This window comes from Carassius carassius, chromosome 28 (genome assembly GCF_963082965.1).
Source record: "Carassius carassius chromosome 28, fCarCar2.1, whole genome shotgun sequence".
NCBI classification, from domain to species: Eukaryota; Metazoa; Chordata; class Actinopteri; order Cypriniformes; family Cyprinidae; genus Carassius; species Carassius carassius.
The window spans coordinates 21936811-22225168 of NC_081782.1; the positions used below are offsets into that span (position 1 = coordinate 21936811).

General features: G+C 36.8%; 1 protein-coding gene across 11 annotated transcripts; it reads right to left on the reverse strand.

Moving 5' to 3' along the window:
* Positions 1-9967: 9967 nt before the first annotated feature.
* LOC132108203 (teneurin-4) lies at positions 9968-224771 on the reverse strand. 11 transcript variants are annotated; one of them, XM_059514821.1, is made up of 33 exons: positions 224461-224771; positions 165701-165987; positions 161573-161845; positions 133147-133365; positions 120391-120637; positions 117257-117331; positions 116340-116438; positions 114918-115153; positions 104055-104219; positions 100971-101185; positions 98862-99078; positions 92542-92643; positions 91708-91902; positions 88571-88771; positions 81539-81724; positions 79258-79284; positions 76523-76669; positions 74386-74602; positions 69864-69983; positions 66034-66295; positions 62669-62936; positions 62438-62581; positions 60180-60429; positions 59170-59190; positions 51455-51687; positions 49781-49935; positions 37557-38434; positions 31972-32144; positions 28149-28384; positions 20859-21155; positions 18412-20026; positions 16288-16430; positions 9968-11964 (listed from the first exon to the last, which is right to left on the reverse strand). In XM_059514821.1, exons 2-33 carry the CDS (start codon positions 165921-165923, stop codon positions 11206-11208), a joined length of 8598 nt encoding a protein of 2865 aa, XP_059370804.1. In that variant the 5' UTR covers positions 165924-165987; positions 224461-224771; the 3' UTR covers positions 9968-11205. The 11 variants fall into 11 exon arrangements, with proteins under 11 accessions (XP_059370804.1, XP_059370813.1, XP_059370809.1 ...); XM_059514830.1 differs by lacking the exon at positions 133147-133365; XM_059514826.1 differs by lacking the exon at positions 117257-117331.
* Positions 224772-288358: the final 63587 nt, after the last annotated feature.

Sequence of the window (288358 nt, forward strand, 5' to 3'; positions counted from 1 at the left end):
TTATTGTTTAGTGATACAGTAGTTATTCATGAGTTCCTTGTTTGTCCTGAATAGTTAAACTGCCTGCTGAACCATCTTTCAGGTCCCCCTTTTTGTGTGTGTGTGTGTGTGTGTGTCTGTGTGTGTGTGTGTGTGTGTGTGTGTATTTGAACCCTTTCCGACAATGACTGTATAATTTTGAGATCCATCTTTTCACACTGAGGACAACTGAGGTATTAATACACAACGATTACAGAAGGTTCAAACGCTCACTGATGCTCCAGAAGGAAAAACCATGCCTTAAGAGCAGAGGGGTGAACACGTTTTGAATTTGAAGATCAGGGTAAATCTAACTTATTTTGTCTTCTTTAGCTGTACTTCTTCAGTAAAAAAAAAATTAAATAAGAAAAATCTCCATTCTGTTCAAAAGTTATTAATGCATGTTTTAATGCATGTTTTTTCTTTCTGGAGCATCAGTGAGCATTTGAACCTTCTGTTATTGTTGCGTATGACTGTGCAGTGGGTTTAGTAAAGGAAAGAACTACAATCCCATGAAGCATTGTGTCATAATAATAATAATAAATAAAGGATTATATAAAAAATATACAATTATCTATTTAAACATGTTGAGTGTGTACACAGAGACAATACATTTTACATTTTTATGCATACACCCACACCCATAAATAAGTTTAAGCAGAGCATAGGTAGTATCAAGTCATTTGCAGCGCTTCTTTGGAGTGGGTGGAGCTTTCTCAGCAGAATCATGGATATTGTAGTTTTTCACCAAGATTTGCACACATCTTTAATGATATACAAGTTTTTCAGTAAAAATCAATCCCCATTTAGAGAAAAACAAATTAGTTTTTCATTTCCAGAACCCAATTTGTCACACTCTGTTGAGTTTGTGTTAGCATGTTAATAAATCAACAGCATGTTACTCTAATAAACATAACATTAGACAGTAAATATTGAGTTTAGCAGTCAATATTTGTAACTATGTTCAACTGTATTTATTACAGTAGCTTCGTCCACCATCTTGGATGATTATTATTTATTTTTTACACTGAAATTTTCATTCGAGAGCCTTCTCTTTTAATGTCGTTTGAACCCACCTTTTGGAACACCCACAGCAGTGAGAATGCACATTCCTAAGTAGGCAGGCAGTACACCAGGATTTTGAACAAAGCCTGAGGAAATCCCTGAAGGATAATCCTGAAAACTTTCTGTGGCTCACTATTGATGTAATAAATGTGCTTAGAGATTTCTTTTATAGAAAAATGAGAGAAGAACAACTTCAGAGATGTCTGAGTTTGACTAAGGCTTTGTTCTAAAATTTAGTGAACTAGAGATTTACATTTAAAACATTTTGAGCTTAGCAACATGCTAACCATTTGAGTCTCTTGTGCGGTTCATTTGAAGAGCAGTGTTTGTGTGATGTGTGGGCGATGAGAGAGTTGCTCGGTTAGAATGCAGATGCCTGTGTAGGCAGCAGACAGCCGGGCAGCTCACTAGGTTTTGGAAAAGAGCCTAAATGTAGTTAAAGTACAGAAGAATTGGGTTTAATACTTGGATGGAGCCATTTAAATGACAGAATGTAACTCTAGTGCCTCCTGGGCTTTGTAAGACTTTATTATTTATTAGCTAGATTATATTATTTTTAGTAGAACTGAGGTAATATATAATATGATTAAAAAAAAAATCAGATCAAATCTCAATTTTTCTTTGCTGTAGTTATTTCTTTAAATATCCCCCATATCGTTACAGGTCGTTCTATGCTAAAATAATAAAAAAAAAATGTCGAAATCTTTTTCATGCGTACAGAATGTAGACTGATATGTCAATTTCTGAACTGAATGAAGATGCTGTATTAATGTATCAAATTTTTAATCTCATGAATGCACTGAACTTTAGAAATACCAGTTTTTGGGCCCCAGCTCTGCAGTATAGTCTCCTCTTAAATAAAATAAAAAGTGATATAAAAAACACATATACACTCCTAAAATTAAAGGTTAAGACTCTCCAAAGAACATTTCAGTCAAGAGTTCTTAAAATAACAATTTTCTCATTCTCACAACATTTTAATAATATAAAGATTTTTTTTCTTCATTTTTTTTTTGTGTGCAGTGGAAAGGTTCCATGGATGTTAAAATAATAGTGCACACAAAACCAAAACATTTACTGAAAATTTACACATCTTGACATGTTGTCCTCTCACATCAAAATCCACTGATGTATTTGTTTAGAAGTTTTTTATAATTTTTTTATTTATTTATTTTTTACCGTGAACTGGGCTTGATCCATGCATATTTCTCTCCTGATTCAGTCGAGGCAACCTTTTCGCTGAATAAAGCAATATGGACAGAGGACTTGTTTATCACAAACACTCATCTTTTAACCTGGTGAGATGTTAATTGGACTGGATTACTTGTGAATTACTGTGATTGTTTTTATCAACTCTCATTCTGATGGCACCAATTCACTGCAGAGGATCTATTGGTGAGCAAATGATATAATTCCAAATTTTTCCAAATCTGATTCGATGAAGATACAAACATCTCAGATGGATGTAGGGTAAGTACATTTTCTACATGGAACCAAAGATGCCAATACAGAATGCTTATTACGCTTTTCAGAAACCTCTGGAAATCACTGCATGTCAAACCTAACAAGGGAACATGTCTAACAGGACAATTTTGACATCTATTGGTTGCTCAGAGTCTCCTGGATCCAAAATGAATGGCAAGCTTACACACGTCGAAACATATAATTTTGATAGTCTTACTAGATTCAGAAATGATCATTCCTGAATGTACAGTTAACTTTATGTCCATCATGCTAGTCTCAGAAAGCGATTGAAAATAGGAAAGTGTTGCATCAAGGAACCTTTTAAACCAGTGAAAAGATTGGACTCATTTTCCAGAATCCATTTGGATGGGGAAGCACAAGAGTGGATTTTGTTTGGTGACACACTAAACTGACTGGATTTTCATTTTATACAAAAGTTCTTCACATATTTTATATTTTAATTTAAAAAAAAATCATGCCCTGTGACTGGCACTTGTGTAATAGCCACTCGTACAACTATAGCTACATAAGCGGCTGAAGGAAAATGAAAATGACATTCATTCTTCTGCAGAACACAAAAGAAGAACACAGAAGACAAAATAACCTAGCGTATGCATAAAAAAAAACTGAAGTATACTTTGGACTTTAGCTGAAATAAAAGACCATTGCAGGAAAGTGGAGTAGACTGTATAATCTAAAATTTTGCATTTATTATAATTTATTATGATTCCCTTCCCTTGCTTATACACTTCTATCTCATTGACACAGATGTATACCACCACTTACATTGCATAAATGCCCACTACTGACAAAACCCTTTGCAGTGGGTTGTATTGGGATGTCTTAAAGGGACAGTTCACCCAAAAATGTAAGCTTACCAAAATTCTTTGCGAAATATCTTCTTTTGTTTTCTGCAGAAGAAGATAATTAATATAGGTTTAGAACAAATTGAGGAAGAGTAAATGATTGCCTTTTTGGGTTTAGGCCTTTAAGCCCTTGATCACTTGGAATCTGATATTGAGCTTATTTATTATACCTTGTGTATTTTTTAGATTCTCCATATGTCGATAGGTTCTTGGGCTGTTGGAGACAATATATTAAATGACACAAATAAATAAAACATCAATACAATAAGCTATGTAACAATCAGCTTGAGGCAGCAACAAGCAGTTAAATCTTAGGACACAATTTCAACATAAGATGACTTCATCCTAAACGGTCCAAAATCAACCAAATTAAATAATGGAATGATCTTTCTTTAAAGCACAGTTTCTAAACCTTTTTCCAACGTGCTCTTTCTTACTAAACTAGTTTTCTCTTTTCCTGGAGCCTAGCCTTGGCGCCAAAAACAGAAATGACCTTAAGGATAATTAGCTTAATAAAAAGCATTAGCTATGCTGTCAATATGATTTGCATAATTTGTGAAGTCAGTCTAACTGGCGAACACACACGGTGTCAGCCGGGTTTACAGACTGGTGCAGAGACATTTCTCGGGGCCCTGACGTTGTTCGCACCTGTCATGAGGAATGTGGGGGGACGGGGACAACAAAACACAGCTGAGGCCCTTTCACTGTCCGTCTGTCTAGATGTCCATCAACTTCAACAACTGTTTTAGCATTATTTGTTCCCTCATCAACATTCTGCTGAACTACTTCTTTTGTGTTCCACAGAAGGACGCCAAAAGGGGTTTGGAATGACAGAATTATCAGTGAACTATCACTTTAAGACAGAATTAATTGATACAACGATGAATAGGTAACTAATTAGCATCCTGGTGTGCTCATAGTTTGACATTTATGCAGACAATCCTGAGGCAACATCTTTGTCAGGAAAAACCTGTTCTTTCTTTGCAGGAACATCACGCGACCTCATGCTGACCTGTGAAAACAGACAGCAGGAACAGGAGAAATAAAGAGAGGAGAGAAAATGAGCGTTGACATCTCCCTCCCACCTCCTATTTCCTAACACTCCTCTGGACGCAAAGCAAAACTTTTTTTTTTCTCCATCAGCTTTGAGTTTTTCAGTGACAGATGGCTGATTGGCTCTTTCAGAGATCTCATGTTGTCTTCAAACCAACGTGTTTCTGCTTAGGTTTCATTACATTTCTGCTTACATTTCATCAATTGTATTTATTGGGAAACATACAATAAAGGGTATTTGATGAATAACAGTGAATGTGCTCAAAGTAGTTTACTTTTGGAAAATATTTCGAAAAGTTAATAGGTAAAAGTAATAGGTCAATGACATTACAGTATATCTATGAAATTATTCAAAATACATTGATCAAGACAATTTGACCTTTTTATGACAAGGCAAAGTTAGCTTCGATTGTAAAATGTAGTGGTGTGATTCCTCCCAAAACTGTATGAATCAATAAATTATGAAAAACATTTTGATTGAAATATAAGTTTTACTGAAATTTGTATTTAAAAATGTAAAAAAAAAAAAAGATTAAAATGTGTATAATTAGCCTACACTTTTGATGAAGATAGTAAAAAAAAAAAAAAAAAAAAAAAAAACGTTTCGGTTCCCGAAACGTTCGTACGCTAAGTATATCTTCTGTAAGTCATACTTTCGTAAGGTTGGTCTGGACCATTCGTAGCTCTCTCTTAGCGTTATTTGAGCTCATGACGCTACTGTACAACAGTCTTTAGAAACCAGCGCAGCGAAGTACAAGTCAAACTATGGTATGTTGACAATTTTGTGGCTCAACAATGATTTTCTGTTATTTTTTAAGACTCATTATAAATTATGTTCGCAATGGATAGAGGCCTATTTATGAAGTTGACTTTATGTGGTTACAGAACTAATAAGGTGGTAATTAGCCTAGGCTTTTTCGTAATGTAATTAAAGCGAATTGGCAATCATTTTTTTGATAATTAAAATCTGGCAAACAATTTGGCTCTAAATGGCTAAGATCTTTAAATGGGTAAGCATGGTGGTGTCCAGTAAGCGACCAACTATGGCAGCAATCCAACGTGTTCTTGTATTGAATCAAAGACGGAGTCGGACTCGGAGCCGTTTAGTCCATGTCAGTTTTTTTATTCGGCAAAACTTAAGCCCTTTTGACATTTTGCCTGACGTGGCTATATTAAAAAAAATCCCCTCCCAAGACAACTCATTGTGGAGCAGCTGGACCTTCCCAGACCTGCACTGGCCAGACTAATGCGGCGGAATTCTGCTTTAAGCCCTGAAGGCCAGCGCTACTTTTTTTTTTTTTTTTTTTTTGCTACAGAGAGATTCATCGAGGTCGTGGGACAAGGCTACAGCCTAATCAAGACCTCTGTGTGGAAGTGCGTCCACACTGTCACCAACGCCCTTCTGCGCCATGCCGGGGATTGCATCCTGGTGGATGGCACTCATCCCTATCGCCAATCCATCAGTGAATGATCAGGCGTAGGCTACTTATCGCGAAAGGAAGACACGGCCATAAATGTGCAGGTTATAGTGGACCATAGGGGTGTGATATCTTACCTGGTGGCAAGGTCCAGCAACACTTCAAGTTCCTCTGACGAGAGGCTTGGTGCCCTTTTTTACGTTGCTTCCCCAGCATATTTTGTATCTAACTCTCTCTCTCTCTCTCTCTCTCTCTCTGTTCATTGTAGATAGGTTGCTTTTTATTAAAAACATAAACCAATTGCAATCAATACCGCATTAAACAGAAGTAACTGCAGCTGCTTGCCAATCAATTCTAATTGTAAAGTACCTTGCCATTAATATTAAAGTGTATTATATAATTTTTATAAGTCGTTAAACCCATGGTCAAGAAGCGGCACAAGTGGCACACCGGGATGGATGATTAGCGAGGGATACGGTTTGTCTTACCGTTTGTCCGGTTTGTCTTACCGTCACAACATATCGTGTGAACATTACTGACCCTTTGATAAATGTTTGAGGAATGTTTCATTTGCATAAAACGTGTAGTCTTTCTTAACGCTGTATTGCACCTTCGCGTAAAGTGGAAAATCGATTCATGAGCAATCGATGCCAACTAATTCAGCACCCTGACTTTGGACAGCGCTCTTGTAACGTCGGACGTAAGAGGCAGCGTGCTAAGAAGCTTCCTAAGGGACACTTCGGGGAACACACTTAGAAACATCAACAACTTTGGTAAGATATATCTTTCGATGTCTTCTTAGCGCGCTAAGAGTGAACGTTATCGGGGAACCGGGCCCTGTACATTTCTAAGAACTTGGCAAGTGTTGTAAACTATTTATTCATTTATTTAATATTTACTTTATTGTGGATACTTTCTCATGAACTTTTATACAGAATATACTGCATTCTTTTTTTAAACTTATATTTTTTTGCACACATAGATTTGAAATAAATCAGAACATACTCGGTTTAGTTTCTTATAGGGATATTATGATATTATTATTATCTTATACCTATATAATGAATTAGCCAGTGCGTTATTCCAAAGAAAAATGACGTTTTTTGTAATCGTTCATCATAAATCTAAATAACTTCTTTGAAACAACTTTGCCACAATTCTTCTACTGTTAAGAATCCCTAAACTTCTTCAACAACTCAATCAGTTTTTAATGGATAAAATCAAGTTCCACGTTTTTGTCTTTCTTGCTGAATATTTCATTAGACTCACATTTAATTTACAGCACTGACATGGTTAGTGAACGTCGTTTTTTATAATGACTTTAGATAAGTTCCAGAACTTTCTTTTGAAAGTGAACAAATCAGGTAGTTCAGTTTTCATTTTTATAATTTCTGTATTTATGGGGCATAAATAAATGAATAAAACCAACTGCCTCAAAGCATGAATATGGAATCAGTTCTTCACTGATTTTAATAGTACACACTTGTCTAATGTTTTCTCAACACTCTTTCAAGGTTCATTTTACAGTCAAGTAGGAACAGATGGAGAGCAAGAGGAAGTCCTGGAGGACTGTACTGTATTTCAGCCCCGAGCTTCAACTTCAAAAGCATTTCATTGGAGAACATGCTTCTGACTAAGAGCTTCAGAAATAATAGTCATTCGCTTGAATACAGTACACACACACACACACACACACACACACACACACACACACACACACACACACACACACACACACACACACACACACACACACACACACACACACACACACACACACACACACACACACACACACACACAGCAATATGCATTATAAATATGCAAAGTCATACGTTATCCATTCTTAGGGCAACCTTACATTTCATTGGTATTTGTGTATATATATGGCTAATATAATTTGCTTATTTTACAATATATCCATTATATTACAGTTTTTACTTTTTAAATTTTCAGATTTTATTTGAATCCCAAAACTGGAAAGTTTACCAAAAAAAATAAGTTAATAAAAAAATAAATAAATCATGGAACAAATGAGACAACATATACAGCTGGCCATGTCTGTCATATGATATTCACTATTCTCACCACTGTTGAGTGTAATGCGCTTTCATGTACTGGTTTATTTATTGGCATGTCTAAAACACTCTCATCTCTCCAGGAATGATGCTCACATACAGAGATTGAGATCCTAAGGGTCTCTGTCAAGTATAAAGACATTTTAATCCAGACTTTCTGAAGTATACTTCTGTAATCAAATGCATGTTGCAGTGCAAAAAAATAATAAAAAAGGACAAATATTTGGTGGAGCTCTATTTTGTTTTGCCAGACTCTACCCTCCTCTAGAACCTAATTTCTGTGTATGAATATTTCAATCACTTGTGCAAAACTACAAACGAAAATTGTAAACACCTCATTACACAATGTACAATTAGGTGCCAGAACCACTTACCATCAAACTCCACATTGAAGGCTTTAATTTGCAGTTGCACTTTAGAAGCAAATTGACATGTAATAGCTTAAGATATTGTACTTTTTTCTGTGCTTTGGAGATATTTGGATTTATAGTGTTTGCAAGCATCTAAAATCCTTTAACCTGGGGCTCTGGAGTAAAATAGCTTACTAATCCAGGAGTATTATAAATATATAATATAAATATATAACTATAAATGCAAAGGATGTGAATACTGTACCATACTGCAGCATATAGTACAATTTTCAAATGTGTGCAATTATGGAATTATGGGCTTCCATAGAGCTGTTTTCACATAAAATCAATTAAACCAGTGGTCAAGGGTAGTGTTCTGGAAACCTTTTTGAAAACAGTTATTTTTTAAAAATGAAATACGATGCAAATCACAATGAAGTGAAATAAATGTAAACACAAAATATTCTTTATTTTTTCGTCTTTAACTAAAGACTACACAGATTCACTGCTGTAGCTCTAAAAGGTATCTACATTTGCATTTTATTTACAGCCCATTTCTTGTCATCTTATTTACATTTTCAAAGAGAAGCATTTAGAAACACAGTGTTGAGAACAAACGAAAAGTCCAAATGAGTCCAAACATTCAGAAAAAAATAAAAGCCTTACGATGCATGTCAATGCAATTAAACACATTGCATTTTTTTCTTCATTCATCATTGTTCTTTTTAAATACAGCGATATTGTCAGACGGATGTTTTCACTGCATTCAATGACAGTAAAATAATCCAGAATATGCTTGACAATATTATACAGCTTGAAACAATTGATCTATTCATCTTGGTGACCATTCCCAAGTGATTTCCCCAAGAGTGACAGCAGGGGCAGACTCATAAACCAGATGCTAACGTGAAGCGCCCATGCACCATCATGTCCGACATATTAACACAATCCATCCAGAAATAGACACTCTTTGAAGTTCACGTATCCAGATGATGGGTTGACGTGCATTTCAACCTCTAAATGATGCACCTTCAGGCTTTAATGCATTTCAGGGAGCTTGCAGACTTTCACATTCAGAGCACTTACGACGTTGCCCCATGCTTGGGAGACCCTCGGGGCAAAGGCTGTTCACAAGGGTTGTCACCTTTCCTTACCACAATGTGTAGTGCTTGCAGCACTAACTACATTTCTTAAAAAAAAAAAAAAAAAAGGAGTCTGAGTGCATGTTTAAGTAATGCGTTTTTTTTTTTTAAGCATTCATGCCGCTTTACGCTTGAAGCATTTATTTCACCGACAAACATGAGGATGTATACTCCTCTAATAAACACAGCACTAAAATAAATACTGTCATTCTTAGGAATGGTCCATATGCAACTCTTTGTTTTAACCATGAAAACAAATTAATTGAATTGACCGATTTTCTGGACTTTATTCCATGTGTTGAAACACTAGGCATTGTTCAAGTACAACAATTAGCAAGGGACAAGTGTTCACATTTCTGTATGCTTTCACAATTTTTTTTATACTGTTTTGTGAATAGTACCATGAAATAATGTGTTGCTTTCAAACTATTATATATATATATATATATATATATATATATATATATATATATATATATATATATATATATATATATATATATATATAAACTTCTTCATAGTCTCAGTAGCTCCATTCCTAAACCTAGTGAGCTGCTTTGCTAGGCAGCAACCTAAAGAGAATGAACCATCATAAGTGATTAATCTGGATCTCTGCATGGCACACAAATAACATAAGAGAATTGATTGTAATACAGTTAGCATGTTGCTATGCTATAAATGCACTATACTCTAATATGCATAATACATAGCACAGAAATATTGGATAAGAGTCCATATAATAGTAGTTCAGATAACTACTATTGATACTTTAAAGTAGTGAATTAAATATACAAATATTTATAATCAACATCTCTCTCAAATTGTTGGCCATCTTGAATTTTTTGTACTTGCCTTAAAAACAAAGGACACATGCAACGCTGCCTTGAGACTAAATCTAACTGCCTATTGGAACATCTGTCTAGGTTTTGAAATGCTGTCTAGGTAGTCAGCTCACTAGGTTTTGGAGCTAATATCTTTTAAACAGTGTCGTTTCATTTTCCCTTTCAGCACATGTGGCTAACTATTTCCTATTTGTTTCTTAAATGTCTTTAAATGTTTTCCAGAATTTCTAGACTTTATTATTCTTTTCCCTTTCTATTCATGCTTGCCATTTGGTCAAAATTAGAAATACAAAAAATAATAAAAAAAAATTTATGTTACCAGCAATTCAACCCCAGTCCCAAAATATTACAAGACACCACGACAGGTTTTGAACATGAGATGGGTTTAGCTAGAAGTCTGAACTGGTAGCGGTGCACTGCAAACACCAATGTCCTTGTTTAAGTATGACACAGCCGGTGGGCTTTCAAGTATAAAAAGAAGCGATTAAAAGAGGTCTCTCCTTGGCTGAGGCGCAGGAAAAGGCAGAGTGGAGTGAAGCTCGTGAATAACAATCTGCTCGTCTGGCAGCAGGCTGAGCCAGTGAGCATAATGCATTACCAGCTTTCTTCCTATATTCCTTTGAGCAAACCCACAAACTCGAAGGCAGAACCGAAAAAACTGCTGACACTGCCATATGCCGTCTTCTAGCAGCCACACTTAAGGGGCAAAGGGGGTTTAAGAATTACCAAAAGAGAGAAGGGCACTCTGCTGTTGTCGACAGTCGACACCATGTACATAATGTATTAAAAAAATAAGTCTGGCACAGTCAACATAAAAATAAAGTAACATAATATGGTCACAAACACAACTTGTCTTTGGCAAGAAGTCCTGGACGCTGAGTCCGAGCATTGGTTCCCCTCGCGTTCATGTCACCTGCGACCCATCTCAGTCTGTCGCAAAAACTGGATGTTATTTACATTGTCGGCCAACTCGGGGAACTGATCGACCGATACTATGTAGAAGCCCTCGTAGCTCTGAACGCGTCCGGCACTCAGGAGCTGCTGCCTCTCCCCATCTGTCCAAGCACGAGAACCCTCTTCACCATGGCGTAGCCTGTGTCGTTCACGAGCCCAGGCGGCCACGACGACCCTCTGACGCGCAAGCTCCAGCACACGAACCTTCTCTTCATCCTGGCTGCTGCCGTAGCGGACGTTGAGGCAGAGCATACCGTACTGTAGCTGGATGTCGGTTATGCGGCGCGAGCGACCGCCAAGGACCGTGTTGACCTGCGAGACAGTTACGTTCACACCCGTCTCCAGTGTGCGCTGGCCCACCGTCATGCCCAGCAGAGACAGATCGCCCTCTACTGGTCCCGATTTGACAAAGTAGTGCGTATCCAAACCTGCGATGGTGAAGTGTAAATCCTGTAGGTAGGTGGCCTTGTCTAGGACCGCCGCTATCCGCCGCCCATCCTCGTTGGCCAGGCTAATGATGTCTGCAGTAACATGTCCCTCCCGGATGGCTACTTTCACACCTTTTCCGAAGAGCGAGGCCCCTGTGGCAAACAGTGTGCGGAGAGGGGTTTGAGGGCAACCAGAATCACTCGACCCATAGATCTGGTCGAACCGCTCCAACCGGACGAAAGACTTCAGCTGCCTCTGGACTTCACATTGTACCCCAAGAACGGACTGCAAGAAGACAAACAAAACCCTGTGAGTTTCCTGGCATCAGTTTAACATTGATCATGGGTGACTACTTGTATTGAGTGAATAAATTAAACGTATGATATTGCATCTTCAAAACAACATTCGCAATAACCGTTGGCCACAGTGAGGATTGTGGTAGTACTGATTGAATGTGACATATGACACGTTGCATCTCAGCAAAACACTGTACATTGTAAATCCTTGCATATGATTTTCACATTCATTATGTTATCTCCTCCAGTAAGCAGGCATCATTGCGCCCACCGCCTTTGCTGCTGCTATTTCCTGGGAGTAAGTAACATTTCCTGATGGTTTGTGCAGGATGGGTGATCTCAGCGGGAAACTCATCCTACCCCCGCGTTCAGCTGCTACTTTCCCCTCAACCAAGAATCGTGCTGCTTCATTAACACTTCAAACATTTCACATTTCCTGATATAACTATGTAGCATAACTCATTCTATTTTATGTTCAGGTGTGAAGAAGTGTGGATCAGGGGATTTTTTTTTCTCCAAATGAGTTGATCTGACTCTTCAGCTCTGGAATAACTTTTGTTTGTAGAGAGTAAATAGACTCTCTCTTTAGGCCAAAAATAAAGTAGTGATAAGTCATGCTCTCCTTTAATGTGACTTGACGGGAAAACCTCGCCCCAAGAGAAGATTTAGATAACCATGAGGGACCTAAGGGTGCAGATGGATTGTACTAGTCCTAGAAATAGTGTCAGACTTCAGGGCACCTGTCCAGAAGAAGAAACCAAGTCCAGCTGAAGCTCTGGCACTGGCACAAAGTTCTTGGGTTATCTGATATGATTCCCTCAGAGTATATGTCCCCATCTTTCCCTTTGCTTCATTTTTGCTCTCTGAGTGTCGCCCTTCACAATAGATTAAGTTACTGAACTTGGATAAAACAAAAGGTCTCTTCAATGACTCGGTTGTTTTTCCTAGACAGTGATGAGATTAAATGGACAGCAAATGGATTCTCCTGTACCTCACATGTTTCTCCTGATTAAAATTCCCTGGTAATCTCATATGTACATTCTCTAGGATTTCAGAAGAGACCTCAGCATTGTCTCAAACTGTTGAAATCTTCAAGATAAAATTACTAGAGCTGCTATTCACATTGCATTTGCAGTACTTAAAGCAAATATTTTAAGCATTTAATGAAATGCCTGCCTTAGAGGTATACTTCACACCGCACCACAATATGTTTGTTTACTCCACCAGCATTTTTATTCTGGTCACAGTTCAGAGGGCACAATGAGATAAACGGATGGTGGAGGTTGTCTATGCTGCAACCTACCTATTTGACTTTTCTCTGACCAAAAAAAATAAAAATAAAATAAATATATAATTCAAACAGTACTGGGTGGTCAGACAGTATGGAGGCCTATCAGCGCAGGGCTCTGATCAAAGTCAAAATCAATCTGCGGACATCCAGTGGATCTCAGCCGGAACATTTACATCATTTCTCATCCACATAGGTCTTTAAGACCCTGGTAGTCTAAACTGCAAGGAGAAACAGAGTGATAAAAAGCCAGCGCTCACTATCCAGCTGTTGCTGGAAATTTCCAGAGCACTAAATCCATCACACTTAGTGTTAGAAGCAGCAGAACTCCTATCCAAAAACCTCCAACAAAATTAGAAAGTGCTGGCTGAGAGTAAGAACAAAGGACTGAGCAGGTGAATCTCAAAGCCAAAGCCAATATTTCACACCAAAATTCTAAATCTATGTTCAATTACATTTTGTAAAAATGACAACAAAGTCTAACTTTGTCACCATTAATTCCATTGGGACAATTTCGGTCTATGACAATTAATGACATCCTGGACAGGTAATGATATCCTGTTAATAAGAACTTGGAGAGAATGAACTGTCATGAACATAATGTCACACTAATTTTATTATAACCCATGTTCTTTATAAGACTATTTCAGTTGTTCTTCTGTGGGTACATGCTAGTAGGTTTATTAACAGTTGCAAAATATGAAATTTCAACCAGAAAAAAAAATGGAGCAAAAATAGCTAGTAATGAATGGTCATTTCCTCTATGCCTTCAGATACTCTGCACTGCAGGTCTTGTAAATGTAACATGGGCATTATGGAATAAACAACCCACTTTAGACTCTCAAAAGTGCAGCGGTACAGCTGCAAGGCCATTAGTAGATTTTTTTTAATGCAGCTGCTGTAAAAGCCCATAAATGATCCCACAATTACATTGGCAAAAAGCAAATTGGTTGGCAATTAGAATTGTTTACTGCTTCCTAATAAAAGGGAAAAATCTGTGTGTGGGGTTGAGCTAGAGAGAGCTGATTTATTGGTAACTCAGTAGGCTTGACTATGTAAAGGGCTGCGGGGACACAGATTGTTCCTTTTTCGGTCTCACTTCGACAGTAAAATTTCAGTTTCAGAGTAAACATTCAAAAGTTTTACGGTCACGTAAAGAATATAAAAAAAACATCATTTGAAATGGAAAATTCAAGCAAGGTTTTGGAATTGAATTAGGCTCTTTTGAGAGAAGCCTTGAAAGAGGTATTGGATACACTTCTGAGGTTCCCATAGGAGAGGAACCCTACGATGTACATGATAGAGTGGGAGTCTCCCTTGAGGGTTGAGATTGCTGCCCAACAGAGTCCATCGTTGCATCTCTGTATTGTGTCCAAGTTGATCTGAAGTCAGCTCACACCACTCCCAAAGAAACAAACCTTCGAGTGCGATTCTTTTAACTTTCCACAGGTTTTGAGAAGTGGTTACACTAGAAAAGTTTATTTCCCGCTCTGTTGATGGTTGGATCCAATGGCCAAAAATAACAGTTTTTATGTTTTGCATTGGTGTAGACCTTTTAAATACATGCTCTGACAATTTAAACAGCTTTGCATGCAAGAGCACGCTACGAGAGGAGAATGTGTGCTCTTGATTAAATTATAATGATTGGTTCCCAAAAGAGAATTCAGTAGGGCAAATCTGGTTTGATACCTTCTACAACAGAGATACTCCGTTGGGAGGTGAGTCTGTATGGCCTTCAAAACCAAACAGACGGTTTCCCTCAAAACTAAACAAAATTTGGGGTGTCTAAAACTTAAAAGTCCTTTTTTTGATACTTCAGTTCTCCTTGAGTGCATGAAAGCCATATGAAACCTGCCAGGCTGACGGCTTCAAATAGCTCTATCACATTAGATTTCAAATCTCATATCTCAGCTGTTCTGAGGCTCACCCATGTCGCTCAGCCTCAAAAAGCCTTATTATAGGGCCTGATAGTTTGAGGTTGTGCTGCTTATACTTTTTGATGTGTGGAATGGAAGTTCTTACCTTCTAGACTGGACTTACCATACAAGCCTATTAGTTTTAAAATTCAAGTAGTTTAAGTTGCTTTTGTACATCTATACAGGCCCTAGGGGTGGGCAGTACGTCAAAAATTTTACATCACGGCATGAGCGATTTTATAAAACGCTATCAAAACAACATATATTTTCATTACCTTATCTGGATATTCAAAAAAATGGGTAATGCATTAAATGGCTGTTCTAATGACTTGATAAAAAATAGAGTAAAATAATGCTACAATTTAAAATAAAATTTTTGATATTTTAAAATGTAATTTATTCCTGTGATTCCTGTAAAAGTTAAACCATTATCAATCTTAAAAACTGTGATAATATTGCTAAAAAGCTATTTATAATAATTTTAAATGGAGTACAGCATTTCACATGGAAGGATATGCCAACTTCTCCAAAAGTATTTGACATGTCAGCTAGCAATAATACTGTAAAGCCCTATATACCCTTATCTTCTCGAAAGAACCATTAGTTTGAGCCAGGACAGCTTAAGAGGTAAGGTGTCCTTAAGAACAGCCAAAAGAGTCATTTCCAACTGGCTTCTCAATTATTCAGATGGCTTAAAGAAGGCTCAATAATCAGTGCACGTCTGAGGCCGAGAAAACAGGGAGCACTGAGACAAAGAAGCATAAAGATAGGGAAAGAGAGGGAGACAACATCTTTTAGAGGGCTAAAGAGTGTGAAAGACTGAGCTGAAATCAATGGCTGCTGCTGGAGGAAATTTGGAGTGAATTTCCCTAATGGCAGTCCTATTAAAAGAGCTCTTTAGCTTGACCCCTATCCCTTGGCTTGAGGAGCCAGAGCAGAGGCCACACTTATTTGCACAAGCATCTGGGTTGATTGCTGTGAACACCTTTGGGGGGCGGCAAATAAAAAGGTCAAGGTACTGCAAATAACAGCTGAAGTTGGAGTCAAAAGCCAGGTGTGTTTTTAAAGAGGTGGACAAACAAAAAGACAAATTTGTTGGATAGATTACCTTGGTGCTATCCCACTCCTGAGTCTTCATCTGAGTGTGAATGAGCTCATAAGAAGGCTCCATGGTGTCCATGGCAGGTTTGTGGTAGCCAGGGATGACGTTGTATAGCTGGAAACCAAATGTCACTAGCCAGCTGTTAACATCTGTTGAAAGAGAAATGCTGCAATGAAATACACTTACAGCAGAGAAAAAGGTAACTGCAGTGCTCAGTGATAATGCCTGTATAATAATTTACTCTATTTGGGGTGAACTACACCACAAAAGCATGATTCATTGCAAATCAGGACACATGCCAAGTGAGCTCCTTCTTGAAATAAGCTCCTGCAGTCATTACAGGCAACACTAGTTTCAGAGACTGGACTAAATATGATTAATCCTATACAGGAAGTGGCACATCTCCAAAAAAAGATGATAGCATTTTGTCCACAAACAAAAATCACTAAAATTATATCCGGCATGTGAGAAAATTGATGTTTGAGATCTGCTGGTGTGCTTGATAATCATACATATTTAACGCCGTGACCATATGTGTCACCCTTTCTTTAATCAGAATATCTATTTTTATTTTTGTGCATATTCATAGGCATTAGCATGAATAGCGAATCATATTATAATATACAGAGGGTCTGAACCTTACCAGAATCGAATGGCCTTTTGATTTTTCCCTGCTGCATCAAATACATTAATCATGGATAGAAGAGACATTGCTATAACAATGAAGTGCACACTGACGACTGCTCCTTTATTTAAGGCTGTGTCACTTGATAGAGTTGTTTTAAATATGAATTTGATTAAGGACAATGAAAGGATTTCAGAGGAATGAAAATGTCAAGGCCATCGTTCATAAAAGGCTGACAGCCCACTCAAGTACATCTAATATCCAGCAGAATCTCTAGATTTCCTTATTCAAAGCTAACTTTAATGATGTAGGCTACAGCCTAGCGGTTAGGTGTTTAGCTGAGCTTGAAATATGGCTAGTCCACAGTAATATTAGCATACATATTCTATATCCTTCTGAAAAAAAGCCATAAATGACTACAGTAGCACATGCTAGTTTAGAAAATGCTGGTTAGTTCTGGTCTAGTTTGTGCACCAGTATGTGCTTATTTGCTTGGGAGCATAAAAACCAGATTTTCAAAAGAAAAATCATAAACACAACAACGTTGCATTTTGGAGAATGGTATACAAAGCACAACATGAGCAAGTAACCAGGTATAGTATTTTGTAGTGGTGCTACATGAATGTTAAAAAATAATTCTGAAAAACTATCACAAGGTTCACTTTTGCTGCATCCAAGGTAAGGGTTAGGGGTTGCTGCAGCACTCCAAATCAGCTCAGTGTATGAATATTGCATATGAATATTCAGAGAACAAGGGCTCATCTCACCACAAATCTTTTCGACAGGATACTCAAAAGAAAAACACAAAGGAACACACTAGAACAAGGCTGCTCTAACAAACAACCGATATTGTGATTTTATAGAGTTCATTTCCTTTGATAGCAAGGTCACAAACCAGGGCTTTGATTTCAGACAAAAACAAGCACGCATTCACTGTTATAGACAACAAATGTGACTATAATATTTTATTTTCTGCGATTTCACTTTCAAGTGGAACGAAAGGGTGAATCAGCCCCTAGCTACTAGTTCCATGGACTTCTTTGTGTTATTTGTCTAACACTGGGGAGTATTCACTACTATTTACATCCTGCACAAGCTGGGGAAGCAAAGACTGATGGGATATTTCAGAGGAACAACCTGAATGAAGAACAAAGGGGACTTTGTTGTGCTGTCATTGCTCACAAGCAGTGTATGTGGAGGCAAGATCACCCCAAGCTGGGGCTGGGACGAGAGCCTGAAAAATAATCACTCTAGTGCAAAGATTCTTGGCACCAGGTGCTCATGGTGTTTTAGATTGCTGAAGGTAAAATGTAACATTTAAGTTATTTACAGGCTATTTAATTGCCCTCCCAGCCTTTTGCCTGAGGCACTTGGGATAGGCTTCCTCAGCCCTATGACCTTACACAGGACAAGCAATTTGGATAATAAATGGATGGACTGATGTATTAAATAATGTTCACCTCAGTCTGTTCCAACACAATATTTATTATAAATTATTTGTTTACCTGTCATGTAGCACTTGGTTTCTTGGTTGTTGCTCAGTGGGTTGTTGTTCTTAAACATGTAGAGGTTGAAGGGCACAATGTTGTTGCTGTTGAGTCGCTTCCAAACATTATGGTCAGGAGTGGTCCATCGGCCTGCAAGAACATCGTAATCTCTGCGTCCCATGTGGACAAGCTTTGTAAGGGGCTCATAAAGGCCACCCTGATAGCCTATAACTAGCTGGAAACTTGGGTTGGAGTCCAAATACACTTCCCCAAAAGCTGTGTGCAGGATCTGTTTGATCATGAGACCTGCACCACTAAATACAGCCAACGGTGTACCAATGTTGTCACAGGCCACGTAGAACTCATCTCCACTGCTCAATTCCATAGCAAAGAGGTGGCCCTGAAGGTCGTAGTAGAGCGAGGTGATCTCTGAGCTTGAGTGATTGTACATGTGCGTGACTCTGGTTGGACTGGACAAGTCTGCGTAGAAGAATTGGAGATGGTGGCCTTGGCTGCTTCGACTTGACACTCTCCTGCCCAAGCCATCATACCGGTACTTGATGGTCCATCCGTTAACTTTGTTGTAGGCTTTAACAAGCAACCCAGCAGAGTTATACTCAAAGAAGTCATTGCCTCTCTGCCTGAGGAATCCATCCTCGTCCAAACGGTACTGCACGTCACCTAATCGAGTAATGCGGTCCCGAATGTCATAGCGTAGCGGTGTAAGTCTGGCACTATTACCAGGACTAAGGAGGTGCAAATTTCCATTCAGATCATAGCTGTAGCGCCAAAGAGGCTTGTCGTTGATGGACACCACCTGGAGTTGGCCATCAGCATCATACTCGTAGGCATAACGGGTGGTATTTGCATAGGGTCCCACTTTAAGCTCCTTGGCCAGCACTCGCCCCATGTTGTCATATTGTACCATCATCCAGAACATAAGCGACCGGAAAATCTCATACTGCACCTCTTTAACTCGTCCATAGGCATCAAAGTGTTTGGTGTGAGTCATGACAGCTGTGGTAATGATCTGGTTAATGTCATAGTAGATGACTCCAAACTTGCCAAACTGCTCAGTTTTACCTGACACGTCATCGTAGCGATATAGGTCAATAGGCAAGGGGGTTTCATTGATGACGGCTTGCATGCTGGTGACTCGGAAGCTGTTGTCATAGTTGTAGTCAAACCGAGCGTTCACCATGCCCTCCTCACTGAAACGAAAGATTTGTCTGTCGATGAGTGGTCCGATCTGCCGGTAGCGTATGGTACATGCAAAGCCTTCACTTTGAAGCCCCACCGTTTTCAGCATGCCTGCAGATTCATCGTAAGAAAAGGCAATCCGTGTTGTATCATAAAGGATTTCCAGCAGACGGGAGAGTTTCCCATACTTGTAAATGACTCTACGCCCCGTTCCTTGGTGGATGGTTTGCAGGAGCAGTCCATCTTCGCTGTAATCTTGCAAAACTGTGGCGTTGCCCTCAGGTGGCTTATATGTGTTTCTGTAATAGCCGATGGAACGGGTGGTCTCCAAGGTCTGTCTGGCTACATTGGGCATTGTTACTGAAGAGAGGCGATCGTTCTTGTCAAACTCGAAGATGTATTGTCGCTGACTGTATAGCAGAAGCACCATGGACTGCCAAAGAAAAATGACAAAATTATGCTCAGTAAGCAGATTTAATGAAGCATAGTAATTCCCAGCACATTCTGAGAGCACTTCAAACAGTTAAATGTGTAATTCTCCACCCAGTGAAATTGAAGGTCACTAAGTACCCAGGAGTCACATTGCATGACATGACTAGCTGCACAACAAACCATAGGGTGTCACAGAATCGCTTCAGGGTGCATAAAAATTACAAATATGCTGCTCTACAACACCGACTGAAAAATGAAGAAGGGCAAAATCTCATTTAATGAGGATTAAGTCATCATACCCCCCCTCCCCTGATACCATTTTTAATAATGTCACCTTATATGGAGGTCAGTGGGAGGATATTCTGGAGTTTATATTTTAACAGGAAACAGCTCTTCTTCATCTTCTTTTTTTTTTTTTTTTACTTTAAAGTTATTGATCTTACCAGCACATGGCCATTTTAGAATGGCAAGAAACATTAAATAGAGCTTACAATCAATACTTTTAAACCCATGTATTGGGATGTCAGCTTTTCAATGTACTAAACAGCTGCCATTTTTGAATTACACGGTAAGGTCTTGCATTTCTCAGATATTGGTTCTATTTAACAAGACAGTGACATTTTACTTTTTTTTTCAGTGATATTTTAGGAACAAGTTCGTTGTCAGGCTGCATGCTATAACGCATAACATTAGAAAGGGATCATTGCTAAAGCACATAATGTTAAAGCGTATTAATGTAAAAAATTAACAGGGTTCAACAGAGATCTCTGCAGAAAAAAAGAGAACTAGCAATTATTTTTAAACCTGATAATTTTCCAGATAAAGATACTTACTTTTTCAAGGTAGGTGTAGCTCCATGACTTTCCATCTGCAAATATCTTTGAGATGATTCTCCCATTTTGGTCATATTCCATTCGGACTGACATAGTGCCCCTTTGGATGCCTGCGATGTGGCCACCTGGTGAGTAGGTGACATTGACACCATTTAGCCGACTACTTGGAGCCCACAGAGTAGGTCTTCCTGCTTGGTCATAGTGAATCCTCAAGGTGAACTTCCTGTGGTCATCATAGACTTTCTCAGTCCTGGTTACTCGGTCAAAATCCATGGATAACAAGTTCCTGTTATGAACCTATACCATAAAGAGGAAGATAGGAAGATTAGGCCTCTAAATTCAACACATGGACTTTAACAACAGTCTTCTCTGAAACTCAAGTTCTGTTTTACTCTAATTATTTGTTTACTTTCAACTGCATACCTCCAGAGGCCACAAGCTTTTTAACTGACTGATTTCATTGTTTGCCACATGTTAAAATGAAAAGATTGAGAGAAGCTCTCAGTATAATCATCTGTCATGCCTTTTGAGGAAGGAATTATTGAGGGGTATATAACTTCCATTGTATTTGAAGCAGGAGGAAAACAATAGCACTTGAGGTGTATATGAAGTTCAAAGCCCACTACATTGTTTGAATGACATCATACTGAGTTTTGGGCTCAGTCCGAATGTGTAGAGCCCTCTGACCCCAGAACATGCTGAGATCAGAGCTGAGAACTATTACTACATGGCTATGATATCACACACAGGTCAAAGCGGGAGGGGTGGGGTTTAAGGATTTAGAGGCCTTAATACCTTCAACCCTTTGCACAATGCACTAGCATCTTTATTGCTGTGATATGAATTTAGGTATTGGTGGATAATAAATGGGGCAACCAGCTAGACCTAACTCAATATCAACATTGTATTAGCAGGTCCACAAAGAACCTACACTTGCTGTTGAGAATTACAATGCAAAAATAAATAGCACTCTACATGGTAACCTGAAAGTACTATGAAATTGGCTAAGATATTTACGAAAAATGCTTATTATCTGGCATGAATGCAAACTCAAAATTTGCTGTGAAACTTTTATTTTTTCCAAGCAAACCACTTTGTTGTATTATGTCTACAGGGTTGAATGAGTACTGACTAAACAACCATCTGGAAGTTTGGGCCAAACAGTCTTTGAAATGCATTATAATTAAACACTAATTCCCCCATATCTCTTATCAGTGTAATGTGTCCTTAATTGATCTTGGTTTTTATCATCAGGTACTCAGGAACCCAGCTTGGCTCACTGCTGGCAAGGCTTAACAGAGTCTTAAAGTGATTTTGCGAGTTGTTGTTGGCTTTGGTCCAGTGGTATGGCGGACGGGGGGGAAGAACAGCAAGCAAGCTTTCGCTCTCTCTCTCCTCCTCGTGGGCATGCTGGGAGCTCTCATCTGTGAAGGGACAATTACACTGGGGCCAATTAATGTCACTAATACCTAATTGAGAGGATTATTTTACATTAAAAGCAAGCAGCTCATGAATAGGAGAATTCCCGGTGGGGGTGACAGAACAAAGAGGTTGACAGAATAAAGGGCAGATATTTTTCCCTCCTCACTTCTTTAAGCCTCACCCACCAACTGATGAACATGGCCCCTATTTATCTTACTCTCACTTTTTCAAATACAGCCTGACTCTTTGATCTGAAGATAAAAAGATTGAAAACTTACTCAAACCATTAATCCTCCATCCATCCATCCATCCATCCATCCATCCATCCATCCACCCATAAACAGTTATTATTTCTGCTATTCTTTTTGGTTACATAATTCACTTAAGTGTTATTTACTAGACATTCCAGGGCATCAAAAAGCCAAGCTTTTCTGGCTCTGAGGATGAGAGAACTTTTGTCAAGGGACAATTTGCCCAGAGTAGGATGACAGGGGACTGAAGCGATAGGTTTAAAGAAAAAATTAAAGAGAGAATGAAAGTGAAGGCTGGATGCTCATGCCAGGCTCTGGTTGAGCAGAGGCCCAATGGGCTGGAAAAAAAAGCTCTTTTGGCAGTGAGATCCTGGGTCTCTGGAGAATGAAAACCCACTCAAGGGGAATGTCTTAAATTGGACATTCCTTTAAATGGACTAAGCTTTAGGAAAGTAGATATATGGTGGGAGGAAGGAGATTGGACTGGGGTAGAGTGGGAAAACAGGTGGTTTGAGAGAGTGTCTAAAACTCCCCAAAAAGGACATCAAGACTAAAAGTAGTGTGTACTACTTCTTACACTAAACCATTTTATTCCACATGTTACCTAAGGCACATTTCAACAGTATCTACAAATATTTTTGTATGGGACTCATTTTGACACTCAAACGAAAATCACAAACAGCAAGTTGCTCAAAAGTTATTATTCAAAAGATAAATAAAATATTAGCACTAATTCAGGTAGAACGCATTGAATTGATCAAAAGAGACAGATAAAAGTAATCTACAACGTTTAAAAGATTTCCGTTTCAAATATTTGCTGCTATTTTGAACTTTCCATTCATCAATTCCTGAAAAAAGTATTGTTGTTTCCATAAAAATATTAAGCATTAATAATATTCAACATTAATAATAATAAGAAACAGGTTACAGGTGCTATTTCCTTTCATTGTACAGAAAAAAGCAGCATGGACATTCTGTAAAACATCTCCTTTAGTTGTTCACTGAAGAAATTACTCATTTTTGGGTGAACTAACCTTTATAGTTGATGTTTTGCTGACTGAAATTCCAGAAAGGTTATCGTATAATTCACAGACTGTATTGGGGAATGTTAGACAGACACCTGCCATGTTTCTCCCTCCCTTCTTTGACAGCCGGATGAAGTTTGCATGCTTTGCTGATAAAAATACAACTACTTTGAGATTACCCGACTCCTGTTTGTCAAACAAACAATGATTAAAACTGGGAACAAAAGATAACACTTTTTTTCATAACTCGGCTAATTATGAGAATATCTTAGGACTGTCACTAATGCACTTTTGGTAATGAATATACAACTTGTAAGTATCGTTTGTTTTGATAAATCACCATCAATAATTGAAATTTCCCATTCCATATTCGAAAAGTCAACAAATCTGTCAAACAGCATTTGATATTCTTCTCCACTGTCATAAAAAATTTATTCAAGTTTTTGTTCTTCAAATCCAATATTTGTTAGTCGCTTTGCCAATCATTTATAATTTTCCCCATCCGCTGCTGTGGTAAGAACTGTAATCTTGTTTGCTCAGTGCGATTTGTCTCTTCCTTCAGTAAACACACTTGCCCACGTGTTGGTTTTGTTTGTTTGGAGGCAGTATAGGACACCGTTCTAATAATGTAAAGCAAACATTTAGAGAACTGTCAGTCGAGGCCTTGCGTTTAAGCCTTCAGTGGTTTTTGAGATTTGAGCTCGCTCTGAGGGGACAATTTACACTACTATTTTTCCAGAGCCCTGTTGTTGTCAGGAGATGTGGTTGCTATGGAGACAAGAATAATTTTGGCGGCCTGGCAGCTGTTCTTGATGGTGTGTAGTAGCCAATGTGATGGACATGTGACCACAGTAATGCTTCAGGCTGCTAGTGACCCACATTTCTACTAGGGCTGGGTATAACCAACTACATCTTCATTCAAAACACACTGCAATATAAATCAAACGATTCACTGGATCACTATGCATCACACTATTTTAATTGGAAGTCGTTTAGCTTCTGGTTTGTAAGAGGCCTCATAGAAGCTTTGTTAACTGAACTGTGGGAAAGCTTATGAATGCACACATTAAAAGTCATTTATATACTGTATGGTTAAAATCACTGTAATATAATTTTCCTAAAGAGTCATCGTAATACGCTATATGCCTTTGTAAATGTGTCCATTCAAATCTCTTTCTGATCTGCCCTTAATTCTTCATGTCAACTTGACAAACATCCTCAAAGCAAGCAGCTTCACCTCTCAAACACCACACACACACACACACACACACACACACACACACACACACACACACACACACACACAGGTAATATAACTTGACATGTCACTCAAAGTTGCTCAATGACCTCAGAACGGATTGTACAGTATATATATATATATATATATATATATATATATATATATATATAGGTATATATATATATATATATATATATATATATATATATATATATAGGTATATATATATATATATATATATATAGGTATATATATATATATATATATATATATATACCTATATATATATATATATATATATATATAGGTATATATATAGGTATATATATATATATATATATATATATATATATATATATATATATATATATATATATATATATATATATATATAAGTGCTGTTAATCGATAAAAAAAAAAAATAATTTAATTGGCAAATTCTTTTATGAAATCCCACCTAACATTAAAGTTTTTAAATATACTTTTATATTGCAATAATTCCAAATTAAAGCTTCAAATTAATGTAAAAACTGATACCAGTGCTACTGATTTCTCTATAAAAATGTTTTCCCCCTAATATTTAACCATTGACTAAAGCTATCCAACATTAATGTAAAATTGAGAGCTATCAATTTGAACATTTATTAGACAAAAAAAAGTGAACTTAAAACAATCTTCACATAAAGCAAGTAATAAATGTCATATGTACCTGTGCCCTTCAGCAGAAATATACAGACATTGAAATTTAAGTTATCAAACACTTAATTCTAAATTAAATATAGATGAATCCTTAAAGCTATAAAAGTTATTGATTTCCTCTTTTTCTTTTGTTCTTTGTTTGAAAGACATCACAGCAGCTGGATATTAGGTTGTTTTGGCTGCTATTTCTTTAAGAGCTGCCACTGCTGACAGTGACGCAGATCTGACATTCATTACATTTTCTCTCAACTCTTTTGACCTTTTCTGACCCACTTCAGGTCTTACAGTCATTACTAATTAACTGACTAGTTCAATCGAGGATATTAGATGAGGTAGACAGTGCTGGGCTGCTCCAGGACAGTTTTGAAAACATTTCAGAGATATGTTCTTAAACGTGACTCATATAAAATATATTACATGCATGCAGAGTTTTAAGGTAGCTTTAATCGCCTTTTTGGTAACTTCATGACTTAACTGACCACAACATTACATGCACATAGTTTATTTCGCACTTTGATATTAAATGATTTAGGCTACAGTGTGTGGCGGCATGCTCTATAAGCACAGTACCGTTTCTGAGCTCATTTCCAGTTTGATGTGGTTAAAAAAAATCCTTCTGTGACTGAGTAAATGCACTTCTTGTCACAGAAACTGCAGTTTTGAGTGGGGTGGCCAACCCTAGCTCCACCCCTGCGTGAATTGTGTTAAATATTTTAATGTTTTCAACTGAAAAAAACATTATTGCCTGCTTTAAATGCAGTTATTTTGAGTGCTGTCAAACGATTAATCGTGATTAATCACATCTAAAATAAAAGTTTTAAAAAACTAATATTCATTTCCACTGAATTTTCAGTGTCACAAATTCATTCAAAACACTTTATCTTCTCATTTGATGCTCAAGAAATATTTATTATTATTATTACTGATAAAAACAGTTGTATTTGAACATAAATTCTGGATTTTTTCAGGACTCTTTCATGAACAAAGTTCAAAGAACAACATTTATTTGAAATAGAAATCATTTGTGGCATCATAAATGTCTTTACTATACATTTTGATAAATTTAATGCATTCTTGCTGAATGAAAATATTAATCTGTAAAATCTTACTGAGCTCAAACTTCTAAATGGTAGTCTGTATATGCACATATATCATCTTGCAAAAGCTGTGAGGTGGTCCCATTACTGGCAGCAAAAGAAATATGAAGACATCAGATGCTGTCTGAGGAAACCCTCAGGGTTTTGATCACGAGAGAGTCAACTCTGCCCTAGGCACTGACCTCAGCCCTCAGGGTCGTAGAGACACGGCTGGTGAATGATGGATCGACCGCTGAGACACATACAAGCGCTCACATGTGCAAACTGACCTTGGAAGACAGCTACTTGACCAGTAAGGCCTGGCTAGACTCTACGGGGCAGCCATAATAAGAGTGATCAGTCTAAAGGACAGGCGCAGCGTGTGTGACTCTGAGACTGATGAGAAGAAGCAGTAGAGATTATAATCGAGAAGCAATTACTGCAAGTACAGGGGCCTTGATGCTCAGATGAGCTGCTATGTGGAGGTGTGAATGCGAGGTATGGAACTGTGCCTGCGTAAAATTAACTCAGGATGAACAGATGACAACGTTGAGGTAACACTGGGGTCTGTTCACAATTACATGACTATGTGAGGCTCTGATGACAGGTAGGTTGTGGAGTTAGACTCTCGAAAAACAATGATAATTTTTATATAATGAATAGAGATAAAATACAAATGCAAAATGTAAAATGTAAAAGATTAGGCAACAGCAAGAATAAACAATTTATCTTAGTTTTAAAATATCAGGTATTTGAGCAAAAGTAATGATATGCATGTTTACTGATATTTCTTATTTTATCCAAAAAGCTTTTAAAGGCAATCAATCATGAACAGTCTGTCACCGTTCTATTGGGGAAGTCGTGGCGAAAGAGCGTTTGACTCCTAACCCTAAGGTTGTTGGTTCGAGTCTCGGGCTCGCAATACCATGACTTAGGTGCCCTTGAACAAGCCACTGAACCCCCAACTGTTTCCAGGGCGCTGCAGCATAAAAAATGGCTGCCCACTGCTCTGGGTGTGTGTTCACAGTGTGTGTGTTCACTACTGTGTGTGTTTGGACTTTGGATGGGTTAAATACAGAGCACAAATTTTGAGTATGGGTCACCATACTTGGCTGTATGTCACTTCACTTCACCATACTTTCAGAGTACATTGAAAATGTAAGTTCTTGCATTAAAATGTAAAACAAATTCAAGGTGTTGTTTTTCTAGGAATTCTTTCTAAATTTGATCACATTAGACCATAATTAGATAATCTATTTACAAAATTAGGTGTTTAAGGGTATAAAAGCATCTTCTAAATGAATAAATAGCTTGTCACCAGTATAAAGAGTAGCTTATGAATTAATCTCTAACAATTTGGCCTTGGATGTGTTGCCAGTGGGCTTCATAGCTCTCATAATTCCTTCTTAAATTTGTCTAAAACACTTCCACATGCTGTCTAATAACATTTTCCAGTAACAGGACAGAACTGCCAGCTTTTAGAAATAATTTGACTCTGGAATTCATGTATAAATAAGAGAAAAAAACTCAGATGCAGCAGCATTAGATGTGGAAAGAAAAGTCTGTGACGTTCTTACCCTGAGTCTGCGTCCATACACTGTGACCTGTCCTCGTGCCTGTTCTTTCCGTTGTCTCCATTCGACCAGGTTGAGTCCGTTGTCGATTGGCAGAGTGACATTTCTCTTGCTTATGGTCGGGTTGACTGTTCCTGACAGCAGGTGAGGCTCCGTGTGAAGAGACACTTCCATACCATTGGCCAATACCAGACGCAAGGAGCCATCCAGACCAATGTAGTAACTGTTTTTGACTTGATCTACAATGTAAAGACAAACAAGCTAGTCTCACAAACTAATTGTGGAATTAATACCCAACACTGAATCATAAATGAAAAAATTTTTTCATCTACTTACTCACTCAATGCAAGTATCAGTAAAAGCTGACAGAATTTTACAGACTATGACTAATCTCCACCCTTCATTGGTTACATGCTGTATTTCGCTCAAAAAATGAGCAGCCGAATTTATGACACCACTGTTTGTTGAACACGACCAGACAGACAGTGAAACAAAGGGATGATTCAAAGCCTAGTTAGTCTTTGAGTTGCCCTCAGAAGACCAAAAGAGAGAGAGTGAAAGAGAGGCAGAAAACTATCATAGTTGAAGCCGTCTGCCTGTGGCAACTGAGAAGCAACTAAATCTGAAACTGTCTGTCTTCATCCCCAGGTGGTCTCACTAAGCGCTTTGGAGGGACACAGAAGATGGAAGACAGTAAAAGAGAAGAAGGGGTTGAACCTGAGAGAAATCCAGAGCGAAGACAGCAAATGGGAGAGAGACTGTTAACAAGAATGACGTACCAAATGAGAAGATGTCATTGAGTGCTTTGATGAAACTCATTACTGGTCAAAGGGAATTAATGATGCAGCAAAAGCAATGCAGACAGCAGCCATACAGACAAGCTAGCATGTGAAGCTAACACGTAGCTAGTGGCACTCACCTGTTAAAAACAAACTGAATACTATTTTAAACTGATTATATTAAAATTAAATAAAGTGAAAGTCAGCGTTTGTGACAGAAAACAGTCCTTTTACAGGTAAACAAATTATTTAACAGCCATCCTGCTAATACCCTCAGGTGGCTAATTTTTACCTGCACCTACAGTACATCCACTTTATTAGGAATAACACAGATTATTATTATTATTTTTTAAATTAATTAAAATGTTACATCTTTCAAGTATAAAAAAAAATATTCATCTAAAAGTAATTGAGACTATATCTCACAATTTTGCGACTGTATTTCTCATAAACAGCTTTCATTGTCACAATGACATTATATCTCATAATTGCAACTTTGTTTATAGCAAAAAAGTAATTATGACTATTTCTAGCAAATGCAACTTCAGCTAACTAAAACTAACACATTTATATCTAATGATATGACTGTTAATATTTTAAACTATCTCAAAATGTATTTTATTTTGTTAGAAACATTCTTCCATAAAATTCAGAATCATATCTGATAACAATGACATCTTAAATTTAGTGTCTTTATCTCAAATCATTCTAAACAAAATAATAGGCTTGCTTTTAATTGAAAGGCAGGACCTTCAACTCCCATGAGTTGTCCGTTTCTTCCTCTATACTATCTTTGAAGATGAACAAAGTTGTGCATAAATTGGGTCATAGCAATGTCAAATGTATAAGCAGCTCTTGCATATTTATCTTTTTGATGGCTTATTCAGGTAAATAATATTGGTGCCCTGAAAAAAACCTCTGACTGAATGACCTGGAAATCGAACACATGCTCATTCAACCTTGGAAAGTCAATAAACAGCACAAGGTCACAACCTCCGTGAAATGCATATCCAGACTCTGTGTTGCAGCTAAAGCCAAACTGGTTTCCGTTTACAAAGCAGACAATAGTGAATTAATTAGCAGCAAAGCGTTTGGCAGTAAGCCCTCTCTCTCTCTCTCTCTCTCCAGCAGATGTCCAGGACAAGGTCACCATGCGTAGGTGACCATTAGTTTAGTCTAGGATAAGAACATCAGCAGAACTTTACGCCCTCTACCTCTTCTCTCAGAAGCAGTCGTGGGTGAACCAATTTAAGCCCAGGGGAGGAGGACAGCCCTTCAAATCAAACGCTCACAGGAGCACAGAAAAATCTTTACAGTTTCTGAGGAAATAGAGCAGGGTACAGGGAGTTCAAAGCTATTTATTGGGAATCGATGGAGCGCTTGGTTAGGTGAAAAACAGGATATCAAAATGCCAAAGTATGCAAGGAAAATCACAAGCTAGAATGGCGTCCCTGACCCCGACCACACCCCAAAGTCTCGAGGGCCAAAGTGATTAAGATTTGGATTTCTAAGATGGACAAGAAAAGCAGGAGCTTGGTGAAAAAGGGAGACTGGAACAAACAAAAGTGGTGGACAGGAATTCAATAAGGACTTCTTTCTTCGTGAGTGGGTGGTCTTGCGATTTTAGAGAAAATACAAACACTCATGCCTCTATTGATTTCATTGCTTCCCACAAACATAACAATTCTGCCTCACAGTTATTTTACTTTATGTACAGCTATTAAGTTTCTAGTATGTAAGAAAAGGAAGGAAGTAATTACTTTTGGGGGACCTGCTCCTTTGTTTCCTTTATTTACTCAGCCTCATGTCATTTCCAAACAACGTTCTTTATGTAATCATTTGTATAATGTGATATTTGGAAGAATCCTCTTTAAAAAAAAAATCATTATTCAGTAATAATCTTCCCCTCTAATGAGCTTTTGACTCATGTACCACTATGACTGATGCTACGATTACACAACAGCGATGCAGTCAAAAATTGAAACGTTTATCCCTTGCGTTTTTAAAGTTTAACGTATACACAACAACGTTTTCAAAACAATTAGCATTTACACATATCCGTAAAAACGCTGTATTATGTATACCAGGCCAGTAGTTGGCGCTGTCACCTTGTTAATAAACAGTACCTGTAGGGAAGTGACGATTATATGTTGAATATAATGCGTCTTCGCTGTTGGTTGTAATATTCGTGAAGTAAATCCAAACTTTGCTGAAGAAGTGTTACCAAACTCTTAAGCAGCTACAAAAGTAACATGATGTTCTCCGCCATTGATGTGTATGTTAGTTCATGCTTGCCTTTAAAATTGACACGTACTGTGCATGTTTACAGTACATACCTAACACATACTACGTCACCATTTTCAAAGATTCCCATACTGGGTGTTAACATGGAAATGATAACGGTGGCTTTTCAAAAACTTGAACTTTGAAACCCGTTTTTATAAATAAGCATGTTCAGTCCCCAAAATGCTGTTTTTGTGTAAACGAACAGACAAAATGCATAACAAGTTTCCCGTTTTTGGTTGAAAATGTTGTCGTGTAAAAAGGCCCCTGAATCATTCAATTCAGAGTGAGTGAGCTTGAGAAACTGATTACTTCAGTTCACGCACAAATCATTTTATTTAATCATTAACAAATGATTAAATAAAAAGAACTTGATTTATTAAAATGATTAATTAAAAAGAACTAGTTTAAAATTAAATTTCATTATTTTATCCAGACCTTAAGTTCAGTTCAGTGACTTAATGATTCAACAGTCACTGGATGGCTTCAGAAGCCTTGACATATAAAGTACAAGTTATATTAACTACTTTCATTATGATTTTATTTATTTATATATTTTTTCCATTTTTTGAGCTGGTCACATCAAACCAACAGGTTTGGAACAACATGAAGGCGAGTAAATGGAAGAATTTCATTTTTTGAACTAACCCTTGAAATTTATTGAATTTATACTATCTAGGCTAATGCTTTACCCAGTTCCCAAGAATTGTCCCCTAGGATGTGTTAAATAAGGGCTATACAAACTAGTTTGTAAATATTCTTACCTTGCATGAGCGTGTAGAAGGTTCCTGAGGCCGAGAGGTTTGTGGTGACCGTGATGTCCTCTTTGTTGGATCCCTCGGTTTGCACTCGCACAGTACTGTCTGTATCAGTGCGGTAACTGCTCACCCTGCCCGTGGGGTAAGTCACGTTTGTCAGCCGTCCATAGTTGTCATACCTGAGGAGATGGAGAAAACAGTGTGTGAAAAAAGATGGCTCAACTTGTCTTTAATGAGACCAACTGTGGAGAAGGTATGGCTTTTTAATAAGGGACTGTCAAAGTGAGCTGTACAAGCAAGAGAATGGTCTAAGAAAAATGTAACTGTGTTGCAAAACAAAATTTTTTGGAACATAATGGAAGAGGGTTGAAGGTCCTTTCTCGATTTTTGAAACGGTTTACCACTGTGGCAGACATAGTTCGGTATGCTTTTGCAAGTAGCACAAAAATAACACTTCAACGTCAATCTCTGCAACAAAACTGACCTTAATTGTTAAGCAACGGCATGAAGAACTTCTCACACAAGCTCATTTTTCCCAACGGGCTTGCTGTATTTGAATATGGCCCTCATGGCTTGTGAAGTTCAGAGCTTAGACTTAAATGAAAATTATTATTTTCTAGCCCTTATGTCATTTCAAGCCTTCGGGATTTTCTTTTATCTTCAGTGGAAAACAAAAGATGATATTTTGAGAAATAACTGTTTGGGTCCCAATTTTGTCTTCAAGAGTCTTCTTTTGTGTTCCACAGAAGAAAGAAAGGGTTGGAAAATGACAGAAATGTCATTTTTTTCTTTCTTTCATGAACTATCCCTTAAGAACACGACTAGTTTGAGCTTCAAACCAACTATCACTGTAAAGCAGCTGTACAGAGTCAAATTTATTAGCTAATCTGAAATTGCTTGGTTCTGAAAATAAAATGCAATACGACAATTTCACTGGGAGTGTACAGCGGTACCCTTGCAGACAGATATTTCGTCCAACTAGATGTGACAGCAGCAATTGGTCTGTGAAAGAAACCAACAAACACTAAAAACTTCAAAGATAACAAATCTGATTTGGTGGAGATACTGATTTTATTTTCTATGACTTCTTTGGGATTTGAATCCAATATTTCCTTAAAACACAGGTGCTGGGACCATCTAAACTATAGTACCAATTTCACAGGCTTTACACGCTAAAGAAAAATCAGTGTAAAGAACAAAATTTGTCTCCTCCAGTTTCATTTGTAGAGGTAATAAAGAGGAAAGCTTCTGTGATATGTTTCTTATCATCCTCTTTATTCCACATCCAAAACTCTTTTCATCGCATCATTTTTGCTTGTCCATTTTTTTCAAGAGGCAGAGAAAAGAGATTAGGGGCTGGCAACTAAATAGAAGAGTGAACGACTGCAGTCGACCCACAACCGTTTTGTTCTGTTCTCTTGCAAGCAAACTAAATTATCCTGTTTTCTTCTCCTACTTTGTTCCTTTCCTCCCTATATTTTTTATTTGTCAGCCTCCACGTGAGCGCTCTCTCAGCAGGCCGAGTGTGGAGTAAGTGCCGACTGATTCATCTCGGTGACCAAACATCTCCTTTTTAGAGCAACAGTCTATTGTAGTCACAGAGAACTGACCGCCTCACAGCACCATGGGATTGAAGTATTGGTCGAGATGTACCACTGAGTCACGGACACTGTTCACATTACAGGACACAAATACAGTGGGGGGAAGAAAGCATTTGTAAACAACAGTATGAATGTCTAGATCTGTCTGAGACTCTTTGTGTCACATGACTGACATGAATACATGAGTATTTCTTTTCAAATCCTGGCATGATTTTGAAAAAGCATGGACACTGTTGGTAAGATTTTTATTTTTTGAAACAAGTCTTTTATGCTCACCAAGACTGAATGTATTTGATAAACAGCACAGTAAAAAAGTAATATTGTGATTAAAATGCATTTTCACACTTACAATGATTACAATTATTACTACTTAAAATAACAGTTTTCTATTTTCTAATACACATTTTTAAAATGTAATTTAATCCCAGGATGCAAAGCTGAATTATCAGTATCATTGCTCCAGTCTTCAATGTCACATGATATGACAGAAATTATTCTAACATGCAGATTTTCTGCTCAAGAAACTTAAATTTCTTATTATTATCAATATTGAAAACAGTTGTGTTGCTTCATATGTTTTGTGGAAACCATGTCAGAATTTGAGGATTTTTAAATTATTAAAACAAAAATTAATAATTTTCTTTTTATTAAATTAAATTTATACATTTAGCAGACGCTTTCATCCAAAGCGACTTACATTGCATTCAAGCTAACAATTTTCTTCTAACGTGTTCCCTGGGATTCAAACGCCTTGTGCTTGCTAGCGCAATGCTCTACCACTTGAGCTACAGGAACACATAAATAAAATCAATTAAGATTTAAATAAAACTTATTCCTTAAAAGGTTTTTATTCTTGCTGAAAAAATAAAATAAAATTCTAAACCCCAAATATTTAAATGGACGTATTTTTTTTAATTATATTTTTTAAACATGAGCATATTTACAGCAATATTTCATATGAATATGGAAAATTTAATAATGTTATTTTTGAATTCATGTTTAATTCACTGTTCCAAAGCTCAATGACACTTTACAATCAATAAGATTAAAATAAACAAATAAATAAACCTAATGTATTTAATTACAATTATATAGCATTTTTGTGAAAGCTCAAAAGCTATAATACAAATATTTTAAAATAATTTTTAAAAACATTTGAGTCAACTGTTTATTTATTGAAATTAATGTTCTATATAAGATTTTGAGTATAATTAAAATGTCATTCCTTTAGGGATATGGTTAACTGTAAATGTTGTTTAATTCAGTAAAAGAATGCAGATGTTCCAGAATTAAAAAAAAAATATATATACATCTTAAAGTTTGAATCTTATTATTATTATTATTTTAAAGAACTCTGTTAGTACACACAAACGCACATTTCCTCCAGAGTTGAATAGACCCACAATGTAGCAGAAGTCTTTGTTAAGCTTACGCTCCTCGCCGTACAGTTTCTGCGCGAGTCCTGGCCAATGTAACGTCCGCAGGCAAACACGCTTCACAGGGATTTAATGAATTCAGGTGGCAGGGATGATAAACCGCATCTGCCACACCTTGGAGTGTGCAGATAAATTGTTTTGGCTGCTCTCTTTTAGTGCAGGAAAACAGTGACTTTGACCCTCAGATGGCAGCTTGACCTTCAAAGTTAATTATGCAAAATAACATATCAAATTACAAATTACAAAAAAAGGGGGGCAAAAACACAACAACCAAGCTTTCTTTATCACAAAAGACGACCTCATGTTGCCAGAGGGAATGGACGGATCTAATTGCTTAGGAAGGGAAAAAAACAACAGAGCAACTATTCCTGATGTTAATTATTGTTTTTTCTCTTTCAGTAATTGCAATTATTCAGTAAATTAACTTTGCCTGCCATTTGTTCATTTGGCAAACAGGGAATTAAATAAATGATATGACAGCATGGGTCTGAGACAAAGGACGAAAAACTGAACTTTCTTCAATGCTTGAGGCAATGCCACTTATGGCTGGTTATCTACAACCATTTACTGTGCCTTATCAAATATGCAGCATTTGTACATTAAAATAAACAGTACAATCAATAAATGCGTGTGAAGAAGTTTTAAATTAGTTTTGCCTACAGTCAAGGTCACATGAAAGTAATGCTAATGGATGTGCTACATGAGTATTAATGCAAACACGTTTTGTTGTAATACAGACTGAGAGCTGAGTCAAAATAATTTTCTCTAGAAAAAGATTTACATTTTAGTAGGGCTGCACGATTAATCGCATTTGATTGTCATGCATGTAAAGACAAGACATGCATGATGGAGCGCCACTTACTCGTAGTTCGCTGACAAGCTACGCAATATCACGTTCATAACCGAATGCGATTCATCTGCGATTATGACACGGTATTGCGTAGCTTGTCAGTGAACTACGGCTCTGTGTAGTAAGTGCCGCTCCATTTGAAAGCAGGTGATGGATATTTAGTAGTAATCACAGAACCAGCTTTACTGACGAGACACGCATGACAATCGCATGCGATTAATCGTGCAGCCCTACATTTTAGTTAATCTGGAATTAGTTACAAGGGATGGATTTACTGTTTGGGTGGGCATCCAAAAAATTTGTGGACCTGCAGGCAAAATGAAAATTTATAAACAACATAGAAAACTTAGATAGATAGCTAGCTAGTCTCAGCCTCAGACGTCACGCCCCCAGACCGTTGGCTAAATGTCGGATGCATCTGGGACACAAAAGTAGAAACACTTCAGGAGTGTCAAAGTTGTTATCGGATTGGTTGAATTCTACAGGATTTCTGCGAGACGTGTGTGTCGCATTCTTTAACAGTCCGCCTGGAAACAAAGATACCGTGGCGCCAAACCCCCTCACGAATGAAGAAAGACGCTGTGTTAACAACTGTGACGACAAGCGCTTATCAGGATCAACTAAACGCTGGATTTTCACAAGTATGTGAAATATTTAAAGTTGACGGCATAGAATCTTTAAAATATGTCAGATTTGTTATTGTGGCGACATTTTCATGCATCAAAACGTGATGATTAAATAAAAAAATTGCAATTGGTTGTTTGACATGTCAGTCAAATGACCTCATGGGTGGACCTTGGCCACAGAAAGCTGCCATGAATTCCAGAACTTCAGTTTGAAGGTCTGGCTACGCGATAATATACATTAGCTAGTGTGCTTGTGCCATCACTGACTTCACAGAATAACATGCCTGGTTAAACAAATATATATGTTATAAATATTTGACTTTTTTATTCATATAATCAAAAAAAGTATTAAAGATTAGATTTTGTAAATGTGAAACGAAAATGAGTGCCTGAACTGCAAAAGAACTGCAGGAACTCTAAAAACAACGCTGTTGGAGATTACGTTACAGCAGTTGACTGAAGTCCAATAAACCACAGAGACCTTGTGAACTCTTGACTGTATCTACAGTAACATGACCTTCAGCCAACCAAGACCTTTGCAATTTACGCCGAGCAAGAGTAAATTTAGCTTCCAGTAGTCGAGAGAAGCTCACTGTGAAGTATGCAGTGATAAATGTGGAACTCTGTATGCAGCCAGAAACTAATGTGTCTCTTTAAGATATAGCTTTAATAAGTATAAAAAAATATTGTGAAAAAAAAATTATGGGCATTAAAAAGGATTTCACTGTTTAAAATGTAGTAGCCTTAAACATTTCATATTAATAAAGAAATAAAATATACATTGAAAATGTAATAATAATAACAATAATTTATAATTATGTAAGACTACAAATGTTTATTTACATACAATATACATGTAAATGATATAAATTTTTTGTGTATTACATTATTACATTATAAAAAAAATATTTATATATAAATAAATATATATACACGTTCATATATATTTGACATATACATATATTTGACGTTCATATATATTTTATGTGTATGATGTATTCTACAATTGATGTGCCATGGAAAAGTTATCAGCCTTTAGTATAGAAAACAATGAACAGAAAGTAGAAATTTTACTCACTCGTAGAAGGTAGTCCATCCGTCTTCATTGCTTTTCGTGGCCAGCAGACCTGAGCTTCCATGATAAGTCATCATGGCAAGCTCTTGACCCTGGGCAGCAACACTCTTCAGTGCATTATTAGTTCCAATGGTGAACCAGAACGTCTGGCCATCAGGACCCATCAGCCAGAGCGGCAATCCCGTCGTGTCTCTACGAATGGTCACTTTGTTTTTATTCTTGTCCATGATGCTGCTCAGGTCACCATCGCCAGAGTAGGTGAAGTTGTACAGGTAGTCTCCAGTGGTCAGGCTCTGAGTGTAGATGTGACTCCCGTTCACGTCAAACAGGTAGAGTTCGTCATCGATGGGTGAGGAAACCTCATACATGTTGAGCGGGTTGAGGAAAGCTTTGTTCCTCCTGACATATCGGATGCGTATGTTACCCAGGTCGGCGATGAAGAGTTCTCCATCGGGTGAAACCGCTAATGAGGAGGGTGCGTTTAGTTTGGCATCTTTGGCGTAGCCGTCGTCGCCCGAGTAGCAGTCGCAGTTAGCATCGTTCTTGCAGTCGCAGCCACTGGGGGCGCCAGCGAGCAGAGAGATCTCTCCATTGGTTGAGACCTGACGGACTCGGTTGATCTTCTTCTCATCCGACTCAGAGATGTAAAGCAAGCCGTTGTGGGAGACAGCAAGAGCGTTGGCGGATTCCAAGGTGGCGTGGATGGCGATTTTACTGACTAGGAAGTGATCTAGGCCGGGTACCTGGCAGTGCATTGGCCTTCCCGCTACAATCCTGACTTGATGGTTCTCTGAGATCTGCAGAACTACATTGTTGTCCAGAACATAAAGCGAATTGTCCATCGGGCTCACCGCCAGATCAGTGGGCCATTCTAAACGCACCTATGGGAGACAGGGGGAAAATACAATGTTATAATGTGACATTAAGAATTTATTTTATGTGTTAGGTTTGGAAACACATAGGTTTGGAAAAACCCCCCAGCCATGGGAAGAAGTGAAGCAGGTGCTCAAACAGTTACAGAGAATGTTCAACTAAAAATAATAATAATAATAATAAATAATAATCTAAATTAAAACTAGAAAAAGTCCAAACAAACAAATTTAACTTTATTCATTACATTAAACAATTAAACAATTAAAACACACACACACTCACACACACACACACACACACACACACACACACACACACACACACACACACACACACACACACACACACACACACACACACACACACACACACACACACACACACACACACAAATCCAATTTTAAATCCATTAATATTTGCTTTTGGCATACACAAAAGATTGTGAATAAAAATAAAAAAATATCAAACTTTTAAATATAACCATATTATCTTTTGGTATAAATCCACCCTCTTTATAGCATGTTTTAAATAATTAATAATAATAATAAAAAAAAAAACATGCCATAACATGTTAATTAAGTCCTCTTTATGGCATATTTTATTGATGATGATGATGATCAGTACACTAGCACATTTTTAATTTTAAAATCAGTATTTTTTTAAATGACATTTTAAAATATTTAAAATTGATAAATTGTGATCTATCTTAATTTTTTTTTAAAGCTATGTCCCCTATTACAGACACTGTTGCATGTTTTACAGGTTCTTTTAAATGCTCTGTTTGACTGAAAAACACTTGATGTCTGATGCTGGCAGAAACTTTTAAAGAAATAGTTATGATATTTAAATAGCTACATTTCTGTTTTTAGAGTGAGTGTTGCACTTTTTTGCAAGGAGGAAGTGAAAACTGAAATGCCAGATGCTACATTAATAATGGAAAAGCAAATACGACAAAAAAAAAAGAGAAAAGGTTTGAATAGGTCACAATTGCCGCAGAAGACAAATTTGAGGCTGCTTTATCTGATGAACATGAAAGTTAAAAAGGGAAGTTGAAATGTTGATAAGAAAGGAGAGAAAAAGTGAGTCGAATGATCAGATTAGACCATGGACTCCCAAAAAACTATACTTGCACCTCCCCACACTTTTTCTAGCTTTGGCTTATTAATTTCATAATGGAAAGCGAATGCAGCAGGGGAACAGGACTGAAACAAAACGTGGCACACGTATCAAACAAGACCTGCTGCTGCCTCCTGCTCGGCTGACAAAATCATGACTTATTGTTCTGAAAATAATACAGCAGGCTTTTAACATAGAAATTATTGAATCTGGTGAATTTGCACAGACCCTCTCTTCACTAGGGGACTGTAATCGCTCTCCTAGGGTCCGAGTGTGAAGTGTCTTTTTTCAATAGTGTTCTTGGCACGCTAACAAGGCTGGCTGATTAAAAGATGCTTTTAATGCACTCTGAGAATAGACAGAAAGCTACCAAGCTGAGCTTAATATTAAAAGTATTACATAAAAGTCACAAACTATACTAATCTGTAGACGTCGACTGGGACATGTTGGTTTTTATGGAGAAGTGAGAAAAGCTATGTTTAAAGTTTTCTAATCATAACAGATTCCTAAATGTGACTGTTTATAATTGAAGAGACAGAAAAACATTATGTTGACATTTTCATCAGAGACTCAAGCAAGCAGATGTGGCATTTAAACGAAAAAAAAGAAATGGATTCAAGTTTTATTTTACAGACTTTTTTTTTCTTTTAGACTTTACTTATTATGATATAATAATTAGTGCTGTCAAACGATTAATTGAGATTAATCACATCCAAAATAAAAGTTTTTGTTTACATACTGTAATATATGTGTGTGTATACTATGTACATTTATCACACACATACATACAGTATATATTTTTGAAAATATTTACGTGTATTTACATAAATGAATAATATATATATATATATATATATATATATATATATATAAATTATACATATTAACATAAACACTGTATATATTTATTATATTTATATCAATATACACACATGCATGTATATATTTAAGAAAAATGTTATGTTTATATTTTAAATATATTATATATTAATCGCGATTAATCATTTGGCAGCACTAACAATAATGCCATATATCATAATGCTGCATGTTACATTTTTTGTCCATTTTTTGTCCACAAAATTAAACAAAAGCATTTTTTTTTTCAATTATAATTATTTTAAACCCAAGTCTGTGTAAATGTCAAATTTTGGTATGATCAAATAAATCAAAATCAAAAAAAAAAAAAATCTAACTGAATAAAATATAAAAATCTAATTTAGCATTAATTAAAAAAAACAACAACAAAAACTGATATTACAACAAAAATGAAATAAAATAAAATAATCTCCAAAGTTTAGGCACTTTCATCCATTTTGGTATTTCATGCAAACAAAAACCTAGATAATTAGGAATATCAGAATATCAAAATCAGGCGCATGAGCTAACAGAATGCATCACATAAAAACTTCAAAACTGCAATGGCCTTGCGGAACAAGAAACTGTTAAAAAGTAGGGACAAGCCATATTATAGCTGATCTCACAAGTGCAAGGATTTCAGTATCCTGAAGATGCTGGACTGTCCGATAAGTCCTCAACAACATAAAACATAACACTCAATAGACCATTCTGCCCTCATTCCTGGAAATGATGCCCGCACCCTGAGCTGATCTATATCAAACTGCCTCCTGGACGCTGGTCTGGAGTAATCTATTGGCCACAGCCACTGCCATGGCTTAAGTAGCACCACGCATTGATTTTAAGATACGATTAAGTCACAGTAAGACCCGAAGAAAGAAGACTCTCACTGCCTAACTGAGTCACCGTGTTCTGTTCAATATCGGTCAGTGATATCTCCCCCGAGCTGAAGCCTACAACACACACACACACAACATGATATCGAGATTTCTTATCACGGCAAAGGATACATATAATAAGACACATCATGGAGCAGCAGAGCAGAAGTGGAGTTGGTGATGGACAGGTTTAACCAAAACCAAATGCCAATTTAAAACAATCATGAGGGAACGAGGAAAGTTACAGAGTATGACGAGACGTCAGTGAAAGAACATCATCTGGAAAGCATCGAATTTGGTTTTAAGTGTATCTAGTAAAGGTCTAGTTTAGTCTAAATAAGGCTTTTCAAAGTTTTTAATGTCAAGTAACCCTGAATATGATTTAAAAAGGACTCCCTTCACAAAATATATGAGAAAATATTTTTAGCAGACGGTTTTTATCCAAAGCGACTTACATTGCATTCAAGCTAACAATTTTCTCCTAACATTTGTGTTCCCTGGGATTCGAACCCCCAACCTTGGACCACTTCAAGAAAAACTATACAATAAATATTTTTTGGGGGGAAACTTTAAATGTGATTTCCTTAAGTAGGACAACTTTATTTTGGTCTGCCAATAACCAATCAGATTTTAATGTTAGGCACAGGTTCCGACCAATAAGATTTCAGAGGTAGGGTTAAGTCCAAGGTTAGGGATTCAACAGCACTCTAACCCACCAATCACTTTCATAAAATTTCCAGGGTAGGTTCAGCAATAACAATATGATTAGATGATGACTTAATGCTACAAATTGTATTCCAGGCCCAGAAAGGATGTTCATTTCAGGGATCCTTGGTTTTTTGCAGCATATTGCATAAAAAAAAAAAAAAAAGACATAAGACATTTTCTTGATTGAAACGCACTAGATGAACAGATGGGTTGATGTTTTTGTGATATCAGGGTAACTCTTTGTTTATTAAATCAATTTTCTTTGGAACAGTGGCGATTAAATATTCAGCAATATTCAGTGTGTGTGTGTGTGTGGGGCAGAGGTGGGATTTGATACCTCTCTGAGTGATAGACAGGATGTATCATCTCTATTTCTCCATCTACTCCTCACACTTTCACACACTAACAGAGTGAGAGAGAGAATAAACTGCTCACAACCTTGTAAATCCAACACTAGAACAGCTGCCGTTAAATCCTTCAACATACGCTGAAGCACACGTAATGAGAACACGCAGGCTTGACCTTGTCCGAAAGCATGTAAGCCAGCTTGCATCTCAAAGAGCCTTTTCAAAATACACCTCTTACTGCAACATTTCTTATCAATTTTGATTCACGTCATAAAAAGGAAAATAATCATTCGCTTAGTTTGAAGTCATGCTGTTTCTGAGCAGCCGTTGCTGTAGATAACAGGGTTGCGCACCATTTAAATTCCAATCCAATTTCTGAGGTAACAAACAGGATGCAGAATTTGATGCAACTAAGCTTTGCCCCCCTTAAACTCTTTAGATACTATCGACACTACAATGAGCTGAATCGATAAGTAAATGAATAACATCGTCAAACTCTAAACTACTCAAGATTTTTTATTTTTTTTTAAACTGAATACTTAGCAAGTGCACATTCATCAAAGTGACTGTGGAGACATTTATAATGTTACATAAGATTTCTATTTCAAATACATTTTGTTCTTTAGAACATTCTTTTCATCAACGCACCCTGAACATTGAAAACATGTCATGGTTTCCACAAAAACATCACTGTTTTTGATAAATAATATTAAGAGATATTTGTCGAGCAGCAAATCAGCATATTATAATGATTTCTGAAGGATCATGTGACACTGAAAACTGCAGAAAAATCAGTTTTGCCATCACAGAAATGAATGACATTTTAAAATGTTTTGAAATGAAAACAGTCCTATTAATATTTCGCAATATTACTGTATTTTTGGTCAAATAAATGAAGCCTTGGTGAGCATAAGAGATTTATTTAAAAAACTTTATCCAAACACAACTTCTATCCTCTCTGTATACACTGTGTCACTATTATAAGACTTATTTTGGATAATATTCTATAATATTAAGTTATATTATTATTAGTGCTGTCAAACAATTAATTGTGATTAATCGCGTCTAAAATAAAAGTTTTTTTTCACACACACACACACACAGTATATATACGTGTATATACGTATATATATATATATATATATATATATATATATATATATATATATATATATATATATATATATATATATACAGTACAGACCAAAAATTTGGAAACATTACTATTTTTTATGTTTTTGAAAGAAGTTTCTTCTGCTCATCAAGCCTGCATTTATTTGATCAAAAATACAGAAAAAATGTAATATTGTGAAATATTATTACAATTTAAAATAATCGTTTTTAAATTTATTATAATTTAAATTATCATTTATTTCTGTGATGCAAAGCTGAATTTTTAGGATCATTATCAAATGATCCTTTAGAAATCATTCTAATATGTTGATTCATTATCAAAGTTGGAAACCGTTCTGCTGTTTAATATTTTTTCAGAACATGTGATACTTTTTTAGGATACTTTGATGAATAAAAAGTAAAAAAAAGAAGCTATGTTTTTAAAATATAAATATTTTGTAATAACAATATACACTACTGGTCAGTAATTTGGGGTCAGTAATTTTTTTTTCTTTATTTTCTTTTATAAAATCAATACTTTTATTCAGCAAGGATGTGTTAAATTGATAAAAAGTGATAGTAAAGAAAATATATTATTAGAATATATATTATTAGAATTTTTTTTTTTAACCTTTTATTCATCAAATATATTAGACAGCAGAACTGTTTCCAACACTCATAATAAATCAGAATATTAGAATGATTTCTAAATGTTCATGTGATAGACTGGATGTTACATGTGACACTGAAGGCTGGAGTAATGATGCTGAAAATTCAGTTTTGCATCACAGGAATAAATTATTTTTTTTAAGTATATTCAAATTGAAAACTATTATTTTAAGTTGTAATAATATTTCACAATATTACTGTTTTTTTTTCTGTATTTTTGATCAAATAAATGCAGGCTTGATGAGCAGAAGAAACTTCTTTCAAAAACATTAAAAATAGTAATGTTTCCAAACTTTTGGTCTTTACTGTATATATATATATATATATATATATATATATATATATATATATATATATATATATATATATTTTTTTTTTTTTTTTTTTTTTTTTTGAATGCAATTAATCACAATTAGTCATTTGACAGCACTATTTTTATATAATAATACAGTATATAATATATAATATGAAAACTATCTAAACACACATATACTCTTATAGTCTTACTGTGCACTAAACAAGTCCTAAACATGAACATATGTTGGGTGGCAACAGCTGCTAAGGTAGGATTTCTTAGTAATATTTTAAGACAGGGCTAAGCGAAGGGTCAGTCAAATTCATATTTATTTAACATTTTAATTTGAGGAAAGCCAGTTCAAATTGAACCAAATAAACATTTTAAGTAGAGTATACAATCAAATTCATTTTTCTCCTTTTTTAAAATTCCGAATTTTACCGAACCCCAGTTGTAAATCCCTGAATAGCATACAAAAAATAACAATCACTGAAGTAAAAAAGACATTTAAATACTCCCATTCCACAGAGAATATGCTTTCATCACCATATTTCCATGTTCACCAGGGGATGAGGAGAATATTTATTCCAGAAACCAATGTAAGAGTTGAGGAGAAACATTCTTGCCAAGTCTCAAATTCATAGCGCTCGTGCAGGGTGCCTGCGCTGCCCGAAAGGCAAACAAATTTGGAATATAATGCGAGGTGTGCTCTGAATGCAAGATCTGAATAGTAAGTGGAAAGGAATGAAGCCATCACAGAATTGAAGCTTCCAAGGGGGGCTTATTGGAAGCGGAGATATTGGGACCTAAAGAGCATCACATGTTAATGAACTCAGTACCCGGCACCAAAAATATGATATTTTTTCTTGGATCTAGGTGAGAATTGGCAGGCGGTGTATGAGAGGGAGGAAACAGGCTTCAGATGAGCCCTCAAAAGTGTGGCAGCAGAGGGCTTAAGTAATGCGGCGGCATGTTTGATGCAGTGAGCGTGTGCTGCACATGCATTTTTAATGGATGCTTTTTACTGTCTGAGTGTCTTTGGCAGAAGCTGGTGTGATTTGTCATCATTGAGGCTGGGACTGCAGTGGTCTTTCTGTGAGTGTGTGTGTATGTGTGTGTTTCAGGCTAGAAAGGTTTTCTCTGTGGTGCAGCTGGAGGTCGTCTCCCCAGTGATCCATGTCCTCTCAGCAAAATAAAGCCTCTCAGTCAGGCGGCAGAGGCATTACTGAGCAAACCGAAAGCTGGACAGGTATACAGTATGCAAGCAAAACCAGTTCTCTTTTCATTCAGTTTATGATCTTCATACTGTGGTTTTGAAAGGTTATCAAAGATGAGACCATAAAAATCTGTATCAAATTTCAGTGGTTGTAAGTTTTATCCCACCAAAACTGTCAAGAATTTGCCTGGCCTCAAAAGTAAAAATACAAAAAAACAAAACAAAAAAAAAAAACAAAGAAAGAAAGAAAGAAAATATATAATCCTATACATTACATAACATGTGTAATGCAACTAAAATGTAAATTACATTAAGGTGTCTTGAGAGTTGTGCTGCTTAAGTTTTTTTTTTTGTTGAAACCATTTATACATTAAGCAGCACAACTGTCAAAACTGAAATGTTTCTTTAGCAGCACATAATACTAATATGATTTCTCAAGGATTATGTTACACTGAAGATTGGAGTAATGGCTGCTAAAAATTGGCTGTGTCATCACAGGAATAAATTACATTTTAAAATATATTCAAATAGAAAACTCTTCTTTTAAATTGAAATAATATTTCATAATATCATCATTTTTACAGTATTTCTGATCAATAAAGCATTCTTGCGGACCGGGTGAGTATAAAAGGCCAGAACTTTTGAATGGTAAATCAATATTTAATTTAAATAAATCAATGAGTCAAAGGCTTCATATTACATTAGCAAAGTTTAACAAATTTACCATTACTGTAATATGAATAAAGAAAATAAAAAGTAAAAATACTATAATGCACAAAATTATGAATTTTTTTATTTAAAGCTCAATTGTACGTGTAATTAAACGTAATTCATATATATTTAAATTAAATTAAATTAAATTAAATTAAATTAAATTAAATTAAATTAAATTAAATTAAATTAAATTAAATTAAAATTTATGCATTTAGCAGACGCTTTCATCCAAAGCGACTTACAGTGCATTCAGGCTATCAATTTTTACCTATCATGAAAAAAAAAAAAAAAATATATATATATATATATATATATATATATTAGGGGTGTAACGGTACGCAAAAATCACGGTTCGGTACGTTTTAAAGTCACGGTTAGGTTCATTTTCGGTACAGTAAGGGAAAGAAATGCAAACATTAAACTGCAGGTTTTTTATTACTATAAACATTTTTTTTTACAATTTGTTTACACTTTTTTAAAATAATTTTTAATAAAATATATATAGAATAAAAAAGAATAAGAAATAAAATACTGCTGCAAAGTTCTCCACTAAATAAAATACTCTCAGTCTCAAACCAATATCATATAATAAAATATAATGAAAAATATAACTAAATAACTATGATTACAGTGCAGCATTACCAATCCCAGCTTGTAGGCCTGCTCATATTTAAAAAATATATATAACTTTTCCAAAGTATAAGGTGCAGCATCAACAGTTTCAGCTTTTAGACCTGCTCAGATTTCGTTATTGCGTTGGACCGATCAGAATTAAGAGCAAAGGTCTGTTTAAATGCCGACCGGAGCTGCGTTTGAATTACAGTCGTTTTTTCCTAGTTGTAGTGATGTTCACACTCACGTGATGCCTTTTGAAAACCTTAGGCCGGTGACACACTGGCATATTGCACCTGTCAAACATAATCTATTTTGCCGTCAATACTGTTGACTGTGTCCTTTATCAGTAGGCTATCAGTAGCAGCAGCGCGCCAACGCCGCTTCAGGCACGATTCTGGTGTGTAACGCCACGCAGCCAGTGTGTTACTGGCCTTAGGCCGGCGACACACTGGATGCGTGGCGCAAGCGTCTCAGCCGCGTGGCGTGTCGGTTTTTAATTCGGCTCCCATGTTAACAGGTTAGAGCTTGCAGACTGCCTGCGTGAGTCGCGCGGAAAACGCCTGCATGCTAGAAATAGAACCGACGCCTATTTTTACCGCGACACGCGCGCGTGTTGGAAGCGTTTCCAGGCAAAATATAATAGGAAAATGTGTTTTTATGTCATTTTGTACACAAATACATATGAATTCATGATATTTTGATATTTGAAAGTCTATAGGTTGACATAAATTCAGATATAAATGTAATTAAAAAAATAAATAAATAATTATCGATTTTCAAATATTGCACCTGTCAAACATAATCTATTTAGCCATCAATACTTTTGACGGTGTCCTTTATCCGTAGGCGTAGGTGTAGGTGTGTAAAAAAAAGTTGATATTGTTGTCATGAAGACAAGAGCCTGGTCTGTCAACTGTCTCCCTCTACAGAAGCAGCACTCCAGCGCCGCGCCAGGCACGCTTCTGGTGTGTAAAGACACAGAATATATATATATATATATATATATATATATATATATATATATATATATTTAAAAAACATACTGTTACGCCCTGTGGACGTATTTGTGAATTGTGCGCTCTTGGGAGAGTGTCACCTACTGGGCAAGTTAGGCATTGCATGTTTTCTTCTCTTGCTCTTTCTGTCTCTCTCTCCGTTATAGATCGCTAATTGGATTCCAGCTGATGTCCATCATTCATCAGTACTGAGTGAACGCTACAGAGATCCAAGGTGTATAAGATGGCAAAGAAACAATGCTGGAGGACTGACGGCTACGCGCTCACTCTTTGTCCTGATCCAGATTGGTGTTATTTTGTGTATCTCAGTGTGACCAAGTGAGATCTTTATTACCTCTTAACTTTGTGAATGAACTTGTCAATTACAAACGATGAGAGAACGTGTGAACGTTATGGTGGGTGTGTTTATGATTCTTTTGTGTTATTTTCTAAGTTATGTAAATACCTTTGTTTATCTTTCTTAGGAAGCCGTAGGGAGAGGGTGCCATTTTCTTTTTCAAAATTTTAAAATTTTGTTTATGTTTATGGTAGACTGGGAGATAGGTAAGACTCTGTCATTTCTTTTCTTTTTTTTTTTAGTTAAGGTTATTTAGAGTTTCCGTGTTTAGTTAGAGGTTTTTGTTTGTTATGTTGGCCTGGCCCTCTCCTGAAGATTTGCTTCCTTTGTTATTAATAAATTAAGTTATTTTGCTTAATTTTGTGTTTGTGCTTTTCTGGATCAGGGGATTGATGTGACCGTCAGACTTTTTTTTTATTTTTACATTTTGTTACAACTTCATTTAAACCCTAGACTAATAGTGAGGTTCGTAACAATACTATGATTTTCCTCTATTTTTTTATATATATATACTGCAGCAATGAGAAATTGCTTTCTTCAGTCTCTTTGTAACACAGCAGCTTTGATTCACTGATAATTTGTATTTGCTAAATGTCTGCCATTACCTGTGTACATCTACCTGGATTACTGCCATTTTCAAGAGACACCTTATACAGTCATGTCAAGATTTGAAAAAATAAATACATATTTTTTTCTTTGCCTTGCTGTGTGGTTCTATTGCACTTTTCCAATAGCGATGCTATAACACCGGCTTTATGAGTTCAGTGCAACGAGTGATTACACTGCATTGATATTTAGTCATTCTAATGCGTCACTGAACATTTCAGTTTGCTACATCAAAAACATAAAATTGGGTAATGAAATGTATAATGAAGACGTTTACTATACAATCAAGGCAAAAGCTTACTGCAATCAATTATATTTTCTTTGTCATTATAACCGCAGGCATTGTTGATTGTCTTGACACTGGGAGAACGTTGCAGGCAAAATAAAGTAAAGGAAAACCAAAGCTCCAGGTCAGGACCTTTAGGGCAGTGTCACATCCAAAATGATACTTTAGAGATGGCAGTCAGCGCAGCGTCCTTGCCGGGGGTGATGGGTAACATTTGGATTGGTTAACAGCGCCTAGGGTGACGAGAGAGTGCACGTCTCTGTGAGCGTGTTTTTGGGATGGAGGGAGCAGCGCTGTCATTCAGGTTGTAGGTCAGCCTGAAACTGGGTTTCGCAGGCCTGCAGCTGTAGGCAGCATCTGGGTTACTGGGACCCAAGGGAGCACAGAGACCCCTGACCTGCCCTGAAGAGATGTCAGCTGCAACCCTTTACCCTCAGTAAGGCTGACATGATGACTCCACCGAACATGGTGTGCAGAACAGTATAGTCGTGCTGGCCTTTCACAAATCCTGCCATAAACTGGCCTTTATAAAGAGCCGTGATGGGTGAGAAAGCCGCAGAGGGAACACAAGAAGGCTACCCACCTGCGAGATGTCCATCACGGAGTCACAGCTCAGGGGTCGTGCTGAGGTCAAGTCGTTGAAGCCCAGCAGGGTGGATATGATACCGTTCTGATCGATGCGGCGGATCATGGTGCCGTCTACAAAGAAGATCACGCCATACTTGTCTACAGTAATGCCTGGAGACAAGAGAAAGAAAAAAGGAATGGATCTTTCCTGAGAGGACTGAATAATCTTACATGATCAATTAGTTGAATTACATAGCTGTAATCCAAACGCTACATAGCTATCAAGAAGATGAATTTATGACACAAATCTAAATAAATAAATACAAAATATTTATATATAGTTAAATACAGAAATTTAAGCCAGGTTTTGTAACACCACATACTATGTATTTACAATGAAATTCAATTACAATACAATATAACTCTCAATACCATAAAAAAACAAACAAAAAAAAAACAAAGTGGTAAGTGATAGTATTTGTTATAATAGCATTTGCTGTACAGCATTTAATTCATGCCAATGTAAATAAAATGCTAATGTAAATAACAAATAATATAATTTATTTGTAAAAATAAAATTTAACTGGAATCACCTTTAACATAAGTAAACAAACAAATGAATGAAAGAATGAATGAATAAATAAATAAATGAAGGTCATATGCCTAATTATGGAAAAAATTTGTCTAATAATAATAATAATAAATGTAATCTATTAAAATTTTTATTATTTCAATAATACATTTTTATGACAATTGTCACTAACAACAATTGTAATACAATTTTTTCTTTACATTTTGATGTGAAATGTGAAGCAACTTTCAGATTCAAACAAAAGAAAAAGCAAAAAAACACAAAACAGGAACAACAGGAATTTGCATAAATGCTAAGAGCATATTCAAATTTGGAATGATAAATGAAGTTGGAATTATAGAGCTATAATTTTAAGGACAGAATGGAATGCATATCTCTCAGCATCAACATGCTCAATAGAAAGCCAGAAGTCTAATAAAAAATCCATGCGTTCAATTCATTATTTATGTCTGAGGAACAACAACCAGGCATTGAGCAATGCATCCTGGGGAAAAGAGATGCGTATGGTGCTGTTCAAGCTATTTAAGAGCATGTGAATCATTTCAACGTCACTGCGGATGACAAAGGGGTACGTGACGCTGGGAACATCCTCTTTCATTTGCATTTTATAATGCAATGATAATCACAGCTTCAATCACAAATGTTTCTTTATTCTCAAATGATGGAAAACAGACTAGGAAATGTCATTATATTATTGCTTTTTGTTGGTGAAAATAGAAGGAAACATTAATTTGAGCCCCCACAAGATTCCCCTCAGAGCACTAGATATGCTACACTAGGAGAATGGGTACTCTCTATACTGGAAAACTGACAAGCGTATGCAAACCACAGGTTTTACTATCAATTTCATGCTGTGGTTTTGGGGTTTGCTCTGAATTTGTTGCTTAGGGCTTGTACTGGTACAAACATATGGAGGAAACTAATTTTGGAGAGAGTATGTGGTTGAAGCAAAATAGGCGAAATTGCTTACAGCATTTTTAATTTAAAGGAATTTGCTAATAGCCTAATGGGAATGATGGGAAAATTGAACCAGTAATGCTAAAATTGCTGTCCGTTTCTGAAATAAATCAACAGTTATTCAGATATATGGAGATTCACCTCTAGGGTTGGTAAGTGTGGCCTCCACAGCCTTGCCGCCGTCCCCGCAGCGAGTCTCATCGTAGGGTAGACACTGATCGCCTGTGCCGGCCACCAGCTCTAGATTCTTTGCCACATCTTTTACTGTGTTCAGAGATTTTACTTTAAACACCTTCCTGCTGCTGGTGTCCGAAAGGTACAGAGCCTCCGAAACAGGACTAGTAGCCAGGTAATATTTGTGTGCAGGACTATTGCTAAAAAAAAAAAAATCAAACAAAGAAAAACAATTAGTTTGTGTAAAGTATGTATTTGTAAGACTTGTTTGAGATTTCGGATTTGGCAACACTTTATTTTTAAGTTGTCCTTGTTACACGTTATAAAAACAATAAATTATGCATAATTGCATGCAAGTAACCCTAATCCAAACCCTAACCTTATAATAAGTACATGTAGTTATTTAATATTACTCAGCACTTAAATGTATAATTACACTGTAACAAGGACACCTTAAAATAAAGTTTAAGCCAGATTTATAATTGATAAAATGTATTCATATGATATGTAAATGTAATTATAATGCAGTAAAAAAATTTAAAATAACAGTAGGCTTTTGAAACATTTTGACATTGTAACATGTGAATCGTGTATCATGTTTAATTCCATGCATTACAAACAGCCTCAGAGAACGGAATTTGCAGTGAGGGTTTATGTATAAAGATAGGAATCAAGGGTTGACAGATCCACTGCCATGGCTTGAGACATCTCTGCCATGTTCTCTTCGCATCAATCTTTTACTGTATGCATTTACTCTCATTCCAAATATAGAAACGCATGTAGTGTGTGTAAAGCCTGTGGTTAATGCAGTCGGCCCAGCATCTAATGTGCTGCCAGTGCACAGTCAAATAGGTATGCCACCAACTCCCCTAAAGGGAAACTTTCTTCTGGAGATGCATGTGGTCTAGAGCTGTTATCTAAACACATTATGCATTCCTGGAGCAAAAATGGCCCACAGGCTGAAAAAACAGTCCATTACATGGTAAAGCTGGACAGTCAAAGTCATCCCTCACAACCACACAGGGGGCTAAAGAACATGAAAGCCCAACAAAATGGCTCCAATCAGGCTAGAGAGGGTCTCACGAGTGGAAAAAACCCCCTCCGATCTGGATGCAATGTACTGAGTTTGCTCTCTATAGTGTGCTAATCATATTCTGAGAAAACAATAGAAAGGCTAGGCACCTGGACCGAAATGGTACACTTTTCAAGTTGATTTGTAATATGCTCTAATTATACTGTAGCTCTGCTGATGGCTACATCTGTGGTCAAGGACTGCTTGTGGTGAAATGTGGATGACTAGCACAGGTTCACCTAAACCTGAAATTCACTTAAAAATGTTACTTCAGGCTTGTGAAATTTCCATCAGCTGAAGTACAGTGAAAAACAAAGAATTACTGTACTGGCTGATTTAACATACGTTTCAGAAAAGGTGAAAATCATAATGTTCAACTCGTGATAAATGTGAAAATGTGTGAATATTCAGCAGTTGAAAACGTAAAACGTTCTCGCCTTTCTGGAATGGTGTCTTCCTGGAGGGGTTAATTGTTTTTGAACAAAGTGAGAAAGGTCACATCATGAGAACAAAAATGTTAAGTGAAAAGCATTCTTCATAAGATGACTAGCCACGACACATGCTATCATATCACATCATATCTGCCAAGTATTATCACTGCTTACAGCCAACTTCTGTTTAGCATTTAAAATCTTGAATTAAAATTTAAATGGGAAAAGGTCATTCAAGACAGCAAAAACATTAATTGAACAATATATTCTTTGTGAAAAGTGCCACTCGGTTGATAAGATTGTGTTAGTATGCTAGTGATAACTAGCCAACGTAAATGCTATGTGACACAAAAGCAACTTGGATCCAGATTTAAGTCTTGAGAAAGTGAAAAAGGTCAAAATATTGTGTATGAAAAGCATTCTTCATGCTTGCGCTGTGACAAATGCCTGCTATAAGCCATTGTTGCTAACAACCAACTTGTCAAAGGATAAACATCTGGAACTTAAAGTGAGAAAGGTTACAGCAATTGAGTGAAAATGTTAAGTGAAAAATATTCTTTGTATAAAGTGGTACTCCTTGCATTAAAGGACTAGTTCTCTCAAGATAACTAGCTACTGCAAATGCTACGACACTGCTAAACACCATCATTGCTAACATCCAATTTATCTAAAGATTAGCATTCCAAACCTTACAAAGTTAGAAAGGTCACTGCAAGAGTACAAAAACATTCAGGGACAGGCATTCTTCATAAGATGACTAGCCTAAGCAAATGCTACAACACCCATCCACTAAATACCACCATCGCTAAAAAACCACTTGTCTTTAATCCATATACAAAAACATACCAAGTTTAAAAAAGCTGGCACCAAGAGAATAAAAGCATTAATTGAAAATATTTGCTTCAAAAGAGTCACACCACTCTTTTTTTTCTCTTGTTTTTCTTTGGTGCATTGATTACCATTTGTATAACCCCCCTTTTTACTACAAATACCATGGTTAAACTATGGTTAATGTAGCAAAACTATGGTTAATTTGTGGTTACCGTGGTTTAACTATACTGACTATGGTTTTCTGGTTTTATTTGTAGTAAAACCATGGTTAACTTTTATAATGGACCTATAGGTCTACTCTAGAGATGACTAGCTACAGTGAATGTTATGATACACATCTGCCAAAACCATCTTTGCTAACACCAAATTTTTCTAAGGATCAGTATTTAAAACTGAAGAGTTAAAGGCCACTGCAACAGATCAATCACATTCACCATTCTTCTGCCATCATTACTAACAACCAGCCTGTCTCAGGATCCACATTCAAAATCTTACAAGGTTGGTAAGGTTGCCGCAAGAGAACAAAAATGTTAAGTTGGTAGGGCTAGAGATGACTAGCCATAGCAAACACACATCTGCCATATAACATCGTATTCAACACCTAACCTGTCTTCGGATCAGCATTTAAAACCGATTAAACAAATCCGAAACATGTTCCCCTGAAATTCTGTGGCTGTTAGTGTCAAAGCCCAGTGGCCCAATGTGAGAGTGTGGAAAGGAAAAGTGGCAGGTCTGCAGCATTGTCAGCTTCGGTCTATTATTCAGACCGACAACTGACCTTCCAGAAGATCGCTGGAAACGGGCTGCTTCGGTTGACCTGGGGCTTGGCATGTCACTGTGTGGCTGCTGACCATGCTGAATGATGTCCTCGGTTGGGAAAGAAGGTAAAACGGATCTGTCAAGAAAAATCTCAATCCCATTCTGCAAGGGGGGGCGTGACCCTTCGGGTAGATGCTTTTCAGTCCCAGCAGTCTCTGTGTTTCACAATGTATTTGGGAGGCATGCACCATTGTGCTTTCTGTGATGAGGAGACCACCCTGACCTTCATAGGCTCCATCTATATTCAACAACTAAAGCCAGTCTGGGGAGGATAATTGGATTTTTCAGCATGTTGCTTAGACGATGGAGGTGAGCGACTCTTGTGGAAAGGCGGTCAGCAGGTATGTCAGAGAGATCATATTCTCTCATCTGTTTGCACATACATAAACACTGAGATGCCTCTATTTGTTTTCACACAACAGTGATGACTTTTCCTTTCTGGTTGCAAATATGATTTTGGCCTTTTCAGCAGGCATTTCTACACAGGCATATTTCTAAAATGAATTATTGGAACATGTTCCGGTAAGTGATTTAGCCCGAAGCACAACTTTTACAATCAAAAGAACAACACAAACCTGGTTCAAGGCAGATAATACAAAGCAGCACCTACAAAAACACTACAAAGCATTTAGAGGCCCTTAGGACAAAAAGTGACTCTGAGAGAAACACAAATGCTTGTTTACTTGTCAGACAGTTTGATGGACATAAATGCATGAGATCATTTTTTAAGGGCGAAACAGGGGAATTCAACCCTGTTCCTGGAGGGTCACAGCTCCGCAGAGTTTAAGCTGCAATGCATTCACACCATTTTGTAATTCCGAGATGACAACATGTGATGTTCTACTAGGAGTTGTTCCAACTTCTGGGAATAGGGAATTTAAGCAACAGCCACTGATGGAATGGCAACAGCATTCTGATGTTGTGTTGTGCATATGAGACTGTAACCGTTATTTGTGACATTCTACTGTAACCATCTACTACGGGAGAAATGCTGGTTTGCTGTAGTCATTACAATGTGACAGATTAGGCTGGTAAATGGTTTCATGGTACATAACATTGTAATTGCATATCTATACGATTCTACCATTACTCTTTTATTTAATCTCTGGTGATATGTTTTAAACTTAAGCTAATTAAAAAAAAAAAATAGTTTGTACAAAGATATGTCTGCAGTTGGCAACAACACCTCAGGTAGCACTGAGACTAGAGCTGATGTGATGTGAACAATGCAAGTATTGCCTAAACATCCTCCTCATGAGCCATCATTCATACTTCAATAAATGACTGAATGCCACATTGAGCCATCTTGTTTACAGTTGCTTAGTGATTTTTACGTTCTCTGCTATGGCGGTGTAAAAGCTTGCTTCCGGTCATCTTAGCCACTCCATTTGCAGCTGTTGTTTAAAATCCCTAATATTCTGAGAGGCACATCTTGGACCACGTGACCACTATACCACCTGAAAACATTGTCAGATTCATTTATGCGCAACTTAAGCGCTACATCCAAAGTGGCCACTCAACTGAGACTGCTCTGGCCACTCAACTGAGACTGCTCTGCTCTCGGTTACTGAAGCCCTGCGACTAGCAAGAGCAGCTTCAAAATCCTCGGTACTCATCTTACTGGACCTTTCTGCTGCTTTTGACACTGTTAATCACCAGATTCTCCTGTCCACCCTCAGAAAGATGGGCATCTCTGGAACAGCACTCCTGTGGGTTAAGTCCTACCTCTCTGACAGATCCTTCAGTGTGTCTTGGAGGGGTGATGTTTCAAAGTCACACCACCTTGCTACTGGGGTTTCTCAAGGCTCAGTACTTGGACCACTTCTCTTCTCAATCTACATGACATCATTAGGATCTGTCATTCAGAAGCATGGCTTTTCTTATCACTGCTACGCTGATGACACCCAACTCTACTTCTCATTCCAACCAGATGACCCGACGGTAGCTGCTCGCATTTCAGCCTGTCTGAGTGACATCTCTAGCTGGATGAATGACCATCACCTTCAGCTTAACCTTACAAAGACAGAACTCCTGGTGATTCCAGCTAACCCATTGCTTCATCACAACTTTTCTATACAGCTGGGCTCATCAACCATTACTCCTTCGAGGATAGCTAGAAACCTAGGAGTTGTGATGGATCATCAGTTAAGCTTCGCAGACCACATTGCTACAACTACCCAGTCCTGCAGGTTTGCCTTATACAACATGAGGAAGATTAGACCCTTCCTGTCAGAGCAAGCAACCCAACTTCTTGTCCAAGCTCTTGTTCTCTCCAGACTGGACTATTGTAATGCTCTCCTGGCGGGCCTTCCTGCATGTACTGTCAAGCCTCTGCAATTGATCCAGAATGCAGCAGCGAGGGTTGTCTTCAATGAGCCAAAAAAAGCTCACGTTACTCCGCTCCTCATCAGGTTACACTGGCTACCAGTAGCTGCTCGCATCAAATTCAAGGTACTGATGCTAGCCTACAAGACGACCCCTGGCACGGCACCAACTTACCTAAACTCATTGGTTAAATCTTATGTGCCCTCCAGAAGTTTGCGCTCTGCAAGTGATCGACGCCTTGTGGTACCATCCCAAAGAAGTTCAAAATCACTCTCATGGACCTTTTCCTGGACTGTGCCCAGCTGGTGGAATGACCTCCCAATCTCAATTCGTACAGCTGAGTCTTTACTCATTTTCAAGAAACAGCTAAAGACTCATCTTTTTCGCCTGCACTTAACCAACTAACATTAGCACTTTTCCTTTTCTTTTCTTTTCTTTTAATTAAAAAAAAAACAAAAAAAAAAAACCTATGCATTCTATACTAGACTAACTGAGACTTGTCATGGGACTTGTATAGGCTACTGTTGTTTTTCTCTTGTTGACCTGACTGCTTCTATTGTTCTCATTTGTAAGTCGCTTTGGATAAAAGCGTCTGCTAAATGATTAAATGTAAATGTACATCCGAGTCCATGCCGCAAAGTGGAAAACAAAGTGAAGCTTGAGTAGAACGCCACATGTTGAATTACGGTAATTATGACATGGTGTGAATGCAGCTTTAGTTCTAATCCTAGTTAAGCACTCCTCAACCTGTTAATCAAGGACTTCATGTTTACTAAAAACTTCCAAGCAGTCGTTTTGGGGAAGGTTGGAGACCCTTGTTCTGAAGCACAGCTGGTCTCAAAAATTTTCATTGATCAACAGATGCCTTCATGACAGAGCATGTCGAAGGTTCTTCTTGGTGGCATGACAAGAGTGTCAATTTCGTAGCCCCTTGCTTGCAGCGATTGTCTTTTGTAGCCTAGTGCATTGGTTCCCAATCATGTTTCTGGAGGCCCCCCCAACACTGCATGTTCTCCATGTCTCCTTAATCAAACACAACTGATCCAGATCATCAGCTCATTAATTCAGACTCCAAGACCTGAAATGGGTGTGTCATTAACAAGGAGAGATGCAAAATGTGCAGTGTTGGGGGGGCTCCAGGAACCTAGCCTGACCTAGTGTACAATCTACTGTGTTAATGCTCAGCTATCAATGCAAATATGCAGTAAACAGTATTTAGCCATTTACCGCAGCATTCCACATGTGCCCATATCTAATAGTGACATGATGAGCGATGCCACCCCTTGTCTTGATGGAATTGTCCACAGGAAAGTCACGACCTGAGGACGCAGGGTTAAACGGAGACTTCATCATGAAGGATGGCATTTTTGAAGCTCGCAGGTGTCCTGAATTTACCCAACCTCTCGCCAAGAACCCACTCATATCCTGTCAGTCATATGTGAGCATCATACTGTTAGCTGTCACACTGCTGCCTGTCAAAACCCACAGCTGGTTGTGCCACGCATCCCATATTAAGGGTTCATAGCACTACAGGGAGGATGTGTGTTATATCTGAAAGCTTAGATCGAAGTTTGATGACTAAAGCTTTTTTTTCCTCGATACCACGCTGCCATTTGTCAAATTAAACATGTTAACGAACTGTGTATTCAGATCCGACGGCAATTTAAATGTGTAATTTGTCATCGGGTGAAATATTACACTGTATTGTGGGTAATGCAGCATGGGTACTTCTAATGGGGAGGGGTGGGTAATTGTATTCTTTAAGGAAGCAGAGTCCCCTGAGGGTGAGAAATATTTAAAACGCTGATACCGGGCTTATGCTAAGCTGGTAACTGCTGTTCCATCATCCTGTCTGACATTTCAAATGATGTGCCCTGACTCTGGTTTCCTTAACGTACACAATTCTTTAAGCATTTTTTCTGTTGCAGTAACCCACTTTGAGAGTTTACCCATGCGTCAAACTGGTCTCCATTGATCTACAGTACCATTTCAAAGCTCAGTCGTAGCACTGCCCATTTTATTGCTATCCAGAGAATATGTGTTTTAATGCACTCCTTAGTACGCCTTCATTTACGAAAAACACATCCAGTGCATTCCACAGGCGTCCACAAAAGCAACTCTACATCAAAAAAAGACTGCATAGAGTATTTAGCTGAAGTTCATTCATCATAATAAATAGTATGACTCTTTAGAAGAACTCTTACCTATGTCTGAAATCTTTATTTCTGTATTTATCGAGAGCAGCATGAAAAGAAGAAAGTGGGAAAATAGGTTAGCTCAAAGTGTTAGTCCTTAATTCATGCATTAATGTACAGAGAAAAGGTTAGAGTGGTAAAATTATACTACTACTATAATTCTACAAGCATATCTACTGTATTCATAATGAATAGAAAGGATTCCCTCATAGCACACATACTGTACTTATGTAGCCTAGGCCAGTGATTCCTAACTGGTGTGTCACTAGACAAAATGGGAATGTGGAAAAAACAAAGCTAAAAACAAAATGTATGTTATATTGTACACTTTTTTATTGTATGGTACAGTCTTGCAACAACACTTAATCCAGCGTAAACACTGAGTCCTATAGCAAAACCAGTTGAGAATGTTTGGCCTAGATGTCTATTTTCGGAATTTTATCTAGAAATGTAATGTATAAAGAGTTTGTTTGTTCTCAGTTCATCTCTAAAACGCATCCAGGTGGGTGCTGTGGCTTGTAAAGTATAAAATGCAAATTTACTCATAAAAAGATTTACCAAATGACTATGCCCAATAATAAATTGACGCTTTCCAAATTATTTTTTCTTTAACAGACATCTTGAAGATGTATGTGTGCTTATTGGGTCAAAGAAATGAAGAATGAAATTTTTGAAAGGTTCATATTCATCCTATACATTTCTGAGCAATAGCAATTACATTTAAACAAATACTGTGGTTTATCCCGGCAAAAATGAAAATTCAACAAATCCAACTGGGTCTTTGCAATCATTAAAGCCAGACAGGTTTGGAATGATGGCGAGTAACCAACAATAAAATATTCTTTATTCACTATTTCTTTAAAAGTAAAAGGCCAGTAACATTGATACTGTTCTATAAGTACTGATAGTCAGATACCTTTCGGTTTGTGAGCAACTTATCTAACAGGATGTACAAAGCAACTTGTCATTTTGGTGGGTATGCGAATACTGTGTTTCTATACACATGCAGAATGCCAAACCTGAGCTCCAAGACACTCGTGACATTTCCCGTGGTGAAGATCCGACGGAGGTAGTTGAAATCCCCCACATACAGACTACCATCCGACCCACAGGCTAAAGCTACAGGTGCGAGCAGCTTGTTTCCGTCCGCCAGCCCGTTGCAGCTTGGACAGGAGATACTGCGCCTTCGCCCATTACCCATGATGCTTCCGATGACAGGGGGCTGCTGGGAAATGAAGATGTTCTCGCCGTTACCCTTGTGCAGGATACCTGAGTGCCAAAGAGAGAGACGTCATAAGTATTTTGTCCATTCATTCAGAGCAGCCTTCGCTCTGCAGTAAATCAACAGGTTTTATCGGATATGAGAAGCGGAGGTTTTAAAGCTGATTCATTTCTGCTCAAATTTAATAACATTAAATGTATTTGTATGGAGCTTTTCTCTGTCACAGAGCTATGGGACAGCTGCTGGCGCTTGAGAAAGGATTTTGCTTAATAACCAGCAGGATCGAGATGTGCTAAACGGAACTGAATTCATTTACCGAAATGAGTTATTTTTCACTTGCTCAGCCAGAAGCTGCTGTACAGAACCCAGCTAAGTAAAGGTTCACAATCACAGCATGAAAGACAACTTCCTCTTATTATCAGTATCACAGTCAATCTGAATCTCCATGGCATGCCTCAATGAATCTCCAGTGCTGAACAGTTCACCGCGAACGGCACTCAAAAGTGGCAAAGTTTGCGAAACTCAATTGTCAGTGATTTTTATTGTGCGCCGTTTTGAGAGATGCTAAATAACAGCGCTTCCAGTCTGCCCATGCTGATTGGCTGGAAATGCAGGTGGGTTTACTGGCGTTCATGCAAAGGCTTATTCTCATCAAGCTCGAAAATCCACTGCAAATTTCACTGTGTAAAAAGCCTTCAGTTGAAACCATGCATTTCCTTGAAGCTTTAAAGCAATTTTGGAATAAACTTACCTGCTGGTAAAGGTTTTAGAAAAATACAAATTACTGATCAGTCACATAACAGCTTTTGCGCCCAAGAGTATTCCAGATAAATGTGGAGCTGTTTAAAAAAAGTTTTTGTAAATTGAATGGATTAGGCATTAAAACATGAAAAATCAGAGAGCGATTCACTTTATTTGAAAAATAACTTTTCACAAACCCCAAACTTCTAGCATAACCTCACGAAATTGTGTGGCATGTTTGGTGTGAATAGTTTTATGGTGAAAATAAGTTTAATTAATTTTGCCTAACTTTCTTTCAGGTGTACACACAAAAACGTGAGATTTTGCTTCATTGAGTTCATTTTCTTTACGTTTTACAATTTATTTATTTTTTTACAAAGCCTGCCATTATTTTTTTTGTCTGAGATATATTATATATATATATATATATATATATATATATAATAATTTTTTTTTTTTCTGACAGCAATTCAAGTTTACATGAGTGTGATTAAGTTTCATTCAGGTGTATAAACTTTTCATAGAGCCTGATGAAATATTGTTTTGCACTCTGTGTGAATAATTTGACGCCGGAAATTACCGGGTTGAGTGTGGAGCCGAGGAGAAGAAATTAAAAAGAGGACATTAAAACAAGTGTAAACGAAATGGTAGCAAATTCACTTGGGAAAAGAGAGGGTAAGAGTGAGTTGACACTTGAAGAATTTGAGCAAATTTTACCGGAAGTCCTCATGTCGACATCGCTGGGTTTTAGTGACAGACCAAGCTGCCACCTGCGCTCCTAACACTTGTGCTGCAAGTGCGCCTCATTTACTGAGATAAGTGCGCCTGTGCGCTGGCAAAAAGACTACTTGACAGGAACTGAACGGAGCAGTTTAGGCAATCACCGATTTCAGAGCCAATTCAGCACCAGTAGGAAAATTGACATGTTCTACTCCAATAAGGAGTTGCTGTCATACGGATATAATCACTGAACGGAGCTAATTAATAATGACACTATTGTTTTCTTTAGTGCTGGTAATAGCTGAATTGAACTTTTCATGATTGACTGTTATTTTCCTGTTTATCAATTTGAAGCATCGTTGAATCTGTATTGTATAAGGTGCTATACTGTATGAATTCATGCGATAACATCTGGTCACAGTCCAAGCTGTGTCAAAGTTCAGTCTTCTCAAGCAACACATGTTTGTCTTCAGCAAGTAGTGAACATTTCTGAGAATTTCCACAATGGGAAAACTCTACAAATCGAATCATTAATAAGCAACTGTGTGTGTAAGCAATTGAATATCTTTCATGTTTCTAGATGTACTAGCTCACCACTTTGGATATTTAGAGCATGATGTTTGTCCACGCTCCAGCTGCCCAGGTTGGATGCAGTGGTTTCGTATCCTTGCAGGATGGCTGTTCGCTTCTCCCAGAGGATCAGATCCGGACAGGATTCATACTCGAAGCCCACCGACACTAGCAGGAGTGAATAAGAACCACATTTGAACTTGAGTGACAACAGCTCTGAGAAATGAGACACTGACAACTTTATTCCGCACTTACCGAAAGCCTCAGACAGCCCATAAACTTTCTGGCTGTAGACATCGGCCTTGTCCCAGACAAAGTCGTAGGAGAGGTTGGGTGTAGCTGAGAACCACTTCCTGAAGAGCCTACCCTCGACGGACACCATGAGGTGCACCTTCATCAGGCTGAACGGGATGGTGGAGTGGGTCAGGGTGATCCGCAGGAGGGACTTATACCCCGATGTCCGGCTGCTCAGGTAACTCAAACGCACATCTGTACCTGAGATCCGCACTTCCTCCTGGAGGGTCTGGAGAGAGAGAGTCGAAAATGTTCATTTTAGTCACAAGAAAACAGAGCAAACAGTAACAAATTTGCTAATTTTGTGGGGAATGAACCCTGCTGAGAAGTGTTTGCATTATTTAGCATCTCCGGTATATTCGCAAATGAGAATGAATTAATTTTTTCACAGCAGACGTTTTATTATACAGTACAAAAAATACCAATTATTGGGTGAATCTAGGGCATTTTTCACCTCAAAGAGAAAGAATAAAGTTTTTATATAAAAAATGCTTTTATATTAAAAAAATCGCTTAATATACACTACTTTGGTTTGGGGTTGAAAATATTGTTTCTGAAGAAGTCTTTTGGCTCACCAAGGCTACATTTATTTGCTCAAAAATACAGTTAAACAGTAATATTGTGAAGTACTGTATTATTAAAATTTACAAGACTTGGTTTCTATTTTAATACGTATACAGTAAGTCATTCCTGTGATGGCAAAGCTGAGTTTAAAGTAGTCAATGTCACATGATTTTTTTTATTACTTAAAGTGCATATTACATTTGCACTTTCATGTTGTTGCTCTTTTGTTAGTTTTGATGCTTCTATTGTCCTCATTTGTAAGTTGCTTTGGATAAAAGCATCTGCTAACACACACACACACTATATATATATATATATATATATATATATATATATATATACACACCATTTTTTATTTTATTATATTATACACATTGCTTTCCAAAAGGGTCAAAAAATAAATAAATATAAGAGATTAATGCTGTTTATTTCACCATATATTAGATAAATGATCACACATCATGCAAATAGCATCTGTTCTTATGGTGAACCTCTAACAAATATCCTATTAAAAAAATTACAATAAAAAGAAAATAGTATATATGTATTTAAATAAACTATTTGCACTTGCAATCTAGCCCTGATGAAGGCAAGTGCAATCAAAAAGGTGAAATATACAGTATTAATTTTATTTCCAGTTTCTGATTTGACCTCTCCTGGTGTGCATTTAAAAAAATACTACTTCTACTACTAATAATAATGATTTTTCCCCTTCCATACACTTTGTAGATTCTGTACATTTTCCTTAGAACAACCATAGTTCTAACTAACTGCAGAGCTCTCATTAACTCTCAGCATATCGCCCCTTTTATCACAGTCAGGCACAAAGCTGACCAATAAACACAGACGATCGTTACTGCGTCAATAAACACTGATAAGAAAAGCTCCTCCATAGACAATTCCGTTTGTAAACCTGTGAAAACTCTGTGTGTGGGTGTGTGTAGATGTGTACGAATAAATAGCCTGAAGATTTGGGATGGGACAGATTTGTGCCGATATTAATAGCCCAGACAAGCACAATGCATGTGAGGCTGACTCATTTATCTTGTTAACCAAATAAGACGACAAAATAATTAGAAAGGCAGCAGACAGGTACAAGTAGAACTATCAGTACTCAAACAAACACACACACACACACACACACACACACACACACACACACACACACACACACACACACGTGTGCGTATTACAAAATATATATTTATAGGATACAATGAAATTAACATACATATACTCACACACATAAAACCTAGATGACAGTCAATGCAAGTCCAAAACACAGATATTTTTTCCAAGCACTGACTGTGAAGCGCCTCCAGGAGTCAGACTCAAAAAGCTTCCATGCTGTTTTTGTCTAAATGTAATTATAGTTCTTCAGAAAATGTCTGGCGTAGTAAATTGGACTGTGTATGTCTGCCCAATTACACACAGGAGATAAAATCACAGGACTGCCACCCGAGACAGATCCTCCTACATTCCCTTCTGATGTACATTTCCCAATACCGTATTTTTCGGACTATAAGTCGCACCTGAGTATAAGTCGCATCAGTCCAAAAATACGCCACGATGAGAAAAAAAACATATATAAGTCGCACTGGAGTATAAGTCGCATTTATTTAGAACCAAGAGAAAACATTACCGTCTCCAGCCGCGAGAGGGCGCACCTTGTTTTCAGTGTAGGCTACAGGAGCACTGAGCAGCATAGAGCGCCCTCTCGTGGCTGTAAACGGTAATGTTTTCTCTTGGTTCATGTCAAATTCATTTTGATAAAATAAGTCGCACCTGACTATAAGTCGCAGGACCAGCCAAACTATAAAAAAAAGTGCGACTTATAGTCCGGAAAATACGGTATATGCCGCTGCTGTCTATCAGAAAATCATTACGAAGCACCACTAGTCTGGGATCAATTCTGGCAAATTACCAAATTTTTTCATCTGTTTGAGACAGCCGTAGAATTCTTAACGGTTTGTAACTGTCAGACTAAACGTGTATCAGACTGTTTAAATACATTATTCTTAAAAGTTAAAATGAAGACAAAAATATAGTAAAACAAAAACAAACAAAAAACAAGCTTTTTAAATACACAAATTGTAATTGAAAATGTAATTAAAGTCATGAAAAAACTTGTGACGTACATTTGAGTTAAAAAAGTGTTGGACTTTATCCATTGGTTGTTGATTAGATAGTGGTAGATCAGAATGGTAAGAAGAATAGTAAGAAAAGAGGCAGAGTTTACGAGGCCAAAATAATAGAAAAATCTAGAAGTCTGTCATTTAACTGGAATTATGGAGTACAAACATAAAATAAAAAATGAATATATGTCAGTGCTGATAGCCTTGTGGGAAGCATGCCTACATGTAGCACTGTTGTGCTACGGGTGTCTTGAGTTCAAATCCTGGCTGGAGGACCTTCCCGATCCCACCCCCCTCTTCTCGCCCACTTCAATTCCTGTCAAATCTGAAATTTCCTATTATCATAAAGTCATAATCGTGAAAAAAAAAATAAACAAATGAATGTATGTATAAATGACCTACAGTAACATGGATTTAAAACTTTATATTTTCATTTAGTATGTTTGTATCTTGATGCATTTTCCAGAACATTTAGTGGGGGTAATTATATAGAGAGGGAATACATAAAATTGGATATTATTTGTCAAAATTATGTTGCCCTGCCCTCATGGTTTTGGTTGCATTAACTGATCAATCGTACACATTTAGAATTGTAACATTTTTCACTTCCTCTCTATAGCTTATCACCTGGATCTCTGGAACGATGTTGCCCCTCTCGACGCAGGTCCCGGCGAATGCTGTCAACGGGGCAGGCAGGACGATGGGCATGGGACGGTTGAAGCTGCTCAGGTCACAGCTGGGGATGTCATTGACCTCATGTCTCATCACGATGGTGTCCATGACAAAGAAGCGTCCCCACGGCAACCACAAGGTGTGCTCCTGAGTGATGAATGGAGCGCGCTCAAACCTCAGGGCTACAGCCACACCCCCGTTACTCACCAGGTCAAAGCTGAAGAAAAGACAACATGTACAGTTAGACATGGAGCAGCGACTGTGATAAAGCCATTCATTCATTTTCAATAATGTTAGAATATAAAGTAGTCTTCTTTTAGAAAATTTAACTTTGCAGTTGTGGTTATCAAAATCTGGGTTGGTAACCGCAAGGTTGTTGGGTTTAAGCCCCACAAAGAACTATCCATTAATGATCACCGTTGTCGTCTTAAGTAAAACTTCTATCCTAAAATTACTCTTCCCCTTATATTATGTTGCAAACTGACCCATTTTGAGTTCTCACAAATAAAGGCTAACCTATGGTGTTTTAACGATCTGAATTGTTGTTGAATGTGCATACAAAATTTATTACGATTATGATATTTGGAGGTTAATTTGACCTGCATATTTCATCATTAATGGAAGCTACACGGACCCAAAATGATGTGTTTTTTTTTAATGCATGTCAATTACTCAACTACCTTTTGAGGCTATTTACACTTATGCCTTAACTCTTATGAAAGAGTTTTCATAATTGGATGAACTATTATTTTGAGATAAACATTAATTATTTATAAGTGTCTATACTTTCCATACCATAATTCTCTACATCTACTAATCAGTTGAATTATTCCATTTATACATGTCAGAATTTAGAGTGTGTGGATCTGATTCATTAAGTACAGTTATTTGCTCAAGTATGCCAACCATCACACCCTTGAAAATGGTGTTTTGATTTCCTATTCAATGAAATTGCAATGGCATTTCCTTATCTCATAATGCCATTTACTAACATTTTAATCAACATTATTCATTATTACTCTCTACTGTCATCAAAACCAGACTTAATAAAGGTTTTAATTCATTATGTTTCTCTAAATGACAGGATTCAATTGAAAAGGACTCGGCTTCAGTTAGTTGGGACGGTTTTTATCTGGCAGCTCCACAATGTGACTGGAATACAATGAACCACTGGCTCAGTCTAATACACTGTGCTTTTGAATTTGCATTAATAAAATCCGCATGAATGGGTGGTGTGTGATGTCGTTATTCTCTTTTGGGGAATAAACTGGCAAGATTCCTCTTCGCCGCAGTAGCCGTGCGTATGCCGCTGAACGTCTTTGTTGTGCTTTGATGAAGGAGGTGAGAGGGGAAATGACATTTAAGGGAAGGGTAAAGTATTATTGATCTGTGAATCTGAAGCTGTCTGCGCTAACATAACTTTACAACAATGCTACAATGGCAGAACACACTCTGCATATAGAGTCACTCTGATCAGAGAGCTCTGTTGTTGACGCCGCTAAACAGAAACGAAACAGGATGCTGTATGCAGGCTATCGTGTGTGCGGCTCACTAGATGACTGATTGTGTACAAACCCAGAATGCTACTCTGATCTGCTTTCTTGTGTATCATCATGGGGAGACACCTTTACAACACGCTCTGGTAGAAATGAAAGCAAAAATGCACTTTAGTGCCAAATACGCCTACAACACAAACAGCCGATTAGCAATTATGTGATACGTGGACTCGCAGAATGCACTGTACTGTGTCTTTGTTCTCAGGGTTGGCAGAGATGCGGCGTGCATCTGTAGTCACACCTCACGCTGCTTGAACATTAATTCAACTACATATCCCAGATGGCTATTCACAGAGCTTTCATTGGCACGGCTGATAAACAAAGGTCTGCTTTGCCCTTGTTGTCGTGCCCTTGCTAAAATGAGAGCAATGAGAATTTGTCTGTGCGCTGTGGGAGTTTGAACAGAGCGTGCTTGTTAGGGAGTGTCTGCGAGAGACAGCCTGTGTGCGTTTTTATGCAGCTGTGTAGAGTGCACGCTAATCTGCAGAAACAGCTAGCTAGCCAGTCACATGCGATGAAAGATGTGCACAAACATATAACCATCACACGGGCACACATACGGCCCTAAAGGCTGCCATGCCAATCGATGAGCGATTCACAGGCCTGTTATCAATCACACAGCACCTCAGGCAAGGGTGACACACTTTATAAGTGCATTCAGCCTTTCAGTGCACACTTTGAAGGGACGCAGAGCTAACCCAAAGGGGTTAGCCAGATTGATGGCTTTAGACCCCAAACAGGTTGAAGCCACCCACTTCTAGTCCTCTTAACTAAACCAGCATCCCAGCGTCAAAACATAACTATGCTGTTTTTTTTCAGCAGGATAGTTGATTAGCCTAGCTGTTCAGCTTAGCATCCTGTTAACTTATCCACCAATTAGCTTAGCAAACTACTTAAAAATAAGCCTGCTATCTTTCCAGCATATAGTTTGCCTAGGATTTATTCCAGTTTTTCTTTCTTTTTTTAGCTACCACTATCCCAGGGACAGCGAATGTTCTCAAAATTTTCTGGCAAGAACATTCTGTCAAGGTTCTCTCAAAGTAATGAACAGACATTCTTCCAATAATGTTATCTGTTCTTTCTGAATGTTTTCAACATGTTAGCACAGAAACATAATTTATAATTGTTCATGGACCATTTTAGTTAGATATTTATGTAATTGTTATTATTTTTTTTTTTTTTTTACATTACTTACTACTTGTTTCAGATGGTTAAGAGAACATTCAAAAGTCAAGTTCAAATTGAATAAATGATAATGAAAAAAATGACAAAATATAATGTTTTAGAATAGAATGAACTTTTTGACATTCTTAGAACATTAATAATGTTAAAAATAACTTAGTGGTAATATTAATTAAACATTCTTAGTTTGTTAGCTGGACCCCCCAAACCTTCTTTTTATTATATAGAATAAAATATTGAAATGTTATAATATATGGTTCCAAGGAGTATTGAATCTCTCATGACTTCCACTACATTATTAACATGTGACTTCTTCTAAGTCTGCCATCTATAGTTCATTGATTCTTGATGTGACGTGACACAGCATTCTGCTCTCTCCTTCAGGAGATCAGGGTTGCGTAAGGGACTCTCAATGCATCAAAGCAGATGTATAATAAATGGCTTCTAGGATGTCCAGAGTCTGACTTTTGCAAAAATTTTGTATTACATGAATATCCACAGCATGCTACTTGGTCATTCATACTCTAGTGGTTGGCAGAGAACCAGAGGGACCTCTTTGGAAGTGGACAAAGAAGTAATTGAAAAAGTAAAGGCACCAGTATAGAACAGACCACTACAAACAAAATCAGTTAAGAGAGCTTTCCCATTTTTAAGCAAGCAAACAGGTGCACTGGTGATTTCATGCCGTACCGAGTCTGTTCTTGCAGTGTTTGATGGGCTGTTATGGGAGGGTGACCATGTGTTTACGAGCAAAGAGAGGGAAAAAATACAGAGAGCCAGGGAGATGGAAGATTGTTTATGGCTACAGAAACCACCATCCAAGCAAACAGGCAAAATCTGCAATGGTGTGCTGCGAATAAAATTGTCCTCCAATTTTATTTCCAGCATATTATAGAGCATTCTGCCATACAGAAAGCAGTTAACATGCACAGATGTGGGTTAAAGGTGCATGCATAATGATCGTGATATGAAAAAAAGTTCAATATATTTACATTTGAATTGCTACCCAGATCTTTAAACACCATTTCATCCCATGCTATAACTTACCTGCCGTCCTGTCTGGTGATGGTATACCCATAGGCTGGTCTGTTAATGAAGCTGATATTTACACCAACCAACGGAGTCCCATCTGAAGTCACCACTTGTCCCCGGATAACACAGGCATGACTGTGAGGTTAAAAAAGTAAAATCATACGGAGTAAAACAGATCATGTGGTTTTAGAGTGTAGAAAATCATTAGATGCTATTTGTAAACACATATAATAAATTAAATGAATCCCAAAGTTCTGAGGAAACCTCAGTGGAGTTTCCAATCCGAGAAGCAAAAGATAAGAGCAAAAAAAAAAAAAGGCATAGTGTTTGTGCCATTCCTGCTGTTTGAGAGAACAATGCGGAGGTATGAGTGCTTTCAGTCACAGCAGATATCTGTGCTTGAAACTGCCTCTATCTGATGTTATCTGTCTGCCTCAGGAGCTCCGACTTACTGATCGATATGAAAAAGTCAAACACTGATTCTTAAAATCCTCACTCTTAAAAACAACTCCCCGCTTGACACAACTTCTGACTCATAGCATTAGAGATTTTTCAAATCAGGCTTCATGCTGCTCAGGCCGGAGATTACAAAGGACAAAAAAAATGCAAATATATATTGAAACTATTACACAAATATTAGAGCTGTCACATTTTGTAAGTCCAGACATTTCGCCTGCCACATGATCTAATATCTTTAATTAATTTGATTGAATAATAGGCATATCATGTGATCTGATATAACTGAAAGCCAGAAATCAAGAATTGTACAAGAAATGGCCTATGAAGTAAAATATGATATTAAAGTACCTTAACATCCAAAAAAATATACACATCAGCTAGGTTAAAGAAAAAAGCACCTAGGAAAAAAATTACACATTGGGGCTGTTTCTAAGAAGGTATTAGGTATTAAACATTTGCCAAGTAGCGGAACAATTAACACTGGTGTTTAAGAGGCTGGCCCCTTCCTGTCCTTACTGCGGGCAAGATCACAGAACCAACAATATCCCTGTCCCAGGGAGGCTAACTTTATGCTAATTTAAACAGCCTCTCACCTTCAGCAGTCCTTGGCTCAGCTCTGCGTCCCTGTAAACAATGCTAGTAGAGATAGCGCACAAGTGCACAGCCCCACCACAATGTCTATTATCAGACCACGAGCGAACTCAAGTAGAATAGAAAATAGAGACTGAACAAGTGACAAAGAAAGATTACTAAATAAAAGGGTGGAAAGGTAGAAAGGGAGAGAGAAAGATAATGTGTAAAGCTTTTGTCTATCTACAACATTGCTTGAGGTGACAGTTTGATTTAGAGTATTCCCATTCAGAAGGGGCAGCTATGCAAGTTTTCACAGGGTGCACTGAGTGGAACTGAGCCACAGCGAAATACGCCAAGCTGATTCAACAACTCCATGACAAATGATTTAAATATGGACAATAAATGGATCTGAAGAAGATAAAGGAAGAAAAGTGAAGTGGTTTAGACAAAAAGTTCATTTATTCAGCAAACGCTATTCTTAAAAAAGCAGATAAAAGCGGAAGGAGGTTTATAAACAACAGAGATATCACCTTGTGTAGCGCTGCGTTGACAACCACGTAATAGAAGCAAATTGTAGGTTGTGTCTGACTTGATATTAGAAGAGACATCTTAAATAACAATGAAGGAAAGCACACTAAACTGTCCTGAGAGGCAGCTTCTGGGAGCACTAAGAAGCATTTTTGTACATACAGAGTGGTCTGAATGCTTGTGCGTTTGGGAAAGGCAAAAAAAAAAAGGCTAAATATTTGATGGTCAAAATTAATGTTTGCAAACTCCATTGAAGCAGATTTATCAAATAAAAGTTGCAGCAAGTTTCTTTAGCACTGTGAAGCTAACAAGCTAATTAGATTTGCATATGTAAACAGCCACTTTTGGCGCTTTTCGACTGCGTGGTACGACTTGGCTCGGCACGGCTCAGTACGGTACGGCTCGGTTTACAGTTTAGTATCACTTTAGAGTGGGTGGGATTATTCACATCGTTATAGTTGTGCCGCCTCTACTGCTGCCACTCCTGAAATTTTTTTTCATTCTGTGTTGCCGCATTAAGCTCTCGCTGGATCCGCTCCTCTGCTATAAACGAGAGGAACGTCTGTACTTCCTCAGCATACAATGAAACAGCCACTTTTTGGTTGTTAAAAAAAGGTGCACTGGTTCAAATCAGTTGTCTTCGATCCTTCGCTGGCTGTGCTGATTTAAATCTAGCGGTTATGTTGTGTTTGTGTTGCAAGATCAGTGACGCACACAGGGAGTGACGATTCTCTCCGGCCAATCCGTGATCAGCAGAGTTTACACGTCACGTTTTGGTTACAACATCACTAGGAACCTCGAATGAGGTGGTACTAATAAAAGTACCAGGGACCAGGTACTGTTCCCAGTGGAAAACCCCCCAAAAGTGAACCGTATCATATCATACAATGCAGTGGAAAAGCGCCATATGAAACTAGGGTCATTATCAGGGCATTGCTAAGCATTAGCAACAACCCAAAAGCATCAATGTTCCTAATTTTTACAGAAGATGCTGTCAGTTCATCTGCGGCCCTCGTTCCTGTAAACAAACATGGTGTTATGCCATAGCAAACACTGCTAATTACTTTAAAAACTTAGTGAGAGGGGCTAAACATAAAAACATGCTCCCTCTCTTGCATTATTTCAGCATACAGCAGTTCTTCCCTTTCACAGAAACTGCAACATGTTCTAAATAGGCTAAATGGAGAGAAATAATGGGCCATCTCAGGCTGCTCCTCTTCTCCATCTCCACATGATGGTAAAAGGGGCTAAGCACACTCATATGCAGCAGGTAAACAACTCCAAGCAAACACATTTATTCTTTTGTGCGATTCATGGTGTTCAGATAAACAGAGCACATGCTGTAGAAGTTAGAGAACATTGGAAGAACATTCTAAAAGTTTTAGACAGGTGAACCTTGTAAAACAGGGATGAAGGGTGACTTTGATCATTACCAGCCGTGTTACTTTCTTGTGGTTGGACATGTGGATTTTTGTCCTGTCTCTGTGCAGGCAGAGGTGGTTGTGGAATCAATAAAGAAGCCTGATCAGGTGATGGCAAGGGGCTCTTTTAGACCGACTGTGGCTATGTCTTAGAGGTCCATCTGGGCTGCTATCAGCCGGTCTCATATCTGTCAGTGGGTGGAAGAACTAAGAGGTAATAAATAATATATCATCCCTGATATTTTTAGGTGAATTGAGGTCTCCGATCTTGCAGCTGCTGGCCGACTTCTATGGCTTATAATTATTTATGTCTATTTTTTTTCTTGGGAGATGATGGTGATGAAAGGTAGGCCGAGACTCCCGTCTTGAAATAATGAAGAGTGTATCGGGAGACTCCCTACAGAGCGTCGCAAAAAATGTCACCTTGGAAAAATGTCACTGGGTATTACAAGATCATTTCATGAATACCGGGTGACGTGCACAAAAGGCAATATCAAACAAAGTCCAGTGTTTCATCTTTGCATGAGGTTATGTGCATCGGACACTCTGACACATCTTGATTGAGGGCACAGTGATTTATGCAATGGAAGAACGTCTGGCAGATAGGACTGAAATGGTGCAGGAAGGACAGCGCTGGACAGCTTTGAAGTGATCAGAGTCTCATTAGGACAGCGCAAATTAGACAAAGGGAGACCATATTTGCCAGAAGATCAGTCACGCAAAGCAAAAGGCCATTTGGTCCAGAGTCTGAATTGAACTATGGGAAATGGCCAGTTAAGAGATGTAAAAACAATACCCTGCTCACCATAGTTCAGGGAAGGACTGTTCACTGATCCAAAACCCCTCTAAACAAGAAATTTCCTCTCGAGTTACCTAATGAACAAAGCAAAAACAGAAGGCTTTGAATCGTAGACCTGTTTGGCACATTATGCCTTATGGAGATATGAATAAAAACATCAACGCACCCTGGGCGACAGCATTAGAGACATTCTCCATGGAGAGCACAAAAAGATACTCATTTGCTTGTTATGTTTTCATTTTTGCCTTTGAAATGTCAGCTCTGCTTTCATGAAAGGAAATGTGGGGATACTCTACGACATTTCAAAGGAGCACAACTTTTTCCCAAGTCTCTGGTATCGTCTTTTGTGCTCATTTCAACTGGGAACACAAGGAGAGAGAGGGACGAGACCAGTGCACGAGTGGGATGCAAATGCAAAAGTGGCATTCAATCTAGGTATTGTTTACAGATAAAAAGGGAACGCCACAAAATGGAGGCAAAAGATGAAAAGTCACATGGGATCAGACAGTGACAGCACTGCTCTCTCATACCAAACATCTTTGGGGCACCTTGGGATGAGCCCCATGCCCTGTTTGTTTACAGGAACAAGAGCTGTAGATGGATTGACAGCATCTACTTATAGTTACTGATTGATCTAAATATTACCACTATGGGGAATTGGGATTTGGGAGAAGTATGGAAAATACAACTTAAACTGCAAGAAAGTGCAATAAAAAATAAATAAAAAAATTGAAACCATTACTCAAGAAACACTTACATGCCATCGAAGGGGTTGGTGCCAGGGATGACGTGGGTGCTATCCCGGCCCACCAGGAAGCGGACACGCTGGTGAAAGGACTGCAGAGTACTCAGAGTGGAAGAGATCTGGGTTTCCTGGATAATATCCAGTGGATCAGGAGAGCCCACACACAGAGAAGTGGTGTGGCACGATGTCTGCAAACAGCAATCTGGGTCCATACAGTCCATCAACCCATCTGATAGAGAGAGGTTTAATCTTTAATAATGGGAATGTAGTGTCAGAAAATTAATCAGTGTTTTTTTTCCACAAAATTACTTTGATGCAATGGAAAAAACAATTTATCTGCTTATAAACTGCCTTCACTTAGTAGTGACTGGATATACATAGTTTCTAACTATACAAAGTTAATTTAGGTGGTTGAACAGATAGACTTCCAAGCTGGTGGACTTGGTTTCCTGAGGTGGATCAGCTTGTTCAAGTTGATCAGAGGTCGTAGACCACCGTAGACAAGGTGCCACATTAACAGATTCAATTAGGGCAGGGTTAAGGGAGTAGGTATAGGGCCTTATTAGACCCAAACTGTGGACAAACACACCCGTGAATGTTTCAGAGACCAGCCTGACCAGTTAAACCTGGTTACCAAAAATGTTCAGAACCTGGTGCACAGATGCCTTTCAACATGCTTATTTTGTCCAAGCTAACGTCATTCCCCAAGGTCAGTATCTTTAAAGGAAATTAAAAAGATTGAACTGTCCCAAGACGAACATGGGCGAACTGTTAGCAGGATCTTGAAAACTTCTGAGAAATAACTGCCTCTTTTGGATAGCTTTCTGTGCCCTACAGCTGCGTTACTGCAGTAAGTTAGAGCCAGTCTGGCTGCTTCTTTCACCCCCCCCTTTCCAACAGTTTCCACACCTTTACAAGCAGCTCAGCCTCTCCCTCCTGTAATTCAGCTGAAATAATTCAGGACTTCAGGCCATGCTGAGAGGAACCCTTTAATGTACTGAAGTGGGTCATTTCTTATTCTCTAATATCTCTCTCTCTTCCTCTCTCTCTACTTTCAGGAACCTCTCTGACCAGATGGGCCAAATTATAAAAATAACACCTCTCCTGGTGGAAGCGTAAATACTGCTTGTTTCAGTCACTGCAATAGTACCACCAATTGACTTTCAATTGACTTTCCCAGATAGCAAGATATCTGTTAAAAGATCTCTTGATCTGGAAAGCATCTGCAGTATACACACATCTTTAAGATGTCAGTTATACAAACATTCTAAATCGTAAACATCTTAAAGACATCTAATATGTTTATTTGACATCTGATAGGAAAACTCCAATTGCAGATGAGCAAACACTCTAAAATAATATGTCTTGTAGATGTAAATGCAGATGTCAAATAGACGTCTGCGAGATGTATGTGTGCTCTCAGGGTTACAACTAGCATATGTGCTAGCACATTCTTATTTGTATTCTACATGTTATCGTCGTTTTAGTTAGGTATGCCTAACTTTTCCTTTTATCTGGATACCCTCACAACCGGGTTTTGCTGTTTTCATGTCAATATCTAAAAAGCAATTATTTAGGAAGGTCACAAAAGCACCTCACATCTGTAGTTGCATCAAATGCTAGTCAGTGATAAAACCAGGGATTTGGTAACTATAGCAGAACAATGAAATGTGATCTCTCCAAGGAGTGTGCTCTTCAGTGCAAAGATGTTTTATGCTCAGTGTGGTTTGTGACAGGACAAGGCTACCTTTGATTTAGAGGCTTGGCAGGGGGTCGGTTATAAGCTGTTGCTTGCTGGGAAACAGAGGCTAGGTGATATGGACTTGGTATGTCTTTTAGCTCTGGGAACTTAAAGCCTATGATTTTGACTAAAACAACTCACTCTTCTACAAGTGGCCCACAGGGAAGGTCTGATTTTCGGTGCTATTTAAAGAGCTGCAAGCTTTTAGCTCAATGAAGGTGCTCAAGGCAAACTCTAGATCTTAGTGTTCTTAGTGACAAACTGACAGCAGCGCAGGCCTCATAAGTAAACTCTAGTGTAGGCAATAGAATTAAAAGAGAAGCGAAGAGAGGAGAAAAGAAAAGACCCAAGCAAAGACTGTTAAATCTTCATAATAAATGTCAAGGCAGCGTGTTGTTTGTGTTGTACCTCCGTCATTGTCCTTGCCGTCACTGCATGCCGTCTCCATTGATGTGTCGCAGCCTGGTCCCCGCCAGCCAAGCTGACAAACGCAGTACCAGCCATTATTACCCAGCGTGCATCTGCCGTTGCCATTGCACAGACCAGGACAGCCCTCTGTGCACACAAAAGCAGAGCATACACATTACAGAGGGGGCTTTTCACCAAAACAAAAATTAAGCTATAACATACAAGATGTTGCAAGGCCTAGTTACCAGACGAAAAAGTCAAAATGTAGGGTTGTGGGTCAAAAGAGTGCTAAAATGATAACTTCAGGTGATTAACCGATACACCTTTATAGCCGTTATAGAGGCACACTCATACTGCAGAGCTCATCCAGATCAATACATTCTCATTAGTGTTGTATAATAGATGCAGAACTCAGCTCTAAAGAGAAAGAGAGAGCGCAAGAAAAAGAGGCAAGACAATGAGATGCAAGAAAGGTAGAGGCAAAGTCTAACCTGAAAAAAAACAGCAATATGGATAACCACAGTGTTTCTTGGGTAATATACAACTAAAAACCTTAACTTTAGATAGTAGACTAGTCTTAAATGTGGAGACCATAAGCGCCATATTCTGTTTTATTCCAATAATGTGAATGTCATGACACATTTGAAAATAGGATTTTGCAGGGCTGTGCTTGAGCAGGGTGGTTAATGCTGACAGGATGTAGATAGCACAGGTGGCACACGGTCCTACAGACATGGTACACTCCATACAACAGCGTAAAATGTCTGTCATTGTCATCTGTTTCCTCCTCTCCTCACTGCCACTTATCAGCTTCCTGTCCAATTCCATTTCCTAAGATGAAAACATAGACGAAAGACGAGAAACCCTGTGCCATCGAACGTAAAATCCTGACATGTTTTTCACAAGCCAAGAGCCGCTCTCCAAGATGTCTGAGCTGACCTATTTTGTCAGCGACAGTTAGCACAGCCACCGCTCGAACATCATAGAGACTAAAGGAAGGGAGAGAGAGAGAGTGGGAGTTTGTATAGAGAAAGAACGGTGGAGGATGCCTGATAAGAAAGAAATCCGAGATGCCTCTAAAAGCCATGATCATTTCTAAAGATGGCTCAATGGGGAATGGCATGCAGTGTTTTCATCTAGGCTTTGTGCATCATGATGATGCTATGCTCAATGTTCCAAGACAGCTGTGCCTCAATAACTGATATTTGATAGTACATTTAGCAGCATCTGACCCAAGAAAAAAAAAGTCTACATCTAATTGGAGAATCCATCAAGAAATTGGGCTGTAATGCTGACTTACATAATTAAATAGCTGCACAGATCAGCACAATGTCATGCAAATATAAGAAAGAGCAATGGAGCTGTTGCATAGTGGTTAGAGCACATGCTCTGGCAGGGTGAGCTATGATACTCTTAGGTAAAGAATCCCAAATAGCAATTTTGATGACTTGCATGATACGGTTTAAACATGCTTTTGGACGAATAGACCACCATCCTACAGATTTTAAGTCCTAATCCCAATTAAACACACCAGAACCAATAAATCAAGGTCAATATGCTTGCTCGAAAGTTCCAGCCAGGTGTACTGGATCGTGCTGAAGCTAAACTCTTCAAGCAAAAGCATGTCCCACTCTGCACAGTTTGGTTTCTCTTTTGCAGGACTTACACCTACTTGATGCTTTGGACTTCTCATTCGAGTACTACTAAAAAGTCCACACAATGCTATGTCAACAAAGTGTGCACTTTGAGGACGAGTAAGGCACATGTACTTGCATTCACAGGCGCCAGCTGACCTCATATCGGTGTAAGGTTTATCTTTTTGTGCTACAAGGCAGGCTGTGAAAGTTATATGCTTTGCTAACAAGCAAAGGATAAGCCTGCCCAGTAGACAGCAGGTTCCTCCTTAAACACCCAAACAGACAAACAGCTGCACAGTCTGCAGTTGTGAGACGTCTGAATGGTCTGTTCTGAATGCTTATTAAAGAGATAAATAAATAAAGATCTGTACTCTGCTGGCAGCAGTTCAGCATAATTGGCAGCCCTTTCAGAGAGAGGCCCCTGTGGAGCGCAACCGCTCATCAGACTGAAACAGCTCCGGAGGGCCATAGACCGCCTCGCGCGACCCCTGCAGTTCTCGCTAGCCACACAGCCTCTCTATGTGGGGAGAAAGGGAGGGAAAGGGTGGGCTCACAGAGCAAGAAAACCAGAGACATCAAAGGAAATACAAGAGCAGGTAGGGGGTGTGGGCGGCTCGGGGCCCTGGCATCACCGGTGCATAGCGTGCTTTAATTAGAGAGGCTGCCGCTTCAGCACCTCTCAGAACCCCCACCCCTCCTCCAGAACCCCCTCTGCTGTACTACACAGCTGCATTGAACATCCATTATGCATGGCGCCGGTTGGCAAGGTCTGTGACTTTGGATCCTGTGGGCCATCCATCCCCTTGAGTTCCATAGCAGGGATGTGGCAGGTAAGGAGACGCTCCAGCTATCGTGCCGCCCACTCAGCGGGCACAAAGGTGCTAAGTGGCAAGGTGGCAAAGTAGCGCATTGGATATCGTAGAACAACAGCAGCATGATGCGGAGAGCACTGTGGTTAGTGTGGCATGAAGCATGGGCTGAATGAAATTGAAGCGCAATTCTTTCAGGATGAGCATTATGAAGGATGGGCTAATGGAAATATGATTGATGACAGAACATGAGAGAGGAAGAAAAGATAGGACAGGAGGAGTGCCATACCTTTCACTACCTTATCCAGATAGTGAGCTTTAGGGGGAGATAAAAGACAAGGACATATAAGGGAGGTTTTGAACAGTGCTGCTTCCATGACAAGACACAGACAGCTAGAGGCATGGGCTAGTTGCTCGAGACTTCTACATTTACAGAAACACAGGGGTTGCAAAAGCTATGGCAAGGACAATAACATGCATAAAGCAACACGTCACATCACAGGCTGGGAGAAAGTTAAAGGTATGGTGTGACAGGGTAGAGAAAGAGAGGGATGAAAACAGATGTAGAGAGAAGTCTCAGTTTATCAGAACATGTATTACAGGTGGGAGATTTTTTGGCGACACTTATTACAATTGGATGCATAATGCATAATAAATATTTTCAGAATGTATTACATGCAGACTTTTTGGAAAATGTCACCATTATAATTTGCAAACAAATTGCATAAATATTTTTATACAGTATATAAAAGTACATCCTTCAGGTTTAAGACTTGTTTAAGACTGTGTAATGATGTCAAAAGCTTATAAAGAAAGGACATGTGACTGATGAGATGACCACATTCTAATCCAAACAGAAGTGGAGAGGCAACACGTCATCTGTCAAACATTCTGTACATTACATCATGGACCATCACACTTACCGCCTTTAATGGTGCACGCTTTATGAGAAATATGATCCCTGCTATGGTACATGCATGAAGAACATCAATAATGTATCAAGTGAATATTAAAAGATGGAATACTAGTTCACTGGCCCCAGAAATAAATTAATAAATAACAATACTCCCGCATTTCTGGTTTTACTGATCAGGAACTTTATAAGATGAAAATAGAAACCATTTTCTTTGCTTTGTTCACCTCTGTTGTTTTATGAGAAGCTGTTTTCTGAGGAGTCTTTTCTTTTTTGGACCACTGACTAATAACCTAAAAATATACAATATCAGATAAGAGTATGTAAATTCCTTTAACAGGGCAGATATGTCATGAATGTTTTTGGATAAGACTGAGAGGGTGAGAAACAAAACGTAGACCAGAGAGACACAATGATGTTGAGACAGAAACACTGTGAGTCAGTCTCACAGAACAGACTGTTTATTGGCCCATTCATATTCTTTAGCTGAGATGGAAAACAAAAGTCAAGAACTTAATGTGATTTCCAAGACACCATTCCAATCCACCAATCAAATTTTAGAGTTACAATTAAGATGGTGTTAGGCGCAACACTGTTATCAACCATATTATAGGTTGCACTTTATTTTATAGTATGTGTACTTACATGTACTTATAGTGTACTTGCAGTGTATTTATCTAACAAAGTTAGATAACAAAGGTAATAAAAGGGAACTACATGGGGTAGGGTTAGGTTTAGGGGTAGGTTCAGGGTTAGTACCTAGTTATTACATAGTTATTGTATTTACTTTAATAAGTACATAGTATGTACATGAGGAACAGGACTGAAAAATAAAGTGCTACCAAATTATATCTCTGTGAATTAAGGGGTACGTTAGGGTTAGGTAGCACTTTCAACAAATAAGGTACAAAATTGGGTTTTTACATAACCTTAATTCTTTGCAACCTGTTACCAAAATGTGTTTTTCAACTAAACATCTAAAGAATCCAAATAATTTACAATATCTTAATATCTTAATCTTCGACTATAATTTTTGTAAACACTGAATGATAAAAAAGATGTGTGCATAAAACTAGATGCTTTTTTCATACTGAATAACAAATATATATAGTATGATACAGTAGGGTTAATAAATGTAATTATTTATTGAACCATGTATTTAATAAGAGCGACAAATCATTTGAGAGAGTGTGTGACAGAGATTTTATGATACAGTATCCCTTACTTTCAGTCTCTCATTTCTTTTTAGTTCAAATAAAACTAAATCAAAGCCAAAATGTCTAACTTGATTTCCTTACCAAACAAAACTCCAAAAATAATGAATGTTTTAATGTTTTCGCAGTTTCATTTCCTAACATAGAGAATGTCTTTCCAGTGACTGCTCTGCTTGTGCAATGCAAATGTTTGTGTTTAAAATGAACTAATCGAAAGGAACGACAGAGAGAATAAGAAAGGAGGGAAATGATGAGCAGAAATGAAAAGACACCATTCCCACATTAAAATGTATGAAGACAAGCCTCATATCCTTGAGCAAACCTGTTCATGCTATGCCGAGTTGCACAAATTCAATTATGCATGCTTCTCTCACACCTCCTCGCCCGCCCCTTCCCCACGTCACGGAACTTCACGCACACATAAACGAGCGCATCCGTCTTACCTATAGTGCAGTGTTCTCCGTTCCATCCGGGGCTGCATTCACACTTCCCGTCTTTGCAGGTCCCGTGCTCGCTGCAGCGTGGGTGACAAGCCCGTTGTTCGCACCCGGCTCCCATCCAGCCCTCATCGCAGCGACAGCTGCCCGCCACGCAGATGCCATGTCCACCACAGTCGGCTGCGCACAGCTCTGTGGGACACGAGGAGAGAAGGGGTGTTACCGAATAGTTGTTGGGACAGGGGGTAAAGAGAAAGCAAATCCAGGAGTGATTGTCAGTGATGGGACGGCCACGCTCCACTACCTTGTCTGATGGGCACTGAAAAGAAATTCCTACACCTCATAAAGGGGTCAATCCCCTTTGGACAATACAAATCTAATAAGACCATTACAAAGCAGGGGTTCGGGGACTGTGGGAGGTTTAACAGGAAAGATTTTCTGCTGTGTCTCGTCCTCCTTTTGTGTAGTGGGGAGTAGGCAAAAACGGAAGAAAAAAAGAAGAAAGCCAAAGAACAAAATCCAATTTTGACTTCCCACAGAGATGGAGACACACTGGATTATTTAAGTCGGGTTTACTGCATAAGTAATGAAGTAAAAGCTGAGGCAGCATGGCACAAAATGCTTTTCTATAAAAGAGGGATCTGTGAGACAATAATTGAAAGTTTAACACAAATTAAATCTAACACATGAGATTTTTCACAAATTAAATCTAACACATGAGATTACAAAAATAAAACAGTCTCTTTTCTCCATGGGATTTAGGAAGGTTTGGCTGTGTGAACCAATAGTGCCAATTAATTCACTTAACCCTTTGTCAAGTGAGTTTTTAATTCTGATATCATTTAAAAGGTATAGGATAAAGGTTTGGCATAAAGCACAAAACAACAAGTGAAATGGTAATTTTGTAAAGCTCACAGGACTAGATGTTAGACTTCATCAACAAGTATTTTAAACAGCATTTTTTTCTTCTTTTTTTTTATAATTATCATCCATGCAACTTTTGATAAGATGACATGGAAAATAATACACCAGAGAATAGTATAAAAAGACTACTGAAGGCAAAAAGGTGATTAATAGTGAGAGACTTTAAAAATGGCCATCAGTTACAGGACTTCTACACATTTTTGGTTACACTTTGATTTAGGGACCAATTCCCACTATTATCTAGTTGCCTATTAGCATGCATATTACAAGCATATTGGCTGTTTATCATTACTTATAAAGCACATATTAATGCATTATTCTGCATGACCTTATTTAAGATCCCTTGAACCTACTGCATACCTAAACTTACTAACTATTAATAAGCAGAAAATTAGGAGTTTATTGAGGCAAAGTCTTGGTTAACAGTTAGTTAATAGCGAGAATTGGACCCAAGCTAAAGTGTGATTTTTCTTTTTTACATTTTTGGTAGATCTGAATGAATGAATTAATGAACACATCTAAATATGAATTTTTGGTCCTTACAATTTCTTACAAATTTTATGTGTATATGTGTGTGTAAAATAAAATATGTGTGTGTCTGTGTGTGTGTGTGTGTGTGTGTGTGTGTGTGTGGGCATGTGTGTTTGTATTCAGTTCTATCAAAATTATTGTGGCATATACTTTTGTTGGTGAACAAAATGCAATATCTTCATGCTATGCAAAATAAGTAAAAAATAAGGGCCGTCTTCAAAACACAGAATAGCGATTATGTGCCTAATTTGTCAAATCTATGCAGAAGGGAGTCAGAAAGAAGATTGCCTATAGGCTATTAATGAGTCAATTATGTTCATGTTTTGTCATTGTTACAAATTAAACAGAGTTAAGTTAGTCTTTTCAGATACAAACCATAACATGGCATTACCAGATTTAAAAGCTTGAAGGAAAAAAAAGAATCCTTCCCTCATGCTAATTACAGCACTGGACCTTTGTTAAATTATGTAAATGCACTTAATTTCACATGCAACATTTCAATTAGAGGCATCCTGATGGCATTTCATTCAGAGCTGCTTAAAGTTGTCAAGTTGACACACAGTAGCTCGTTTCCTCTGGTTCTTCCCTTCGCTATGTCGCACACACAAACAATCGCTTGATTATACGAATATCGTTTTCTCATAACAGTGTTCCTTAAAGCAACTCTCATAAAGGTAACACTCCAGCCAAATGACACCATGATACCATCTGCGAATCGTTCCCACAATGCTTCCCTGCAGGGCAAAGACACTACTAACGTTGTACAATAATTGGGTAACTCCTGCTTGCGTCCTTTAATGGAGGAGGAGAACTAATTGATGCAGATCTTGATTGTTTGTAACAGCTCATTTCAGAACGTGGTGGAGCTGCCTGGCTGCCCACATACTAGAGCTGAAAGCTTTCTTATTCAATTACCAACACTGACCAAGAGAACTGAGACAAAAAGAAAGAAAAAGCGGGAGAGACAGAGAGAGGGAGGAAGGGATTTTCATCTTAGGAGTGGCTTTATTTCCGTTTAGCTTTGTGGCATAACATTTATTTTAACCCCCAAATTTGTTAGAATTATTACTTGTGCAATTGACATTTATTTTATTTTACCAAAGCTGACATTTTTCACAGTTTATCAGTAACAATACATTCATATTTGTCAGTGTTAAATGGTTGCCAGAACGTTTGCCAAAAGAGGTAAATATTTTATTTTATAAATGCTCATATTTTTCAAAGTTTATCAGTAACACATGGAATGTTTGTTTCAGATCAAGCAGGTGTTTGACAGGATGAGATACTTCTAGTTACTGTCATGGGTCAAAAATACTCAATATTTATTTTCAACATGGAAATTGCTCTGAAAATTCATGATAATTTTGTTTACATTTACATAAGACAGATTTTAATAGTATTTATGATCAACTATTATCAATTAATTTGTGTTAAGCTTTTTTCAAATGTATTTGTTTATTTATTTGTAAGAGTTTTCTTACTTCAGTGTCCGTAGATATTTTTTACTGCTGCAAATGTAGGCAAAAGTCAGATTGAATTGACGTTACAAACTATTTTACTTACATAATTTAATAAAAAGTGAAATAATTAGCATGGAGCTTTTAAAATGGATTTTATACATTGAAATGTATATATATATAAAAGTAAACTAAAGTTAAAAAAAAAAAAAAAAACTTATAAAAAACTAGGTAAATACATAGCTTTGGCTATGTGGCTTTATTTCCCCCAAAATGTGTTCAAGACATCACTTTAATTCACAATTAATTTGTGTCAACTTTGAAGAAAACAATATTATTTTATTTTACCATAGCTCACATTTTTCAGTTTACATGTGTTCTGGGTGTTTACACATGATTGGTGAGTTAAAGCAGAGGCAGGCTGACAAAGGCAGAGGGTGAACCAACTCCAGGCTAAGGCTAAAAGCAGCCAAATGTATTAAACATCATAAACCCCTCTTTTCAGGCAAGAACCAGACATAGGTCATGTAGGCTAAAAAAATGTTTAATGGGACCGAATTTGTCTTTAACAGGATTACAATTGAATAAAAATGTGAACAATTGATGATTATATAACATTTTCCTTTTCAAACTGTTGTTATAATCATTGAAGCTGTATAGATTGTTAAATGATTCTCTAACTTACATTGTATGTACCTCTGCGCTTTGTTGTTCATGATGAGAAAATTCGCAATTCGCAAGTCCGGAATTCAGTCAGCAAACGAGATTCAGTCAGCGAGTTTGAACGATAACTCATCTGAACGCCTCTGATTGGCCATTGCATTTCAAAGCTAAACAGAATTGTGTGTGATTGGTTAAAATGCGCAACACTGTAAAAACACCTAAAATAAAATAAAAAATACGGTGCAACTTGAGCAACTTGATCTTAATTTCAAAATCGACACTATCTATTCACATTCATTTCTTTTTAGCAACATACGTAACAGATTCAATTTGTTTGTGCAGGGGCATTTTTGTCCAATTTAGTGGCTTTTTTGCCCCAAGTCCCTGTGGCAAGGGGAAGGCTAACCCCTCTTTCACACCGCAAGCGTGAGCGGAGCGCGAGCAGCGTGTCCGCGCAACTAGATCGTCACTGCAGCCGCAGACTCTCGTGACGATTCACACTGGGACGTATAAGTACAGTGTCACAGCAGCGGCACCCAATATAACTATTTCAAACAATGGGTAAGTTCTTTCAACATTTTTAGTCATGCTGCATCTTTCGTTGAAAAGCCAGGCTTTAAATGGCTATTTACAGCAAAGCCAATGGATTACCTAATAGGTCAGTCTGTCTGCTTGGCATTAAAGTGAAATTCATATTTGCAGATAGTTGTGTTTCAAAAGTTAGCTGAAGCAAAATTCCCATTAGTCCTCTGATCTCCTAAAGCTTTGTGGTGTTTACAATAGCAGCGACCAAAATAACTATATTGCATCACTGCTTTGAGCACTTCTGGAGGGATATCAATAATAAATGTCCTTGTTTCAAAAATGGTTTAGTAAAACAGCATTCGGTTTTCTTCTTTTTGTGACAGTAAGGAAAAAAAATAATTTTTAGTAAGCACGTATACAATTTGAGTGTTTGATCCAAGGTTATTAATTAAGATTACAAAAAAGTTATTAATTGAAATGAAAGATAATAATGGTAACAATAATAATGAAAAAAGCACATAACCAAATTGAATATAATTTAACTAAAATTCAAATGAAAAGTTAAAATAAAAAAGTGCGATTTTCAATCTTAATAGAACAAACAAACAAAAGCAATAGTATATAAATAACACTGATTGGTGCACATGTATATTTAATGAAAATATTTAAATATAATTCTACAATTTCTACTGGTAATTTAGCAAAACTGACAAATAAATAAATAAATAAATAAATAGATAGATAGATAGATAGATAGATAGATAGATAGATAGATAGATAGATAGATAGATAGATAGATAGATAGATAGATAGATAGATAGATAGATAGATAGATAGATATAATTGACCATACACTAAAAAAAAAAAAAATTCAGACACACCTGAATTAATATTTAATGTTATTTGTAATTGTTTAATTGTTTTTTTATATTAAATTTTAATTATCTAATGAAATTAGTTAGTTTTAATCTAAACAAAGGATTGTTGCATTGCAGATAACATATTTTGACTTGTGTAACATTTTTTAATTAAATTTAAGCATTTAGCAGCCGCTTTTATCCAAAGCAACTAACAGTGCATTCAGGCTAACATTTTTTTACCTTACATGAGTTTCCTGGGAATCGAACCAACAACCTTTTGCATTGTTAACGCAAAGCTCTACCACTGAGCCACACGAACATTAGTGGAACATAGGAACATTTTTATTAAGTGTGTCCAAATGTCATTTAATATATATGTATTTTTGAAATACAAATGTTAAATATTAGTTTTGTAAGCAAAATGTTTAGGTGTATCTCCTGGTTTCAAACGATTGTACTGGTGTCTTTCACATTAATAAAACCACAAGTGTGAGACTCACAAAGCACACTATCCACAGGCCGCTACTTAACACAATCTGGCTCTCATCGTCCGCCTTGAAGTGCCAAACCGCTTTTGCTGTATCAAACGTTGCTGTTTTACCCCCACCTCCTGATGGAGGTCTAACTAGCATGACCGAAACAGCTCAAATGTGGAAAAATCACTGTGAAAAGCTGGTCAGGCATGACCAGGAGAGGGGTTGAGAAGAGGGGACTAAATTGTTCTTAAACCATAGCGAATTTGACCAAACTGCCTATTCTTGATGAGAAAATAGAAATGGCACAGTGCTGACTTTATCAACCAAGTTGACTTAATTCAGAAGGAGAGAAATTTCTTTGACATGTTCAGAAATTTTACATTTTAGTTTAACCTTCATGTTATAGGCAAAAGACTGAATGTTTACTGAAGCAATTTGCATGCATTGTTTTCGCAGAATTTTCTCAATCACACAAGCTGAGAACATCGAGGTAAGTTAGGTGGAGCATGAAATTACACCCTGACACCTGTAGTCACCGCTGTCATGGCAACAGGTGGCATGCAGATTAGCAAAGATCAGCTGCATCAGGGTTCATTTAGAGGGTTTACGAGATTTTAACATGAATCAGTTCATGCACAGACACGCATAAATATGTGATGAACCGCTCACAAAGAGAGATTCAAGGTGTACCATTTGCCCTTTAGATTAGTGTGATGCTTACACTGTACCACATACTGTGCTCTGATCAGATAAAGCCGGTGTTTGTGCAGGATGAGATACTTATATGATTAGTAATTGTCATGGGTCAAAAATAAACAAGATTTATTTTCAATATGAAAATTGGTCTGCAAAAGTGTTGCGTGCTACTAATATTAATTATAATTTGGTTCACATTTATATTTTATTTAAGACGGATTTTTAAATAGTATTTCTGATTAACTATTATCAATTAATTTATGTTAAGCTTTGTTTTAATTCATTTGTTTAAAAAGTTTTCTTCAGTGTCTGTAGATATTTCTTACTGCGGTAAATGTAGGCAAGTCAACTTGAATTGCCGTTATTAACTTTTTTACTTACATAATTTAATATGTGATAAAAATAAGCATGGACCTTTTAATGTGTATTTTACCCACTGACAATTGGGTAATAAACCAAATGAAACTAACAACACAAAATTAAGCAAAATAAAATAAAATAAAATAAATAAATAAAAAAATATTAGATGAAAAACAAAGCTAAAAAAAAAAACTAACTAAATACAAAATTAAGCAAAAAACTAAACAAAACAAAAACATTAGATGAAAAACTAAACAAAAATAAAATAAACAAAATGTGAAATAGAATTTGTTTAGAAACAAATCTAAATAGAAATATTAAACTAAAAACAAATACTATAATAGCATATAAATAAAATACTGATTGGTGCATATAAATTAAAATGACTAAATATAATCCTTCCTTGCATTCATTTAGTGAAAACAGCAAACAAACAAACAAATTAAATAAATACCTACATAAATACTATTACAAGGCCGAAATAGGGAAAACCATAGAGTAGACATAATTGCATAGGACATTACACCATTCTACCACTGTACTGACCTGTGGAGCAGTCGTGACCGGTCCAGTTGGGGTCACAGTTACAGGTGTTGGTATCAGCCAAGAAAGTCCCATGTCCAGAGCACTGCTCCATACAGGAAGCACGTGGACTCTCACATCCAGGACCTCCCCAGCCTACAAAACAATGGCACTCTCCGTGCACACAGACACCTCTCCCTGAACAGGTTGGGTCCAGACAGTCCACTACAAAATAGAAAACACATAACGCAGGTATTAACTGACTCATTTTCACATCAAAAGATAATTCCGAAACTGAATTCAAAGTAAAAATCCACCAGCGAAGCCATTTCCCATCAGACCAAACTCATCATCAAAGACAAGCGTACTAGATCTAACTTGAACAGATGCATGTATTCACATTAAACTGCCATATCTCAGTGTCCCCTGCTGATCCTCTTCCTTTCAAAGTATGACTCAAGCCTTAGTCATCCATCCCAGGCCAAAAAAAAAAGAAGAAAAAAAGAAAAAGATGACCCTAGAGGTTTAGCTCTCGTGGTGGAGAGCGTGCCACATGCCTAGCCACGTCCGAGGAGGCCTGACACTTTCAAAAACCTGGAGAGAAACGGGATTTACAAACGGTCAAATTAAATGGCAGCATTCACTGTCGTGCAGTAAACTGGCAGGTGGGAAGAGTGTTGCCCATTCTCTCTCTCTCTGACTCCTCCAGCTGCTGGTAATGAGATTTCCTCCCAGCGCCGAGAAGGGAAAAGACTGGCGCGGTCGGAGCATGTTCTGCTAAATTGAAAAGCGATGCTGGATGTGGTCCCCCCACTTACTGTGAACCCAAAACCAAGCGTGACAGAATGCAAACAAGGACACCTACAATGGCCCATGGGCAAAAAGCTCCGCTTCCTGTACCCACGTTACTCTTAAATTCATTTCTAATCTTTGTTGAAGAATGTACTATGGATCAGTCACCCCAGACAAATATTCTGAAGACGGTGGTTCGCTAAATAAAGTAAAAACTGATTTGAATAAACATAAAACTTAATTCGCAACTCATTTGACTTCAAATGTGATGCATGTGATAAGGATATTTCACGAACAAATTTACCATTCAGACCTGAACTGACAATTACTTTTAAATTCCTGTAGTAACTTGGATTGATGTAGCAAACAGAATGCACAACAAGGATTTTTGAATTGGAATGCAAGTAAATAAAGAAAATAAAGTGAAATTCAATGGAAGATATAGCTGTTAATTTATCTCGACAACTCATGTTTGTCAAGATTTTTTAAGTCAATTTTTGATGTATTGGGAATTCACTAGGAATGTATATTAAAGTTAACACAGTGATTTCATTAACTTCAAAGCAGCGTTACTCCAGTCTTCAGTATCACTTTATGAAGATTTGTATTATTATTATTATTATCATTGTTGGAAAAAATAATAATAATAATGAAACTGTTACATATATATTTAAATATTTGTAAAAAAGAAAAAAAGAAAAAAAATTAAGTTTAAAAGAGCAGCATTAACATGAAATTTTACACATTTTTGTAACAATTAAAGGGCTGCCACTTTTGTTCTAAAGAAAAAAAAAAATTCAAACTTTTGAACAGTAGTGCATATCTATTAGAAAACGAAGGTATGAACCAAGAATGTGCCCTCACAGATGGCTAACATGAGACCAGCTGGGACATGATGGGAAAGGAGGGTTGGGGTCGCTACATTGCAGACTCCCTTTACCGTGACACAAATGGGTGGACAGGCCATTCCTATAGATAAGCAGGAGTTCAGGTCTCTTAGCAGATGGTTTGGGCACAAGGCACAGAGATCATAGGCTAAATGACAAGAGCCTCTCTCCTGGCAATTAATCATCACCGCCTGAAGGTCACGGCGAAGAAAGGTAAAACCGTTAAAGGGCCAGCGTCGGCATTCTCTTCCTCAAACGGCCGACGGTGAGACCCGAAATAGAATTGCCGGGGGTCAGAGGAGTCTGAACATACCATTTGTCAAAATCGGCTAGATCATTTTTCATCTTGAAATGAGAGCCTTCAAAAACTGCCAAACACAATGGCTACTTTAATCTTATCTCTTCAAGCCTCGGTTGCCCTCTCGTTGGGCCGCTGTAGTCTCAGTTCAGACTTCTCCGAGGAAATTCAACTTATTGGATCTTGGCACAAAAGAATTTGTTCATCTCCTAATGGATTGCTTTGGACCTTCAGAAGTATCCATAATACATGTAAAAGGAGCGGGGAGACTTTCTAGGCGTAACGAGACCAGTCAGATACTTATGGACCCGTTACAAACTCGAAGGTCATGTACGCCCACCTTAAATATTCAGAAGGGTACATATGCATACTAAAAAAGGCCAAGAAGGGCTTCTTTTTCCATTTCTGTGCAATTTGGTGCATACAAATTCAGATTTTTTTTTTCTTCATAAAAGGGGCAACCACATCTAAAATAGCAGAGACATCCTTACAACAAAAGAATTATGGTGAAGTTACACATATAAAGGGTAAAAGTTTATCTCCCCAATTTTAGGAAGATACTAGCAAAGTAAAAAAAAAGTAAAAAAAAAAAGAAATCATATATATATATATAGTCTTCAGAGTTACATGTGAATTAATAGAATCATGATATGCTGATTTTGGTTGATTTAGTAATCAAACATTTTATCTTATTTATTGTTATCTATGTTGAAAACAGATTCATATTTTGTGGGAACTGTGATACACCACTATGAAAAGGTTTAGGATAAGTTAGATTTAAAAAAGAAAAGAAAAAAGTAATAATATTATTCAGCAAGCACAAACTAAATTTATTTAAAGTGACAGTACACATTTATAATGATATAAAAGATTTCTATTTCAAATCATTTTCAAATAATGCTGTTTTTTGAACTTTCTGTTCATCAAAGAATCCTGAAAATGTATATATCATGGTTTCCACAAAACACTGAACACTGGAGTAATGATGCTGAAAATTTAGCTTTAACATTACAGGGATAAATCACATTTTAAAACGTTTCAAAATAAAAACAGTTTTATTTTAAATATCGCATATTAATATTGATTTTCTTTTTAGCTTTGGTGAGCACAAGAGACTTCCTTTAAAAATCTTTTGTCAAACTTTTAAACTGTAGTTTAGTGTTTTTCACCACATTTTCTGTTACCTTCTTCGCAGTTCTCCCCTTTGTAGCCGGGATTACAGATGCAAGTTCCCACAATGCACGTGCCATGTCCGCTGCAGGTAATGTCGATGCACTGGTTGGTGGGAACATCACATTCGGATCCTTTCCAACCGCTGTGACACATGCAGCGGCCTTTCAGGTACTGACCGTTCCCACTGCAAAGCACTGGGCAGGACGCTGGAAAGAGTACACACAAAATGGTAAAGGTCTGCCAATTGAAGCTTCAAAAAAATAAGTAAAAAAAATCTGCTTGTGCTGGTCTGCTGGACTCATGTCTGTGTAAAAATCAATGTGACCACTACAGCAAAAGTTACAGTGGTAAAAGTGAGTGAGACCATATTGATCTAGAAGTTTTGTGTATGAACAAGGGATTTGTTCGCGTATGATCAAGAGACCAGAATACACTACAAACATGCAAACGGGAAAGAGCAACTGGATTCTAATGTGGAAATTGATTTTAAAGTGACAGGGCACAAGAGAAATCTGCCAAAAGAAGCTACAGCTACTGCATAACCATAAAGATTTTGAAATGTCCAAATGAATATATTTTTATTGTATTTTATTAAGTTCTTACAAATTATTATTATTAATTGCTTACAAATTGACATGCACACATACATGTTTATTATTATAATTACTCATTTGATTACCGTGGTGGCTAATACAGTGTTGAAAACAACGGTTATATTTTTAAGCAAAGGAAAATGTTGAGTGCCAGAGAAAAGTGAAACAGAAAAGACTGCGGGGATGAAGGACTGAAAGTAATAAAGAAAGAAATGGAGGTTAATGTAGGATCAATGCGAACATAAATCTCACCCCTGCTGCAGTCGGGTCCTCTGAAGCCAGGAAAACAGTGGCAGTTTCCGGCCACACAGTCTCCATTTCCAAAACAGTTACTAGGACAGTCATCGATGGAGTCTGCAAAACAACGTCATCAAACAATGTTTGTCAGAAGGATGCACATTCATCAGTACTTCCCTCGCTAGATGCAGTTTATTCTCTTTCCCTAAAACACTTGGGTGTAAAAAAAGCTAAATTTTGGGGGTCTAGGCTAAGTCATGTTCTCTTTCAATTTTAAGGGATCACATACACACACAAAAAAAACCTTGATATTTCAAAAGGTTTTTCTGAGAACTTTCAGAGCTCAAAGCTATATACCCAGGCCATTTATTGAAACGGAGCAGGGAAAACCACTCCAAAATAGAGTCATATGAGTTGCATCATAACATACTGTATATTGCTTGTCTTAAAGGTGAAGTGTGACGTTTTTTATGTTAAATTACTTCGTACTATGCAGATAAAAAATATAAACACTGATGAGCCTGAACAGTCCAACAAAAAAATTTATTCAACCAATGAGGTGAATTTGAGGTGGAGCTATAGTTTGACCAACCAATAACAGACGGGTATGTGTTTAGGGAAGTATCAATATTTTTGTAATTTCATATGACGCTAATGGCACTATTGGCACATCAATTCAACTGACAAAAAAGTAAAAAAAAAAAAAAAAGTGCACATGCTAAGTCTATAAATATAAGCCTTTATTTTTAAGCAAATCAAGTACAAGAAAATGTATACTCTATTCATAAATGAAATTTTCTGTTAGCTATAGCAGGTCTAAGGTGAAGTGGGACTCAAGTGCAGCCACTTGACGAATTTACTTCAGCCTAATGGTGAACTCAGCATAATTAGTGTAGCTGTTTTTGTGAAACATCACTAACATTGACCATCGCGAGTGCATGACAAATCCAGTAACACAGCTAATGGAAATTCCATCTAACTCAATTCCCTTTCTTCAGTGAAGCAGGCTTATGTAAATGCAAGGAATGTCAACATGTCAATTACAAAATTTCTGATTTCAAGCAGGAATATATATAAAAGGGGCATACAACAGATTGCGGATCTATTAGACAGACACCTGGAGTGAAGAAGTGGCGCGAGGTTCTTGGTCATGACACATCTTATATTCACACACTGACAGCTCTCAAGAAGCATTTAGATATCTGTCTTAAATAAGCAATCTTGTTGAATCATGAAATTAAGACTTTGCTTATGAATATTAATTAGTTTGCTCATAAATATGCAAAATGGGCTGTATAATATATGAATGCAGTGATTAGGTCTGTAATACTGGAAGTCTAAACTGACACGCATACAATGATATTAGAACATTTCAATTGACAGTTATTTTTCAACATAAAACTCATTTTAGAGTGATTTGCAATCATTCTAGATGACCAATTAAAGTCCTCAAATGAACTTGTGACATTTTATTTGATAACTTTATTCCTACATCTGTCGCTATCTGTCCCGGGATTCTGTAGCTCAGTGGATAAATACATGGATCAACTACCAAATGCTAAGCATGAATCACTTTCTGCGACTGATGACAACTGCAACGGAGGCACAAAAAACATTAAAGCAAACAAATCTGTGCCAGATTGTTACTTGTTAAAATAAACACACAAAAAAAAAAAAAAAAATAATAATAATTCTCTGTTGAGAACTGGAACAGCTTCCTCTGTATTATATATATATATATATAATTGCATAAAGTGGTTGGGACAAATCAGTCAATGGCGAAACTTAAATGACGATATGCAATTACTATATTTTATGATACGACACGTGATTTTATGATTTTTGACACGTATGGCAAATCCATGCTCATTTCTGTGCAGCTGAAATCAGACGCAACCTGAATTAAACATGAAATGACGGTGAAAAATATTCCCTCTCTAAGGCTCCCTTCGAATCGCTGGTGCGCCCGAGGCTGAGCTCTCTCGACAAAGATGCTTTTGTGTTGGACAAAGGGCTAGAAATGTGAGCCCGGACACAGCCTTCTCCTTCCTCAAGAGAGTCAATCATCGCAGAGGATGCAACAGACGGGAAGCTGAACGAAGGAAGGGGGGAGAAAGGAAGAAGGGAGGGTGGTAACTAGACTGTGCTGCAGAGAATGTTTTTGAAAGAATTTTAAAGGCACAAGTCTCTTGATGTGAGAGGAAAAGGCTGGCGGATTGGCTATCCCCCTGGTACGCCTGAGCCTATCAAGACTTAGTTGGGGATTTTGAAGGCTTCCAGCCTCCATTTCTCAGCAGAGGGCACATACAGGTCTCTAGAACGCCTGCTATGAGTAACTGTGCATGTGTAGTATTGTCAGAAAAATTAAGTCGTTTGCAATTACGTCCACAGATGCACTTATACATGAGATGGCTTTTTCGCTTCGTATCTGTTTTGAAAGATGCTCTCCTCATGTATCAGTAGAGCACAATCCATCTCTCGCTGCATCTCTTTCACTTTCACATAAAGCATTTCTGACACTACTGATCTGAGTTCAGTACTGTAATACTGGAAGTCTAAACTGACACGCATACAATGATATTAGAACATTTCAATTGACAGTTATTTTTCAACATAAAACTCATTTTAGAGTGATTTGCAATCATTCTAGATGACCAATTAAAGTCCTCAAATGAACTTGTGACATTTTATTTGATAACTTTATTCCTACATCTGTCGCTATCTGTCCCGGGATCTGTCCCTGCAGTCCAGACCCTGCACTTCCCTTCAGAACTGTCACGTATAATTTCATCTCTAAGCAGTGACTGAGAAGTCCATGTCCAGTTGTGAATTTGAAGAAGAAGGAGTCCATATTTCTGTATGCTACTAACCCCAAGTATGAACAATAGTAATGATGATAACACATTTAATCTCTTTTACTGATCGGACATTAATTACTCCTCTCTGCTCTAGTAAAGCATCAGACTACTGTCCTTGTCTTCAATCTGTGAAAAATCTAATATTAGAATCGTTGTTGAAGGCCTGTCGGCTTCTCAGAAAGCCGAGGGACCAGAGCAATCAGCAAGGCAAAGCTAGAGATGCATCCTCGATAACTCTGACAACAGAAGACCACATGGCGGGGACAAATGAGACTGTGTCGCACATGGGACAGACACCTTAGCTTTGTAATGAGGAGTCATGAGAATTATGGAGTGAGAGTAGAGAGGCATAAAGAAATAAAAAAATAAAAAATGAGGAAACAAAAATAGAGAGTCACAAAGAGAGAGATGCAGAACAATAGAGATATTCAACACTTCAGGTCCCTTATGGACCATGGCATACGAGTACCCAGAGGAAATTTGTATTGCTCAGAGGCTGCACTTATAGCTCCGGAGACCTGATTGAGATGTCATGTAATGTTTCATTTAAGGATAAAGTGTATCTTACCAAAAATTCCAAATATAAACACAACCGAGAGAGTTGTTGACATACGGAAAGAATATAGAATGATGAAATGAATGTGGATTGTACAGTACAGTAAAGTGGTCACAGAAGACTACTGAAAGCTGACATTTAACTGCATAGTTTGAAACTGTTGGGCTAAATTTTGAACTCTACAGATGCCACGTGAGATTAAAAGAGTTGAAAGTCTCCTTTTGCTCTCCATTTAATTTCTCTGCAGTCTAGCAGAAAGAAACAGACATATTAAAAAGATCTCATTTGTAATTATATATATTAGTGGTGGGCATATATATATATTTTTAAAATCTGGATTAATCTAACTGTAATCTTCGAATTAATCTAGATTAAAATGGCTCATTTGAATTCTGCCGAAGACATTCAGAATATGTGTGCTACCCAAATAAAATAATGACTAAAAGTAATGTTAAGTCTTTGAGAACGGGTTTCTCAAGACAGGTGGTGCATTAGACCAGGGGCTCATCAGAAAAAAAACAACAGCAACAACAAAAAATAAAAACGGAAGGCCACGCCCCAATCTCATGCCATTGGGCGATGCAGTGTGCTGGGCTGGCCACAACTCCCCCCAAAAAATAGAGCAATGTTTTAAAAATGCCTCAGAATCACAGTTTACTATGGGATTATATTTAACGGTCTTCAAAAGCTAAAATTTTGTCTTCAGTTTAACATTTAGTGTTCCTGTGCTGAAAACGGGGTGCAGTTTGAAACCCTGCTGAAGGTCGCCATCCATCTGACCTACTTTCTTCTGGTCTTTCTCACCCTCTCTATCTCTTATTTTTTCACTTTCTTCACCTCCTCTTTTTGCCTCCCTCTGAGCTCCACAGCTCAGAGTCAAAATCAACTCAGGCGTGACTCCTGTTCCAGACCTCCTTTCTCTAAACCCCACCGTCTTGGCCCTGAACCGCAGGTGGCCAACAAACTCCCAATGGTGGCTACATCCAAGAGTACCAAACACAGGACAAACAGACCGTCTCCTCCTCTCCTCATCTTCTGCCACTCTAAACCACCATGTCATGTGTCATTTATACGGTATTGTATTCCATCCTCATCGGGGGTGGTAAGGCACAGTGCCGTCTTTCCCCATGACGAGCCTGAACAGCAGAAATGGATGTGTGGCAGACACACTTGCATCGATCGACAGGCTGGCAAACCCCCCTCCCATTGCAGATGGACCAAGGCCCAGGAGCATTTAATTAAAGAGCATGTGAGAACAGCTCCCAGCTGCCACCTCTATGAAAGCTGAAACCTCGCGACGGCCTCAAGCTCTGCCCTCCCTCCTGAGGGGCTCGCACTAATCAAAGCCGCTTTCAGGACACTGAACGGAAAGGACAAAATCAAAATCACCTCCATCAGTGATGGCAAAGGATGGAACGGCAAAGTCTTTCACATCAAAAAACACATGTGAATATGATCAAATAATGAAAAATAATATGCATAGGGGAACGTAAGGGTCGTCAATCAGAAGCTTTGAATCAAGGCTACTGTGTTCTATGCAAATAGACAGCAAATTGGAAGCGGGATTTGCTGGGAGGCACTCAAAAAGTAACAAGAGTCTTACGAGCCATCAGTGAAGAACACACGCAGACATAGTGAAGCACTGCTCATTTCCGCAATCTTTCTTATTCAAATCCACCTTGATTACTCTGTAGAGGTCTAGGCTGGCTGAGATGGTGATGCAAAATGGGTAATATCAGTGATGGCAGGCTCTGACAAGTAGCACGGTGCAGGCAAGAATTTCCTCCGATGCCTAATTCATATTTGATTCGGGGAAAAAATGTTGGTTCATTTTGGCTGAGATTGTCTGTCAAAGCCATTTTAGATTGTTTATTAGGCTTGCAATGGCTACATGAATTACCAACGTTATTTCATTTCGCAAATTGGCATGTCAGTGAAGTGGTGCCAAACCATTTAAGCAAGATTTATTTTGGCCGCAGTCTAAATGACAACCTTTCCTTATATCATCTATAGTATACGTATCACAGAGACTGGGGCCCTATTTGCACAATAACTGATTTAAAAAGAAAATTGCATGCAGTGTAATTTCAACATTTTAAGTCAGTGATTTTTTTCGCTGATTCAAAGATTGGTTAAGATTGTTTATGTATGCAATAAATAGTGAATGTTTTTACAGTTTGAAAACTGGCATATCAATGAAGTAGCACGAAAACATCTATGCAACAGTTATTTTGGCTGCAATGTAAATCATTATCTTTCTTTATCTCGTCCATATCATGGAGACTCAGGCCCTTTTTGGACGTGAACCGATATAAATAGGAAAATTAGGTAATTTCAACATTTTCAGGGATATAAGTTCATTGTCATCTGATTCTAAGATAGTTTTTTTCTTCCACCACCCATGAACAAAAATCCCCATATGAATTACCAACAGTTTTTTGACAAACAGAAAGGTTATGTGGCAATTTCATTTCTGTCTGAATCAATATCTCCAAGTTTACAAGGGAATTATTTTGAAAATATTTTCTAGAGGACTACTATTTGACAGCTTTCATGGTAATAAGAAAGATCTATGCTTCAGAGAACCAAAGAGCCACAAATGAAATTACACTGGTCACCCCATCCCATTGAATAGGAATTAGAAGAATAAGAAAAATCAAAAGATTAGAATTGGTTCAATTTGCCATTATAATGGCAGGTTATGCATAACATTGGATTTCAGCAGCAAAGTTGGAATGTGTCATGTACGCGACCACGAGTGAATCAGAATTCCATGTTCATCAGAAAACATGGCTATTAATAATGAGGCCCCGTGCAAATTTTCTTTTACACATATATGTCACCTGAGAAGCAATTACCATTTGCACATTTAAAGTTACACCTGTTGTGTTATTTAAAGCAACATTTAATGATATACTAACCGATCGCAGTTGTGAGAAAGGACACCTGCTCCGTCTCCTTCCCATCATTGTACACAGCCAAGTGCCAGATGCCAGAATCCATGTACTGTATAAAGCCTGTATCGTGACTGGTGAGTGGCATCAGGCTCCGCTGCTGGGCTGGAAAAGGCGGACCCTCAAGGCCTGGCAACCCTTGCGACAGGAGTCGACGGCCATCCAACAGCTCCACAAAGTCAAACTGGAGACAAGGAGAGACAGACAGACCACAAACAAGCATTAGGAATGACACATGAGCCTCCAGGATCTGATAAGTCCTGCACGTTGGAGCCAACAGGAGCTGGTCTCTAAGGGCAGATTGAGACTGTGAAAAGAGGACTAATGCAAGGTGTGAAAGGACAGCTGCTAACACTGTAACAATTTATGCTAATATATGTATAATTTTAAATCTCGCGCCTCAAACCTGTATGGGTTATATGTTACCTCTTCAAAAAAAACAAAAAAGTACTGCATTTAATTAATGCAGATTTTTTATTATTATTTATACTTAGGAGTGAATATTATGGAGTTTCAATTTACAAAATATTACAAGCATTTAAAGTTGTAATGAGAATCACATGAGATCTCATGGAGTTTTCTCAATACTGTTGAAAGAAGTCTCTTATGCTCACTAAGGACACATTTATTTGATAAAAACAGTAATACTGTGAAATATTACATTTTAAAATAACTGTATTCGATTTTAAATATTTTTCTTAATATGCGGTTTATTCTTGTGATGGCAAAGCTCAATTTTCTACAGCAGATTTCAGAGTCACTTGACCCTTTAGAAAGCATTTTAATATGCTGATTTGGTGCTTAAGAAATTTTTTAATTATCAATGCTAAAAACCTCTGTACTGCTTAATATTTTTGTTGAAACCACTTTTTTTCTGTATTCGGCTGAAAAGATAGCTCAAGAGAACAACATTTATTTGAAATAAATCTTTTGAAACAAGTATAAATATAAATAAAGTATAAAACTGTCCCTTTTAAACAAATTTAATTCACCCCTGCTCAATAAAAGCAACCATTTCTTATAAAAAAAAAAAAAAAAATCAATAAATCAATGAATAAATAAATATGAATAAATAAGTAAACTAATAATCTCGGCCCCAAACTTACACACACGGTTGAGTACATAAAATATAATTTGGGATGACATCACCGGGACATTCTTATTTGACATTTGTGCATATGCTAAATGACTAATCAAGCAATATCACTGAGCATAATGGAACACCAAAATCTGAAATCCAATCATACACAATTAACCTTACCATATCCACATGTGTTATTAAAAACACACTTGCAAACTAAATCTATTCACACAAAAAGGAAGAGAGAGAGAGAGAGAGAGAGAGATAGAGAGAGAGAAAGTAAAATCTCTCTTATTGGTTAGCTTAGATGAATTAAAAGAATCTGTCACACCAAGGTCTTGGAGTAATTTCCAGGGACACAATACCGCTGCAAATATGAACCAAATCAATACAGGGAGGCTGAGATGTTCTGTGCTCGATACTGAAATTAAGTGTCTGCTTATGTCAAAGTCTTTGAGATGAGTCTTTGAGACGATAATATGCCACAAAATGAAATGAAATCTTGGGGGAATATGCTACGTCTATAAACAAATGAATGGGAGGGTCAAACAAACAAAAGTGGATCCTTCATACAGTATTTGATTTAATTTTAAAAAGTGAGGAAAGAGGAATAAGCTTTTTTGTGAGGCTGTTTGGTTGATGTGTGCAAATTTCAATCTTTCTTTCTTAGTCTAATATGCAGACAAATTACATAGAAACACTAGTTTAACCAAACTTTGTCTGATTAATGGCAGAGGGAATGTTTGGGAAACATGTTTGTCATATAAGTCCATCTAGTTCCACAGAAATGATCCAATTTAGCTTTCAAAATGAAAAAACTTCAACAATTAGCACTTAGCATTTAGCATGCATGCTCTGGTCTGAATAAATTTTGGGATTTTTTCTCATCTCTTTCTACTTTCATTCTCATTAAAATACAATAAACATCAACATTTGGATTAAAAGACAGAATAAACATTGTTTAAATATTATCTGAATAGACTTATCTGACCCACCTGTGTATGTGACGGGGGTAGGCCTCTCCTCCCGTAGATCCCCACCAAGGCATCTTTACTGAGGGACACATTGAATTTGAGGTACATGGGGTGGTCAATAAAGACCTGTGACCTCCAGAAGATTCCAGGCGGGATCAGCTGGGCGACTTTGCGGCCCACGTCTATCTCACCCATGTCTATGAAGCTGTCCTCCGGGAAAAAGCCATCTAGTTTACCTGTGGAAAATGAGATCTATCAGTCAGCTAGACGCCTCATAAATCTACCATATGGTGCGAGCAGAGGGTCAGTGTACCGGGTGAATGACCCTCTTGCTGATTTTCCATCACATCAGGAAAAAATAGCCACGCTGAACATATAGAACTTTCCTAAGCTGAAACTTTACAGGTACATAAACTCAACATTGTGTGTGAGAGATGTATATAGTATGTTTTTTAAATTACTTTGTAAACAATAGTAATAGTACTTTTTATAAGGTTAAATTCTTATACATCCTCAAACCTTCATTAAACACAGAAAGTCTATTCATGATTACAGATCATTTTCTGTTTTCATGGTTCATGGTTTTGATTTGGAAGTTGACTCAGCCTCACTTTATAATAAATCAGTTGTTTATGTATTTGTTTTATTTTTTATACTATCAATTATTTACTCATCAGAATATTTCAGAAGCAGTGCCTCCCTTGTGTCCTCATAGAAAACGCCCCTGCACCTAATGCTGATGTACCCTCCTCATTGGACCCTGAGGAAATGGAAACATCTGCTCGCTCAGGTGGATTGCCCAATTTCCGCAGTGATGGCGACAAAAGCAGACATCCTTGCAAAGAGAGCCCAGAGGACTCTCAGGCAGCTTTCGCGTCAGGCTACACGCACTACAGCAGATGGCAGTTTCCTCAAAAGTCAATCATTTGCATAGTGCTATATATGGAGAGACAGGACACACTTTCCTGTCTTCCAATTTACCGCCTCCACATAACGCATTACCACATCAGTCGCAATTACACATGTTGTGGAAATTCAGCTATGCCGCATATTTTGTCATTGGCCGAACTTTACAAAATCAGTCAAAAACATGACTGAACAAAAAACCAAAACAATTATATTTTCCATATAAAAAAAAAAAAGCTTGAATATTATTTTTTCTAAAATTATTATTTTTTCAATTAGGATTATTTGTTTCTATAATGCTAAATTTAAGGCAATGCAATGAATATTATTTTGTGTATATACAGTATACACTGAACAAAATTATAAACACAACACTTTTGTTTTTGCCCCCATTTTTCATGAGCTGAACTCAAAGATCTAAGATTTTTTCTATGTACACAAAAGGCCTATTTCTCTCAAATATTGTTCACAAATCTGTCTAAACAGTGTTGTGTTTATACTTTTGATGAGTGTATGAAGAGTTAATTTGCAAAAAAACGTTTTTTAACAATTTTCAGAAATCATGTTGTTTTTTTTTACTGTGCATTCCAATTAATCTCAATCAAACTGCAGTTGGGCTATTTTTTATGTTGTATTTATTGCTTTGCTTTTATTTTAGGATTTTTAAATGTAAAGTAAATATAAATAATAATAAATATTGCATTACAGCAAAGGCATGAGAATCATTGAGAATTATGAATGATTGGATTTTTTGTAAAGTACAATTTATAAATCTGAACAAATTAAATTAAAGAGAAAATAGGGAGGAAATACTGAATCAATTATTATTGTTATAATTTTTTTTTTTAACAATTACGATTTCCATAGCACATGGCAAAACAGAAACATCCTATAGAGTTGGCAAATGCATGAATTTAAACAAGGTCTCACTGACACTTTCTAGATAACATGTTTATGGGTAATTGAACTGATTACTAGAAGGTGCAAGATGGTCAGAAAACCTCTCCGGTACAGTGTTTATTTAAGTTAATGCCAGGGATGTACAGCACAGTGACACCGGATTGATTTGCTGTGTTCCTGATGACAATGTTACTCTGACAGTCAGAATTAAAAAGCCCGGCCTATTGATTTCCCCTCAGCCGCAGATGTCACTCAAGCAGAGGCACCGTAGCAGCCTCCGTGTTTGTGGTTTCGCTCGCTCCCTCTCTGCCAGCTGCTAAATGAAAAAAGACATCTCTGCGACTCATCTATATGGTAATGGTCTGATCTCCCACCTTTTGTTCGAGGCCTGTGGCAAATCAAATGGCTAAATATGGGTCGTGCTCATAGAAAAAGTGAACTTTTCCTACTGTACGAACTTCCGTCTCCATGACCATGGGGGTTAGTGTCTGCTTTCTTCCGCTGCCAGGAAAACTCATGTCCAGTCTTGGAGATGAAAGGAATGCATGGCTTTTTGGATGGGGCAAGTTCTAATCTGCCTTGAGCCCCTGGATACTCAATCCCTAAAGCTGTGCCATTCGTTCTTCCAGGAACAAATAATACCCTTCCCATTTTCCCTTCAACTTTCACTGGATTGTAATGCAGATCTCATGGCAAGCAACTGAGACTGGTCACAGCATGGAGCTGGCTGACAAATAATCCTGGATCTTGAAGTCTTTGAAAATCAAAAATAAGACGTTATAATACTGGCCAGCACTGAGCGAAATTAGCGGGAGATGAGTTCATGCGAATCTGGCATGAAAATTAGCTTGAAATGTTGAAATGTGTTGTCGGATATGCGATGACTGAAGGGCATGAGTTTAAACGCTTGGCCAAAAAAAAAGGCTTAAGGTTAATCAAAACTGGAAGAACTTCTTTTTTTTACCAACCAAACTAGTCGAGCTGCTGCCTTTTCACATCAAGGCTGCTATTTATCTGCACCCTAATAAGGATCACTCTTTGACAAAACTTATATAAAATACAAATATTTAAAAAACATGAAACGCCTTCAAAATCCATTTATCTAAGCAAGACAGAATATTCAACATGAAAATGTAAAACAGAACTTGGGAACTGACTGGACCATGTAAACTGGACATTGGACAACTGGACAAAGCCAAATCTAAGTGTGTATAACATGCTCAATACAACTGGGAACAAAAAACTAAACGCAACATTTGAACATTTGTGTTGACTTTAAGACATCAGGCTTGGACATACCGTCATCTTTGCTTCCTCTGTCCGGAAACTCTAGACCTGTGTTGCCCAGAGGCGGCAAGCCCAGCTCTGTGGGCAGATGTAGGCCACTTGTGTTGTCTTCCGTCAGCTGATATATCTGCCTCTGCATTGGCTGCAAATGCCAGTTGAGTCCGAAGAGGTGCATGGCTGCGGAGAAAGAGCAGCAGCAGATGGTAAATTTACGTGTGTTGGAGCAGTGATTACTGAGCATGTGCCTTGGTGTACATTATTGTAATTAAATTAGATTCACTAAGGAATCCTATAGACACTGCATCAGAAAATTAACATCCTGAAGTCTGTGGGTAATTAAACCAAGGCTGTATGAAAACAAATGTGTTTTGACTTGATTCATCTTTGGCAGTTTAAGATTACCTAGAGAACCACAACCCACTGCAGCTTAATATGGATATAAGACGTCATGGCTGTTGGATTTTCCAATGGAAATTCTCTCATCGATGAGATTTTCTAACTTAAATTTTGTTGAGTTTAGTAATGTTGAAAGAAGTATCTTATGTTCAACAAGGTTGCATTTATTTGGTCAAATACAGTAGTGAGATATTATTCAAATTTAAATTAAACCATCATTACTCTTGTCTACAATTTTACATGATCTATGATAATTCTAATATGCTGATTTGGTGCTCTAGAAACATTTCTTATTATTATCATGAATGGTGAAAACAGTTTTTGCTACTTAATATACATTAGGTGGACAACTGAAATGCCTATTACCGCCGTCGCAGGGCCACGGTGTTAACTGCAAGTCGGTTATATATATATATATATATAAAAATTAGGCCTGCTGTTATTTTTTCTGACTGTAATAAATTGCAACTTATACATGACTTATATATTTTTTTTCCACTCAAAAATTGTGTTTTTAAAAAACATGCAGCAAACGTTTTTTTGCTTCATTTTTTTAATGTGGGTTAACAAATTCATTGGTTAAAATTTGTTACTGTGTGTTTATCTAGGCTATGCTGTTAACTATTTACAAGTTTCGTGTTTATCCCATTTTTTTTTCATTGCATCTGAAAATTACTTTAAGAAACAAAAAAGTTTCCTCCCCCCTAAAAATTGTGCATGCCCATTCACTTTGTGCACTCTGGCACTGAACCCCACGCTGCAATTTTTTAAATGTATTTTTTGAGTTTTACTTAACTTGTATGAAAGCAAGTAGAGAAGGCTCCCTTTAAAATCACTGAAGTTGTCAATTAATGAAGCTCTTTTTTTACAATGTGTACACCTGATTATAATGGGAGAACTTGAGTTTAAACATGAGGAGATTTCATTAATCCATCCATTCTTTTCAGTTTCAATAATTTAGCTAAATCGTAGCCAGGTTTAATTAATTTGTTTCTTGCTTTAGTTTGGCCTAAACAATGGGAGCGAAATTATTCAGTGCCTCATGTTTTACTAAAATAATAGAAATAATTGATAAAACACACAACAATTTCTTAATCAGTGTACAGAGAGATATCTTTTTCCCAAGTAGTTATCTGTCAAAATAAAGGAAAGGTAATGAATAACAAAGTGTGTGCATGTTTTATTCTGTTTTATCTCTTCTAAGAAACGAACATAACTTCATATGTAGGCTACTACATTTTCATCTGTGAATATTAAATATTTTAACTACATTGTTTTTCGTTCTTTTTCCGCCGACTGCAGCCATCAACACAGTTATTTGCGAAAATGTGCTTAGATGCATTTGTTTGATAACTTGTGGTTAAAGTGCCATTCAGTGGTCAAAAGCTGCAAATGCACTTTGCAGACGCGGCGCTCGCGATGGTAGAAAGCACATTCTGGTTGGCCACCTACTGTATTTGTGTAAACAGTCAAACACTACCATTAGAAAGTTTTGGAATTAGAAATTAAGAAATTAATACTTTTATTCACACTGACAATAATAAGAACCATTATTAATGATTAGCATAACAATAATTAAGCTCTAAATCAGCATACTGTATTAAAAATTATTTCTGTGACTAAAGACTACGGTTTTGAGTGCTGAAAACGTAGCTTTGCCAAAAAAAAATTTGTATAACCCACAGAGAAAAGCCAGAGCCCACAGGGCAACTTTTATTTTCATCCCCATTAGCTTACTAACACCCCCGTGGCTAAAGAGACAAGGAAATGATCAAGTCAGCAAGAACACAACAAGAGGTATGGATGAATGCATGAGTAGCAGCAGAAGACACAGTGATATTTCACAAGGTCAACAAAAGAAGCAACCACTGGGATGAACTCTGGTGACACAGTGAACAGGGAAGGAGGGGCCAGGCATGATGGATCACCAGGACGAGAATGGTCAGGACCAGCTTAGCCAGGCAAAAACGTGTCCTGGAAGTCTTCAGTCAGCAAATAAAATGCCAACAAAAGGCCTTGGAGTGCTTTCTTGCACAGAATGGAAGTTCTAAGCACAGGGTGTAAATAACCAAAAATTTAATTAAGATTGTGATGCTACAGTTGAATATAGGCTGCATATCAATAAAAAAATAAATAAATAAAAAAGAATTTACTTTACCGGTAATTGGAAAGTACAACCTTTTGAGTTAGTAAGACAGTACTGCATTATAGGGATTCACTGACATACCATAAAATGCATTGTGCACTGTTTGTGTTTACATGTTAAATGTTATCATGTAGCAAAACTCATTATTGCTTACTATACTCTGGTTCACGGTCAAAAAATTCAGAGCAGCCTGATATAGCAACATTTGCTCTACTATTGGCTGGACTACTTTGTTAAATGTTAAAGGTGTCAAATGACATTGCTAAAAAGAACATTGTTTTGTGTATTTGGTGTAATGCAATGTGTTTATACGGTTTAAGGTATAAAAACACATTATTTTCCACAGAATGTACATTATTGTTTCTCTATGCCCCGCCTTTCTGAAACGCATAAATTTTTACAAAGCTCATCATTCTGAAAAGCTAGATGTATGCTGATTGGCCAGCTATCCAGTGCACTGTGATTGGCTGAATACCTTACGCTTGTGATATAAATGTTACGCCCCTCACCATACTGTGATGTCGTGTGCTTAATGCCCATTATAAACAAGGCATTTGTTGCATCTAGTGGGGACATAATTACTGATTATAATGACTTATACTGTCTTTTTACACGTTGCATTGCGTATCGCACTGTGTAAACATAAAACCATGTCTGCATTTTTAATCAGAAAAATTACAAACAACAAGTGCTTCTCTACAATGCTCAAAACTCGAGTTTGAATCATCAGTGGCAAATTCTTTAAATATGTAAACCAACTTACAGGCTGTGAGTCAGAAGTGTCTCAGCATCTCCACAAAATGGCAGTGGTGGCAACAGCGAGAATAAAATGTAATGCCTCCTTTCTTTGCATGAACATTTGGGTGGCATAATGCAAATATTCCCACATCTGTGATGTAGATGGGGGTGGGGGGGGTGGGGGGGGGGGTTAGAATGAGCCGTTTTAGGTAGAAGTGGCTGACTCTTAGATTTTATAAAGAATGTTTCTTTGGATTTGAAACTTTAGTTTTTGCAACTTAACAGATCTTCTTTATGCAACAAGAGCTTGAAAAAAAGGAAAATTTTAAATTGCATCATACATTATGACCACTTTAAAGTTAAAAAGTGGAGAAGAAAATCTAAAATAGTACAGTATCCAGGCACTTCTGGCATACTAATCTCAAAACACCATGATTAGGGATGAGATATTCTTACTATAGTACTGATAGTGTGTATATTGGGATGCAGCCACAGTATGTAAGACAACGGAAGTCGACACAAACTATGGTGGACTATGGCGATGTCAGAGTCGATAAAACAAATGATCTCAAGCCTTGTCTCTTTCCCATGCTCCATTTCTCTCCCTACGTGAGTTCCCATTTCTCCTTCGTAAGTACAGGGCTGGTTTCAAATTGCACAAGTGGCTTTCTCTGCCATACTCTCTTGACAACCTGTAGTGACAATTCAGGGCTAAAATTACTTTTCCGCTCCACTCAATATTTCAGAGAGGTGACAATGTATTTGTTTTGTGTAGGGGCAAATATCTTGTCTCAATCAGGGTGAGAAAAGGTCTAAATGGATGATTTATTCTTCTGTCAAAGAAACATATAGCTGGAATAATTTCCCCACCCTCACTCAATCTTGATTTTTGTGTGACAGAACACTAAAATTGTTCAGCAGATTTGTAGATTAAATAAAACCAAAACAAAAAATGAGGAATACATTCATTGGTGCTTACAAAAAAAAAAAAAAAAATCTCATAACCATCAAAAAATTAAGTAACAATGACTATCATATTCCTTGTAGGTATATAAAGTGCTGATTTAAACACCTTAAAAATCCAAGTCCAACCAGATGAATCAGGAAATGTCTGGCACTGGACTCCAGACTGGCACAAAACAATTAATGTATTCATTATTTATCGTCTTAAATATCATAAACTGTTTCATGCAATTTCATGGTGTTGAGTGTTGTTGTAGGTTGTTGAAGGACCTTTAATTAAAAAATAAAACCATACATACAGTATGAACATAACTAGAAATCAGAAAACGTAGAAGTGTTGGAGGTACAGTCAAACTAAAATTATTCAGACACCTTCAACATTTCTCATATTATCACTGTTAATATGCTGTAGTTTAGAAAATGGTAACAAAATATGACAAGAACTCAGAGTTAGACTGTCAGAACAAATTCATCTTGAAAATGTCAGATAACTTTGATAGAAAGGTATGTAATGAATTCATGTAATGAACAAACTGTCATTTGTTATCTTTATTTTATAAATGCACAAAGTTTTGTTGTTATTATGTCTGTATACAAAAAAAGTAGACCCTTCAATTTGACTGATGTATTGCTCTTGCTGTACGATCAAAACTTAAAATTGTAATTTAAGTTCTTTTCGGGGTTATCAGGAGAAAATGCCTCATAACGAGTATACGTGTTAATCGACTCCAGAGGGTTAAGTATACTATTAGATAATACCCATTTAGGTCAACCAATTACCAAGCAATTATTAATTGTGTTCATTCTGTGGTGTAAAAAGGTCGCGTTAGCAATAATAATAGTAATAAAAAAATATCCCACATTTTTATCTTACTGGTAGTTGCCTGTATGAAGAATTTTGTCACAGTTGTCTTTATTTTGCTATCCTCAAAAATAAAAAAATTGTATGTTATCTGAATATTTTTTGGTTTGACTGTACTTTGCTCATTAGGGTTGTGTGTGTGTGTGTGGGGGGGGGGTACACCAGGTTCATCTTTAATAACTAAGAGAGCAATGCCTTACTGAGCAACAGCTGATTGGTTGGAGTGGTGTTTATGGAGGGAAAGATGTGCCTGAATTCACTTTCAAAGAAAAACAAAGATCTTTGTCTAATTGCTTCATTTGGGCCTTTGGTTGGATACTCTTTGTCCTGCTTTACATGTTGTAAAATCAATGATCCTTAAGATTCTGCAAAAATGTGCTTGCCTTAGCTTAACCAGAAGCATCAGATTGGCAGTTTTAAAAGCCCAGCGCACAGCTCTCAGACTGCGGATCAAACTAGTCGTGACAAATGGAGAGTTCTGCTTCGCATCCCTTTGCATGTTTGGCCATTAATTAAAGCCATATTATGTGGTTACCACCCCACATTTACTAAATGGTGAAAATGTGGCCTGAAAAATGATGAAGCCTTTGACAGGCATTGCCACGACGGATGAGAGTGGCCATCCTCCGTCTTATAAAATCAATACCCATTTGGAAAATTGCAGGCCACGCATTTTGTTGATTGCATTCCGACAGATTCTGGCATTCCTGAAAAAAGGTCTGAATGTTGCCTTTACTTTTGCAAGAGAGCATTTGTGGAGGAGATAAAAAGTCGTTGCTGTCTTGAGGACAATATAAATGCAAACGATCGGGTGCCTCCGCCCCCGTCAGTACTGCTGGAATTGACTATGTCAAAGGCGGACAGACATGCTACGAGACAGATGGCTTGGATTGTCATCACCCAAGATCGAGTAAGGCATTCCTTTAGCTCACTCTCTTCTGCTGCACTTTGATTTGTGGCTCTGCGGGAGGAAGCGGGGAGTGCAGCCTGTACGCATGGGCAGTGGGGGTGGACAATCGAATCAAAGGCATCATGGGTCTAGGTGTCATTCCAAATGTCCAAGTAATTGCTCCTTCAAGGGGCCCATCTTCCATCTGGACCCCTTTGCAACTTCTCCTGTCTAGCTCTGATGTAAAATACCTCACACATTTCCCGGCTACCCCCCGCTACCAAACCTCATTATGATTTATGTCCGAGCTGTCCCGGTATCTATGATTTCCAGAGTGCGTTGGGAAGAGTCCAGCTTATGAAATATGTTTCCCCGGCTTGCCCAAACTCTTCCATCATATTAACTCACTCTCTTTCTCTCTCTCTCTCAGCTGTCAGCCAGGCTCCCTGAGCAAGGAGCAAAGCATGGAAAGGTGGAAGCGGACTAAGCTGGGTGTTTTTTAATGAGGGTCTCGCTGGAACAGCAAGTGGAAAGACCCCATGACCTGTTGAGAGTAAAACGGCAGACATGCTGAAATGCAAGTCTGGACACATAAAATGTCCCTGCAATCTCTACTTTGGCAGGCCACTTTGGCAGATCCGTGCAAGCCAATTAGAAAGCAGAAAGCTTGAACAAACTACTGCTTCAGTTTGAGAGGAAAACAAGCTCATTACTGTTCCACTTCTGTGTTTCAAACCTTTGCAACACCTCCTGAGAAACAGACATCAACAAAGACCATCTATCCCACATTTACCTCCAACAAAAAACAGCTTTATCCCAGGACAAATAAAAGAGGACAATGCTGGGATCTGGGGGCAGAGTATCACGTGTTGAGAAATGCCATTTCTTGCTCATCCATCATAGAATGGACAGGGCACATTAGCAAGCATATGGTTAATTAATTCCCCTTAGACACTTGAATAGATGAGCGTTGAGCATGGCAGCTCTCAGTCCTCTCATTAGCAGTCTAATTACTCTGACACCCCTCCTGCAAGGATCCTGGTGTGCAAGAACTTTGGGACTTTTGGGCAGCCATCTCATATACGGCTATGGAATTTTACCAAGAAACTTATCAGAAGACAGAAAGGCCGATGTGAAGATGCCAGTCACCACTTTGGCAAATTGAAGCAAGACAAACATGATGACAGGTTTAAGTAGTGCCCTTGTTTTACACGTGGTTAAAGTAGGTATTTGGAGGGTTTACATTTATTATAACGAAAGGTTGTAGAGGGAAACTACTTAATTTATTGAAGAGTTTGTTCTTGACTAAAGAAAATATGTCTTTTTATGGATTATCTTGAAGGTTACTCACTTACTTTCGTTGAGCACACATGGATTTAAAGCCCTTAAAAATACACAAGTAGGTGTCAAATCAATCTGCAGACACACCAGTAAGACCTTAGAGAGCACTCTTGAGTGTTAAGTTTCCCCATTCATGAGTGCCTCATCTTTTCACCAAAATTCCCAGTGGAGCCTCCTCTTTTCTATGTGCCTTCCTCTGGTCTCACTTCAAGTTCAGACTGTTGACTATAAATGAGAGGCAGTGAAATGCACATCATCAGCAAGTTAGTAGATCAAAAAGTCTTAAGTCATTTTTCACTTTCACACTGAAGCTTAGAGGAATCTATCAGGGTGAATAATATCTCTACACTGGTAAGAGTGCTTGTAAAGTATGGCTACAGAGAATGAACTTTTCCAAAATGTCTTGGTAAAACAGCTTCGTTTTGGAACTTGACAATTTACAAGGCAGTTTCTGTCCACCATGATTCAACGCTAATTGCAAAGAAATGCACCTGGTGCTAAGTGCTCAAGGGTACCATGGAGACCAAGCAGGACTATGATCTAACTTCCCATTTGCAAAGTCTTCCACAATTAGGTTAAAACAAGTCTCCTCATTAAAATTTAGGCTACCACAAGCCAAAACTTTGCTGTGACACAAACCCACAACCTAGACAAGTCCTATAAACACTACCAGTCCTTTCAACTCCAGAATATCAATCCCTTGACAATCCAACACCATGGATTGACAAAAATACATTTAACAGAAGGTAAAACTAAAAATGCATTAGGCTGGCTGTATTAATGAAGAAACAAAGAGACAAAAAATAAAAGAGTGGCGCTTCAAAGTCAATCGACAGTTAGAGTGAGTGTCTTGTGGCTATGGCTATGAGGTTGCATATTGGGCGGTACAATGAGGGCCCAGCACGTTAGGAAATGAACACAGAGGGAAGCTGATGACCTTCAGATGCCGAGGACATAATGACCTGCTTAATGAGGATGCCACCACTGAGAAAATGGCACACCACTCCCAATTCTGCAATCTCACTCCTTTCAAGGAAGCAGTTCTTGCAAACTACACAGAAAAAGAATGGGGGGTGGGGGTAGCAATGGCAAAACTATACAGCAAGTCAAAAACATCTGTCAGGAGGTTTAATTGGGTTCATTAGACAACACAGCTAGAGTTTCCAATTACAGGCCTACATAATTAATTGCACTTGAAATTAAATATATTTTCTCATCAGCTTTTAATTAAATGTGACCCCTTGTTGTTGATTGAATCCCAGATTCTCAGGGTGAGCTACAGTTTCATGCGTGTTTACCTGAGGTGCTCAGGGAGATGAGCTTGATTTTGGAAGAGGGTTAGGATGGGGTGGGGTGTCTGTAATTACATGAAGTGATTAAGAGACATCGGCTTGGTGGGCTTCACAGGGCTCCTAACAAGGTCAAAGCTTAACTAGCCCTCTAGCTAACTCAGAGAATAACTTCATTAAGCACAGTGCTTTGGCATTTAATGTAGACAACAGTATCTAGCTTTGTTTCCAAATTTTGTGAGCTGCTGCCTTCTAAGTAGACACCACTTAAAAGTCTTTTTAAGATGGAAAATAAATACTCTTCACAGGCAGAAATTCTGCATGGAACACAAATAGAGCAGGAAGCATACAGGAGACATGCCTCACAATTAATTGCTTAAATAACTTAATGAGGAAAGAATACATTGCAAAGTGTACATTATTATGAGATAAAAAATCTTGCAATGCTTTCTACCTCGTAATTGAGCATAGAGATGCACATTTGAAGACAGTACAAGGACAGGTTAAAGCATGAAGACAGCTGCTAACTGTTTGGAACAAAGGCCCTTTAACCGGGAAAACATCTATGATGACTTAAACCTCTAGGTAAGCAGGCTACTAGTTTTTTGGACACAAAGATCTCAACACATAGCAAGCCACTGCATTATATACTACCTACATGCTACCTTCTAAGGCAGCATCCTAATGATTGCTAAAAGTGATTTAAAACATTTTACATAGGCAGTTATTAAAGGGATAGTTCACATTCAGCGGTTGTCACCATTGCCTTCCAAAAAAAAAATAATAAAATAAAATAATAATAATAATAATAAAAAACACTATGTTGAAGGTGAACTATCCCTTTAAAGTCAGTCACAAGCGCACAAGATTACCTTAAAATAGAGTATTCAACAAAGCTGAGCAATTTTCAGTTTACATACATTTAATTTAGGTTCCAAATCTCTGTATAGAATCACAGAGTAGCAATTGGTATTTTTATTTTTTTTATTTTTTTTAAGTCCAAAATAGATGAGTGGATGGATGGTTCATTTCAGTTCTTTTACACTGTTTTGTAAATATATATATATTTTTTTCAGTGCCTAAGCTATGAAAAGCTGTTTATCTCTAATGATGAAGACACATCTGTGTGATCTCCATTCAGATCCACCTTGTGCAAATGACTTTGCACTAAATTTTTCCCCCCATATTTTCAACTTCAAAATTAATATATATATATATATTATTTCATTCTGTGGGCTCTACATGAGATTGCACATAACAATTTACATTCTAAGCAGACACACATTATGCAAACCTATTTCATGCTGTCCTATAAAAGATATTGGGTTATACAAAACATTATTGTTATTATTGATTTACTCTTCAAGTTATGGGCACTCTTTATTTGGAACTGCTAGACTAGCTCTGATCTTCTCACATGTACTTTGGATTTTCCACTTCTTTCATGGGATTTTATAAAACATAACAGAATTAATAGCGGGCACCTAGTAATATTCAATTACCAGAGTTCAGACTAATATGGTGCAAAACTAATACAGCTGCAATAAATTACGGACAGTTAATAATTCTATGTAGTCACTGTTTAAGTGACCCCACATGAAAAATCAAACCACAACCAGCATAAACTGTTGCTATGGCTCAATCATATCTCACTTTATCTGTTGTCCATTATTGATTTGGTTCACTGACCAAGCTGAATACAGTTGTTGGACACTGAAATGTACTAACAATGTCAGAAATCAATAATGTTAACTGTAATCTGTAGAAGCTGAGCTTTCAAATGATTGAAAAGTGAATCGCATACAGCATCTTTATGTGTCGCTACTCTAGCACAATGTGGAAACAAAAATAATTTCAGTCTCTTTCAGTGAGGTGACGCACTGATAATCATCAACAGCTTGGATTCAGAGCAGAGATGTTTAAATGGCAAAACATTACTTCAGCCTTTACAATGATCTTTAGTATTACAATAAGATTAGAATGTATAATTTATGTACAAATAACCCTATTTAACCAATCAAAGGTGGTTTGTTGACCATCAAGTTGATTTACACTTGTCAGTCTTGTCTGGTCTTAAAAGAGTTTTGGTCTACTTTCAGATCAGCTAAACTATCATAAATCAACTAAGAGCTGCAAACCACCTTAAAGTTTTTCTTTTAAGAACCAAAAAATAAGCACACATCATTTCTGATATCTGTCATACCTTTGATGAAATTTTAAGGGTGAATGAGAACGTAGAGGGGTAACTTACCAATAAAGTAAGCCAACAAGAACACCAGGGTGATGGAGATGAGAATGGCACTGAGGGCGGCACATTTCCAGTTGCAGTTATTATAGGGTTTCTTCAGGCTAAAGGCAGGCCGTGAGAAGGTGTTCCGCGGCAGGGGCCGGGGAGGGGGAGAGTAGACAGTGCTGGACGTCAAAGGGTAGCCAGGTGAAGTCGTGCAGTACAAGGGCGAAGTCCCGCCAGGCTTGAACAGAAAGTGTCTGCAGAGAAGCAGAAAATGCTATTGCTTATGTTCACAAAAATGGGACATTAGAGAGCACTGTGTGGTAAGTGTTTTCTCATCATGGTAAACAGTATCTGTAGAGAATGTAGGCTTGATTCCCCGCACCGGTCAGTACTGCTGTCGCTAAGCACTTTTCCAAGCTGTTGCCATAGCCACATCTGATCCCTGGCAGCAAGTCACACTGTGCCCCGTGGGGTGCGTTATATCGGAATTCTGAATCAATATCAAATTTAATTTACAGCACGAGTGACCACAGTGGATTCTTGTTAATACAAACCCTCGTACTGATTTCTAATTCACCTTAAGGGTGCGTGTGTCAAGAAGCAGTAGGATATTGCATGATGTACATTATCAAGACAGCTTATTCACTGTGGATGGCGTAATCTATGGTGAAGTCATTGACTTTGAATGCACTATCAAGCTGTACAGACCAGATGAGGGGAAACTCAGGAACAAACCACATTAGGCTAATGAGGTACAAGAAAACGGAACAACAGACTTGCAAAAACTCTTAGTGCACACTACAAGACAGAAGCTTGTCATGTTGGCACATTGCTATGGAGGATCGTAATCGAAAGGATCGTTTTTTTCCTGATCCCATCCCTAAATGTTCCCATCTCTCCTTCATTGTCCTGTCCCAATAAAATGCATCTAAAAAAATAAAAATAAAATAAGCCTTTCTCTGATTACTAGCATTAAGTTTGTATCTTAAATATCACAAAAGTGGGATAAAGAAAGAGTAAATAAATACAGGCAACAAAAATCAGGCGACTCACTAAGAATTGCACCTGCCGTAGCTCCGATAAAAGGATAGTTCACCCGAAAAGTATAATTGTGTTCCCATTTATCCATTCTCATGCTGTCTCAAATCTGTATGATTTCAAGGTAACAGGGTTCAGTCTTGTAGTGTACACTAAAGGACCTATGAACAGTTCCTCTGTGAAGAATGCTAACACATTCAGGGTTAATTAGAAAAGTTGTTAGTGTTCAGATATAATTTCTGTAAAAAAAACAAACAAACATGCAATTCATACAGTAAGTAATGAAACATGTTAGATTCTGTTACAAAAGTCACTATGTAATGGAAAACAAGTGTGCACAGGTACCACTATGCAGCATGGCAAAGCAGATTCCGGCAGCTGCGGTCAGATCATGCAACATACCCATCAGTGTAAGCCCCGTCGCGGCGAGCTGTGGCCAGAATGTCCATCTCTATAAAGTTGTCCTGTAAAGTCTCTAGGAATGTCTGCTTTGCTATGTTTCTACACACAGGTGGAGAGATGGACAGATGGAACGAGAGTGAGACATGCGTGCAAGAGCGAGACAGATGTGCAAACACAAAAATGTGATCACCCAGTGACATTCTGTATACGGACAGAGTGAAGAGGGCGACAAGGACGAACAAACCCCAATTTCCAATGACAGGGTGCTGGTGCCGGATCCGAAACCCAATTTGAAACTGTTCCAATGTATTTCAACTGAAGTAAAAGCAGTGCTCAGGAGCAAAAAAAAAACACAATCTAATCTAAACCTACTGTTCTTTAGCTATTAACATCAGAACATCAGAGAACAGACAGCGGGAGAATCTTTACATCAAATAATATTTTTTTAAAACAACTTCTCAGTCTGGCAAGACTGATGTTAAACAAAACTAGATCAAGCTAAAGTAGATCTTTACTATTATCTTTTACAAGGCTGTTTATATTGGAAGAACCCACTGCAATGAGTATTTAATAAAAAAAAGTTGCAAGGGTGCTGATGTTTTGTACAAAAGACAAATGTATCTCCCACCGTGTGGGGAAACAGTTTTAAAAGTTAAATTGTTTTGGAAAGTGATGCACTGTGGTTTAAATAACTTTTAAGCCAGTTATGAAAAAGCTCGTCTCTCCAGTCAGTTGAAATGTGGGTCGGTTCTGAAAGAAGTCCGCAGGTCCCACAGCTCGGCACCAGCACTATTTCGGTGGAAGTGGGGAAACAGAGACATCCTTATGGAACTAAAGTTCTGTGTGGGGGGTTTTATCCCTGTGAAACCCGGCACGCCCCACCCGAGAGTGCTCACGCTCTTTTACCACACATGTACCTTGTGTTGTACGACCCATGCCCCTCTCTGCAAGCGTCCTGTTCTTCTCTGATAAACATTAGAGTATTCTGGCTCCTTTATGATTGTGGTTAGAAGAAAACAAGGCATTACTTTTCCGTTCACTTCTTTATGTTCTTTGTGTTTAAGGGGCTGACACAACACTTTTCAGAAAGAATCACACATTACACTGACAGAATTCCCAAGTGGTTACTCTAAATTTTGCTTTAAGATGTGATTTTTTTGCAGTTTTTAAATAATAAATGGTTTCATAAAGCAGAGGTTTATTAACATTCAGAGAGGAACTCAGTGTGCATTCAGCGAAGCATGTCTGCAGTAGCTCGTGCCCCCTGAGACGGCTGTTCCATAAGGGGAGACTGAGATAATGCAATGGAGAAATGAACCATCAACATGCATTGGGCAGGCGCAACACCTTCAATTCAACAAGAGAAAATGGTTGTTTTCTTTTCTTCAGAGCTGTTCCAGACTGCCTGCCTGCTTGGCTGATTGTCTTTGGCCGGCTTATGTACATTTGCTGGTTTGCTCGGGCATTGGGAGGCAATTAAAGTTTTAAACGAAGACGAGAAGGGCCCAGAGGCCGGTTTGGAGGAGTCAGAAAAGAATACATAAAAGCAGCCAATAAAAGAATGGCATTGCCTGGCTCTCGTCCAATGGAAGGGCTCGGTAAGCCTACATATCCAGGGACTCATCCAACCCATTCCAGCCCGGGCCTGCTGTACAAAAGTCGCGAGAGGGAACCATTACAAAGCCATTAGCTAAAGCCTAAATGACAGGCCATCTTTCACTGCCCTTGTGGATATTGCTAATGGTTCCAATTTCATCAGAGAGATTCAGATAATTGATCGCTCTTTTTTTAGATAGGAGGGAGCTGTGGGTGTGATGTCACTGTTTTACTCAGTTTCCACCACTCTTCTCTTGCCGCAGATCGGCTGGCGTGACCATCTGTTTCCCTATCCCATGGGAATACCTGGTCCAGATTAAAGTTTGGGGAAATCCATGATGTTTAATCAGTCATTATGTTGCTAACTGTCCCTCCGCAAATTCAAATTAACATTCATTTTCCTGTTGAGTGGACCGTTCACACCCATGCTGGTCACAAACACATCAAGATGACAAAGAAACAGCTCAAGAGTTTCTGAGCAAGTGCCTTAATTCTTATGCTTATTATTAAACAACATAAATGTTAGGATAGAGGCTCCACAACAAATTAAGAAAGTACTTTAACTCTGCAGTAATCCCAACAGTAAATCACTGCAGTTTTGAGATTCGAGACCTGTGTTATACAGATGCTCTTAGCACAAAGTCCGAAAAGCCTAAAACTTTCACAGCAGCTGAAATATTTATGAGCCATTTGGGTTGGCTGGGTTGAGCAGTGCAGGAGGTGGAGGTAATCTGAGTATCAGTATGTATCATTTCTCTTCAGGCTGGTCTGACAGCCCTGATTTGCCTGCGTCATGCATGAGGAGCAGCCTGTGCAATGCAAACAGACATCTGAGAGGTTCTTGACTGATCTCCTCCACACAAGTGCCTCAGATAGAAGCAAACAGAGTCAGGGCTGATGGGAGATAAATAAGGAGCTGAGTTTGTAGCAAAGCCCCCTTCAGAACCTTGAGAGAATTCGCCCATCTAATGCATTTGGGCTTGAGATATTAGTTTAGCAACACTGCCCGGAAAGCCCCAAAAAAAAAAAAATGCTTTTCTCTTGTTGCATATTTAGTCATGTTTTAAATGCATTCTGGCCTGATGCAGGAATTTATGTCAAAACGGAGCCGCATGAAACTTCGGTGTGACAGAGCATAAAGCTTAATTTAATTCCTAATTCAGCTAAACACTTTTTAAGGTCATTCCTACTATCAGCACATTTTATGTCCAATCATACTGCATTTTTATTCATACATACAGTGTTAAAAATTAAAAAAACTAATTATTTACAAATTACTTAATTAATTAACATAAATTCATGAGGTTAATTAATTTATAATTAATTAATTTGCCCGATCTAGTTAATTAGAATGTTTTAAACAAAACAATGTTTTATTGAAAATATTGTTTAAATTTTCAGTTAATCTTTCCGATATTGCTTTCCAACCTGCTAGTCTTTCGTAAAATCCCTTTAACAAAGGGTTATTGCTTAATGACAACAATGTCAGGAGGTGAAACAATTTTTGGTGGGAAACCTATTAAATAATATATAAAAAATGTATTTTATTATATAAAATATTAGAAATGTGTAGAAAAATATATATAAAATAATAATAATAATAATAATAATAATAATAATAATAATAATAATAATAATAATAATAATAATAATTACTTCAAGCTGACACCTCAAGCTAACTGGCTGACTTTGGCTATTTATGTTCATCCTACGAGGTTACATTCACTAAGTTATTTACAACATTTCTGCATTTTAAACTGACCAGAGCCTTTTGAAAGTCTGGTATACTGTTTTACAGATACTCTTAATTAACTTACAGCACATGTACCTGTATGTTCAATTTATTTATAGTTTTTTTTTTTTTAAACACCAGAACCACACACCAAATCTGCCAAACCATACACTAATTCTTAGCCTTTGACTTACTTTTCAGTTTCATAAAACACTTTTTTTGCAGAACACAACAGACAATTCTCTATATAACACAAAAATCTAACGGGAATTATTATTATGGCAAAGGTATTTGGGCTTTTGAGATGTGTCTGTGATGTTTTGAATGCAGTGCTTCATTTTGTAAGAGGTGTGAGGCATTTTGCATTTTGTGTGTGCAATTCGTGGATTTGTGTGTAAAGTTTTGAAAAAAGATGCAAAGTTTTGAAAATGTGTATAAGCCAAAAAAAAAAAAAAACTGTAAAAGTCAGAGACATCAAAAGGTACTGCATAACAGGAAAGACCCACTATTTCATTGTGTGTCAAATAGACCTAAAAGGCTACATGAAGATTTATTGAGTATTAACAGTGTAGTTGATCTTTTAAGCTGATACAAACAGCGTTAAATGCTTCATGCAGCCAGCATATGCATGCCTTATGCATTATAAAAACCTTGAGTCACTCATTTCTGTTTGACTAATTCATTTGCCAATTTACCACGAGAACATCACAGCACCAAATATACCTGGTCTCTAGAGGAACGTTGCTGTTGAGAAGCCAGTTGTCCTGGGCACTGCCTGAGTCCTGGGCACTTGTAGGACCCTCATTGGGAGCCGAGCTATCGGTGGGTGCCGGGCTTGGGTTACTGCGCTGGGTGTAGTTGCTGCGGCTCAGAGAGCCAATGGAGGAGGCGTGATGCTGACTAGGGGAGTGAGAGTGTGACAGGGGCAGCGGTGGCGTCCGCAATCGAGAGTGGTTCTGGAACGAGCCCTCTGAAACAAGAGAAACAGCCTTATCAGCAACTAAATAAATGAAATTACTGCAGTGTTCATTAGCATGTGCTGTACAGACATTTGTCTCTAACGTATTTCTGATACTGCATAAGTAAACAAGTCAATTTTCATTATCCTACATTTTATTGAAATGGTATAGTTAACTGCTTAGGCAGTGGTACCAAAATTGTCCTCTAGGGGCGCTCAAGAAAATGTTGGTAATGGCAGAATACAGCAGGGAATTCCTGCTAGCAGCTGCTCGAGCAGCACAGCAAAAAATTATCCCCAATATCACTTTCTGATCAGTATTTTTGTAAAAATCCCTTTAACGAACAAAAACCTGTTGCTTAATGAGAGCATCCTCCAGAAAGTGACATCGATTAAGTAGGAAACAACACCACAAACATCAAGAAGCATTCTGTGATGTTTAGTGGTATGAATTGGGTTGTCTTACTACGAAACCTGTTATATAAAATATCAGAAATCAGATGTCAGAACACTGTAAACAAGTATAAAAGTATAAAAGTATAAGTATAAAAACTTTAAATTGACACCTCACGCAACCTAACTTTGGCTCTTTATTTCCATCCTTTTAGATTCTATTCTTTAACCGTCTCATTATAAAGTTATAATTAACAAATAAATTATGAGCTCAAGACTGACCAGAGCTTTTATTATTATTATTATTCTGGTATTCATAAGCTTTACATAAATGCTTCATTAAATCACACTAAGAAAAGTCTATATAAATACAGCCTAATATACTGTGTTAATACGTCTGACACATCTTCTGATTACAAAGGCATTTGTTGCCAAAAAGCCCCATCCATATTAAGAATTGGCTAAACAAGTAATCTACATAGTGTGAATTAGATATTGAGGCAAGGGACATGCAACACAGACAGCAATTTGCAGTTGCTTTATTTGTATATAATTCTAACAAATACCATTAATGGTAATGCTAATGGGGTGGCTAATTGGTTTGGGCAAATGCATCTGATAAATGCATAAATAAACAGGGAAATGGTAAACACTGTACAATGACAAAATGTGGAACTTATGTGGTTAATGTGTAAATTAGTTGTAACAGTAGATAAATGTGATTATGTATCTGGTATTAGAATTAAAAAGAGAAGCTTACTTGGATAACAAGTATAACTAGACCCTTTTCAGAGAAACGTTAAGATGTTGTCTTAAAAAGAGACACCTAGCATACTACTTAATATTCTGTGTCACATCCAAATAGTGCTTTGGCTTCTACTAACAGCTGGAATCTCACAAACACTCATCAAGCAAAATACGCTGTTGACAATCTGTCATTATCAAGTAGACTGAATTACCCTCGTCAACCTGTTTGAAATTCACGCCATGATCAACTGCAGTTTGTGCGGATGGACCCGACAAGACAGCTTCAGCTTCCTACAAAACGTTTGTCTCTTAAAGCCACTTTGCGTCATGGGAGATGGGGGCTATCAGACATGAGATTGTGAGCATCAGATTGTGGCAATCCAGACGCAGATAAAGACCCTTGTGTCCTTGTGCGCTCCAAAGCCATTCATTTCCATATCCGCTAAACCATTCATCAATCAATAAACTAGCGCCTCATTGCGCTATGAACCCTTACTTAACAAGAACAAAGCAGTTTCATTTTACATCTGTCGAAAACACTCAAAACTAGATATATCTCTTTACTGGGAGCTTAGACTGTTGCTTAAGGTGAGGCTAATGCCCTAAAGATGTTTTATTTACATTTATAAACAACTTTACCTTCAGTCGCTAAAGCTAACATGCTAAATATTTTTCATTTAACTTTCATTAGTTAAGAACATATATGTTTATGAGGTGCTATGAGATTTATTAAAGAGGTTGTTCACCCAAAAATGAAAATTCTGTCATCATTTACTCACTCTCATGTCGTTCCAAACCTGTATGAGTTGCTTTCTTATGTTAAACATAAAAGAAGATATTTAGAAGATTGCTGGTATTCAAGCAGTTGGTGGTTGCCATTGGCTTTCATAGTATCTTTTTTTACCTACTATGGAAATCAATGGCAACCACCAACTGTTTGATTACCAGCAATCTTCTAAATATCTTCTTTTATGATTTGGGTGAACTATCCTTTTAACAACTTTAATTCATGTTAAGCTAATGTGCTAAAGATGATTCTAAGCAACTTTCATTAAAGGTTTAGCTAATTTGCTAAAATTGTTCCATTTATATTTTTGACCAATTTTAATTAATTAAAACTATAGCTAATGCTCTTTCAAGAGTTCACACTTACATATAATAAACAGAGGGTTATAGGTAGCACTTTATTTTACCGGGTTATACGTATTTGGCGTGCTGTCCGGAAGAGGACTCCCAAGTGTTTCCTCCCCATGCTAGGTTAGGAATGAGTGGTGGAGGGATGCTGAAAGACTAGAAATAATGAAGGTAGTAGGGATGGGACGGTATGAAAATTTAATATCACGATTATAGTGACTAAAATTATCACGATTATCAATATTATCACGGTTTTGTTGAAACGAGATGAAAGTGTTCAAAAATAGTTGATGCTCACACTGAAAACATTTCAGCAAGTTTTATATTTAATAATCAACAAACAACTAATAAAACAAGCAACTCTATGCACTTAATTTAAAGAAAGATTAAATTCTGTGGCATTTCCTTCCTTACAATGAAAAGTGTAGAAGCATAGAAAAGCATAGAAAAGTCACTGACTTTCGCCATTCCTTCTTGAAAAAAAACAAAAAAAACATTGTGCGCTGCGCTTGCGTCAGATTGTTGCTGGCTGGACATGATTTAAAGTCCAAAGTCCAAAGGGAAGTCGTGACCTAATGGTTAGAGAGTCGGACTCCCAATCGAAAGGTTGTGAGTTCGAGTCTCGGGCCGGCAGGAATTGTGGGTGGTGGGAGTGCATGTACAGTTCTCTCTCCACCTTCAATACCCCGACTTAGGTGCCCTTGAGCAAGGCGTCGAACCCCCAACTGCTCCCCGGGCGCCGCAGCATAAATGGCTGCCCACTGCTCTGGGTGTGTGCTCACAGTGTGTGTGTGTTCACTGCTCTGTGTGTGTGCATTTCGGATGGGTTAAATGCAGAGCACAAATTCTGAGTGTGGGTCACCATACTTGGCTGAATGTCACTTCACTTTAATAGTGAGTTATTAAAACCGCGATAATCAAACACGGTTTTAATGATAATTCATTTTTATACGATATTACTAACCTTCAGCACATTTTATCACGGTAATCAATAAAACCGGTTATCGTCCCATCCCTAGAAGGTAGGACTGCTTTGTTATTCATTGGGGTTCTCTCTTGCGCTGATTGGATAGATGGATGTGATTACTGATGATGAATTGGCCGGGTTAGTTATCTGCTCTTGGAATTTGTTAATAAAACATCACAAAGACATTTATTTACATTCAAAAACAAGTTTATCTTCGTTTTTTTCAATGCTTACCAAAATGCAGATAGTACAGAGTCCAAAACACACTTCTGAGGACATAATTCCACAATATAGGTATGTGAAAAATGCTAAACAATTGATGTATACCAATATGTAAATATACTATATCAAAGACTATAGAATACCAAAGACATGTCACTCATATAGTTTTGAGTGGGGAAAAATGCAACGTTCGATATAGCCACTCAATTGCAGGAAGCTCCGCCTTCTGAATGAAAGAACCATTCGCTGAACGGTAAAGTCAGCATGCGTCAGCTGCCGTTAGAAGTCCCGGTTGCTATAGAAATAGCCAGAGTTCTGAGACGTGCACTTAGGACTGCGCATGCCCACTGGCTGATACTAAATACGCTTTTTATAACGCTATTTGAGCAAAAGAAACAACATATATGACACATTTGTTGTCAGATTTCTTTGGTGATTTCAAATATTAAATGTAATCGTAAGCTTAGGGAACAGTTTTGGACAATTTGATGTTCCCCCATTCAAAGAGATAGGAGTTGCACTTGCATGCCTGAGAGGCATTTCAAAGATGGCCGCCGAGTGACATGCCTTGTCTTAAAGGGACTTTGAATATACAGTACAGACCAAAAGTTTGGACACACCTTCTCATTCAAAGAGTTTTCTTTATTTTCATGACTATGAAAATTGTAGAGTCACACTGAAGGCATCAAGGGCTATTTGACCAAGAAGGAGAGTGATGGGGTGCTGCACCAGATGACCTGGCCTCCACAGTCACCGGACCTGAACCAAATCGAGATGGTTTAGGGGTGAGCTGGAGTTTCAAGTAATTAAAAACCCTGAATCATTCCTTACTTTTGAACACTGCATAAAGTTGCATGCTTTGAAGGTCTTACCGCAGTTTCACACACCAAGTGACACAGTATGTTCTCTGTTGGAGGCATGTCACCGGGGTGAAAGAATGCTAGTTCTCACATCTCTCATATGACTAAATGAGTGCTCTGCACCATGTGGTGAGTGCACATTTCTGCTGAAGATCATTATGGGATGCGTCACGGACAGGGACCACGTTACTTTTTTTATTCCCTTTCATTTTGGGCACAGGGCCGGATCATTTGTCAGAGCCAGTGACAGATGGGCCCGTACCAAGCCGCATTCCCACAATCCTACGCTACCAATTACTCAGAGCTCTGATGAGAGCTGATGAAACCGGATCAAAACAGACTGAGAGCTGGAAGAGAGGTAAACCATTTCCCCTGAACTATAAAGGTACACAACGTGCAGGCATACTACTACTATGAAAGTGATGACATTCAAAGAAGGTTAATGTCAAGACGACTTGATTAACTGGCTTGTTTGATTGAATGAATTTGTAGTTTTTAATGCTTTTATTTTTTTTCTCTCCTATTGCAATTTAAAATGCAGTATGAAAAAATTATTCACAGGTTGATTTCCTAATGAATATAAAAACTGTGGCTCTTAAGAATGTAGCATTCAACTCAAAACTAAAATTTTGCCACGGAAAATAAATTATAGAAGTACAGCCCCTCAGGTAACAATAACAACTGCATAAAAACTCCATTATACATGTTATGAATGTTACAAAAAGTAATGGACTTACAACAAGGTTAGGCGATGCATCACCCCATTTCTAAACACTTCACTAAACAGAGGAGAAGCAATGATTCAGCAGGAACAATTCAGCACAGTCCAGAAGGACCTGTAAGAGTGGAAGGTCTTTGATCGATCTAGTTTGCACAATTCCGTTTGCCAGCAAAGAAGTTTGTTTTGCCATTAAAGAACTGACAAATCAGGAAAAGTTCTTGGGTCTCAAATGGTCTTCAAAAAAGAAGCAGAGTATTGTTTTACTCATCATATTAAAATAATAATAATTTTTACACACTTCTGAGGAGAAAATTTACAGAAAATGAAGCCTGTTATAAAACTTTATAATATTCTTTACTTATTTCTTTTATTCTGTATGGTTGTAATGAGAATCATTCAGAAATATTCATGATTCAGTAAAAAGCATTGTATGTATGTATGTATCTATGTATGTGTGTGTGTGTGTGTGTGTGTGTGTGTGTGTGTGTGTGTGTGTGTGTGTGTATGTATATATACACACACACACACACACACACACACACACGCACACAATAATTTCTTCTGAAGGTGGTTAATTTTCAGGGGGAAAATCACAATAAAAATGAAAGCAATGGGGTTATTTTATTTAAGCAAAAGGTTTACTTTTCTTTAAACAAACATGTATTTTATCTTTTATAAAAATATAATTTAGGAAAATAAATCTGGATGTTTTTTTTTTTTTTTTTGTTAGATTCACCCTCTCTTGAGATTAAGAATATAATAGGCATCTAATTATTCTAGATGACACTTTGCTGGTTGTAAAATTGCTTTATGATTACAAGACAGCAAATGAATAAAATAGCAATTACAAAGGGAGACAAGCAGTTCTCTGTGGAAATCCCATGGCATATTTATGTAGATTAGCAGCATGTTTTAAATGGGGGAGGGGTGTACTCAAAAGAGGTGCAAGAACTTCACTAAAACATGTTAAAAAGCTAATTTGATCTGTGAGAATGTTCTTGATTAGTTTGACTCCGTTTAGCAACAGATCACAGTCCAAAAATATTTCAGAAGCTCAAGCTCAATTTCTCTCAAGCTCAATATTTACAGGCGTCAAAAGCCCATTAACGTTGTCTGATTAGATAGATAGATAGATAGATAGATAGATAGATAGATAGATAGATAGATAGATAGATAGATAGATAGATAGATAGATAGATAGATAGATAGATAGATAGATAAAGTGTTGTATCGATACACGTATTCATATTGAATTGTTCAGTACAAGGCTTTCGTTTCGGTAAGCATTACAAACCGAATGATTTCGATTCTTGGTCTAATCCTATTACATTTGGAAAATAAAACAGCTTAAAGTGTGTGAAATATAATGTTATCAGTGCCACTGCGTTTAACAAGACAACCCAAATGACATAACAGGCTTAACGTTAGTGGACAGACCCACAGGACATGCACTATGTAAGGCTCCGCGATAACCTTCCCTTGCTGGTTTGGGTTGCATCGAAAGTTGATGATCTTGTATCGACGATAGCCAAAGATATGTCAAAAACGTCAGTGGTTGGTAATATTAAGATATTTGGCATTTACAATTAATGTAGGCCTGTAACATTCTTATTTTTATTAGGTCTATCATTATGAATATTATGAAGATACTTTTATTATTAAATTAAAATTACAATAAATTTTCCCCACAATAATCACCAAATAACTGACATGCTGATTGGATAACAAAAGATTAGGCTATATATTTACTCCTCAATTTAACATTGTTTCCACGTAATTGTTGCACAAATTTTGCACGTTGCTTGTGTGTGATATCCATTGGCTCCCCATCGTGGATTAAAACAGAAATTTTCCAACATTGCGATGTAACCAATTACCCTCATACCAAACTGAACCGTAACACCACTGCATCGTATCATACTGTAATACCCATAATAGAAATAAAGATAGAAACGTGTTTGATTTGTCCTTATAAAGTTTTCATGAGATTCACCTATTCCATTTGGAAAGTGCAGATAACTTGTAGAAAGTTTACAGGCTGTTTCATTTAAAGTAACAAAATCTGAGTCTCACTCTTGACAGTCACACCTGAGAGTGAGAACTCGTATGACGTGCCTCAGACACCCGATCAAACGTGCAATGTATGAGACGGGCTGCAGAATTGATCAAAATCCCTCCGCAAGACAGACAGATCATTAAACGATGTCCACTGCTGCAACTCCAGCGGATAAAAATATGATGAATGCCCACAGATTGTTGAACATTTGTCTATCCTGCTAGCTTCATTTTCTGATCGTGAATGTCTGAATATATGTGGTGGATACAGCTTTCTGAACAGCGCAAAGAGCCGACAGCCACCCTGAGTGTTAATGGAGGGTTGGGTGTCTGTGGTTTTCACACATTTTCCTCCATTCAATCATCAGTTAAGGTGTTGTTCCTAGCCATTAGGAAAGACAGATACATGCGAAAATACAAGCTGTCTTCACGGGTTTCATATGAAGGCTAGCAGATATAGCTAACGGCACTCCGAATCAGTCATGCTCTCAAACTCATCAAGTGTGAGTAACTGGCGGCCTCGCTGACACCTTCACAGATATACTGAAGGAATAAATACACCAAAAATCTCTCACTGCATTCGAGAACCTGTTGTTCTCAAATGTGCTGTTTTTCATTAAATAAATATGTGTCATTTTTGTGTCCCCTTGGGTCCTGAAGACATATTTGACGTTGAAGCGTGCAGATGGCTCTGTCTGGCACTTTGTTATCACCATGGTAACCTCACAATGGATTATCTAAATAAAGCGATGATTCATGAGCATACAGTGTACATTTACAATAGGTGACAATGCATTAGGAAAACAGCTGGCTGGTTGCAATTAGAAATATGGACAGTGGTCGCATCCAGGTGCCTAGCTGAACGGAATATATAAATAACTCGAATGTTCTCATTAAAAATAATCGCAGGTGAAACTCGCAGGAATGGTGAGTCGGAAAAAGCTCGTCCTTGGTGCCCTCTGCAGTTATGCCATTTGTTGCTTATTAAATCTCTCTTTTCCTGTCTGCTGTGATCTCTCCAGTGGATATATGTCCCGGTGCAAACCCGTAAACCTCATTCGCTTCCCTCACGCCAGCAATAGGAGGGAATGATTAAATAAGCTCTAATGAAACCCAACTGATCTAAATGCGGAGCTGCAAAGTGACCCTGCCGCTTAATTTGCACCCGTTCATTCCTGTCTGGTCAACTGCAAAAGCATGTTGTGCAAGCCCTTAAAGGGGATCCATACACCATTAGTGGCCCACTGTGGCCCGAACCCCATGCTGCTCAGCGTAAAAGGATGCTAAGACAAGGGGGCTCTGTGATGAAGAACAGGGGCTCAGCAGGGAGCCCGTGGCCCAATAGCCATCTCTCCAGGAGCAGGACCCTGAGAGAAAGCCAGGGGCCATGGAGCAACACATGCTCAATAGAAAGACCTCAAGCTTCAACAAGTCTGTCCCATCAAGCTAACGGGACCTAGCGGGCATAGAGATCTTTCTCTCTTTCTTTTCTATGTTTTCCAACTTGCTTAGTCTCAGCCTCTTTAAATACAAAAAAGAAATTTGGTTTGTGAACTATAGTTGAGGGAATTTCTGCAACAAAGACAGATGAATGGAAAAACACAATACAGCAGAGAGCGCTTTGGTCGAAAAAACGCTACAGATGTTTTTTTTTTTTGGTTTTAATGTAGAATCACTCTGGGAAAACTGAAATTGCCTCAGTCTGATAACTCCATCTCAAGTTGATAGCTGTAAGTAGTTGTCTGCAGATGTCAGGTTTAGCCTTCCCAAGTTCTCATGTGTAATTCCTCCTCAATTGCCGGAAAAGCGTACCAAATTCCTCTGAAAACATGCGCAGTGTTTCAATCCACAGCTCGAAACCCTGAGCTAAGCCATTTGAGCTTTAGTCTCAGCACTGGATCACATTTCTACAGAACTACAGAATAACCCATGTTTCTGAAGACACACATAATCATAACAACACCGGCAACATGAAACTGGGCCTTTAAACTTCCTTATCATTTTACACTAGAAGCTTACCCTGTCCATGTTCTTTCTCTCTCCAGAATTTGACAAATCTTTAACGCTGAGCTGAGTCGGGCTCCAGAACAGAGCCCTGTCACAACACAGTTAAAAATGCTTTAATATGCTCCATTAATATACAGACAGGGCGAAGAAATGGGGACAGGAGGTATTAACGCTTATGACTGTCAACTTTAAAAACATATCAAAATGTTACAGCCTCAAACCAACATAACACAGATCTTTCAAGACATCTGCTTGTGTTTACGTGAGGGCAGAGTGATAAAAGTGGGTCAGAAACTGTGAAATATTTGGCACTAACTGCGCTAATTAATCCACAGTGTGCTTTGGACGGCAATTTATGCCACTCAGCGTGAATGTGTAGGCACCTCTTCATTAAAAACCAAGGACTGTAACAAAGGACGTGACCACCTATCCAAGAGTCTGTCATTACTGCATCGTTCTTATTAAGCCTTGAGCTATCTGGCATATCCGTATTAGTAATATGCTAATACTTGGTAAATGAAAGCAGCTGGCTGTTTATTCTCAGGTTAAAAAAGCCTATACCAATTTCAAAAAAGCAGGGAAAATGGTTAAAATAGGCTCATTAGGTGGTTTAAGTAAATAAACAACAGCGCTTCTCTTTTCTTATTATAATTGTGTCCTTGTTCTGTTTTAAAGCTCAGCAAATACAGTTGCCAAACAATCAGAAATGACAATGATGGTGCTCTTCAAAAGAGCAGATTAATTTACATAATTTACCACTTGTTTACCTACAATCACAATGGCTACTTTGACACAGCCAGTGTTTGGATTGACAAGCATATTTACTAGCAGGTGACTCTCAAATTGGCATTTATATGCAAATCAACAAGGGAACTGAATTCAATATAAATATGTTCTGGTGGTTTTCAAAACCTCAGAGAAGATGACAGCTATAAAATTAGAAACTGGGAGCAAAGAATAAGTTGGGTGGCAACTAAATGTCAATATCAACCAAACTGGAGTCACTCCGAATTAACCAAACAGTATGAACAGAACCGTATTTAGCAGTCAAAAACTCTACAGACAAACACAATGTGCTGCTGTATGAACATAGCCATCAAGAGTTTTGTCTTTTAGTGCAAAAATGACTGGCAGTGCAGGAGCGACCTGACTTTAGATGAAAAGTTACTGACTCGTAAAATGTGAAGTAAAGAAAGCAGGATCAAACTTCACACCAACCTCATGCAACACAGTATAGCCTCTGGCAGGAATCTCAGTTCTTTACTACCAGGGATGCTAAGCTTAACTCCAGCACATAAACTTCCTTTTTCACGGCACTGTGGTATGCTACTTTGTCTCAGTCAAATAGAGCCTTATGGTGCCTTGCATAGCTCGGAGGCAAGAGGCCAATTCCTTTGGTGAGTGTGCTACCCCTCACTGGCAGCCTGAGGGTAACCTATATACCAATGCAAATCACAGCCATTTGTCGGAAAGATAAGTCCCATTTTAGCATGGGGGTGCCACCGCTAGGTGACCGGGACGGTAGCAGGCTGCCGTGTGGAGAAGGGAAAGTTCTTGCCATGGGAGGGTAATTCATTGCTTTACGGAGGGCCGCGTGGAAGCAGGCAGGCACAATCCTCTTGAGCTTGATGTAATTCCAGCCTTAGGTGGTTAACTTGTAAAGACTGATCAATTATTTACAGCATTTTTTTGATCTACTCTGTAAAGAAGCCTTGAGGGAGAAGCCGAGAGCTGCTAGCGATGACAGGCTTCATATCGACTGCTCAACATCGGCATGCTCTCTGCTCTCCTCCAATTATCAAAGTGACGTGAAGCTTTCTTATCTGAAAAGGATGTTAACAAATCTTATTTCTAATTTGGTTAGTTGATGCCGTACAAACATCTTGCAGCACAGACATCAATTAAGGACAATAAGTTCATAAACACTATATGATTGGATACAATTTCTGGATCTACATTTTGTCGTATTTTTTGCTTTACTGTTAGTGGTGGTGCTTTGAAATGTCCCTCAACAAGTAACAATGTTAAAAGTAGTCCAAAAAAAACATAAATGCCTAGCAAACAACTTCATAATATTTGAACTGGACCACAATAGCAGCACAATGCGATCATTTCATAAATCCATGTGCTTTTCATCAGCAGCTCATTAGTAAGGACATAGTAAATTGTAAAATTGATTCATTGTGGTTAAAGTTCCTGCTGCGCTGGTCACTAGTCCCTCAGCAGGGTATGCCATTAAGCTTTTTATCATTTACAGGCTTTCAATTGATTTTATCTTTAATTAAAACTTCTTGACCTTTCTAACACTACACAAAGTTAATGAAGACAACTCTACAATGATCTGAAATGGTAGCAATCATATCACTGCAAGAAATACAGACAAACTCAATCTCACACGGCTAAGGTATCGAAACTCCAATCCAGGTCATCCAAACAGTGACGTATATCATAAACCACTTCATAAGTCACGGCACAGGGTGAAACTAGTCATGACAGCTGCAGCGAGGGTTAGCCTGCCAAAGTCTACATTCAAACAGAGAAGAGCACACAATGTGAAATACAAAGCCTGGGATTGCAGAATGCCAAAAACAATTGGAAGAATAACATTTGAAATCAAAGATATGGGATCTTCCCAAGATAAATAAATGGTTATAAAAATTGAAATGTGTTGTAAATTTGGTATAGACTATTTTCACTCATGATGCACAGTGCATCAATTATGGAAATCAATTAGTAAAATAATACTTTAATTATAATAAAAAAGACTATTTAAATTCAAAAAATATTCAACTATAACACTTTAGAATAGGGCCCAATTCTCACTATTAACTAGATACTTATTAGCATGCTTATTGATAACATATTGGCTGTTTATTAGTACTTATAAAGCACATATTCTGCATTCTACATCCTTAAATGTGTACAAACTTAACTACTACTACTAACTAATAATAAGCAGCAAATTAGAACTTTATTGAGGCAAAATTCATAGTTAATGGTTTGTGAATAGTAAGAATTGGACCTTAAAATATAGTGTGAGCTAAATTTAGAACGAATGGTAGATTGAATACAAGTAAATTATTAATAAATATGATTAAGAGCTGTAAACGAGTAACAGGACTTGATATCAACAGAAATCTTTAGCAGCTCTAAACTGGAGTTCAACAGATTGCAATAAATCTTCAGCACCTCTGACACACCTCACTTCCTGAACCCTAGCCAGAAGCTTCTCTTCTCAGAAGGCCTTAGTTAAGAAAAAGAAAAGTTCCCGCTAACATCTGACCTCCGCTGCTATACCCAAAATATCCAGAAGAACTGAACGTTCAGCCTGTGGATTCCTCCACGAGGTCCACAGCAGGTCCAGCAGGGGATGTCGAGACCCGTCTAGCAGGCAGCGATATTGAGAGGGACTCACCGTTAGGAGTTGCAGTGGCTGGAGCGCCGACGTTCCCTGAGCCGGTTTTAGCTAAGAACAAATTGGGGCCAAACTCATCTTCTGACTCAGAGTCCTGGCCGGCCTGAGCCCCACTGTTACCTAGCAACCTTCCCTTGCTCTGATTGGCTGCATGGGAAGGGGGAGGGTAAGGAGAGTCGACAGGGGAAGAGGAGGCAGATGAGCAATGAAGAGGAGGACCTGTAGACCACAGACACAGACAACACACGGGGGAGAACTTAAAACACACCTCCGGATAACACCACATAACCCAAATTAATAAATTAACAGCACAAACATGCATAGAGAATAAATAAAGGCCATGAATGCACAGATAAAAGCTGTCTGTCTTGATTTATCTGTCTTTGCTCTTTAGATCTGCCCAGCTGACAGAGAGATTGACACAACTGATACAACCTTTTTGTTGCTTTGTGATTTCAAAAATGATTTTTTTTATTTTTATTTTTTACATTTTCCAAAGACAGATAGACAGACTAACTTTAACAAAACATCAAATGGAACATTCAGAAAGGATCACTGGTGATAAACAGTGATTGAAACTATTAATCAACAGTGAATAAATCAGTCATTGAGTGAATCTCACAAAACCATCCAGGTGAGGTCAAAATCATAAAAAAAAAAAAAAGAAATTACATTTTGCATTAAGAAATCAAAGTAATTTTAGGACAGTTAAGATTTTAAAATCTTATCAGTTAAGTTATCAGTTCACTTTAATTTGTTGTCTTTTAAATAATTGAAATCTGAATACATTCAAAGCAGTACTATAAATATTTCCATGACTTATCAATAAGAATATGACTTTTTTTTAGATGTAAGAAAAACATTAAGAATAAATATTTTTATACAAACCAAAGCAAATAAAAACTGTATTATTATTTTTTTTCTTGTTGTTGTCGTTTTTTGTTTGTTTGTGTTTAATGCCATGGCAGCTTAAACTGCCCACTAAATGCCCACTAAAACTGTTGTTGTTTTTCTTGTCTATTCATTATTTGTTATACGTACAATGTTGAATTGCATTATTAGAAATAATAAAAATGTGAAAAAGCACCAGAAAAATCCATATATATGAATATTTCCAAATGTAAATTATATATATATATATATATGTATATATATATATATATATATTTTTTTTTTAATGCAAAAAAATGCATTACAGTAAAATTACATTTTTGGGGTAAAATAAGCCAGACATGATCTCGTTGTTGAAAGGTTTTGTGAGATTGACCCAAATAGTAAAATAAAATTTACACAAGTTATACAAGCAATGATATTACAGTACTTTAAAGAAGTACAACTTTAACAGAACATGAGAATGAAACTGCTGGGGAAAAACCTGCTGGGGAAAATATACAAACACACACACACACACTCACACCACTTGATTTGTTCCCATTAAAATTGTGCTAATCTTTTCTTTTCGACCAAAACCTTGTGAGATATGAGACTGCATAAGAACGAGAACAATAGCAGCATTTTACATACAATTCTGTGGCAAGATATAAATATCCACGAGCGAACATTTCAAGTACAAAAGTACTCACACAAGTTCACAAAGTTTGCCCAGTTGTAGGACTTAAATGGGGTTTATACTGAGAACAATGTGTCTTAGTCTTTTCTAATATTGTCACATATAAGGAGCAGACAAGCTGCCAGGGATTATCATTCAAAGTTAAATAAAAATGTTGCCTTATATTTCTGGTACAAACACATGTAATTACTGCAAGGACGAGGTACAACTGACTGAGTGAAAGAGAATTAAGAAACAATTAGTGAAATTACCATATTATTCATTAAAATGCCAATCAAGCCTCCCGACTGTTAAATCTTAAAGATGGAAGCCTTGTGTTCCAAACTCATCATTCATCACTTCAATTTGACAAGTCTTAAAACACATTATATAATGGTCCATATAAAATGAGGAGAAAAAATTAAGATAACATGCTAAACAAAAGCAAGTGACATTTTACTTTCAAAGCTAAGTCAAATATTTATTTACTGCTTTGTAAGATAATAATTGGTTGCAACACCGTTCAACTGCAACACAAATAATTGTGTGCGTTCAACACAAAACATACAGTGTTAAGTTATTCCTAAGCAGTACTTCTCATTCTGATGTAGAGAGTCTTTACAAACAATTTCAACAGGAAGTCTTTGTGCTTGTGTTTCATGAACGAGGTCAGATGATTGTTTCATCAACTTCAGGGTATGGAATGACACTAAGAGGTTCTTTAACTTTATTAAATGTTTAGGTACTGTATACTTCATTGATTTGATGGTGAAGCATGAAAGTCTCTGAAGTGGAAATCTGTGAATCAACCAGCGTTCAATCTCTGATCTCCTGCCGGGAACATGCCGCATAACAATGGAGGCTATTAAGAGGGTTGTAGAACTGGTTCGGTATGACTGAGGAGGGAAAGCAATAAGGATTTGTCTTTTTAAACTTGCCTAAAGGTAAAGTTTGTATAACGATCAGTGTCCATACCCTAAAATATCAGGTTTGGGGTGTTTCTCTTTGATTCCTTGCGCTGCCTGCACTCTTTCAGGCTTGATACACTCATTACTCTAATGAGCCTAAATTCCCTTTAATTAAGTCTGAATTAAATACACAGCTTTATTTGTAATCTGGGATAATTAATCTGATACAAAAGCCAGAAAAATAACCTTCCTAATCATGGATCAAATCAATTTCCCTGAACGGGTTGCATAAAAAGTTTGAGTTACTGAAAATATGAAAATCTCAAAACATCCATGGATGGAAAATCTTTTTAGAGACGTTTTACTTTTTAACCTACAGTGAGTTTAATTTCTCATGAATCATTTCTTGTCTGACAGAAAACTACTTATTAAAGTTCTTTAAAAGTGCTGAAAGTCACAGAGGAGCATGAGGAAGTTTTGCATTCCTGTGCACACGGAGGGGTGCATTTGTCTTGCAGGCTATGGCGGCCTGTTTTTAATTAATTCTACCTTGTGTAATTTATTTTCATTTCTCTGACTTCCAGAAGTGCCATGAAAAAGAGGAAAGGGAATTGTGAAGGTAAAGCATACATTTTTGGGCCACTAGTGGCAACTAACAGAAAGGTAAAAAAAAAATGTAAATAAAAAAATTATAATAATACAATTATTTTTGTATGCAACCACAATTGTTCTGGAGGTTACTAAGCTACTGCTGCTGGTTGCTAAGGTATTTTGGGCGTTTGTTTAATGGTCCAAGTATTTGTTTTTATTTTCCTTTTATTTACATTAATATTATTATAGTTAGTAGTGGTAAAAGTACTAAAAATCAATATTAATTCAATAATATTTTAAAACCATTTTATTTATTATTTTATGTGATATAATATAAAACATAAATGTATGATGATAATGATGATGATATGATTTAATTATTCAAACACAATAATATACATTTAAACAAATTAATTTAGATTTTCAATCTTTTTGCTTTTTATTATCATTACATTATTGTTTAGTAGTAGTAGAATACTGTAAATCAATATTAATTTAATAATACTTAATAAGTATAATTGTTTTAGATGTTGTTTAATATAAAACATTTAAATGTATTACTTTGTTATTATTATTATTAATATTATTATTGTTGTTGTTGATGTTATTATTATTATTATCATCCAATAAATATGTATTATTTATTTGTTTTTATTTTTATATTGTTTTTATATATTATTAGTTGTAAAAGTACTAAAATCAATATTAATTTATTAATAATTTAAAACAATTTGATTTATTATTTTATGTTACATAATATAAAATATATAAATGTATGATGATAATGATAATTATTATTATTATTGTTATTATTTAATTATTTAAATACAACGTTATAATAAAGAAATGTAATAATATTTATAAAACAATTATACTTATTATTTTATATTGTTTAATATAAAAGATTGAAATGTATTACTTTTCATTGTTATTATTATTGTTATTATTATTATTATCATTATCATCATCCGATAAAATAAGAAATCAATACTAGCATTATTTCATACTGTAATAAATAAATAACTTGTAACAATCTACTTTAGCAATATTACTACTACCACAACTACTACTAATAAAAAAATACGAATAAAACATAAAATTATTGCAATGAATATTCATTTATGATTTTGAAAATCAACCAGAAACAATAACAATTTATTGTTAACAATATTTATTATTATATGCAAACCCAGATAAAGTAATGAACATTACTAGTAGCAGTATTTCAGATTACAACTAGACAAAAATTGGACAGTTTTCAGTTTGAAATGGTTTTCAGTTTGAAGGTTTGAAAGATTAAAGTCTGAATGTTTTGAATGTAATACAGTGCATTCGAATGGATAGATAGAAATGTTTGTAATAGGAAGTTTAATTAGCAGATAAGTACGTTTCTGAAGCCAACTTAATAATTACAAATAACATTATTTTCTAAGAAAAGATAACCAGTGAATGACTATCTTGAAGTTACCTCTGCATATCTTGTATAGAAGAAAGACTTTTAACCTCGTACCACAGCAGTTCTCACATACAGATTTCTGTAGCCTCATATCCTCGTATTTTCCGTCTAACAAAAGATGTAAGTTGAGTCAGTTCTCTTTCAGCCCGTTTGCTCTTATTTCAGTTCCTGACAGACTTTCCCCTGTGGCCTGCCCTTCAAGTCCGGCCGATGACTGCAGCGCTCCTGGGGCACGAGCGCAGCGGGCCACCCACGCTAACACAGGCCCTAATGTACTCAGAAGTCACCTAATTAAACGAGCAGGCGAGCTACCGGCGAGCCCCGATTCGCAGGTAGGCTGAGATTTTTCTGTCGCCACAGCAACCCATTGTATCTTCCCATCTCCCAGGAGACCTGGCTGAACACAGAGCCAATTGCGAGGGCAATTGGTACAAACAGCAGGGGCAGCTTTCTGTTCTGCTCGGCCTCAATGCTTGAATAACACCGCCCTTGCCTCTGGGCCATCTTCAGACGTACTTTGCACTCCGAAACGAACATCAAAGCCGCCAAGTAAAGATGCTTTAGTCAGTGAGGTTTTCTAATAGGACGTCACACCACTTAATTCGCTCTAGCTAAGAGCTTTATAAATTATGTCATTATAATCAATAAGAATGCATTATCGGTAGTCAGTTCATACCATTACAAAGCCTCTTCGACCAAATTAAACAGATGAAGTCGGATGACATATGCATTATCCAATGCATGCAATATTTTAGCAACAATTACAACATGGCACGAATCAAATGGGAATATTAGACTAGCATCTATGAGAGTCTGCTGGAGATACTGGATTTCACTTGTAAGCGCAGTTGATGGCGAACAAAAATAATCGCAGTGCGGATGAAGGGGCATCGATTGCACAACAGCACAGCTGCTGATGGTGAAAAGAAGGCTGAAATGGCAGGAAATGAGTTACTACCACAGTTCTCACATCCATAAAATGGTTGAAGTATACGAGACCATAGGGTAGTATGGTTTTATGACAGTGCTGTGCTTAGTGGGCAAAAAGACCTAAAGAGCAGGTTGAAGCATCAAATATTAAGCACGGCTTTCCGCAGAGAAATTCACAACATGCTTTCTGTGCTCCAAAGGTGTGTAAAATTTAATAATAAGAAAACATTTAAGTAGAAATCATTTTGGAGACGTACCATGGTATTATCTTTGGACTTTGTCAAGCACGATGTGATCCTGAATGAAATATTTCTGTTCTTTCTTAACCCTAACCATGCAACAAACACCCGCTTACCCCCATTGTAAGGCTTGGGAGAGTAAGGACAATTTTTAATATCATTTCAATTGGATTATTCTGAAAGAAGAAAGTCACATACACCTGGGATGCTTCGAGGGTGAGTAGGAGATGGACGAATTTTCTTTCTCGGGTGAACTAACCTTTTAAAATCTTAGGGTTGTTTATTGTTCTAGCCCTAAGCAACATGCTAATCCACGCTAAATTAAAGATTTTAAACATTTTATCAGACAAAATAATCTCTTTGTGCTGATAAATTTCACTATGCCACCTCTATAAAACGAAGATGTTAGGATACTCTGCAGTTTTCATGGAACATTTCGAACCAATATGGCCACTTATCTCTGTGCTGTAGAAGTTAGCCTAGCGTTAGAATTCAAGATTCAACTACCGGATTACAGTTCGTTTTATCCAAAACAGATCTGACAATGTTTTGTGTTGTTTATTGTAGGGATGGGTGATATATCGCATGCGATTGATTGTCACACGCATTTCGTCAGTAAAGCCGGTTCCCTGATTAGCAGTAAATCGCCATCACCTGCTTTCAAATGGAGCGACATTTAATAGACAGAGCCGTAGATGACTGACAAGATACACAATATTGCGTTCATTATCGAAAGCGATTCATCTGTGTGTGTTTTAATGTAGGTAGTGGCACTTTTATTCAGTATTTATGTTGGAGCCAATATTAGTTTTATGTATTTAGTACACTTTATCAAATGTTATGAACATAAACGTATTATCTTTAATCCTTCTGAAGAGATAATAGCACTACTGTAGCATGGTACTGTCACATTACCTTTTCTGCAAGGGTCCTTCATGAATTTGCTCTCACACTAACTAACTGAGAAGTATTACTTTTTATGTGATTTGCAAATAATGTGGTAATATGTGATATCTCATTGTGTGAAAAACAAAGCAATCCTTACAAAAAGCATAGTGGTGCTACTACAATTGCTTTTTTTATCCATGCTTCATGGTATCTTTATGGCACTACATGTACTACTGTGGTATGTGTTTAAACACCATAGGGCTACCATGATGCCACTGTTTGGTACCTTTTAGATACTTTTACTAAAGTACGTATTCATCATTGTCTGCATAAAACAACACCCTAAGACAATCCAATCTCTTTGTGTTTCTATATCTAGAAATGCAGAGGTGTTCTTTTGTCTTCAGCTGAGGCACATCTTCATGTTCACTATAACCATTATGGTTACCAAGAGGAAGCCGAGGGCTGAAACGATTTTACAACTGACAGGAGAATTAAAGAGCAATAAGTTAGCCCAACTTCTCTGGCTCTTGCCTTCAAGATAACAAGATCTCTGAATGTCTAACACACAAGCACTAAAATTAAGAGTACCATCACATGACTTGTGTCACTTACACATCACACTATCTTTCAATTTGCTTTAGGCAAAAAAATAAATAAATACAAAAATAAAAACAATTCCTTACAAGTGTAAACTGATTGATACAAAGTGATAAAAAGTGTGTGCTTAGTTTAAAGCTTTCAAGAGAAAAGTACTGTGATGTTTCCATGGTCAGGGTTCTATCACATTTTGATTAATTAATTTCCATGGCTTTTCACAATTTTTCAGAACATCTGTAGTAATACAAAAAACAAAAATCATTCAGACCAATTGTAAATCCATATGATAAATCTACTAAAAAGAGTCAGCTCAAACTCCCAAAACACACATCATTCAGTGATATGTAGCTGATGATATTGATTCAATATCAATAAATTCAGCAAAAAATTAAAAAATTACCTGATATTTTCATATTTGTGAATGTAGGAACACTGTATGGTATAGGAAGGTAATTTTAACCTACAGTACTTTAACATTCATTATACTACATAATACTGATATGGTATATGATAACAACATTTATATACCATGGTATTTGTAAGTTGTCCCAAGGTACTTAAAAAAAAAAAAAAAATCATGCTATTGCCATGGTACATATCCAAATAAATAAATAAATGGACAAATACACACACATTTTGGTATTTGTGTGTTAGTGATACCATGTTCCATTTCTGAGAGATCTGAGAGAGCATATAAACAAAGCCGAGTGATCTAAACTTCTCACAGCAGATCAGAGTATTACTCACTGAAGCGAGAAACCCTTGCATCATTCTGTGTAATGGGAAGAAATAGATACCTGACACTAAAACGTTTTCATATCCGCTGTGCTATAATACAATGAAAACCTGCAGTTTCAAAAGTAATTGACCTCAATGTCCACAATTTTTGTCAAGTATGACATGTTCCTGGATAAACATATTTTGTTGATATTACTTTGAAATTGCGGGGTGACAAAGCACTTCAACATTCCCGGCAGTCGCAGATATAATCAGAGATTATCAGTTGCAAAAACTCCCATCAAAACCTCAGGTGTGGATTTCTCATCCAAAGGTCAAGCTATGTAAGTGCTAAAATCGCCAAAGCTCTCAAATCTGGTTCTGATAAGAGTAAAAGTTGCATTGAACTACAGCAACAATATCTCTTTAATCCTTTTTGCCATAAATATGGAGCAGAAATACACATATTTGCATAGTGAGAAAGTTGAAAGCCATCCCTTGACATTCAGCATTCATGCACTGATGATTCGTTTGATGGTGAACTCTCTAGTCAATTAGAGTTTTTGGCTTGGACTTCAAATGCATTTTGCCAAGTGACTTTTTGGCATGTAGAAAAGAACCCATTAAATAAAAATGATTTTTTTTTAGACCATGTGTATTAGCTTTGAGGTCATCAAGTATGCTAGCATACTTCTAAAAGCTGACAAAATTAGCAGATACACACATTTACAGATAAACAGGTCTTTCTCCTCTGGGAAAATGGACCAAAAATATTGATGACTCATCCTGCACTACAAAGATTCGTCCAATTAAATGCTGTCTAGAGTGAAAAGCCCCACCCCTAATACCACTAGACTACTTGACTACATAAGAAAATCATCTCCAAACTTCAAAAGTAAAAATGTAGGCAAAGGAGCACTACCATATTCACTTATAAAAGTATCATCAAGTCAAGAAGCCACAAAAATATGAGTGGAAGGTGGATTGCAATTGGAAAAGTCATAATTTTCCTAGACTCCATAGCATACAATCAATATGTTTGCATTTGAGGAGCAGCGTAATGCATAAGAGTTGAGACCAAATTGTAAATACACACCAATGTTTTCTTTCATTGACCATGAGTTAATGGAAATTATATTTCTGCCTAATAAAACATCATTTAACGACCACAGAGACAAAAGCACCATTTAAGACTGACCCAAACAACACATTTAAACCATCACTACAGCACTTCCTGTTATCGGAGAGGATGCAATAAAAAACAGTAATTAGGCACAACCAAACTATTAGTCCAAATATTAATCAATATGAAAGTTGACAATTTGTGCTTTCTTCCTGGTTTATTTTGTTCTTATTATGACTTTATGCATAATATCCAATTTAAATTTTTACATTTAAACTGTTAAAAGCCAGACAAAACATCATGTTTTGCTGTGGTAATGCACATGTTGATGCTTTCAGCTGATTTGTTATTGTCTTATGGAATTATTTATATAATATTGAGGATGTTAAATAAAGATAGATATGTAACTGATGAGACGTACAAATCTTATACCCTAATCCAGTGAGAAAGTAAGACATGGATAACTTTATCTACAGTAGAGACAAGGCTTTTACTGTTTCTCTTCTCAGTCACCCTCCACTGCCTGTCTTTCCTCACCTACTTTATTTACCATCTCTTACTTCCCTGTCTCTCCTTTTTTTTTTTTCAGAGCGAAAGGGACTCCGCTCCGCAATTCTTTGCCTTGCTGAAAGGCGCCATCTGTTCTCCTGCTCAGTGGCGGCACACGACACGAGGGAGCAGATTGAAGCCTGGAGATTGGAATCAAAAGAACACTGAATGGGGAGTTTTTTCTTTCCCCATCTACGCCGCAAATCTGACAACTGTTGTTTAGGTTCCACACAGCTGCCACTATGGAGGCACCTCAGCTGATGAGGCTTTTGCTGAATACACAAGATTTCTACTCAACACAATGTTAAGGATTTGTGATGCTGATGTCCTGCAACATGGACCCAAAAACTACTAATGGAGGATCCTGGCATTGGGACTTTAAAATAAAAATAAAAAAAATTATATACATATATATTGTTTGTTCTAATCTAAAATCAGTTTTGATTGGATAAACAACTGTAAATAGCCAATATAATGTAGAGGTTGACCAATAAAAAAAAAAAAACGACTAGAGGATATTTCATGTAATTCCATGTAAGACCCCTAATTATAGCACTGTGTGTGGGGGAGAAATGGTGTTGTTCACGTGAATTATAATTATATAAAATTATATTAGCATTTACAACCATTATAATGCAGCTATTATATTTGAGCTTTGCGGAAATAAACTATAAACTGCAAGGCCAAAATACATATTATAGCAAAACATGTTTAAAAAATTTGTTGCATGACATAAGAAAAATAATCTATACCTAAAACTTTTAAAACTGTAGTTGAAAACAAATGATTGCATTTATGCAAAGTTGATAGACTTGATCATTAAGTGGTTCTTCATTTGAAATAATTAGATCTTCTCCATTTACTTATTGTTAATATTATTGCTGCTTCTGCTGTTGTTGTAATAAAAATAGCCTTGAGTTATTATCTGAAACCTAAAACCCTAAAACATGGTTTAACTAATATTTAATAAAATAAAATAACATATAGTCCTTATTTTATTTCAGCTGGTTTATTTACCTTAGCTAAAATTAAAGCTGAAAAAAATAATAATAATAATTTAAATGACAAAAAACAATGTGCAATTAAAAACTGACAAAAGCCTGCAGAAATTACAAAAACTCATCAAAGTTTACATGAGAAAGGAAAATATAAATAAATTATAATAGCATCTGAATTATACTAAAGATAAAACTGATTCTAATGTATATATATTGATATAAAATTCAACTGATCACAATTATGCATATATTGACTACTTTACGGCTTACGTAGCTCATACAATCATATTTACAAAGTATTTGTGTGCTAAAAGCAAATGCTAACATAAGATTTGCGAAACTAAATGGCTATGTGATGTCTTTTGGCTGCATTTGACAACAATATTCTTTGCAAATCCTAATAATAAACTTAAATTCATAAATTTCCATGCAAATATCTTACAATATTCTCCAGCCAACAACTTGCACTCAGACAGATATTCTCAGCTCCAAGCAGCAATGTTCCTACACTGATAAAGGCTTCAGAGTCTTTGCTGTCAGGATTTAAGACTGAAATCTGGATCCGTCTGATCTTTTCTTGTCTGCTATTGATGTTTACACTCAGCTCGCATGACATGACAAGGACTGACACTGCCAAATCCCCTCCAAGATAGCCCATTCAAACATCCCTGGGGCTCTCTTTGTTCTGGAATACGAAGGGCAGGTTCACATCTCTTCATCGCTTCATGTTAACGATATCCTCCAAGCTCACCGTCACCATCCTCCTGTCCCTTGCCGGCACGTGGGAGCTCTTTCGTCCCTGAACCGAGTGAGCATCTCCTCTGAGGTCCCATCTCACAGAGCAAATGGCCTAAAAACAGTCTACTAATCGCCTCCTCTGCGGAGCTCTCTAGACGCGCTCCCACATCAAAGAGGCCAGTTCGTGTTAATCAGTTTAAAACACATGTTCCTCAAGCAGTTACTCTGTCAGTAGCCACCAGAGCGAACATGGCTAACTCTAGCCACAACAATGCTAATAACATGTAATTAGCTTGTGTCCTTTCTGAGGTTGTCATTTGCGGGTTACATTCGGCCTGTTGCGAATGACAAAAATAATCGAGAAATCCTTCACAATCCTCTTAAAGATTTAAAAGTTTACTTTTGGTGGTGGAAAGAGCAAGCCAAGCCTGCAAATATAAGCAGCTCATTAGTGCTGCATGTGGCTAGCCTGCGGCGTTGATGCGCGAGGATGGCTCCATTGCGCCTCTGTGCATTGAGGGCCTGGCCTAATAAAATGCTAAAATACACCCTGCAGAAAGATGCACACAGCTGATCAAGTGGTTCTAATGCAGCACTTCTATATAAAAGACGTGCGGAAATGTAAAACTTTTCTCTCAGCAGGGAGTTATGATAAAAGATGGACAGCTGAACTTTCCTGATAACTACAGATTTATTCACAATCCAACTAAAGCCTGCTATATGCTGTGTGGTTTTTCGAACCGTTAAGCTAATGTAATGACAGATTGGATGATGTGATCTCAAAGAGACAGACCAGGCAGACTGTTTGACATGTACTTTATTCCCAAACTGTACAATAATCTGTAGCCAAGACTTCAGCATGGACAAAGCTGGCCGACAATGGAAGAGAAGCAACACAACACCAGTCTCAGATATCATTCTGTACTTGCATCCAAAACAGTGAACTCCATACAGGCAAAAGTTCACTTTATGAATTCAAAGGAATTTAAAGACTCACAATTTTGCCATATGATGATAAAAATCATTGCATTGCAAATCATGCCATGAGCTTAAAGCATAGTGGTTCATGTCTGGTTTTGGACACCCAACTCCATTCCTAAATTGTTCAATTGCATAAAAGTGAACAGAAGCGTCCAGAAATGTATCAATATTAGTATGAACTGCATAGACCCAACAATAGACAAAATGATTGCAATTGCATAGGCTGAATTGGAAAATTGACAAGTATGGGCTCCAAATGTTTCTTGAATTTGATGCTCTTAGCCAATAATTTGCAGCACAAAACAAATTGCGGTTGGCACAAACCACGTTTATCCTCACTGCAAGTGGACGCACATTTAACAGAACTTTTGTTCATGATTTTCGAGGATGTCCAACATGTTGGCATCTGGCTAATTTGGCTAGCTTGTACAAAGTCACAGATGACTTTCAGCCAAAATACTGTAGTGGTTTGATAACAAAAGATGTTTCCTTGCTTCTTTGGAATTGTTTTACCATCCTAACTATGCATATATAGGTAGTAATATTTTATTATTATTAGCATTTAGAATTGCTTCTTTGTGTTTTCGGTAATAACAAACTTAAGATCAACACCTCAGTGGTGTGCAGGATCACCTACCATCATCCATACAGATTTATATACTTCAAAATCTTTCTGCGCAAACTGACAGACATTTTTTCCTAAGCATCAGGCCTTATGTCTCAACGGCTAAATTCAAATTTTGCAATATCCCGACTTTTTAAGACTGCATTTCTCTCTAAAGCTCAGTACAAGACCAATCTCTGCCAGCTCGAGCTGTTGCCATGGTTTACGATTAGCTAGGGATGAAATATTGATCCATTCTTCACACATTTGCAGAGACCACCATCCAAGAAAAATGCGAAAACGTACTTGAACTGCTTTCATGAAAGCGAAGAACGCGCATAATAGAAATCATATGCAACGGCACATTACCAGAGCTATCCCGAAAAAAAACTGTTGTATATGAATGATTGATACGAATTGTGTTGCCATTAATGGAATGGGGTAATGAGCCATTTCTGTGACTATTTCTGTCTCAAACATAACACAAATCAGTCACAAAACAAATCTGTGTGAAATAAAAGCATGAAATGTGAGGCGATGAGAAAGACCCTCCTGCTGTGTTAGTTTACACAGTACGTGGGTTACTAATGGTTTAAATATCAAATGCACAAAAGAGGGATAATATAACAAACAGTATCTCCATTAAATTCTGAGTGACATACCTCTGGTGCAAAGCTTTAATTTAGCAGTAAGCCCCAACCTCACCTGCTTGAAAATGGATACTTGAGCCAATAAGTCATATCATGATGAAAAAATAATAATAAAATACATATCATACCATATATCACTACAATAATGACACAGCCTCTACAGTCTAATTTATTGGAGAAGCACAGCCCACATTCTCATTTGTTGTCCCTTTTCTGAAACAGAAAGGCCTGTATTTGATTTATGTGTTGTTCCTGTTGGGTCCTCTCTTGGACCTAGTAATGAGAAGTAGAGCAACAGCTCATTACAGATACTTCGACCAGCAAACTTTTGCACTGATGAGGTTCGGCTGAGGCCTTGTTTTCCAGTCAGCACAAATTCTGACTGTATGCGCACCTGGGAAGGCCCCAAACTTGGGCCGTTGTGATTATGGCATGAACTTTACACAACTATTCACTACCATTGCTGTCCTTCGTGTGGACATGCCCGTGCAAAACTCAACTCTGTCTCATCCAGAATACACAATAATTTGTAACAATTTTAACAAGAAATTGCACATTCATAAGATATGGGTTGGGTCATACAAAAACATAAAACCTAAATCTAAATCTCTTAAAGATCGAAAGAGTTTATTTCACAGTCCTTCATGTGACCATGTCCTTGCAAATCTCAAGTATCAACAACCTCATAAAGAATACGCAATAATCCATAAGAAATGGTGCATTCATTATTCATAAGAAATCGTATAAGTTGGATCATACAAAATGTAAAAGCCTAACATAAATATATAGCATAGCTTGAAAGAGTTGATTACTTTTCTTGGTCCTTCATGTGGTTGTGCCCTTGCTAAAAGTAATCAACAACATGATGTATTCCAAAAATCCTGACACCAAACATATATATATATATATATATATATATATATATATATATATATATATATATATATATATATATATATATATATATATATATATATATATATATATATATATATATATTTATATATATATTTATAAGGTTTCTTTTGCTATAGGTCAACCTGCTCTTTAGCTCCAGGCCTCTGTGAATGTGGTCTGTTTGGGGTCAAACTGAGGAAAGCAGTGATTGTGTAACCTGTAAAAAAAAAAGCAAGCCATCCATACAGCTGCGATAAGGCTGCCCGTGAGGTGTTGACAGCAGGGCTTTGTGAGCAGCTCTGAGGGAAAGAAAAGGCTAAAATAAAACCGAAGTCACACCAAAACCCTCCTGACTGACAGTAGGTAGACAGTGGCATTTCAGTACCTCAGTGTCCTTAAAAAGGCAAGCTCAGAGCTTCTTTTTTAATGGGCATCGGACCCAAGGTTGTTCTGTAACAGAGACTACTTTTAGAGACACGTACTTGCCAGAAGGTTGAGCTAAATGACTCCTTTCCAGCCTCATTATGAGCATGAATGTAGGAACTGGTAAGATGATACAGAGAGCGGTCTATGACAGTCTTCTAACTTCAAGAGCACCAGCTTAGCTTCAAATAGTTTGTCAAGTGTGTTCTTTTTACAGCAACTGTGTCCATTCAATGGCTATCGAAGCTAATGTCTCCCGGCATCTATTTTTCAGTAGTCCAAGTGCAGCTTCTGTTAACTTCAGTACTTCAAGGCAGAAATTTCCCAAATCTCTTTGGCAATGTTAGATTTATAATAGTTTCAGCCTCATGGAATCCAGTTGGCTTTATGAAACTTAGGTAGGTAAAAATATATATTTTTTGCCAATTAATGCTTTAAACAAATTTTAACTAAATTTATATGAATACATAATTGTATCATTAGACATACAGTACAGTTGGTTCTGAAGCTTAAAATAGTTAAGCTCAAACTCTAGAACAACTCTAGAACAAAATGATCAACTGTCAACAAGGCAACTGGTTCTTGTGAAAAAAATATAATTTTCTGCATTTCAAACATTATTTTTCCTATGAGTGGCTTGTCCCCTTATTCAATCTCATTCTGGGTGTAACTATTGAATATTACATGCATAGTCATTAGCTGCTAGATCAATAGAACATACGCCCATCAACTGTCATGTCACTGGCTATACAATTATTACTACTAAAATATTGCAATTTAGCAAAAGATATTGGCCAGTCATTGCTGACAATGCTATCTACTGATTATGCATGAGGTTGCAAGCTAATCATATTAGCTCTGACAATCATTTCTCTCTAACAGCACAGAGGCAGAAAGTAATACATTTGTTTTCATTATTACTGCTGCTGAAAGACATTTCATCATTAACATTAATTCTGGGAGACTGGGAAGCAAACCTAATAAAGCTTATGTTCCTTTTCCTTTGTTTATTTTTTTTACATTTTTATTTATTTATTCCTGGAGCGGATAATTGCTACATTTTCCTTCTAGAATCTAAACTTAATGGCAGAAGATAGTTTGAAGCATTAATACTTCTTAAGTTCTAAGTCTGGACATTTGAGCCTGTTTTGACATTTATGGTAATTTCAAGTTGTTGTTGTTGTTGTTTATTCTCTCGCTCTCTCTCTCTCCATCTCTCTTGTTTTTGTTGGTTATATGAAGATTACATTTTAACATTAAGTCAGGGTATTCTAAGTTTGGGATTTCTTTATTCTTTTTTATAATTGTTCTAATGCCTTTTTTTTCAACATCTATACTTTAAATTCATAAATGTTAGATTCATAAACAAATAATTAATATAAATAATTAAATATTTAAAACTATAATAATCTAAATAAAAACAAAGATAATGGTTAGCCTACTATAGATTTTATACCCTTCTTATAGATAATATAATCATATGTCTAGAAATAACCCAGAAATATTTCCCAAAAAATTAGCTTAACAAGTGGATGGTTTTCCTTTTAGTTTCTTTCAAGGTTAAATCCTCCTCCTCTGCTTGCTATCTTAAGGACTTTTGCTTCGCCACTGTCTTATTTAACTTGCTCACTGGGGTTTTGGATGGTGTGCATGTACAATAAGCCGTACAGAATAAATTGAACTGGATTGAACTACATAATATATGTATAATGTGCTCTTTCAGCCAAGCAAGCCAAAGCGAAATGCCAAGCCTAATATCATAGAAGAAATGCAATTCATTTGATTGAAATTAGAGTGTCATGTAATGCAATTTCTGTCTTGTTTTCAATTGTGTGCAGTAATGAAACACTATTGTCTCTAGTTAAAGCCACAGTGATGCTTAAGGCAAAGCCTGTTTAATAATTCTAGCTAAGCTGGGAAACCAAAATGTGATGTAGTATGATAAAATAAAGCCCATTACACTTTGTTACTCGTGGCTTTTATGCATTGTTCATATCTATTATTTCACTCTTGGGTCTGACTAATACTTCGTATCATATCTTTGAGTAACTCTTCATGTACGAGGGTCGATGACACACATTTTGATGTCAGTCAGATAAGCGTTAATTACAGTCATTTGAGCACACATAATAAATAAGAAATGTCTGTCATTGTGATACGCAGAAGCCCATTACAAAGATTTTCAGCTGAAGGTGGGGATAAAAAAGATGGAAAATTGCTTCATATACACACGATTCTTCAACGACAAGCCATCTAATATCAATCCAAGATATTTGGATTTGTCCACACAGACCCAATTCTGAGAAAAACGAAAAAACTGCAAGACTAACTGCTGTATTTAAAGACACGTAACGAGAATATGCATGCATCCCAATGGAATATTTACCAACTAGCAATAAAAAAGCATTAGACTAATTCAAGAGAATGTGTCATTTTGGCTTTATGATTCAGCAAACTGCTGTGTTCTTTGATTAGCGACAGCGCCAGTAGTGTGTCCCAGTATTCAGGAATCTCTCCGGGCTCTGATCGAATGTTAGTGAGAGACGTCTGTGCCGTCAAAACCTAACGCTTATGGAGCACAGCAGATAACAGGCCTGCATTGTCCACCAGGGTCTTTAGAGTCTCAGAATGAGCTGTCAAATGAAGCAGCACTAACTCTGCTAATCCACCATCTGAGGAAAAGCTGCAGCCAAAAGAAGTAAACAAATATATAGAAACATTAAAAAAGAACCACGAGTGTGATTAATCGAGTCGAAAGTCGCCTGCACTGGTGTCTGCTTTGAAGTAATGTTTGCACTCTCACATCACTTGTCAACAGCCAACTCGGGATCAGCAGAAAACAAAAACGCACACAGTTTAAAGTTTATGCATACAAACAACCTTTTTTATTTTTTTAAGATGTCAATGGCTACATGAAAGAGGAAATGTTTTGCAGTTAATTATAACAATGATAACTACAAAGCGATGTGTTCATAAGTGTGCTTTGATGTGATCGCTGCGATGCCATTTAATTCAAAACAACAAAACATGCACCTCAAACGAGAAAGATGTTGATAACATATTGCTCAAAGCAAAATGCAGCTGCAGACCTAATGTGTAAAAATAAACTTGATTGTTATATTTTCTGAAGAAATTAGTGGAGTTGTGATTGTTGTGTAAAAATAGCCTCCTACTAATGATTGTAATGAGTTGTCCCTGTTGAAAAAAAAAAAAGTCTGCTGGTCTTAGTTGGTCTCCCAATGTGGCTAGACTGGTCTGTTTACTGGTTTTAGAATGGTTTTGAGAACTTTTCAAGCTGGTCAGGCAAAGAGACCAGCTGGCCAACAAACTAAACCCACTGAATAACAGCTTGGCCAAGATGAATGACAAGCTAAGACGGCATAAACCAGCACAAACCAGCAAAAATAAATAAATATATACATATTTTTTTACATTTTAATCATGTTGCTGTGCAAGTACTATGGGGTTTTGGTTTGGCAGATCTTATCTAAACCAGAACTATTAAAAACACAGCTTAGGGAAAGTTTGGGAAATTTAGCAGTTGGCTATGCTGGGATAATTTGACAAACAAACTAAAAGTAGCAAACCACTACAGATTGTATTTTTCTCTGGCCTTTTATGATGAATTGTCAACTTTGAAAACATGTTATTTTGTACATAATTTAAATACCATGGTCCTTAACGGCTTATGTTTTGTTTTTAGAACATGCAGTCCTTTAAAGTGATGGGATCACAAAGGTCTGTATTTAATTTAGCTATACGGGCACTCCCAGTTTCTGTTAATAATATATTTTAATTAATATTACACTTGTGTTATACTATAAAGGGGGCATTTTTATTGTGTTGGACTGCTAGGGCTTAAAAAAAAAGGGCTAAGAAACACTAGATTAAATGCCTTTTTCAAATAACTTATCTTGGTATGAGCAACAGTATTAACTACTGACAAGTAATACATATTGAAAGAGAAAGAAAACATTAAGTTTGCATTTCCACAGAAGATCCTAAGCTGTTATTAAAAGAAAAGGTCAAAACTAAAATCAGCATGAAATCAAGTGAGAGTGCAAACTCTTTGCCATACCACGGATTACCACATTACCACAAACCACATTAATAGTTCAGCTGCAACAGCAAATCAATTCTTTAGTGCAAAAAATAACATGCAATTTGTTACGAGTCACATTCACAGATGACATAATGCTTACGAAGTCAGGGCCGAAAGTTTGCAAACACCTTATTATGTTTGGGTTCCAATAAATATTCTCACTTTCGTTATCTGTTTTTCACACTACACTGCATAAAAGTGTTAGCATGCTAATTGCTTTAGTGGAAAAATAATTATTAGACTATAAAAACAGCATATAAGCAGTGATCTCAAAACAATTTCATATTCAACCTCAGCAAGGTTAACATGGGCAGAGTTATTTTAGTCTTATTTTTATTTATATTTTGTGTTAAGCTTTTCTTTATATATATTAAATTTTTCTTTTAATTTTAGGTTAAGTTATTTTGTTTTGTGCTTTTGTAATATTGATTACTTTTATTTAAATTAACAAAATGGTTTTAGTTAAAGATAACAACACTGACATAGTTACATTAGTTACATAGGTTCGGCAACAGCTCCAGACTCTGGGACTTTACAAATCTCTGTGCAGATGTATCCTGGACTTCCTAACAGGCATAAGTTAGGTGGTCAGAATGGGCAACAATACTTCATCCACGCTGACCCTCAACACTGGTGTTCCTCAGGGCTGTGTCCTCAGCCCACTCATGTACTCCCTGTATACACATGACTGTGCAGCCACACACCGCTCCAGCGTCATCATCAAATTTCCTTATGACACAACGGTGATAAGCCTGATCACTGACAACGTTGAGACAACCTACAGAGAGGAGGTGAGCTCCCTGACTAAATTGTGTCGGGTCAGGAGTTTCTCACTCAACATCAACAAGACCAAGGAGATGGTGGTGGATTTCAGGAGACAGAGCAGAGAACACCCATCACCATTGACAAGACACCTGTGGAGCGTGTAAACAGCTTTACGTTTACATCAGCGTTCACATCAATGATGATCTCACATGGTCTACACACACTAATGCAGTGCTGAAGATGGGTGAGGAAGTTTGGAATGATCCCCAGCTTCCTTAGAACATTATACACCTGCACTGTGCAGAGCATCCTGACTGGCTGCATCATTGCCTGGTTTAGAAACAGCACTGCTGGCAACCATAAAGCTCTCCATCTCACATTGTTGGAGGTGAGCTTCACTCTCTCCAGAACATCTACATCAGGCGGTGTATAAGGGAAGCCTGGAGGATCATCAGTGACTCCAGCCACCCGTCCCACACACTGCTCTCTGCTGCCCTCAAGAAGATGTCTCCGCAGCATCCGATACCGCACTAGCCAACTGAGGGATAGCTTTTTCCCTCAGGCTGTCAGACTAATGAACAGTCAGAACTAATACACCCTACAGCATACTCCCACTATACGTTATGCAACACACTGCACTTTAACTCTAACACAGTTCAATACTGGACTATACCATCCAGTGCACACCCATGACATTTTGCGTACCCAGTTCATGTATAATGTGCTGCACCTTTGCATATTTTGTATATATATGTGTACATACTGTAGAATGTGTACATGCTGTGTAGAATGTGTATTGCTAACTGTATGTCTAATAGTACACTGTGTGTACTGATTATATGTATGTGTATACAGTATGTCACACTGTCATCTGTATAAGTCTGTAAGTATGTCTATATGTAATTGCTCTGCACGCTCACAAGAATTTCAATCACCAAGGCACATGTGATGTGACAATAAAAGTGATTTGATTTGATTATATTTAAAATAACGACAATACTATAATTCAAGTTCTTGTAATAGGTTTTTGTTAGCTTTTAAAGCCTGTTTTTTTGTCTGCTCACTGCTCAAGGTCAGGTTCTGTAACCTCATCTCTCTGTGGCTGCTATCTCACACCATTGTACACCGTATGCCTTTCTGAAACCCTCCTGTAAGGGAGGAAATATCTCATCTAATAGCAGTCAGATTTAACTTCACTTTGTGGGTTGATAATATGGCGGCAGTGCTCTGGGGATATGGTTCAAAAGACAAGTGAGGTGAGGGAGATATCAAATATGAAGCCTGCTTGTGCTTCCCTTGGGGTCGCAGGAATGGTGATGCACCTTTAATTTAACCAAACTGAGTGGTTACAAGAAACTGACTCAGATGATTATTTCAAGTTCAATTCAGATGCAAGTGAAAGCCATTTGAATCTAAGTGGGTAAGTAATTTACTCAGTAAATCTGTCCATTTCTTTTTGGTGGTGATCATTAGTTTTTCACATTGATAGGATAATCAACTCTGAGCTAACTGTTAGCAAGCTAACATGTCTAAAACTTCTAACATAGACTTAAAAAAAAAAAACATGCCTCTTACCTACATTTTGCAAACCTTGAAAAACATACCTATACATACAAATTCGATGCAGACTATTGTTTAATATATATATATATATATATATATATATATATATATATATATATATATATATATATTATTCCCTTTTTTTATAAAAATATGACCTAAAAAACATGTTATTTTAATATAAAAGTAATGTATGATTTGTATATTTATGTAAATACACTTGTAAATTTTTTGATGCAAATTCATATAAAACATATAAACATTTATATTTTTCAAATAAAACTGAAAATGCGTCTATCGCCACTCAATGGACTTTGAATTTCACTTTGGAAGTTTTACTCAGTGGTACCCCAAAATAAATTAAAGAATGCTATAGCATTGAATTGATAAGGTATTTTTTTTTTACAATATGGTAACACAATATCACTTTCTTGGTGGGCACAGTCACATTCCTACTAGCTCAATATCACCATGACATCCAAGTCTAATTTACAAAACAAAAAAAACACACCCAAGATAAACAATATACCCCCCACCCTCTTCTGCCAACCGGCCATACTGTGCAAACCGTAATTATCAAGTCTGTGACAGATGCCCAATGGAGCAGCATACACACTATTAGCCAGATTGAAGCAGAGCATATTTTTTCGAAATGAGACGGATTTTATCATGAAACACCAAAAACCAAAGTCCAAAAGTCTCATATGCTATATGAGGATACAGAAGTAACTTTGTCTAACTGCTTGTCTGCTTAGCTTAAAGTTACAGTGAGGCTCTATAGTAGCACATTTGTCTCATTGTCAACATCCCCAATTACAGCAACACTGATCACTCCCCATGAGCCCCTCTTAACCTCAATCTTTCAACAGTTCAAAAGCAGTTCAAAGTTTCCAGTGAGTACTAAACCTCAGAAGTGACATCTTATACAGGATCTACAAAGAACCAACGCAGAGACAGTTTCAGTCAAATTAACCAATTATAGCTTCCTCGCTTCAAACAAAAATAAGGGAGCGCAATTGTAGATTGTGCCGTGTGCGTACATCAAACTTCTTTTCGGATCTTCTGATCCTTCTCGCCTTCACGTTCACACTGCCGTTTTCAAAGCACAACAGAGACAGTCTCTACACGCCTAATTCTGCAGGAAACTGTCAATTTAGCCTATACAAACAACCGCAAAAAGTCACGTAATGCAAGAAACAAAGGTGGAAACGTTAATCCACCTCTCACAGGGTTCAGCTTCTATTTCCCAATTGCTCGACAAGCGTGCCAAGCCCCCATAACAGGTATTAACTCGCAATCAGTTGAAAACATTATCAGTTATACAGCTCCAAGGGAAAGATTCTGATTGATGGCACCAGCCTAATTATGCGTAAAAAAAAAAAAATGTTACTGCCTCTAAAATCATGTCGTCATTAATTTTTCACCTCAAAACATTTTTTGTGTGTGTGTTTAAAACCTTCATTATCATGAACTTTTTTTACATAATGTTGAGGGGTCTCAAAAGACAAGATGTATTGGTATAAAACAGAATATGGTATATTAAAACAAAAAAGAAACCGAGAAAGTGGTATCAAGTCCAAGAAATTTCCGCTTTAATCAAACCACCCTCTCCGGTAGTTGAACCCTTAACTTTCAATTTTCTATCACAGATATTTAACCACTATGCCACCCCATCACCTTCAAAAACACGCCAATGAAGAAATCCATTAAGTATGTCATGAAGATGAGCCCTAGATTGTAAACAAATTTAGATATGACTATCACAGCCATTTTGAGCTGGTGAGCGTCCATTTATTTGCATTCGATTTACACTAATGACCTGAACTTTGAATAGCTCATATTAGGTTACCATGTGATGTGGCTGTAGCTGGAAATATCCTGCTGATCAATGCAAACTCAGCTTTCCCCATTGCCCATGCCGAACCAAATCACACACACTGAACATGAATTGTTCACAAATAGACAAAAGTGAGACTGCTTACTGGTGTTTTTGTAACCTTTCTTAATTTGTAAAAGCTCTAGGCCCATTCATTGTAACTGTGTGCAAAAGGTCTACTAGCACATACTTCAGAATATATATTTTTGTGTTCTATGCTAAAAAGTAAGTATTACAGGTTTGGTATGACATAAGTGCATGTTTTGGCTGAACTTTATAAAATTTCCAGTGAGGTCCATTGCTTGTAGCACTTGCAAATACCCATAAAGCTCAGCCAGTGAAGGGTCTGTGGGGGCTCTGACACAGTTTGCAAGTTGCCCCGAGCAGCCCTTATGTCTAGAATAGGTTCAGCTTGCTGCTAAAATATCAGCCTATGCCCGATTAAAATGACTCAGCAATGGGTCTGACCGTTAGCGCCTGAGGAAATCTGCTTAGACATGAGAGTCAGTATAAGCAGGTTGCACAAACACACTCAATTCGCAATCTATTTGCTTAAGATCCATGCTACATAACAGTGGATTATGCTATATCTAACGAATGTACCTTTGGCAAGATAAACAACACCCATTTGGATGTTAACAGTGGGAAATGAAAGCTAATTGCTAAATGAATCTGAGTGATTCTGAAATTCTCTTCATTTACCAAGACACTCCTCTGATATTTTTAATCCAATCAGCTCGAAAAAGCAATTGCAACGGGAAATAAATTAAACATTAAGAAAGCATTATTTATTTATTAACTTTAATCTCAATGTGATCTAATGCATTACAATGGCTTTGCCAATTGGTGCAGGATCAGTAGAAAACAGAATACATTTGTGTTTTCGCTTGCATAAAAGTATTGTGACGGTATAAGAGCGTACTTTGATAGTGAATAATTACAATATTCAACTACAATATTTAAATATCATAATATTACCAGTGCTGTTATTACACTATTGAAAATGTTTTTTTCTTAATTAAAATGATGAGATAAAATATAAACATTAGATAAAACTAGTGATAAAAAAATATGTTTAGATAACAATATAAAAATGTTATATTACTACAATTGCCCAAACTAAAAAAAGTCAATTAAAGCTAAATAAATATATCTTAAATTAATAAAAATTTATAAAATGACAAAAGCACATAAAACCTACTACTAATATATAAAATTAAAAAATAAAAAGTAAAAAAAAAATTAAAAAAAAAAAAAAAAAAATATATATATATATATATATATATATATATATATATATATATATTAGTGCTGTCAACGTTAACGCATGCGATTAATTTTAGTCTGGTTTAACGTGTCAAAATATTTAACGCAATTAACGCAGCATCCATATTTTCTGCCATCCGTTGGCTAGCTTTACATTATATGATCGCGCTCTTATTCATTTAAATGCTTTTAAACATTTCAAGCGCGGCAAGACAAGAGAGAATGCGCTGTCTGTGAATGCCCTTATGTGACACATACACACGTACACACACACACATTCACACACATAGTACACACACAAACACACACAATACATAGACAGGGCGCCAGAATCCAGTTCTCTTAAGCGCTTGAACTAACAATAAACATCCCAAAGTGCCAGTTTTGTCGATTATCCTCATAAGAGCAATCTTAAATGATTTATATAAAGTCTAAAATGAACAAAAAGAGTTGTGAGAGAATGAGGCGAGATCCATAGACAGTATATAAACGGTGAGATCCGCGTGTCTGTCTGCTCTTAAAGGGACAGCAGCCAATAAAGCTTCCTGTCAGTAAAGTTAAAGAACAAAGGGAACAGAGAAAATGACTCGCTGCTCTTGACTAAATAACTTTTGTAGCTTTAATAAAGATTAATTATTTAATTTATAGTTTATGCAGTGCAGACTGCATATAACTTTGATAACTTTATTAAATTTCTGTATATTTCCTAACTGTTAAGACAGGAAGGGCAGGAGTAAACATGACATTTATTATGGGTTTATGTTAGCATTGTTTTAAGTTTACTTAAATTAAAAACTGTTATATTTTTGAAGCCTAATAATAAATGTAAAAAAAAAAAAAAAAAATCAGTAGCTGTATTAATATCAGTAATACTGGCCCTCATTCATAAAAAGATGCCATTTAAACAAGTATTTAAAATATACTGTCTTTATGTTGTTTCTACATTAATTTGATTAACTGAAATTATTACATTAAAAAATATATTAAAAACGTACAAAAACATTTCTTTTTTTATTGCGATTAATCACAGAAAAAATGTGTGATTAATCTAGTTAAAGTTTTTAATCGATTGACAGCACTAATATATATATATATATATATATATATATATATATATATATATATATATATATATATATATATATATATATATATATATATATATAGACACACACACACACATTTAGCAGACACTTTTATCTTTCAATAAAATAAAATCAGAATGCAATAAAAATCAACAAATGCAATGATATATAAGTGCTATAACAAGTCTCAGTTAGCTTAACGCAGTACACATAGCAAGGGCTTTTTAAATAATATAATAAATAAAAATAAAACATAGAATACAAAAAGATTAGAAAGCTAGATAGTTTTTTAAATTATATATATACAAAAAATCTAAATAATACAAAAATAACTATTACCTCACAAAATGTACATTTCCATTTGTGTTAGTCTAAATATAAAGATATAAAACACAAGTAGGTTGGATAACTCAATAAGTTTCAGTTAGCTTGCCCTTTAAAGTGCACATTATTAAACATGAGCGCAAAAAACAGCAAACACAACTGGAGTTTCTGCTTAAATGAACAAGATAAAAAGCAGTCAAACAGTCAAACAGACACCTAAAGCAGTGAATAAAGATATACACCGAGGGTAATTTCTTTTTCACAGTCATCAGATCCAGTTTAACGCACATTTGGGTTAGCCTCACCTCAGCGTTTCACGACGTTCAGACAGAAATATTCCATTTTCTTTTTAAGTCCATCACTGATGTCTATGCATAAAATGCAATGCAGCACAAAAGAACACCTCTGTCATTTTAAGTAAGAGTCTAATAGCTAAAATGACGCAGTCTTCAGTTCAAAACAGACTATTTGTAAGCTTTCAGGAGACTGTGGAGCAAAAGGCAATTAGTTTTCCGCTGCCGGGCCCTTGATGTGTGATTTCTTTTTGGCAGTGAATATGCATAAGGTACACATTGTAAACGAGAGTGTGATTAAGGCTAAACTAGCCTGCGGATATAAAGAGTGCCAAACTTGAAGACTTTAAATGCTAATAAACCTTGAAGAAAGATCACATTTCCCTCTCAAAAATCAAGGCTTGTGATGCAGATACAGAAGATGATATCCACAAAATTGTTTAGGTCCAGACAACAAACCAAGTGGTCAAAAGAGCCCAATTCTCAATGATTCTCTGGTCTCTAGATATGGGAATTTTATTTAGTTATTTATTTATTTTCACTTTATAATTTTCCAAGCAAAATGTGAATATCAAATTGTGCAGAAAAGTAAAAACAAGCGTTTTCTCAAACCATGATTTGAGATATCTTTTGTGAACAGAAAATGTAATGTTCCAAAATTAGAGCCATAACGATATTGTTTTGTCCGGGGCCCATGCTGGTACCGATATTAGGGAGTAAAAAATATTGATGCCGATATATATCGGTATACCGTAGTCCAAGTCCAAAAAAAAAAATTCTAGCCAAAATTGAATACTGACTATGAATAATAGCAGCAGTGATGCTTGTAAAATAAAATAATACTTAGCAAATATTTCATAAACACAAAAAAAGACATTTGACTATTAAAACAGTGCTACATACTGAACCCCCCAACCCCCAATTTCCTCTGAAGTCTACTAGAAGAACTCAAAGGCCATTCATGAAATAAATTAACTGCAGTTTTTCAAAAGGTTAATTGTATTATTCAACTTTAAGAGATGTGTATCCTGGTTTAATAAATGTTTAATCCTTAACATATGAAATGAACAACTAATATTTGCATTAAAATATAAAGATTTTGGTTTATAACTGACTCAATATTTCATGCTGAGATTTCCCATACATTCCTGCAGTTCTCAGAGTAGTTCCTCTAGCGTAATCAGGCCCTGCTCTTGACAAGTTTTACTGTGACACTGTCTCAGTACAATGTGACCTTCTATGCAAGCAAAGACACTCATTGGGCCCTTGGGGACCATTTGGAAGCACTGAGCTTGAGGAGGATGGATCCAGGATGGCTGCCTGCTCTGTTTGGGCCACTAATCTCATCAGAAAGCATCTGACCTCTACTACTGTAGCTCAGCCAAATAGACATGCCTTGGAGATTATAACTAAAAAATGCAAAATACATTAATTATATTGCAGTTACACATGGATAATTAATCACTGAACTACATTACTTCAGGAAAGTACTGGTTATTATGTTTATTATCATAAAACATTTCTGAAAATAAAAAAATGCATAAAACAATTACTGGGTGTTATAATTTCGTACTGTAACAGACAGGATCATAGCTTGGCACGCGTCAATCAAAATGAAGCAAAGACTATCATACATCATACTTCAATCACTGTATTAATAATAAATTAATCTCTTTTCACCGCAGAAATATTGTGCTTAATCCATCTGCAAATATAATGGAGTACTGAATTAAATCTAAATTTGTATAAGAAAGGTCACCAGATGATAAAAAGAAAAATATTAGAAGTGTCAAAGACATGGCCTCACAGAAAGTATACTGTACGCTTAAATATGCTTTTTGCTTTTTTGCCAATATGCTTTTTTAATTAAAAAATTGTCTGAAAGCATGTTAATAAAAAATACAAAGTGAGAAAGCGAGAAAGAAAGAAAGAAAGAAAGTAATTTATAACAATTTTACTTATAATACTGACATTGTTTTGAGCTGAATAATAAAAATAAAATACCATCACTCTTAAAGTTCTGTATAGCACTTGGAGGTTAGTGATAAACAGAAAACACAGAACTCAAATTATCATAGTATTACATCGCTTATTTCCATAAATCAGCATTCATGAGATTTTTTTTTCAACAACCGATCCAGAACATCACAAAATCCGCCTCTCCAAACCACACTTGATTTCCATATAAAAGGGCATCACACATTCAATCTGAACTGACGTGGTGCTAAACTGGAGACGTCCCTTTGTGCCTTGTGCCGTAATATTGCTCTCAGCTGAACTGTAAAGAGAGCATACAGATATCTGAACTCACCGTTTTCTGTATTTTCATGCTCGGTGTCAGTAAGGGTGAGGTTGGAGTTGGCTCTGCTGGAAAGGCAGGAGCTGCGGCCGGATTTGGTGTTGCTACGGCCCCAGAGTCGGACAGCGTGCTCAGGGGACATGATGCCGTCCGTTTCTGTGTCAGCGTCTGATCCCACACTCACAGAGTAGTCGCGGTGAGGGAGGCCCATTTCTGTTCTATATGCTGCCATATGGGGCGGCATGGGATCTCCAAAAGCCATGTCTCTAAGAGAGAAGTCCGTCCCTGATACAACACACAAGGACACAACGAGAGAAAATACAATCTGTGTTATGCATACAAGAACAGACTGCAACAGTAGGGGTCTGGAAGAAAAACACATTTCTTATCCTTATTTCCTATTCATTTTCTCCATCTCATCTCGTTTCATTATTTTTTTTATTTTTTTTATGTATTTATTTTTTATTATTATTTGTTTTTTACAATAACGGAAAAACCTTTCTAAAAAAAAAAGAAAAAATCCATAAGCTCAGAGATTGTTAAGCGATGACAGAAATTCTATCATTTATGTAATTTATTTATTTATTTATATCGAATAATTTTATGTGATTTTTACTTAAAGAACTTGACTGCTGCTGCTAGAATTCTGACTAGGACCAGTGCAAGGGAGCACATCACACCTATTCTGGAAAAACTTGCACTGGTTTCCTGTTAGTTTTCGTATTGATTTTAAAATTCTCATGCTCACTTATAAGGCCTTGAATAATTTGGCCCCTCAATATTTGTGTGAGCTTTTAACCCCCTACACTCCTACACGTGCTCTTCGCTCTTCTGAAGTTGGTCTTTTAACTGTTCAAACAACACGGTTAAAAACTATGGCTGATCGGGCTCATCTTGGGCTCCTAAAGTGTGGAATTCCCTGCCCTCTGAGATTTGGAATTCAGAATCCCTGACCAGAATCCCTTAGTGTATTTAAATCGTCTCTTAAAACATACTTTTTTAGGATAGCTTTTATGTGATTCATGTGATTACTTTGTTTGTTATTATATTGGCTTTTTATTATTTTTTTGATTTGTTTTTTACTGCCTGCACTGTTATGTGTATCTTTTAATTTTCTTATTTTTTATGTAAAGTGCTTTGAGATGCTACTTTTAAAGGCGCTATATAAAATAAAGTTTATTATTATTATTGATACACAAACAAACATCTTAGTGAGAGATTTGTTTTTAATATTAATTATACTGTATATACAGAAATCCGATCGAACGGGAATTTCATGTAAGGGTGAAAAAATTTAAGGTTGGTTATACAAGTTGGTTATGCAAACTTTCGGCACCGCAACCTTTAGAGTATTTTTGAGGGAGGCATAAATCCATAGTCCATGTGACACCAGAACACAAACAACGCAATCAGCGTTGTTTACATTCAGAATGCACGTGATTGCGTTCTGGTGTACTTTCCAAAATGGCGGAAGACGGTAACTGACGGTAACGGAAGAAGGTAGAAGAATTGTTGAATAAATAATGTTATTATTGTTTTCTTTGCGAACAAAAAGTATTCTTGTACCTTCGTAAATTATAAAAATCATTGATGTCACATTAACTTTTTTACCGACTACCTTGCTACGTTTCTGGGTCTGGGAACATTGCAGTTGCGTTGCGGTCTACGCAGAGTCAGAGAGCTCTCAGATTTGATCAAAAATATCTTAATTTGTGTTCTGAAGATGAATAAAGGGTTTGGAATGACGTGAGGGTGAGTAATTAATGAAAGCATTTTCATTTTTGGATGAACTAACCCTTTAACGGTGTCATCAAGAACTGCCTTTGTGCGAAAATGTGAACCTATGACACCTTTAAACACTGTCTAGGTAGGCAGCTCACTAGGTTTTAAAACACATTATTATTCATTACAACAGGGTATCTTTAACAGAGCACTCTGATTCCAAACTGAAAAAGAATATGCAATATATGAAACTAGCCAACATTTAATCAACTTGGAAAGCCTAACGAGAACTTTACATTTAAAATGGAGCACTCCAACCCACTTGAGAGTGCAAAACCTCAGTAAACATCATATTCAGAGTGCGCTCGTGTCTGGTGAAGGCCAAAGGTACGAGAAAGAGGAAGCCGTTTAAATGAAGCTAACAGCAAATTATAGATTTATGCCTGAGAGTGAGCACAATAATAGTTAGCGTGGCTGAGAGCAACTACGCATTTAGTATTCATGGAGGGGAAGTGGATATTTTTTCAGGTCACCATCAACTGGACACATTAGAAGGTCATAAAAGACATCAGCGGATCAGCATTCGAGGCACCCCCCTCTCATTAAAGTCCCAGCACGCTAATGGCAAAGCTACAAAACCGCATTCGGCTTTCCTTTTATCTCTCCATTTTTAGATACTGCTTTTCAGAACGGCTGGAATATATTACGTCGGATCAAATCGTCATAGGCAGTCTCTCTGAATTGCTCGAATGCAATCAGTCTCCAGAGTGTATGTGAAAGATGTACTGCAGATCTCGAGTCTGCGAGATGAGCTCCCCCAAAGTGTAAGATAGGTTGTCTCATGTTAACAAGTACATGTAATAGATATGTGCTTTAATATGAAGTAGGCCAGTAAAATGATCAAGGAAGCATCGTTCCTCACTTTAAAAGAAACTAATGAGCAGTAAGCACACAGGTCATGTATCAGGGATGATTACAATGTAATTGCATTCTTTCCATCAAAAGTTTTAATACACTTAATTTAGGAGAATCATCATGCTAAAAAATCTTTCATATTTTCTTGGTTTATTTTAGAATCTCACATTTTACACTTATTTATTTTTATTTTTTTCAAGCAGCAGGCAAAATAATGTGCAATATTAGGTGCTCACCACCAACATTTAAGCTCTGACACAAATCTTAAATCCAAACAAAAGAGTGTTCACTTTTCACTACACTTTTTACTCTAGGGATGCAAACTCATCAGGGGTGGAAAATTTGATTCGAGGGGGGTCTGGAGGCAAATCTGAAAAATATCAGCTTTAATGTCAAGTTATAGTAGATTTTATAACAAGGATAGGGGGGTTCAGTTTATTTGTTTGTTGAAAAAAAAAAAAAAAGTTGTCTCAGTCTACATTTGCACTGTTGTTTATATGGAACTCATTAAATATGACTACACATGTAATAATAATAATAATTATTATTATTATCATTCTATGTGTAGTCATATTTAATGAGTTGTTATTATTAATTATTATTATTATTACTAATTATTATGTATCAAAATATTTAGATTTGAATAAAAAAACGAATCAATAAAGAAATATTAAATATATCAAATAATTATATATACTATAGTAAAACTATTGTACTGTAAAATCTGAAAATGTACAAAAAAAACAAATTAATTATTGTAATACTAAAATCTGGAAAAATACTAATAAATATTCGAATGAATTATTATTATTATTATTATTATTTAATAATAATAAATATAAATTATTTATATTATACCACATAAAATAATACATATAATTGTTTTAAATATATATTTAAAATTAATATTGATTTATGATACTTTTACCACCACCACTACCACTACTACTACTAATAATAATAATAATATGGTACTTTTTTGGGAGTTTGAAAGCCCCTGGTTGCCAGTAATTGTTGTATGTAAAAGAGCAGCATGAAAATAATTTGACATAATAGCATTTAGTTTGTAATGACACGAGGGTGAGTCTTTTCATGCACAGAATGGATTTTGTGTCTGTCTGCTATATAACGGATATGAAAAATGCAGGCTGCTGGCCGAAGGTAAATTCTGTGGAGACATGCAGCAATCAGAAATGCATTATTCTTTAATAGGCAAATTATAATGTCATCAATAACGGTTCTCTTCTGCAAATTAGGCCAGATTGCTTTCACGGCAAATGCAAGCCATCCTGGAGTCCATGCAAAACCATAACCCACAAAAACTTGAGCGCAATTCTACCAAAGTCTGAAAAAAAAACAAAAAAAAAAAACAACTAAAATCAGAACATTTTCCCATTTGAATTGCATTCGGCAGCACTAGTTGCTTAGAAATGACACATTACTGTTTTAAAATGCACTTGTTTTATAAATAAGATCCGACATGTGAAATCTTGTCCCGCTCACCTTGCCTGCTGAACTCATCAGCTTCATGGTGCACCACGTCTTTGACCCGACTGCCATAGGCCAATCTGGAGTCCTGGTCAAAAGCTTTGAGGGTCTCGCTGGAGCTGTAGGACTTGGGGTTGAGCTTGCCGTCCTCGCTGTCAGCTGAGGAGCTGGTGTATCGGCGCTCCGTGTCCCGCCTGGAGTTCAAGGAGCGGTAGGGTCTGCGTTCTTTCACTTCCATGGCAACCTTGTCTCTTTTCTCAACATCAAATGGAGGGAAAGAAGCCAGTTCAGTCCGTATGATTCTGCAAGAAGACACAGATGGGGGGAAAGATGACTTGGTTTACCATGATTATTGCTTTGTTTTTGTTTTTTATTTTATTTTACAGCTAAACCTAAGACAAAAAAAATAATAATGGAACCACTGTTAAAAATTTGGCATTGGTAAATTGATTTGTTTATGTTTTTGAAACAAGTATCTTATGCTCAACAAGGCTGCATTTATTTGATCAAAAGTACTACAGTAAAAACTGAAGTAATGTGAAATATCACTACAATTTAAAATAACAGTTTTTAATATATTTTAAAATATAATTTATTCCTGTGATGTAAAGATGAATTTCAACATTATTCCTCCAGTCTTCAGTGTCACATGATTTTTCAGAAATCATTCTGAGATTCTGATTTGCTGCTCAAGAAACATTTATAATTGATAAACGTTTTTACGGTCACTTTTGATCAATTTAATGCAACCAGGCTGAATAAAAGTATAATAATAATAATAATAATAATAATCCTACTGACCCCTAATTTGAATGATACTGTATTTAGAACTATTTTTTCAAATAATATAATTAATTTATTAAAATAATAGAAAAAAATTATTGCAACATAAAAATACATTTGTATTTACATTTAATCATATCTCTTCACAGGATTCGACAACCCAGATATTTTTGTTTTTTAAGACAAGACAGTATAGAAAAAAAAAAAACTTGGAATACAGTGCACAGATGCTCTTTTTATTCATTGTGTATTTTCTGTAGCTAAACAGTGAGAAACACCAACTATTTTTGTTGTATGGAAAAGACCAGCATGGACATTCTGCAAAATATCTCCTTTTGCATTCTATGGAACCAAGAAATTCACGTGGGAATGAAATCATGTGAAGGTGAGTAAACTGTAATTTTTTTGTTGCGTTATTCTTTTAACACACAAGGAAAATGAATCTACATCATCGTCTGCCTCATTAATATCCCAGCCTCATCCTAAAATCCTCATTACAAAGCAAACAGCATTGTGAGAAACATTCAAGCTTGTACGCAATAATGCATGCATCTCTGTAACGGACTATGACACTTTGTAGCACAGTGTAAAAACAAAATGGCCGTGTGGAGAGAAATATATTGGTGTAGGCGCACCGTGCCACTGCAGGATCACGCGACCTGATGTCAATTTATAGGTCCCCTGATTTTCCACAGACAGGATATCACACAGAACTGGAGCAGCGGATGAGGTCTTAAACATGCCGATGTGGATTTATGAAGTTGATTAGAGGTTGGGTCATTGTTTCCTCTCATTTCCTGGACTTGTTTCTGACAATACAAGGTTTACTAAACCGCAGGCCGTGCAGTCTTTAGACATTTTAGAGCAGCATTTAATTCATCCACTGAATCTGCTGATGGAGTGTGCAATGTTGTGTTAAAATAAAACAAATAATAAAATAATCTTTCAGAAATTGTCACATTTCATGGCTCACATTTCACCTCAAAATGAAAAGAATATATACAGCATACTTTGAACAAAGACAATGCAGCCTATTTTGTGTACTGTGACATTATTGTTGTGACTATAGACAAGATATAAAAATAAAAATAAAAACTCATTTTGAAATATGAAGGAAAACAATGATATATTGCTTAAATTGTAAAATACACAGAACTCTAAGTACTTATGATAATTTGTTTTATTTGTTTAATTAAATTTACAGTAATGACATTGAGATTATACATAAAATACATAATAGTAATTACAATCATTTAACAAATAAAAAACAAGCAAAATTAAACATAATAGTCAAAAAAAAACTAAATATAAAGGCAAAAATATAATCTTAAGTAGAAATGTAAGTACTCAATGTAGCTTGATGTACTGGATTTAATATAAAATATTATTAATACAGGTATAGATAATACCGTAACGATGAAATGGATTAAATATTTACTAAAATTACTAGGATTTTCATTGGTGTAATGTAAAAAATAAGTACAGCAGAGTAATGTACATGTTACAGGGGAAATGAAAATAATTAAAAAATCTGTAAAAAAAAAAAAAATGTTTGTATATACACTGTATATATATATATATAGTCACGCAGGCTATGTTGAGTTTTTTTTTTTACATTTCGAGGTTAAATATGCTCCAGGATATTGCTTTGTGTGGTTGACCCGAGTCTCAGTCCCCCTCTAAGCTGGTTAAAAATAAATTAATAAATAAAAAAACCGGATTCACAAGTCAACCAACGCATTAAAAATAGAAGGCTTAATCATAATGGAATTTGGTTCTAGATCCTCTTAAAGCAGAAAATAAAAACAACAGTACGAGTGGGACAATATGGCAGACTCACTCTCAGCATTTCCCAGCAGATAAGCTCTTTAAGACCACTGTAATATAAATGTGTGGCACTTCCGCAATAATCCACAGTAAACTATATCTAACCCCCCTTAAACATCCTCTTTATTGCCAAGCACATTGTGGAGTCGGGGTCACCTTTTGTATGGACTGGCAGCTGAAAAGATGGCTGTGATTAATGACTCGAAGACCTCTGCTCCAGGACCTCCGCTGTGGACAAAAACTGCTTTTCTCCTAAAGACCCGCAAGAGCACTTCCACTGCCGGGCCGGAATCTCCAAACCAATTGCTTTTAGGTTCCTAATATTTTAGCATTTAGAAAGAGTCTTCTAGCTTATGCTAATTCATATAGAGACAAAAGAGCCTTTATGGCAGCACTTGAGGGGCTTTTGTTAAAGTGCATTGTCTTAATTTCCAAAAGCCTTGGTTCAATGAAATCGGCACGTAGTGTGGAGATTCTGCGTAATATGCTGTGCTTCTGAACATCCGAGGTCTCGCGTGTACAAGGGTGTACCTTTGGGGCCATGGGAAAGCTTTCTGTCTTTTCAGTGAAGCAACAGCCATCACTTATGCTTTGACAGCTTATGTCTAGTGCAAATATATATCTGTGAAAGTGAAGATGCGTTTGACTGGCGTCTCTCTGTGAAGAACTTCAAGAGCAAACTATTTTTGCTCTCTGTGTGTTTTTCTATGATAGTGTGTTAAGCTGTATGAATAATCTGGAAGAAAAAAAAGAAGAAAAGTCATCGACTCCTATCTAATCCCTAAAGCCCTGTGGTGGGCAAAAAAAAAAAACAGGTTATGACTAAAAAAAGTTGACAAAAAGCCAATTTTCAGTCCTTGGATTCTGCTTCAGAATGTTAAAAGCACTGTTTATAGAGATGAATCAGAGAACTGCATATTACTTTTTTGTTATGTTTATCTACTGTGCACAGGTCTGTTAAAAAAAAATAATAAAAATAAAAAGACCCCATCATTACCCCTTTATGTATTCATGTTTTTGCAGGACATCAAGACTACATTCATTTAATCACAATTATACAATTTACTTATTTATTTTTATTTTTAATAAAAATAATTACATTTATTTGAAATGTATTTATTGCTGAAGAATCATTTATTTGATGAATAAAACACACAAAAGCATCAATTTAAAATATTCATATTTTATAATATATATTTTATAATTATAATAATGATTTTACTGTCACTTTTGGTCAATTTAATGTGTCCTTTCTGAATTAAAGTATTAATCTTACTAACGGTAGTGTACAGTCGTGGCCAAAAGTTTTGAGAATTAAATAAATATTAGTTTTCAAAAAGTTTGCTGCTAAACTGCTTTTAGATCATTGTTTCAGTTGTTTCTGTGATGTACTGAAATATAATTACAAGCACTTCATACGTTTCAAAGGCTTTTATCGACAATTACATGACGTTTATGCAAAGAGTCAGTATTTGCAGTGTTGGCCCTTCTTTTTCAGGACCTCTGCAATTCGACTGGGCATGCTCTCAATCAACTTCTGGGCCAAATCCTGACTGATAGCACCCATTCTTTCATAATCACTTCTTGAAGTTTGAATTAATGGGTTTTTGTTTGTCCACCTGCCTCTTGAGGATTGACCACAAGTTCTCAATGGGATTAAGATCTGGGGAGTTTCCAGGCCATGGACCCAAAATTTCAACATTCTGGTCCCCGAGCCACTTAGTTATCACTTTTGCCTTATGGCACGGTGCTCCATCGTGCTGGAAAATGCATTGTTCTTCACCAAACTGTTGTTGGATTGTTGGAAGAATTTGCTGTTGGAGGGTGTTTTGGTACCATTCTTTATTCATGGCTGTGTTTTTGGGCAGAATTGTGAGTGAGCCCACTCCCTTGGATGAGAAGCAACCCCACACATGAATGGTGTCAGGATGCTTTACTGTTGGCATGACACAGAACTGATGGTAGCGCTCACCTTTTCTTCTCCGGACAAGCCTTTTTCCAGATGCCCCAAACAATCGGAAAGGGGCTTCATCGGAGAATATGACTTTGCCCCAGTCCTCAGCAGTCCATTCACTATACTTTCTGCAGAAGATCAATCTGTCCCTGATGTTTTTTTTGGAGAGAAGTGGCTTCTTTGCTGCCCTTATGGACACCAGGCCATCTTCCAAAGGTCTTGGCCTCACTGTGCGTGCAGATGCGCTCACACCTGCCTGCTGCCATTCCTGAGCAAGCTCTGCACTGGTGGCACTCCGATCCCGCAGCTGAATCCTCTTTAGGAGACGATCCTGGCACTTGCTGGACTTTCTTGGACACCCTGAAGCCTTCTTTACGAGAATTGAACCTCTTTCCTTGAAGTTATTGATGATCCTATAAATTGTTGATTTAGGTGCAATCTTAGTAGCCACAATATCCTTGCCTGTGAAGCCATTTTTATGCAACACAATGATGGCTGCACACGTTTTTTTGCAGGTCACCATGGTTAACAATGGAAGAACAATGATTTCAAGCATCACCCGCCTTTTAACATGTAAAGTCTGCCATTCTAACCCAATCAGCCTAATAATGATCTCCAGCCTTGTGCTCGTCAACATTCTCACCTGAGTTAACAAGACGATTATTGAAATGATCTCAGCAGGTCCTTTAATGACAGCAATGAAATGTAGTGGAAAGGTTTTTTTGGGATTAAGTTCATTTTCATGGCAAAGAAGGACTATGCAATTCATCTGATCACTCTTCATAACATTCTGGAGTATATGCAAATTGCTATTATAAAAACGTTTTCCAATATTTATGTAATTCTCAAAACTTTTGGCCACGACTGTACAGTAAATGTATGTGTTTTGATCAGATGGACACTGAAAGTGTGGCAGAACAATAGCAAATCAAAATGTATTTGATGTTTAATATGCAGTCATGTGGAGCAGAAGGTGGGGCTGCACAATAATCAATCAATATTCCACCTTATTAGCCTGTGGCCCAGTTCTCTGAACTCAATCATCGACCAATTTTCTTTTTTCTCTTTTGAAATGTATGTACATTGTTAAAACTGCCAGTCTTATACAGTATATTGATCTTGGCAGCTTTATTTTGTAAGCAGCAATTGAACAAATAATTTGCTATTCTGAAGAATTCAGGAGTTAAATGAAATGTTATTGAATTGTTTTTATCGAAAATGCTCTGTTGTTCAGGTTTGGCTTTGTTTCCTTTGATTTCCCTTCATTTTAAACACAGCTGCAGCAAAGCACTCTAGGGAAAGTAGCAAATAGCATATCCACAAAACAATCTGCTGCTCAGGTATCAGTTTCCTTATACATTCAATGCTATCGATTAGTCTGTATTCCACAAATATTCTTGCACACCCCATTCCCTGGTTTGGAGCCAAAAAAGTATAAAAAGTAAAAAAAATAAAAAAATAAATATATATATAGTATGGGTTGTTTCTGATAAGGGAACTAGGTGGCATTTTGACACTTCAACATATGGATCAGAAAAACAATGTATATTTGAACATCTGCTATGGAAAAAAGTAGAGTCTTGGTTAAACGTCATTAAAGGGTTAGTTCACCCAGATAGCAAAATTATGTAATTAATAACTTACCCTCATGTTGTTTCAAACCCGTAAGACCTCCGTTTATCTTTGGAACTAGTGATGCACCGAAATGAAAATTCTGCGCCGAAACCGAAACCGAAAATTTAGGATGCACTTGGCCGAAAACCGAAACGGAAGCCGAAAATGGCTTCTTTTAAAAACGTATATATTTATATTGCTTGGATTTAATGGATCTGAATTGAAAAATCACAATATAATAATCAAACTTTTATTAACAGTTACATAACAAAACATAAAATATTTTTTACAATAAATATAAATAATAATTATTCTTCAAGTTTTATGTTCCATCAAAAAAAATAGTTTTTTAAAAACTGTGCAAAAAAATCCACAATTTTGGAGATTTTTGCAGAACAAATGTTACATATTGCAACTTTGGTGTCCTCTCGTATAGGGCTGTCACTTTTGTGAAAAAAAAATCCTGTTCGATTTTTGAGACATAGGCAAAGTGTTCAATGAATCGTTAGTAAATTGCCTATATTTGGCGTTGATCCGTTTTTCAATGCCAAATATAGGCAAATCCACCGACAACTAAACATGCATTAGGGCGACCGTAAAGAGGGCGCTTGAGACGCGCACAAGTCAGCAATGTGGACTGCCATAACATCAATGAAAAACATTACTGAAGGCTACATTGATATTATGCACTAATAGGCTCTGTGTGTTTGTGTGTGTGTGTGTGTGTGTGTGTGTGTGTGTGTGTGTGTGTGTGTGTGTCAAAACCTGCAGTTGCTGTGTGACGCGCGTTCGCTGCGAGCGTATAGTGACGATCTGGACGCGCTCCGAGAGAAGGCTGTTAAAATCGATTCCCTGTTTTCGTTTTCGAAACTTGTGTTGGTTGGTCTGATCGATTGTGCAGCTTTTGTGACAAGCTTTTTTTGATTGTGACAGCCCTTTGACATGCTTAATCTTTGATAGGCAGACGCGTGATAACAGCTCGACCGTGAGTGAAACCTAAGCGCTTGCGCACGGATGGGAGGAGCGGGTGACATTCATTTTCGGTTTACGTTTTTGGCTGTATTTTTTATTTCGGCCCGAAACCGATAATGCCATTTCGGCCGAAATTTCGGTGCACCCATATTTGGAACACAGTTTAAGATATTTTAGATTTAGTCCGAGAGCTCTCAGTCCCTCCATTTAAGCTGTGTGTACGGTATACTGTCCCATTTCCAGAAAGGTAAGAAAAACATCATCAAAGTAGTTCATGTGACATCAGAGGGTCAGTTAGAATATTTTGAAGCATCGAAAATACATTTTGGTCCAAAAATAGCAAAAACTACGACTTTATTCAGCATTGTCTTCTCTTCCGTGTCTGTTGTGTGAGAGAGTTCAAAACAAAGCAGTCTGGATATCCGGTTCGCGAACGAATCATTCAGTTCACCTGAACCAATCATCTGGCTCGGCTCGGTGTTAATTTTCAGTTCTCTCTTCACAGCAGTTCAGTCAGTGTACTGTTTGAGTGCATGCATTACTCCGGGATATTGGTTTGTTTGAACTCAGAGGGAGTGTCAGCCACATTAAAAAAGTTAACAGCTTAAGTCATTTGTGGATTAATGCGTATTAGAGATGCGAACCGTATAAAACGATTCAGTTCGATTTGGTGAACTGAATGATTCGTTCGCGAACCGGATATCCAGACTGCTTTTTTTTGAACTCTCTCTCACAACAGACACGGAAGAGAAGACAATGCTGAATAAAGTCGTAGTTTTTGCTATTTTTGGACCAAAATGTATTTTCAATGCTTCAAAAAATTCTAACTGACCCTCTGATGTCACATGGACTACTTTGATGATGTTTTTCTTACCTTTCTGGACATGGACAGTATACCGTACACACAGCTTCAATGGAGGGACGGAGAGCTCTCGGACTAAATCTAAAGTATCTTAAACTGTGTTCCAAAGATAAACGGAGGTCTTACGGGTTTGGAACGACATGAGGGTAAGTTATTAATTACATGATTTTGCTATCTGGGTGAACTAACCCATTTAAAGTCAACATTAAATTGCATTCAAAATTACTTTTTCTGCTGTAATAGTTTAAAGCATATATATATATATATATATATATATATAAATTGCTGTGAGAAACTAGATTTTATCATTTGTTAATTGACATTGACTTAGAATTGGATACACTGACTTGGACTTGGAAGAAAGAATAGTTTTAGTGTATAATTTCCAAACTGTAGATTTGACGTGATGCAAAAATATTTAATCAGATGGAATATCTAATAGTTGGAGGGTACCTAAAATGCGAGATGTAATCAGCCTTAAAATATAGTTGACCATTTTATACAAAAGTGTTTATAAAAGTCATTTCCATCATAGTTCCTTCCATCATAGAAACACTATATATATAATTTGAGAATTGAGATGTGGTAGAAATGACAGTTTTATGGAAATTTTCATAGCTTTCAAAGAATATGGTATTATCCTAAACTGGTCTATGGCTTATTAGTAAAAAGGAAATTAATTAAATGGTGTATCATTTACTTCTCTCTAAAAAAATCAAAAATGCACTAACCAGTATAGCAGTTTAACATGAAAGAGCCCAAAACTCAGAGTATAGAGTCCCTTCAGGGAGCAGGCAGGGCGGTTCGAGGTCCCAGGCCTGCTGGGGTATTATTCGAGCTCCATGTCCCAGACTGGTGGCTTATGGAGCCCTCCTACTATGGCGGAGATGAAAGGGTTCTATCTATATGCAAATGGATTCGGTCTATTCTTGCTACAATTAGTGTGTGTGACAGTGTGAAAGCGAAGCTACTGAGTTTTGAATGCCAGCGTGGTCATCTATCTGTTGAACTGTTAGTGCCTTAATACTCGTCCAACAAAGCAAATTGTCTCAACCAATGTTATGGGTTTGGGGCGGGACTATCTGTTTGTACAACCGATAGCAGACAGACGCAATGTTTGGGGAAACCATTTTGAGGAGAAAAAAAAATCACATTCTGAAGTTAGTGGCACAAAACCACATATTTGACCTCAAATGATCTTCAGAAATGTCAAGTTGGAAGAAAAACAAGAGCGAGGATGTTCATATTAAAACTTACCTTGGAAATGCATGTATTGGCATTTTACAAACTGTAAAGAGAATAAATCAAGCCCTAAACTGACATTGCACAGAAACCCTACATGCTAGTGCAAGTTAACAAGCTTGTTTACAACCCGCGTTCAGTTTTTGAGGTCCTCCTACTCAACATCACTTACAGGCGAACAATAGCAGTGTTGGAGCCAGCGAGTAGGTTCACAATTGTGTCCCTGCAGGCTTTAAAGTGTGCTCAAAGCTGCAAGCGAGCACCCCTCACTCTTTTTGCGAAGCTTCATTCACATGCCTGTCCTGTGCTTAAAAGCCTGCTGGGTCAACAAAAAGGTTTGCTTTCAATGGGTAGGAGAGAGAAGTTTATTGGCGCGGGGGCTGTTATTGATGTGTTCATGCGTGTGCGTAAGAGACCGTCTCCTTCTGGGATCAAAAAAGGAACCCCGCTAGCATTTAGAACAGAGTGCGTAAAAGCTTCAAGGTAAAGCAAAGTTCCATTTGCAAATCGCTGGGACGCGAAGGTTTTCAAGGCGACGGGACACTAAGTTTGCTTCGGTAAATAACCAGCTTTCTGAAATGGGTTCGGGAATGCATTTATTCGCTTTCCGTGCAAACGTATCTCCCTGACCTTGACCATGAGCTACGAAAATGTCTGAATGTCGCTGAATCAGAGCGATCAGCAAAAATGCTGCCTCTCCATTAATAACACAACAATGAAAGACTCTAAATCATTTTCATGAGGTGACAAAGCCATAAAAACACCAGTGGAAGTGAATGTCAGTGGAATCGGAGATAATTGGCAATGTATGGGGTTACGTATAATGTGTGTGTGTGTTAACACAACCTGAGAGATGCTTGAACATCACAGAATATCACGGATCACGTCTATGACCGTAGGAAATACATCATCCTGACTGGTTCCTTGAAGAGCCAATGAGCCAAGAAGTGAATTAGGGGCAAAATAAATAAGGGCTATGAGAGTGTGAGTGGATGAAATCAACTTTAGGTCTGGAAAAACAAAACTACATTTTTACATTTTCTAAAGGAAACACAAAGGGTTCTGTTCAGAAACCCACCGTGTATAAAGTGTTGGGTGGTTGCCAGTATTCCTTAGGCATTTCAAAGGTGTTCTTGTGCTGTCAGCATGTTAATATGGTTGCTAGGGAGTTTATTTTATTAATATTTGAACATGTAGTTAAATGTAACAATAAATAATAGATTAATGAATCATCTGCATCAAAGCAACACCTGGACAAGGATTTCTTGAATCATCCACAATAAAATCATAGCAGGCATTTCCAAAATAAAAATAATTTAAATTTAATGCCGACTTTTTCTACATTTAAAAAATATATGTTTTTATGCAATTGTATGGAATGAAGATATCAATTATGGGCATTTTTATGTATATATATATATATATATATATATATATATAAAACACTAACTATATGGTTATAGGGGTAGAATTGAGGCTTGGTTTAGGGTTACTGCATGCATTTATGTGTAGGCTACTTTTCTGTTATTAGCATGGTAAGTACATTTAATGTGTAACAAGGACACGGCAAGATACAGTACAGTTTTGCCAACAGTTTTAAATGTCTATTTGGATTTTATTTTCGCATGTAAGTGGCGTTTCAAGTAGTCCATACAAAAGAATCCTTCCTGAGTCCTATTGCGGTCTATAGATAAGCCTCGGCTCTTCCTTCAGAGTAAACCTATGGGATTTTAGCCTGTTTTATTGTCTGCCAGGTGTATATCCTTCATGTCTGCAGCATAAGAAAAGAAGATGAAGGTATGAGCAGTCATACACAAGTGATGCCTGTCTGAGCATGCACCACAACTGAAGCAGAGAAAATGATTGGCATTGTTGCAGTGGTTGCAGGGACAGGTGGGTGTTCTGTGCCACTCCGGCTCATTAGCGAGCGATTACCGCTCATTACGCCCCTATGGCCAGACTTGGCTTGATTTATAACCCCGGAAGGGTTGAGAGAAATCTTAATACTCGCTTAAGCAATAATCAACTGCTTAAAATCCCTCAGCACTAAGCCCAGAATCCCTAAACTCCAAACATGTTGACTTAACACAGCCGAAGCCATGAGAAGGAAACGTGGCCGTTGTACTGCCGCCCAGCTCCACTATACTCCGAAAAATCACTAAAGCAGACAAGCTCACTCGCATTCACTTTCTGTCGCATCCTTCTCATGTTCACTCACGGCAGATCTTGTACAGGATGACGAAAGAAGTGTTTTACTCTAAAGGAAAACAGCATAAGTGCAGAATATTTTTTTTGCTTCACACTACCGTGGTTTAAAAATACTTCACTCCTTCCTTGAGGTGGAAATGATTTGGCAGTGATGGGACCATCAAATGCTTTTGTGTCTTCCTGCATGGCAAGCTGTGTTGTCTTGTGCGCTATTATTATGATTTTTTTGCAGTGTGGCATCATGTTTTTTTCAGTACATCGTTGGCAGCTGGAGCAGCTATATATATTAATATATATATGTTTTAATATATATATATATATATATATATATATTAATATATATATGTTTTAATATATTAATATATATATGTTTTAATATATATATATATACATATACATATATATATATATATATATATATATATATATATATATATATATATATATATATATACATATATACATATATACATATATATATATATATTAATATATATATGTTTTAATATATATATTAGTATATTGAAATATATTATATTAGCTGATAATAGAATATTTTATTATTTTTGTCTCTCCAAACTGTGTATTTTTAAATTACAAAATAGCCTTATTTGCTGTTTTATCAATTCACAGTAAAGCATTCTCAGTGATTACTATTTTTAAGCTCAGAAATACTGCACATTTTTAAGGCCATCAAGACAATCAAGGGAGTCTGGCATACAACGCAAAAATAGCAAATAAATAAAATCCAGCCGAATAGCTTTTATTTAGATTATCATTAATAACACTGACCTCGTAAAAAAAAAAAAAAAAAAAACTTTTCTGACATCCAAATATCTGTCTGTTTTCTGAAAGAAAGCTGATTGGAATGAATCACTGGAAAGAGGGTCATAATTTAGCTTTCTGTGAACTATCTTTGCTGAGTAATTCTTTGTAGTCAGTGATGCTGAAACCCAGATCTGTCAAACAGTCAGCTAAATACGGTCTGCTCGCCAGGCTAAGCGTTAAATGCATATAAAATCAACTTAGTTTGAATGCTAATATTTGTGATTGGTTCAATTTGCATGGATTATCCAACATTTTTCTTAAAATAAATTACTGGTCTTATTGTGAATAATTCAGCAGTGCACATCATTTCAAAGTACAAGAACATGAATATCATAGTAATCTCTCATCAAAATGTTAAACCTTGCTTTGCCTCTAAAACAAATTCCCATTTCTGATGACATCATCAAGGCCTCTATCACAGCCCATCTAGCTATAGGCCCTACATTCATTTCAATGGATGAAGTCAAGTTTCTTCTTGTGATGTATTTTTGAGTGCAACGGACTACTGAACATTGTGTATATAAAATAGATTGTGAATCCGGTTCTTTTACTGTCAGTATAACAATATGTGCTGTATATAAATAACCAAGGCTGAATTCCCCAGCCAGCATTCTGAATGACACATGATTGCACTAAAATCTGAACCATGTGAGCAAACATCCTCCCCCATGACACTCATCTGATTTAAGGTGGGGATAAAACATCAAATCTCTACGCGGCTTAGAAAGCTCTTTATGGAGATCTTTCAAGCACTACATGTACCCACACACACATTTACACACAGTTTACAGTTTAAACAGAATACTACTTCGAAATAGCCAGGGGTGTCAAGTTATATTTTTTTGAGGGGGCACTCACTGCCTCCCACATTATTCCCCATTATTCTTAGGCTTATTCACTTACAATATTAACAACATAATAACAATTATTATTATTATTATTACTACTACTACTACACCTACTGCTGCTGCTACTACTACTACTACTATTATCATTACTACTGCTAATACTTCTTGTTTTGCAGAAGTTTTGGGGTAAGAGCGGGTGGTATGTCCATGAGAATACAAGGGTGTTTGGGCCATTCAATGACAACAGCACAGAGCCAGTTTTCTGCTCTCTTTCATCACAATGATAAAATAAGGGCCGGGAGCTCTGCCCCAAATTTTCTCAACTGCATCTGCCCTGAAATCAGACAGGCAAACAGACGCCTCACAGTGACAGTTTGATATACTACCCAGCATCAGGTTTCCCCAAGTAATGAAAAGGCAAGCTAAAAATTTAGTCTGTACACCAGTATTTTCATGTCTACTCTGCCAACGATCCCCAACACAAAGAAAAAAAAAAAAAAACATTTTACTGCATTCAGGATCTCCAAAGATTTTTTCTTTCTTTTCAAAATACAATACGGGGATGTGATATGTGTGACAGTGTTGTCTAGTATCTTGTTGTTAATTTGAGCCATAGTTTGAATGTAAATACAAATTTGGATGCGGTGAACTGATATGTTTTTGTGTTACCAATAACGCATGGCATATAAGTTTTAGTTAGTAAGCATATAGTTGGTAAGAATTTTAGTTTTTGTACATTTTTGAAAGAAGTCCCACCCAGCTTGCATTTATTTGAACACAATACAGTAAAACAGTTACAAAGTGAAATATTACAATTTAAAATCTCTTGAAAAGTAAAGGGGTTCCAAGTATATGTAAAAACTGTCCTTGGATAGATAAACACAAATACACAAAATCTTAAGCACACAACGGCCAACTCATGAACGTTTGCTGAGCTTGATAAAATAAGAGCCTTCTCTATGAAACTATTACTGCAGCAGCTCAGATGGAACATCAGAAATGAAATCGGAGAAACAGTATTCCTAGGCCTCTGTACACTCATCTTCCTCAAGGGTGCTGTCTGAGTCATTTCCCCCATTTCCATCTAACCACAGATACCTTCGTCTTCAAATGCAACTCAGTTTTAGGTGGGCAATATCCATCAACACCAATATGAATGAATGAAAAATGTTGGTAGTGTTACAGTGTACGGCTTACATGAACGACTTCTGTGGATTAGGAAAGTAAAAATTTTACTATTTTGGTTTATGAAATGATAGTCAGTGGGGTTACAAAACTAAATCCATTGGCTATCAAAAAAAAAATAAAAAGTTTTACACATCATGTGAGAATGTTATTTTTGCAGACCAAAATTTTAAGCCATCTCATTCAAAATAAATTCTATAAAAATGATGTATATGACAAGACAGTGACTAAATTTAAAGGCTATTTTTCACTGACTGGGAGCATGACGTTTGCTGTCTTTGTAAAAATGCTCAGCAAAATAATTGTCTTGGAATTGAATTATTGGATATAATAAGGATGCCAAAGACAGAAAGCACATATGCTACTTTCATCCTTTCATGCTGGGCATCTGCTGTAACTAAAATAAGATTTCAAAAAGCCAAACAATAACAACATATGACAAAGTATGACGTTCCACATCTCTGAAAATCGAATGAGTCCACAGTAAAGCTTTTCAATGCAATAGGCTAATGACTTTTCAATGGCCCAGCTATGACATCACAATCTAAACCAAACAGACTATGGTATTAAGTGCGGCCCAGGATGACTGGCAGTCGAGCATGATCTCGATTTAATAACAACTATCATTACCATCATAAAGAGCATGGTTGTTCAACCACTCAGGCAAAATCAAGACAGAGATTGTCTTGTCTGTCTCTTTCTTTAGGGCTTCATTATGGACCCGTGACAGTGAGACATCCTTTCAACCGCCAGGTCAGTGCACTGTATCTTTTATATATTAATCTAATTCCACCGACAAATTAGGATTGATCACTGCAGCTCTGGGCCACAGTCATCATCCAGGATCTAATCAGAGCATAGAGGTTTGGAGAGGGGCGCTGGCTGGGGTTGCAATGCTCCATAAATATAAAACATATGAAAAGCGGTGAGCGGCGGTTACACCGAGAGGGAAATCCGATTAGCCCCCCCCCACTCTCTCTCCACAGGTGTGCTTTCAGTCTGCCGCTTAACAGCCTGGCAGCAGCCTGCAAGCACGCCACGCTAACACTTTCCCCATCTATTGTTCGCCTCCAGAAGGGGCTACAGGCTCCGTATGCGGCCTGACGGATGTGAGCGAGAGGTCTCGCTTAGAGGGCTTATGGGAGAATAGGACAGAAGGATTTACTGGGAGCAGGCGCTTTCTTTTGGTCAAAAATTATTCTGAATTAACACAACACAATCTCATTTTCCCAGCCGGTAGGTTGTGACCCAAAGATGGCCATAAAAACAGTAAAATACAGTGAAACAAGTGACCTGCGACTCAAAAATTTGGGGTTGGTATGTTATTAATATATATATATATATATATATTAAAGGTGCAATTTGTAAGATATTTCAGTAAAATATCCAAAAACCACTAGACTAGTGTTCTATATTTTGTCCAGCTGATTACTAACAATATCTCTAATGTTTTCAAACTACTTGTAAATCATGAGAAAATTCCCATTCTAAACAGTGACACGGGGCAGTGCAGTCGTCTGTCAATGACGTTAGTTACCCTTTGTTACCGCCTTTACTGACGTAGAAACTTCATGACAACAGTGTCGCGGACAAATGAGGAAGTAGCTTCGTGACAAACTTCAACTAGAAAGAGATGCCAATCTGTTTTGATTTGTATCTTTACAGAAAATGCTATTATAACGATCAACAAGATTAGTATTATGGGGCATATACGTCAAACACGGGGGATCGCGTCTCTAGACCCACGCAAGGACGCATCTGATCCATCGTCTGATCGCATCTTTGCATTGGCTTCGTATGTAATCTACTCGCGCAAATCGTTGAACTCTCGTTAAATCCATGATTTATCTTTCTGTCTGATTGATGACTGTCAGCGGTTGGGTAGAAGACAACACAACAAATACCATCATTCCACGCTCCTTAGCGTCATCAAACCACGCGATTGTTATTGTTTTGGTAGTGCGCCCTCTCGTGGCAGGTCCTACAACCTTGTACCTTTAAAGAAGTCCATTATTCTCACTAAGGCTGGTTTTTTTTTTGTTTTTTTTTTGTTTTTTTTTAACAGAAACATAGTAAAAATATAAATACTGTGTAGTATTACAACTTTAGCTGTTTTGTATTTTATTAATTTTTTTTTTACAAATTAATGTAATTTATTTATGTGATGCAAAGCATTTCTCTAGTCTTCAGTGTCACATGATCATTCAGAAATCATTGTAATATGCTAATTTACAATGCTCAATAAATGTTTATTATTATTATTATTATTATTAGCAATATTTGGTTAATATTTTACTTTTTTTTTTGTAGACAGAAAGTTTAAAAAAGCTTTTATTTGAAATATAAATCTTTTGTAAAATCATGAATGTCTTTCTTGTCACTTTTGTTCAATTGAACGCATACATGCTAAAAAAAAAAATTCTGTTATCTCTTTCTCATCTTCAAGTTCTTTCAAGCCAGAATTACTTTACAGAAAAATAAACAGTATCGAACAAGATATTCTTTTGCGTGTAATTTAGACATTCCATTTTGAAATAACACAAGAGTTAGTAAAAGACAGATTTTTTGTATTATTTAAATGTGAAATGAACTACCACTTTAAGAGAAAAAATGCACTGAACAAACACTCTGGCTGATGTGGTCATCTGTTTAGTGTTTCGCAAAGGTTCAGGGTGTGCTGAGTTGACCGTTTTATTGTTATCGTGCTTGCATGTGAAAGTTAATGAGCCGAAAAATGATTGAAAATAAAATGATTGGAGGACTCCTAAAGGAACGAGTGAAGTGAGATGGAGAGGGTGTTAATGATAAACACACACTCATTTATCTGCAGCGTTGTATAGCTGAAGTCCAACGCTAATTAATCAGTGCTGATCTGTGTCAGATTCTAGCTATGGGAATCTGTTGCTGTAACCTTCAATCCACAAAACACATTTCCAATAAAGTCTCTTGCAGTATTACCAATAAGGGGGATCAAGTGTAATGCACATCAGATCTCTGTGACCTGAAAGAGGCCTGCAAAACTGAGGCAGGTGGGAATTCACTGCTGTCTTTGAGATTCTAAGAGGTAATGAAAATCCCACTCACTCTTCGACAGCTGTTAGCGATAGTGACCACGTTCAAAATGCCATCAAACCTGCTAAATGCATCGCCCAGAGATCTCAAAAACCTACCACCAGCTCACGTGATAAGCTGGCAACAGAGCCCAAAGCTCTTTGGATAGCCTAGAGCTTGCAAGAAAGCCAACTATGTGGCCACTGGTCGCTTGATAGAACTGACAATGATCATCTTAACAAGAATCACATTTTCTTTACAATCCAACAGCTAGGGCAACATTTAAATCCAGTCTTGTGGCTATTATGGCCTATTTTCACCTCAGAATTTTTTTTTGTATATACTGTATATAAAGTACAATAACAATTGTGAGACAAAGTTACGATCACGGGAAATAAAATTGTAATTCTGAGAAATAAAGTAACAGTTATGAAAAATTGTGAGAATTAATCAACTTTTCTGTAGGTTATGACACAAAGTTGCAACTACAAGAAAAGAAGTCGCAATTATGGGTTAATCGCAATTTGATAATTAAAAAGTCAAAATTACAAGAAATAAGGTTACAATTTTGAGCCATAGGGATTTAATTATTAGAAACTAGTGCTGTCAAACGATTAAATGCATCCAAAATGCATCCAAAATAAAGTTTTTATTTTTTTCATAATATGTGTGTGTACTGTGTATATTAATATATCGTAGTATAGGAGTTAAAATATATATATATATATTTATATATATATTTTATTTATTTTGGGGGAAGTCATGGCCTAATGGTTAGAGAGTCGGACTCCCAATCGAAAGGTTGTGAGTTCGAGTCCCGGGCCGGCAGGAATTGTGGGTGGGGGGAGTGCATGTACAGTTCTATACAATACCACGACTTAGGTGCCCTTGAGCAAGGCATCGAACCCCCAACTGCTCCCCGGGCGCCGCAGCATAAATGGCTGCCCACTGCTCCGGGTGTGTGCTCACAGTGTGTGTGTGTGTTCACTGCTCTGTGTGTGTGCACTTCGGATGGGTTAAATGCAGAGCACAAATTCTGAGTATGGGTCACCATACTTGGCTGAATGTCACTTCACTTCTTCACTTCACTTCTATATATATATATATATATATATAATATATAAATATATTTCATATATAAATGTAAAATTTTTCTTAAATACATACATGTGTATGTGTTTATATATACATGATAAATATACACAGTACACAAACATATATTATGTAAACAAAAACTTTTATTTTGGATGCCATAAATAACAATTAATCGTGTTGCAATTCCAAGATATAGTCACAATTACAAAAAAAAGAGAATATTAAGAGAATTAATTAAGAGAAATTAAGCCACATTTATGAGGAAGTCAAAATAGTTGCAGTTTTGAGATATTAAGTAATAACTATAGAACTATAGTGACAACAACAAGAAATAAAGTTGCAATTACAAGAAATTAAGTTAAAAGTGTATCATACCATTACAAGAAAAACAGTCACGATTACATTTAGTTTTTTTTACTGGCAAGTACAGTAAAATGTACATGTAAAAAACCTTTAAATTACAGTTTACCAATGCTACTGGTAGACTTGAACTTGGTCTTAGAGATGTCATATTACACATTTACTATTTATTTACTGCACACTTTTACTGAAAAAAAACACCTATTTAAAAAAAAAAAAAAAAAAATATGATATGCCCCCTGCTATCTAAGGATCACAGAGCTTTCTGATTAACTTCAGTTCTTCATCTTTACATTGCATGGTGGGGATCAAGTCTAACATGACGACATCTGAGAGGATTGTGTAAATCAGTATAACACAGAAAGACTCTCTTGGGATGATTCACTACTAAACATAGCATACTGTAACTAAAGCCCCTGCTTATAATCACATAGCAGAAGACAGAAGCAAATAAAAAACAAGCTGTCGATCACTTTACGAAAACGGAGTAAAAAAAGAGACCTCCAACACCAATTTTTCCTCCCCCCAGAGCAATTTGAGGTCTACATAGTTGTAAAATTAATTTGGCCAAAGCACATTAATCAATTCCAGCAGAACTGTGCCGACCCAGTCCATAAATTAGTATGCAAGGTGCAAATGCAGAGGCACACAGTAAAGCATAACTCACTCATGGCACACCAAGTTATTAAGTAGAGGGGGGGGCTGCTCTAACTCCTAAGGGTGTCCTTTCTCTACACCCCCGAAACCCGACTGATTACTACAGAGCAGAAGAAGCCAGTTATGAGCCTGAATCCCATGGCTGTACTTTGCATTAATTAGCCCGTTCACTATAGGCCTTGAAGACCCTCTAGCCCCTTCACGCTCTTTAGACACATTTACTGTTTTAAAAAATTGCTTTGCGCAGTGTAGGGGGGCCCGTTAAGATTTCAGTTCTCGTAAACGGTGTAATTGCGATGCAACCAATTATACACAAGCTGAAGCAAAACCTGTAGGTTTCAATTTGTATTTAGGCCTGGGAAATTAAAACGGGAACTTAAAAAAAAATCTACTGAAAGCAAGCAAGCGCACAGAGATGTAAATACAAGGAACACTTCAAAAACCACAATACCACCAAATCATAAGAATCCACCTCACCAGAGGTGCAGATGAAGACTTACAAAGGTAAGCCCCTCTTACATGGGGACAAACTGAAGAGCACGTAGGATGGAAGGACAAAAAGGCTTTTCAAGGGTGTTCATTGTCTTATCTATAGTGGGGTCATGAGAGGGCCATGTTGAGCACAGAGGGCATGGATGCTCTCTCAGAGGGCTTTCACTCAACATACTACACCAACATCTCTTCTACACAAAGAGTACCTTCATCTTTCTATTGTTCATATGCACCTCCAACATGCTACCTTTACAAACTGCTTTTAAGATCTCTGAAAGGAGCATTAAAGGAATAGATCTCTACAACGGCAGTTCATAGCATCCATATTGGTTAAGTTTGAAATAGGACAAATACACACAGCATATGTACTATGAAAGAAGTTCTTAAGACTTTTACCAATCTCCTCCAAGTTTTTTGAAGTTAAAATAAAACAATTTGAATAAAATAAAATAAAATCAATTCCTGTGTAACCCCGTAAAAACAAAAAATAAAAATATATATTTATTGTAGTGCTGCAACGACGTGTCAATGTCATCGATTACGTCGACTCCAAAAATACGTCAACGTGCATGAAATGCGTCGACTTGTCACACTGTTTACATCTCGCGTAATGACGGCTTCTGCTCCTGGGAATGGAGAAAGTTGCATTATATCACAAAAACAGAGACCACGGTTATCAAAAGTATGGGAATACTTTAAACAGATGCCAAATAAAATGGTCCTTTGTTCCCTTTGCAAAAAAGAAATATGGCGTACCACGGCAGCACAACTGTGATGCACGAGCCCCTTCCTAGGAAAACATACTCGCGCTCTCTGGTGTTACGGTTCAACATTAACTGGTTACCGTTTTATCTGGTGACCGACTTCCTGGTTCAGGTCTCTGCTGCAGATGTGATGGAACGACCGCAGCAGACTCGGCGATTCTAAAAGCACAAACTGATGTGATATTATTAAGTGTCTAATAAACGCAGACTTGCTCATTGCATGATTCTGATATTCTTGTAAGGATTACAAGTTATTGGTATGATCACCCGTAGCGGCTGAAGTATGATAAAACAAAAAAATAAATAATAAAGGAAGTCTGTGTTGGCGTGGGTTTCGAACAAGAGTTAAAAGACGGTGCGCCACGAGACAACAGTCACGAACCACCGAGCTACCGATCTACACCGAATCAGCTCTAGATCTCTGGATTCAAGACAGGACTCTCGGCGGCACATCGTGCAGCCGCTGAATCAAGGAAATGTGATCGTGTTGACTTGTGACCTGTGTTTACCTATTATGAAAATACAACCCGAATTCCGGAAAAGTTGGGACGTTTTTTACATTTTAATAAAATGAAAACTAAAGGAATTTCAAATCACATGAGCCAATATTTTATTCACAATAGAACATAGATAACGTAGCAAATGTTTAAACTGAGAAATTTTACACTTTTATCCACTTAATTAGCTCATTTAAAATTGAATGCCTGCTACAGGTCTCAAAAAAGTTGGCACGGGGGCAACAAATGGCTAAAAAAGCAAGCGGTTTTGAAAAGATTCAGCTGGGAGAACATCTAGTGATTAATTAAGTTAATTGATATCAGGTCTGTAACATGATTAGCTATAAAAGCTTTGTCTTAGAGAAGCAGAGTCTCTCAGAAGTAAAGATGGGCAGAGGCTCTCCAATCTGTGAAAGACTGCGTAAAAAAATTGTGGAAAACTTTAAAAACAATGTTCCTCAACGTCAAATTGCAAAGGCTTTGCAAATCTCATCATCTACAGTGCATAACCTCATCAAAAGATTCAGAGAAACTGGAGAAATCTCTGTGCGTAAGGGACAAGGCCGGAGACCTTTATTGGATGCCCGTGGTCTTCGGGCTCTCAGACGACACTGCATCACTCATCGGCATGATTGTGTCAATGACATTACTAAATGGGCCCAGGAATACTTTCAGAAACCACTGTCGGTAAACACAATCCGCCGTGCCATCAGCAGATGCCAACTAAAGCTCTATCATGCAAAAAGGAAGCCATATGTGAACATGGTCCAGAAGCGCCGTCGTGTCCTGTGGGCCAAGGCTCATTTAAAATGGACTACTTCAAAGTGGAATAGTGTTTTATGGTCAAACGAGTCCAAATTTGACATTCTTGTTGGAAATCACGGACGCCGTGTCCTCCGGGCTAAAGAGGAGGGAGACCTTCCAGCATGTTATCAGCGTTCAGTTCAAAAGCCAGCATCTCTGATGGTATGGGGGTGCATAAGTGCATACGGTATGGGCAGCTTGCATGTTTTGGAAGGCTCTGTGAATGCTGAAAGGTATATAAAGGTTTTAGAGCAACATATGCTTCCCTCCAAACAACGTCTATTTCAGGGAAGGCCTTGTTTATTTCAGCAGGACAATGCAAAACCACATACTGCAGCTATAACAACAGCATGGCTTCGTCGTAGAAGAGTCCGGGTGCTAACCTGGCCTGCCTGCAGTCCAGATCTTACACCTATAGAGAACATTTGGCGCATCATTAAACGAAAAATATTTTAAAGACGACCACGAACTCTTCAGCAGCTGGAAATCTATATAAGGCAAGAATGGGACCAAATTCCAACAGCAAAACTCCAGCAACTCATAGCCTCAATGCCCAGACGTCTTCAAACTGTTTTGAAAAGAAAAGGAGATGCTACACCATGGTAAACATGCCCCGTCCCAACTATTTTGAGACCTGTAGCAGAAATCAAAATTGAAATGAGCTCCTTTTGTGCATAAAATTGTAAACTTTCTCAGTTTAAACATTTGCTATGTTATCTATGTTCTATTGTGAATAAAATATTGGCTCATGTGATTTGAAAGTCTTTTAGTTTTCATTTTATTAAAATTTAAAAAACGTCCAACTTTTCCGGAATTCGGGTTGTAAACCATAGCAGAACCCGGACTACATTTTAAGGTTTGTGATGCTAAAGAACATTTCATGACGTATCAGACAACTGTACATTTGTGGCTACTTTGTTTTAATTGTAAACGCTATCATTAACTCATTTACCATAGTAAAATCATTTTCTTTGCCTCTTTATTTTTGTATACTGTAAAAACTTCAACCACATTGTATTTTTGGGGGAAAAAAATGAATAAAAGGTTCAAATATTATATTAGAAGCTGTACTTATATTTTTTTGTAAAGTTATCCAAAGGATTCATTAGCTAATCAAAAAAATAACATTAGATTAATCATTTATTTTAATAAAAATAATTGTTAGATTAGTCGACTAATCGAAAAAAATAATCATTAGATTAGTCGACAGAAAAAATAATCGTTAGTTGCAGCTCTAATTTATTTTATCTGAAATGTAAAATTACAGTTGTGACAGAGTTGCAATTAAAAAAAATAAAAAATAAATAATACTAATAATAATAATAATAATAATTACTTGTGAGAAATAGTGGCAGTTAGTAAAATTGTGAGAAAAATAAAGTGCAGAAGTGACAAGGAACTAAGTCACAATTACAGGATACTGAGTTACAATTCCATAAACCAAAGTCACCATTAAAGGAAATAAGGCTACAATTACTAAGAAACAAAATAAAATAAAATAAAATAGTTTGAACGACACATAATTTTTTTTTTAAATTCTGATCTATTTAATTATATATATATATATATATATATTTTTTTTTTTTTTTGTATTATTTATTTATTTATTTTTTTGAAGGGGCTGGGGGGAGACAAAGTCCAACATAGTGAAGTGGTATAACTTACTCATTTAAAAAGATACAATTTTGGTAGAATATACATTAAAAAAAAAATAAAACAGTTTGAGAGACATACATGTCTTCATCTTTTCATATTTGTCATTGATTCAGCTCTAAAATCTCGTTAAACAAAAACAGCTGAAAACAAAATGAGCCAAAGACGATTTGGCTGAAAAACACGAAGGAAAGTCAACAATGGCTTCTTTACAGAACTCTTCCTTTACAGTCACCAAACGCACTTTGCTGAGAGACACATCATAAGCAAAAGTGAATTTCTTAGCATGTAAACAAGAAACCCAAGTGGGACGGATAGACTTAGGTGTAAGAAATGTCTAATAAGGCAGAGGCCTGTACAAACAACTCTTAATTAAGGTGTGCACGATCGGGAGCCTGTGTGGAGGCTGGCCGGGCGTTCCAGATGGCAGGTTGTTATTTCACCATGCCCTGCTAATGCAGCAGGATGCGACGGCGGTAACCTGAGCCGTCCCCAGAGGCCCCTCCATTTCTCAGCACAGTTGTGGAATCAGGGCCAGCGCTGCCACCATTGTCACGGGAGCACATCTAGCACCCTCCCGCTGTGGAGCGTCGCCCACCCCGGTCTGGTGTTAGCTAAGGGCAACACAGGAATACAAAATGTTAACAGCCATGCTTCTGTTAACAAGTCGCTCCAGCTCACTAGTGGTTTCAAAGAAGTGGGTGGAGGGGGCCGTACACATCCCTGAGGAAAGGGGGGAAAGAGCTACTAATCATCCTGACACAGGATAACACGCCCCATGCTAGCTACATGCACTCCTGCTAGTTAACGGCGCGGAAAAATGAAGGAATTTTATATTCAGAACAGTCGCAAGGTTGAATTGATTGATTGAAGATATTAGCAACATGATTACACAGATTTATGCTGTGGTCTAAAACAACATGTGGGTATGATTTCATGATTACATGCAAGTCATTGTATGAAGTGAACTTGTGATGCATTTTTGTATAAATGAACAGATTTGGGGGAAAATGGTTGAAAGATTTAACAAATGTTAGGAGTTAGAAGCAAAGATTGCTGTTTGTAGAAAAATGATAACTTACATATGTCTTTACTGATCCTATATCCTATATTGTGCAACACTAAGAACTGCATAACCATCACGCTTTTGAAGTAAATCCATGCAAGCAGACTTATTGTTATACCAATTCTGTAACGCTTGAAAAATATGATTTTCCCTAGCCAGCATTCATAGACTGACCTTGAATGTTTGTTTTCTATTAAAAGTGACACTTGTGCATTCATCCACGTGTCAGATCTACTAAAGACTGCACTGTGTAAGCCGTACAGCTCGCATTCTAGAAAACCCACATGCCACAGCAAAGAATATGCAGTTCAATGAAGTGAAGTCTTATTTTACAAGGTTAAATGTCTGCAGGATATTGGCAACAAACTGAGAAAAATGTCTTTCATAATCCCAATAGCCAGTGGAAAATAACTACACTGTTCAAAAAGGCAAATGAATTCAAACCATAAAGTCGAAAGGCGCTGAGCCAGCAAATGCAAATTAGTTTTTCGTTACGTGAAGCAAAAACAAGCATCAGTATTCACTTCTGGAGAGTAAACCAATCCATTTTTCCCTGATTATCTTGTCTCCGTGCCCTTCTGGTTAGATATCCTAAAAACGGCCAATGGAGATTATTGTGCATTTTGGGCAATTATCCCACTATTGCCAAATGTCAGATAACTGCGTTTCTGTATTCATGCTGAGCAACACTGCAGTAATAATCGCCTAGGGTGCAAGTGAAGCTGGTGTCTTTCATCTTAACACTTTAGTATTTGCCATGGTTACCTTGGTTTCTCTTCTGAGAAGTACAGTAAGTCTGTTCTTTAAGGAGCTCCCCAGAGAGCGAGGCGCAGTATGCATGCTGCAGTTAAATGTTTATACTGTTTATTGTAAAGCTCAGTGAACTTTAGGTAGCTTTAAGTGTTATTGCTGTAATGATATACAAGAGCCCCCTGGAATTTTGACAGCAGCAAAACATTTAATACAAACAGACCTCTTTCTGAAAGTGGAGCAAAAAGTTATTTTACTGGTTGGATAAAATGAGTTTTGAGTACAAAAGGACCAAAGGAAACATCACTGACCCTAATTAAAACTCAAAATGGCATCCAGTGGTAACAGAATACAACTTGTCTATGCAATCAAACTGATTATTATTTTTTGACTGGAAGACAAAACTGTCGAAAAAATAAAGATAAAAAATAGAGTTTCATTGAAAGAGAGATCAGAAGACTTTAATAAACTTTAGATATAAATATAACAATGTATATAAGTGTCCCCTGAAATTGTACGAACAGTAAAATATTGAATTTAAACATGCGTGTTCTAACAATGGAGTAAAAAGTTACTTTAGTGGTTGGATAATTGTGTCATGGTACAAAATGTGTTATCCCTGACACTAATTAAACTTGAAATTGCTTCCAGTAGTGAGATACTTTTCTAAGGAATCAAATGAACAATTTTTACCTGACAAAATAAATCACGGTCATTTAAAAAGTGATAATAAGACACTTTTTTTTTGGCTCACAGACAAAAATACAGGGGAAAAAATACACTTTCATTGAAAGAGAGATCCGAAGATCATAAGACTTTTGTGCGGAAAAATAAAATAAATACATTTAGATAAACTAGTGAAATAAAAATTTAAAACTATTTTTTACTATAACTAATTAAAAAAATGATTTTTTTACTATAACTAATTTAAAACTAGTTTTTACTATAACTAATTTAAAACTATTTTTTACTATAACTAATTAAAAACTGATTTTTTACTATAACTAATTAAAAAATTATATGTACTGTACGTATTTAAACTGTATAATGTAAATAATAAACATTTTATCAGCCATTTTTTTCTCTAGATATATGGAGTCACTACAAAACCCACATCAGACAACTAACGTCCAAATTTTTTTCACAAAAGCTTTAAATAAATCCAATTTGTTTGATTAATGAAGATGCAACATACTCTACAAGAGAACAAGTCAAGTTCCAGTATTGTCAATCAAGATGATCAACATCATTACTACTATTCACATATCGTCTGTGCCTACAAATTGACGACAAGCTGACAAATACAAGCACTGACCTTAACACATAATAAGATCCCAAAAGACCACATATGTCACAACATCAAGCTTCACCAAAGATCAATATTCCGCCTACATGCGTGCATTGTCAATAAAAACTGGCACATAAAGCAATGAAAATGTCCATGTATAGGATTGTGAATTCACAGTAATTAAAAGGAATGAGAACAGATGTATTTGTTCACATCTCCACGGAGGATATCAACACTTCAAAGACAAATGAAACGCTACTCCCACAAAAAGCACCAGAAAAGTGCATGCATTTTTCCCTACTCTTGTCATATATCTGTGTCTTTAGTTAATGTAAAAGTCACTGTATATCATTATTGCATGAAAACATCAAAGCATTAATTAAATCATTGGTGTGGCCTTCAAAGACACATTATAATTGACAAACTCCACATTTATGACAGTATTGTAAAACCTAACTATTTGCTATTTACCACCTACAGTACATAGGTAGCATGCTAATCAAAATGGAAATGTATAAGTGACTTTGAAACACATTTGAAAAACATTTGCATACGCAGCAAGTCCACTCACTTTTTTACTCTTTTTAGGAACTGCTAACTGCTATTTTATTCCAAAGTAGTCTGCTATTAACATGTTGCTAAGCTAACATGCTCTAAAAGGCAAATAATAAAACACAATATCTGGGAATGTTTTGTAATGAGCATTTTGGATGTTATTTTCTTCTTTTTCTTTCACTAAGCTCACTGTAGTATATTCTGGGATTGCATTATTCATAAAAGGCGCACACAATTCTGCTTTCAAATCTGGTCAGAATTAGTTATCTAATAAGGAACTATACTTTTGCTGCCTCCCTTTTGGAACAGCCCTTGTTTGGGAGGGCATCTTTGATGCTTTAAAATGCTGTCTTAGGCAGCTTATGTCGGCAGACTCACAACAATATGATGCTTATTTTGCAAGAAACGTCAGCACTCGTCTTGGACCACAACAGTATTGAAGTCATATGTTTGTAATAAGATTTTTTGTTGTTGTTGCCATTTAAAATGAGTCACAGCATGCAAATGCTGATGTGAATGTCAGATGATTTTAAAATACATAAAATGTGTAGAGGCAAGCACATCAAACTGCTTAGCCATTTAAAATGCATGTGTCTCTTTCAGCTTACTTTTCACACTAAAAACATTAAGTCCAAAATGAACTCTTCCTGCATATGCCGATAGCAAGTGAATTAAGAAAATGAACTGCCTATAATAATCTCTGGCCTTTAGTTTACATTTTGCATAATTTCATTAAAAGGATTTATTTGTCTTTTCCTGTGATGAAAGATGCATTTAATTTTTTTTTATTTTGTGTGTGTTTGAGATTATTATCCAATACTGTCCATTTGTAAAACTAAGCATATTTAATGTTATTGTTTAATGAAGGTCAAACTAATTATTATAATGAGTCATTTTACTTTTTATCCTCATTTTACATTTTACGATTTTTTATATATTTTTTTTCAATCCTGTTACCAAAATTCTTTGTAAACATTTTATAAATATCAAAATAAAAAAGTGTGAAAGTGTATCTTTCACTCATTACAACTAGCAAGTTTGGGATCAAATGTTGACTTGTAGTTACTCATAAACTTAGAAATGAAAGAATTTTTTTTATTTTAATAACCTGAGTAACAGGGTTGAAGGTTGAGTTTGAGAAAGGCATCAATACCAGAATTTTTCCAAAAATGTAGAAATGCTTGTGGTTACGCGATTGTGCAAAATATGGTATATCACATTTTTGCTACGTAGAATTCTTTACTCTCTTCTACTATAATGACCTGAATGTCAATTCAGTTCAAATGACTTTAAATGTTATACAGTCAAGAAGTTCAAGACCTCTGAGGTGGAACAGGTCAAAACACTTGTATTTAAATGAAGAAACTGTCATTTGACATCTTTAAAATGCTGACCAATAATTTGTATAATTTCTTTTTGCATAAAACCATTTGGTTCCCCAGTGATGCATGACATTTATTGACTAACTGTATCTCTTTTGTTTGTGTTAAGCATAAATATTAACTATACAATCCCATTTAAAAATCCTTTTTCAAGACATGGACCACAGCTGTTCAAGTGATCCCAGAGCAAATATGTTTTACAGACTCATAACTATAATCTGAGGTACACTCATTACCAGATTCCTGGTAAAAAAAAAAAAACAAGATCATTCTTAACCACAAAGCAGACTGCATGCCTCATATTAAGGCCCTTGTCGGTACACGGCTAAAAGAAAAGGTCAAGTAAAGGATATAGTGTATCAGAGAGAACAACGACGTGAGCAACAACGTGGTTTCAAAAAGGCAGTGTGAGTGTTTACTATTGGTAATATTACTGTACATGTTCACCTTTCACACCCTACAGAGCACTATTTAACACACTGGCACTTTCAGATACATTAAAAACTAAATAATCTTACTGAGGCCTGCATTACTATTGCTTATACTCAAGAGTGTACCATTTGCACTACAGCTTTTAAATCAGACATCAGACTTACATTTTCAAACAATATGCAATGATAAAACAGACAAGAAGTTTTCATCGGAAGATAACACAAAAAACCTACACCATGAAACATCCATTAAAAATTTGTGAGCATTCTGGATGCCCTTAGGGCACAACCTGTCTTACTGATAGAAACTGAAATACTACTGAGAAAAACTGCATGCTACTTCAGATTTGGATTCACTAATTCAAAGCATGCCGAAAAGGGCAATTCCTGCCTACGGATACTGCCAGATTGTATTAAATCAAATATTGTTACAGCACTACAATGGATAATCCATTTAATAACAATTATGTTCCCAATTTTGTCCCATTTGCTGTTTCAAAAGTGAGTCCACACCTAAAAGGCAAATTAAAAAAAGAAGTTAAAATGAAATGAAAAAGAAGAAGAAAGAAACACGCACTCTCAAAATTTCCACAAATATATTTTATAGACTTGTCAATGAAATGTTGATCATCAACCTCAGGAGGTCAAATCAAACTGTATTATAATTATACATTTTATTTTCTATTCTCATTAGAAAATTTTCAACACTGTTTTTTTCAACCCTGTTACCAAAATTTGGGACAAATTAAAACCCAGATCTGTGTAAAATATCAAACTGCAGCTCGATCTAATGAAAAAAGACAGTAAGACAGTAAAGTGTAAGAAGATCATATGAAAACATATGCATTTGGTCATACAAGCTTATGCAAATGAACAACAAATTATCCACAATGTAAATTAGTTGCACATTGTCATGAGAGTGTTTTGGTAACAGGGTTTCAAATTTATCCAAAATTACGCTACAACTCTGGGATTAAATATATGCACTGGATAAAATATAGATTTGTAGTAAAGCTAGAAATGTAAGTTTTTGTCTTTTTTTTCTTTCAAAAACAGAGTTGAAATTTGAAATTGATAAGTGTGTTGGTACTACAATATGTGTAAAAACTGAGAAACAGCATGAAGATTACTTGTCTTCCTGTCAAGCTGTAGAATCAGGTTTAGCTGTAGTAACAGGGTGGTGCACAATAGGTTAAATATTACATTATACTTAAGAAACAAAAATTAGTTGATTATTCAAAATTTGTGATTTTCACTAATTAAAATTGATTTGAATATCAATTAAATTCGAAAGACTTCATTTGTTAGATACGGTCAAGACATCTGAGGTAGAACAGATGGCTATTCTATTTTATTAAGAGGATACAGCCATTTGAAGTCTTGGAAACAAGTTTCTTTTCCTGCTAAATTAATTTTATTAAGAAAAAAATATATATTATAATTTGTAACAGTTCTCACAAAGGCAAAACAAAGGTTATCTGCTCCGATAATGTAATAACATACAAAAGTATAGCCATCCTGAAAAGTCCCAACTATCATTACAGATTTTTGCCACCTCTTCACAACTTCACAAGCTCAGTGAACTTTATTTCTGGATTATGCAAGAAAATCGTATTTTCTTTCAATAGAAAGGAAACACTGTTCATGACACTGTAGGTGGGCGGCAGGGCGGCAGGTCGTGAGCCGGAAGACGAGGACTGGAACTGACATACTCCCTTTCATCAGAACTGCAGGAAGATGATCCATTACAACAAGAAGCGTTCCGAGTAGGAATTCCAGCAGAGAAGGATCTGTTCTCCTCTAAAGCTCCAGGCCTTATGGTCCTTCAACAGAAGAACTATGCAGAAGAACTTGCTTCTGTTCTGACTCACAGACATCACTGTTTATACAGCAACACTGAACGCATAAGTGATATGATTACTCCATCATGACACTTTAAAGTCAGCATTAGAGCAGAACTGAAAATATTCATTTTTGTGATTGATGTTATTGGTCTCATTGGTTTTTACGATCCAGTCGACAACCAAAATAAAGTCCCATACTAAATTCACTTGTTCACCCCTTTACTATGGTCGCAACGCCTCACTAGGGCTGTCGCGGTTAAGAAATTTCCCCTGCGGTTATTATGGGTGGCTCAATAGCGCGATATGTGGTATTACCGCCGTTTTTTTTTTTACATACCTAATTTATCCTGATTTTGCTGCATACAAAGCTCTATCGTTGAGTTATGTAGCATATATTGTTGCTTTTTTTAACTGACAGAGAGACACGTTTTAAAACATTTTTGTTTATTGTTAAATGCCAAACAGCAACAAGAACATGCGTTTTCCAATACGTTTTTTTTTTTTTAAAGAAATCAAAGAGTTCTAACATGTATTACACGTTATTGCACGCGACTTTGGACAGCAGCGGAAATCTAGACTGATTATGGCGCCACCACTGGCCCACCAGGACAGTGGATTCGTGTTGGAGTCGATGCACTCCTCAAGCAGATAGCGTGTGTGAGCTCGTTATTTGCTCATGCTCTCTTGGGTATGGGCACTGACGCTGAGGTTGTCCGTGACTTCAGCAGGTATGCCTGTTACTTTCGTAAAGGCTTCAGCTACTCCTAACTGTCCACCGGTCTCAGCTGTTCTTTTTGATGTTGCTCCGCGACCTGATGCTTGAGGGGGCAGCTGCGCTGGATGACAGGGGACACTCTAAAACGCTTAACATGGCTTAATGTACTAAGACAGTGATATTAACAGACCTAACTCACTAAAAATCATACTAATAAAGTATACTATCTATAAAAAAAATCAGATGAGCCCCAATTATAAATGCAACTCGTTTAATAACATGTTAAGCCTTTTCCTCCCATAGACAACCGTTATAAGTAAACGCTTAATGTGGCTTAATGTACTAAGACAGTGATTTTTAAAAACCAAACTCACTAAACATTATATTAATAAAGTAGTATACGATGTACAAAAAACAAAACAAAACAACAGATGATCCCTGTATATGAATGCAAGTCGTTTAATAACACGTTAAGCCTTATGATGGTTTTCTATGAGAGGAAAAGGCTTAACGTGTTATTAAACGCGCTGAATTCATATTCAGGGATCATCTGATTTTTTGTAGATAATATACTTTATTAATATGATAGTGAGTTTGGTCTGTTAATATCACTGTATTGTATTAAACTACGTTAAGCATTTTAGAATGTCCCGATGACCTCAAATTAGATGTATTGCCGCGTCACAGGAATCTTTTTTTCAGCACATTTTGCATATCGGCTCATTTATATTCGCTGGCTCGCCCTTTTCATTGGGTTGAAAGCAAAAATGTTCCCAAACTGGCGACGTGACATTAGGTTTTGGGAAGAGATCGAGCGTCTCCCATCGTTTCAGCCGGCCTATTCAAAACAAACGAAGCACCATAAAGCTACAACGGCTCGCGAGAAAATTACAGTCGTAACCATATTGTATCATTAATTTATTTAACATTGAATGCACAGTGACAAATTGAAAAAAAAAAAAAAACAATAAGGCCACAGCCTCATTAAAAAAAAAAAAAAAACCTGAACACTGCGGTTGTGCACAAACCTGAACACAAAACTATTCAGTATGAATTGCTACTTTTGCTATTATAAATAGCCATTATATATATTTATTCTTTTTTTTTTTAAGTTTACCAGGGGGTGGGATGGGTTGTAAATTTGTACTCTGATTGGATAGTGAGCGTTTGATGGACAGGTGCTCTCTGACCGGGAAGTACGCCACTCAGTGGCGCGCATATTGGAAAGCTCTCGCGGTGATTATCTGGTCTCTACCACAAAAAAATTATTTTTCACAGACAAAGTGAAAGACATTTATTTTAAGCTCATACACAAGTTCTACCCTGTAAAGAAGTTTATACAAAGATTTAAATTTGACATTGATCTTACATGATCTTTTTGTTCGAGAAGAAACTGTACACTTATTTCGGTCATGTCACTAAACTCAGAAACTTTGGAATGATATTGATGTGTTTGTCCAGTGTAAGATTTTGCCAGGCTTCTCAGTACATATGAAAAACATTATATTTGGGTATTATGACTCTGACCCCACAAACGAAAATAACAGTTTTGTTATTAATTAAAAAAATTTCCTAAACAAATTTCACATTCACAAATGCAAATTCTCCAACTGTAAACCTGTCTTCTCTGTTTTCATAAAAGAAATGGAAAACTATTTGAATGTAATCTCAGTGTCTAAAAAGAAAGCTATAAGGACTGTTAGATTTGCTCTGCCTTTGATCATGTGTAATTTTGTTTAGATTTTGGCCCTTTTTATTCTATATGTTTTATTTTTATTTTTTGTGGTGGATATTATGTGATGTATGTTTATACCTTTGTATGTTTTTGTTCTCTGCATTAATAAAAATAGAAAAAGAAAAAAAAAGCTCTCGCGGTGATTTGTATGCAATACGTCGTGCCTTGTATTACTAAATATGTATATATGCAAATATGCAAATAATATTTGTCCTTTGATCATATCAGCCCGCCCCCTCGAGAGGTTTGTGTCAAAACACCAAACGAAAAACTGCGAAACGTAAGCGAAATCTGTGGCAATGAATTTAGAATCATGATTAGCGAAAACGAATCTTTGAAAAACATTAAACATTGTGAAAACATTGTGCGACTGAGTTCATTTTTTTTGTTCATTTTCATTGTGTTTTTCTTCTTTTGTAATAGCATATTTTTGATAGTTTATGAAAAAGTTACGTTCAGTTTTATAAAGTTTCGTTCATTATTATTGAAACAAATGTAATTCCATAGTTTTATACTATTATTCACAGAAGAAAATTAAATAAACAATTTAGGTTTTTTTACATTGCATTTCTCTGGAAATTCAGATTCTACTCATAAATCACAAAATCTGTGCTTTGAAACTAACAGCCTTTGGATTTTGAACCCAGATATTTAATCACTAAAATACACGACTCCTTACACTTCACCTTTGCACCTATAGTAATCTAATTCATACATAATCCACATTTATTCCCATTTCTTCTCTCCTAGCAGACAGCACTGTCAAGGCACCCTACAATGACCATTTTAGTATTTGATGGATCTAACCTGATTCTTAAACGCGGAAATGGGCCCAGGTGAATTAAGCGTTTTCAATCTTCCTGCCAGATGAGATGCAGAAGAAAAATATAGTATGCTTAATATTTATTTGCAAACACAAAAAAGTGCCTGAGGGCTTTAGATAATGATTTTTCCTTTTTTTTATTTTCTTTTTTCCCTTGGAAACCTGATTTACGCCAAGGTCAGACTGCAGTGTGTTTGAATCCAGTGACACGGTGCCAACGCTCGTAACACAAAGCGGCCTGCCACTCATCAATGCCATCAAGTCGGATCAAAACTGTCGCCCGACATAAATGAAAAATGATATCAAAACAAGCAGAGGGACAGAAAATGAACAAGAGATGTGAGTCGCTCTACATAAACCTACAACGAGCAAAATGCGCAAGACAAATCAGGCCACGGGACACAAGGATAAAAGGTTTATCACTTTCCAACTGGGTTCAGTTTCAGCCTATTTTTTCTGTGATATCAAAAATATTATTTGGGGAGATGGGAAGCACAACTTCCATCTGGATATTGGCCCATTCATAAGATTAAGCCAATACAATTGAGCTCATTTAATATTTGTGTAATTTATTATCTGAACCGCTCATGTTTGGCTCAGGTTTGAATGCTCCGTATTACATTAGACACTCACATCTGCACAGAGCCATGATCATTCACACCCTGGTATATATTTTTAGCAGCTTGAAATAAAGGAATGAATATGAATGAATGTGAATGAATATTAATGAATATTAATAACCCCATTACTAACCCCATTTTGTGGCTGGCATTTTTATTAGTCAATTTTAGAAAGTTTCATGGAAATGGATTTTGACACAAATCTACTGACACTTACCCATTCCGTAATTTTTCTGCTCGTACTGCGCCCCGGGTTTAGGTGTCAGATAATGAGTGTCAAAATGAAAGTGGGTCAGAGAGAGGTAATACATTTGAATTCACGGAACTATATTATTTTATAGGACACCATGAGATCGTTCTTGGGCAGTATGATGATATCTGTCAGGAGTTGTTTAAAAAAAAAAAAAAAAAAAACTCTAGGCTGACAATTTAACTTGACAAAAGAAATTATACACTATTAATAAGTTTGGGCTTGATGAGATTTTTTTATGTTTTAGAAAGAAATCTCTCATTTATGTAATTAAAAATACAGTAAAATCTGTCATATTGTGAAGTATTATAAGTTTTAGTTTATTTATTTATTTTTTACATACTTTAGAATGTAATTTATTCATGTAATGGCAAAACTGAATTTTCAGCAGCCATTACTCCAGTCTCAGCGTCACATGATTTCTTTTTAGCATCAATGTTCAAAACTGTTGTGCTGCTTAAGCTTTTTTTTGGAAGCAGTGATATATTTTTCAGTGGTATTTGACAAATAAAAAGTTTATAAAACAGCCTTTATTTGAATAAGTTAAATCAGCTCAGGAATGTGTTTTGAGTTTTTCCAGTTCAGAGTTGTGATGTTACTTATGAATAATGTTCAATAATTTCCTCCAGTCAATTTCCACCAGTTAACTGGTTTTGATTTGTACACGGATCTGCGTGTCAATTGAATTATACATGTTGAACACGAATAGGTGCCATTTAATTTGTTCTGTTTACTTAAGAGTCAATTCTGTTGAGCTAAGTGATGGTTATCCAGATTTAATCATGTTCATACATACTGCTTTATGTCTACAAAGAGAACATGACAAGAAGATCAAGGTTCCATGTCATCCCCCATCCAACAAGATTTTCTGAGCTACATAATAAGTATTAATTTATTTGCCAACCAAAGGACTCCCTCAGAGCCAGACCGAAACCAGTCACTCCGTCTCTGTACTGGTGAAGATACTGCACAGACACAAGGTTATCATCACCTTCAGTCAAGTCAAGTCACCTTTATTAATATAGCACTTTATGCAATAAAGATTGCGTTCGAGCATTTTTACAGTATTAAACGGTATTAAAGGTGCACTAAGTGATTTTTGAAAAATGCTTTTGACCACAACGTCGGACAGAGTCCCAAAACACACTTGTAGCCAATCAGCAGTATCTTGTAGTGATAGAAAGAAGAGATCGCTTAATTTGAGTGCACAGGACGCATATTAGCAGATTGTCTAGAGAGAGATGGCAGAAAAAAATGAGTAAATAACAAACATTAAGAAGAAGGGTATACGATCAGGCAAGAGGTGGCACCTGCGTAAATATTGGAGCAACTTTCCAGTGGTGGAGAGAACTCTAGGAGCGGCAAAGGCTCAAATCGGACGCTGAGGTTGAGCTGTTTCTTCTTGGTAGGTGAGGAAAGTTGATTTTGCATTGTTTCACACAACTTACCCGTGTTGGCTTTTGTTTGAATACGCTTGTGTCATCTTCACTTGTTTCCGTGATCGTCATTGCCATGGTTGTGTACGTAAGTGACGTGTGGGGCGGAGATTTCAAAATAAGGGCGAGGTCCTGTTGGGGTATGGGCGTTTTTGATTGAATGCTTTCAAACATCAACATTGTTCGGCAAAAATCGCTTAGTGCACCTTTAACTTGGTACAATATGTATATTTATTTACCGCCCTATTCCTTTGTTCCATCGCTTTTTTAAAGTCAAGAGTTAAACTGAAGTCTGAAAAAAAAATAATTCCTTCAGCCTTAAAGATCTGCCCAACTAATTATCACCTTCCTTTTGAATCTTAAGTATACGGCTTTACATGGAAGAGGTACGATTTTACACCTTTCCACACAGGAGTTATCTTCTCTCCACAGCTGGTGAGGAGACATTAAAACAAAGAACTCAGAATAGAACACAGCTATAGCTCCAGCCGTGATGGGCTAATCGGTTCCACTTCAGTCTCTAAAACCTTTATAATACACCAGAATGACTCGGTAATGCAGCAGAAGAATGCATGACTACACATTGTGGTGTTTAGAAATGTAAATTCAAGATGTATAACGAAGATCAGATGCAGTATATGATGGCTGTAAACAGCAAACAGCTCATGCGAAGCAGCGCTGAAGCTGCCTGAAGTAATAACGACAGATCGCTCAGCATAGCAGGGTTATTTGATGGAAAATGCATGCTAATGTTTTTGCATTGCTGATCCAGCATGGCAGCAAAATGACTCTTTCAACAGTGGCTCCGCTGTATGAACACAAAACAAGAAGAGACCTTGTAGCTTGTACGGTTGACTTACAAGACTGATCCTACGACAAAACAAGAAGCAAGGGAGCGAGGAAAAAACAACAACAACAAAACACACAAGCCAACAGAGGTTATTATTCATCAACAGCCTTAGGAACATTTCACAGTGAAAATGCATGAAATATTTCCTCACCTTAATGTCATTCCAAATTCTTATGACTTTCTTCCGTTTAACCGATATTTTGGAGAATAGGCTGGTCGCACTTTTCCATGAAACTTACAATAAACAGTGACTAAAGCAATCAGGGATTAAAAATTCTGCAAAAGAAATAGCAATTATTGAAGTCCAATTCATGATTGAACGGTTCTTTTGAATCAGAATTCCAATTGAATTTCAACGAATCGTCTTATTTAGCTCACAAAATGTGAATATTTAAATTCACACATCCAACTTCTGTTTTGCTTCCCAATAATTGGGAATATTATTTGAATATTATTAATTGTAATAAATAAAAAACTCAGCACACTCTTTATAATTACAATAAGTTGCAATTCATAAAAAAACAAAGCTGTTCAGATTTGGAATGACATGATTTTTGCACGAGCTATTCCTTTAAGATTTTTCTCTATTTTTTTTTCCTTTTGTGTCAAGCCGATGATTCTTCTAAAAAGGCAGACAACGTAGCATTACGCAGCACGGGGAAAAAAAAATGGAAGCACCAAACGCAGAGTGCTTCTATTTTAAAGGTCATTCTTCCTCACTGGTGTCAGCCTCTTCGTATGGGGAAAAAGTGAAAGGATAAACTCTTCTGACAGCCAACAATGCATTATGTATGGCTAAGCTTTTTATAGGCCTTACTGTGCCACTGAAACATAATTACATATCTCTATTCATCTGTGCATGGGCCAGAAGAACTACACTTTTAAAAGAGATTTTAGATGCTTCGCTAACTTTACCCATTGCTGCCGGTTAGCCATTTTTCTCCCAAAAAACTAACATCAATATTTCGGAAAAGAGGCTTATAAAATGGCAAATGATTCATTTGGCACCATCAATTTGTCCTCAATAGCATTGTGGTTCTGAGCATTCTAAGTATTCTAACAGGTTCAAATGGAAACAAAGACAAATTTAGAGACATTATAACATAATTGGTACATCAATGATCTGTGTCTCATTCCTTGCTCTGAATTAAAAGTCAAAAATATGTTCTGAAATCATATAGCACAGCTATTTCTGTATAGGTTTTTGCATATTCCCTAAACATGAATCACTTCAAAAAATAAATAAATAAATGAATGAAAAAAACACTAGAATATGAGCACCGTTAAGTGCTTGTTAACAAAACACAAAAGCTAAGGTAGCTTTGAAACAGCCCTTTACTGAACTAACAGTAATTAGATGAATCTGCATGTTTACAAAACAGCTGCGTATTAAAGATCATCTGCAGACGTTACAACCCAGACATGCTGAACTACACCACTGCCCCCTGGGATTTCTTTTCGACGTAGATTAATAGCAGAGCTTTTCTGTAGTTCACTTATGGATGGGGTCAAACAGAGAAATGCATTGCTGCAATTGTGGACTGAACTTTTAACCTACAGTAAATAAAACAACTTACATAGCAAGGAGGGTCACTCACGCAACAAAGTACGTTTTTATATTGGGGAAAAAAAAAAAAAAAAAAAAAAAAAAAAATTATATATATATATATATATATATTATATATATATATATATATATATATATATATATATATATATATATATATATATATATATATATATATATATATATATATATAAAGCTTATAAAAGCATGCCAATCATGTTAGGTTTCACAATATCAATATAAACAAAACATAGGGTAGAAGATTTTTTTGCCATATATTTGCTATGCACCAATTTTATTGGAATTTTCATTAGAATAGTTTTTTTTTAATATGCCTACACTGTTTTTATCCATTTTGTCATTTTTTTCCCCATCCAGTTTTATTATATATTTTTTCACTTAACTATGATAATCTTAAGGGGAAAAGGGAAGTTTTTTCCATTTTCATTTTGAGGTGACACTCCCAGTGTGAAATCTAAAATTAAAACAGAAATTTGAGGTGTCACTTAATGTCATCCCATAGCTCCCTCATCTGTCTTGTCACGTTAAAGTACAGTCAATGATACAAGCCAAAAGCACTGAGCCACCTTCCAGGCAGGCTTGTGGGGCTGATTAATATTTATAGAAAAGCAGCTTAAGGGCAGCCCCCCTGAGAACTATCATCCCACTTTGCTGCCTAACACTCGCGAAATATATTGACAAGTCCCTCTCAGCACAAGGCCCTGCCCCTCGAAAACCTTTCTAGCCGAGCACGCACTAGGCCTTGAACCGAAGCCAGTTCTCTCAGGAAACAAAGTGATGAGAGAGACTCTGCTTCTGGCTAGCCATGCTGGGCCAATTTACCAATTCCCTCTACTTTCCTGTTTAATAAATTTTCTTCAATGATCATGTCAGAGACCGCTTTATTGCTAAAATCGATCTTCACGCCTGGTTCAGCAAAAAGAGAAACATGCGTGTTTTCTTATTAATGCAGTTTGCTAAGGCAAGCATCCCTATTACTTTTGATCTTACTTGCGGTTAGGCGGTTTTTCAAAACACTACGTTTTAAGTTTAGCACAAGCGGTGCAGGACTGGCGAAGCATGTAAAGGTGCGTGTAGTATATACTGTAACAATGCTAGAATTTATCAATGCGGTCCACCATATATCATGCTCTGTTTGTATATCCTACCACACAGGTCCCTCATGAGAAGTTGACAAATAGCATGTCCTGGAACTTTGAACAACAAATAACACAGAAAAAAAGGAAAATTACACAAAAAACTAAATGGCAAAAACAAAACGCCACAAAAAAATAACAGAAAAGAAACAAAACAAAAGCAAGAAACGACACAAACACCACTACAAATAACAAAACAAGAAACAAACACCACTACAAATAAAAAAACAAGTAACAAATACACACCAAACAAACAAATTCATATATAACCATTACAATGAACGTTTATATAGTATGTATAAGGAATATGTTTAAGTTTAGAAACATTACTATTTTTAATGTTTTTTGAAAGAAGTTTCTTCTGCTCATCAAAGCCTGCATTTATTTGATCAAAAATACAGAAAAAAATGTAATATTGTGATATATTATTAAAATTTAAAATAATTGTTTTTAAATTTAGTATAGTTTAAATTATCATTTATTTCTGTGATGCAAAGCTGAATTTTTAGGATCATTATCACATGATCCTTTAGAAATCATTCTAATATGATGATTCATTATCAAAGTTGGAAACAGTTCTGCTGCTTAATATTTTTTCAGAACATGTGATACTTTTTTAGGATACTTTGATGAATAAAAAGTAAAAAAAAAAAAAAAGAAGCTATGTTTTTAAAATATAAATATTTTGTAATAACAATATACACTACTGGTAAGTAATTTGGGGTCAGTCATTTTTCTTTCTTTCTTTTTTTTTTTTAAATAAAATCAATACTTTTATTCAGCAAGGATGTGTTAAATTGATAAAATTTGAAGAAAATATATTATTAGAATATATATTATTTAGGGATGGGCGTTTTTCCGCAAATATCACATTCGAATATTTGAGCTCACAAAAAAAAACGAATATTCGAATATTTGTTTATTTAAATTAAGTTTAATGAGACAGACGTTATTTTTCAGCAACATTTTATTGTTTCCGTCATTTTGAACAAGCTTGACCTTTGACAATGCGTGCAAACAAACAAAAGTACAGATTAAAAGCAAAAAAAAAAAAGTGAACAAAGAAAAAACGTAAAGCAGCCTGCATTAATTAGGCTATTGTAGAACGTAGCCTACACTTAACTTTGAAACTTTTAAACTGTCAGCAAATCTTTCTTGCTTTTTTTCTATTGTTTTTCATGTTCTTGTTAAGAAACACAGACATGTAAACGCGGAGAAAACGCGCTCTGACGGCACAGATGTTGGCGGGACTCACAAATAACGGTGTGCTAAGCGAATAAGTTTTGTGAAGCACTTCGTGTTTTTGTTTCACCACTGAATGGGATCCTCATCTGGTGGGATACATGGCTCCAGCAAGAACTGTTCCCACTCGTCTCGGCTGGACTCTCTGTAATCATCGCTGAAGAACTGGCTCAGCCTTTTCCGACGAGTGGGCATTGCATCCTCTTCATCGTTGGTGACAATGGCTGCTTCTGCAACACTCGCATCAAGGAAAATAATGTTCTGATAATGTTACAAAAAAAAATGTTCTTACTTCTCTAATGTTTTCATCGAGAAACCTGAGATGTTTGTGCCGAGGGTCTAGGGCGGACGCGAGAAGAGGAGTTTTCACTGCATTCTCCAAGTTAGCGGTGTTTATTCGTTGCTTGAGAGATGCTGCAACAGTGTTCTTGAATTCGGTCATTTTCTGTGATTCTCCACGGCATATTTGAAGTACTGTAGAAGATCGCAGTTCTTAGGGGTCATTCACATGTCGCGTCTTTTGCGCGCTCAAGTTCGTTATTTCCAATGTAGGCGCGCGGTATGCGCGCTCATAATGGAAGCGATGCGGTCGCGATGCGTTTTTTTCCAGGCATGTCCGCACCGCATCGAGTTAAAAACATCTCAACTTTTCAGAATGCCGCAAGCGCACCACAGGTCGTGTGACAAGAAGTAAACATTCAGCTTCATCCTTTCCCATAACAACGTTGAAAGCTCAGCCAAGATGAAGGAACAGCTGATCATAGCTGTATATGGATTGCAATTTTGAAATAAATTTAGTAGCTGAAAAGTGATGAAAGCGATTTTTTTTTGCTGCAAATCCATTTATCCTTTGCTGAAATTTCCGCGTCTTCATGGAGAGAATGCGTCATTGTTGCTTCGCAACGACAGACGCCTCAGGAGCGCTTCTGCCCGAGCGCTTTGGAAAGAAGGAGAAATATGTGAACGGCCCCTTATTCATTCATTAATTATTTTTTGCTTGCATACATCTTCATACACCCGTACTGTGGAGAAACACAGAAAGTGACAAAATTAGGTTTTATTGTGAACTTTTTTTTTTTTTTGCGAAATTCGAATATCATTTTTATTTATCGAATAATTAGAGAGCAGAACGAATATTCGAATGTTCGACTATCCGTGCACACCCCTAATATTATTAGAAATTTTTTTTTTTTTTTTTTTTTTTAATAAATGCAGTTCTTTTTAACCTTTTATTCATCAAATATATTAGACAGCAGAACTGTTTCCAACACTCATAATAAGTCAGAATATTAGAATGATTTCTAAATGATCATGTGATAGACTGGATGTTACATTTGACACATGAAGGCTGGAGTAATGATGGTGAAAATTCAGCTTTGCATCACAGGAATTTTTTTTTTTTTAAAGTATATTCAAATAGAAAACTATTATTTTAAGTTGTAATAATATTTCACAATATTACTGTTTTTTCTGTATTTTTGTTCAAATAAATGCAGGCTTGATGAGCAGAAGAAACTTTTCTTTCAAAAACATTAAAAATAGTAATGTTTCAAAACCTTTGGTCTGTACTGTATATATTTTATTTTTATTTTTTTCACATTTACATTTTAGAGCTTAAATAATCCTGCATTTTGACAAATCAGGTCAAGTAAATACTGTAATCTGTACTAATAAAAACAACATGCAAGAATAATACAAGAAAGTATTGGCAAACACCGCAAAACATTTCATGTGAACTGCCATGTCAAAAACATTCATGCATACAGAAATTCTGTATTCCATAGATGTGTGATTATTACATACAACAAGAATACAATACTATAACAGTTGGCCATTTCAAATATACTCAGTGAGCGAGAGAGAGGAGTAAGGATGGAGCGTGGGAGGTTTAAAAGCAAATTAGAGCAGATCAATATTTCTGTCTGACTGGCTCAAGACTTAGTGAAGTGGCCTTAACAAAGTGCTGATATTCTCCCGCCATGTGTTACGACTGACACATGATTACAACTAAGCAAACAAATGGACAAGACCCGTAAAGCCAGTGCCAATCAAACAAGAGGCCATTCTATATATTTCCTCTCTTCGTTTCTAGCAGGAAAAGTAAAGCTACATGAAGGATAGATTCTGTGATTTCACCATTGTTAAAACATCACCATTTTTAGCATAGTTATTTTTGGATCAAACATAACAGGACTGTACGAGTACATAAACAATTTACACAGAAATGGTTTCAGTTTCTCCTTTACTGTAGCTGTGGCTGGTCATTTCCATTGTTCAGTTTCATTTCTCACTTATAAAGCTGATTCAATTTTCTCAAATGGCCACCCATAATTATCTGCAGTGTCTGCACAGCGTTTCTGCATGAATGCACCCTGTTTATGAGAGCAGGCCCACATGAACAGGGGCCAAATTCCTTAGTAAGCCTTTTAAATTGTGTGACCGTAATTGCTGTTGTATTAGATGGCTAAGCTTGTCTTTCATTTCAGAATCAGAGCTGATTTTGCTTAAAGACCCTCTTTCTTTTATACATGTACTGTATATGATATGTTCATTCTTTGTCTTTTTTCTTGCTGAACTCTTGCTGTGCTTATGTTTATGTTGGAATGGTCACATTAAAGAGCTGAGTGCACATGAATGCCACCGTAACTTCATAATTACATGTGGGAAACTTTCTTGCTATTGAGCACAATAAATTGAAACTTTGAATGTCATTGTAAAATTTAGTTTTGTCTACTTTTGGCAAAGATTAATGATAAACTTGGCAAATGTCACTCATTTGGTGGTTAATGAGGGGATAGACTTGTGCAACCCAGCGTTATTAATGTTAACTAATATATATATATATATATATAATTTATTAGGGATGTCGCGATATACTGGTACTGACGATAACCGTGATATTCAAAGCAACAATTATCGATATCGTGTTAATTTAGTGTTCATTTACTATTATAATAACAATAAATTATGCATAATTGCATGCAAGCAACCCTAAACCAAACTCTTATCCTAACCCTAACCATATATAGTAAGTACATTTTGTTAATAAATATTACTCGGTACTTAAATGTATAATTATACTCTAACAAGGACACCTTAAAACCCACCTAACAGTTTCAACCAAACTAAATTTCCCATCATTCACTTTGTACAGAAATGATAAAATATACAGACAAAGCATCAGTCTCCTAATGTGCGTATATATACACGTATATATTTCTATCTTTGTCGAGAATCCATCAAAATCCATTAAAATCACATGAATGTCATTGCCATAATTGCAGTTTATAAACTCATGAGTAGGAACTTTCCAGAAGGACAGATTAGAAAGTCTAATGCAACTATGAGAATATCAGTTTTCTACAAAAGTAGAAATTATTCCTAGTCAATTTAGTTACAGCAAATTTAATTCTAAATTTTCACCATTCCTAGAACTAAAAAGCAAAGCAAGTATCCAACTACCCATTAATTTAAATAAATAAAAACACTATCAAATAAATATATTTACAAATAATAATAATATCATAATAATATCATAATATTATGGCAGCACAATATTTTGGGCTTAATTTACAGGGTTTCTAAGCATATTCTTTTATTTACAGTTTCACAGTTGGGCAGTGTAAAAAAATGATATTTACAAACAAATTTATTATTAAACCCAAACGTGTTGTTTAAAACAGTGAAAAGATTACAGAAAGATGTTTTTACTTTCAGGCAAAAATTTAATCTACAGCAAGATTTTAAAAAAACATTTACATATACTTATTTTATGGTAACACTTTATTTTAGGGTCTCTTATTAGCATGCGTATTACTAGAATATTAGCCATTTAGTAGCAGTAATTAAGCATACTGTATATTAATGCATTATTCTACATGACTTTATTTTACATCCCTAATCCTACCCAAAACCGAAACTTAACAACTACCTTACTAACCTTAATAAGCAGCAAATTAGTAATGTATTAGTAGTTAATAGTGAATAAGTTTTCCCTATTCTAAAGTGTTACCCATTTTATTTATTGATTATAAAGGGAAATTGGTCAATTGGATTTAGGCCTTAAGAGTTAAATCATGTAATGGCCTACTTAAAGTTATTTCTACATATTAGGCTGGGAAAGATTAAAGTATTTCAGCATCGAAAAAAACTACACATCAACCATAACGAAGGCAACCACCGCAATGCATTACGATTCAGGCCATTTTTCTGTAATTTCCTCTCTACACTTACAGCGCGGAACTCTCAATGAGTAACTGCCGTCCAATCGGCCAGAAATGACTCTAAACCTAATGTACTTTATCTAACGTGATATTATATGACTTTCAGTGATTAACGGCTTGGAACATTACGCAGCCATTTATTCCAACAAAAACATTCCTACCGTAATGAGTGCCGCAGCCTGCGTGACATTCAAACACAGTCCTCACTTCTGGTGTCCTTTCAATGGCAAATCACTGGGGTCTAATTACCTGCAAATTAACTGCCATTTCACCATCTTGCATAAGATTATGTGCCACATGATGAAACGCCACTGGGGAGTCTAATATGAAGAGAGGAACCCATACATGCAGAAAATGTGGGCGCCACTTTGTTAGTCTGATAGCAGGAAAATTTGTGACGGCTGTCAGAAAAAGTGCCCGGATAATGTAACCCTCAAACACCGTAAGGACGTCTTATTATTTACATGTCACTTTGTTCTCTGTTCCCACAGCTTTGCATAGTGGGCTGATCTCTCGTTTCTGCCTTGTATTTGTCTCGCACACACACTCGCGCTCTCTCTCTTCCTCTGTTTCGCTCTTGCTCGCATACACACTCATCCCTGGAGTCTTTCTCGACAGAGGAGGTAGATATGCCACAGGACAGAGCATGTTTCGTCAGCGGCCCCGGCTTAGTCACTACCTCTATTTTCTCCGCTCTCTAGAGCTGAGGTTGCAGCATGGCCACTGGAGTTCATCGCTGCCCGGCAAAACGACTGAATCACTCTCGATAACAAACACAAAATGTGTCACTTCTTTGTTTTATGATGCAACCTCAACTTCGATCCATGAAGCAGCCAAAAACATACCTTAGCTTATGGCAATGTTTAAAGTCAAATCTATTTTTATATGGTGCTCAGTTGTGCCAAATGCTGCCAAAATCATTAAAAAAAGTTGTATAGGCCTATAGTCGGTTTCAGGAAATGTTAAGTCATGCATTATTGTGGCCAATAGTTTGTTACATTAACGATCACTGCCACTGATTTAACATCTTATCTCTGGGGATGCAATATCCAAAAAAAAAAAAAAAAAACTAAAAAAAAAACAATCTCAAGAAAACAGAAAAGAACATTCATTAAAAATATTCTTGAATTTAGAAAATAAGAAGAAAATAGTAGAACATTTTGTGAACCCAATCCCTGGTCAATTCATCTTTGCATGTTATAAAAAAAAAAAAGTGGTAATATTGCAAACATGCCCTCAGTCTGGCTCCATTCTTACTTTTCTTGGATCTTCATCATATTACAGATATACAATTGTTTGTAAATGGCCTTTTATGTTAACTTTACAGGTAATGTGCAATTTCTTTGCCACTAGTGATCCCAAAACTAATAAAAATAATAAACACTTCTCCTATCTCCCATTGATCAGATACAAATTTAGCCCTGCCCCAGTGTAATGGGGTATAGTATCCACATCCATATATTAATAGTATCCACATTCTTTTTTAACATGCAAGTAAGCTATTTCCTGTAGTAAATAACTAGATAAATAACAAAGCACAGTATATTTACATTTACATTACATTTATTCATTTAGCTGACGCTTTTATCCAAAGCGACTTACAATTGCTATATATGTCAGAGGTCGCACGCCTCTGGAGCAACTAGGGGTTAAGTGTCTTGCTCAGGGACACACTGGCGGTTCACAGTGGATTCGAACCCGGGTCTCTCACACCACAGGCATGCGTCTTATCCACTGCGCTAACACCACCCCTTATACCACCCCAGTATATGGCAGAGCCATAACTACCATAGACTTTTAGAGGGATTAAAAGTGGCCAAACTATGCCTGCGTCAAGTGGCAAATTAATATGGCTTTTTTTATGATTTTTACTGGAGTCTCTTATGCTCATCAAGGCTGTATTTATTTGATAAAAAATAATATTTTAATATAAAAAAAAGTAATATTGTGAAATATAAAAAAATTGGTTTCCTAGGTGAATATGTTTTAAAAAATGTTTATTTATCTGAATTTTCAGCATCGTTAGTCTTCAGTGTCACAAAAAATCATTCTAAATAATATGCTGATTTATTAACCAGTGATACTTATTATTTTCCAATTCTTTGATGAATTAATGTATAAAAACAATAGCATTTATTCAAAATAGTAATTTTTTTTGTCTTTACTATCACTTTTTATCCATTTAACACATCCTTGCTGAGTAAAAGTATAATTTTCTTTTCTTTTAAAAGAAGAAACAATTTTCTGACCCCAAACTTTTGAATAGTAGTATTGCAACAGTTAATAGTATTCTATTTTGATTAAACACTGTTCTTACCCTTTTTTACCTCAACCTTACCTGCATCCTACCTCAATAGCAGCAGACGTGTTTTGCAAAACAATATGAACACAATAAGTACATTGTACTTATTTTTGATGCAAGTACATAGTAGTTAAGGCCACCTAATATAAAGTGTGACCTTATTTTGTTTAGAATGAAAAATAATTTGTAGGAAAGCGATGGACCTGAATTCAAAACTTCATTAGCTACATGATCACTATGGCTCAACTACTGCACCAAAGCTCTGACTATTGGTTCATAAAGTGATCATTTTTTGCAGTACTACCTTACTTCAGTATTTGTTCTCTGAATGTAATATTAAAAATGTATTTCCACTGTCATTAACAGAGTCTAAATTCAGATATATATTTACTGTATGAGTCTTAAGTCTGTAAAGCTTCAGTGATCTTATAATAGTTTCAAATTCCTCTATTAGTCCTTGAAAGAAGCTTTAATAATTGCCAAGCACACATACCATTTCACATGTGTAAAACACCTTGCTACATACTTTAGACAGACGGGTCATTCTAGGGGGTGTTTTTCCAGACACCTGAGCAGAAACGTATGAGGCGCATTCAAGTTTGTGACAGTAAATTAAGCTCCGGCGACAAAAGCTGAAATCCGAGTCTCATGCAAGAAGATTGCGATTAGCTTCCAGTGACTTATGTGAATCATCACAGAAATTGCTACATGTGTAGCGTGAAATGCTGGACACAATGGATGCACTGTTTCTCTCAGCACAAGAGAGGTAACATGAACCTCCATCCTCTCTGGAAAGTGGCTCAAGTGCACATATTAAGGCCCCCTCCTTCGAAGCCCCCTCTTCCAAAGACCACTTCAGGAGCAGAGGCTGCCTGATGGCAACGAGAAGATCCTACAGTAAGAACAAGGAAAAAATGAGAGGCAACATCAGCCAGGCCTTTCATTGAAGAGAAAATAAATCAATATAATACAAAGATATTCATTAGGGGTGTCTGCTAAGGCAAGAATCACTTATGCTATTACTCATACTTAGGGTCAGGGATTGAAATACCCCCTGACCTTAAGAATTAAACTTTGGCACAAGGGTCAATGACAAACAAGAATGTTCAAAAAGAAGAAAAGGGAAATAAATAAATAAATCTCTAACAAATATGCCTAGTCCTTGGAAGTATAATCTATAATAATAATTGTAAACATAAAAAGATTATTGCCATTGCCGAAGTACAAATAAAATGATCAAGACGATGATGTTGATGACCCACATAAGTCTTGTTAAAAAAATTACTTTAAGGACTTTTATAGAATGTCATAGAAACACTCAGATTAGGGCTGCACCATGTGTCGTTTAAGCATCGATATCGCGATGTACGAATCCACGATAGTCACATCGCAGGATGTGCGATGTAGGCTGTCGTAGTTGATCCATTATTCATTTACCGTATGGACCAGCTGCTCCCCGGCCCTTGACGAATGTGATTCGCGGATTAATTGCACAGCTTAACCATCATAGAGTGAAAGTCTATCATTTGCATGTGTTTTTATGTCCTGTCAGTTTAACAGGGCGCATATAAGAATGAGCAGAGAGAGAGAGAGAGAGAGAGAGAGAGAGAGAGAGAGCGTGAAAGAGCCCAGGCCGCACATGCATACTCAACTCCACCGTCTTCAAACAACACGAGCGCTGTCTTGCTCTCTCTCCCTCGCGCATATTAATTAAAATCAATTGACACAATCGTGTTGGAAAAAAAAAATATCCAGTGATGAAATGTTTTCTGTGTTGTCAAATCTTGTGTGATATCCTAAACTGCAGAGATAATAACACAACGCGTGCCTTACACATCTGATTCGCGAATTAATGATTCTTTTGTACCGATTCAATATAATGAATGGTTTAAATAACTGACCTGTCCTAAACTGAACTCACGAGACGTCTGAATTGGTGTATAAAAAAATCTGTAACACTTTACAATAATGTTCTATTTATTAAACTATTTAACTACATTATTTAACATTTACTATTACTAAACTGCACTTCTACAACATTGTTAATTTCAACATTTAGGCTATAGCCTTCATTGTTGAAATCAAAAGTTGTACAGTATTTTTTAACATAGTTAATCCACTGTGAAGTAACATTATCAAACAATGAACAGCTGTGTTTTTATAAACTAAGATAAACAAAGATTAATAAATATAATAACAAAAGTATTGCTCGTAAGTTCATGTTAGTTAATATGTTAACAATTCAAACCATATCCTCAAGTTACAAACAAATACTTTACTCTAATTTAAATAATACTCTGATGTTTAAATCATTTAAAATGAGAATGTAAGTGTGCTCACCCCATTTTTGTTTGTAAGAAAAAATTAGATTAGATTTCATATCGCAATATATATCGCAGAAAAATAAAATATCGCAATGTCATTTTTTCCCAATATCATGCAGCCCTAACTCAGATAACTCTAGAAACCATCTAGAAGTACTCTAGCAACCACAACAACACCTACAACTTTAGGTTTGAATATGAACAAGCAACATCCATATTTTCACATTTTCAAGCAGCATCCACATAAAAAATCCACTTCAGTTTTCTCTGCATCTAAACAACACCACAAAGGTGAATCAACGCAGGGGGCTGTGTCCTCACAGGATTGTGGGAGGCAGATGTTTCGGGGTTCCAACACAAAAGGTCCTGCGGTTGAAAAGCAGAGTGTTGACTGTTATCAAAACAAGAGTGCGAAGAGCATTCATCACCTAACTATTCAACCAATTGGCCAGCAAAGAAAAACAGTTGGTATTAAACACATCCATGTGAATCTTTTTCTTCCCTGAGATGAGTAATAAGGTCATTTACAGGCCAGGGGGTGCATTAGCATTGCACAAACAAAACAGACAATGCCACAGTATACAAGGATAAATGGAGAAACCTCAAATCTGACCTCACTCTGGCACAGTACTGCTGCTAATGGCAAATAGCCAGTAATTGATTAATCGCCCAGCGTTCAAAGGCACCATTTCGTTCACATGTCAACCGAAGCAAACCCATCATTTGTTTTACTATTTCAGTGTTTCGACTGCTATTTTTCAAAACATCTTCAGCTTTGAACTTACGATGGCGTGGTGATCGGCATTTGTGGGATTTTTCTATGGGTAACTAACAATAACAAATAACTTCCCAGGGGAAAACTGTATCATCGCTCTTTCAAATCTCAAGAGATTTCACTGGAGATTTCAGTTATGTTACATCTACACACCTTTTTATCTCCAAAGTCCTTTGGAGTATTAAAATTCTGGTCTAAATCAATAAGATAACAATAAGGCCAATATTAAGATTATACTTTTGTGTCTAAATATTGTTCAAAATAAAACACTGAAAACTAAACTCAATTATTTTAAATGCTACAATTCAGGCGTAGCAACACTGTAATGGAGCATATGAAAATGTATATTTATTGTGACATTTACTAAAGATTAAATTGAACAGTTACTAGGTGCTTAGATTAAAAATTGATTATTTTCTCACTAATGACAACCACTTTTTAAGGACTATTAACTACAAGTTTTGCCTCAATAAACTCCTAGTTACTGTTTATTAATAGTAATAAGAGAAATATGCATGCAAAACTAGGAGAAATTTGTATCAACTGATGACAATAAATATATTAATATTTTATGATTCCGGATATGGTAACAATATATTGTGCATATACACACACACACACACACACACACACAAAAGGGTAAAAAAAAAACTAGTGATAAACTGTAAAGGACAAGTAAAAATCTTTCAAATTAATGATAGCCGTAGTTTGACAAATTTAAACACAGAGATATTTTTGAGATATCTTCTAAAGATCTTGAGAAGAAATGTGAGATTACTTAGGTCTGTATATCAGTAGAAACATCTTAAAGCTAAAAGTAGAAGCCCCTATACAATCTCATTGCTGTCCAGGAGAAACAACTCAGAATTTATTTCCTATGGGTTTACAAGAAACACTGCCTCCCTCATTTCTCTGAGCAAAAACTAAAACCTTTATCAACTGACGCTTCTATGCAAAACCTGAAATTACAGTACATTTTCTTTTGTTCTTGGCAGCCAGCATCCCACTTTAAAGTAGCATTCTGACACATCTGAATACAGTTAGAGACATTGTAGAGAAATCTTCTGAAGATCTCAAGATGAGTCTGAGCTCTTTTTCTCCTCTGGGAAACCAACAAATTAATCCAAAATCTCCATGTAATCTCACTGCTGTCCAGGAGAAACAATTGAGACTTTCCTTTCTAAGCCTTTACAAGAAACAACGCCTCTCTTGTTTCTCTGGGAAAAATTAAAACCTTTATAAACAGATGCAAAATACGTAACTGCAGTATACATATTTCCATTTTGGCATTAAATAGCTTGGCCGTCAGCATCCCATATTTGGGGGAGTATACCTGGTGAAATTGCATGGGAATAGGTGCCCAGACTATGAAGCAGGATCTCTTGAAAGTCATTTGAATGTAAATGTGGCAGCTGTTGTTCCTGATCCCACTTTTAGAATACACAATGTCCAAGCCCACTGGAGTGAAGAAAAAGCTTTTCTTTCCCCCAACTGTGTGAAAAAACACACCGTCGTCTAAAGAAAAGCTAGAGTCACATTTCATAAAAACACCCAGCTACACTTCACATTTTAAAAAAAAAGTAATGCCGCAAAGCCCTGACAGCTGTGTAGCAATACCAAGAATGTGGCTGCTTCAATGAGAATTTTCCTAAGATTAACCAAGTTTCACTAAAAGGAGAGAGAGAAAATTCCCTCATTCAGCAACTCGCAGCCCTCATTCAGCAAATTGCGACTGCTCAGTTGACCAGTCATCGTTCAGTGATTCTGGAAATGAAGAGCGCTACAGCATTTTTTTCCCCCCTCTCTCCCAACTTTCAAGTCCAATAAAACATTGCGATCTCGACAGGCTGCCATTAGCCTTGTGTACGATAAATCACAGCTTGACAGACTGCAGCTTCGACTAAACATAATGCTCCGGGCAAGCAAATACACCCCCTGCACCCTATGCTCTCATCATCGCCATTAATAGCATTCATGTTGAGAAGGTGAACGGGAAGGCTGCGTTCGTAAAGCCCAGCTAATGCACCAACTGTACCGAGTGACAGTGATTTATACACTGTCTGAGAGGGACAAAGCAAAGCTCTGATCGTTTGAGCGTGCGAAAATTAGCGGATTCCTCCCAAAACAAGCGACCGTGACAATGCGCTTCATTTACAGTAAGATCTGCTTTTCCTGTCAGAGCGACACGCCATTTAAACAAACAGAGGTGGAAAACAATGATGTATTGTTTTGACTGAGGTACTGTAAAGTCGTGAGTGAGACCTTTTGGAGCGCTAATTAACGGATGCCATGGAAGCTGTTGGTTGTTTGTCTTTGCAGGATTTCAGGAAAAGTGTTATATCAGGCAATTAGCACAATTTTTAAAAAAGCCACGGTAAGGACTTTTAAAAAGACATGTTTATCTGCTCGTTGAACAAGTTGAAAATGTTTTGGTCTTTTAACTGAAATCCATAGTGTTTGTAGAAGTTTAAAAATCACCAAAAAAATGATTTGCATTTCTACTAGACTTTCAATTTATGTTCACCCATATGACCAAAAAATATATAATTATATTTTTTACAGTTTGTTGCATTAAAGATTTAGCTTTTTTTTTTCTAAATATTAAGATTTTTTCTCTCTCTTTTTTTCTTAAGCCTGGTTCACATGGGACGATTTAAAAATTGTCGGCCGATTTTCCAAACCTGAGAGACCCCACACACGGCGATAAAAAATCACGGGTCTAACAGTTTTTGCCATACAGTGTGTGGTGTGCAGCCACACGGCAAAATCAACACATCACACACGAACCGATTTGACTCCCGAGCATTCCCAGGTCAGACGGGAAATCTCGCAAAATCCCTCGAGATCAAACGTGACTTCAGAGTAAACAATCATGGCAGACGAAGAGGATGCAGTGGCCATAGTTTGTGCTTTGTTTTTAACCGAGAAAAAACATAAGAAAAACAAGAAAAGGTGATGGTCAAAGAAGTGGAGACAAAGTCCTCCATCTCCGACGTCCACCTGACTTTCTGGTGCGCCATGCTGCCGGCTGTTTTGATTTTGTTTCCCGGTAGTTCCTCGTCGCCTCGTCACCTCGCTTTCTGATTGGCTACATGCCACAGTCCACAGGCTGCGTGATCGTTTGTCCTCGGAGGATACCACACACGAGAAGAAATCGGGCCAAATAAATCCAACATGTTGGATATCCCCGATTTGAGATCGGAGCGGTCCCAACGTCCTTCCGAGCAGAGGAGAGCAGTCTTAACACACCACACACAGCAGGAATATCTGATCAGATTATTTTACGATAATCGGAGCATCCTTAAGATTGTGGGAAGGTGTCTATCGGGGCTAAAATCGGCCTAATTATCCTGCCGTGTGAACTAGGCTTTAGGATTTTGCATTTCCAATAATCCATACTCTCAAAAAATTAAACAAACTGCCAAACTGACACATTACACTTTGAATGTATTGTATTTTAAATATAAAATATCTAAGAAGTTGCTGAAACCTATACTTGTAGATTAAAGTTACTGTATACAAAGAAAGCATTATTGTCAAATTAGGCATCTTTCCTAAAGACTGCACTTTTTTATTTTTACTTTTTCTTCTTTTTTTTTTTTTTTTTGCTTAAGTGCAAGAGTAAACATTTAGACTTTTGTCAAATAATATCCATACTTAATGTACTGTACATTAAAAGATGCCCAATTAGATACATGATTATTCAAATTTCTAAGGAATTATGTATTCCCTGCACCAGTATTTGAGCTTATCCTGCTATTGCATTGTTCTCTTTGTCTGCAAGCAAAAACAATCCTTTAAATAACATGGTATCCCATTCACAAATGAAACATTTCATTTAGAGCAAACAAAATTGTACCTTGCCAAAAAGAAAAAAGAAATCAAGAAATCAAGCAGAACACAAATGACTCGTTTATTTTTAAACAAACTAGCTTGCAAACTGACAAGTTGTTATTAGGACAAATTGGCATTTATGGTTTAGGAGTAGCCATTGCTTTCAATCTTGGTATATAACAGGGGTGGTGGTATTTACAGCACTATAAACGGACACACAATAAAACCCTAATTGCATTAGCAGTCAGTGAGGGTCACACAACTTTCACATTGATCTCAGATGGATTTAGCACACAGTAGGTCACAATTATAATCCAGGTCATTGATCCAATATACATTTGTTCATAACCACCCCCATACACCAGAAAAAAATTTCATTACTATCCAGCAATGTACTTAACTATAGCTTATGGAAACACTACTAGATTGTGTTGTCAAAATGATTTGGCGGAGAATATCTGAGTTCTGATAACGTTCTTCTTAATCTGATGAGAGATCTCTGCTTTCTGTTTCTAAAGAACTAAAGGCTGATTTATACTTCTGCGTCGGACCTACTGCATCGACGTGCAGTACACATGCAAACCGCTAGTCTGCAGTGTCCACGGGTATGTTGCTGGTGTAACCTGCCGTACCACGATAAAAGGCATAGAATAAGTGGCTCGTAGGAGAAGCATTATAGTCGTGACACTGGAAAATAAATATCAAATCATGAAATCATTATTTAAAACTACAAAAAGGAGACAATAATGGAACAGGAGAAGATGGCCTTCTTTCCATCTCCACAAGGACTTGTATCACGGCAGATCGGCATTGATTGTGGCGGACAACTACTGATGTATAATGCTTTGTAGTATAATAAAGGAAAAGACATGTTCTTTATATAAGAAGGTGTAACATTAAAATATATTACAGCGCACATAAACACACAAAAATAGCAGACCATTCACAGCATTTGCAGTCCGCATAGAATTGTTAGATTTTTGGAGATGTGCACGTTAGGCTACGGCATAGGCTACGGTTTAGGATGTGCATCTATGCGTATAGGCTACAGCATAGGTTCCACACAGAAGTACAAATCAGCCTTCATGCCATGATGTCAAAAGCAAATGTATCTAGGTTGATGCTTCCTGAGTGAAAATTTCTTAAAATTAATCATACACCCGTTTGTTGTTGTCATTTTTTGTTCTTTTTTTCTTACGATGCTTTTGGGAAACACAGCCCAAGTTGGTTTTCAAACAGTTTTTCAAAAAAAATCACACCTTTTCTGCCATTGGTTGGGCAAACTGACAGCCACGCCCCAAACTCACACAATTGGTTGAGCTGAGATTGCTTTCTTAGGCTGGCTCAAACAAACGGAGCAATGTTTTGATAACTCCACAACATTTACAGAAGAGATCATGATGTGTTTACAGAATTTACAGGGGGGGAAGGAACCTACAAATGGCTTGCTTATTTATTTAGTTGCCTCTGCATTCATTTAAAATTGCACATAACCTTTAAATGTTTGGTGTTGGGTTTAAGACAAACTGAAGAATCACAAGAACAGTCTCAAGTAGGCAAATGGCCAAAAAGCAGGTGTATCAGGTTATGTTTCTGAGCAGTGTTTGAGAAGGAAAAATGCCTCACTGCACAAGAGTCTTGTGAAGACAGTGATCAGATGTTTGTAGCACTGCAGGGATAAAGAAACATGGCAGGGGTGCAATTCTGGGGCTCCTTAATAAGTGGAAGGTGCAATGAGCAACACTTCACACACTGTGTGTCCACCTTCCACTGATGTCTACACTCTTTCACAATAGCTCAGCTATGAAGGCTTATTACATGAGAGACTCCACATCTTGACTTGAAGAGTCACTGGGGAGCTCAAGCAATTCATTGGTTTGTTTCCATCATTGTTTCATCTCATTGCGGTTCCTCAGATGGCTTCAAACAAGTCAGTAGTTTATGAAACCAAACCAAACCCACAGAAAAGTGCTTGGACCATTAGAAAATGGGCATTTTGATAAATCCATTATCAAAAACAAAACAAAAAAATATAAATAAATATAAATATAAATATATATATATATATATATATATATATATATATATATATATATATATATATATATATATATATATATATATATATAGTTCATTTTCATAAAGATTCCTCAAGGAACACTGCATAATGTAAAAAAGAAAATGATTAGAAGAAGATAAAAGAGAAAAGAAATTAGCCTGATGTGTAGGGGCGAACAAAGAGAGAGTTGCCTGGGCTTTTCTTTTCATAGAAACCGCTTGTGTGGTGACCAGGGTCCTCATCAACTTGGACCATGACAACTGAAGAAACCAGGGCCATCCTCGAAAGGTCAAACCAATGGGGACCCACCAACTTCAGACTCATTTAGTACCACTCACAGCACAAACAGAACTTGGGGTCTCTCGAATTTAACCCCATGAAGCTTGTTATCCTCAGGCTCAAACACTTGCAAAATTTCACATTAATTAATACCTAACTTTATATGTATCTGAAGATGATTAAATTTGGTTACTTATCTTTGTATTTTTCCAAGAACAGAGGACCTAAAAAGAATCTTGAACTCTTAGGGTTCACTTAGAAATGATCCAAACTATCAAAATCTGTGAAATATTCTGAATAATTGGCCAGTTTATTCAAATGTCTCCTAGTGAATTTCTACTGAAACAGGTGTTCTTAACCACGGGTCTAGTTCATCGCATTGACTATGAACATGTCCCACTAACATTTGACAACCATAAAGTGTCCAGATACTTCAAGACATCATTAGTTTTATCATTTAAAACCCAACCATTGTCTTTTGTTAGATGTTCGACTTGAATGTGAGCTATATTTTCTCATAAAAAATATATAATTTAGCTAGATATTCTGTTCTCAAATGCAATGCCATACATTTTAACTGTGTCCCAAGAGATTGTGTGTATCTTTTATGTATACTGTGCAAGAAGAAACATCTCTTCTATCAATCTACAATCAATTTTTCAACAGCCCTTCTGTTATGTTGAAAATACTAGGCTGTGTGCATGCGCATGTGTGCTACTGAATAATAACAAAAAAAAACAGATTTAACATCTCAAAGCATTTTATTCTCTCATCATGAGTGCTTATTCCTCAAGCAGACTTAATGTAAAAATGACAATTACAAATATATATATATATATATATATATATATATATATAAATAAATTTTTTAAGTGCCCCTGTTAAAGTACAGCATCTATAGTACTGTCAGTGCACGTACATTTAAGCAATAATTGCCATATTTCCCTTAAACAACAGCAATAGCCATGAACTCCCCTCACAACGAACCCTCAGACCCCAAATAGGAGGGTGTTAGAGAGTAGGAGTAAAACTGGAGCTATAAATGCACATTTGCTTCACAGGATCAATCTGGAAACGCAGTACCCCACTGCCAGAAACACACCGGCAACAATCCTACCCTAGAAATCCAAACACTACCTTCTCTATATCCGTAAACTATAGCCATCCATCCAGATTACACCCCTCAGTGAATGATACAGGAGTGAAACATGCAGCAATAAGCAGGTACTCCCTCGGCCCGTTAATACGGGATGGGTGTTGAGTTCAGATGCTGGAAAATGCCCAAAATGTCCCAGTCACTGAGAACAAACTTCTATTTAAAAGGTTAGACTGAGTGTTTAAAAAGGTAGAGATATGAATCATTCATCCTTAAGCAATAATTAATGGTTTTACATGGTTACAGAGTGCAGCCAAGCCCTCTTTACTTTGCACTGCCCTTCCATGCTGCAAGTTTACAAGCTACTCCATAATAAATAAACAGAGGAGGCTGTGCGTAATAGTATCAAGGGTCAAACCAAACGCTCCAGCTGTTTCTGCAACAACACGCACTTTTCTCGTGAACATGCATCTCACCATTGCTGAAGAAGAAGGCGTCTATCCAGCGTCTTGCAGGTTGCGATCGCTTTTCCGGAAGGTGTTATGCTCTTAATATCGGTGTCTCATCATCATGATCTCCCGTTAGGAAAATGTCCAAGGCGCCGCATAGAGAGAGAGAAAGAGAGCGAGCGCAGGAGAGAGAGAACAGTGCGCATGGATAAGACGAGCCGTGTGTTTTACTGCGGAGAGCTGCAGGGCGAATAGCGTCCGTGTGCTGTAGTGCTGAGTCCGCGCGCGCTTGCAGTGGAGAGCAGTGCAGCAGGCTGGAGGCTGGAGGGAATGCCGAGGAATGACAAGCGGCTTCCAACATCCACAGTCGGCTCGTACCATGTGTGCAGACTGGAGAGGGGGGTGTGCGCGTGATCGCGAGCGCTTTTTGCGCGGGTATATCTAAGTTATCTACACTGGAATCCTATTAGTAAAACATGTAAACATACTACAATAAAAACGGTGTTTGGTTAAATGCGAGCTGCTTTACCTTATACGATAAATATGAAACTACTGTAAAAAAAATACTTATTGTAATTTTAGCTACTTTAAAATATTAGAAGAGAATCGTATGCATAGCTTACAGTTTTGTGTATATAACGGTATATATTTACAGTAAAAATTCCTTAACGCTTTTTAGTAAATAAAACCTTAGACTGGTGAAACCTTAGACTGAATAGACTGGTGTTTTAAACATATTTGTTGCTCTCAGCAAATATTGCTCATTTAAATAATCATATTTTACTAAAATGTCATCTTTTATACTTTGCTTATAATTTGAAGGTAGAGGCTATTTATGATATATTAAGACATTACATATGGCTCCTGCCGGCTAATCTTTCTTAGTTAAAATTAAATTTGAAAAATGCTTTAAAAAGTGGCTTGCAAAACTTTTAAATTAGCAAATAAAAGTGCATCATATAATTTAATGATCAGTTATTAAGCCATATATATATATTATTATTATTATTTATTTATTTGTATTACTGTGACCTTTTTTTCTCAGAATTTAAAAGATAGAGCCCTTGTTTAACATAATAATTATGTGAAGCATTATAATCACATTGGCAGACATGCAGGCAAGAATATATTAAAAACTATATAATGAAGTTAAATGTTTACTGAAAAGTTGTGTTCTCAGCACAAGAGACTTACACAATATCAGGTCAGGGCAAGTTGTGACATATGGTATATTATAAATTCATAAAGTTTATTCATTAAAATATTTGTTGGCCAAAACAATAGTTGACTGTTAGATTTTTGTATATGTTGTTTATATATGTTTTATATGCAGTATGCTGTTTCATAAATGTGTTACTGTTTACGTTTTTGCTGGAAAGTCTGTGTAATGGAAGGTTTATTATTATAACAACTTATCACCCCATGTATGTGACCATAATCAATATTTGGCCATTGTTTGATTATCAAGTGTTCAGTGAACTGTATATTTTTCTCTGGACAATAACAGTGTAACTGTTTCAATATATATGCTTTTTTCTTCTTTATGATTTGTATCTCTACAGAAATTGACTCTCAAAAGTATACTCACCTTGAGAAATATTAAGTGGGATAAAAAGTGTGACAACTAGACCCAGACTCCTCTGTATACATGGGAAGAAAATAAATCAGTTAAATCGATTTATAACATTTTAAATTATTGTGTATAGCCATTGATTCAAATAAATCAGGGACTAATCAAACAGAATTAATACTAGAACAATAACTATACTTAGTAAAAAAAAATGATTTGATCAATATAAATATCTTTGAAATTCTGTAAATATTCCATATCAATAAAATGGTATTTCTACTTGTTTACCTTTAATCACATACAAGTGAGTTAGTGAAAGAAATCTCATAAAAAATTTTTGGTGCAACAACCTGATGCCAGAAATTTGTAGGTTAATATAAGACGCAACCTTTGTGTTTTTCTGTTTTACTTCTTTTGTTTGGCCCCGCACGTTCAAGTAAGTCTTGCCCTCCAATCCGAAGCTTTATGAAAACTCCTCTATTGCGCCTTGCAAGGTTAAAAAGAATGGTCAAGGGTCCCTATCCCTCCAAGTATGTTTGGTTACCCTGAGAACAAGAGAGAGGCCAGGAGGTGGTATGTGTGGGGTTCAATTCACTGCATTATCCTCTGAAAGCTAATCTCGGGCAAGCTTAGAGCGTCTTACCGCTCCCTGACTGTGAATGGGTAAGTGAAAAGTTAAATATTCTTTCACATGTAAAACTGGCAGGCCAAGTTGGGATTGTGAACGTGTCAGTGTGAGATTTGGAGACCCTTGGTTAATATAAGCAACAGGAAGACGGGGCGAACCTCATTATCAGAGAGTCCATATGGGTCTGTATATATGGGGGCCCTTCCTATATGTGACCCTGGACCACAAAACCAGTCTTAAGTCTCTGGGGTATATTTGTAGCAATAGCCAACAATACATTTTATGGGACAAAATTATTGATATTTATTTTATGCCTACAATCATTAAGTAAAGATCACGTTCTTTGAAAAGATTTTGTACATTTCATACCATAAATATATCAAAACGTAATTTTGATTAGTAATATGCATTGCTAAGAACTTCATCCAGACAACGTTACAGGTGATTTTTTTTTTTTTTTTTTTTCAGTATTTAGATTTTTTGCACCTTCAGATTACAAATTTTCAAATAGTTGTATTTCAACCAAATATTATCTATCCTAACAAACCTTACAACAATGGAAATCCTATTCATTTAGCATTTAGAGTCAGATAAATGATGACTTTTGAAGTTCATAGAAACATTGTTGTTTATTTTGCTATTGGGGCAAATAGGAACACAAAAATGATTTCTTAGATTTATTGTTTATCCAACTATGATGATATCCGCTTCTGTAAAAAGTGTCCATAAAAAGACAATGTACATAAAATAAAAGCAAGAAACAACTCTATGGAGTCCTCGTTTTAGTGAAACAATAACAGTGCTACCATAGACTACCATTTTCTGAAGTGAACGACTCTATAGCAGGTTCCTTTAAAGAAGAGTTAAAAAAATATGAGTTATTGATTTTAATCAAGTCATTGAAACACTTCTCTGTATAATACACAGTATTAGCAGAGAGACACGTTCTTTTAAATGTAAGCAAAATGAACAGACTGCGGCAGGGTTGATGTTTTTTTGCGGGCCAAAACCCAGAAACGAAATATCCTTTATCATTTTATTATCCCATATTCAATGGACTTTGTTGAATATAGGGTTTTGGTTGAATGATTGAAATAAAGTGGCTATCACAAGCTCAAGATATATTCATATTTCTTTCTATGACATAAAATACATCGATAATACCTCCAGGCTGTCACACCACAGTACAGAGCCCCGCACATGACGTGCAGGAAAAAATAGTAGGCTAAAATCGTGTGCACGATTTACTAATTCTAATGCAATAGTAAATCGAGGAAACACAATAATAATCGTGTGTGTTTTATTGTACATTGAGGGAACAAATTAGTAAATTGTGCGCACAATTGATTTATTTTTTCTTGCATGTCATGTGTGGGGCTCCGTACCACAGAACTGTCTTGTTGTGTTTTCATTCCTTATGTTCTCTGTCTCGTGTTGATTGTGTCATTATGTTCAGGTGAGTCTTGTCATTTATCCTCATTAATTTCCCCTTATAAGTTGCATTCAGCTCAGTGTTTGGTTGTCTGGTCGCGTTGATGTGTACGTGTGGTTCTGCCTTCTCCTTATGGATTACCCCATGTGGATTAATAAAGACTTTGTATCATCATCATCTTCATCATCATCATTTTCTTCTTTGTTTATGCTTCTCTCCCGTGCCATAACGTGAAACAGGCTCCTTGTGTTTTTTAAAGGTTTTTTTCTTGTCTTTATAAAGGCATACACTTTTGTTGGTTGCAGAGCTTAAATTTATGCAGTAATCCAAATGTCAGTAGAAAATCCTATTGGGTTTTTGTAGGGAACCAGGGTAATGCTAACTTCCAGGTCACCCTCTGAAAACACATAATATCTGCAGCACTCCTAATACTAACTGAAATGTACCCAAATTAACTGGAATCGTATCCAATTGACAGCTTGTGGAGCAAAGTCTAATCGAAACAGGAAATCTAGACTGACAATTAGAGGTTTTTCACATTTTCTCAAATGTTATTCCTTGTATTTTAGTTGCAGTTAAAATTTAATAATGGCAGCTAGTTTCTTGCAAACTCAAATTCCACTCTAGAGAGTCTTTGGGTAAACATATGAGTACAAAAAGAGAGCAGGCTTAAACAATTGGAATGTTCCGCTCTCAAATCTCCTGTCATCAAGTCTTACCTTCACCTGGATCAGCGAGGGCCTGAAGGCACCATCAGCGGCGCAGCTCTGGCTTCTCTCCAAGCATGAAAGCCCAAAGGACACAGAGGCTACAGCAGATTACCAGGTCATTGCAAAGCGCTGCCACTGCCCTTCAGGCACAGGACACCCTACTGAGGACAGCATCAGTGCTAGCATGCTTGCATTGAGTTTCAGCAAAAGCAAAAAAATAAATCAAATTAAAAACATTCTGGCCAACTACTCACAAGAGTCAGTGCTGCACACTTATGAAAGGATGACGCTGTCCCTTTTGCTATCTTCTTTAATTTGTTGTTTTATTTATTTATTTTTTTCACTGTAATATAACAATGGACTGTAATTTGGATGATGTCCATTTCCTCTGTTTTAAAATAGTTATAGTGTTAAGCTCATTTCTCATTTTAGATTTCAGTTCCAGGCTACGAGTTATTTTAGTATGTACAACTATATATATATATATATATATATATATATATATATATATATAGTTATATATATAGTTATATATATATATATATATATATATATAGTTATATATATATATAGTTATATATATAGTTATATATATATATATATATATATATATATATATATATATATATATATATATATATATATATATATATATAGTTATATATATATATATATATAGTTATATATATAGTTATATATATATATATATATATATATATATAGTTTTTGTTAATATTTAGAATTACATAAAATTTTCATATTTTACTATTTTCATTTTAGTCTAGTTTAAAACAAAGTTTTAGTTTTATTTCTTTTTTAGCATTTTAATTTTTTTTGCAGATAATATTTATTACAGTTACTATAGTTAATTAAAACTAAAAACATTTATAATATTTGAAATAATAATAATAAAAAAATTCAAAATGATAACTGAAATAAAAGAAAAAAACAGACAAAAAAAGTTTTCAAGGCAACATTTCTCATTTCAATTGAGTTAAATTAAAAAAAAAAATCTGAAAATGTTTTTTGTTTGTATGTTTATGGTTTTAATTAGTTATAGTTCATTCACCAATAGGAATGCATAAAAATGCAAAAATCAAGCACCATTTACACAGACACGCCCCCACACACACACACACACACACACACACACACACACACACACAAACACACTCAACAGAAACAGCCCTAAACAGCTGTAAACAGTTGTATTTATTTATTTATTTATTCATTTTTAATGTGAGAGGACAGGGGATGGACTTTTTTTTACTGGAGTAAACAATATTTTGACCAGAAGCATCAATTTAGTTAAAATGCCTTGATAGAATGATTATTACAAACAAGCAGCTTTTTGCTTCACGTGATGGTGATGGACTGGAGTTGTAGATTATTGTGATGTTTTTATTAGTTGCTTGGACTCTCATTCTGACGGCACCCATTCACTGTAGAGGTTCCACCGGTCAGCAGGTGATGAAATGCTTAATAAATGTATCCAAATATCTTCTGATGAAGAAACAAACTCGATTACATCTTACTCCATCTATTACTTAAACAATAATAGTAAAACATAAGAGCAGTAATGAAATTCTAATGCATTTCTGAAAGTCTTACACAATAACCTTTTTGCAGTGCCACAATTCTTTGTTTCCACGAACACCATGGCAAAAACAAAAGCATCTCTTACTATTTTACCTCTCTTTCAGATGTCATCTTGCAAAAATGCTCAAAACCCTTTTCAGATGAGAGCCATGGATAGCGAGCAAAACCATCTGTAGGTATAATCTCGCACATTTAGATGCTATTCTCACAGTCATTTCCCGGGGAATGGCTCTGTTATCAGTAAATGGGTAGTTTCTTGATACCGTAAGCATCCTATCATCATTGGCCAGGGTGATTGGATCTGGTAATGTGCTTGTTGGTCTTGAAGCATTGCTGTTATTGTAAGATTTATTTTAATAGCATTTTGGTTGTTGTATTGTATACTTTTTTGATCAGTTATTTAATTAGTATTTATTAGCAAACATGACATTTGGACAATGTGCACTGGTGAATTGCTCCCAAGACAAAACTAGGAGCGTGTGAAAAAATAAATGGGTCAGTTTTTATTTACAGACTTGAAAGTCTCTTTACAGCAATGAATATGTTGATACGGAGGTCGCAGTGGTCATTAGCATATTATTCATAATAAATCACATAGATATTTTATTGTGTTTTATTGGATATCTACAGAATGGTGAGCTAATATGTCTTGTTTTGATGATTGCAGAAGGAGACCTGCATTACATGCATCATAAAACCCATAATTAGTGTTGGCTTGGATGTATTCACCCACTCCGTATTAATAAGATAATCAAACTAAATCATTGTAATACTCAAGGGGCAAAAGCAGGCATATTTTTACCAGGAGAAAAAAAAAAAAATTAAGTTCATTTATTTATTCCAATGTAGGCTGTGTCTTCCAGTGAGCACATTTAAACTTAAAATCTCATGAGGGGCTTGATTACTTCTCATCATAAACTTTCATCTTCCAGAGCCAGAATTTTCCTATTGAAGTGTGATTAATTCAGCTGCTTGGGGAAATTCTCTGAGTGGTACAGCAACATGTTGAGACAGTTGACCAGCAGAAATTAGATGAAAAACAAAACAAAAGGGAAAAGGAAAACCTTAATGTTTTTACTGTACTGTGTTTTTAATTATGTTAGATTGTCAGTACAAGTAAAATAGTCAGTGTAGTCATACAGTGATTATTTAAAGTGCCCCTATTAGGGATTTTTGAAAATGACCTTCAATGCACCATGTCAATCACTCTAAGTGAATGAAAACTTTGTGAGAAGTTTTAATCTGAAAGTGGACCGTGTATAAAGTTATTGTTTCTCAAAAGAAAGAGTTGACTCTGAATCATTGAAACGAGTCATTTTTAAAACGAATCCCAAACCGTTGCGTGTTGACATCAACATGAAACATTTAGCATATTGCCTGCACACTTGTAGTGTATCAGTGTATAAATCATCTCAACTTAAGTGTTAAAATATGTTTTTGCTAATAAAAATATGGAAAAATATAGAATAAAACAGAGCTGCGGTAATGACATCTTTCAGTATGTCAGTAAGGACACAATGTTAAAGTTCAATGAAATCAAAAACAGGCTACTGTAGAGAACAACAGTAAAAGTAAATATTTCACACGAGACTGAATATTTGTATTCAGGTTTGTACCTTGAACTTTTCTCTACCGTAACATAAGGTCTTTACCGCAACACCTAAATTTGCTGCGGATTATACTTTTTTTTTTTTTTTGCTAATATTGTTGCTAATTGGCAGCTAGCAAGGTCTACTACATTAATTTGGACTTTTTGCATCTTAATATACATGAATTAAACAGTAATATACATTTATTTTTAAAATGTAGTTCAGTAGAATTACTAAGCTGCATGGTAAGGACAGACAATAAATACGGACACAGAAAACATGATTTATATCTTTTATTTTTTGGATCTTGTGAGTGAGGTAGTGAGGTGGCCCAATCTGTCAGCAATGTGCTCACGTGCTAATTTCTATTTCCATAGAAACTAGACCTTTTTTGTCTTTGATAAAATGTAATAATAATATCCTTTTTTCGTTGTTGCGGTAAGGACTCAAAAGTGTGGGACAGGCACATTTAGTTGAAAAAAAACATAAAAATGATCAGTAAATAATAATAATAATAAAAATTAAGATGCTGTAAATTAATATGTATATTAAACCATTCCATTTGAAATAATGTCACATTGTAATTCAATTAGCTTATTTTATGTATCTCAACATTGTGACTAAAGTTGTGGGATATGAACAAAAATTATGTTTGGACTTATAAATGATTCATAATTTTATATGAAAAAGTGTTTTTTTGTTGGGGACTCCCAAAACCAAAATATGAAACTTTCATAACCCACAATAGGGGCACTTCAGTTGTTTAAAGGTTATACAAATATATACATATATAACCATCAAAACTCAACTGATTATCATACGTTTGGAGTAATGCAATTTTTATGTTTTTGAAAGTAGCTTTTTATGCCCACTTAGGCTGCATTAATTTGACGAAAAAGTACAGTAATATTGTGAATTATTATTATAGCTAAAAGAACTGTTTTCAGAAATTTTACTGTTCAGAGCGGACAGACTATACATGCCAAGCTGAGAATGAGATTCAGAAACCTGAAGCAGTTATCATGCATTTGGGTAGTGTGAAATGTTCTCATCTGTCAGCAACGGTATACACAGCCAAAGTCCTAAAACGAATAGCAAGACAAATGAGAACAAAAGACTAAAAAGGGACCAAAAAAGAAGCAAGATGAGAATGAATATCGCTGGAGGGAGCTGAGAGCTTCAAAGCACTTGAAAACAGTGATTCAGCCATAGGCAGAATGCTGCAGGTAATCACATCTGTGCTGATATTTAGACTGCACGATTGCCAGTGTGATATCGAAGTATAAAACCAATATACTAGAATTTAATATTGTGTGACCTTACATTTTAGACACAGTCACATCAACAGTTTCTTTTTTTTTTTTAAAAAGATTTACTGTTGACTAAAATTTCTAATGAGCCAATTTTATTTGTTTACTGAGTTGATAGGTACAGTATGAAGAGATTTTTTTTATTTATTTTATTTTATTATTATTATTATTTTTTTGTATCTGTATTTGGTTAAAATCAGTGTGATGAGACAAACTAACTTTGCAGACTCGCCAGTAAGTTGCAGTGTTGGGGAAAGTTGCTTTTAAAAGAATGAATTACAATATTGCATTGATCCTTAACAAATTATGTACGGTGCAGTCTGATGGTTTCTAATTCAATCTGACATAGTCACATCATTATTCATATTATTAGTTTCCATTTCTTTTCACATCAACAGCCAATGAGCTTGCTGCTCAATATTTAAATCTTGGCTAGTGCTTGCTGCAGCATTTGCAGAGTGCTTTAGAAACCCCTCACCATCCCCAGCTCCACCTGTATAGATCTGCTACAGTGTTATTTTATATACGTTATATGTACAGCAGCAGTAATTGTCAGTGGATGTATTCTGCCAAGACAAAACACATTAACATTGCCATTTATTTTACCATGCTACACTTTCAAAGAGTTGCTATGACATAACTCAATAAAAAAGTAACTAATTGCAATGCGTATTTACTTTTTATGGAAAGTAATACATTACATTACTTTTGTGTTACTTTTTGCCACGAGGGCCGGGCTTGCTTATTAATATATATATATATATATATATATATATATATATATATATATATATATATATATGGCAACTGTTAACGCCTTTTCACACCAAAAAGGAAATGGATAAGCCTCAGTACAAAGGAAATGCCTCTGCCTCTGCACCTATAATGCATTACTTCACTAGTTACTTGAAAAAAGCAATCGGTTTACATAACTAATAATGTATTCATCTTCTGGTGCATTCCTATTGCATACAGTATTAGTGTATGAATTAGTGTTTTGGAAATAAATGTACTGATAGTGAAAATTCCTATTGAATTCAAATAGCAGAAATAAATATTGTGATTTGCCTCTTATCACTGGAGGTCTAATTGCTAAACCAGAGGCAGAAATGGAAAATTGCACATTTAAAAAAGGCTGAACAGAGACATAATATAAAAACAGACATCAGACGGAAAGCCCAAACCACAAGTGCTTCTCAGTCAGACAGCATCATTTTCTAGGTTGTTTATTTAAAGAGCTTGTGAATGAGACACTGGGTGATTTGTTCCTTCGATTACTTGATCCAACTTGTCATTACCACCATTGCACTGTTTCCAACTTTCACAGCCAATTGTAACATGTCTTCTCTCAGGGATAGCAATTTTCTTCCGAACGGTAATAGGATCAGGGCCTCAATGCCACTTCCACATGATTGATGAGAGATTAAAAGGATTATTGAGGTTGAAGGCACTTTTAGCACCCTACCGGGCTCCAATTTCCAGCATTGAGGTGCCACCATGCAGATGCGGGTCTCGGTGGAACACAAGGAGATTGTAAAACTAACGTTTTTGATGTGAGCAGCAGGTGGATTTGCAGTGAAATTGAGAAGGCTATCATCTAAAAGTCAAAATGAAATCAAAGGAAAACAGAATTGTTAAACTAGTCAGGTTAACCCTTTATTGGGCACGACTAGAAAAACTATTTCATTTCATTTCAATAATAGCAACAAGCAATGTTATCTATCTATCTATCTATCTATCTATCTATCTATCTATCTATCTATCTATCTATCTATCTATCTATCTATCTATCTATCTATCTGTCTATCTATCTGTCTGTCTGTCTGTCTGTCTGTCTGTCTAGTCAGTCAAGACATTTTTAATGTTAAAAATTAAAAATGGAATAAATTACATTTGACAACATATTTAAATAGAAAACAATTATTTTGAACTGTAATATTATTTCATGGGAATTAATAATACAATGGGAATTAGAATTCCTTCTGAAAATAAATTACAGGCCACTGTCTTCTGAAGATTTTGAGTTTTGGACCATGTTTTTTTCAATGTTTGAATTTAAAAGAGCACCTGGGACAATATGTTATTTTGTGTTACACAGGAGAAAGATAGCACAGGTTTGGAATAACAAAAGAGTAGGTAAACGGTGACAGAATTAGAATTTTTTTCCTTTAAGACAGTAGAAGACTTATGAAACAAATTTGAGACTGACTCAATCTGGATAAACCTGGATGTTCTGTCAAGCTCTGGTTATATATAATCACATTAAACTTTGATACATAAAAATATCATCGCCTAAACCTTTTGCTCAGAATCTCTGATGAAGAAAAACTTGTATCCACATCAAACATTGTGTAAGAGTCATTGAGGCATAACAATTATCACAAAGTTTGACCTTTTTATCTCTCTCTTTTGTTTTTGTTTTTTTTAGATTAGATTCAACTTTATTGTCACTGTGCAGAATACAAGTACAAAGCCAATGAAATGCAGTTAGCATCTAACCAGAAGTGCAAATAACAGAGTATATAAATAAATATAGAATATGTGTATATAAATTAAGCTTTATGACATATAGTGCAAGTTAAGAGGTAGGAGGGCAGAGACCAGCTGAATGCAAATGACTGTACGTACAACATAGGGTGCAAGTAAAGTATAAACAGAAGGTGCATTATACAGTGTGGTGCGTAAATAGCATAAGCTTATATATGGCCAATGACCATAACAGTTTAAACGGCATCTGAAGGTACATGTATAAGTGTTTTTTAAGCATTAGGTGGTCCATCTAGGATGTGGTCTTCAGTGCCTGAGATTGGAGTACTGTAGGCAGACCACTGAGGGAAAGAAACTGTTCCTGAGTCTGCTGGTGTGACAACGAAGACTCCTATAACGTCTCCCCAATGGAAGAGGAGTGAACAGTCTGTGATTAGGGTGGGAGGAGTCTTTGATTATGCTTCTCAGTCTCCTTAAGCTAGCGTTTGTGGTAAATGTGTTTGATGGACGGTAGCCTGACACCAGTGGTGTATTGGGCAGTTTTCCCCACCTGCTGGAGGGATTTCTGGACCATATAAATCGATAAAAAAGGATATTGGGGGACAGGTGAGCTTCCCTTAGTTTCCTAAGGAAGTAAAGGTGATGTTGTGCCTTTTTGATCTGTATGGAGGTATTTAGGGTCCAGGAAAGATCCTCAGAGAGATGGACACCAAGGAACTTGAGGCTCGCCACACACTCCACTTCAGCCCCATCAATGTAGATGGGAGTGTTTAAAGTGAGGATGGAGGATGTGTTATTACTGATCCTAAAAGACTGTGGTCTGTTGTTGAGAAAGTCCAGGGTCCAGTTACAGAGGGAGGAGCTGGTGCTAAGATCACATACCTTGGAGATCAACTTGGATGGGATCACAGTATTGAAGGTGGAACTGAAATCAATGAATAGCATCCTGACATATGTGTTGGTTCCGTCCAGGTGTGTCAAGGTAGAGTGGAGAGCTGGGGTAATGGCATCCTTGGTTGATCTTTTGGAATTGTAGGTGAACCGGTATGGGCTCTGTGTTGGGGGCAAGCATGTTTTCAGGTGGGAGAAGACCAGCCTCTCAAAAAAACTTTGCAATAATTGGAGTAAGAGCAACTGGGCGAATGTCATTGAGGGCCAGTGCACCAGCATGTTTTGGTATGGGTACAATGGTGGTTGTTTCAAAGCAGTTGGGAACACTGGCTTGGGTCAAAGAGAGGTTCAAAATGTTGAAGACCAGCTGTTCTGCACAGGCCCTAAGCACTTGGCCAGGGATGCCACCAGGGAAGAGCTGAAGATCTTTGCCCGAACCCGACGGGACCCGAAGGGTTTGGGCTTAATTTCTATAATCTTCCGCAGGCTCGGCACGGGCTCGGGCTTGCGCTCCGGTTTGCATGGTAAACGAGCGGTCATGTGATGTGTTTCAATTAGCGCGAGAAAGATGCGAAAAGCAATGCTGAGTAGGTGTAATGGAGGCTTGCCTCTGGTGATTACGTTTTGGTTGCACCAGCAACTAAAGCAAAGTCCAAGGTGTGGAAAAGTTTTGACCATGTTTATAATGAGAATAATGAGTGAATAATGACGCAGCATCAGTGAGCGCAGGACGGCGCTGAAGCCATCTACAATGGGTTCAATCATTTTCCTTCACAATAACATGTAGGCTTAGCCTAATCTCTGTGAGTAAAGGTTTTTTAAATGATAACTAAATATGCATTGAGTCTTAAATGCATAATGTGGACAGAGTATTTACGCTAATGTTGGCATTATTCTTTTATTAAATGTCAGCCATAGTGGCGAAGCAAATCCAGCGGAGCCTATATCTTATTTTCGTTATTGCCAAATACCCATCTTAATTTAAAATTTATCTTAATTTAATTTGTTAAAAAAAGACTTGTTTTTATTGGTGCGTTTGTCTATTTATAGGCTAAATGAGGCTATTTAGAGTGCTGAGATGCTACGATGTTACAGAGGACTTATTTTATTTCTTTATTCCAAATTCCAAGTGGCCTAGTCTACGTTAGTTATTAATAAATCATGTTAAAACATGTATAAATGACTCATTCTTGACACAAGGCAAAAGAGCTGTGTGTGTGCGCACATTTGAATAATGTCGGGCTGTAAACGGGTTTGGGCTTTTAAAAAACTGCCAATCGAAATGTACTTGTCAGGTTCGGCCGAAACCTGTCTGGCTCGGGTCCTGTCGGGCCTAACTTTTAAGGCCCAATTACAGCTCTACACCAGGGCCGGCAGTTTTATGTGAATTCACCTTACGCAAATTGGAACGCACGTCACCGGTGGAAAGTGTGAGCGGCAGGTCGTCAGATGTGAGCACAGATTTGATGGGTGGTTCTGTGTTTCCATGATCAAAGCAAGCATAAAAGTTTTTCAGTTCATCAGGGAAGGTGGCATTGCTGGTTGGGGGTGTGCTGGTTTATAGTCTGTAAGGGCATGGATGCCTGTCCACTTGCGCCGAGGGTCATTGTGTTTTCAGTTTGTAGTTGTATTTAGCAGACTGAATTTCCCTCTTCAGATTGGACCTGGCTAAGCTGAATTCAATAAAATTTAACGATTGTTCCATGTCTTCTCATATCAAAGCTGTATCAAACGTAACTGAACATAATTGGAAGGATCCAAACACAGCTGCTGGTTGTGGATTGGCAGATGATTTGCCCTTCAAAGGTTTTTGACCTCCACCGCTGCTTAGCATTGGAAGGTGACAAAATAACAGCCTCTTGTCTGTCACAATCAAGTGACCACTCTCAGCACTCCCGCACTTTAATGTGAGCTGACGGCTGGTGTTGCGGCCCGTGGTTAAGGCACTGCATTAAGTCAGCCCTCAGCCCAACTCAGCACAGCTGACATTTATTTATATGTGACTCCTGGGGCATGAGTCTAAGCCGGTCTCAAACATGTCACCACACACACCTTGTGTAAATAGAATCATGCATGTATGCCCAGTGTGATCATATGATTCATGGCTCACTGGTGTGCTGCTGCTGACTGTGGCAGAGAGCTGGATGTTAACCAATGGTTCAAAACTAAGACAGTGACCTTAAGACAAAATGACAGTTACAGAGCAGTTGTGAAGAAATTGTCTTTCTTCTGAGGGAACAGAATCCAGTGGACTTCAGTGGATCAATGTAGCATTAATGGGGAGCTGGTTGAGCGAGGAAGTCTTTATTACTATGAGAATAATACCAGTTGTCATTTAAGAGTCACTTTTTTTATAACAAAACATGAAAAAATAAAAATTTAGTTTAAAGCAGATGTAACAAGTTCTAAGAAATGTGATGATTGTTGATTTCATATGATAATATATATATATATATATATATATATATATATATATATATATATATATATATATATATATGTGTGTGTGTGTGTGTGTGTGTGTGAACAGACTTTAAGAAAACTTATTAAATTAATTTACTTTATGTCATGTGGTAAGAGTTATATTTCCCCTTCCTCTTGCATTTTAATACAAAAGTGTCTCTTTTTCAAACAAATACCATCAGTTATTCATAAATATCACAATTCTTTGTCATAAAAAGTTTCAATGATTATTATGGGTTATATGATATTTTAAAAGATGTAGGTCTGCAGGCTTCTTTCTATTATGTAATTTCCTATGTGTTTTATGCTTTTGCTTTCCATTGCACCACTTGATACAGTATATATACCGGTACCTTTATGTATGTATGTATGTATGTATATATATATATATATATATATATATATATATATATATATAAACATGGACCGTTTTGCTTTTTAATGATATAATCACTAATCTAGGGAAGCTAGAACTTTTTTCTATCTTTCATGTTTTCTGTCACACTGTAAAATATCAAGCCCGGTGAGATTTTTCATAAAAAAGCGAAGCCCAAGACAGACTGTGCAACATCAACTGCAATTTATGTCAGAATGTAAGATATAGGCTACTGTACATCTAAGTCTCAGCTTTTGTAACCCAGATATCTGTCTCTCTCTCTCTCTCTCTCTCTCTCTCTCTCTCTCTCTCTCTCTCTCTCTCTCTGTGTGTGTGTGTGTGTGTGTATGTATTTGCATACACTTGCACAGTATTATTATACGCATTTAAAAACATTAATGTGCCACTCCTTTAAGAACAGGCACATTTTGAGCAAGTCAGCATTGATTGCTGGCCTGCCAGTGAGTCACAGAGAGAGAGAGAGAGAGAGAGAGAGAGAGGGAGAGGGAGAGGGAGAGGGAGAGAGAGAGAGAGAGAGAGAGAGAGAGAGAGAGAGAGAGAGAGAGAGAGAGAGAGAGAGAGAGAGAGAGAGAGAGAGATTTTAAAATTTTGAGATCCAATCAGTTTGGTGAGTTGATTGCTGTTGAACATTAATCACACATTTGTTAATGGAGTTATTTTTTTTTTTATGTTTGATACTCACTGTATAACTTATCAATATCTAAGGAAACATTATATTTGTTAGGCTTCTGAATCGTTTATTATTAATAGTTAGTAAGGTGATAGTTAATTTAGGTATTGGGTAGGATTAGGGATGTGGAATGTGGTCATGCAGAATATGTGCTTAAATAAACAGCCAATATGTTAATAATAGGCATGCTAGTTAATAATAGTGAGAACTAGTCCCCATACTAAAGTGAAACCAAAAAAAAAAAAAAAAAAAAAAAAAAAAAAAAAATATATATATATATATATATATATATATATATATAATAGTAGCTCAATATTAAAATACTAAAATAACACTGATGTGAATATACTTTAATGTTCAGCTCTGATCATGCATGACATCGTAGTCCTATCCTCTCAAAGGCAGCATTGTTTAATAAATGTCTCTCACTTGTGAGCGGATCCATACATTGATATGCACACAGACAATCAGACTCTTCTCAGTGATTAAGACTTCCACAGCTGTGGTAAAATGAAGAGGTGCTCACTTCACCGCGCCATTGAAGACTTGATCAGCTCAGGGGCTGACAAGCCCCCAAATTAATCTTTAATCAAGAGCCTGTTCACTAAAATCGGAAGCGGCTGAGTGCAGTCTGCATATGTTGATGTACTTGGCAAGAACTATTTCTGAGTAGTGTTGTGCCCTTCTTGCGGTTTTGCTATCCCAAACCAATTTACGAAAAGCTATAAAACTGATCTGCTTTCACAGACAGCAACATGTGCTGGTTTGCTGCAACTTTAACACTAATGCGCACCATTAGTAGGCAGAATCATTACTGGCGAAAGGGCAGGATAGACGGTAGTGCTCTTGTAAATCAGTGTAAAGTCTCATGGAGTCTTCAGGCATGAGATGAGCTTCTTATTACTGATGTTGTGTTGCTGTTGTACGATTAAAGAGGAAGCTGATAGAGGCTGCAGGATTTTTTTTTTTTATACTTTGCATCGCTCACATAGAGTACAGTACTCTATTCTGAAAAGGGTTAAGCATTGATGAGTAGAGTGAAACTTTCCAGCCCTGGACTAAATATAAGTACTCTTGGAATGCTGCATGGTCAGAGTATAGAGGGAAACTAGTACCCCAACACTGATGGTCATCAGTTTATTTGAGTTTTCAATGTTGGTTCCGGTGTGTTGATTTTTTTTCTGCCTTCTTAATTAGCCTAACCAGAAGCCATCAGTGCTCCTGTAGCTTACCCCTGAAAACATTAACTGAAAACAACTGAAAACTATTAACTGAAATATTAACTTAATTTATTTAACAAAATCCAAGACCAAGAACAGGTATTGGTAATCTGAAATCTAAGGCAAGTTATTCAGCTAATGGTACACTATAGTACACAGAACAACAGGCTGAATAGGTGCCCGGTATGTTAACTCTTGCAGCTGTAGACGGTAATGTTTTCTTTTGGTTCTCTTGGTTCATGTCAAATTAATTTTGATAAATAAGTCACACCTGACTATAAGTCGCAGGACCAGCCAAACTATGAAAAGTGTGACTTATAGTCTAGAAAATACGGTAAATTTGAAATTTGATGTATAAACAGAATGGTCTGACTTTAACTATACTACATGAAACATCTGCACTAAAAACAAGAACAGCAGAAGGGCTGAGTGATATTGCAAACTCACTCTCTGGCAGCAGGTGGCAGTTCCCCTCAGAACATTCATATAAACCCCCTCCCCCAATAGTTTCGCCATTCGTTTATCATCTCAACCAACTTCAATCGTTACATATTTTCAATGATTTTCAACTGGCCCGGGGTGCATTGTTACACCCCTACCACTGAATAGTCCAAACTGGATACAAATTTGGGGCATACACACAATTTACCATATCACCAAGGTCTAGAACTTGACTTTTCAGCTGAGCTTTCTCAACAGTATAACTTATCAATGTCAGAGTCAAATGTCAAATTTATTCTAACTATTCAGTTTTAAAGATTGGTAAGAAAGTTCTGCAAGAAAGACAATAAGAATTAATATTTGACATTTTTTACAATGGAAATTTCAAACCAGCAGTAATATACAGGCATGTATATCATGGAGCGGGTTAGCATCACATCTGCAGTCTTATCCCCCGCATTGTGGTGCCAACTTTTCAAATGTTGGAATGTTACAGCTAGACCCCCATAGTGTGCCGCATATTCATGTGATTTGAACAGTCACAGAAACACAGAAACACTGTTAAATAAACATCCATTTCTGTGGGGAAAATGTCAATTGGTGATGGAAAAAACTTGAATTGGAGTAAAGAAGATACTGTTTTAATTTTATATTTACAGTGTGCTGAGAAGTCTATTCAAAAAAAAAAAAAAAGATAGAATACTAGATTCAAGCTGCATTCAACACACTTTATTTGAAATTCCAGTTCTTGTCATTAATAAGCCATTAACTATGACTTTTACTAATATATTTCTGCTTATTAGTAGTTAGTAAGGTATATATACGTTTGAGCCTATCCTCCAACAAAAAACGACCATATAGGTCGTTTGTGCAAGCATTTATTACGACCTATATTTACGTTTTAAAGTTAAGCACCCTCTAGCGGGCGTAAAAATAATGACAGTATCGCGTTGCGTCTGTCGTCATGAATTGACGTATAACGTCATTACCAATCAAAACGCACATTTATTTAAATGCAATGTGTGGCGTTTTACACCGATCTCACAGTATTTCCTACATATTTTACTAGGTGGTTTATTCGTTCAAATGACCACACCTAACCCCACCCCTAAACCTAACCCTCACAGAAATCATGCTAAATTATGATTTATTGAGCATATACATTTTCGTGCACGTCCATTCCCTGGGATCGAACCCATGATAGCATGATTACATATCAAGGTATAACACAATAATCTACTAACTGAGCTACACGAAACGCAAACCAGAGGGCAAATAAAAGAGTACAAAACATTAATATGAAAACGACCTTTTGCCGATGGGGCGCAATTGTAGTATACGCTCTGATGGGTCGTATTTCAGGGATTTGGACAAACGACCTATACAAGCGTATTGGTTGGAGGACAGGTTGCTACGTTTAGGTATTGGGTAACGATTAGGGATGTAGAAAATGGTCATCCAGAATATGTTCTTTATAAGTACTAATAAACAACAAATATGTTAATAATTGGCATGCTAATAAGCAACTAGTTAATAGTGAGAATTGGTCGCTATATTAAAGTGTTACCAAATATTATTTGCAAGTAGTATTATTTGCAACACATTAGTTCTTTGACTATTTTTCTTTAATCTTCTTTTTCTTTTTTCCTTTAATTTACTCTTTTTGACAAATGCTCTTTATACTAAAACACTTAATAGATGATAGTATATAAAAGAAAAAGGTGTTCGTAATAAACCCAATTTATTACATATGTGGCCAATGTTATTATAGAGGCTTTATTAAAAAAAAATATATATATTTGAATTTTGTTCTTTACTCCACTGAAGGTGGGGTTTTAAACATTTGCACATAAATATCTGCGGACATTGTGTTTACTTTCTTTTTTGACATGGACAAAACCATTGAATTTATTTATAATCATAAATTATGTTAAATTCTCGTTTCATGTCAAAAGTGCAATATTCTGTTACACAGACCAAATCTCTGGTCTAATTTATACTGTTTTAAAATATTTCTTAAAGCTTGTTTGATTTTGCCAAAGGATACAGCTGAAGCGTATCTGCATAGTAATATCATGAAGGCTAGACTGTTGAATATGAATTACTTTACATAACTGGGCATTCCAGGAGGTTACCCAGCAAAGTCAGGATGACATAATTAATATTGAGGAGATAAACAGTTGCATTGTCATGACTTCCCTAGTGTCCAACCCGTTTCAAGCATCAAAAACCAATTTGATTACTCAGAAACAGCATTTAGTCACAAATGTGACTCTTGACCACAAAACCAGTCATAAGTAGCACATGTATATTTGTAGCAATAGCCAAAAATACATAGTATGGGTAAAAATTTTTCTATTTTTATTTTAACGAATTCATGCAGCAATGACGCTCAGAATTCCACTGAAGTTTCAAATGGAGATAGAAAAAGCAGAGATATGCTCGGATTGAGCTCAACTGTTACAATCAGACCACAAAAGAGAGTTTGTTTCCAACATTTTCTGACATAAAATGGGGTATGTGTGCTTAAGGCTACTGGGTCAAATACTTAATTAGCATTTTTTGGTCTATATATATATGTATATATATATATATATATATATATAAATAATCTAACATTTTACCTTTTTATAAGACAGTTCACGTTGTGATGCAAACTCATATAAACATAAATAATATATATATATATATATATATATATATATATATATATATATATATAAGTTTTCTTTTAAAATGCTTATGTTAAGATGTATACATTCACATGTATTTAAGAATTAAAAAATTAGTTGTTTCAGTTTAGCACACTTTATACATATACCAGTTTAGTATACCAAAATTATAACTGCAGAGTGTTTTAAGTACATAAAAATGTATAATAAACATGTATAATAATTTAAAAGTACATAAACATATATATATATAATATATATATATATATATATATATTATGCCCAAAATCATTAAGATATTAAATATCATGTTTCATGAAGATATTTAGTAAATTTCATACAGTAAACGTATATATATATATATATATATATATATATATATATATATATATACATAAATATATACATATATATACACATATATATATACATATACATATATGTATGCACCCTCAGATTCCACATTTTAAAATAGTTGTATTTCGGCCAAATATTGTGCTTTGCTAACAAATCATACATCAGTGGAAAGCTTTTTTGGAAAGCTCTTTTGTTTACCTTTCAATTTTGAAAGATTGACCCTTCTGGCTGGTTTTGTGGTCCAGGGTGACATATATGCTGTGAGCTTGCACTTTTAGGCAACATCAGAACTAACATCATACAATAGTGCCGAGTGGTGCCTCTCCACACAGCTGTGACGTTGCCAGATACATCAAAACAAACACTCTGCAGCTGAAAGACAGATCCAAATGCGTACGATCTTCAATGAAAAGCGTCCCACTGCCCAAATGAATAGTTAGTGTGACTATCGCTCTTGACACAGGCTCTCTACTACCTTCAAAACAAAAGGAGCATGTTTGACAGGGCTCAGCTGAGGACCATTAGAACTCAGTTTGAATCTGCATCAATGAGTGGCTCTCAACCGCTCTCCAGAGAGACTATCTACTTTTCAAGGTACGGGGAAAAGCCACAGATACCGCCGAAATGTCACCGCCGTCGAATAGCATTGTGAAATGTGTCATATTAGAACACACCTCAGTGAAACGACATCGACTATGCTGTGAAAGCGATTGCGGTGTTGGAGATGGAGAAGGCCTCTCGTCTGCTGCTTCCAGCCAGTGTGTTAGTGCCTGAGCATTTGAGCGAAAAGGAAGAAAGTTACGAGGGTCACTACTAATTCTCATTCCTGTCACTAATTTCCTAATTTCATGTTAATTGCTCTGAAGGAGCACATCATTACTTTAAGATCCCCTCCCCTTTTGTTGGCTACTGAATGGTGGCTAATTACTGTCAGTCGTTACTACAGGCTTTGATGTTAATGAATTCATGCAGCAAGAACGCTCAGAATTCCACTGAAGTTTCAAATGGAGATAGAAAAAGCAGAGATATGCTCGGATTGAGCTCAACTGTTACAATCAGACCACAAAAGAGAGTTTGTTTCCAACATTTTCTGACATAAAATGGGGTATGTGTGCTTAAGGCTACTGGGTCAAATACTTAATAAGCACTTTTTGGTCTAATATATATATGTATATTGATTCACACTGAAGGCATCAAAACTATGAATTAACACGTGGAATTATATATGGAATTATATACATAACAAAAAAGTGTGAAACAACTGAAAATATGTCATATTGTAGGTTCTTCAAAGTAGCCACCTTTTGCTTTGATTACTGCTTTGCACACTCTTGGCATTCTCTTGATGAGCTTCAAGAGGTAGTCACCTGAAATGGTCTTCCAACAGTCTTGAAGGAGTTCCCCGAGAGATGCTTAGCACTTGTTGGTCCTTTTGCCTTCTGTCTGCGGTCCAGCTCACCCCTAAACCATCTCGATTGGGTTCAGGTCCGGTGACTGTGGAGGCCAGGTCATCTGGGGCAGCACCCCATCACTCTCCTTCTTGGTCAAATAGCCCTTGATGCCTTCAGTGTGACTCTACAATTTTCATAGTCATGAAAATAAAGAAAACTCTTTGAATGAGAAGGTGTGTCCAAACTTTTGGTCTGTACTGTATATATATATATATATATATATATATATATATATATATATATATATATATATATATATATATATATATTATATAGAAGTTTTCTTTTAAGATGCTTATGTTAAGATGTATACATTCACATGTATTTAAGAATTAAAAAATTAGTTGTGTCAATTTAGCACACATTATACATATACCAGTTTAGTATACCAAAATTATAACTGCAGAGTGTTTTAAGTACATAAACATGTAAATGTATTTGTACTTAGCACAAAATACATTTATAAAAAAAATTAAAATAAAAATTCGCTAGGGAACTAAAAAATGTATTTAAAAAATATGTAAAATATACATATTTAATACCAAAAATGAAATTATAATAATAAAAAAAAATACATTATATGATGCACAGTTGATATCTGCGTCTCAGACAACTAGAAAAACTGCTATTGCATTCTTCTAATTTAATACAATATTTTCCAGTACAAATTATATTCAGCATAACTATTTAAGTGAAAATTCAGCTAAAAAAACAAAAACACATATTTAGAAATGGTGCATGCCATCAAAGTCTAAAACTTAGTTTTTTCTTTCACTGTATAAAATGGATTATGAATTCTGAATGTTTAATGTGGCTTTAGATGCCTTTGGATCCCACAGTTATTGCAATTTATGTCATAATTTGCATGAGAACTCAGCACGCTCATTTTAATAATTAATTGATTTACAATTGACCATATGTTAGAATCATAAAAAGTTGTTTTATGGTTATGATCTTTAATATATTAATCTTAATGCAACCCACGTCCATCACCGGCATATCAATGAAAATGTTATATTCCATCATTTCGCTGTATTGAATTTCATTTTTCAATGCTTAAGCTCTTTTATGTAAATGCCTGCCGTAACATTTGTTTAGTGAATTTAAAATCAAATCAATCTTGACTATGTTGGCATATCTGCTGAAGTGTTGCTATTTTAATGCAACCCATGCATTATCTCAGCCATAACATAACCGCTGTGTGACTGTCTATGTGAGACTGATGCTTTGCCTATGGTTCACTGGCTGTGTTTCAAGCTGATTTTAATGTCCAGTGATCAGTGTAAAGCTCTGCTTCATGGTTGTAGCATGCTGGCCCGTGTTCTCTGCAAGAGCTAGCGTAGGTGGTAGTTTGAGAGGTATAAATATTTACAGAGATCTCTGCTAGAGCGCATTTAATCAACCAGCTGATCCATGATGTCGGGTCTGATTAACTTTAACTCCAAATATAGTCTGCCCATGGAGAACTGACCCCCTGATGCATATTGCACACAAGACCAGAAAGTGCTTTTGAAAATTGCAAGCTACAATCAGATTAGTCAACAGCAGAACTACTTTTATTTGTTTATTTACCTACCTGATCCAAATCGGTTTAGTTTTTAGTAGAATAATTTTGATATTAATTAAATGTAAAATAAACATTTATCTAATGTTAAACTGAAACGTTTTTTAAAGAAGTAACAATTTTTGTGCTAAAATTTTAGCACTTTTTAGCTCATTTTTTAATGTTATTTTTAAAAACATTATTAAAGACCAGATCACTTTTGAACAAATGGTTTCTTGAACATGACTGGTTTCTTGAACATGACAATGAATTCACTTTACTCAAAAGGCCTCCAATGTCACCAGATCTCAATTCAATAGAGCAGCTTTGGGATGTGGTGGAACGGGAGATTGGCATCATGGATGTGCAGCTGACAAATCTGCAGCAGCTGCATGATGCTGCCATATCATTATGGACCAAAATCTCTGAGGAATGTTTCCAACACCTTGTTGAATCTATGCCACGAAGAATTCCGTTCTGAAGGCAAAAGGGGGTCCAACCAGCCAAATAGCATGGTGTACCTAATAAACTGGCCAGTGAGTTGGGATATAATTAGTATCAATATATATATATATATATATATATATATATATATATATATATATATATATTATACACACACACAGAAAACATTCACATTTTTTTGCAAAATTATCTCTTAATTTTCATATTTTATATATAACCAAGAATTTTTTTTTTAAAACATTTAATAAACTTGATGTTCACAGGACATTCAGAAATAACAGTTTCATAACAGAAACGGAACGTTAGCTAAATGTTTTTAGAACATATTTTTGTTAGCTGGGTTCTTGTATTTAAAAAACCAACATCTTTACTGGACTGCTCTCCGCTTTCATCCTGTGATGACCTCACTGGTGTGACCCATTGTGTCATGTGACCAGAGTGTGGGCTGCACCTGGTTTTAGAGACAATCTATTTTCCCTTCTATCTCTGGCTCTCAGTGTCTCTAGCTTTGATAAATGGGTCTGCATTGATGAGCAACTGGCTTAGGGTCATCATGGCTCTACGGATTCATTTCACAAAAGATCTCTTTACTGAGCTGTCAAGCATAAAGATACGGTAGATTCTGGCTACTTCAGAACCATATGCTATGGATAACCAGAAAGGTTTGTGTACATAGATGAGACCATCTGTTTCTTGTTATACACACTTAAGTCTGTTGTCCAGACCAAACGTTTTTTTTATAATTATTATTATTTTTTAATTTGCATTAAAAGCACCCACTGATTAAATATGCATAAGTAAAACTTATCAAAGAAGAAAAGTGCTTGAGCTATCAAGTAAGTTTACACAAAAACATCTGTTTAATGTGAACTGCTGCTTTTCTTTTCTTTTCTTTTCTTTTCTTGTCTTTTTCTTTAAATTTGTCATTGAGTGTTTCTTCCTCTTTGACTTTCTGAAATATGAAAGTATGAAAATAGTTCCCATCAAGTTAATTTAGAAATTTGGGTGTGTATACAACTATGGGCACTTTTGGGCCCACTGGATTGTTTATTTATTTAGTCCACTAACAATATTCAACTGTGTATCCAGCTATATATATATATATATATATATACAATTACACAATTACATTTTACATAATTTGAAAATTTCAATAGGAAACAACTCCAATCGCAATATTCTGTCCACTAGTTATATTTATCTTGAATTATCTTTTTTTTAATTATATGTCATGTGTCATATTTCATGTAAAGTTTATTCATTGAAACTGTTTTCTTGATAAACGAGTAAACCTTTTAAAAATGCATCATTGGGGCAAAACATTTTGGTGCTGTTGAAATTACGTTACAACTGTGGGTCATAATGAATGTATGCATTTTGTTCTATATATTCTATTTGATTTTGAAAATAACTTTATCAAAAGGTTAACATGGGTTGTCTCTTTTTTATTTAGATAGTTTTATAGTTTTAATATTTCAGAATAATTCACAAGCCCAGGGACAAGTGTAAACCAATTAAATTTAATACATAAAAGTAATTTGAAATTAGAACAATTTATGAAAGCATGCTAAGACAGTTATAATGTGATGTTACTTTAACTAAAATAAAATAATCAGTTAAGTAATTAATACAAAAGAACATAAAAGGGATCAGAAACAATAGATTTTTTTTACTTTTTTTTTAAATGTTTTCCTTGAAAGTAGTACTTGTGCCTACATTTTACTATTTTGTTATCTAGTGCAAAGACATTCTTATGTTTTTTAAATGTGACATACTTTTGTCCAAATAATTTTTGGGGCCATTGTAGATATAGATGCAGGGAATATTTTTTTCAAATGTTGCTGATTGTATGTATAACTGCACATTATGGCCCAGTAACAGCTTGTAAAGACAGCATAGCTGATTCAAAAGATAATAGATGTGGCAGATTGTTTCATCATGTGACAAGCCGAGAGGGAAAGCTGGTTTCTTTATTGTCTCTTAATTTGCCCTTTTGTGTTGTCAAGAACAGTGTTCAGTTTCCCCAGCAACAGCTCCATATAATTTGTGCTCCTGCCTGATTGCATTTTTCCACGGAACAGGTGCTAATTGTATCCATAAACAGATCTATTTACAGATGAGCTGGGAAAAAAAATTACTAGCATAGTACTTGCCTGGCAGATTTTCTTGTCTAACTGATTTAATAACCCTACACAATTCACTTTATTTATGTAATATTATGTAATAATACATGAAAAGAGCCTGTTGAGGAACACAGGATGGGAAGACCCAATCCTGGTATGCATACATGGAGCGTGAAAATCTCAGATTGCATTCACCCACGCTCACATCTTAGGGGTCGGCCATGCTAAAATGTCATCGCACCATGTGGCCGGCACCCAAAAGCCAGACACCACTTCACCACCGCCATGGTGCGAAGACTTTGATAACGTTGGCCTTTGCCTGCCCCCCCCGTATATGCACAATATACGGGCAGCCCTGCAGAAAATGTCAATGGTCAATTACGTCAAAATAATCCACTCGTTGGAATAGCAAGCATATCAAACCCCAGGCTTCAGATATTCATGGATAGAATCTGTGGACTCCATCATGACTTGAAAATGAAGAAAGATAAAAACTCATTTGCCTCGCTGGATCATTTTTAACCACCGCTGAAATCTTCAGGCCTTTCATGCATAAAGAAATTGTGACAACCCCCAAGTGAGACGTTTCTGAAGGCGAAAATAACATTTTTCTTTTATGAAAAAGTGCTTTTGTTGCAGTGCTGGGCTGCTAAACAACTGCTTTCTGTTTTAGTTTAGTTTATTTGTTTGTCTTCTATGCAAACACAATTTTTAAGGGTTCAGCGCAGGGCTGTGGGGCCATTTTGAGGCGGTGATGTTGAATTTGACTGGACTGAAGATCTGTGGGTCATTAGGGAGTCATCTACGGCACTCTGTTAGAATTCCAATGCCATCTTGGCCGCAATTGTTTGGCCGCCCTCTTTACTTCATTAATGCACATGAACTACTCGCAGGCAAACTCAGCAATGCTAATAAGCATATTAGTTTTCTCCAGGGCCATCCGCTGTCTTTTCATCAAGTAAATAGTGGATTCAGTTCTCACAGCTGCAGGGGAATGCAGAGGAACTGAAGGTGTTCATCGGTGACTGCAAGGTTAGTAAATCCATGGGGCTGTAGGAAGAACACTGATGAGATATCATTGTTCACAATTACTAACCTCACACACCAGTGGCATATGGTGTATGTCAAGAGTGGGGAAGCTCAAATGTTGCTCATTAATGGCAAAATACTCAGATTTGTCTTTCTTTCTTTTTTTTTCCTTTTGCATAAACATTGTTATCATGTATTGCAAACCTGGCAGGTCTGAATTTAAGGATCTAAGGATTCTAATGGCCACTGGGCCAGATATTATAACAATCTGCACCAGTGAAAAGCTTCTTTTGGCATAAAAAAAAACAAAGAAAAAAAAAACATTGGAAAGTTAGCAATAAAAAAGCATGGATACAGATATTGTTGTACAGTATACGCATTTGTAGGAGTTGAGGATTTAAGTGAATCATGCAACGTGATTTAGTAAAGTTTGCAGTTCCGCAATTTACTGCTCTTAATTAATGCCCCCCCAAAAAGAATGTCTCAAGCCATTTTGCATTACATCTCTTGCTCACCAATGGATCCTCTGCAGTGAATGGGTGCCATCAGAATGAACAGCTTGAACTGCAGATAATACATCCCAATAATCCTTAAGTAACCAACATGACTCCAGTCTATTAATTAACATTTTGTGAAGTGAAGCTGTGTGTTTGTAAGAAACAAATTCATCAAGGTCTTTTAACTTTAAAACGTTGCTTCTGGCCAAATATGAGTTCAGTATCGACAATAACACTTCCCTCACCCCCTCAGTCTATTTATGCAAAATATGCAAAATATTTTCTTTTTATTTGATAGAATATTACATTGTTTATTATAAATGATAAATCTATGTACATCAGTCCAACCCAAATATTCAGATGTGTGCAGCACATTTTGCGGAGGACAAGGGCTGATTCCTGTGAGAGTAGCCTAGAGTGCCGGTGTCTGTTTCTATAAAGTTGGGCAATTAGAACTTTGCAAGGACAGTTTGGCACTTCTGACACACAGTCTGTAAGTACGTTTACATATGTTAAAGGGTTAGTTCACCCAAAAATGAAATTATGTCATTAATCACTCACCCTCATGTCATTCCAAACCCGTAAGACCTCCATTCATCTTCGGAACACAGTTTAAGATATTTTAGATTTAGTCCGAGAGCTTTCTGTCCCTCTATTGAAAATGTATGTACGGTTTACTGTCCATGTCCAGAAAGTTAATAAAAGCATCATCAAAGTAATCCATGTGACATCAGAGGGTCAGTTAGAATTTGTTGAAGCATCGAAAATATATTTTGGTCCAAAAATAAAATAAAAATAATAAAGTTAAAATAAACCAATATCCCGGAGTAATTCATGTACTCAAACAGTACACTGAATGAGCTGCTGTGAAGAGAGAACAGAAGATGAACACCGAGCCGAGCCAGATAACGAACAAAAGAACCGGTTGCATCGGTTTTTGGATCACCAGTAGTGATGGGATGTTCGTTTATTTTCCACGAACCGGTTCTTTCAGACAGTTCAATTCAATAAACCAGTTGAAAAAAATGGTTCACCGGTTCAACTGTGTTCCGAAGATGAACGGAGGTCTAACGGGTTTGGAAAATCATGAGGGTGTCATTAATGACATAATTTTCATTTTTGGGAGAACTAACCCTATAAGGATTTGCCACTGATGATTCAAACTAAAGTTTTGACTGTTAGAGCTTGTTGTATGTCATTTCTCTGATCACAAATGCAGACATGGTTTTATTTTTATGCAGAGCGATATGCAGAGCGATATGCAACGCAACGTGTAAAAAAACAGTGTAAGTCATTATAATAAATTATGCCCCCACTGGATGCAACTAATGCCTCGTTTGTAATGGGTTTTATTGGTTTTGTCTCACCGCGCTGGTGTCCTGACATTTTATCCTACTCGTCAGGCACACACAGCATCACAGTGTTAAAGGGGGGAACATTTCCATTACACACTTGATACATTTGGCCAATCAAAATGCACTGGATAGCCTGGCCAGTCAGCATACACCTTATTTTTCAGAATGATGAGCTGTGTAAAAATCCACGCGTTTCAGAACGGCGGGGCATAGAGGAGAAACAATAATGTATAAATAATGTGATTTTTGAACCTTAAACCACATACAGTACACACATTATATTACACCAAATACACAAAATAATGTTATTTTTCATATGAACTTCATATGAACCTTTTCATATTTTTTTCAATTCACGTGCCCTCCTAATGTTTAATCAGAAGAACTTCCCCTTGCACCACTATCTGTTTTGTTTTCTGATGATGTCTACATTGGCGTGAGGGCAGGACAACTTGTCACTTACATGAGATTACAGCAATAGCAAAGTTCCTGATGGATCAAATTAAATTCCACCCTACATTTTTCTTGTCTTAGAAGCCGTTTCACTCAGATATGTGTCACAATAGGGAAGAAAAGACGATCACATCTTCCATTTAATGTTGTTTGCAAACCCTGATCAAATTTCTAAAGACTCCCTAAAGAGTGAGGCCCTCTGTTACCGCACACTTCAGTCAGCCCCTGCGGCATTTCTGCTTTTGAAAGGGTCTTGTCCCAGTGACAGTTTTGCACCTTTTTTCTGAGAGTGTATAGGCGCATAGTCTTAATTTATATGGACCACTTTTATGGTACTTTCCCCCAAAGCCTTGGTCTCTACTGAGACTGCATTCGATTGTATTGAAAAGAGTAACCAGTAATATGTATATACCCAGTCACATAAGCAGAAATGTCAAATAAGGGGTGAAAGAGTTTCCCACGTACATTTCTCAAAGGGTTCAGCTCAGTCACGTCAATTGGTTTGAAAGTAACTTCTATGCTTTATGCATCACTAACATATTGACAATAGACAGTACGCTTATTTATTTGTGAATTTTCACCAATTTCTCAGGCAGTTCTCATCCTGGTGAATCATTCTGCTTCCTTTGACATCATGAATCATCAGATCCTTTGGTACACCCTCTCATCGCATCACAGGAACTCCACTTCACTGGTTTGAAATTTATGTCACTTTCATATTGCGTATTTTGCATGTTTTCATATTCACGTCAAAAGGTAAAGGGTTCCTTAGTATTCAATTCTAAGACCCTTTCTCTTCTTCATATACACTACATCACTTGGACCCATCATACAGGCATATGGTTTCTCATTACCATTGCAATGCTGATGACAGACAGCTCTGTTTCATTTCAACTAGTCAATCCAATGGTAGCTGCAAAAACCTCAGACTGCCTGGCGGACATCGCAACGTGGATGAAAGATCATTCCTTGCTGGTGAAATGGTCTTCCCAACCTGGAATGCCCAATCCAATGTTCTGAACGATGTCTAAATCTGTGTTACTTGGCACTTCTCATGTTTCTTAATCTCTTTTTGATTAACCACTTGGAGCTTGTTGTATTCCTTGTCTGTAAGTCAACTTAGATAAAAGTGTCTGTTAAATGATACATTTTGCTAATTTGGCCACACCTTAAAGGGATAGTTTAAGATATTTTGAAGACCCAAACAGTTGATGTTAGCTTTGACTTTCATAGCATTTTTTTCCATACTGTGGAAGTCAATGGCTACCATCAGCCAACATTCTTTAAAATATCTTCTTTGGTGTTCAACAGAATAAAGACACTTGCAACAACTTGAGGGTAAGTAAATGATGACAGAATTTTTATTTTTGGGTGGACTATCACTTTAAGAGTGAGAAAATTACATTTTATTGGTGGACTATTCTTTCAATATCAGCATGTTAAATTAACTACTATGACCTATAAATGCTGTTATTTGATTAATTAATAAAATTAATTAAAATTAATTTGAACAAAATATATATTTAGCATTTACATTATTAATAATGTCATGAACATTATTTCATATTACAATATATGTACTTATACAGGTAAAAACACTTCTAATATGCTAATATGCTTCACAATTCATGCATAAAGTATCTATTGTTGTTGCCTGTGGCTCCAATAAAATCGTCATTGTCTTATTTTGGCAGACTCACTTTGTCATAATGGGCCTGTAAATCTTATTGATGTCCATTAGTTGAAAAACAAGTAAACTTCAGACATGGACAAGTGACAAAGAAAAAAAAAACAATTGAAAAAGAAATCTTTTGAAGCAATTTCCATCATAGAAGGCTTATATCTACAAATGACTGGTTCTCTTTTGTGTCTCACATCCCTGCTATCTATCAGGAGAAACCAGACTAGATCGTATTTAGAAGCTACTGCACGAGTTAGAAAATTGCTTGATGCAAATCCTCTGAGGTAGTTATGTGCATGCTAATTCAAACAGGCAACTAATTTCCATACACAAATTGAAGAGTGTAGTTTAAACCACATCCATATAATCTTTTCCTGCTTTGTAAGAACGATTTATGTTAAAGCTATGCACTCTGTCCTGTACAATAATATCATGCACAATATCACTGTAGAGAATTACAGGAACTATACATCATGTTAACACGATTAAATGAGCATATTTGTGCATAACTAAACAATGCTGGCAGATTTCAAGCTGGACAAGAGAAAAGGTGAAACAAATTGGCTTCATATCTAAAAATGTAAAAATGTATTTTATGTAAAACCAGGCTTTCAAAAACATTTCTCACCCACTGACAATATATGTACAAATTTTAGTCTGCGACTATATGTATATTTCTCATTAGTATATACTGTAATCAGATGAGGAGGATAGTAACACTAAGAATAACAATAATATTAGATCAACAGCACTGGGGAAAATGGTGTAGGGTTTAATGAAATTTTTTTTTTTTTTTACTCAGAAATTGCTATAACATTTCACAAATAATAATAATAATAATAAACGACAATAACACATTTAAATGAAAATGGGAAACAGAAATATTGAAAAAGTTTATATTTGAAAGTGAAGTGACATTCAGCCAAGTATGGTGAACCATACTCAGAATTTGTGCTCTGCATTTAACCCATCCGAAATGCACACACACAGAGCAGTGAACACACACACACACACTGTGAGCACACACCCGGAGCAGTGGCCAGCCATTTATGCTGCGGCGCCCGGGGAGCAGTTGGGGGTTCGATGCCTTGCTCAAGGGCACCTAAGTCGTGGTATTGAGGGAGGAGAGAGAACTGTCCATGCACTCCCCCCACCCACAATTCCTGCCTGGTCCGGGACTCGAACTCACAACCTTTCGATTGGGAGTCCGACTCTCTAACCATTAGGCCACGACTTCCCTCGTCAAAAAAAAAAAAATTTGTTTTGTCAATTGTATTCCAGCACTGGTTTCTTTCTACAGTTTTTTTTTCTGCATACTGTTTTTTTTCAGTGTCAGCAAAGTCAGATTGTGCAGAAGAATCATCTGTTTCCTGTGGTTTTGTCCTGGGGGTCGTCTGAGACAAGGTCTTTACAGGAGATTTGTATCTGGGGCTCTAGTTGTCCTGGTCTCCGCTGTCTTTGAGACCTGTAGAGGTACTTTCTAGGTGCTGATCCACCATCTATTCTGGATATGTATTGGATCCTGGCAGGTTAATATGGGAGTGAAAAACAGGTTTCAATTTGGAGACATGGAATGTGAGGTGATCCCTCCTGTACGCGGAAGTTAGTTTGAGGTGGACCGTTACTGGACTAATGATTTTGGTGACAGTGAACGGACCAATAAATTTGGTAGCCAGTTTATTACTCACGGAACACAGAGGAATGTTCTTGGATGAAAGCCACACTTTTTGACCCACGACGTAAACGGGAGGCTTAGACCGGTGGCGATCAGCTTGGGCCTTGGTGCGTCTTCCCACCTGGATCAGAGTCTCGCGGGCTCTGCTCCATGTGTGATGACACCTCTGGACAAAGGCGTGAGCGGAGGGGACTGCGACCTTGGATTCCAGACTGGGAAAAATTAGTGGCTGGTAGCCTATACTACACTTAAACGGATTGGAAGTCTTATCCATGGCACAAACCGAACATGCCAAAACAAACTCCTGGATGTCACTAGCCATACCAGGCCACCAGAACCGTTGCTTAATCAAAAACTTGGTTCTATTAACTCCTGGATGACAAGCTACATTGGAACCATGGCCCCATCGTATGACGTCGGACCGAACTCCCTCAGGTACAAATAATCGACCCGGTGGACCACCGGGCGGTGGCGTTACCCCTTCTAAGGCAGTCATGACCTTCGATTCGATCTCCCATCTGAGTGTGGAGATGACTAGTCTCTCAGGAAAAACACACTCGGGAGTAGACGGGCGTTTGGAACGGTCAAAAACACTTGATAAAGCATCAGGTTTGATGTTCTTAGAACCCGGGCGGTACGAAAGAGAAAAAACTAAATGTCAGAAAAAAAGGGCCCACCGAGCCTGCCTAGAGTTGAGTCTTTTAGCGGATCTGATGTATTCCAGATTTTTATGATAGGTCCATACTATGAAAGGAACTCCCGACCCTTCTAACCAGTAATGCCATTCTTCCAATGCAAGCTTGACCGCCAACAATTCCCTGTTGCCAATGTCATAATTGCGTTCGGCTGGTGATAAGCAATGGGAATAAAACGCACAAGGATGCATCTTGTCGTCCGAGGAAGAGCACTGGGAGAGAACCGCACCTACCCCCACCTACCACCTACCACCTAACCGTGATAATTGGATCTTGTGGCTTTGGTGATCTCCTCAGTATTTAAACGAGCTCTTGATACATTATAATCCTCCATGTCAGTTGCGTTCTCAAAACTCAGGCAATTTGATATTACCTAGAATATAAAATCAACTGAGGGTAGCAGATCGTTTTCCTATTTAGCGCCTAAACTCTGGAATAACCTACCTAACATTGTTCAGGAAGCAGACACTCCGGGTCCGGGTGACTGCAGTGACCCTCTGATCTGGATACAGACTGGAACTGGTGGCTATGGTGACCTCAGAATAAGAGAGAAACAGACTAATATTAGCCTTGATGCCATTCTTCTAATGATGTAGCAAGTACATGGGGTGTAATGGGAAGTGTTCCCGATTCCGGGTTTACCTAATTAATGCAGTCTAAAAATCCTTTAATGGATTTGGATATTAGAAGCGTATTATTGTGTTATGTGTAAGCCAGGTTAAAGAGATGGGTCTTTAATCTAGATTTAAACTGCTAGAGAGTGTCTGCCTCCAGAACAATGTTAAGTAGGTTATTCCAGAGTTTTGGCACTAAATAGGAAAAGGATCTGCCGCCTGCAGTTGATTTTAATATTCTAGGTATTATCAAATTGCCTGAGTTTTGAGAACACAGCGGACGTGGAGGACTATAATGTAACAAGAGCTCATTCAAATACTGAGATGCTAAACCATTCAGGGCTTTATAAGTAATGAGCAAGATTTTAAAATCTATGCAATGTTTTATAGGGAGCCAGTGTAGTGTTGATAGAACCGGGCTAATATGGTCCTACTTCCTGGTTCTTGTAAGAATTCTAGCTGCTGCATTTTGGACTAGCTGGAGTTTTTTTTTTTACTAAGCGTGCAGAACAACCAGCCAATAAAGCATTACAATAATCTAACCTTGAGGTCATAAACGCATGGATTAACATTTCTGCATTTGACATTGAGAGCATAGGTCGTAATTTAGATATATTTTTGAGATGGAAAAATGCAGTTTTACAAATGCTAGAAACTTGGCTTTCCAAGGAAAGATTGCTATCAAATAGCACACCTAGGTTTCTGACTGATGACGAAGAATTGAAAGAGCAGCCATCAAGTCTTAGACAGTATTCTATGTTATTACATGCAGAGTTTTTAGGTCCTGTAATTAGCACCAAATTAAGCAGTAAGAAATTACTTGTCATCCAGTTTTTTATATAGAATATGCATTCTGTTAATTTTTCAAATTGGTATGTTTCGCCAGGCCGCAAAGAAATATAGAGCTGAGTATCATCAGCAGAACAGTGAAAGTTAACACCATGTTTCCTGATGATATCTCCCAAGGGTAACGTGAAGCGTGAAGAGTAACGGCCCTAGTACTGAGCCGTGAGGTACTTCATACTGCACTTGTGATCATTCTGATACCTCTTCATTCACTGGTACGAATTGAAGGCGGTCATATAATTACGATTTAAACCATGCTAATGCACTTCCATTAATGCAAACAAAGTTTTCTAGTCTATGCAAAAGATTGTTGTGGTCAATAGTGTCGAACGCAGCACTAAGATCCAATAGCACTAATAGAGAGATACAACCACGTTTAGATGATACGAGCAGGTCATTTGTAACTCTAAAGAGAACAGTCTAAGTACCTCATAGATACAATTTTTCTCTAAGAAGGAATATAATTGTGAGGATACTAATTGCTCTAGTATCTTGGACAGAAAAGAGAGATTTTGGGTCAAGTTGTGGTTTTTTGATGAGAGACTTAATTATAACCAGTTTGAAGGTTTTGGGGACATATCCTAATGACAATGCGGAATTACAGTTTTTTACAGACGCTAGGACACATTTCTGAATACTTAGGTCACTTTTGCAAAACTATTCACACAGTGAGCACAACAGAAGTCTATGTGGGCTAAACTGAGGATCAATTATCATTGCTTTGGCACAAAATGCATTCAATTATTACATCTCTCAAATTTCATGAATTCTTCTCTCATTCAGACACAACAACTGCGAAAACTCTTTGTACGTACAGGCAAATTTGCACATGCTTACATACTGTTTTCAGAACAGAAAACTTATGTTCAAAACAATAACATAATAGAAAACTGAATAAGACAGCAATTTGCTACATTTCTACAGTAATGTTTTAATGAAATATATTTTAAATCTTAAAATTGAATGCTATAAAAACAATTATAAATATGACCATCTACATGACCAAATAGACGCAATGAATGCTGGATGCCTGGACATATCAGCAGAAGATTGCCAGGGATGGATCAGACATGCCAGAAGATTCTCTCCTAGGTGTATTGGCCTAAATGACATAAGATGTGATGTGGATGAGAACCTGTGGCCAAATGGAGAAGAGTAGATGAGCATTACAACTGTATCTGTATCAGTGGATGGTGTGTATACAATTTCAATTTTTTGCAATTACTCATAAAAATAAATAAACAACATAAAATTTTGATGAATTCTGCATCATGTCTGATTCATTCCAGTAACATATATTGCAGTGAATTATAAACAGGGATGTGTCCTTGTTTTACACAAGAAAACATTGTATAATGCTACATGTTGTTAGTGTTTTTAGGTCATTGTTTTGTGGGTGACAAAGTGTGTTTGTCGGCTGTCTATCTTTGCTAGTGTTCTGGAAGAATGAGTTGATTTGAGACCTGAATAAAGTGTTTTGGTAGTTGTAGTGCATTTTGAATGTGAAATGCTTTGCCAAGCTGAAATTGGTTAGGAGAACTGTGTGAAGAGTTTTGCAAAAGTGACCTGAGTATTGAGAAATGTGTCCTAGCATCTGTAAAAAACTGTAATAATAGTCAGAAGAGGATCTATGACTTCTGGAAGCTCCTCTTTTAGGAGCTTAGATGGAATAGGGTCTAACATACATATTTTTGTGTGACAACACATCACCAAGTAGATAACAGTAGATTCCCAAAATTGCAGATTTTTCAACAGAAGCTACTGTAGCAGTAGGCTATAGTGTGTCAAAAAAAAATTGATTACTTTTTTGTAAGTTGCCTGTAGTATTGCTGACTACTACTACTACTTTAATTTGGTAGCTTGATTGATTTCTAGAATGCAAAAATAATAACTTTCAAACAGGATTCCCAAATAATCTGCCATCTTCCACTACGATTTTAAGGTGACAAGTCGAGCAATGCGGAGACAAGGGTGAGTCAAAAATAACAGTATTTCCAACAGTCAATCCAAACACAGGGGAACACAGGGCAGGTATGAACACACACATATACCAAAGTGTAGAAGAAATGACGTTAACACCAGACAAGGGAATGGACAAAACTTTAAATACAAGACTAATCGAGGGAAAATGACGAGACATACCTGAACAAAATGAACTCAGTCAAACAAGGGAGAAACTGGGTCATGGGGGGCACATGGGAAGAAAAACATAACGAAACATGGTGCCATTTCAGAGCAGGCAGTTCAAGGGGCTATGGCGGAACAGGCAGTTCACGGGGCCATGGCAGAGCAGGCAGTTCACGGGGCTATGGCTTGGTGGCCTCCGTGGACCTGGCCAATACAACCGAAGACATATAACCTATCACCCCACTAAAAAAATAAATAAATAATACATTTTGGAAAGGAGTCCACTCCAGGCTGTATTTAGGACAAGAAGACCTTCCTGGGCTGCCCTTGGGAAACAGGATCCCTCTCTTGGCCAAACTCAGGAACAGGAGCCCTCTCTAGGCTAAACTCAGGATCATGTACCTTCTCTGGGCTAGACTCAGAATCTGAGGCTCTCCCTGGGTCAGATGTGGGAACAACAGCCCTCTCTGGTCTGCATGTGGGAACAGGAGCTCTCTCTGGGCTTGAGATGGAAACAGGAGCCCTCTATGGGCTATATGACTTTCTGACTGGTAGACCTCAGGCAGTGCGGGTCGGCAGCAACACATCCAGCACCATCACACTGAAAACTGGGACCCCCCCCCAAGGATGTTTAGACACCGTCACACAACTCTAGAGACCAGGTAAGACTCCGCCTAAAGGCAAAGCATATTTGTTCCAGAGAGGGAGGAGAAATATATTTCTGATTATCTGGCATCCAAGTTCATTCGTCCTTCCTCATCTCTAGCAGGGGCGGGGTTCTTTTTTGTGGGGAAGAAGAATGGATCACTGCGACCGTGTATCGATTACCGGGGGCTGAACAACATCATAGTAAAGAATACTTATCCTTTGCCGTTGATGTCTTCAGCCTTCGAACGGTTACAGGGAGCATCCATTTTCACAAAAGTGGATTTATGTAATGCTTATCATTTGGTCTGCATAAGGGAGGGCGGTGATTGGAAGACCGCGTTTACAGTTTTTCTCAGTTGCTTTGGTACATTTCTCGAATCATCCTTGAGATTTGCAAAACAGTAAGTGCATTTCTCAAAACAACTCGTACAAATAGCAAAACACAATGGATTACCTGCAAAAGCCAATCTCTTGCTCAAAATCCTTAGTTCATCTCTCAATAATACATATCTGTGTCAATGAACATGTCAGTGCCATCAGAATGACAAGTCCTTGTGTGGGCACAAAGATGAAAATAAGTCCATTTTCATAATTTGTAACTCTTGTGTTGTCCTCAACAGTATATGCTTTGTGTTGTCCTATTACAGTATATGCTTTCCAACTGAAGATTCATGAGATGAACCTTTGAACTATTTCAGAGAAATGGTTTATCATAGGTTTATAATCTACATTCTCTTCATTAGTAAAGATTCACGTGCACAATTCATGACAAATTGACAAAAAGTCTAATAATAATGTGTGTAAAAAAAAAAAAAAAAGTGTGCTTGGCAGTTTATGACAACTAGATTAACCATTTTGCATTTAATGACTTATACGATGAACTAAAGACCCGATGTTTTGGGGGGTAAGACTATTGCACAGAAAACTATATAATAAATTTTGAGCGACATGACATTAGCAAAAGATAATGTAGGAAACCACAGATAAATGTGCAAAATCAATTGCTTGAATGTACTACAAAAGCAATCGCAACTTGTTCAAAAGAATGATGAACTGGTTTTATGATGTGTATAAATGACTAGATGATGTGGAGGTTGTACAAGTAGTTTTGAGAATTTCATTCTTGATTTGAGAAATGTACTGGAATCACGAGCACCTTCACTGGGATTACAGCACTGGATCAACGAGGATCATCACTATTGTCCACTGAGGTCCCTGCGTCACACACCATCTGGGCTTGTGATTGACGCCCTTCTGCCCCTATGTTTTCAGCATCATTGTTGTGCAGCGTCATACTGCAATTTTCCTCTCTGTATATTTACAATAAAATGAAATAGGATATCAAATACCACTGCCTCCTGCCTTTGCTCTAGGCAGTTACATGAGCACTGAGCTCCCGCTGATCGCGTGGAGCTGACCATCTCCGAAATCGGCGAAACACATTTTAAAATAGACGATGTCTTTACAAATGAACCACAAATTTGAGTTTTAAACAACTACATTCTCACCAGAAATACTTTTTTTTAATTATATTTTATGACAACAGTAATACAAAATTAAATTATATTTTATGACAAAACAGTAATATTTTGAAAATGATCCGAATAAATGGTGGTTGAAATCACAATGCTGCTTGAACTCAAGTCCCGCCCCCAAAAGTTCCGGAACTTTTTAACTAGAAAAAGTACTACCTCGCCAGCAGGGACTTTCTGAGGGGCATTTTTTTTACCCGGAACATTATTTAGTTCCCGGTTTCTACAGTGAAAACACACCGAATACCAGCCCAAAGTCCCTAGTTCCTGGGTAAAGTACCAGCGGTGTTATTGTGTGTATAACATATATAATGTTATATGGCTGCCCACTAGAACAGTGCTGTAAATGTTGTTAATGAGTTAAAAGGGTGTTAAGTTCAAATCCAGAAGAAGCATACTTTTAATTAAGAATCCAATTAAAATGTAATTTTCATTTAATGGATGTGTATTAGCTGCAGTAGACAATTACTTTGATCTGATCGGCACACCGCTATTATCATCCCTCCCACATTGTTGGCTTCTAGCAGGTAAAGAGACTGCTTATAATGTTTCTGTGAGGCAGACAGATAGCAGCCAACGTGAGAAGAGGCGGCAAAGTGAAGCTCAGCGAACTACTTGGAAAAGTTACCTGCAAGGTCACAATTCATTTTCAGTGAGAGTGGGCGCAATCCTGTGACTGTCCCGATGCTGAGGTTAAAGTAAAGCCACATTCTTTTAAAAATCAAGTTTAAAACACACGGGCAAAGTTCTTAAAATGTAATCTTAGTATTCATGTTGATTTCTTGTGGTTTTTAATAAATTTTATATAATTTTTCTGAGGAAAGTTTAAATTTAATCTCTGTTTAAATGTCATGTGGTGTAACCATCAAGAAAAAAGTAATAACTTTTTAACACCTAGAATATAAACTGTATTTCTTCTCAGTAGTAAACAAAAAAAATTATATAAAGAATACATAAAAACCAACCCACATAATCATAAAATGATTAGTTCATTTTATCTATGCATATTGATTGAGAATAAGATTTTAACATTGAAAAAACTGCATAGTTCAAATGTACCTTTTAAATCATGAATGTCTTGTAGCTTAGCTTTGAAATTGGCTTCCCTGTCACTGATTATCATGAATTCCATTATAGAAAGAATATTATGTCTGGTTCACTTCCCTTCACATGTTCTCTTTTGTGTGTGCGAGAGTGAAAGATATCAGGTTCAATCATCAGTAGCGTGATATTTCTTCATCAGGTAATATAATCCACCACGTGTTTCTCAGCAGGGTAGCCATCTTATGCTGGTGGGAGGCCGTGGCTGCAGGAACTGGATTGTTAAGGAGACAGACTGCAACCGACTGTAGAAGAAAGCTTGGGAAGAAAGGTCACAAGATGGAGAGACTTGGGAACGAGAGACAGAGTGGAGAAGCGCTTGAGTAAGTCGATTGGAGGAGAGATCAGAGCTTTCATTTGGGCTGGAGGAAGACCTCACGGGAAGGGATGGACAATATGGCCACAGAATGCCGAGGTCAAAAGGGGAATCCCATCGACAGCTTGAGTCCCAATGGATTACAGAAGATAAGAATATAGGGATGAGAGTTTGGACACATCAGTGCAACTGAAATACAACAGAACACACACAAATACAGAGCCAAATATGCATACATCTGTTATAGATCCTACAGCAGCCATTAGCAGACCTATGTCAGTTTAATCTCTCGGGTATATACACTACATGTTTTTATGATTAATCCTAGAAAACACAATATTTTACAATTGTAATTTTATTTAAAGGTGACTATTTTAAACACGTAAAAGTTAGACACTTTAGTTTGAACAATATAAAGCCTTTTTTTCCAAAGTTGCAATCTACTTTGTGCCTTCTGTTGTGTGATTGATAGTTCATACTTTTATACTTAAAAACAAAAAAACATTAGTATAGTTTGTCAAGATATGCTATGTCTTTCTGAGGTAAAATCTACAGATTTTTTATAAAGTAAATGTAAGAAGTGCTTAGGTTTACTTGATGGTCAATTAAAAAAGTCTTTAAAAATGGAATTAAAAAAATAATATTTTTTAAATCTTTGATTTAATGTGAATGATTTACTGCTGAATATTGTTATAAAGAAAAAAATATATAATAATTGTAATATTTTATTAAGATTTACCTACTTTCTTGCTGAATATAAAACATCCTATATGAATTGGAAATACATCATATTAGGAAATTAAAATGGTTTGTGAGTGATGTTTAATTTTAATCATAAGTTTATATAATTGTAATAATTATAATAATAATAATAATAATAATAATAATAATAATAATAATAATAATAATAATTTAATAATAAGCTTTAAAAAAATAAATAAAATAAAAGGAATACACTACTTTGTTGGTTATATGCTGTGAATAGTCTGTATCCAGCTGCCTGGAATGGAAAATGATGAGTTAGCATTGATTTCTCACAGGGCTGGCTCATGATGCAACTCAACTCTTTCCATCTATGGCTGTTATGAGATCAGGAGTCCTCCATCTTGCAACAGCTTACCAGTAAAACCTTAAACAAATCCTGTGTGTCAAAAATATAGGCTAGTATGCTCTTCTTCTGCAAATTTAGAGTGCAGAATATAGCAAGTAGGGTGTAAGGCTCAGTACACAGTGTGCAATTTTGACAAAGAGATGATTTGATTGAAAACTCAGAAATTGTAAAATATTTGGCTTTTAGTCCTGCAGTGACTGCTCCTAAAAACCTATCTAATAAAGAACTGAAAGGAAATTCTATCAAGCATCAGTTGTAAATGACAGACAGTCATTTAACAGTGTAAGGAGTGTTTAACCAAGATTTTACCACAACTTTAGTCTCATCTATCCTATAAATCTTGTTCTGCATATATACAGTATACTAGTATACTCAAACACACCTGCACTCATTCTAGAAAAGACATCTGGCGAATTTCCACAGATATAGTATGTCAGAACTGACAGCTTCTTAAATGATTGATTCTGGGATTGTTGGCAGTTCATCTTAAAATGACCATCAAGGTCACCAGACACTGTCTGGCCACCGATGACCAATGAGTAATGAGGAAATACTGGTGAGAACAAGAACAGACAGCCTTTATTAAAAGCCTTTACCAAGATGCTGACTGAAGCAACAGCCTTTTTCAGCTGCCACAGCACTAACAGAGCTCTGTAGACTCCACAAATTGCATCACAATGTTTCATCCACTGAAATGTCCCAAAATATCTCCTAAATGTCATTTTATTATAGCTAACTCAGAAAATACAAATGAAATGCACTGTGTACTGTTACTGAGCTTTTAATTTATCCACAGAAGACTCTGCTAGCTTGTTATTGATGCATTCAGTCCAGGACAGTTAAGTCAAACACGTGTGCATTTACACTTATTTACAGCAACAAAGCAAGCTGCAAATGAGGAACCCTACAACACAAGAAAATCATGCTAAGATGACAGTGTTCCAAAATTATGTGGGTGTTACAAAGAACAGAGTGACACTTTATGATATGTATAAATTAACAAAGCAATTGTAAATCATTTGCAAACTATTATTTTTTAGGAATGCATTGTTTATACATCAATATACAAACAGTGAGTTAATTGTCACTGTAAAAAAAAAAAAAGAAAAGTTTAGTATGTAAAGAGCTAACTTTATACATTGTTTGCAGCTTGTTATCCACACCTAACAGATGTACAGTAAACTGATTTACAGTAATTTAAACCAGTATTTAAGAGTTGTTACTGGTCATTGGGATTAGTCATTCTCAAATTTGGCTCTTAGGTTAAGTCACTGAAAATACTAAACTATCATTATTTAAGTACTTTTAACTATTAGACATTAATAGCATTAATAGTGAGTGTTTCTAAAATGTTTATTATTAAGCATTAATATGTGCTTTATAAGTACGAATAAACAGCCAATATGCTAGTAATATGCATGCTAGTTAATAGTGAAATCTGGTCCTTAAACATAGTGTAACCAAGTGTTACCTCAATTGCTTTAAATAAGAAACCCTTAGTTTGAAACAGGTTTTTTTATTTCATTTTTATGTAAGCAGTAACAACATTTTTATTTATATTACACTATTTACACATTTATGAGCATGTAAACCAATCCCTGCACCTAAACCTACAATTTGTCGATAAAACACAATTTATAACAGACATATACAACTACAGTCATAATATATTCAAAAATTATTAATATTCCAAGCCTTCCGAGGCAAAAAGTTTGATTTGTGAGAGGAATAGATGCACTTGCCATCTCTGTCCACCATAAAGCTCACCATGTGTGTCCCGTGACCGATGGTGTGCTATGGGAGTATTTTTTTGGACAAGATATGGGCACATTAATGGAGCCGGATCATTTTCAGCAATTAAAAGCTTATCTTTTACTCTTTTCTTCGCATAAAGATATTGTATGTCTTCTGAAGACTTGGAATGCAACATGACTTGTTTGTAATGCTTTTATACTGCTTTTTTATTGTCGGTTTTTGCAATAAATATCTGTGACTGTACTTATATTTGCCTGTTACATGTTTTACATTTGTTAGAATTGGGTAGGTTTAGGGTAGGAGTTGATGTTAGGTGCTCCAATCAAAGTAAACATTTGTATACAATTATTTCAATTTTTACAAATGCATATAAACCATTTAATTAAGATAAACTACTGAAAACAACGGAGGACCCTGTGCATCGAAAAATGACACTAAATACTAAAATACTGAACTGCCTAAAATACTAAACTGCCATTATTTAAGTACTTTAAACTATTAAACATTACAGTTTTTCTCAGTCGCTTTGGTGCATTTCTCAAATCAGAAATGAAATTCTCAAAACTACTTGTACAACCTCCACATCTTCTTGTCATTTGTACACATCATAAAAGCAGTTTCTCATTATTTTAAACAAGTTGCCATTGCTTTGGTCCATTCATGCAACTGATTACGCACATTTATCTATGGTTTCCCACATTATCAGTTGCTAATGTTATGTTGCTCAAAATGTATTACATAGTTTTCTGTGCAATAGTCTTACCCCTCAAAACATCTAGTCTTTAGTTCATCGTATAAGTCATTAAATGCAAAATGGTTAATCTAGTTGTCATAAACTGCCAAGCACTTTTTTTCTTTTTTTTACACATTATTATTAGACTTATTGTAAATTTGGCATGAATTGTGCACGGAATCTTGAGTGATGAAGAGAATGTAGATCAAACAGTGTAGTAAGCCCAGTGCTTAAGAAACGATCTCTGAATCCAGCACTTCTGAAAAACTACAGACTTCTTCCATTCATTCCAAAGACACTTGAGCAAGCTGTGTTCAACCAGCTCTCTATGAACCTTGTACAGAACAACCTCCTGGACAGCAACCAATCTGGATTCAAAAGCGGCCACTCAACTGAGACTGCCCTGCTCTCGGTTACTGAAGCCCTGCGACTGGCAAGAGCAGCTTCAAAATCCTCAGTCCTCATCTTGATGGACCTGTCTGCTGCTTTTGACACCGTTAATCACCAGATTCTACTGTCCGCACTCCTGTGGTTTAAGTCCTACCTCTCTGATAGATCCTTCAGGGTGTCTTGGAGGGGTGAAGTCTCTAAGTCACAACAACTTGCTACTGGGGTCCCTCAAGGCTCACTACTTGGACCACTTCTCTTCTCCATCTACATGACGTCATTAGGATCTGTTATTCAGAAGCATGGCTTTTCTTATTACTGCTACGCTGATGACACTCAACTCTACTTCTCATTCCAACCAGATGACCCGACGGTAGTTGCTCGCATTTCAGCCTGTCTGAGTGACATTTCTAGCTGAGCCTGTTCTCCAACAAAAAACGATCATATAGGTTGTTTGTGCAAGCACCTTTGTCACGGCGCGGTAGAGACGGCGCCGAGGAAAGAACAAGGTCAGGGTCCAGATGCAGGGAAGAATTTGCTTTAATCAGAACAGAACAAAAAGGCCAACAAGGCAAAACAAAACGGGCTCAAACACGATCACTGGCAAACCACACACATGCATATCTCGAGGCAAACTATAGAAATAACAATCAACAATTCACAAGTACAATTAATCCAGGCAGGCAGAGTGGTGGGAGTGAGGAGAATATATGTTCGTGAACAAATGGGGAACAGCTGTGTGTGTCTAAGTGAGTGAGTGGATGCAACAGGTGTACCGAGTGAACCAGGTGTATAGTGTACGGTGAATGAGTCCGGGAGATGGGGAAGTGGCGCCCTCTGGTGGTGAGAGGGAGGAACACCGGGTCCAGACTCATGACAACCTTATTACGACTTATATTTACGTTTTAAAGTTAAGCGCCCTCTAGCGGGTGTAAAAATAATGACAGTATCGTGTTGCGTCTGTCGTCATGAAATGACGTACAACGTCATTACCAATAAAAATGCACGTTTATTTAAATGCAATGTGTGGAATTTTTACACCGATCTCACAGTAATTCATACATATTTTACAAGGTGGCTTATTCGTTCGAATGAACGCACCTAACCCCACCCCTAAACCTAACCCTCACAGAAATCATGCTAAATTATGATTTATTGAGCATATACATTTTACGTGCACGTCCGTTCCCTGGGTTCGAACCCATGGTAGCATGATTACATATCAAGGTATGATGCAATAAGCTACCAACTGAGCTACACGAAATACAAATCAGAGTGCAAATAAAAGAGTAGAAATCATTAATATGAAAACGACCTTTTGCCGATAGGGACGCAATTGTAGTATACGCTCTGATGGGTCGTATTTCAGGGATTTGGAAAAACGACCTATACGAGCGTATTGGTTGGAGGACAGGTTGTTCTAGCTGGATGAATGACCATCACCTTCAGCTCAACCTTACAAAGACAGAACTGCTGGTGGTTTCAGCTAACTCATCGTTTCATCACAGCATCTCTATACAGCTGGGTTCATCAACCATAACTCTTCCAGGACAGCCAGAAACCTAGGAGTTGTGATGGATCATCAGTTAAGCTTCACATACCATATTGCTACAACGACCCGGTCCTGCAGATTTGACTTATACAACATTAGAAATATTAGGCCCTTCCTGTCAGAGCAAGCCACCCAACTTCTTGTCCAAGCTCTTGTTCTCTCTAGACTGGACTATTGTAATGCTCTCCTGGCGGGCCTTCCTGCATGTACTATCAAGCCTTTGCAACTGATCCAGAATGTAGCAGCGAGGGTTGTCTTCAATGAGCCAAAAAAAGCTCACGTTACTCCTCTCCTCATCAGGTTACACTGGCTACCAGTAGCCACTCGCTGGTACTGATGCATGCCTACAAGACGACCACTGGCATGGCACCAACATACCAGTAGTTCAATCGTATGTGCCCTCCAGAAGTTTGCGCTCTGCAAGTGAATGACGCCTTGTGGTGCCATCCCAAAGAGGTTTAAAATCACTCTCACTGACCTTTTCCTGGACTGTGCCCAGCTGGTGGAATGACCTTCCAATCTCAATTTGAGTCTTTACTCATTTTCAAAAAACATCTAAAGACTCATCTTTTTCGCCAGCACTTAACCAACTAATACTAGCACTTACCATTTCTTTTCTTGTCTATTATATTTACAAAAAAAAAAAAAACACCTGGCTATGTGTTCTGTACTAGACCATACAATCCATGGTGTTTTGCTATTTGTACGAGTTGTTTTGAGAAATGCACTTACTGTTTTGCAAATTTAAAGGATGATTCGTGAAATGTACTAAAGCTACTGAGAAAAACTGTATTAGGCATTAATACCTTGAGTGCCAAAAAGTGACACCAAGAGGTCCTGACCAAGCAGTCAATATGTGACGAGTTTGCAGTGAGAATGCTTTGAAACATTTACTAGTCACCATTTTTCAACATGTGAAAGTAAAAAACTTTTTTTTTAAGAGGCAGATACTGTATGTGCAATGCTGTCTTATGGCAAGCATACACTACAGAACTAAAGCTTGTCACCATGCACACATTGAAAGGCAGTTTCTTGTTTTCCGTCAAGAAGTGTTGGTGTGCACTCTACACAACAGATCACGGATTAGGTGTGTCAGTTTCAAGATCATTGTCCTCCTCTACATTTCGTTCTCACCAAAACTCACATACATAGTAACAAGAGAGTTTATCCATGCCAGCATGCCAACAAACAACAGGAATGAAGGACCTGTGGTTGCTTTCATAGTCATTTGAAAAATATGGATGAGACATGGGGAGACAGATTTCTTTTTTTTTTTTTTTTTTTTTTTGGCTCCCGCTTCCCACTGCTTGGTCCTCCTGCTGCTCCCTTAAAATTTCTTGCAATTTCATTGGCTGTTTCATAGCTGCTCTCTTATAAGGCTGCATCCTTTTTAACCCAGGCTCTTTTGAAAAATGTGCCAGATATGACATTTCTGCATAATAATATTGTTGCTTATTTGGATGTTTTTGGCATTCATCAAAATTAAATTATTGACATTAAAAGCTCATTCAGTTTTATCTGGCAATGTTTTACTATGTTAGTGGATGTATTGGAAATGAAATTCCTGGTGAGTGTTGCTTAAATGTTAATGCTCTGAATGTACCACTTACATTAAACCAGCCCCTAAATGTAAGATAAAAATGCATTTTCTCAAGCAACCATGCCATTTTAGCTTTCTGATACAAGACTTTGAGCTCTTTAATTGAATGTCATAGCTTGTATTTCACAGGACTCTTATTTGAGTGCTCTACATTGCAAGTATTATTAATAAACAATTTGCTCATAATTAATTAATCATAATTTCTATGAAAATGTATAAAAGTTGTTGGTGGTTTATGGCCACTGGTCTTCATTTTAGTTGGACACTGCTGTAAATTAAGCAAATAAGTAATTATTTAATAATAATTCATTAATTTTGTAAACTTACATGCATTCAATGTGTAAACAGAATTTTATTACTTTTTAATTTAAGTGTGAGCAGATCAGTAGAGTTTGTAATAGTGTCCTTTTATTTATTATTATTATTATTATTAATTTTTCCTTTGTATTATGTATTTATGTGATGAGCAGGGTTAACATCATAAAAACATGGTTGATTAAAAAAATATACCCAAGTAGTAATGATGAAAACTGAAAATAAATACAATAAATTAATAAAAGCTAATTAAAATATGAATTTTACAATGGCATATATACATCATAATAAATAACATTTGTGCTGAGTGAAAATTTCTTTCAGAATCCCACCTTGGGGTTTTATTTACCTTAGCGAGTACATTTATTTGTTTCCTGCATTCCTTGTTTTGCAAGACGTTGCTAATAAAAACATTATGGTGTCAATATATGCGCAATTGTTTGCAGAAGATTGTGTGAATTTTCACCCCCGTTACCAGCAGGAACCATTACTTCTGCGGTAGGGGCCTGTTTGTTGGCACTTCTGTCTGTGACGTGAAAAAAAAAAAACCTAACAAGTGTGAACTCTTTTAATAGCAGGTCTTGCATGTGTCTCGATGAGAGTATCTGTACTGATTGCCTGCTGTCTTGCCGCTCGCTTTACTCATTATTATTAGTTCAGTTCATGCAGAGGGACTGCGGCTCAAACTGTTAAAAACAACCTGAGAATATTCAAAGCCCTGAGCTGTGGAGAGTCAAACACAGCCGACTGTGGATGAACAAGACTGGAACCATCAAATCTACAAGACGAATGATAGACATCAAAACAGCATAGTGAGAAATGAAAACAACAACATCAAGGAAACAAATTTCTCTTCTTCATAACTCTTTATCATGTTTAATAAGGGTTGTGCATCATACATCCCCAGAGGGAAAGAGCCAGACAGCCTGTTGGTCATCATCTGCTCAGGGTAGACTGAAAAAGGGCCAAGATGGGGGTTGGGCATGGCGGCAGCTGAAAAAACAGGGCCCTGGAGACGGCTAGTCCAAGGCTACCCATAACACAACAGCTGGGATAATAGGAGCGACACAGTATTGAGAAGAGAGGCGCGATGTGCACATCTGTGAAAAGAAAATAGCAGACTACATATCCAGACCCAGAGCAAACAAGACAGCGGGGGCCCTGGGGTTCAATTTAAGGTGTAATTGGAGGGAAAACGTACATTACTGCCTTTGTCTTTCAGAGTGTAAAAGGCAGGCAAAGAGCCTAAATGAAGGTTCCAGTTGAGCGTAAGAAGGAATTTAGAGGTGGAGAGGTTGATTTTGTTTGATTGGGGTCACCGTAAAAGATCTCCGTAATAGCAGCTGTTAGCAGTCCTGCTGCAAATGAGCCATTTGCATGTGCCTGACTAAAAAAAAAGTTTTAGTCAGAAACAAAGATTCTGTCATATTTACTCACCATCATGATCAAGCTTGGTTCGATTGACGTAAAAAAAAAAATATTGATATTTGCATACAGTTTGTCATACCCAGTATGTAATGCACCATTTTGAATTTTTATTTATTTATATATATGTGAATGCATTTTTATTATTCGTATAATTAATAAAAGTCAAGTTAAGTTTAAGGTAGTCACACCATATCAAATACAATCTGATATGGTGATGTCAAAAAAGTGGGCAATTATCTGATATTTTAAAAAATTAATCGTCATAAATTAATCTCAACATTCACAAGGGCTAGCTGGTGATTTTATTGTTGTCCAAATTTAAAATGTCTGTGTTTTTCTCCTACCACCTCTGTAAAAACTCCTGGCTGAAGGAATTTTTTTTTTTTTGACAAACACCAAGGTTGTATTGAAATGTTACTACCATCCAGAACCACATCTCTGAGTTTACAAGAAGTTATCAGTCCAATGGTTGTTTTGTAAATCCCTTTTGCCAAGTAGCGTACTGTAATTGAATTGAATTAATTTCTAATCTTTTGTATTCTATCTATTTTCTTTTTATTTATTATACAATTATATATATATATATATATATATATATATATATATATATATAAAGACCTCCAACACTATCTTGCTCTATTCTTTTTCTATTCTATCTGTTTTCTTTTTATTTATTATATTATTTAAAAGCCCTTGCTACGTGTACTGTGTTAAGCTAACTGAGACTTGTTATAGCACATATATACTGTATCAGTGCTCTTTTGTTGTTTTTGATTGCTTTCATTGTCCTCATTTGTAAGTCGCTTTGGATAAAAGCGTATGCTAAATGAATAATGATGTAAATGTAATTGTTGCACTTCATTGTAATGTGCACGTCATTTATTCACATTATAGCTTGTGTTAACTAATTTCTGCTAATTTACAAACTTTTAAATTACATCCTTCAAGTGCAAGACAAAAAAACATTTAAACTATAGTGCATACATTTTTTAATTGGATATTTAGGTCCCACTTTATATTAGGTGCACTTAATTACTTATATTATGTATTTACATAAAAAAAAATTACAAATGTATTGTGTTGCTATACTGTATTGCAAAATGCAAAGCTCTTCTGCTGCTGTTGAGGTGGGGTTAAGGTTAGGGACAGGTTTGGTGGTATGGGTAAGGTGTAAAGGAAGGGTCAACAGTTCATTATAAATGTAATTACAGAAAATAGTTAGATATAATTACTTGCAGGTATTTTGTTTGTAAGTACATTGTGTCACATAGTCACCAGCCACACCAACCACGTTACAAGCTCCTCTCTAAATCTTTTGTTACCTCCTGTATCCTGAGCCTTATGTGCAGTACTTACTGGCTGTACTTATAGTCGCCTGCTGGAATCACCAGTGGATTTACCTGTTTGGAATTTTGAGTTTCTTTTGGACTGTTCTGAAAGAGGAATTGAGAATGAGTCTATCACTTCAGTTAAGTTAGCTTTCTATGACTGTTTATGTTCCTGCTTACCTGTTTATGTTTATTTTTCTGCAAATTGCAATTAAAGAAGCTCAATTACCTTGCACTCAGCTTGTCCATCTAATTCCTACTGTGACACATAGTAGTTAAGGCCACCTAATATAAAGTGGGATCAATATTCAAATAATAATAATAAAATATATTATTTTATAAGAGACATTTTGTTTACAGATGACAATCATGTGACTGATCACGGGAGCAGTGTGTTCTCAGTTTCATATAATATCACAGAATTTGCTCCTCCATTTTAAATAAATATGAATATAATTTCTTGTAAACAATCACAAAACTTGTTTTCTGTTTCTGATGCAGAAAAGCTAGTTCATGCATTCATGAACTCTAAAGTGGAATTGATTACACTTTACATGTGCTTATTATTATAATAACAATAAATTATGTATAATAACATGCAAGTAACCCTAAACTGAATCCTAACCCCATAGTATTTAGTTAATTAATGTTGCTCAGTACTTAAATGTAAAATTACATTGTAACAAGGACACCTCAAAATAAAATAAAGGGCGTAACCAAAACTAGCATCTAAATGATAATAAAATAACACTTATCAGATGAATAATAATAATAACAATAATAAAAGTTTGTATATTTACCATGTTAGTACGGTATTATTGAAAGTACCATATAAAGACAATGAAACAATGGACTTTTGGTAGTACCTATAGCAAAGTCCACTAAAGGATATTAGCAATTTTGCATTTGGCTCCTATACTCTGGAATAACCTTCCCAATAATGTTCACGTCTTTAAGTGTTCATTTAATGCATCTCATAATAACTTTGTTGTCCATTTAAAACTCTGATCAAATGTGCATGATTATTCTTTACTCTGAATGTTATGAACAGCAGCTATGTTGATTTTTCTTTATTTGCTGTTCTATTTATATCTCAGATATAATAGATAACAGAGATAACAGGAGATTGTGCAAACTTTGAATAAACATACAAAACTGAATTCCTTTCCCTTACATTGCAATCATTATAATTATCTATGATCATCACCTGCCTTAACCATGTTCATTGTTTCTGCTTGAATGTGTCTTTATCTAACTGAATGATGCATAGTTGTACATTTCTGGCCATATGGCCTTTTTTTTGACAGTCACCTATGATAACAAATTATTCTTAATTGTAATTTTAAAACATGCTTCTCCTGTAAAGCTGCATTAAAGTTATGTGTAATGTGAAAAGGTGCTACACAAATAAATATGATACAATAAATCGCCACCCAAAGGCTGGAGATTTATCACAAAGGTGCCGTGCTAATTTATTTTTAGACATCCCAATGAGAAACAATTACCTTTCAAATAGGACACACAGTAATGAAGGACTATTGGGCACTTCTCTAATATACCATTTCCCATTTCTGCATGGTGGTTGCACCACATTACTTTTGTTATTCGCACCACAAGACTTTGATTTTGTGGACATCAGTTTTGTTAAAATATTTTTTCTCTAGTGTGGATTACGCCAAACTATGTAATATGGTTTTCTTTTCATTCAATTTTATTTATTAATTCTTTTTAATGAAAATTGTTTGTTCTTTGTGAAATCAGAACAGTTCACCAACTGTTTGACTTTACAACCCAGATAATTTCAAAATTAATTTTTAATAAAGTATTTAAAACATGCTCATGAGGTGAATTCAAGTCACTTCATGTGCAAATTGGCTTCTCATTTTTTAAATATATTAATAGATAGAAGAAAAAAATCAATATTTTCTTCAAACAAAATACACTGTAACACTGTGAAATATACTGTAACAAAGTCTGCTTGCAAAAAGGATGAATAAACCAACACATAAGATGGTCACTCTATTGTTTTTATAGTCTTTAGCACAGTGAATTTTTGTAGAGTTCTTTTACACTCGTTTGCTATTTGCTTGGGTTCCAGTGTAGCTGGAAATGAAAAGATCCATTGCATTGAATTCCCTCAGAGTTTGCAGGTCATGTTGCAAGTCCTTGGGACCACCTACGGATTTGCTAAACCTGCCAGTATATGACATTTATACTTTGAAACTTTGTTTATTTTCTCTCTCTGCGGGTCCAGAGTCCTCGGGAATCAGGTTGCAAGGGTTTGGAATGCCTTCACAGAGTACAAAACATGAAAAAGACTCCAATACTAATACAGAGATGGGAAATAAATTGACATTCTTCTTTTACATGCATGAAACCATCAAAAGTTAGGGTTCTATTGCAGTATTTCAATCATCTTTTAAACAAATTTACAAAATGGAATAGAAAATTAATTTGCTTAAAAGGTTTTCTGATTCGGTATTAGTGTATTGTTTTTATTTGTTATATACAAATAGACATCATAAAATAGTTTGTTATAGACCTTTTATTGCCATTGTGGAAAGAACCAGGATTTCCAAAATTGTGCAGTTTGATAGTTGAACGAACAGCACAACACTTCAGTGTTGCAACATAGCTGAAGTAGCAACCTTACAGTTTTTATCAAACTTTTTATCAGTATTTGCACTATTTACCTAAAAAATGGTCTGTTCATTTTGGTCCTCTTATAAGAACGCTAACATATAATAGCCACACACATTAAATGAACCCCACAAAACTTTTGTTTTCTAATTTTAAAGATAAATTTAAATGTAAACAAGTGCTCTTTGTTTGGTGTTTTATCAACTATGCAGAAATTGCCATGCTATTTTTCACAGCAGCTCATATTGCAATAAACATGCAGACATTCCTATTAAGATACAACCATGTGCGAGTCGTGCTATGAATTTCAAGTCTGTTGCTATCTTAAAGTGTGTGCCTTTTATTCCATGAAGGGCTGCTACAATCCTTTTATCCATTTATGACATCCCCTTTCTGCCACGTCAGGATCAGGCTTTGATAGCAGCAAAAAGCATTTTCCATGACAGATGTACATTAATGGGTGTTCCCCGTGCCAATAACATTCTCTTTAGGCCAGCTGGATTTGAAGAGGGAAATGGGTCTATTAATTAGAGAAATTATAGTTCAGTCACATGAGGCTTTATTCCAGTGCTTCAATGCAATGACGGCATGTTGGGAAGGAGGAATATCCTAATGAGAGGTCATGACCTTAAATGCTCTAGAAGCAAACACTGCCTGATCAGCCTGATCTTTTTATGTAATGTGCTTTACATTTGGATACTGTCAGAACTATGGACTTGTCTATGTGTGTTTTTACCTCTGGGACCCAGTTTCTGTCTTCCATGGTTGGTTAATTGGTTTCCAGGTCTAGTTTCTTCCCCATGTGTTCCATATCCTTGTTAATTTAGTCATTCCATACACCTGTGTTTCCCAGTTATCCTGAGTTTAAAACCCCAGTCTATTGAGCTCAAGTTTGTCGGAGATTATTAGTCTAGCCGTGTGTGTCCTGTGCTCCTATTACCCCTTTGGGTTATTGAAATTAAAAGAAGAGTTTTGTGTATTCTGTGTTTCCTTGCTGTTCGCAAAACACATATTGTGACAGATACACACTGATATGTATAATATTACCAGACTTACATATATATAGTCTGGTAATATTATACATATCAGTGTGTATCTGTCACAATATGTGTGTTGCGAGGAGAGAGGGAGAGAGAGAGAGAGAGAGAGAGAGAGAGAGAGAGAGAGAGAGAGAGAGAGAGAGAGAGAGAGAGAGAGAGAGTAATTTATTTATGTGATGACAAATCTGAATTTTCACCATCATTACTCCTGTCTGTAGTGTCACATGACCCTTCAGAAATCATTCTAATATGCTGATTTGGTACTTTAGAAACATTTCTTATTATTATCCATGTTGAAAACAGTCGGACTGCTTCATATTTTTTTTTTTTTTTTGGAACAGACCAGAAAACTGCTATATATATACATATATACAGGACAGACCAAAAGTTTGGAAACATTACTATTTTTAATATTTTTGAAAGACGTTTGTTCTGCTCATCAAGCCTGCATTTATTTGATCAAAAATACAGAAGAAAAATGTAATATTGTGATATATTATTACAATTTAAAATAATTGTTTTTAAATTCATTATACTTTAAATTATCATTTATTTCTGTGATGCAAAGCTGAATTTTTAGGATCATTATCATTTAGAAATCATTCTAATATGATGATTCATTATCAAAGTTGGAAACAGTTCTGCTGCTTAATATTTTTCACAAAGTAAACAAAAAAAAAAAAAGAAGCTATGTTTTTAAAATATAAATATTTTGTAATAACAATATACACTACTGGTCAGTAATTTGGGGTCAGTGATTTTTTTTTTTAATAAAATCAATACTTTTATTCAGCAAGGATGTGTTAAATTGATAAAAAGTGATAGTATAGAAAATATATTATTAGAATATATATTATTAGAATTTTATATATTTTTTGGAATAAATGCAGTTCTTTTTAACCTTTTATTCATCAAATATATTAGACAGCAGAACTGTTTCCAACACTCATAATAAATCAGAATATTAGAATGATTTCTAAATGATCATGTGATAGACTGGATGTTACATGTGACACTGAAGGCTGGAGTAATGATGGTGAAAATTCAACTTTGCATCACAGGAATAAATTATTTTTTAAAGTATATTCAAATAGAAAACTATTATTTTAAGTTGTAATAATATTTCACAATATTACTGTTTTTTCTGTATTTTTGATCAAATAAATGCAGGCTTGATGAGCAGAAGAAACTTCTTTCAAAAACATTAAAAATAGTAATGTTTCCAAACTTTAGGTCTGTACTGTACACACACACACACACACACACACAAACATAGTTCTTTTTTTAATCCTTTGATCAACACATTTTCCAATATATATTTTTTTACATTTTAAAATGAAGAAAATCTAACATACTATAAATGTTTAAGGTTTAGCACTGCACTGAAAATATTATGTATTTTTTATGATTTTTTTAAATTAAATTCTTAATATTTGTTCTTAAAAAATATTTGTAAAAAAAAGTAATTAATTTTGAAATTAAGAGTACCTTTACACAACACAGTAAAAAAAAAAAAAAAAAAAACCTGGAAAGTGTTTTGTGTGTTTTAACTGTTATTTTACACAGTGTCATTACATAAAGTAAAAATACTGAGGCAGAGTCAAGATATTGAGTTCTCACAATCTTTGACTAAAATGTCCTAGAAGGTTGGCGTAGTTTATCAGTTTCAGTCACACTCCTGCCATCTCTGAATTGTGATTACAGGGTTGTCAGGATAGAGTCAAACCCTTTGAGACGGCCTAAAAAGGTAATTGGAGGGGAAACGCTAATGACACATTTATCAAACTGAACCAACACCTTAACCCACTTCTCAAATGACCTCCCACACAACACTGAATCACTGTGAATCACGGCATATAAAGAGCCTTACTGCATTAGACAAGACTCCATGCCCTCCATTAAGCAGTTTCCTGCACATAGAAACTTTTATTTTTAAACCAGAGCATTCAACAACCTAATCTTAAAAAAAAAAAAAAGGCCTTTCATTTAAAACAAATATTGCGCTTCACTGAACTGTACTATTATATTAACACAAGCAATACAAAATACCTGTGTGAAAAAGTGGGCCTAATTGTATTAAATGTATTTAAATAAATAAACAAATGAATATTTGTCCAATGAATGAATGAATGGATGGATGGGTGGATGGATGAATACTTTCATAATTGTGTAACCCTGTGAAGTATAGATTTACATGATATACAATTTTAATAGAAACTACAATATTTTAGATTATTATAATAGAAATTACATTAATTTAGTTTATCATTCATTTTTTTAAAGTCAAGTCAAGTCACCTTTATTTAAATAGCGCTTTAAACAAAATACATTGCGTCAAAGCAACTGAACAACATTCATTAGAAAAACAGTGTGTAAATAATGCAAAATGAAAGTAAAAGGCAGTTCATCATTGAATTCAGTGATGTCATCTCTGTTCAGTTTAAATAGTGTCTGTGCATTTATTTGCAATCAAGTCAACAATATCGCTGTAGATGAAGTAACCCCAACTAATCAAGCTAGAGGAGACAACGGCAAGGAACCGAAACTCCATCGGTGACAGAATGGAGAAAAAAACCTTGGGAGAAACCAGGCTCAGTTGGGGGGCCAGTTCTCCTCTGACCAGACAAAACCAGTAGTTCAATTCCAGGCTCCAGCAAAGTCAGATTGTGCAGAGGAATCATCTGTTTGCTGTCATCTTGTCCTGGTGGTCATCTGAGACAGGGGATCTGTATCTGGGGCTCTAGTTGTCCTGGTCTCCGCTGTCTTTCAGGGCAGTAAAGGTCCTTTCTAGGTGCTGATCCAGCATCTGGTCTGGATACGTACTGGATCCGGGTGACTGCAGTGACCCTCTGATCTGGATACAGACTGGATCTGGTGGCTACGGTGACCTCGGAATAAGAGAGAAACAGACTAATATTAGCGTAGATGCCATTCTTCTAATGATGTAGCAAGTACATTGGGTGGTATAGGAAGTGTTCCCGGTTCCGGTTTACCTAATGAATGCGGCCTAAAAAATCCTTTAACGGATTTGGATATTAAAAGCATATTAGTATGTTATGTGTAAGCCAGGTTAAAGAGATGGGTCTTTAATCTAGATTTTAACTGCAAGAGTGTGTCTGCCTCCCGAACAATGTTAGGTAGGTTATTCCAGAGTTTAGGCGCCACATATGAAAAGGATCTGCCCCCCGCAGTTGATTTTGATATTCTAGGTATTATCAAATTGCCTGAGTTTTGAGAACGTAGCGGACGTTGAGGATTATAATGTAAAAGGAGCTCATTCAAATACTGAGGTGCTAAACCATTCAGGGCTTTATAAGTAATAAGCAATATTTTAAAATCTAGACAATGTTTGATAGGGAGCCAGTGCAGTGTTGACAGGACCGGGCTAATATGGTCATACTTTCTGGTTCTAGTAAGAACTCTTGCTGCTGCATTTAGGACTAGCTGTAGTTTGTTTACTAAGCGTGCAGAACAACCACCCAATAAAGCATTACAATAATCTAAACTTGAGGTCATAAATGCATGGATTAACATTCCTGCATTTGACATTGAGAGCATAGGCCATAATTTAGATATATTTTTGAGATGGAAAAATGCAGTTTTACAAATGCTAGAAACGTGGCTTTCTAAGGAAAGATTGCAATCAAATAGCACACCTAGGTTCCTAACTGATGACGGAGAATTGACAGAGCAGCCATCAAGTCTTAGACAGTGTTCTAGGTTATTACATGCAGAGTTTTTAGGTCCTATAATTAACACCTGTTTTTTTTCAGAATTTAGCAGTAAGAAATTACTCGTCATCCAGTTTTTTATATGGACTATGCATTCCATTCGTTTTTCAAATTGGTGTGTTTCACCGGGCCGCGAAGAAATATAGAACTGAGTATCATCAGTATAACAGTGAAAGCTAACACCATGTTTCCTGATGATATCTCCCAAGGGTAACATATAAAGCGTTTAGAGTAGCGGCCCTAGTACTGAGCCTTGAGGTACTCCATACTGCACTTGTGATCGATATGATACATCTTTATGCACTGCTACGAACTGTTGGCGGTCATATAAGTAAGATTTAAACCATGCTAATGCACTTCCATTAATGCCAACAAAGTCTTCAAGTCTATACAAAAGAATGTTGTGGTCAATTGTGTCAAACGCAGCACTAATATCCAATAAAACTAATAGAGAGATACAACCACGATCAGATGATAAGAGCAGGTCATTTGTAACTCTAAGGAGAGCAGTCTCAGTACTATGATACGGTCTAAATCCTGACTGGAAATCCTAACATATACCATTTTTCTCTAAGAAGGAATATAATTGTGAGGATACCACTTTTTCTAGTATCTTGGACAGAAAAGGGAGATTCGAGATTGGTCTATAGTTAACTAGTTCTTTCGGGTCAAGTTGTGGTTTTTTGATGAGACTCTTAATAACAGCCAGTTTGAAGGTTTTGGGGACATATCCTAATGACAATGAGGAATTAATAATAGTCAGAAGAGGATCTATGACTTCTGGAAGCACCTCTTTAAGGAGCTTAGATGGTATAGGGTCTAACATACATGTTGTTGGTTTAGATGATTTAACAAGTTTATACAATTCTTCCTCTCCTATAGTAGAGAATGAGTGGAACTGTTCCTCAGGGGGTCTATAGTGCACTGTCTGATGCGATACTGTGTGACGCTAACAATGGAGGACAGGAGGCAGATGCAAGTAAAGGTAGTTTATTGACAGAAGTATGATGGATGAATGCTGGTGAGTGACGCAGGAACCACGATGGCAGCACAGACAGGTGGGTAGGTGGTTGGAGTGCGTTGGTAGCGATGGCGGTGATGGTAGATCGGTGATCGGCGGTGATAATCCATGAATGACTGTGAATATCCGATGAAGACTGAAGCAGGACACAGAGCAAAGACAGGAACACAGGAGCACGAACAGACATCGACACGAGGACCTCAAACAACGATCTGACAAACAGGAGACGAAAGACAGGGCGTTAAATAGGCGGTGGAATGAGATGCACCTGCCGCTGATCAGGCGATCAGTGGCAACACCCACAAGAACCAATCAACATGACATAACATGACTACAGCTGGAGACGGTGCATTCGCGAACCGTGACAGTACCCCTCCTCCTAAGGACACCTCCTGGCGTCCCCAGAATCTCTTACCTGTCGATTGTAATCATCGATAAGGGAGTGATCCAGGATGTCCCTAGCAGGTACCCAACTTCTCTCCTCCGGACCGTAACCCTCCCAGTCCACCAAGTACTGAAATCCGCGTCCCCTCCTTCTAGAGTCCAGAATACGATTTACCAAATAGGTGGTCTCCCCATCTACGAGACGCGGCGGGGGAGGGACCGGGGTAGGCGGATTAATGGGAGAATGAAATACGGGCTTGATTTTGGACACATGAAAAGCGGGATGAATTCTCCTGTACGTAGGAGGGAGTTTAAGGCGGACTGCCACCGGACTAATGATCTTGGTGACAGTAAACGGGCCAATAAATTTGGGAGCCAACTTATTAGATACGGACCGGAGAGGAATATTTTTGGTTGAAAGCCACACCTTTTGACCCACGACGTATACGGGAGGCCTAGACCGGTGGCGATCGGCCTTGGCCTTGGTGCGCGCCCCCACTTGGAGTAGAGTCTCACGGGCTCTGGTCCAAGTGCGGTGGCACCTCTGGGCGAAGGCGTGAGCGGAGGGGACCGCAACTTCGGATTCCATACTAGGAAAAATAGGTGGCTGGTAACCTACACTACACTCAAAAGGAGATAGGCCCGTAGCTGATACTGGTAAGGTATTGTGGGCGTACTCCACCATAGACAATTGTTGGCTCCAGGAGGAAGGATTCTTGGAGACCAAACATCGCAACACCCTTTCCAAATCTTGGTTGGCTCTCTCGGTTTGACCATTGCTCTGGGGGTGAAACCCTGAGGACAGACTTACAGTCGCTCCCAGTAGTCTACAGAATTCTTGCCAAAATTTAGCCACAAATTGGGGTCCCCTGTCGGAAACCACATCTATCGGGAGGCCATGTAAACGAAAGATGTGGTCTACGACAGTCAACGCTGTCTCCTTGGCTGAAGGTAATTTGGGCAAGGGAATAAAGTGGGCTGCCTTCGAGAACCGGTCCACCACGGTTAAAACTACCGTGTTGCCCTGGGAGGGCGGGAGGGCGGTAATAAAATCTAGAGCGATGTGGGACCAGGGTCTCGAAGGAACCGGCAGCGGTTGGAGTAACCCATCAGGGGGCCGATTGGAAGTCTTACCAGTGGCACAAACCGAGCAAGCCAAAACAAAACTGTGAATGTCGCGAGCCATAAGTGGCCACCAGAATCGTTGCTTGACTAAAAATCTAGTACGGTTAACCCCTGGATGGCAAGCTACATTCGAGCAATGTCCCCACTGGATAACGTTGGACCTTAATCCCTCCGGCACAAATAAACGGTTCGGTGGACACCCGGGCGGAGGCGTTACCCCTTCTAAGGCCGTTCTGACCTTCGATTCGATCTCCCATGTGAGAGTGGAGACCACTAATGTCTCAGGAAAAATACACTCGGGAGTGGACGGGCGTTCGGAATGGTCAAAAATACGCGACAAAGAATCGGGTTTGATATTCTTGGAACCCGGGCGGTACGAGATAGTAAAGTCAAAACGTCCGAAAAAAAGTGCCCACCGAGCCTGCCTGGAGTTCAACCTCTTGGCGGTGCTAATGTACTCTAAATTCTTGTGGTCAGTCCATACTATAAAGGGAACCCCCGATCCCTCTAACCAGTGACGCCATTCCTCCAATGCCATCTTGACTGCCAACAATTCTCGTTCTGCCGGAGATAAACGATATGAGAAACACGCGCAAGGGTGGACCTTGTCGTCTAAGGGAGAACGTTGCGATAACACCGCTCCTACCCCCACCTCTGATGCGTCGACCTCCACCACGAACTGACGTGTAGGGTCAGGGGTAATCAGAATAGGGGCTGAAATGAAACGGCTCTTCAGTTTAGCAAACACAGCCTGAGCTGTGTCCGACCACCTGAACGCAGTTCTGGCGGAGGTCAAGGCGGTCAGAGGTGCGGCTAGTTGGCTGAAGTTGCGAATAAAACGCCGGTAGAAGTTAGCGAACCCCAGAAACCTCTGTAGGGCCTTACGGGAATCTGGGCTTGGCCATTCTACCACAGCCTTAACCTTCTCGGGATCCATGCGTATTCCCTCAGTCGACACGATATACCCCAAAAATGGAATTGACTGTGCATGAAATTCGCATTTCTCCGCCTTGACAAAAAGCCCATTCTCTAGCAACCTCTGAAGCACTCGTTGGACGTGCTGCACATGTTCCTGGAGAGAAGAGGAAAAAATCAATATGTCGTCCAGGTAGACATAAATGAACTGATCGATCATATCTCGCAGCACGTCGTTGACGAGTGCCTGGAAGACCGCTGGGGAGTTGGAGAGCCCAAAGGGCATAACCAAGTATTCAAAGTGCCCTCTGGGGGTGTTAAAAGCGGTCTTCCATTCATCCCCCTCCCTGATCCGAACCAAATGATACGCATTGCGTAAGTCCAGTTTTGTGAAAATTGACGCTCCCTGCAACCTCTCGAAGGCCGAAGACATCAACGGCAAAGGATAAGTATTCTTTACCGTGATGTTGTTCAGTCCCCGGTAATCAATACAAGGTCGCAGAGATCCGTCCTTCTTTCCCACAAAAAAGAACCCCGCAGGAGAAGAGGAAGGGCGGATGAATTTGGAAGCTAGAGAATCAGAAATATATTTCTCCATAGCCTCCCTCTCTGGAACAGAAAGTGAATAGAGTTTGCCCTTAGGCGGAGACTTACCTGATAGTAAATCTATGGCACAGTCGTAAGGACGATGCGGAGGAAGAGAAGCAGCCCGAGACTTACTGAACACTTCCTTCAGATGGAGGTACTCAGCGGGGGCACGTTAGACAAATCCACCGCCTCCTCCTGCAACACAGACACAGACACAGACGGACAGGCAGACACTAGACAAGACTCATGACACCTTTTACACCAAGACAAAATGGAGTTAGAGAGCCAGTCAATGCTAGGGTTGTGGAGGAGGAGCCAAGGGTGTCTGAGGACAATGGGTGCCAGGGGAGAGTCAAGGATGTGAAAAGAGATGGTTTCGGAGTGATTGCCAGAGGTGATGAGTGTAATGTCTTCAGTGATGTATGATATGGTGGGAAGTTGCTGACCAGTGAGGGCGTGAACCGTGATGTGGTGCGGAAGAGGTCTGAGGGGGATGTGGAGCTTGTGGGCTAATGTGCTGTCCATGAAGTTACCTTCTGCCCCGGAATCCAGTAGTGCCTGACAGTGATGTGTCTGTGCTGACCACCGCAGCCATACCGGGAGGAGCGTAGAAGATGATGGTGATGATGATGATGATGATGAGGTCTTCTCGGCGGAGATCCCACCCGATAGTAGCCTCATACGTACTACCGGGCCTGGCCTTTTACCGGACAGGCGTGGGCTTGATGTCCGGCTCCCCCGCAGTAAAGGCAAAGGCCCAGGGACCTCCGCCTCTCCTTCTCCTCCCGGGAAAGCCGAGCTCGCCCTACCTGCATGGGCTCGTGATCGTAGACGGGGCTGGCCACGTCCCCGCCGCTGAACCGCACGTCTGCCGGTCCCCTGGATGGGGTGTTGAGTAGCCCCCTCCTCTCCATCCGTGCCAGACGTGCGTCGACCCGAAGGGCCAGCTCAATGAGTCCATTGAACGACGGGGGAAGGTCCAGGGCGTAGATCTCCCTCTGGACGCGGTCAGCCAGCCCATGCAGGAACATGTCCCACTGCGCCTCCTCGTTCCAATGGCACTCCGCTGCCAGGGTCCGGAACTCGATGGAGTAGTCCGAGACGGATCTCTCGTGCTGGCGCAACTCCGCCAGCCTCCTGGCCGCCTCCCGTCCTGCGGCGGCCCGTTCAAAGACCCGTCTCATCTCGGCGGAGAGGGCCTGGAACGAGGCGCAGCATGGGTCCTGGTTCTCCCACACCGCTGTTCCCCACAATGCCGCCCTCCCAGAGAGCAGGGTCAGGACGAACGCCACCTTGGCCCTCTCAGTGGCGAACGTTCTAGGCTGGAGGGCAAAATGCATATCACAACGGTTAAGGAAAGCTCTACAATAATCGGGTTCACCTGAGTAAGCCTCCGGAATCGGGAGGCGTGGTTCCGGCTGGGAGGGGGCCTCCGATGGTGCTGGTGGAACAGGCGGTGTGAGTGGCGCAGTGGGAGCTCGTAATAGCTGGAACTGTTGGGTGAGCTCGGACACCTGCGTCACTAAAGCCTGAACCGCGCGACCAGTGTCGTTAAGAGTCCGCTCCTGGGAGTCCATCCTCCGAACACTGGCGCTGAGGAAAGCTTCGAGAGAGGAGGGTTGATTACTCGCTGCCTCCATGTTGGTCAGATCGTTCTGTGACGCTAACAATGGAGGACAGGAGGC

Excerpts from the sequence above, each read along its gene's own strand:
- LOC132108203 (XM_059514821.1), bottom strand. The coding sequence starts at position 165,923 with ATGGAAGTGAAAGAACGCAGACCCTACCGCTCCTTGAACTCCAGGCGG. Across the intron at positions 133,366-161,572 it reads GCATGAAAATACAGAAAACG|GTCCTCCTCTTCATTGCTCA; the intron begins GTGAGTTCAGAT and ends TGTGGTCTACAG. Across the intron at positions 88,772-91,707 it reads AGGGGAGAACTGCGAAGAAG|TGGACTGTCTGGACCCAACC; the intron begins GTAACAGAAAAT and ends TCTATTTTGTAG.